Raw genomic sequence first — 277,378 nt, forward strand, 5'->3', positions numbered from 1 at the left:
TGTACAGTTGATACATACTCATTGTGTAAGGCTATAAAATTTGTTACAGAAGAACTTGTTTTCAAAAGGCAAGTGTCCATATTGTCACTGTCCATGAATGAACATTTTTAGTGTGTATTTACAAAGCAATATTCTGCCAGTAATTATTTGCACAATATAAATTTGAAGTAAATTATGAACGATCAAATCTCTCTGATGTTTTGTGTTTCAGTCTATTCAAAAACTTCTTTTCAATTTCATGCTTTAATTAGAATGTTTATGTCCATATTTTGAAGTCTGGATGTAATGATTTTGAACATTGTCATTTCAGTTGATGTATTGCTCTACCTCTGGACTGTTGTCTTGTATTCTGTTGTCAGACCGTGTATGTCAGTGGCCTTCATGTAGTGCGGAAAGTCACAAGAACATTGATAGTGGATTTACTGTAGTGAAGGCTGGTAAAAGGATATAGCTTCCCTCCATGTCCTCCATAACTACTCATTCCCATCTTTTTAACTATTTATGACGGAAACACCTGTTGTTGGGTAATCATGCCATTTCTCGATTGTCATCACAGTAAGACATGTAAAATATTTGCTTTCCATATCTGAAATTGATATTTCTGTTATATAAAGAAGTCTGTAGTTTGGGGCTGAGATCTTTACAGTTTGTCAGGGTGCGTTCCAAGGAGTTCCTTTTCTCCCATTAAATGACAACTACCTTGTACCACTAGTTTTTAACACAAAGACTTGCAATGCACAAAACATCTTCTTAATCTGGATATTTCATATACTTTTGAAACAAGATTTTGTTTATTTCAGTGAGAATAGTCATTTTTGTTTAGTAGCTGGGTAACAATTTTAAACTATTAGCAATACCGACATTCAGTGTGATCTTGTAGACAATGGGTACAAACTGCCCTTTCTCAGTCGTACAACCAGGTACTGATGTATTGTAGTACATATTCTCAGTCATTCCGTTTGACAACATGGAATTTAAAACAAGTGGCATCCACTTTGTTGTGGCATGTTGTGAAAAAAATTATGGCTTCATTGCCAGTCTAAGTAAACTTTAGGCTCAGTATTATTCGTTACACTGCTATACTGAGTCTAACAAAACCTTGTGGAAGGTCGCGTCAGGTAACCTTTGAGCGACCTATGACCGTCCAATCAAATGCGAGACCACCGAACGGATTTAACCAATCAGACAACGGCTACTATTTAGGGTTTAGCGGGACTTACAAAATGGATTTTCTCTTCCCCGGTCGCCAACACTGATCTCATAACAAATGAAAACCCGCATAAAACCGTATTATATGACCTGCAGAATATACGCTTTAGGGTTTCTGTTGACGTGGCTATCATTAGCTAATATTTCCACAAGCTGACATCCTTGAATACTGACAAAACGCTTTTCTCAGCGACTGTTTACTCACTCTTGTGGCGTGCTCCATGTGCATCACTCAGAAGCGATCGTACGGAAAATAGCATTCGGAATCGTTCGGGTACAAAAAAAAATTGAGGTAAAAGTTCAAAAGGTATGTGCGAATGTCAACTTTCGCGATTTGGTAAGCTGTGTTCTGATTGGTCCATTGACAAGGTCAGCTGATGCGACCTTCCACAAGGTTTTGTTAGACTCCGTATAGCAGTGTAACGAAAAATACTGAGCCTAAGTTTACTTAGACTGGCTTCATTGCTTAAGGTGAAATTAGGAGCTTCTGGCTATAAGGCATGATGTGTTCAGGTGAGAGGCCTACGTGTGATTTCTAGTTGTCAACATTTGAAGGTTGTAGTCAGTATAGTACTGTATAGTTTAAAGCTCTTACTGTTGTGAGGAGTGCCAGGAAAGCAGTACTGAGGTCACTGAATGTGCTCAACTGTCAATTACGATTATGTGATAATCCCAAATTTTATGATAATAAACATACATCAAACATCACTTTGCTGCTGTTATTCACCTAAATACTTGACATGGGATTTAATGTCAAGTTCAAAATTTTTACAGGACGTCAGATAGTATATAAATATACAATTTATATTAAAATTTTGAATTATATAGCAAAATGCATGTACATGTGTGATTGCATGCATGATTATCATGTTTGTAGTGCTACCTGATTGAGATAGCATTTAGCTGTTATAACAAGAATGCCCCTCTCAGGTAGTATATTGACCAATCTGTTTCATCCGCATGAGTGTTAACCCCATTTCTGGTGTCCCCCGCCGTGGTATTGCTGGAATATTGCTAAAAGTGGCGTAAAACTAAAATCACTCGCTCATCCGCATGACGCAGAGTGCCAGGCAGGGTAACAACAAGTACCATCTTTTTGTATGCACAAAAATTGAAGAGTTCAGAAATTGTTTCATCTGAACTGTCAAGACCCATGAAGATGCGGGATTGATCTTCAGTAACCCATGCTTGTCATACGAAGCGACTAACAGGATCAGGTGGTCTGACTCACTGACTTGGTTGACACATGCCGCCGTATCCCACTTGTGTAGGTCGATGCTCATGCTGTTGATCACTATATTGTCTGGTCCAGACCACGGCCATATACCCGGTAGCTGGAATATTGTGAAGGGTGGCGTAAAACTAAACTCACTCACTCACTCTGAACTGTCAACTATGAGGTCAATCCGACCTTCAGATCGTGATGACACAATGAACCTTTCAAGCCTTCTTTGTTTCCACAAGCATTTCCTACTGCAGACACAATCCAGAGTTACTCAAGAACACACTGTATGAAACATTACAAGACAACATACTAAATAAAATTATTTATTTCTCACTCCAGTCAGTCTATACATACACTCGAGTACCATAAACACTTAACAGTGGTCAACACTAACGCCTTAACAGTCAATGTTTTAAAGAGTCTTGAGATGACATCATGGAACAGATCCAATAACATGATGTGTCACATTGAGATGATCCAAATTTTCCGGTAGCCCTTCACATTCACACAGCCTCTCATTGTTCAAGGTGGAGCAGATGAGTTGTCTAGGAACCACTGAAAAACAAAAAAAGATGCTCAGATAACTTAAAGGACGCAAAACATTTTCATAATCACAGCATGTACATGTTTCTGGTGATCTCTTCTCACAGCTTTTTGAAAATGCTCAAACTTTAACGATATTATATGACTACATGACTGATCAGACTTATCCTTTAAGCTATAAATGGCTACCAATATGTTTGTATCAGAAAATATAGAGGGTCTTTGTCTCCCTCAATCTAGGTATGTTACATAAGCTAAAAACATATTTGTAAAGGAACCAGATTTAAACCAATGACCATAGGAACATGACATGCCCCATCTGAACAGCACATCATCATGGACTACTGTGGCCCCAGGTTGGTATGATCGAAAGAGTAGTGAAAAGCCTCTGAACATGACTATTATCTGTAGTAATGTATTGGGTTGGTTTGTGTTTAACGTCACACTAAACAATATGATGGCGGTATGTAAATAATCGAGTCTGGACCGGTCAGTCCAGTGATCAACATCATGAGCATCGATCTACACAACTGGGATCCAATGACATGTGCCAACCAAGTCAGCAAGCCTGACCACCCAATCCTGTTAGTCGCCTCTTACAACAGGCATGGTTTGCTGAAGACCAATCCAACCCAGATCTTCACGAGTCGGTAATGTATTGTGACTATGGCTGTACTTACACAATGATGTTGTTGATGGGGATGTGGATCAACTTTACGAAGAATCCAATGAAGCCCATGATGCAAAATCCTATTGCTGTGGCAATTGCGATCTTTTGGAATTCTGAAAACAGGTTCACAGAATATTTATGACTCATGACCCAGTCTAATCACAACCTTATGATATTTTTCATATATATTTTCAAATCTTCCAATATCGGAAATTATTTTATCTTTGCTTACATAAGTTCATAACCATAAGCAGCTAAAACAAAAATGTTTTCCAAAAAGGACATTGGGCTTTTGAAAGAAGGTTTGAATGTAAAGCATTATGTCAATGATATCTCTAAAAGAACTTTGAAAATATAATGATATTGACTTGTTAATAAGGTCTATTCAAGTCTTTTTGGTTTTACTATCATCATGTTTAGAAACACAACATTTGCCACATACCTTTTCTGTCAGGCTTTGTACATCTTTTCACAAGCCTGAGAGAATCCTTGGCAAACTGTTTGCCAGGTTCAACCCATTGCATAACCTGATCCATGGTTTCTGAAATTAACATTGAAGGTACTATTAGACATGATTGACTGAACAAAGTCAATTAGATATAAGGACAACAATTACAGGTGCAGTCATGGACTTTCTTTGCCATTCAGTAGTATCTAAAAAAAACACCCAGATATGAAATGTGTTAAATAGGCAAGACTACCCCAACTCTGGATCCTTGAATGAAGATAATGTCTGTCAGACATATTCAACAGATCTCCAGATCTTAGTCTCAGTACTATTCGTTACTACTCAGTATAGTAGGGTCACGAATAATACTGAGGCTATGTTTACTTAGACTGATGGTACACTGGAAGCAGTACTATACACAAGTATATTGTCATATTGATTATATAGTAGTGTTTATTTAGAAATAAGATCATGCAATATGTGTAACAATTTCTCACTTCCAATATGTTATCTAAATCCAAATCAACAGTCTACTATTAGGCCTCTAACTGTTACATATTGGCTTATGAGTATTAGATATGTAACAGTAAGTAAATTTCATCATCATAGTTGCAGCTCCAGTGAATCTGAACTTTTATGATAACGTTAACGCATCGCACACCAACAATATGGTGAAGCGAAATACTAAAAAAAGCAAAACACATTGTGTATCACAACAGACGGACTGGCAGTCTGAGATGCGAGATGAAATACAGATCAAGCTGACAACTGTACCAGTGCTTGTGACACGTCACACAAACTGGGCATACGCTTACATTAAATACACACAACTAAATAATCTACATAATCTGTTTTAACGAAAACATCAACATTGAAGGACATTGTAGCAAACAGAAAACATTTTAATAAATCAGTATTCAACTCACCTTGTAAATATTTCAAGTAGTTCTACCGGCCGTGTTAAATTTTCTGACTGATATAGCTACCGGAAGTGACGGAAAGAAAGAGTGACGTCTTGACACATACGATCTGATTGGCCAAACGGAAATGTGCTCGATTTTACATTGGTCGAAGCAGGTGCGTGTCAGTTCATTTCGGCGTGTGAACAGTTATCTCCCTTTGTAAGATCCAATACGCTCTCTCGTCAGGGTTCACGTGAGCAAAGTCGAACTGACAATCTTACCCCATCATCCAAGTGCATTTTGATTCAGTTGGTCACTACAATCAGGGAGACTATATAATATATGTTGTAGAGTATCCCTGCTACAATGAAACAGTTGCAGATAAACCTATGATATATTTTAAAAGCCTCAGAAAATAGATGACTAAAACTTGATCAATTCGAAAATGACAATGCATTTATGAAATGTTTCTTTCTAATGACACGTGTCACAAAGGGTCCATTATTTATTATTCTCACAATGCGATCTCATAAACGTGATCGTCACTTTGCTTGAGGTTATAGACAGTATCTACATATTGAATACCCAGAGGCGAAATTGCTCACCACTTGATTGTCTGTATTGCATAACAGCCAATGATATATGGGGTGGACGCACCACTAATCCGAATATACTACAGTCGAACTTCACAGCTACTCTTCCTGGTGATGTAACCGAATGTCAACCCTCACCGTTGTAATTGAATATGCGAGGATTTTCAGTAAAATGCATGAACTGACAGGTGCCCTTGTTTCAGATCTCTCTAAAAAGCGAAATATTTAGTTAATTTTGCACGAACTGTGCATCATGAAATAAGTAAATATCATTTTGATATGTATTCAGTACTAATAACAATTAAACTATCAAGAACTTCTATCTAACCCAGCCGTTACTAATCAAAGTCGAAAGTACATTGTGAACATGTTTTTAAACAGACATATTGCTTTAAGTCTTCCTTGAATATGTATGCAATATTAAATCATATTTGCACATGTGACTACGACATGTTTAACTTTAAATTATCCGCGAGCTCAAGAGACCATATTGCTGAATAAAGTATTGTCTCATTCATAGCAATTACATATTTAATAAATTAGAAGTTACTATGGATAATCAACTTCTTTATTGCAACTGCAGTGACATTTCGGTGTAGATAAAACACGATTTCAATCATTATTCTATATATGCTATATATTCATATGGCAAACCAACGGTGTTTAAGTCTACAGGTAAACGTCACAACTGTTCAAATATTACAAATGCAGGGATGATGAACACCCTTACTATCTTGCCATTAGTTGCAAACATCCATATCAACTCAAAGCTCGTATTGTATACTCGTCTAGATATAAGGAACATGTTGCTGTTGTTGATGCTTGACTGTAATTCGTTCTTGAAATGACTTGGAGAAAAGTCAGTCATTAACATCTGATGACTGTCCAGCTCAGTATTAGCAGGGATAATCTACAGCATATTTTATTCTCCCTGGTGTTAGAGAGCTTGTCGTTCACCAACTACATGTATAACCGCATCGGCGGATCCAAGGGGAAGAGTGAAACTTCCTGGATACTCCTGGAGAGGTCGGCAGGTAGTCTGTCTCACAGTCCCTGAACCACAGTATTTTCCCTATTGCCAAGCCCTCTCTGCAAGGCTAAAGTAGTAAATGAAGCAAGTCTAGATTTCTTCAGGTTCTGAATCTCTGGTCTCCATGGGCTCCTTTTCAATTTATATGGGTTTGTTTGTTACTGTCAAAATTATATATATTCAGAGACTAAGCGTTAGTCTACCTGGTCTTGGCCATTGGCCACATGTCTTGTATTTTGGTCAACTTCAGCTTTGAGGGAAACCTAACAACTGACTTGAGATGCAAACTAACTGATGTAACAGTATAATAACATCCTTCTCCATCAATGACCAGAAGGTTGAAACTGTGAAACCGTACTTGGAACTATTATTGACATCTCAAGATAAAGTTGCTGTGATCCAAAGTCAATGCTAGAATGCTTGCTTATTTACGTGTGCGTGTGCGCGCATTCATATACATGCTATTATGAAATAGTTCCTTCACTTTAGTGAATTTGGTGTATCTAACTTGTAAAAATTCCACTAAATTAAAAACCCTACGTTTCCTAGTTCCTAATAATGGCCTCAACGGAAAGGTACATGTGAGTGTGTGAGTGAGGTGGTTTAACACCGCCTTGAAAGGTAGCCCAGGTAGGTGATTGCGTGCCAGCTTGAGGTGTAAGGAAAACTCGATCATGCTTCTAAAGACGTTTACAACTTTGGTTGAACCCACATGCTGACACTGAAGGAAACATAAAAGGGACCAACTAAGATTCGAACTCACAGTCATGAGTTTCTGGTATGCCCAAGGGACACAACTCTTGACAGCGAGGACAGAACTATGTCCAGCAAGGTAGCTATACTACTACTATCAAGGTATCTTAGCTAGTATGGACATAGTATGGCTCATTGGAAAGCCCATTGCACCTACTTTTACATAAGCTCTGGTGTGGTTACCAGACATGCTCCAGTGTTTTTAAAAACAACATGTCATGTGACCCCACCCAGGCCAAAAATATATAATTACGACCTTTAATTTAGATTTTAAGTTTCCATCATATGATATATGGCTTTAAGGCATCTTTTGAATTGTTTATAATTAATTAAATGACTGAAAGGCAATAAATGCAGATAAACACCTGAAAATAATATTTTTGGGTAAACTCAGCTTTTTTAAAAATTTACAAATCAATTTTCATGTAACACACATCAGCCCATCAGCAGGTGCTAAATTCCAGACTCTTTATTGACCAATCACAACGCGAAGAGGCAGTCAGTGCGTACCTATGAATTCTCAGCGGAAGTTGACAGTAGTTGCTACGAAAGGTAAATAACTTGATGTGACACTTCTGTTATAATTAATTTAAGCTTCCATTTTTGTTAAAACGTACTTTCATGAATGATGATATTGTACCGGTTATAATTCTAATGTTATCTGAATGACTTGATTTGAATTGAAACGATCGGATCGATCAAATTATTCATCCATCACTACTGACAAGAGAGTAGAGTCAACCATGAGAGTGAGGAGTTGAAATGATTTGAAGAAGACATTTCTAGAAATGTATATCTATGCGTGTCTGCTTTTCATAACCCTAAATTATATGTATGTCAGAATATTTGATTAGTCTGGTGACTCATAAGAATGTGCGATAGCTGGAAGCAGAGACCATATAATAGATATATGGTCTCTGCTGAAAGTGATTGACTCTAATAATGGCATTTCTGCTAGTTCTGCTCTTGTCTTTATCAATAACTAATAATGGTTATTGATCTTGATCATATTCACACAGTCTCCTGTGGTCATCGTTAGGCCTGTGGTATTCAATGATGCTCTAGGTCTCCTGTGCTGGTCGTATAAATGCAAGTTAATAGATTTGGTGCTTAGATCGAACGGTTTGTTTGATTGTGTGCCATGTAATTCTCAAACGTCAAGGCATATGTTTCTCAAATTGTCAATCTGTCATCAAACTACATGTATCTGGTCAAGACTTTGATGCTTACAGTTTTCCTTCATACAGGAGGATTATTACGGTATACAATGCTCATCAGTTTATTAGTTACGTATAACTTCTGTTTGTGTCCTAATAGTGGGGCTCAAAACCCTTATGAATGATACTGGTAAATGTTCATGCTGACTGTTAAAAGTTCATGAAATGAAAATAATGATTAGACATGATGATAAAGTGATTAACTAGACCTACTCAGAGGCTGATGTTCATCATCAAGTCCATAGCGATATTTTCACTATTTCCATATTCATGTCACTGTGAAAGTGATATAAATTTTACAGAAAAGAGAACCCATAAAGTTCAACTCCTAATGTTAAACTCTTGCATTGAGGGCAATGCTACTTTTCAAGTTAAAAATGCCTCTTACAATAAGAAAATGTAAACATGAAAAGAAATCCTACATTTGTACAAAATGATTTATGTTTCACAATTTGCTTGCCTTGGGCACTTTAAGTTTGCAGATGTGTGTGCCTTTAGCAAGCAAATTGTGAATTTTAATTTATTCAAATAATTATTTATGTATATACTGGCAGGATTTCTATAATTCCCAATTATGTTAAATTAAAAAACCAACTTACTGTATCGCCTATTTATTGGTCCTCTTAACAGTGGTGAAGTACAAATCACAAATACCAAGATATCTCGTCATTTGGAAGATCTTTTGTTGTCACTGGGAAGTTTTTGACTTGGATTTAAATATCAGCATTTGAGAATGTCTCAAATATAATGATGATGATGATGATGATAGGATATTTATATAGCGCACATATCCACGCAACTAGTACATGCTCAAGGTGCTTGAGTGTTCCCTTGATCAACGGATGTCTTTTTTTCTGGCATTCTTTTAACCATCTCAACTCCCTGGGGAGTATTCAACTCATGCAGCCTGTTATGCGCAGCGAGTTATCACACAACCTCATCCTCACAAGGTATCCATTTGCAGCTGGGTGAGCTGGGACACGTAACCACAGTATTTTGTCCAATGATACTGCTCGTTACTATACCCGCAACTAGGTGTCTGCACGTATTCGTGTGTCCACCATCTGGTCTCCTACCATCGGATGAGTGGGTTCTTTTAAGTGCACAGGGTTGTGTACTGCACACTAGGGGTTGTGACAACACTGAAAGAGCCTGCAAGTAATGTTAGCTCCAAGGTTTTTACGCCCGGTCACAAGTGGGGATCGATCCAGCCACCTGTCGCGTACTAGTGCGGGTGTCAGGCTGGGAAAATCACATTTAAAAAATGACTATTGCTGGGAAGGCCATGGCTGTAGCTGGTAAAGCCACATTTCCAACAGATTAATTAATTAATGGATTACTATAACCGGTGAAAGAGTGTCCCCATGTATAATATTGTCTTTACTCAAAAGGGTGGTGTTTAGAGATACCGGAGAAAGACTGTCCCTATTTATGGTTTAAACATATTTATTTTCAGAAGCCTGGGTTGGTAAAAAAGCACCGTTCTGCTTATATAAATACCGCAACATAACAATTCCAAAATAGTGATGGTTACAAGTAAACGAAAATAATAAAGAACTCATGTGTTCATAGATAAAGAAGCATGTGTTCATAAGTAAATGAAGCAAAGGTGCGATTAACAGTAAGATCACTACATCCTAGTCTCAGTCGACTGTGAGTTATTTGACAGTTTCTACTATCATAGTATACCATAATAAACTACCATAATATTCACAAGAAACGAATAATTTTTCCTACTCACAAGCGTGGTGTTTAGCATTATCGGTAAAACACTGTCCCTACTTATATTTTTTTTCATAAGACATCAGTAAACTCCAGTCCAGATTAATCTAACTGATTTCTTTCCTACTCAGCGTGTTGTGATCTGAATAAAATTATGAGGAAACATGTCTTGTTTTGTTAATTACGGTATCCTGTTTGAATCACTAAACATGTTTGACAGCATAGCCAGGAGAGCCACATTCCATGTTCACGCAACCATAACTATTGCCGGGAGAGCCAAATCAATTTTGGCTATCTGATTTGGAAATGTGGCTCTCCTGGCCTGTAACCCTAGCTGCGGCTCCTTAGACAGCTTGCCCACCATGCCCCCAGTATCTGCACACAATAGTTTTTGGTTTCAGTATAAACAATGATAGAGATGGAGGACGCCTCACTGAAGGAGCAGTTTGAGAGGCTCCAGGAACAGCAGAGACAGAAGTTGATGAGAAGGAAACAGAAGAAAGACGCAGAGAAGGAGAAACCAGAAACTGCCAGAAGTGCATTTGGTGTTACTGATGAACTGAATCTAAAAGTAAGTACTCTCTGCCCCATGTGTTCAGCTTTACTGAAAAGGCACTAGTCCTGTAGACATTTCCACGTGTACTGTGAGAGTATTCAACCAATTTAATCAAACTCAGTAATTAGTGCTTACTGCTGCTACACAAAGCTCATAGTGAGTGCTGATAGTCGATCTGTTATTGGTCAATTGATATTCATACACCTAGTCATTGGTCAGAAAGTCCAGCATGTGTTGAAGTGAAATGGTATTCCAAAACATTTACTGGCTATTGCACACGTTACTCTATGCTCTATTACACTATGTGTTTACCTTTGGAATATCAGATATTTCAACGTGTTCAATAATGTGAATATCAGTTACTTAGACAGTGTAACAGTCAACAGTTACACACAAGTATGTGTTAGCATAGGCTACTGACAAGCCTTGTGGACCACTAACTTTAGATATTCCTCTGCCATTTCATTTGACCCCTGAACTAAGCAAGCAAATAATGTCAGTGCCAGTGTTAAACATGCACTGATGATTCTGAAAACTTTGCCTATGTTATTAGCTTTCTAGCGATGTGAATGTTAATGGATTTCAAATACAAAAATGGTGTGTGTTTGTGTAAATATTACAAATGCTATTACGTAATACACACGTTTCTACAGCTTGCTGACCCCCCTGCAGCAAGTAGTTTTCTGTCTGAAGAGCTGGTGGATCACCTCAACGACCAATTAAGGGTAAGTATATATGTATTAATTAATGAGTTATGTGAGACATCAAGACATCATCTAATATTGTTAATATGATTATCATATCAGTATTTGTATAGGTAAATATTGGTATCTGCCCCACAAAGAAGATAGCTGCTATTATTTGTGGGTTTAAGTTCTTTATTGCTTGGTTATTTATTGTTAGATATAGACTGTTTAAGTGCTTAGTGAAATGGAACAGATTCATGAGACAAGAACATTTTTTCATGACTATGTTTTGTTTTTCAGGAACTGAAGGATGAAAATGGACGTCTCTACAAACTGCTGAGTGAGAGAGATTTTGAAATCAGGAATCTAAAAAAAAAGAAAATAGAAGAAAACTCAGCAGTGGCAGGTTGGTGTTGAAACTGATATGTAAAATAATGTTTTAAGTCAGTTACTCTCTTAGTAATTAAAAATTCTCAGTATGTATATGTTATTGTTGACAGAGTATTGTTTGTTTACTGAGCCTCTTAATTTGACATTCTTGAGAAAAGAGAGTTAATAGTATTTGATGAAGACTGATTTTGCATCTACTCACCAGAACATGTGTTGAGGCCATATTTTTATTTGGTTCTCAACATGCGATTATCATCTGGTTGGTGTAATGTGGTCCTGTACATAGAAGCCCAGGTCACAAATCAGTCAAAGTTAAGTAACGTTGGTTGCAGCCAGTCCTTGGATAGGTGACTGTATTTGGCAGCTTGACTCCTGAGAGTTTCTAGGTCTTCAGTCCTGCACCACAATGAGGTATGCATGACACATGTGGTCTCACCTAGGGCAAGTGGGTTTGTTCATGAATTGCATCTGTTCACCCAGCAGTGAATGGGTACCTTGTGGTATAAGTCATATGACTGTTAATCTTCTAGCGCCTCACGGGCAGCTTGGGTTATCCAGGGTAATAATGTGTTATTGCCTTGAGGATATATTTTATACATGGTCATTATTATTGTTATTATATTAACATATGATTATCATCTGAATGTATGATACCAATAACCTGCCTGGAGAGAGACCTGCTCCTTGGTGTGATGATGTTAGTGAGAGTACCAGGCAGGCAACTGCAGCTTTGATTATATCTGCGCTGATTTGTTGTCTGATTATATTTGACACTCCATTTGAAGGTGTGACAAATGAAACTGCTGCAATAAAGATTGTCGAACTATCTAAGAAAGTAAGAGAGTTGACAGCAGAGTTAGAGTGTGGTTTGACATGAATTGCACTCCACCTTTTGAAGGTGTGACAAATGAAACTGCTGCACATAACTAGAGCTAGAGAGTGAGAGGACAAAATGTAAACAGCTACAGAAGAAGTGTCAAGATGCCCAGAGACAGGTCAGCACCCTTCACTGTGTTTGTTTGATGTTGATGCATGTTATTTTGTAACATATAGATGATTAGTTTGTGCACTTGGAATGTCACTTGTTAAGTAAAACATTTGTCTTTTTATCAATATTTGTATATTTGGGGGATGTATGTACTATGCTGTACTTAAAGTACTATGGACCTTCCAGGTAGAAATAGACCCCATGCAGGGGTGGAAATAACCCATTGCCCGACGCCCGAGTCCAGTGTTTTATTCTGTCGGGCAAGCAAATTTGTATATCACACTGTACCGGTGTCCAGTTGATATTCCAATGTTAATTATGTTGTTTATTTAAAAAATCAACAAGAAAACGGTCGGTATAGTGGAAAAATTATCAGGGCAAGTGATTTTACATGTGCCACAGTACCGGAGTACACTAGCAATTTTAAAGTTATTTCCACCCCTGCCATGTAACCTGGGCTCGTCATACAGGCTCAACCACTGGTTTGCTTTACCCAGATTGGGGTTTTAGGTTTGGTTATACATACTACGAAAAGGAGTTAAACCACTTCCAAATATTTTATTTGACTGTAGTTGTATGGATAAATCTGTTCTTTAACAGCTTTTGAGTTGTATGGCTGAATTATAGCTGGAGTATTGCTGACAGTGGAAAACCTAATGCAGTATTTCACATCAGTTCCTTTTCTAAAAAGATTGATTAAATATAAAATGTCTTAAAGGCTTTTTTTGAATTTAGTAATAATATACATGAATGTCCTATAAAAACTGATAAAATGGTGAAAATGTCCATTGTCCCAAGCAAACTCACTGTTAATGATAATTCTTTTTCCATTTTATTTTCCATTTACTTTTTATTGTTGTGTTGTTGTGTATATCATAGCTCACAGTATTACTGCACTATCCAGGTGACACAGCTCAACAGCATGCAGACCGACAATCACTCCATGATGGGCTCCATGATCAGCCTGCAGTCACAGTTTCTAGATGACAAGGCATGTCACGTACACACTAAACTCTGTATATATTCCCCATTGCTGTAGATGTCATGCACACACTAAACTCTGTATATATTCCCCATTGCTGTAGACAATGCACACACTAAACTCTGTATATGTCCCCATTGCTGTAGATGTCACGCATACACACTAAACTCTGTATGTCCCCATTGCTGTATACTAAACTCTGTATATATTCCCATTGCTGTAGATGTCACATTACACACTAAACTCTGTGTATATTCCCATTGCTGTAGATGTCAATGCACACTAAACTCTGTATATACGCATTAACACTAAACTCTGTATATATCCCAATTGCTGTAGATGTCACGTGCACACACTAAACTCTTCAATGCACACTAAACTCTGTATATATTCCCCATTGTCATGCATTACACTAAACTCTGTATATAGTCCCCATTGCTGTAGATGTCAATGCATTACACTAAACTCTGTATATATTCCCATTGCTGTAGATGTCATACACACTAAACTCTGTGTATATTCCCCATTGCTGTAGATGTCGCAGTCACACACTAAACTCTGTGTATATTCCCCATTGCTGTAGATGTCATACACACTAAACTCTGTGTATATTCCCCCATTGCTGTAGATGTCACGCATTACACACTAAACTCTGTGTATATTCCCCATTGCTGTAGATGTCACGTACACACTAAACTCTGTATATATTCCCCATTGCTGTAGATGTCACGTACACACTAAACTCTGTATATATTCCCCATTGCTGTAGATGTCACTCTGTATATGCATTGCTGTATGTCACTAAACTCTGTATATATTCCCCATTGCTGTAGATGTCACGTACACACTAAACTCTGTATATATTCCCCATTGCTGTAGATGTCACGTACACACTAAACTCTGTATATATTCCCCATTGCTGTAGATGTCACTGTAGATGTCACGTACACACTAAACTCTGTATATATTCCCCATTGCTGTAGATGTCACATACACACTAAACTCTGTATATATTCCCCATTGCTGTAGATGTCACGTACACACTAAACTCTGTATATATTCCCCATTGCTGTAGATGTCACGTACACACTAAACTCTGTGTATATTCCCCATTGCTGTAGATGTCATACACACTAAACTCTGTATATATTCCCCATTGCTGTAGATGTCACGTACACACTAAACTCTGTGTATATTCCCCATTGCTGTAGATGTCACGTACACACTAAACTCTGTATATATTCCCCATTGCTGTAGATGTCACGTACACACTAAACTCTGTATATATTCCCCATTGCTGTAGATGTCACGTACACACTAAACTCTGTATATATTCCCCATTGCTGTAGATGTCACGTACACACTAAACTCTGTATATATTCCCCATTGCTGTAGATAATGCCTGCAACTGGATCTTAAGGTTTTGAATAAAGCTTTTAAGATGTAGAAAAATCTATTATTACATACCCAAATATTTAAAATGTGACTTTTACTGTCATTTGATACATGAGAGGTGCACCTACCACCATATGCAACGGCATCTTATAAGTAGTTGGCTGTATACAGCATTTTGTTTCTATTTTCAGAATTAACTGTAAATAAATTGAATGTACTGAATGTTGTATGGTGTCTTAATGGTAAATGTCCTTAAGCATGTTCAGGAAGGTTTCACATGATTTCCCACGTAATCAGATTTCACTTCTGTGGGTTGGAATGCTTACATGATGGTACAGATTTAACACATTGATAATAATGACAGTCATGACAGATCAGATGTATTATAAATATATGAATACTTGAGGAATACTTGGTGCATCCTCAGTTAATATATGGTAAATAGTCAGTGGTGTTGTTCCAGACTGATGATGGAGTGGATGTGAAGGGGCTGCAAGATAAACTGAAACAAACTGAAAGTAAACTGGCGGACTACCGTAACCAGTGCCAGGCCCTCAAACAGGAGCTCAAAATACAACACAAGGTGGGAACTGTCTGTTTAACCTGTCTTACAAACAATTGATCATTTTCACTGACTTTAGAAGCAGGAGCAATTAGCTCCTGAAATGCCTGCCTTGCCTTAAATATTGTTCCTTGATAATCCAGTGTGTACTGCCTCATTGTTATTACTACAAAACCCTGGTCCCATTCAGTACCAAAGCTTCATCTTGAACAGATTCACATGATTTGATGCTATGGGACCGTTCATAATGAATGGCTAGGGGTGTGATGATGAATTTAAGTGGGGGGGGTCACCCATTTTGTTCTGGGGAGGTGGTGGGGGTCATCTATTTTGTACATAAAAATATAGAATAATTATGCATAAAAAAAGAATTATGGGAATTATGGGAATGGGGTGGGGGTGGGCAGCATTGATTTTGTACATGACATGCAGGGGGGTCTGTCACTTACTTTGTACATAAATTTTAAGAGGGGGTCATTCACATTGTACATGCTTCTCCATAAAAGTCATCATCACCATCCACCCCCTTCCCCTTGCCATATATTATGAACGATCCCTAGAGATAGTGGTCCAGAATCTGTATGAAGTTACAGTAAGGATGGGAATGTGGGTGCTGCTTCTGAAGTGATTGTTTATTGTAATAATATGGAGATATAATTGACAATGATGATTTACCTTGTGCTGTAGACCAGAAAACTAAGCTAATCAGTGTGATACACTGGTAGTGTTACTTACACTGGGGGAGACAGGAGGAATGAAAACTCAAATGCAGCGGTATCTATTCCAGGTGCTGCAGCAAGAGGTCGGGGAGAATGTCAATGTGCAGTCCAGTGGCTCTCGGGCAGGGCCAACAGTGGCTGGAATAAGGGGCAGGGCACAGGAGAAGTCAATTGACACTGCAGAATAAGGTTGGCAGGGCATGATGGTTGACACTGCAGAATAAGGTTGGTGAGGTGGGAGGTCGGGAGAATGTCAATGTGCAGTCCCTTCTCAATGCCAACAGTGGCTGGCGGGGCAGGGCACAGCAAGTGTTGACACTGCAGAATAAGGTTGGTGATATGATGGTATGGGAGGTCGGGGAGAATGTCAATGTGCAGTCCCTCCTGAACGCCAACAGTGGCTGGTATGGGAGGTTGGGGGCAGGCAGCACAGCAAGTGGCTTGTTGACACTGCAGAATAAGGTTGGTGATATGATGGTATGGGAGGTCGGGGAGAATGTCAATGTGCAGTCCCTTCTCAACGCCAACAGTGGCTGTCGGGGTAGGGCACAGCAAGTGTTGACACTGCAGAATAAGGTTGGTGATATGATGGTATGGGAGGTCGGGGAGAATGTCAATGTGCAGTCCGTCCTGAACGCCAACAGTGGCTGTCGGGGCAGGGCACAGCAAGTGTTGACACTGCAGAATAAGGTTGGTGATATGATGGTATGGGAGGTCGGGGAGAATGTCAGTGTACAGTCAACTCACAGGCATACCAGTTGGTTGATTGTAAATTTGTACACACCTAAGTTGTTGAAAGTATTGGTAGGTGTAACACCAGGCTGTTAGGTGCAGCTGACCATGCTGTTTAACATGATCCAAGTAAACTATGGTCTTAGTTTTTGGATCTTATAAATGAAATATCCTCCCATGGACAGTGATTAGCACCAGTTTTCTTGCCTGGTAGTTTAGACTTTCTGTGTTATATTACTACCGATCATTTTATCCTAAATTGATAAGAAATCATGTTAAAGTTATCATTTTCATTATAGCTTACACTGAACATTATTCCATCTCAAGCTTAACTATTGTTCTTAACATCAGCCTCAGATGTTTAATATGAAATGATATTTAATACCATACTTCTGATGTACGTCTGTGTAAGGGTATATTGTGTGTCATGTGATAATCATGATGATGTCATAACTGCACAGATAGAGGACCTGAAGACCCAGCTGGAAGCTGCGCAGGGGAAATCGGGGAAGGAAGGAAGTCTTGAGGACCAGATGCTAGGGAGGACATCAGCACGGCGGAGGACGCAGGACGAGAAGTATAGGGAAGAACTGCGGAAGGTGGAGAAGGAAAGGAAAGAGGCACAGGAGGTGGTTGTTCATTGATTTTGTTGTTGTGGGGAATTCCTGATAAAGATCTTAGTTAGAACTGGACTTCAATCCAGGTGACAAGATTAGATTATAGATTATAAGGTTTGCTGACTTGGTTCATGCATATCATCTTATCCCAGATGGGTAGATCAATACTCATCGTGTCAGTCACTGGATTGTCTGGTCCATACTTGATACTGGCTACTGCCCTATAGCTTGAATATTGCTGAATACACCGGTAAACAATAAACTTTGTGAAATGTCAAAACATCAAAAACAGGAGACAGTCATGATGATAAATGTTATCTCTTTGGACTTTGTTACATGGAAGACTAAAACTCCCCAGCATAGCTGAGACATGGTTGATGTCAAGCAATAATTGGCTGTCAACTTATCATGAACTTTTGTGATGGCTATTAAACCAAACAGTTTATTCACAGAGGTGATGGGCTGGCATTGTGGTTGATGACTTGGGCCACAAATGCTTGGTTTTGATACTTGCCCTTGTGTCCCGGTCTGATTCTATTGTAGTCAAGAGAATCACTTAATTGTTATGGTCATTAGTGAGCGAGTGACTTTAGTTTTATGCTGCACTCAGCAGTATTACAGCTATATGGTGGCAGTCTGTAAATAATCCAGTGTGGACCAGATAATCCAGTGATCAACATCATGAGCATTGTTCTACGCAATTAGGATACGATGGCATGTGTCAACCAAGTCAGCGAGCCTGACCACCCGATCCCGTTAGTTGCCTCTTACAACAAGCATGGGTTACTGAAGACCAAATCTACCCTGGATCTTCAGGGGTAATGTTATGGTCATTAAGATTTTGTATACTGTACTCATCACAACTGAATGATTTCTAATGCAGTGCTATATTACACGTTGATGAAACCTGGAGAGAAACTTTGAGATAGCAGAAGAAAAAACTTCATGAATTTGTTTGTGTTTGATATATATGATCATGAACAAAAAGGTTTGAGTAATCATTAAATACTGCTGTACAACACATTTCAAAATAGAATTTAGCAAAAGAAGGTATTAACAACCCATAAATGTTCATTCAGAGTTTAGAAACATTACTTAGTTCAGTTTAAATGTTATTGAAGACTCTGTGATGGTGTCCACGTGAAGCATGTAATGACATTGAGTTTTAACTGCAGAGGGCTGCTTCTGAGCTGAAGGCCTTGGAAGAAGATCATTCCACACTGAAAAACAAAATGGATGCTTGCAAAGCAAGGTACTTGAACATTTATTTTTCTTATATCAATCCTTCCAAATACACTTTGCTGCAAAAGTATTTTCTTACTCAAAATGATTGATGTGTGTGTTCAGGAACAAGGTGCTGTCCAATGAGACCAAGTCCCTGAAGCAGCAGATACAGACTCTCCTGGAGAAGGGAAAGAATGACGATGAGCTGGTGCAGGCCCTCATGGTGAGTGTCAGCAGGGTGTGAGATGGTGGTGAGTGTCAGCAGGGTGGGAGATGATGGTGAGTGTCAGCAGGGTGTGAGATGGTGGTGAGTGTCAGCAGGGTGTGAGATGATGGTGAGTGTCAGCAGGGTGGGAGATGGTGGTGAGTGTCAGCAGGGTGGGAGATGGTGGTGAGTGTCAGCAGGGTGGGAGATGGTGGTGAGTGTCAGCAGGGTGGGAGATGATGGTGAGGTCAGCCAGGTGTGAGATGATGGTGGAGTGTCAGCAGGGTGGAGATGATGATGGTGAGTGTCAGCAGGGTGGGAGATGATGGTGAGTGTCAGCAGGGTGGGAGATGATGGTGAGAATGTCAGCAGGGTGGGAGATGATGGTGAGTGTCAGCAGGGTGGAGAGATGGTGGTCAGCAGGGAGTGTCAGCAGTGTCAGCAGGGGGGGTGGGAGATGATGGTGAGAGTGTCAGCAGGGTGGGAGATGATGGGTGAGTGTCAGCAGGGTGTGAGATGGTGGTGAGTGTCAACAGGGTGGGAGATGATGGTGAGTGTCAGCAGGGTGGGAGATGATGGTGAGTGTCAGCAGGGTGTGAGATGATGGTGAGTGTCAGCAGGGTGTGAGATGATGGTGAGTGTCAGCAGGGTGGGAGATGATGGTGAGTGTCAGCAGGGTGGGAGATGGTGGTGAGTGTCAGCAGGGTGGGAGATGATGGTGAGTGTCAGCAGGGTGGAGATGATGGTGAGTGTCAGCAGGGTGGGAGATGACAGGGTGGTGAGTGTCAGCAAGGTGGGAGATGATGGTGAGTGTCAGCAGGGTGATGGTGGAGATGGTGAGAGGATGGTGAGTGTGTGTCAGCAGGGTGGGAGATGATGGTGAGTGTCAGCAGGGTGGGAGATGATGGTGAGTGTCAGCAGGGTGGGAGATGATGGTGAGTGTCAGCAGGGTGGGAGATGATGGTGAGTGTCAGCAGGGTGGGAGATGATGGTGAGTGTCAGCAGGGTGGGAGATGATGATGTGGGAGGGTGAGATGATGGTGAGTGTCAGCAGGGTGGAGAGATGGTGGTGAGTGTCAGCAGGTCAGCAGGGGAGATGGTGGTGAGTGTCAGCAGGGTGGGAGATGATGGTGAGTGTCAGCAGGGTGGGAGATGATGGTGAGAGTGTCAGCAGGGTGGGAGATGATGGTGAGTGTCAGCAGGGTGGGGAGATGATGGTGGAGTGTCAGCAGGGTGGGAGATGATGGTGAGTGTCAGCAGGGTGGGAGATGGTGGTGAGTGTCAGCAGGGTGGGAGATGATGGTGGTGAGTGTCAGCAGGGTGGGAGATGATGGTGAGTGTCAGCAGGGTGGGAGATGATGGTGAGTGTCAGCAGGGTGGGAGATGATGGTGAGTGTCAGCAGGGTGGGAGATGATGGTGAGTGTCAGCATGGGGTGGGAGATGAGTGGTGAGTGTCAGCAGGGTGGGAGATGATGGGTGTCAACAGGGTGGGAGATGATGGTGAATGTCAGCAGGGTGGGAGATGATGGTGAGTGTCAGCAGGGTGGGAGATGATGGTGGGTCAGCAGGGTGGGAGATGATGGTGACAGGGTGGGAGAGTGTCAGCAGGGTGGGAGAGATGATGGTGAGTGAGTGTCAGCAGGGTGGGAGATGGTGAATGTCAGCAGGGTGGGAGATGATGGTGAGTGTCAGCAGGGTGGGGGTGGGAGAGATGATGGTGAGTGTCAGCAGGGTGGGAGATGATGGTGGTGAGAGTGTCAGCAGGGCAGGATGAGTGATGGTGAGGACATGGTGGGGAGATGATGGTGAGTGTCAGCAGGGTGGGAGAGTGTGATGGCGGGTGCAGGGTGGGAGATGATGGTGTCAGCAGGACAGGGTGGGAGATGGTGATGTGAGCAGGGTGGACATGGTGAGGAGATGATGGTGAGGGTGGACAGGGTGGGGAGATGGTGGTGAGTGAGGTGGACAGGGTGGGGAGATGGTGGTGAGTGTGGACATGGTGGGAGATGATGGTGGTGATGGTGGGTGGACAGACAGGGATGGGTGATGGACAGGGTGGACAGGGTGGACTGGGAGATGGTGGTTAGGGTGGACAGGGTGGGAGATGGTTGTTAGGGTGGACAGGGTGTGAGTTGCTGGTGAGGGTGGACAGGGTGGGAGATAATGGCAATGGTTGGACAGGGTGGGAGATGTTAGCCAGGTATTGTTGAACATAGCTTTCTATCCTTATTTAAACCATCCCCTGGTAAATGCCCTTGTGTCCATCCTGACAGAGGCAGCTACAGCAGCTGAAGCAGATGTTGGAGGCTTCAAATGTGCACCAGCAGAGTAACATGGAGCGTCACCAGGAGAAGTTGAAGGACATGAATGTCAAGGTGCAGCAGGACAACAACATCGTGGAGCAGCTCAAGGCCATAGTTGCGAGAAGGAGCAGAAGGTCAAGGTCTTGGAGAGTGAGATCCATCAGATGAAGCTCAATGTAAGCGCTCACATCATTTTCATTGTTGTTGCTCCTGTTGTTGTTACGGTTAGATGTGCTGTCATGGATCATAGCTTGAAATTATTGTGCATTATTACTCAATTTACCCTTTCAGCTTGTATCCCTGAATATTTTCACATATCTTCATTTTCTAGTATCTGTAAATGCTACTGCAGTAAATAATTGTTTCTTGTAAGTGACACATATATCTGTATTGTATGCAACACGTGACACACTTTGTGCAATACATGAACAGAATAAAGTCAGCAGAGTATGTGAAACACCTGTTTAAGCAAAATTATTTCAGAAGATGTGTAATTATTGGTTTCACTTTGAATAATAACATGTCAGTAAGTACTCCATGGCTTGATGTATTATTATTGCTGGGACCATTAAGTTGATTGAGAGGAATCTTTGCTCAATTTGTGGATGTTATAGATACTACCATAGTGACAACTTGTTCTTATTCTGGAGCTCCTTAGCCTGTGTTAGCGCCAGGAATATTGGTAGAAATAGAGAGAAAGTATAGTTTACCTATATTGGAAGTACTTCCTGTGTGTGTGTAGCACATCCAACGAGCCCAGATGGAGAGCGTGTCAGCCATGTTCCAGGAGCCACGCCCACCCTCTGGACCAGTCAGCAGTCGCCCTGGCACAGTGGCATCAGATGGTGGAGATACTATTGTCCTTACAACAGTCACACCACCAGAATCAAGGTACAAACTAGGTCCACTAGTCTAGTCACTAATCACTAGTCACAGACAATGCAGACAGTGTATTTGACACTAATTCAGTCATTCAGTTACACCTGAAATGTTTGAAACATTACAGATCTTTGAGGGGTTTGTTATTTTCATATTCCCTGGCTCCAGTGTGGGATGGGTCTAAATTTACTACCCAGGTAACTAAAACTCTTTTACCCGACCCTGCCTTCATCGCTACTATCGTTGACTACATTATTCACAGTTGGTTATGAATACATGCCATATTTATTGGTGTAATCTGTACACATGTTCTAAATACATGCCATATTTTTGGGTGTATTATGCACAAATGGAACCGGATAATCCTGTGGGTACCCACATCACACTCAGGATTCACCCAGTCCGGGTACCTGAGTTACCTGTCCCCGCCCGAGTAGGATGTGCACTGTACCTGCTTGATGATATGTATGTCTCAAGCCTCAGATCATGCAGACTGAATACTTGTGATGTTATTTCAGACAAAGTGACCGGCCACCGACCAGCAACAGGATTGTAGAGAGTGCCAGATCTCTGTCGCGAGTCTCTGCCAGACCGACATCAGCAAGGTGAGTACAGTTGTGTATGGGGTTTCTGTAGGCACATTAAGATTTATCTTGCCTCACACATAAATGTCGTTTTCTGATTGGCTTAGAGCTCTTCTATTATTTTCAATGTAACCTGCTTACAAGCAAGTAACATTTTCTATGTACCCTGCTGGGAATGCCGAACTCATTTGGTACTTTGTAGCAGTAATTCTTTATCTCGAATAACATTGAATGATGTACGGAAATTACCGATGTTTTGCAAATGCAAATCGATGGAAGGGGGATAACTCTTGTTGTCTGCTACTCCATACTATGATCCGAAATGCGTGCTTCAAACAGTTCGAAATTACCATTGAGGTGTGCGGTAAGATAAATACGTTGTTCACTGGTCCCTCGGGGCCCATGGGTTGATGTACCCTTGATGTTTCTTTATGTTCTTGCTCAGGGAACATAAACAAACATCGAAGGTACATCAGCCCATGTCCTCCTAGAGACCAGTGAACAACTTATATTGTTTTCAATTAATACCAACAGATCATTGACTTATATTGTAATAAGACCCTGATTAGAAATCAGTAACACATGCTTGTTGTAAAAAGCGACTAACGGGATCAGGTGGTTGGGTATGGTGATTTGGTTGATGCATAATAACATCTGCCAACTCTGTTGATCTTTGCTGAACATATTAGTCACTGGTCCAGACTATTTACAACCCACCATCATATTGTTGGATTATTGCTGGATCGGGCCTTATACAACAAATATTTAATGATTCCCTGACTGTGGTTGTGTTGGTAGCAACATGAACGGCAACAACATGGTGTCTGGAATGGCTGAGCTCCAGTACCAGTGTCAGGAGTACCACACCATGATGCAGGTGGCTGACGTCGAGCGGGAGAAGCTATCCGAGCTGGTGCATGTTCTACAAAAGAGGTGACTAGATAACTACAAAGTTGTAGTGTTTCTTTCCTTTTGATGTTTAATGTGTGAACTTCATAAGGCACCAATTTACATTTTGCAACAATATGTTTCATGTACTTGAAATCCCACAAATCTTCCTCTTTCATCCCACTGTTTCAGGATTGTGTTGTACCTATTAACTTCACATGATAGTGAGCATTTCTTCTGCATAATTTCTGACCTTTTGAAAACATTTATGAACTTGAACTTGATGGAGGTTTCAGGAATGTAATTGATCGTGAAAACAGGTGGACAAGTAGCGTCTGTGCTTCTGTATGTGATACTTATTCAATTCATTATGAGGGGCGGTGAGGTAGCCTAGTGGTTAAAGCATTGGCTCATCATGCCGAAGACCCGGGTTCAAATCCCCACATGGGTACAATGTGTGAAACCCATTTCTGGTGCCCCCCCGCCGTGATGTTGCTGGAATATTGCTAAAAGCGGCGTAAAAATCAAACTCAGTCAGTCAGTCAATTCATTATGAAAAGTGAGAAAGTGACAAGATTTTTCGGTAACTATTGCCTTTATACCATTTTACTTCAGGATTGATGAAACATCAAGCAAAGTGAATGACATGCAATCAGAGCTAATCCAAGAAAGGAAAAAGAATGTTGTGTTAGAGAAAAAGCTTGGCAAAGCCAAGTTAGACCCAGCCTTAACGTCCAGGAGTAGTGCTAATGTGAAGACAGGCAGAATGCAGACAGGCAAGACATCGGCCTCTACCGTCAGGGAGTCCATCACCAACCTCGACAATGTAGACAAGTTGGACCAAACAGAGATCGAGGAACTCATCACTAGGTGAGTATACATTGCTTCATCAGATTGGAAAGTACACCAAATATACAATCAGTCAGAACTGTTGGCACTGGTACCCACAAATTAGGGCCAGTTAGCTGAGGCTCCACAAGTCAATGTGCTGAGTTGCCTCCCTTCAGTGTGCCAGAAACCTATGGACAGGGGTTTGAATTCCTGATTAAGTTTTTGGTTTGTTGGCTCCAAACCAGTGTGTGTCGGTTTTACCAAAGAGGTAAACATCCAATAATGTCTTGCTCGTAAGGTTTTCCTTCCTCAACAACTTGACATAACGTGATATAACTGAAATACTGTAAATGTATACTCACTCACATGAATTGAGACGCATGTATATATTCAATGTTCAGGATTGATTTGGTTTAGCTTATTTATTTCAGCTGAGATATTTAAATGTGATAAAATTTTATAGAAATGTTTGCATTGGTTCCAGTCTTGAAATCCAGCGTGATGAAAATGATGCCCTCAAGGTGGCACTACAGAGCACTCTGAAGGCTAAGGAGGAGGACCTGAAGCTCTACAGTGACACAATGGATGAAACCAAGAAAGTATTCCTCCAGGCTCTCCGACAGTTCAAAGGAAAACCTCAGACATCATCTTGATCATCAGCTACAAACACTAGGAATGTTCAGACACAACGCCAACTCACTATCTCATCATCAGCTACATACTCCCTGACAGCATCTCAGTCATTAGTCACTATGTGTCCTTTCAGTCATCCTATATAAGTCTAGCAGAATTATTGTATAATATGTTGGACAGAAGAAGGTAGACTTGGTGAAATGTGATGTGCATAGTTTTCAGAGATTGTGTTTTGTGGCACAGTTTGATAATACAGTGTTACATCCAGTCAGGAATCTGGTGGACATCTACGTACATTTTATATGAAAAATGAACAGTACTCCATTCCCATGTCACTGGTTAATCTTGGAAGCATTCCAGTTTTACAAGATGTCACTGTATTGAGTCAAAAGACGGTCTGAAGCCACAATACTTCTGTATGTAGGTGTCTGGTGGTAAATTCTGGTAGGTTCTTGACATGCTGACATGTTTGGAACACCACTTCATGAAGTTTGACAACCCTGCTGATGCTATTTACGCTTTCTTGGCCAATGTTTGTTTCTCGTTCATCACATGAAATGTTTTGTAAGACATTATTGTTGAGTTGATAGTAATCGTCTGTTTATATGTAGATACTATAAACATGGAAATGATATGGTCTTGCTCAAGCTTTTTTCAAATATTCCATCCATCTCTGTTCCATATGTAGCAAGTTGTCTTGTCTTGGTTTTTGATGCAGTATTTTACTGAAACTTTTTACCCTTCCTGTGAGCTTGTACATTTTATTCATGATCCTCCTCAAATATGTGCATTATTCTTGGGTGTCTGATGAAACAAGCATAATGCTGACTAAAAAAAGATCACAATTATTTCAAATATGAGACTTAGTGGATCCTTGCATAACTTGGGGACACAAGGAAAACATAAGACTATGGCCTCTCATGTCCTTGGTGGTGAATGTTTTGCACTCAACATGAACATGACTTGCATCCAAACATATCAGCAACCTGTAGTCTCTTAGTTGGTGTGGGCTATGTTACATTATTGCAGACTTAAACATAAAACATTTTGCTTGGCTGTCCAGTCAAATGCCACAGAATTTTCCGTTTATTCAGTAATATTTTGCAGCAAGTCCACTGGGGATGCAGGTTCATCATCCTGCTACACAGTTTTACACAGATAATGTGATAGTCTCAGATGTTATCACATGTTTCATAAGAGGGAGAGAGTTTAGTTTTATGCTGCTTTCATCAATATTCCATCAGGGGACACCAGAAATGGGCTTCACACATTGTCCCCATGTGGAATCCAACCTGAGTCTTCGGTGTGACGAGGCTACCCCCACTGCCCCCATTCCATAATAGGAGATGCTCCAAGAAGGTACAGGTGGCTTGTAGATTCTGTTCTGGCACTGATCATGCGAAGCTGTTTGCATTCACATCATTGCTGAAGCACATCCATTACCTTTGTTTTCATCACAATTATGATGTGAGATATGTATATTTATTCATAATGATATGCATCTACAGTTGTTGAAAGTGTTGTTTTTCATAAAACCCAAAATGAACAAAAATGCAATGCACAAATAAACTTGATTCCAAAGTTGTCTCTTGTATGGATTATTATGTGACAAGCTGTGTTTCAAGGACTGTTCCTCTCGGGTTCCAGGGATGTAATAAGACCAGTGGCAATGACTGCATTGTGGCCCTGTGCTATGAAATGATGCTCAGGCAATCAACTTCTGGTCTGAAACTTTATCTACAGGATGCAGTATGATGTAACATGATTGAGATGACTGAATGAAAGCTGTACAGCGGATGCAGATATTAGAGACTTAGTCTAATCAACTAATGCTGGTAAAATGTTGTGACTTATGGGTCGTTAGACATGGCAGATATAGTTGACGACTTGGTCTTCGTGTCCTGGTGGATCGTGGCTCACAATATCAGTTACTGAATTTTCCATTTCTTACATGATAATGTCAAGATGTTGGACTGGATATGGAGAATCAGGGATTTACCTTGAGTTCTGTATCTGAGGGTCCTTGGGACTCATACTCTTAATTTTCAGGGGTCCTGGACTACAAAAGATGGGTCCCAGACACTTAAATATTATTACTAGTACTGTTATTGTATTGTGTATCATGATCCTCACATTAATTGTTGCAGTAATTAAATTGCAAATGATACCATTACCCAGCTAGTAGCAAACTCAGTGATAACTTATTGTTATTTGATTGAAATTTTAACAATAAGTATTTGAACTTTTTTCTGCATCCCTGTGGATGCGCTAATAAATCTTGTTGCGTCCTTTGTCAATTTTTATGAGTATAGGACGCAGGAATTCGCGTCCTGTAAATCCCTGGAGAATTACTGCCAAAATCTGTACAGGCAATCTAGAAATTCTGCTAATAAGCTGACAGATACCCTAATATACATTCCTATTCAGAGGGATATGTCAGTACAAACACGCTGACTGTATACTGAATTTGTCAATATGTAGACCCTGACATACAATGGGGCGAGTGAAAAGTTGTGAAACTAATTTAGACTGATTTATAATCATAACCATAATCCTCTCAATATTTGTACACTTGTGTCAAAATTGGTGGCAATTTTTTCCCGGTTTCATAAAAGACCTTTGCTTGGCTGTCCAGAAGTTCTTTAACCTGTTTACAGCTGCTATGCCATCATTTGTTGATTGAAATGGATTATGGGTAGAGATTTCAGATGGTAGAATATACCAGATCATGAGAATAAGGTTGATGCTGAAGGAGTTCAAAGTCACACTGATGGATTGTAGCCATGGCAATGCCTAACATATTTGATAGTAAGTGAGTATGGTTTTACGCCGCTTTTAGCAATATTCTAGCAATATCACGGCAGGGGGACACCAGACATGGGATTTACATGTTGTACCTATTTGGGAATCAAACCCAGGTCTCCAGCATGACGAGCAGATGCTTAATCCATTAGGCTGCCCCACCACTCTGCCTGATTTATGAACTGGTGCATCTTTTCTCTCCTTTTAATGTCTCTTGCCCTAAAAGCGTTGGCTCGTCACGCCGAAGACCCGGGTTCGATTCCCCACATGGGCACAATGTGTTAAGCCCATTTCTGGTGTCCCCCGCCGTGATATTGCTGGAATATTGCTAAAAGCGGCGTAAAACTAAACTCAGTCAGTCAGTCAGTCTTGCCCTAAATTTCATTCATAAAACTGTCAAGGTGCACAATAACATGCACTGTCTTTGTCTATTCTTATAAAGACTGTCTGTCATTATGATACACAGTCTGAAATGATGTTGGTCTCTCTTCCAAAAGACAGGGTTTCCAGACCATATCCTCATTTAAAGACACAAAAGAGCATGAGTTGTGCATTAATTTAACAATATCGGTAAGAACTGCATCCAACTGGTTGTAACAGGTGACATATGGGGTCTGGATGTCAGACTTGCTGACATGGTTGATGAGTGTCATAGTATTCCAGTTGTGACAATAAGTGTTCATGATGTCAATCACATGGCTGTTTGCTCAAGATATATTTGTAAGACTGACATCATATATGGAAACTGGACTGACTGACTGAGTTTGGTTTTACGCCGCTTTTAGCAATATTCCTGCAACATCACGGTGGGGGACACCAGAAATGGGCTTCACACATTGTACCTGGAAACTGGAATATTGCTGAGTGCAATTATGAAAAAATTACAAATTTGACACAGAATTTACATTTCAAGAAAAACTAAAATGTCAAAAAATATTTTTTTGGACATTTTATTAACATAACATTACTGTTTGATCTCTGGTCCTGATGACATTTGTTACATTGTCAAACGTTTCTGCTACATGAATGGTGACACTGGTAACACTGAAGAACTAATGATCTTCACATGTTTTGAAGTCATAAGAACTGTCTCCATGTCAGAATCCCAATATTGAAAACAGTTTTGGTAAGCAATTCATTTTCCACAGTATAAACCTTTCTTTCCCAAATTTTATACATCAAACACAATAGGCTTCTCTTCTATCACTTGAACAGTTGACTTGTACAGCTGAGATTTGGAATATTGTCCTGCGTATGCTGCATATTCAGGCTGATGTTATAAACACATGAGAGATGAAAGTCTACATGATGAGGATGACTGTGTTCGTACACAGCTAGGTCTTCATGGGTTCACTGCCATCAGGGTTCTTGCCTTTCTTCTCTAGTTCAGCCCTGAAACAGACATGTATTTCAGTGACTTAACAGTTATGGGTGCTTTATTTCATGTCTTGAAGATGTTCATCAAATATTTTAAGAAGTGAAAAAACATATGATCAAACCAAATCCTTAAATATTGTATGATCGTGTATGACAAATACCTGTCAAACACCTTATAAGTGATGAGTATTGGACTGAATTTTGTGGTGCAGTTCATAGCAATAATGATTCATGTATTGCAATACATACCACAAAATATTACATAAATTCTATCTGTAATTGGCTATGAACCTGAATGAATAAAATATCCCCCCAAACCCTTCTGTCTTCTTACTTTGTTGGATGTTATGGTGGTCACGATAGATTCGTAATAAACACAGTAATCTGCTTGTAAATTGTTTCCCTACTCTATCAAAGGAAACACTTTCTTAATTTGACTTGTTGATAGTTGTCACTTTCGGAAACATTTCCAGCAAGATGAAGATTGAGCATGATTTCGAAATTCTCAACTCACAGGTTCTGTGATACATATTCATTATATTTCACATCATTGTATACTGGTAATACAGGCACATTTTTTATCAATACAAACAAACACTCAATAGTATATTCTTTGTTAAAATGTCATAAGTAACATTACTAATACTGTTGTTAATGTGTAAGACTTGTCTTCATGTCTGACAGTCATTTCTATCAAGAAGTGAGTGAGTGAGTGGGGTTTTACGCCGCTTTTAGCAATATTCCAGCAACATCACGGCGGGGGACACCAGAAATGGGCTTCACACAATGTCTCCATGTGGGGAATCGAACCCGGGTCTTCGGCGTGACAAGCGAACGTTTAACCACTAGGCTACCCCACCGCCCCTTCTATCAACATGATCAAGAATACTGCATATGATGACTGGTAGATAAAGGAATGGAGCAGTACCTGAGTTGTTTAGAGAAATCATCCTCAATATTGTCATCATCCCAGTTGTCTTCCCACACCTTCACATCTTCTGGGTCTTCATCCACAGCATCCCAGTCTGCCAATTACAAACAGTAATAATCAGTATTAAGCAGTGACATTATGACTGATCAAACATTAACATATATTGTTACTTGATCTTATGATGAAGAAACAGGACACTTTCCAGTTATTGACCAGCAAAATCTGTGTACATTTTGCAACATAATAATAGGGCTGGGACGATACAATGTGTCACAATACGATACATATTGCGATATTTTACCTGCGATATGATATGTATCACGATACATACACCTTGAAAGAATGACACAGTATTAAAATTTAAAATGATTTATTTGAAGGTATTTGTGTATAACAATAACACTATTGTAATAAACAAACAAGTAACTCTATCATACTTGCGTATTTTTCTTTACATAAGTACTTTAACATGTTAAAGATAATACTGGTTTGAAAAGAAAGTTGTGTATAGTTTTGTATCGATACACCAGTCGACGATACAATAACTGTATCAAACTAAAATGTATCAGTGCATCGGTCAATCGTCCCAGCCCTGCATAATAATAATAACGATACATACATATTACATACAGAATTAAGGAAAGCTAGATTAGAATAGATGCATACTACATAAAAATTAGGAAAGGCTATTGATGATAATATTAAGCAAAGAGGTCAGTCCTAACACGAGGCCGTACTACCTTGCAAAATGTTGTCACTTTTCCACTGGGAACCATTATTCAACGTTCACTTTCATTTCAGTGATTAAAGTAGAAAACACTGCAGCCATATTCAACCTTGTTTCTGGCACGGGGTTGAAGCATCACATCAAGGTTCCTGTGTCATGATTTTTAGGCTAATGTTCAAAAGGCCATTCAAGTTCAACATGTTCAACATTCTATCAAGATAAAGATATTCGTCTGCTGGACAGTAATTATTTTTAGCCTATCCATGAATAAGCATTTATTACGAATATTAATGTCATTTATATGGTAAGAACTACGGACTTCCCTTTTTTGTTGAAGTATTTCAAAATACATGCTAAACAGCTTTCAGTAGGCTAGAACAGGCGACACGAAATTGAATCATGAATGAGTAACACAGGGCAGTCGCCACATGGTGAATTCCGTTAACTCTGTGTATATAACCTGATAGTTTGGCCTAAAAGTAGACATATTGTCGTTATGTGGATCTTTGCACTGGTTATTACCTTCAGCTGGAAACTCCTCAAATTCGTCGTCTTCTTCTAAAAGACCTAAGTCAGGCTTCTTTTGTGGTTCGGCCGCCATGATGAAATGGAATGAAAAGATTAAAAGACGGACAAATCCGCACACTACTAATGTCTGAAGCGCTCGTAATATCCCACTACACAGTCATACATATTATAAGGCAAAACCTGTACATCGATGATTGATTTACTTGCATCAGATGGAAAATGGACTAAGAAATCACGAATCCTATCTGCGTATCGTGGTTGCCAGTCAAATCGCCCCAGCTACAAAATGCTACAACAAATTTGTCAAAATGTCCCTGATTTTTGGTCAAATTGCCCCAGGTTTGGCCCCAGGGGGTAGTCAAAATGCCCCAATTTATTAAAAATGATTAAATATATGCCATAGATGCAGAGTTTTTGTCAACTTAGACATTATATTCTTCATATAATATTATATAGTAATATTTCTGATAAATGTTCCATTAGTAAACTAATAAGAGCAAAAGTAATATTCATGTAATACCAACATTATTTGCATGTTATTAATGCTTTTGTCAAGAATTACAAGAATAAAATGAAATGTTTGTATAATATGTTTATTGGCCGTAAATGCCTAGTTTTTGTCAACTGGGATATTATAATCCTCATATAGAAGTTAGTAAGAAATCACATGTCTTTCTTTCTGTCTTTTTTTCTGTGTCAGACCCAGTATTGTGGAATAGTATCCCTTTTGAAGTCAGATCTACAAACTCAATTGGCTCTTTCCGCCAATCCTTGAAAACATTTTTATTCTCCAATTACTTTTAACTTCTGTATTGTTTCATGTTTCTATTTATGTAAAGCACCACTGAGCATGTAACATATGTTATATTTGAGATAACACTTTCTTAGCAAAGTACAGATTCTAGTACTTTTGGTTTGTTTGTTTTTCTCTTTTTGGGGGGTTTGCTAATTTCAAAAAGAAGAAGTTAAGCTTAATCTTTCACGTCATTAGGATTTTAATGACCCTACTTTTGTCCTTATGCTGTTCCCCAATGCCTTTCTCTGATGGTAGCTGAAACTTTAATCACACAGTATCACACTTCGGGGGAAGTTGTTCTGTTGTGTTGGGAACTTTCATTTTGTTGGCTTCGTCTCGGTTAATTGATCCGGATGTGGAAGAAATATATTCTCTCCGAGAGTAGAGAGTTCTTTCAACTTATCTCCCCTTGTTGATTCCTCGCGCCGTACTGTTCTGAGTGAGGATTGTTTACAAGAGGATATTGTTTTAATAACGTTTTGTCAGCCAATGTCTGTTAAAGTTTCATGAGGAACAGACTACATTTTGGGAAAGACTTTTGCCCCTACCCCCCTTAAATTTTGAAAAGCCCTAACCGAACCCTAAAGTTAAAACATAAGTTGGCATAACCCATATTTTATGGCCCCTAGTCAAATCATATTCACTGAATATATGTATCTTTTTCCTCATCGTTAAAATTTGGAAGGGGTGGGGGTGGGTAGTAGGGGCGGAAGTCTTACCAAATTTGGTATAACGAATCATTTTCAAGTATTTCCATTCACACTTGGTCAGTGTATAACATACTCTACATTACATTGTTAACACTCATTAATTGTTATTGCAGAATAGAGAACCCATGAACACTTGTCCTTCCCATGGCACGGGAAAAAACCCAGTCTAATGCTGAGTTGTTGAGGCAGACATCATGTCCAGTTGTGTTCACTGGACTTACAAACCAGTGGTCCTCCCTAAACTGGACACCGTCTCATCTCGCCCAGGTGCTTCAAGGAAAGACATACAGGTGCAAAATTGCACCCAGGAAGAGCAATGGTATAGGACTATATCTTGTGTATTTTTACACATTAAGATACTCATGGAATTTTGAAAATGTGCACACATGATCTATGAATACCAGTGTGTACTTGTAGTTTGTAAACAATAAAATAACACTCATATGGTCCATTTTAGAAAAGGTGTGGGAAACCGACTGTGCTCACATAGAGGCATCTCTGGCTGACTTCACTGATTGGACAGCTGGTAATACAAGGGCAGGTAACCCCCTCCACCATGTCTCACTCAGGGACTTCTCATGTTACGTGGACTACAAGTACATGTCTGACATGTTTGAGGACTGCAGTGACTTGTTGAAGGTAATTAGCATGCTAACTGACGCAAAATTCTGGTTTTATAGATCGATGCTCATAACGTCAATCACTGGATAGCCTGGTCAAGACTAGAACATTATTACTCCTGTTTATTTATGTTCCAGTCTGTGGACTGGTCAGTGTTTGGACTGAGTGGACGTGACGGCAAGGACAGCACCATCTGGATAGGCAGTGAGGGGGCCTCAACACCATGCCACTATGACACATATGGCTACAACCTGGTGGCACAGATCCACGGCAGGTAGTTGACCATAGTGTATGGATACTCAGGGAATGTACCAACATGTAGCAATGTTCCAGCTGTATCATGTACAGCAGCGTAACAATAATCAGTTGATCATAGCATTCTAATTTTGCATGTAAACCTCTGCTTAAAGATGTCTTTGGTGTGTAGGGTTTATGAGCTTTTGTCAGTGTGTAGAGTGTATGAAGTGTGGATGGTGTGGTGAATGGTAAGTTGAGGGTATGAGTTGTACATGGTTTTATGTGTTGCCTCTATGGTGGCTTCTTGTAATGAGAGCTGTGTTTGGTTCCAGAAAGAGATGGCATCTGTTTCCCCCTTCCTCCACAGAGGCGCTGTACCCAACACGTCTACCCTATGAAGAGTCTAGTGTCTTCAGCGAGGTCAATGTTGGACAGCCTGATCTCGGTAGACATCCTCGGTTCAAGGTATTCACCACACATGACACACAAGATGTAGTACTGTGTTAATTGTTTAATGTCAGCTTGTTAAATTGATTCAGTTTGAAAGTCATAGTACAAACAGAAAGGCTATGTCCTGAAAGATATTGCCTTGTGTAATGAGAGGTTTGAACATGTATGTCAACATGAGTATCCTCTCTTGAAAGACATAACACACAGTTACAGACTGATAACTGCTTCTGATTTTGAGGAGTCATCTGGAGAATCTGTGCAGAGAGAAACTGAGATACAGAGACAAAGTTCTGAAGCATGATCTAGTACCTGCATGGAAAGGGCATGACACTAAAGGCAGTGCACACTTCAGGAACATTTCCTCTCATATTCAGCTTTAAAGTAATAGGCTGCTGAATGTATGTGAGGCTGAAACAGCTCAGATGTTGCATGGTCTGGTTATCCCAAATATGCCACATCTGAAACTCAGTTGGAGGCGGAGCGGTGGGGTAGCCTAGTGGTTAAAGCGTTGGCTCGTCACGCCGAAGACCCAGGTTCGAATCCCCACATGGGTACAATGTGTGAAGCCCATTTCTGGTGTCCCCCACCATGATGTTGCTGGAATATTGCTAAAAGCGACGTAAAACCAAACTCAGTCAGTCAGTCAGTTGAAGGCTGACCACCTATGTTTAAGGATGACCAACATGTTACAGTTTATCTTGTCAATCTCACCAGAGGGATTCGTCCTGGCTCGATACAGTTGTTGTTTGTTAGCACAATACCCATGTTATGTGGATCTGAATACATTTTCAAACTACAGTAATTAATTAGTTTATACAGAACACACTTAGAACAAACTAACAATGTGACAAACTGTTTTGTGGTCCCAGGCTCATACTGTATCTTTTAGTCAAAATGAACTTTGTTTATGACAAACTAAAAGAAGGGGCCCTTTTGGGTTCATTTTAGTGTAGTTACTGCATAGAATTAGCAGATCAGTGCCTAATGACCCACAGTCCTTGTCTCCTCTTGTTCAGGAGAGCCAAGCCGTGGTGGTGACCCTGGAGCCAGGCCAGGTGCTGTACGTACCCTGCCACTGGTGGCATTATGTGGAATGTCTGCAAACAGCCATCAGCATCAACACCTGGGTGGAACTGGTAAGTCTTGTTTTGTAATGATTGTAGAAACAATAAGTAACCCAGAAGTCAATACAGAAGAGAATTCAGTGTGAAACCAACAAACTACAAAGATGTATGCTAATATTAACTAGGTTTACAAATCAATATAGATTACTGCATGGTTATTACACCTGCAGTACTCAATAGAGTGGCAGTACAAAATTCAGTGCCAGTATAAAACAAACTAGCAGTAGTAATTGCAGTATAGGTATACATGTAATACTAGCAGAGATGCCAACCCATATGATGTTATTGCATTTTTTACGAAAAGCAAAACAAAATACGACAACGATGGCAGTAAAAATATACAATTTAAAAAAAACAACATTATATTAAATTATCAAATAGCATACGTAGCATACACAATAAATTTCGATAACATTTTATTCAGTATCAAGCTATATGTGGATACTTACTACTGACTTAATTGAATTAAATGTTAATAACAAGGTCTTAAACTATATATAAATTACATTTTTTGTTTGATATGAAAAGTCTTTGGAAAAGTTAATACTAATTTTGGCCAACAAATACTAATTTTTAAATCATTTTTGGCCAAAATACTAATTGGGCTAAATTAGGGTTGGCATCTCTAGCATTCATTTAGCACAAAAATGGTGAAGCTTCCAAAATAGGCCAAGATGGGATATCCATGGTTACAGTATGATTGTGACAGTTGGTTTTGATGTAATATGAGATGATATAGGCATGCGCTTGTCCTCTATAAGACCAGAAATACCTTCCAGAAGATCCTCACTTTGCTGGAAAGGTCAGTGTAGGAGCGACCAGCTGGGATGACCTGATCAGGATTGGCTCATGTATGTCATGGTATTCCAGTTGTAGAGATCAACACTTACGTGGTCATAGTAATTCTGTCTCTAGTGTTGTCAACATGTTGGGTGATATTGTTATGTGGCAGTGTGATTCTTTGTGAAACAGTGTTATACAGGAGCTGATCCAGAGGGGGGTACCAGGGTGTGCTACCCCCCTGTCCCCCGAAAAAATGTTCCCTGATGCACCCCTGTTATAATTGTTACAGTGTTCCTGTTGGTATACAATAAAGGGCAGTGATGTACTGCTTCTATTTTAGACAGGGAATCTAGAGCAACCAGAATAGTCCTGAGTAGTTTCATCCAGGTTATTACAGACTGGTCCCGAAGGAAAACGTATGGAAGTGTTTTTACATATTTTGTAAAGGGGGCACAGGTTTGCTGTATGATCTCACATTTGATCAAGACATGCGAGTTTTCACCCTGCAGTCCCAATCTGATCTTATTTTGAAAGGTTGGCCACTGTGGCAGATACTGGTAGGTTAACATTGATATCACTGCTACAATCACGGCTTCGGTTGGCCACTGTGGCAGATACTGGTAGGTTAACATTGATATCACTGCTACAATCACTGCTTCAGTTGGCCACTGTGGCAGATATGGGTAGGTTAACATTGATATCACTGCTACAATCACGGCTTCGGTTGGCCACTGTGGCAGATACTGGTAGGTTAACATTGATATCACTGCTACAATCACTGCTTCGGTTGGCCACTGTGGCAGATACTGGTATGTTAACATTGATATCACTGCTACAATCACGGCTTTGGTTGGCCACTGTGGCAGATACTGGTAGGTTAACATTGATATCACTGCTACAATCACTGCTTCAGTTGGCCACTGTGGCAGATACTGGTAGGTTAACATTGATATCACTGCTACAATCACTGCTTCGGTTATGTTACCAGTGTAACATAGTTGAGACACAGTGTTGCGCAGTGGAATTGAAAACTAAACTAACTAAAATTAAAGTATCGAAATATGCTATTTGGGGAACTAAACGTGACTCTCTTGATTAAACTGATGAAATAATTCAAACAATACAAATGGGGAAATAAACGTGAATCTCTTATAACAAATGCTAATGAGGCAATAAACTTAATGTGATACCTTAAATTCTATTATCTACACTATCTAGCTCTATTGCAGCATAAGTCTACTATCTACAGTATCTAGCTCTATAGCAGCTAGCTATATGGAACTTCTATTTCGATGCACTAATACATTCTTTATATCAGTCTATCTAAATCCTATTTTGACGAGCTGTCACCCAGCTCAAGAAACAACCGAACTCAAGGGAAACCTGAACTCAACTCACGTCTAAACTCAATTACGTCTTAACCCAAGCATAACCTGTACACAACTGACCGATCCGACCGTTTCCCACGTGGTCAAGAGCTTGTGGTCTGACCGCACGTGAAAAGTCATGCTTCTCGGTGAGCCGCGAAGCATGGTGCGTTTATGCGATCTGTTCCAACTGTTTTGTCTCCAGACCACACAGAATGTATCTTTTGCAGCCAAGTGATGATGAATGTCGCCTGAGTGAGTCGGTAACCCGAGCCACCATCTCATGTCTTGTGAACAGTGATGCAGGGGCACATCTGGAACACTGGATCAACCCCGGTGAGGTGAGGTCACCATTCATCAAGTAACACAAAAGTCTTGTTCAATAACTGAGAACATTTATGTAACACATGTTTTGGTTCTGTTTTGGACTATGATTTCTAAAACTGTCTCCATTTTCATTGTGGTATTGTCTTTGAACAAAATACCATTTGGGGTTGACCTAACATGGTAAGTATCTTGCTCTGAGCAGTTTCATGTACGTCATGGGAGGAAAAGGGACTTCAGTGTTTCTTACTTTCTTGAAACCCACCAGCAATAGGAAGGACCTGAAAGTCTAACATCATATAATGGGGCAAATCTGGGATTTAGACTCAGGGCGAGCAGATCCTGGTATGGCTTGGAGTAGCAACTCTGCAATATACGCCAATGATACCATGAATAGTTACTAAAACAAGATGTGATGTACAAGGAATGCTTTATCTATAACTGAGAATACCAGTATGCACCCATGAGTGTACATAAGCTTCGTTCATATCATAACTCATTGTCTTCATGTATCAAATTAATGGAGTTGAATTTGTATGTTTTCTGTGGTTTATACTTATCTGAACATTTAGTTCAAGTGTCTGTCCTTTGCTGGCCTTTTGTCAGTGCATTGTTAAACAGTTTTTACTTCACCTCAGAGACCAGGAGGCCTACAAAGCTGAAACTTTGCTAAGATTTGTGCAGTGTTATCTCTAATAACTATTTTGGTAATTATGATCTGATTTGCACCATGCCTGTCATATTATAACTGTCAATACTGAATAGTGAAATGTGTTGGTTTTCAGATCATTGTAACATCATCAGTGTTAGCTTAAGTTTATGTTCATCAACTCTACATGAGTACATGCTGTACTTGTCATCACAATGACAGATCAGCTGAAAGATGATTGTCAAATATCCGATTGTTTGTACTAATTTATACTTATATTTATCACTAACAGCTTTGTAAAACAATAACTCTTTGTATAAAGGTGAGCTTCTGTGCATTGTAGATTTTGGTTGTGAAATCCAACAAAAGGGCCTCCCATCACTGCTCAGAGTATTCTGAATAATTTTTTAAACAAAAGTGTTTTTAATAATTTATGTGATCTCACGCAAGTTTTAAAAAATTCTTGAGAGGTACAAAGCCTTGTCTTCTTTAATAATGGTTTTGATTTGACTGACGTTAACATTCAATTACTTCACAGCAAATAATGCCCATGGATGTTAACCTGACGTATTTGGCCCAATGCCTCCGCTCGCAAGCAGACAAGTCAGCTAATGACTACCTGGAAGCTAGGGGGGTTGGTTCTAAAGATAATCTGCACAGTTTCCTGCAGCATTTCAAAACAAGACAGTTTGATGTGGTACATGCGCCATGGCACATCCCTGGTGGGGCCTCCATAGTGAAGACTTTACCTGGTGATGGTGAAACGAAGCATGACAACAGGGACATGCACCTTGACGACCAGGCACTGGTGGTTGGAGGCTGCAAAAGACACAGTGTTTCTTCTGTTGAGGGTTCAAATGTTGAGATGAAAAATGTTAAAAGAAAAACACCAAATCAGAAATGTACTGATGATATACCTGATGTTGTCCCTAATGAAAATATAGATGATGAAAACCTAGTTGACAAAAAGAAAGCTAGACTTGTTTCAGGGGATATGTGTGTGCATGAGGGCAGTGTTCAAGGAACCTGTGGTATATTTGTCTTACAACCCAGTTGTTTTGACACATATTTCAACACTGTGCATAAATCAAGTCCCAACATGGTATGTGGCTTGGAGGCAGCAGACATTCAGGACATAGGTGATGAGGACTCTGTGAGCCTTGCCATGACACACCACTCAGTAGGTGACACACAGCTACCAGAAGCTTGTGCGTCTGGGCAGGACTCAGTGGAAACACAACATTCAGTATCAGTGGCTCATAATGATTCATCTGATCTTTCAGCTATCAAGGAAATCTTCTTTAAGAGTCTGCTTCATCCTAGAGTCATGAAGGCATTTGAAGAAGAACTTACAAAGAATTATATGTCTTTGATGAAGTAAACTCATTTCTATTCTGCTCAGTGTGCTTTGTTGTTTTGTATACCTTGGTCCTCACATACAGTGTGAAGTCTGCACCTCTATAGCTATATGGTGGAATGGTGGAATCCTGTAATGAACCTGTCTGGACCAGTCATTATGATTATGACCCGACTCAAAACGATCGTGCTGTATGGAGTTAAAGTCCACAGAAACATGTAAAGATTGGATGAACCGTGAAGATTGGATGAACCGTGAAGATTGGATGAACCGTGATGTTTTTCCAGCTGCTCGAGTCCTGTCATTGAAGTCAAGAGTGCATGTCGAATCGTCAGTAAGTATGATATTAGTCTAACGTTGATTATCCCACCGACGTTCTCTACACCTTACCTCGAATGCAAATGACGTTAATGACATGTAGATCTTGAGCACGCAAATTCCCTCTATGCAGATGATCCAAGAACGTCTTTGCACTTATTCTTGCACCAGTTACTAGTCCCTTATCTGAGTGTGCTAACGATTTCTTAACGCTATCCATAGGCGGATCCAGAGGATGTGTGTGTGTGTGTCTATGTGCGTGCATGCGTGTGTGTGTGTTCTGAAAGTTTATTTAATGACCATTGACTCTCGTGAAAAAGAACTGTGCACCCCCTCTTTCCCCAAAAGCTGTACCCGCCCCCAGTTATCGTTTTGACAAATCTGTCCTATCCTGGAGTTGCTGCTCTTTAACATCCAGGCAGCGTCTACCATTAACGTGATGTGTTCGTTGGTATCGGGCGAAATATCTGCTGGCGAGAGATTGAGAAACAAGCAGCGTGTGGCATTCAACTTTCTGACATCTATGGCATATGAACGCTGAGCACGTTCCAAATGTCGCATGATCAATACTGTCACTTCTTTAATGATTACATTAGTTGATAGGTATATTTGGCCATTTGGTTTCAAGAAAACAATATGCGTCTGCTCCCAGCCGAGTCAGAGTGACAATGGAACATCTGGCATACCACCCCTTGCCTGTGCTGTCCGAGCGTGCTTATGACTGTCGTAATGCTGTGTTAGGGAGCTTCATTTCTTACGAAACTTTTCCACGTAAATCGTTTGCTTTTGTAGCCTGATATTGGTACGTGTTCTTGTAGTTTCACCTCCAAACAAGATACCCCCAAGTCTTTTGCTATATGCGACTTCTGGGTGCCTTTGCATCTACCTTACCCCCAAACTACTTCATCTTCTTCACCCAGTACATTTAGGGAATTCCTATTGCTTGGTCGAGACGAACAATATGTCAGTGATCCACAAGGCCGTTTTCTTACATTTTCTCACACAAGTGCAAGATTCATATAGTTTGTGGGCGGTGGGGTAGCCTAGTGGTTAAAGCGTTCGTTCGTCACGCCGAAGACCCGGGTTCGATTCCCCACATGGTCACAATGTGTGAAGCCCATTTCTGGTTTCCCCCGCCGTGATATTGCTGGAATATCGCTAAAAGCGGCGTAGAACCATACTCACCCACTCACTCTTATAGTTTGTAAACCCTCGTTTCCAACACGTTATTCACACAGTTATTGATTGGTATGCTAACTTAAATACAGGATATCTAGTTTCGTGCGTGTGTGCGCGCTCGGATTTGTGAAATGTCACGTGAAAAGTAGGCCTCTGTGGTATATTGGAGGTGCAAAGAACGCCTATTTGACCTGTGGACAGAAGGTCGGCCGTTCCATGCCCAGCGTGATGCCAAAGACGTAAGAACGTAGTACTGAAGGAGATAAGGCATGGACTGGTCGGGGTGACTCAGGGATAAACCCACGAACGTGGGTAGGGTGCTGACAAACCTGGAAACAGAATCGATGTAGACCAGGATTCGAACCCACAATCGTAGGTTTAGGCATGCCCAAACGACACAACTCTGCATATATTGCGAACAGTGGCGCCTTAATCGACTACGTCAACCGCACCATCTCGGAATGTTATACTATGACTGGGTGTAGTATGAATTCCATAGTAGACTGCGGGGTATTTTCTCATTAGGATACACATGTAAAACCAGCATACGTCAAGACTGGTACAAGCAACCACGTAGGCAACCACACACGTGAATGTACGTCTCTACACATATTCCTTCATACAAAACAAATAAAGAACATACTGACATAATGATGTGGGATCATGAGTAATATGAAATAATAACTCATAACTCATATTAGAATTCTGTATGTTTTTAGAATTCAGTATTTTATACCATTCTGTACACATCAACTGATGATATTTAAAAATTATTTACTTTGAAACTTTAGTATTATTTTTACAAATCCAATAGTGTAATTGAAGACAAATGACGTGTCCTTCCATGATGGATACTACGATTAGTTAAAACTCAGTGCGTATCCATAATGTTAGGGCGGTGGACCAATCCCTTAGCAAAATTGTATTTGGAAAATTATTCTGAGGAACTTCTACCTTAATTACAAAGGACAACACAAAGAATATTATGACTGAATACATAATGAAGGCGGTGTTAACAGTTGTCCTATCTACGCCCACGAGTTATTCAGGCCATGGTACATGACACCTCAGCAATAACTGTACTGCAAGCAATTCCGTGGTATTTGATTGGCTGACCAAACACATTTCTTTTCCACTAGGAGAAAAATCTAACAAGCCACTATTTCATAGTTGGCTGGTAACAGAATGGGTGGGGCTTGTGTTGCATAATTGCGCTGAACACGTCACAGATTTCGTATTCTCCTCAGGTTTTTACACCGTAAAGATTAGATGAGCTATTCAGATATTTATGTTGATCGGTGTGACAATACATACCCCCCAGTGTATTTACACAGTGCACACCCTGATCGTCACCTTTGTACCTGCAAAAACACGAAAAATATTGCAATCAATTCTTAAGTATATTGTAAGGAGACGGTATCGCCGATCCCACGACAACCATGATTGGATAACTGTGTTGGCTTTAGACTATCCTTTCTCTACACCGCCTGTGGCCATTCTTCAACAGCAAAAAATCGGCGAGTATTATGAAATACACAAACTTTGAATGTTTGTATCGGTACAGTAAGTGCTGATGGGTTGTTTCATGTCCTGGATGGTGGGTGTGCATGCTCGAAGTACTCCTGTTAATAGACAACACGCTCCTCGGAGTCACTTAGGAAGGGTGTTCACTTAGACGTAGAGCTGTGCCTATGGAATGTTACATTGTGGGGAGACAAGAGGATTTATTGTAGGGTATGATGTCAGTCTTCAAACGGATTTGATATAGTGCTGACTGTATCTTGATATTATAATTCTATTTCTTCCCCATGAATCAGAAGACCTACTGAATAAACTCCAAACCTCCAAACAACAAAATTAGATGTGCCGAGATATATGTTTTTCATACGATCACTGGCTTTTAAATTGTCTTCTGATATATATTATGGACATTTATCAGATATAACTTCTGTTCCAACATGTTCCTAGAAAACTTCTCCCATTACGAAGGATCATGTATCTGCTACTGTCTATTATGACTCAAGTACGGCGGTGGGGTAGCCGAGTGGTTAAAGCGTTCGCTCATCACGCCGAAGACCCGGGTTCGATTCCCCACATGGGTACAATGTGTGAAGCCCAGTTCTGGTGTCCCCCGCCGTGATATTGCTGGAATATTGCTAAAAGCGCGGAAAAGCATACTCACTCTGACTCAAGTAAACCTTTTTGGTGAATTACTTCATTGACAGGCATATAAAAGTTGGAGTACCTAGTAAGTATAGGATTTATGGACGAACAATGTCTTGACGAGGACTGACGTTTCGGTGTAGATTCTAACAGGTTACTGCTTTATTTGCAGTGAGAGCGACGTTTCAACAAACCGGAACGTATGTCATCCTTAAATCTTATCCTTACTTCTTTGGTATTGTGACGACTATTAACGTGTAAAAGAATTTAAAACACCGAGAAAGAAATAATTGTTTGTTTAACCATATCCTTGAGTTATGTGTCGGGTGCCGGAAATAAGCGATGTTTTCCCGCAAATTATATGAGTAACTGAAACACATCTCACCCACTTATACATTATCTCACAATACAAGCCATCATCCCAACATATACAATGTGTCTGTGACGGGATACCTTTCAGTATAGCGACACTAAACATGGTCGTGCAAAGATGTATGATGTCCGAAAACATATAAAACAGAATCCGACGATATAGTACTGGACATCTGAAATACAATTAGCATCACTTCCTGTATAGATACATACGACATGGTCGTTTTAGCTAGAATACAAGAATATTCGTTTTGTCGAGAAATACATGTTTTTGTTTACAAATTGAAATGCAGAAGCGAAAATTTATTCATAAGATATGTCCCATAACATCGGTTATTTGGCAACCTCTATCTGATTTTACTGTTTATTCATTTGATAAGGACCCATGAAGATCCGGGCTAGAATTGGTCTTCAGTAACCCATGCTTGTCGTAAGAGGCGACTAACAGGATCGGGTGGTCAGCTCGCTGACTTGGTTGACACACGTCACCGTATCCCAATTACGTAGGTTGATGTGCATGCTGTCGGTCACCGGATTGTCTGGTCCTGGCGAATCACCGACGTCCATAATAGTACTCGGTTTGCCTTGGACATTTTAGAAATACAGATGCAAGCAGAAAACCCTATTCCCTTGTCAGACCCTTGTCGTCCTAATAGAGGCAGTCAGTGTGCATCCAGTGGAATGCTAGCTCAGGGTGGGGTGGGGTGGGGTGTGTGTGTGTGTTGGGGGAGGGGGGGCAACTGACTACCTTTCTGGATCCTACATTCTACAGTGAAGCCAAGAGTACACTTGCAGGGAACAGTCATTATTTACCACTAAGATATCACAATATCAGAGACCCGTCGTCCAATATAGAGACCGGGTATTGTTCAGGTGGGGAACTGATGACAGCACGTACACTGCTGAAAAGCAAAGCACTTTTTTCAGACATGTGAAATTATTCTGAAAAATTAAAAAGTTCGGCAACACTTTCATATATCTTTGGGTCAACAGGTCGAAACGTATATTTTGAATTTGGATGCTATATTTCTCTAAGGATACATTTGCAATGCTAATGTTACATATTGTCTATTTCGGACAAGCTGTTTAAGACATTTTACTTAATGAAAAGTAATTTTCGTAACTGTTTTTTATAGCTTTCTGGATGCGTATTATATTGTCTTGAATGTCCAATGTAGATGCACTACTTTATTTAATCAAACTCTGAATGACTTGAATGAAGGCCAACTGACAAGGAACGCCAATATGGATAGGAATTTGATCCATATCACACACACGAGTACCACGTCACACAAATCAGGGGAAAACAGTTAAATACAAAAACAGTATTTTGATTGTCAAATCAATGAGATCATTTCATCTTCAAAACAGAAGAATGTGTTACTTTTTACAAAACAATCCTCTTACAACCACTCCAGCTAGCGTCCCAGTTTTAATGCTTCCAATTTGTTTATAATCCCCCCGTATTGGCGGATTATTTCCCACCGGACAACGATCATCATTGCTAGATATGTGTTCGATGGTGTCGTGCTGATTGGCTGTTGACGTGGACTGACCTATCGACGTAGTTTATACCGGAGATACAAACACCTGAATACCATCGTCGTTTCAGAGCGAGGGGATTAATATCCGATTGGCTCCGTGGACGGAATACAATAAACTGTCATTGACGTTCTCCGATCTTTCAATTGTACTTAGGGGCGGTGGGGTAGCCTAATGGTTAAAGCGTTGGCTCGTCACGCCGAAGACCCGGGTTCGAATCCCCACATGGGTACAATGTGTGAAGCCCATTTCTGGTGTCCCCCGCCGGGTTGTTGCTGGAATATTGCTAAAAGCGGCGTAAAACCAAACTCAGTCAGTCAGTCAATTGTACTTAAGGACATACATGACACTGACTTTTACTGATACTAGTGTGTGGTTAGTGGTTCAAGGCGCCTGATCTGGTATCGATCAGAGATACCGTCATTAACAAGCATCGGTCAGTCTTCAGCCATTTATGACCCTTGGCTTGTCTCTGCTAAACACAGGGGGACAGCGAGCGGTGGGGTAGCCTAGTGGTTAAAGCTGGTCACACCGAATTCCTGAATTTGATTCCCGATATGGGTACAATGTATACTCATTTCAGCTGTTTGCCGCCGTGGTATTGCTGGAATATTGCTAAAGGGTGCTTAAAACCCAATCACTCGAGAGCACAGTCGTATATAGGGCGCTGCAGTTTGCTTAGCAGAGTTCAAATCATCATCAAATCTGTTCCGTCTGATCCTGTTTCTTGGTTTGCCAGCACCACGCATGCCCGTCCTCACAGGTTTTCACTAAGAGGTAAACCACCCAAACCCGTGTAACTTATCATTTGGAACTTCCCTCCCACATCAAGCTTCCACACCGTAATAGGTCTGAAATACTGTTGAAAATGGCATGAGGATATTGTGAGTCAGATGGTCGTACTCTCTTAAACAGTCGTGACACATAACCCCATCTATATGTATGCCTGTCTGTCTGTATGTATGTATGCATGCGCGTGAGTGTATAAATAAATAAATAAATAAATAAATAAATAAATAAATAAATAAATAAATAAATAAATAAATAAATAAATAAATAAATAAATAAATAAATAAATAAATAAATAAATAAATAAATAAATAATCTGTTTGGCTATGGTCACGTTCGGTGACTTAGTGCGGATCGTTGTTACTGGATTAACGGGTCACAACTCCTTACACGCATCAGGCGCATGGCTTCCTATTACGCAGGTTCGCAAACGACGTCACATTAATAACTTATAAGCTGTTCTATAGTGTCTACAGATACACTTGAAAGTGTGTTGAGATATTTCCACAGACAATATGTTGCTGGGATAGCATGGTGTATTGACCAGCGTCATTTCAACTATTTAACGTTGATTGATATGATTCCTGTGTTTGATAAGGACTGAACAGGTGCTTGCAAGGCTGTTCAATAGATCACTGGAGAGATTTAACTTCCTCGATTATTACTTTGGACTGCCCCAATGTCACAAAGTATGTATTGACGACATTTACAGGGTTTACACTTATGTCTAAATGCTTCGTAGTTACAGATATTTTCCATATATGACTGTTTACACATATTCCTAGTTTACACACATAGTTTACACATATTCCTATAGTTTACACATATTCCTACATAGTTTACACATATTCCTACATAGTTTACACATATTCCTACATAGTTTACACATATTCCTACATAGTTTACACATTTACTACATATTCCCACATAGTTTACACATATTCTATATAGTTTACACATATTCCTACATAGTTTACACATATTCCTACATAGTTTACACATATTCCTACATAGTTTACACATATACCTACATAGTTTACACATATTCCTACATAGTTTACACATATTCCTACATAGTTTACACATATTCCTACATAGTTTACACATATTCCTACATAGTTTACACATATTCCTACATAGTTTACACATATTCCTACATAGTTTACACATATTCCTACATAGGTTACACATATTCCTACATAGTTTACACATATTCCTACACAGATTACACATATTCCTACATACATTACACATCACACATAGTTTACACATACATAGTTTACACATGGTCTTACATAGTTTACACATATTCCTACATATTCCCACATAGTTTACACATATTCCTACATAGTTTACACATATTCCTACATAGTTTACACATATTCCTACATAGTTTACACATATTCCTACATAGGTTACACATTTACACATAGTTTACACATATTCCTACATAGTTTACACATATTCCTACATAGTTTACACATAGGTTTATTCCTACACATAGTTTACACATACACACATAGTTTACACATATTCCTACATAGTTTACACATACACCACATATTCCTACATAGTTTACACATATTCACATGGTTACACTTACATACCTACATAGTTTACACATATTCCTACATAGGTTACTACATATTCCTATATTCCCACAGTTTACACATATTCCTACATAGATTACACATATTCCACATAGTTTACACATATTCCTACATAGTTTACACATATTCCTACATAGTTTACACATATTCCTACATAGTTTACACATATTCCTACATAGGTTACACATATACCACATAGTTTACACATATTCCTACATAGGTTACACATATTCCTACATAGTTTACACATATTCCTACACAGATTACACATATTCCTACATAGGTTACACATATTCCTAAATAGTTTAAACAAATTCCTACACAGATTACACATATTCTTACATAGTTTTCACACGTTCCTACATAGTTTACACATATTCCTCCGCCATATGGCTTGAATATTGCTGAGTGTGGCTTAAAGCTTTACTCACTTACTACACATATTACCACATAGTGACACATATTCCCATATAGTTTACACATACCTCTTCATAGTTTACACATATTCCTTCATAGTTTACACATGTTCCTACATAGTTTACCCATATTCCTATATAGTTTACGCATATTCCTACATAGCTTACACCTATTCTTGCATAGTTTTCAAATATTCTTACATAATTTACACATATTCCTACATAGTTTACACCTATTCTTGCATAGTTTTCAAATATTCCTACATAGTTTACACATATTCTTGCATAGTTTTCAAATATTGCTACATAATTTACACACATTCCTACAAAGATTATACATATTCTGGCATAGTTTTCAAATATTCCAACATAGTTTACACATATGCCTACATTTTTACACATTTTCCTAGATAGCTTACACACATTCTTGGATATTTTTCAAATATTCCTACATAGTCTACACATACTCCTACATAGTTTACACATATTCCCACATAGTTTACACACATTCCTACATCGTTTACACATATTCCTACATAGATAACATATATTCTTGCATAGTTTTCACTTATTCCTACATAGTTTACACATATTCCTGCATAGCTTACACATATTCTATATAGTTTACACATATTCCTACATACTTCACACGTATACTCTACATCGTGTACACATATTCCCACATAGTTTACACATATTCCTACATAGCTTACACATATTCTTGCATAGTTTTCAAATATTCCTACATAGTTTACACATATACGTACATAGTTTACACATATTCCTACATAGCTTACATATATTCTTGCATAGTTTTCAATTATTCCTACATAGTTTACACATATTCCTACAGTTTACAGTTATGCTCTATGTAGTGTACTCTTACGCATGCATAGTTTACTAGTACACTCATGTAATATACACGATTACTCTATATAATTAACACATACTTATACATAGTTTACACGTACACTCTATATAGTTCACATTTATGCCCAAGCTCTTGACAGGGAATTCCTAAATAGATGACGTTCATGCCCAATACCCGATATACTTCACACTTATACCTAATACAGTTTACACTTACAAACCATATAGCATATACTCGGTGAATTCTGTATTGCGACAGACGTATGAATATCAATACGCGGGGAATAACACCTTTTTAGTATGCTGTGCATGTACTCGTTAATCTTCGCTCAATCTTCCTTTTAAATTAGAAAAATATATGTCCTGGTTAAGACCTCACTAAATGACAGATGAAGTGGGTTAGCTAAGTGCTAAAATCATTCACTCCTTAAGCCGAAAGCCCTGGTTTGATTCCCTACATGCATGCATTGTCTAGAGCCCATTTCTGCAGTCCTTCGCCGTGATATAATATTGATAAAAAGAGGCGGAAAAAACAAACAGTCTCAGACCAAACTATACAAATAACATACAGACTTAAAATCGGTAGTAAGATCTAACTTTCTTGCCGACAGAATGTGGCAAATATGTTTGACATCACAGTGAGATTCTTTGTTATCTTTGCTTGTTTGCTTTTGTTCTGAAACTTTCAAATCTTAACACGAGTGTTATTGTGTGTGTTGGTTGGGACAGTTTTACAGTCAGTGGTTGCGTGCGTGCGTGCGTGCGTGCGTGCGTGCGTGCGTGTGTTTGTTGGTCATGTCAGTGTTACAGTTAGTGTTTGTGTGTAAGGGATAGGTTGGTAAGGTAGAGTGAAAGGGGTCTAGACGAATCTATATGGGTTTGGGTTCAGGGTTAAAGTTCAGGGGTAGGAGGCTGGGGTATATTCAAAACGACACTTGTATTCGCATCATTGTATACTAATAAACACATAAATAAACACATATCCATGTGGATCACTGACTGTTGTGGGAAATATGAAAATTCATTCAAACATACAACGGATTTGCAACATAGCTTTTCAAATTCGAAACCAGCGGGACCATTCGAGTAACACCAAGTGATATTCGTTCATGGAAAGTAACGGGAGAACGCTAGAGCAGATAACTCACGGTACCATAAACCTGTCACGTTACCCTCGATGATCACTAGAGTGGATCGTGATATGGAGTGATGACCTCACTCCCACCACAACCACCGAATGCAGAAAGTTGAACAAACATCGGATCCAGTCGGCGTTACAATCAATGCGACGTCCATTAACACGCTGACGGCCATCACTCTGCATGAGTGAGTGAGTTTGATTTTACGCCGCTTTTAGCAATATTTCAGCAATATCACGGTTTTGGACACCAGAAATGGGCTTAACACAATGTACCCATGTGGGGTATCGAACCCGGTCTTCGGCGTGACGAGCGAACGCTTTAACCACAAGGCTACCCTCTACCATGAAGAAGACTGATCTTCATACTGTAACATGTTGTCTTGACCATGAGGTGTGCCGTGCGAGGCGTGGCTGCAAACTGTGGCGTAAGCCTGGACGTCGTGGTCTCATGTTATGTTCCCGTAATCGATGCCTCACAATTATTGCACTAATCGGACGTAAGCCAGATACTAGACGTACTGCACGCCAACGGTTTCACAAGTCAACCAGACGGATGTGATTATCTTGTCGACGAGTTTACCCGTGGGCGTCCTCGATGCTGCCACCACGTCGGTCCACGATGCTGCCATTCTGTCGACATCGACTCTAAGGGTATGGTGTATGATACGGAAAAACACTTTCAATGTTTTGAGCAGTTTCATTTTCATACATTCCGACTGCAAGTAACTCCTCACTTTGAGACAGCTGTCGCATAATGTGTACGAGGTTTATCCGTCAACAAAGTTACTTTTCACAGATAAAACACTTCAACGATATACAAACTTTGACTTGACTCGACCCCTCGAGTACTATAAATGTGTGTCCAACTTCTTACTCGTGAGATTCCATGCATGCAATGACCCGATAGCACGTGCAATGTCAGGGTCACCGAGGGTAAGCACCACGAAATGATAGTAAAGCAGTTATCATGCATGAACCTGATAAATCCAAGGCAATCATAATTTGAAGTATTTATGGGACGGGAATTTAACACACACACACACACACACACACACACACACACACACACACACACACACACACACACACACACACACACACACACACACACACACACACACACACACACACACACACACACACACACACACACACCAAGAAAACAAATACAAAACAAACAAAAAAACAACAAAAACAAAACAAAAGACCCCCAAACCATCCAAAACACAAAAACCCCCAAACAAACAAACAAAGACCCAAACCAAACAAACCGATCCCCCTCCCTCTCCGCGCCAACCAAAATAAAAACCCATCAAAAATTAAAACAAACATCCCAGTCAATATGAGGAATACAGAATGAACGTGTATTCATTGCATGATGCAAGGTTGCATTGTAAGTCTATGTTTATTGAGAACATTAAACACATCAAGTGATTATCAAGGAATTTTGCTTATTGTTTAAGGACGATTCGCCACTTCTAACCCCTCTTACGAAGCACATACATATTTCAAGTTGTTACCCTTGTCCATCAACAAGCATACTAATGTCGAGGAGGCGTTGAGAAGAAGCGAAACAACATACACAACCACTCAGTTGATCTCTGCCGTCGCTTGAATTAGAATCTATAGTCAGATCTGACCAATGAGCGACGTTCGTTAGTACATTTACACGTTCTCTGCCATGATATGGCAAACACAACACCTGGAGTGGTGTAGAAGTAGCGCATCTGTAATCAGTGAGTGGAAGTCTGCATTGTAGTCTAGGTATATATCACTATACTATAGTGTTGAGTGTTAAATTATGCAAATTGTGTTTGACATTGGAATATGTTCAGTTTGGGCCTTACAGTTAAAGGGTACATGTGAAAATGTTTCGATCGGAACAATATTTTATTCCGGTTATGGGTTGTTCCTAAAACATATTTTTCTGTTCAAACAAACAACAAACGTCATATCGGATTTGGTTGGTAGGTCTCAGATATTTGATGTTCATCTCATCTGATTATATTAGTCTAGACTTTGGTTTCTGGCAACAGGACTATGGGTACCAGAACGTTCATCACTTCTCCAGTCAGTCTGCTGGGAGTGCTCTCCGTGACTGTCATCTGCGTGAATGGCTTCCTTCCAAACAGATTAAGTCCGATGGCGTCAAAATCTGACTTCACCCACCAGGACATCACAGAGACCGGCATCTTGAGAGCTGTGGCGGAGATGTTCGAAGAGACGCCTTTGTTTGATAGGCCCATTAAACACGGAGAACTTACAGGACTAACCAACATCACGGCCAGATCACTGTTTGACAAATATTATGGAGGTACGTTTAACATTTGGGCTTTAAGTACTTATATATTCAAATATATCATTGGGACTTTGATTGTACAGTGGACAAAGGCGCTGCAGCATGCTATGCAAATGGCCTTCCTTAGGCAATGCGGTCGTCGGGTGTTCCAATTCTAAATAAACCCATTATAATCCTTTGTCATTACACTGTCTTACCTCTGTGTGTTTCACCAAGTCATTTATGGTTTTGTTCCAACAAGAAGCTGCCATGATAGAGCTGAGATTCTCATCAAAACTCATTCACTTTTTTTCTATTTCCTAAAGAATAAGGTAATTTGTTGCCAGCAGAGATTGTGCGAAGATCTGCAATCCACTGAACCATAGAATATAGTTTTTCGTCGTTCAACCAATTCAATTCCTTATTCAATTACATGCTCAGATTATGTATACCCAAAACAATTCTTACACTGGACCCAGAGTCTGTTTGGATGAAAATAGTAGAAAAAATGCGATCTTCTTCGATTTTAGGGGAGGCTCTAAAACCAAGTATTTAAAGCGTTCGCACGTAACGGTGAATGAAAAGTTCGACACAATACTCACCACCTCATTTTACTGGAATATTGCTGAACTAGGCGAAAACCCATCCACCTCCCTTCACATTGACATCCCTTGCTTTTACAATTCTATATCAACTGATATCATTTAAAAGTGGAGTTTGACGTATCTTCTGAATCTATCAAATGTTTGTTAATAGAATATGTAAAATTCAGATTCAAACTTAGTTTACGCTATCTAAAATGTGATATTTATTGAAATGTAAAACAAACTAGCTAGACATTTCTATAAGATAACCGTTTCTGAGTACATACGATCGACTGCCATTCTTTACTCATACTGAAAACGTGGAATCTTCGTTCAGAACTATTATGATGAGGAATATAACTGACACTCAATCTTGGGGCCGTTAGAGTAATCCAGCGGTTAAAGTGTTCGCCCGTCTCGCTAAAGACCCGGGTTGGATTCCCCACACGGGCACGTTGTTTGAAGCCTAGATCTGGTGGCCCCCGCAGTGATATTGCTGGAATATTGCTAAAAGCGGCGTAAAACTATAGTCTCTTCACTCAACCTGATCACGTCACAAACGATATGTGCATGACTTTCTAATGTTCTGGTTGAGGGGAGACGAAAACAATATTCAAACACAACACATTTTAAGTATATAGTGTTTAGTAAAGCACGGGGATAAAATAATGCTAACGCCCTTCACAAATATCAAATCGCGAACCATTTATGATAAGAAAAGCAAAACAAAGACAACAACCAACCAATCAACAACTCCCATATTCACCCTATAACTGCACTGCTTCGGACTTACACACTGTGTTATCTACTGATCGTTCCCAAATTGCGTGATCAATTATGATATATAAAAAAGTCAGCCACGTTGAAGTTTACAAGGTTCTTGACATCGTTAAAGCGATTCAATCAATAATGATGTTTGCAAACAACTGATTTTGTTAATTACCATTAACCGGCATGATTATTTTAAAAACATTTCACTTCAGCCACCGCACTGGCTCTGTCAAGCACTGGCAACAGAGCAATCAGACACGAATCTCGCATTAGGTTGGTCATATATCGTTCGCCTTACTTAAATGTTCTATGGAGTCTATCATTATACAAACACAGGCCTCTGAGGATCGACGAAAGTGAGGTATTTGACAGGCATACGGCATAAACACTCCATGAAATATCTGTCGTGTAATTGATTGAGTGATTATGGCGTGGCATTGGGTGACGGATCAGATGAACCACGAGAGGGGAATATTAACAACCGATGCACGTACAGCTCCAGATTAATCCCAAGATCTCCTGCTGACTATGAGTATGAAGTATATTTCCCCAGTCACTGACCTCTGAAGCAAAGTGATGACAACATGAAGATTATGTTTCAAGGTGTACAAAGGCAGCTGTGAGAATGGCTCAACACTGATGAAGTGTATTAGAAATGTTCCCCTCTCTTTTTGTCGGTTGTTTGACGCAACACTCAGTAATAATCCGCCTATATGACGGAGTCTGAACCAGACAATCCAGTGATTGGTGTTATTAGCAACGATCCACGTCGTCGGGGGCGAAAAGGCCAGATCACCTTATCCCTTTCGTTGCCGCTTACGATATGCAGAGGTTGCTGGAGACATGCTAAGAAATTCTAATATATTTTGCTATATATTACTATATATATTTTGTATATATTACTGAACGGAGGTTCGTGTATGTTATGTGATTAATTACTATCATGAAGTTCTTGACAGGCATTTAAAATTTGGACGAACACGAATACATCACACGGATAATGGATTAATGGATAACAACTATTGTTCTTCTTTATCACAACGTTTCAGAGCTAATTTTTGCTCCTTCATGAGGTGAATGCGGAGTCAGTCAGCCAGTATCTTGGTTTTTACGACCACTTCTAGCAGAGTTAATTTTGCTGAGTCAGTGCATAGAGTTAATATATAGATAGATAGAACATGTTTACACAGGTGGGGTGGTGGGGGACGGGGTGGTGGTGGTGTGTGTGTGTGTTCAAAAATAACAATATAAGCACGAAACCAATAAGATGGGATGGTTGTACAAAGATAACAATATAAGACGAAGCCAATGATTATAACACAATGGAGTACACACTGGGAAGGTAGATGCCTTGGTCTCTGTTAATGGCTGGCTTCTTACTTTGGATTTTAATGCTTTCTTGAAGGTTCCTCCTTTTTCAGTGATGCTTTTCATAATAGGTACTGTGTCTGAGAAGCTGTTCCAGGAGGCCATCGATGACATCGTACAGGCCAACAACAGAGTGGACCAGGACCACTACTCCGAGGCTGCCTGGCACGTCAACGGGGAGGCCATCAAAGAAGGTGATGAAAGAAAGACACTAAATTACTTAACTTCAAGTGAAGATCATTTACAGATCATACGTTAATCCCAACTTATATGGCTTGGGTCGGCGGATTTGAACTGCTTCTGCCAGTTTTGTTTTGGTCATGGGGGATGTTTTGTACATTGTCCTATTTCATGTTGTGGTTGGGGCCATTGTGGTTAGGGCATATTGTTTTTCGGTGTAATTTGCTGGTAGATGTGTACTTTCATACTGTCCCCAGTTAAAAGTCAACAGAAACTAAGGATATCTCAACCCATCTTCATAAACTGAAATAGACCCAGAACAACCTAACTATCATGTCTAATTTTATCAGCACCGTACATGTTGTACTACCTCTCGTACAGTTGCTCCAGTTGGTACTGCGTTAATTACTAATATTTATCCCTTCATGCACACCATCATGTTGTTAACGTTAAGTCCGTTCTGTGCTGTAGCACATCACTGTTGCTTGACTACAGTATAAGGCTATGTAATAATAATGAGTCATCTTCTATAGCGCACAGTCTCCAAACACCAAGTGATTGCTCGCGGCGCTTAAAATTGGACACCGAAACGTCCCATCAAAATATGATAAAGAAATTGACTTCTATAAAAGTATCTTGTCTTTATTGTTACTCACCAATTTCTAAAATCCCAATCAATCAGTTTATTGTTTGAACCTCATCAATGCGATGATACCTGCAGGTAACGACAAGATCACGATGCTACGAGACACAGCCATTAATATTCTAAATAAGACCAAACCCAACTTCGATGCTGCTCGAGAGGTTATTGGTCAGTTTCTTCACATTGTCCAGATGTTCTACAGCAACACCAACTGGCCGGAACTCAAAGGAAGCGCGGTGTTTGAAGCTCTAGGTGAGAAGGTGGTATATAGTTGACAACATTGCTGTTGTCATGACAAATCCTTCATACCAGATTCCAGTTGTTAATTTTGAATTTCCACAATGTATAAGTTCAGAGATAATTCTACTTTGAGAAGAACACGTTTTCGACATACATAGGCTTTCCATACAGTAGAATGCCATTTTTAATGTTTCGGACCAAACTTTTCTTTGGTAGTTGACTCTGCAGGGATAAATGGTAATGGGGTTGATGACGAAACTCGAGGACTTCAGTACACCAGTAGAAACACTGACCCAGTGCACGATTTGCTCAGTTGACTCAAGTGTTTTTGTGTGGACAATACTTCGATTGCATCATGTAATATATTCCCAATAAATCAATAAAAATCGAATCCTATTTAAACGTTCTCTTGAATCCAAATATTTACTTGTACTCAGCGGGAAATTAGTATTTATATTTCCGTCGTGTGTTAACCTTGGTGTATTTGTTGGCATTCAAGGTATCCCCGGGAAGACATTGCTGGATGTTGCTCCGCCCTCCCTGGATACGTGCAAATCGTGTGGGTAAGTCACATAATTGAGTTTGATAGTACGGCCCCCGTTCCTTTAAGATCCGGGTTAGAATTGGTCTCAATCAACCCATGGTTGTAATAAGAGGTGGCTAATGGGATCGGGTGGTCTGACTCGCTGACTTGGTTGACACATGTCATCGTATCCCAAATGCGTAGATTGATGCGCATGCTGTTGATCACCGGATTGTCTTGTCCAGACTCGATTACTTACAGCCCGCCACCATGTAGCTGGAATATTGCTGAGTGCGGCGTTAAACAACAATCCAACTACAAATCGAGCTTAGCGGTACGACCGCGTTACGTCTATGTTAAAGTATAGAAGGTCATCCGCCAAGATAGCTTTATGTAACGGTTCCAGGGTTGTCACGGTCATGGAGTGACGGTGGTGAGGCTAAACGCGTTTTTATGGTCTACGAACCTGCGTTTGCATTTCTAATACACGGCAATAAGTACAGACATTGACACTTCTATCATAGCCTTGGACGAGCTTCATATTGTTTGACACAGAGTATGGTTGTGTTTACGTGAACAAAAGACAACTAAAGGGAACGAGTGCTCTGACGGCGTGGATCAGTGATCTGACGGCGTGGATTAGTGCTCTCACTATCAATCACTGGATTGTCTAGTTCAGGCATTTTTACTTACAGGCCCTGAGTCTAAAGCTACTAAAGCTATATTCCTGAGTGCGGCGTTAAACAAACCATCTTATAACAACCATGTACATCTACAAAGTAACTATTTCCCCCCATTATGTCTGTTAACGTTAAGACAAAAACATACTGAGGAAATGACCACGGGTAGAGTGAGAGTCGAGACTTGTTTTTTCGATGACTTGTTTTACTATTGAGATAGGACAATGTGATATTGATATAGGACCCTCTACAATGTGATATTGATATAGGACCCTCTACAATGTGATATTGATATAGGACCCTCTACAATGTGATATTGATATAGGACCCTCTACAATGTGATATTGTGACCCTCTAGTGATATAGGACCCTCATGAATCACAGAGGGTCAAGCGGAGTTTCCTGCGCCGGCAACCTTCTCGTCCAAACCATGTTGACCAGTGGCTACCGAAGTGGGCAGGACAGATCAAAGCCGAGCAGTAAGTGTATCGGTAGCGCTTGTTCATGTCCAGTAATTAAAACTATATTATTGCATAGCTGTTAAAGCAACTAACATGATCATGATCGCATTATATCTGATCACGCGACAAATGTAAAGATACAGAAATAGTTAAGACCTGTTTGCCTTTGTTCGAGTTTTCTAGGATACTTGGTGTTATAGAATAGACAATTTTTGCTTTCATTGTAAATGTTTCTTCATGTTCATACCACTTGTATTAATTATTCACTACACATACACGCGTGACGGTGAACATATTGTGTGTGCATATATTATTACTGATGTTGTACAGGTTCTCATAATGAACACAATTGTGACTCCCCGCTTGACGGTAAACAAATGTGATGTTGTTATTACTCCAGAAGATCCACAGGCTCACCAGACTGGCAAATGTAGTCACGGCGGCCCCCACGACACATCCAGCACGACGTCTGCTGCCACTGGCGGCATCAACAAGGACAGCAGCAACCCCAAATTATCCCCCCACTACTACCTCCACCAACAGGCGGCAGAGGGCGCTATACGACATACAAAGTTCCTGTTGGTTGATCCGGGTATGTGGCCAGTCTACAGCACACACACGTTCTGAGTTTCTCACACGGTACACCGCCTTATATACTCGTACTCGCACACGCATTACATGTGTCTAACTGTGGTACCGTCATACAGTCAAACACCCTTGTGTCGAACTTTGTGTTGACGTTCGTCTCGAAGTTAAACATTTTCCGAAGGCCATTGTATTCCATCGTCAGAATTTTGCCGTTGTGTCGAACTCGAAGTTTTCAGTACCTTCTGCTTGGACACAATGGTTTCACTGTACTTGTTGTCACCACTTGCAACGTACCCCCCCACAAACACACCTCTCCCCCTCCCCCTTCCCCCTAGCTTTGTGCTAAATATAACATCCTGAACTTCAGTTTGCAGTACTGGAATGGTTAGAAATGATCCAAGTTTCAATCAAGTCTAAAGATTACATAGTGAAATTGGATTTCCTTTGTAATTATTGGATAACAATGACTTTAATAATTTTTTTCAGTGTATGGATTAAGGAAACAAATAGGAAACAACACATTCCGCGCACTCTTCAATCTGGCAGTTTCATCGAGCATGGTGTTCGTCATCGACACGTCGCACACGATGGCGGATGATGTACAGGCAGTTAAAAAAAAAAGACGCTTGAAATCGTAGCAGAGACAGCGGGGACCTTAAATCAACCTGCAAACTATATCATTGTCACCTTTAATAACCTAGGTAGGTGGAAAGGGGGGCGACAGATGCGTTTGTTTAGTACAACAAAGTCCCCTTTAATAACCTAAGTAAGTAGAAAGGGGAGGGGGGGGGGCGACAGAGACGCTTGTTTAGTAGTTCAACAGTCCCCTTTAATAACCTGGGTAGGTAGAAGGGGGGATGACAGTTCTGCTTGTTCAGTACAACAAAGTCCCATTAATTGACCTTGAAGCTGGTGTTTAGCGAGCCACTGTTGCCACTGTTTTTACCCGGCGTCTCAAGCTGCGACTTAGTCTCTGAGTGTCATTCCTGGTGTAAACAGCATCCAGTTCAGCTGAAGTTTGCATTTCCGGGTGGATTTTACGCTCTTTGGGAGACTTGCTATGATATGACCTTCTGGTGAAGAAACAACACAACATCACTACATCTATGCGGTCAATGAAAACAGATACAGTCCAAAGAGAATTGAGGTCCAATATGACCCAACGATTGGGCCAGGCATGCCCGAAGTATAGTGCCTCAGTTTATGCTATGAAGCAAGGGTTTGTCTGACTAGGACTGATCGTGTACAGGTTGTCGGACATAGCTGGGATAGAGCTGCGCTGTTAAGAAACTTTCATTCTCTCATTAAAGTTACCTCAAGTATGGTATCCAATGTGCTATGATGCTATCTTGTGGAACGCCTGACAACTTTTTTCTAACCTGTTTAATTTATTGTACTTTTGTTCAGGAAACAAAACCCACATATTTCAATCCGCAAATGCAACCGAAGCGCTCGAGTACCTCCAGAACATCCACGTCTCCAGCATAGTGGGGAACTGTCCTACGTACTCCCTCACGGCTCTCTTGGCGGGTAGGTATCTGACTGTCCCTCGTACTCCCTCACGGCTCTCTTGGCGGGTAGGTATCTGACTGTCCCTCGTACTCCCTCACGGCTCTCTTGGCGGGTAGGTATCTGACTGTCCCTCGTACTCCCTCACGGCTCTCTTGGCTGGTAGGTATCTGACTGTCCCTCGTACTCCTCACGGCTCCCTCTTGGCGGGTAGGTATCTGACTGTCCCTCGTACTCCCTCACGGCTCTCTTGGCGGGTAGGTATCTGACTGTCCCTCGTACTCCCTCACGGCTCTCTTGGCGGGTAGGTATCTGACTGTCCCTCGTACTCCCTCACGGCTCTCTTGGCGGGTAGGTATCTGACTGTCCCTCGTACTCCCTCACGGCTCTCTTGGCGGGTAGGTATCTGACTGTCCCTCGTACTCCCTCACGGCTCTCTTTGGCGGGTAGGTATCCTGACTGTCCCATGTACTCCCTCTCTTTGGCGGGTAGGTATCTGGTATCCCTGACTGTCCCATGTACTCCCTCACGGCCCTCACGGCTCTCTTGGCGGTAGGTATCTGACTGTCCCATGTAATCCCTCACGGCTTTCTTGGCGGGTAGGTATCTGACTGTCCCATGTACTCCCTTCACGGCTCTCTTGGCTGGTAGGTATCTGACTGTCCCATGTAATCCCTCACGGCTTTCTTGGCGGGTAGGTATCTGACTGTCCCATGTACTCCCTCACGGCTCTCTTGGCGGGTGTGACTGTCCCATGTCACGGCTTTCTTGGCGGGTAGGTATCTGACTGTCCCATGTACTCCCTCACGGCTTGGCGGGTTGGCGGGTAGGTATCTGACTGTCCCATGTAATCCCTCACGGCTTTCTTGGCGGGTAGGTATCTGACTGTCCCATGTACTCCCTCACGGCTTTCTTGGCGGGTAGGTATCTGACTGTCCCATGTAATCCCTCACGGCTCTCTTGGCGGATAGTTATCTGACTGTCCCATGTACTCCCTCACGGCTCTCTCTTGGCGGGTGAACACGGCTCTCTTGGCGGGTAGGTATCTGACTGTCCCATGTACTCCCTCACGGCTCTCTTGGCGGATAGTTATCTGACTATCTGTCAACAGCAACAACAACACTACTACCGCTACTACTACTACTACTACTACTACCACTACTACTACTACTACTACTACTACTATTACTACTTTTCAGCTGCCACTGTGGCCAAACCCAACTCTAAAATCTACGTCTTCACGGATCGTTCACCCAAAGATGCCGACTTGATTAATTACGTGACAAGCATGGTGACAGAGAAGAAAATTTCTGTATCATTTATCTTGACCGGTGACTGCAGCAGCCGGAGGAAGAGACAGGCTGGTAAATATACAAATATTGCTTCAATACGGCTATTGCTCATTTTAGTAGGAACGAACCAGTTAATCACGGAGAATAATCGAAAATGTGGAACCGCAATCTAAAGCAGCAATTAGTGTCTCTATTGATAGGCATAACGCGCTTTGTATGTTGCAAACTCTGGAAGGCTGAAGACGGCAACAGACTAGGGAACACACGGTAAGATGACAGATGAATGTTGTATATACGATGGACGGCAACATAAGGGGAACACACGGTAAGATGACAGATGAATGTTGTATATACCATGGACGGCAACAGACTAGGGAACACACGGTAAGATGACAGATGAATGTTGCATATACGATGGGCGGCAACAGACTAGGGAATACACGGTAAGATGACAGATGAATGTTGTATATACCATGGACGGCAACAGACTAGGGAACACACGGTAAGATGACAGATGAATGTTGCATATACGATGGACGGCAACAGACTAGGGAACACACGGTAAGATGACAGATGAATGTTGTATATACGATGGACGGCAACAGACTAGGGAACATACGGTAAGATGACAGATGAATGTTGTATAAACGATGGACGGCAACAGACTAGGGAACACACGGTAAGATGACAGATGAATGTTGTATAAACGATGGACGGCGACAGACTAGGGAACACACGGTAAGATGACAGATGAATGTTGTATATACCATGGACGGCAACAGACTAGGGAACACACGGTAAGATGACAGATGAATGTTGCATATACGATGGACGGCAACAGACTAGGGAATACACGGTAAGATGACAGATGAATGTTGTATATACGATGGACGGCGACAGACTAGGGAACACACGGTAAGATGACAGATGAATGTTGTATATACGATGGACGGCAACAGACTAGGGAACACACGGTAAGATGACAGATGAATGTTGCATATACGATGGACGGCAACAGACTAGGGAACACACGGTAAGATTACAGATGAATGTTGTATATACGATGGACGGCGACAGACTAGGGAACACACGGTAAGATGACAGATGAATGTTGTATATACGATGGACGGCAACAGACTAGGGAACACACGGTAAGATGACAGATGAATGTTGCATATACGATGGACGGCAACAGACTAGGGAACACACGGTAAGATTACAGATGAATGTTGTATATACGATGGACGGCAACAGACTAGGGAACACACGGTAAGATGACAGATGAATGTTGTATATACGATGGACGGCCACATGTTGATATGTGCTAGATTTTTGCCGTGGGACAGAACATGTGTCGTGAGGCAATGTTCCCTTATTTTTTCTTCCATATATTCACAAATTGAAATTCATTGCCATAAAGTAAATGGCTGTCTTCTGTACAAAAAGACAAGTAAAAGCCCTATGATATCGTTAAGTTGATAATTTTGATAAAGAATATATTATACAAGTCGGACGTACTACACTTTTAAAAGTAACCAGTCCAGTAGATTAACGCAATAAATCATAATCCAAAATATCAAAACTAGTTTAGGTCATTAATACTCATCAATATACTCAACTACAGCTATACATATCACTGTATACATATCAGTGTATACTTATCACTGTATACAAACATAAACACGTTCACACACCGCATGTGGTGCTTCGGACATTTTATGCTCCTAGAGCCATTGTATAAGCTCTGGGTGTATTATCGTATCCCATGGTGCGGATCGTTTCTCGGTTTTGTCTCTGGTTTGTCTGGTCCAGACATTATATATAGGCCATATACCTGGGCCATTCCTGACTGTAGCTTGAACAATATGTACTCCCACAGTCACTGTTAATGTACACCCTGGCACTTCATAAAAGCCCGGGACACGTGAGGCAATTTCTACAAGTCTGCTGCCATCTGCAACATAATTCGCCACTTGTGTCACCCTTTACGACTAAAGTTTGACGTCATTGAAACTGTAGACGAATATAAAGTAGACTGTTCTGTTCCAGGGCGACACCTGTACAACCAGGGGATGTTGACCGTGTGTCAGCATGTTACATCTTGTTACTAACTACTTATCGGATTGTGTATTTTCGTCATGTCAGTTTTGTCTTAATGTGAGGACAAAACTGTATCTGCAAAAGCTTGTTACATTACACATTCTCAAATATTGATTTTTTCCTACTATGTTGAAATGTAAAGGTAACCTAAGTGGGGAACAGCGTGAGAGGCTGGCGACTACTGCTTTAAAACAGGTCTGTCGGCAGATCTGACGATATCTCCATTGCTGCCAGACATGGATTGCTTTACTTACAATCCCACAGCGACACAGCATGGTCGTTCAAGGAATGACATGGTGATTGTCACGTATGATATGGTTATTGTAAGGATTGACATCAATTTTGTAGGAATCGGCGTTGTTAGAACTGACACGGTTATTGCTTGTTCTGACAGTATTTGTTTTGACTGACTGATTATTATTTTGTAGGATTGACATGGTCATTTATAGGGCTGATGTGGCTATGGTTAAGATGAACATGGTTATTGTTAAGATCGACATGGTTATTGCTAAGATTAACATGGTTATAGTTAAGATTGACATGGTTATTGTTAAGATCGACATGGTTATTGTTAAGATTAACATGGTTATTGTTAAGATCGGCATGGTTATTGTTAAGATCGACATGATCGACATGATTATTGTAAAGAGTAACATGGTTATTGTTAAGATTAACTGTTATTGTTAAGAACGACATGGTTATTGTTAAGATCGACATGGTTATTGTTAAGATTAACATTTAAGATCGACATGGTTATTGTTAAGATTAACATGGTTATTGTTAAGATTCACATGGATATTGTTAAGATCGACATGGTTATTGTTAAGATTAACATGGATATTGTTAAGATCGACTGTTAAGATTAACATGGTTATTGTTAAGATTAACATGGATATTGTTAAGATTAACATGATATTGTTAAGACTGACATGGTTATTGTTAAGATCGACATGGTTATTGTTAAGATTAACATGGTTATTGTTAGGATTATCATAGATATCGTTAAGATTGGCATATCTATTGTTAGGATTGACGTGATCATTTTATGATGGACATGGCTATTGTAAGGATTGACATCGCCATCGTTAAGATAGATGTACATTTTATCAGGATTGACGGCTATTGTAAAGATTGACATGGTCATCGTTAAGATGGACATACATTTTGTTAGGAATGATGTAGTTAGTTTTTGGTTACCAAAAACTTTTTGGTTACCAAAAACTTGACATGGTTGCTGTGACTATTGACATTATTCCTGCGACTGATGTAGTGATTGTTAGGATAATCATGGCTGTGATGCTTAAAGTGGTGCCATTGTGAATATTAGGATTGCCATTTTCATCGTTAATAATGAGTCGTTGTGTTTAGCGTGGTCCCGACACCGGCGGTCCGCGGGGATGGATCTGTACGGGGGTCTCGCTGCCTCAACAGGGGGGTCTGTGTATCACACGGACAAGGGAGGCGTGGCCAAAATGGCGGACATCATTAAGGTAAAACTGTGATATCAAATGTCAGGAACTCGATATGTACTACTCGTGACAATTGTAAGGATTTTCTATATTGGGTGCCTGATGATGTACTTGTTTGCTAGATATTAATGATCGAAAATTGCATCCGAAAGTTATAGGACACAGGTACGCAGAGCGGTATAGATGTTGAGTTATGGCCAACTGAATGATATTTATTGCATATGGAATGGAGAAAGTAGTTTTCTTGGAGTTCATCCCCCATAAGGTAATAGAGGATTTAAGTTATAATTAAAGTGTTTGTCTTAAAAACTGTTGTCATCCCTTGTTTTCATCCAAAATGTGTAACTGTATCCCAAATAAAACTTGTAGAACTAAAACTTGTAGCGCTAATCAGACAAAGATAATCGAAGTTAGACAAAAATATATAAATATGTTTCTGTAACACGGTCACCAGCAGAGGTAAAATGAATATTGTAACGTTCAAAAGTAGCTTTGTTAAATGTTCACTTGTTCTCAAGTACCACTGACTAGTAACACATTCACAAGTAGCGCCCGTACCCCTCCTAACATATAGGAGTCAGTGACGACGTCAACAGCTACGATCCTGAAGCTCGACGTCGTTGCACCGTCAGTTAACGAGGTTTTCGACATCCCCGTGGACGCCACCATCAAGGAGGTCACCATCAAGATCATAGCCAACACAACTACAAAACCAGGCGACATTCTCAAAGATCCTTCCAGTAAGACACTATTCAATTCGTGGTTTGTCCATATCTGTACTGGCTACCCAATGATAAAGGGAGACTTCATCAGATTATATAATGTATGTGGTACCAAAAAGTAAACGCAGTGATGAAATCTCGCTTTTCAACTTGAGAAACACATAGAGTTTTGTTTGTTTTTGACAGAAGTATCTCCCTGATGTGAATCTGTATTAATTGTGTTTTAGATGGGACAGTTCCAATGATACCGGGGAAGTTTGGAGACAATACCATCAAAGACCTTGGAGGAGGCGTCCGCCTCATTAAGATAAAGGTACTAGCATTATACAGTGTAGAGCGACAAAAAATGGGACTTTTAACATTCCCCCAATAGAAAGCTGTGGATTAACTCGAATTAACTCTTAACCACCACCTGAACACACATTAGTATAAATGGTTTACATTATTGTGTTATCAACAGTGGATATTCAATCTGTACTTTTGATATTTAAATTTCACCTTTTTCACTGTTACGAGGTGATTTCTTACTTGAAATGTTGGGTTTTACCCAGGAATCACTAATCAGTCAGACAACTTCAATAGATGAATCAGTTATATTCAAACGTATATTGGTTTAGATGACAAAAAGGCAATTCAGTTTGTATAATAATGTCAGGATCAACAGGGAACAATAGTTAAAGTCAGTCCACTGTCGAATGTCCAGAATGTTGTCAATGTCGAGTGTCTTGAAACAGCCCTGGAATCTAGCATATTGTTTATAAGCGTCTTCCAAACAGATATCTAAAACCTCACTTGGCAAGTACATCAAAACCGTGTCAGGTTGAAACAGACATCGACTCGCCTTCTTGTCCCTCTGATACAGGTACAGCCAACAGGAAACTGTCCCGTTCTCTAACGGCCGAGCAGACCATGTTATGTATACAACAAGGGCAGAAAACTCTTAAATCAACCGCACCATCTGGAAAGCTCATTCAAATCTGGCCACGGCAACACATTATAATTTTCATCAGTATATATTTACGTCAGTTTTTACTGCCAATGATATTACGCACATTTACTTACAAATGCTATGTTAAACCTAATTGTTGAATATTTCATCATTATCCCATTGTGGTTACTCAGCAACAGCTAAGTAGCTGGGATATTACCTATTGCCAGAGGTAGGGAAAGCCCTGTAGGAAACTATTGCTGCCTTTGAAGGTATGTACAACACAGTAACTTTGTATATTAAAGACCCCGATGCCTGGCATGTGGCACCTGATGAAAATGGACAGTTACCACTGGGACCTTGAGGTGACCGCCCAGAGCACCATCGACTTCAGCACCAAGTTTGTACAGACAAACCCCTTGAACGGATTCCAGTATGAGATTACAGGAAGACCCATTGCAGGTACCTGACTCGTTAACAGGGAAACCACTATTGACATAACCAAACACTGAATGACGAGAATTATCTAGATTCAGTAAAGTGCAGATTGGCAAGTTATTTAGAATTGCAAGAAATGTATATTAATGATTACAAAACAATATTTTTAGGTGAAATGGCCACAGTTATTATCACCGTCCCATCAATAGACAAGATAAAAGGCATAGACCAAGTTGTTCTGACAGACAGTGCCGGGAAACCGCTAGAGTCGTCTTCCTTGACTCAAGGTCGAGGACGGGCAGCATCCATGTTCAAGGGTAGCTTCATCCTTCCCAAAAAGGTAATTAGCTGGAACAGTCAACATTTGGCCTCGTGCATGTTTGATTAAAGGGTGAACAATCACTGTGGTGCCCCACATCACCTAAGAATCCCACCTATTTAACGTATTTACATAACAGTAAACAGTTTAAATCACCATGCATGACCGTTGTCATGGCTTTACAATGTTTTCAATGTGGCACCAATATCCACTAGACGCCAAAAGAAACGTTACCCTCCTACCTTTATGAATTACTGAAAAACTATGAAAGATATGTTAGAAGGTTTTAGTTTACAACAAAACTTAACAACAAAACTTTATGCAAATCACGAAAACAAATTCTCAAATGCATTCATATTTAGGTGAAATGCATCTTTTTCAGAAGAGTGAAATTGTCCTATATTCGTCAAGGCCGAAATAAACTAATAATAGTGATATTTTGATGCCCAAAAGAAAGGTTGAAATAAAATTCTGCTTTGGGACAATGATAAACCATTTAAAGTCACCATTTTTCAACTACTATAACAAGAACAACTGTTGTAGAGTGTGTAAATTGTAAACTAATCATTCCTATGATTTCAGTCTTTTAAAATATTTGCATGATTTGCATTAGTGAAAACAAGTAAAACGTGTCTCTGATATTGTGAAAAAATGTTTAGGAACATCTAACATTATCTTTGTTAATATTTTTGCCTGCAAAGTAACACTTTTCCATTTTCTGTTTACACATAGCAGTATCAATCGCCAAAACGCAGCAATATTCAAGCAGTATTTACATCCATTTTACATGTGGAATTATTCTATTGGGTATAAAGAGAGCCTAGAATACATGATCTGATACACAAGTACGAGAAATATGCCACTATTAACAGGGAGAAAAACAACCATTGGGATGGTGCAGATGGGGTCGACATACAATGCTGTTGCCAGCGCCATCGGATGCCACCGTTATAAGAATTATTTAGGGCTTCGGACAGACTGGGGTCACCGTACACAGACCAAACAGTGGCCGTCCACGCATCAAACGCCAGCTGAAGATAGGTTCCTCCGTCATTAAGGAAGGAGGGTAACGTTTCTTTTGGCGTTTAGTGTAGGTTGGTATCAGTGAGAGAGATCCAAATGGTTATAACGGGACATTGGTTTGAAACAACAAAGTGTGTGGTATAAATATACCCTATCAAGGCAAGTATAATAGGGAGGAAGAACAGTAAAGAGCCTACAAGGGTAGTTTGGTTACAATGAGTACTTCTCACCTATAGTTGCTCATGCAATAGACCACAAGACCTGCCCCGCCCTGTAACGAATACTACATGTGGTGTCTCCTTAGGCAATATACTGTGCTCGAAATATGACCCTGCTGACCAGCATCCAAAAGGTACCAATTGTGATGCGATGGCAATGTCCATTATCCTTCTATTGCTTAAGACAACTTGTGATGTACTCTTCTCGGGAAGATGAGAACTAAATTCGCGTGCACACTGACCCACTGATTGAAATAATGACGCAACTTTCAGCATACTTTACGGTCTGGATCTGGCGCAATATATATATACGCATTATCAACATCTCCAAGATTCGGCTATTCAAAGGCCACCGAGAAACGACAGGAGCATTACTAAATATGGCATCAAACAGCATTCACTCACACATTCACCAACCCGCCTGTGCCCATTTCGTCAAATCAGTGTGACTCTTCTTTGAGCGGCATATTTAGAAGTTGGTGAATCAGATAAGGACAAACTTTATGGATGAACAACTTCTTTATTCGGGAGATGCGACGTTTCATACAGGTTCTTGTATCGTTGTCAAGCAAGTATGACTCTATGACTCTATGTATCATTGCAGGCGTTCCAGGTAAGCATCACCGGCGCTGATATCCTGCACTTCCCCCTCCAGAGACTGGACCCCACCAGGATAACTCCTATTGCAATCAAGCTGGACATTGGGACCTTAGCAGGTAGGTTTCATACAGGGCCTGTAGGCCACTGAGCGCCATCACATGATAAATGTCATACAATTCTTCACGAACAAGTTAACGACAAGTGATTTGATTTTATAAACTCTGAAGCATACGTTTCTTTACTTGAATTTGTTCATGGGTTTTAACATTTACAAACTTTCTCATAAATTACTGGACCCAGTTAAAAGAATCAGACGGGATTGAATTGTAGCGTTGTCTGTGGCGTCATCCAACTCCCCCAACAGCGTTATGGGAACTACAGTATATCCTTCCTCAGTACTACTTCCACCTATGTCGTGTGTATGTCACAATAACTTTGCCCTTTGAATACATGTTCAGAATCATGACTTTCTTTCAGGTTTGTCATATCAAATACCGAACATTTAACGCGTGTGCATGTATGCCGTAAATTCTTGGATTGGTGCCGAGTCTATTTCGGAAGGTTCCGAGATCTGCTTCCAATGGTTTGTCTGTATAGATTTTTAACATTTCGTCAAATCTTCCACGGGTTTATGCGAAGATAGTTTGCCCAGGAGTTTTGGGGTAAAGTCTTAGATATCGGACAAACATTATAGGCGATCTATGAAAGAAACAACTTTGTTGATGTATTTTAACAGCCATTCATCATGTACTGTTTAAATATACTGCAGCTCACCAGTGGCCACTAATGAACACATTAATATTGCTGACCATTGCTGACCACAAGGCTGACTTTGTTAACCAACAGGTTCCCTATATGTTGACTCCACTCTCAACATTCCCTACACCGTGGCGAACAGAGGCGACAGCAAGACCGCCATCAAGGTGAACATTAAAGACGACCTTGGGTTCGCTGTCAACCCCACCGAGAAAACATTCAACCTTGACGGCGGAGCCAATGCCACGGGGACGTTCACCATCCACGCAGGCCATACAGATGGGGTCACCACGTAGGTTAACAACTCACGTGCCAGAGTGATCTATGATATGGAGTCATAAGCTTGTTTAACTCCGCGTTCTGTAATGTACTAATTCTATCTGGACCAGACAATCAAGTGACTGACTTCCGAACATCGATCTATGTAATTAACATTTATAAAACTTCAGCCAGTTCTGCCACCCTATCCCGTTAGTGGCCTATTACGATAAGAATGGGCTGATGAAGATCAATTCTAAATCGGATCTTCTCAGGCGCAATCACTATATGTACCTCAACTGTCATGATTATGGCTTGTTAAACATATTTCGTGTTTGAGAGGGGCAGTGGGGTAGCCTAGTGGTTAAAGCATTCGCTCGTCACGCCGAAGACCCGGGTTCGATTCCCCACATGGGCACAGTGTGTGAAGCCCATTTGTGGTGTCCCCCGCCGTGGTATTGCTGGAATATTGCTAAGAGTGGCGTAAAACCATACTCATACTCGTGATTGAGAATGTTATTCTATTTAGGAGATAACCATGCTGAATTCTAAATTCAGAGGTACGAGCACTGATTAGATACTTATATATTTCATCCCTGAATAATTGTAAATATCATAAGTCAGTTTGACCTTATATAAGGCACATCATGTTGAGTAGGGGAACGATCTTAAGCGAGATTCTGGTCTTGCTTTTATTTTAAAGTGGTTCTCTAGTGATGAGGTTAAGAGTAAAGATCATGTTCTTTGAATCTGTTCAGAACGGTTACGGTGTCGGCTGAACCTGATGGCGTGTCAGGACACAGTCCACAGTATGACACTCGCAGGATCACAGTGGAGAAACACGTAACCAAGGTGAGCACGACATAGGGGTGTGTGTATGTGCGTGTGCATGCGTGAGCGCGCTGATGTGTGTGTGTGTGTAGGTGTGGGTGTGCAGATTGGATGTGTGTGTGTGCAGATTGTATGTGTGTGTGGGTGGTGGTGGTGGTGTGCACATTGGATGTGTGTGTGTGTGTGCAGATTGGACGTGTGTGTGTGTGCAGATTGGATGTGTGTGTGTGGGGTGGGTGGGTGTGCAGATTGGATGTGTGGGTGGGTGTGCAGATTGGATGGCACCGAGGCCAGCTACGACATCGACAACATCTCGTGGAATTCGACATGGTCACGAGCACGGAACTGGCCCGGCAGATTCGCACCCAGTACTCGGGAAAGCTGTCCATCCTATACGATCGCGTGCTGCGGCACCGGACGATCGTCAAGGACAAGAGCGACACGTTGTGGAACATCAACCTGAACGTGCCGGCTCGATTGATGAAAGGCATCTTGACCATTCCCGTGGTGGAATACGAGCCGTTTCAAAGAAACAGCGAACTCACTTGGAATCACGAGATCACGAAAGTGGAAGTGACCGTCGAAGGCGTGCCCAACCAGCTGTTCAGCCAAGGCATGCGAGCTTACCAGCAGTGGGACGAGATAAGAAAACTACCGGCCACCAAGCGTCACTCGCCTGAAGTCAACGACATCGTCAAAGAACTGGGTTTGCCCTACGAGACGCTCAGTAGGTACCTGGATAAGCATTACGCGCTATGGCTGGACATGCGATCCAAGGACGACGACAGACTACACGTCACATCGACAACGGCAGTGAGGGGATCACCATCCAAATCACCAAGAAGGCGCAAACCCCGGCCGGCAAGTTACATTTATATTTGTACGTGATTATGGACGCGCAACTCAATATAGACAATGGAAGATTCATGCAAGCCATTTATTGATTTACCTCGAGATCCCCACTGCGCCATCGTGTGCGGTCACATGGGATGCGGCAAGACGGCATTCATGCTGGACACGCTGGAAGGTTACTATCGTGACGTGTTCGACCACATCGTCATTCTCTGCCCCACTTAGGGGTGAACAAGACGTACACGGAGAGACCGTGGGTGATAACGGACCTGGACGTGCACAAAATCGATCTGGGAATTCGTCTGCAGGACTGGTTGCGCGCTTACCACGACAAGCTGAAAGGGGAATCGACGCTGTTCATCCTGGACGACTGCAGCGCGAACAAGGAGATGGTTAGAAAACGAGATGCGCTGTCGTACCTGGCCTTCTCGGGTCGACACATGAAACACAGCGTTTGGATTCTGATGCAGAAATTCAACTCGGTGCTGAAAGATTACTGGAACAGACGCGATGGGTTGGCCTGTTTAACTACAAGGACAGGGATTCATTCAAGGACTGCTTGCGAGAAAACGACGTGATCCCGACCAAACAAGAATGAGAACGAGCGAAGAAACAGCTTGCCGAAATGAAACACGCCAAACTCCTGTTGAAAACCGACCAACCAGTTGCGTATAAATTGACTGCGGGGATCATCACGGCAAAGCATTGTCAATTTAAAGAAGAAAAAAATAATAATTATAATAATATACAACATGGATGCGCAACAGGAGGAGGAAACCCCGACGGAGGAGCAACGACGACACCGATACAACTAGTCACCACAACCAAGAATCCTAAAAATGTCGCCGCTGGTAGAAAAGGTGGTTTAGCCAAGCACCACAAAAATAATACCCATTACACTCCGTGGATTGTTGCCCCCGTGGCAACAAGATTAAGCGTTGTCGTCGTTATGCTGCTATATAATAACAAGCAACAACCACCACCACCGCAACAGCAGACGACGCAGTTAGAAATAAATCCGCATGTTATGTTATAATTTTTGTTAAAGAAAAAAAATAAAAAAAATTTATATACGCACACGATGTCGTCCGAAGGAAAAACATTTGTCAATGATGCATATCACGCTGCCGTGGTCGACGGACTAACCATAGGTTACGCTCGCTTAACGCAAATGGTTCTCAAACAGCTGACGATCAAACTCGATTTCAACGTGCAGGACATGGGCATGCTCGTCATGGACGTAGGGATGGCGATGGCCACCAAGGACATTCTCGTGAAACAAGGAATTATACCGGAAATATTTTGAAGTAATATTAAAATAACACATAATGTAAAAAAGAATGGCTACGATCGCCATGATGGTCGGTGGTGCATTAGTCAATGCCCTGGCATTTTCAGGCAGCAATTATCTCTTCTCCAAATTACGAACGTCGAACGCGGCCGAAATGGAATCGGAACGTAAACGCACAAGCCGAGTACACCCCAAAAATGCGTGCAGAGAATACATTTCATCAACGACCAACTCACGTGCGAAAACCACGCCGTTCAAACGTTCAAGAACGTTTTGCTCACCGGCAAACGACTCGAACCTCTCGGCATCGAACCCCCCCTCTCGCAGTTTTACACGCCTTCCCCGGAACAGAAAGACCGGGAACTGATTTTCGTGGCGCTGGGTCTAGCGGCAACCGTGTTAATCGCCAAACAATTAGACTAAAATATATTTATGTGTATATACTTAAAGATGGGAAGGCGTGCACCTTTTAACTGCAAGTACGTGCTGCTAGGAAAAACCGAAACCTGCGGCAGGAAATGCATCACCGGATATTGTGGCATGCACATAATGTCCATACGAAAGGGTTTCTTGAATTACTCGTGCGAAGTATGCGGCAAAGGGGTGAAATGCCATTATCTTCGTTGCAAAGCCCACGTCGTGGACGTGGTACGAGGCCATCTCATCTACTTGACGAAAAGAGACTATCTCAACGAACGCAACCGACTTCTCAGAATAAAAATCTAACGTGCATGCCGAAAATCGCTTTTTCTTAAAAGTCGATTGAAAGTTTAACTATCCAACGTATTGACGTGGTTGCTAACATTTAACAGTGAGACATACTTCGCACACCAACAAACTACTAGAGATTTTGACTCGCAGCCGAACATAGCGATGAAAATCCTATTAGAGATTTGACTTCACATGTGAAAAACCTTATTAGAGATTTGATTTTGCATCTGACTATAGCGAACAACCTATTAGAGATTTGACTTCGCATCTGAATATAATTATTTTTCATTTAGAAAAAAGTTTTCACGCATTGATATAGCAACGATGATTACCGTTTGAGAACTGAAAAGGATTACCTAAAACCCGGAGTGATTGGTATTACTCCCGTTTGAGGAAATGTCAGCAGTTGCGATTGCTCGGCATCGTCGACGAACCTCCTCAATCCATGGTGAAACAGCTCAAACTCCAAGTGAAGGAGCGTGAGCTCAGAGGTTATTCGCGCATGAGGAAAGCCGAGCTCATCGAACTGCTCGAAGAACACAATCCTGTCGAACTACGTTCAAAGGAGGAACGTACCTAGACTTGTCAACGTACTACAAGAATAAACAAGCCATGGTCAACGTCAAAAACAAAGGGGATGACTGCATGAGGGTTGAGATCAGATCCGCAAAGTTTCCAGCCAAAGCACATTCAGACAGACTTTCGAGCTATCTCAAAGACGATGGGATCAACTGGGACGGCATAGACGAACCCACCACCATCTCCCAGGCCACCAAAATCGAAAAAACCAGAACGACGACAGAGCCATCAGTATCTTCCGACACGAAGGGAATAAAACGATCGGGCACAGGATCAGCTCCCTCACAAACGAACACCGCAAGACGATCAATATATTCATGTTCCAGCAAGGCGACAAGTATCACTACACGTGGATAAAATATTTCATCAGACTGTTGTACGATCAATCGAAGCATAAGGAAAAGAAACACTTCTGCGAAAGGTGCCTGCATGGCTTCACGTGAGCCGACCTGCTGGAAACCCACCGTCACCATCATTCCCATGCACATGACCCAAAACGACTGGCGAACTCATAAGAAAGCTAAGAATTGCCATATGTGTGACGAACCCCTGAACGGGGATGTCGTGAGAAATCACTGCCACATCATCGGTAAGTACAGAGGTGCCGCTCACAACGCATGCAACTTGAAGCTCAAAATCGATACCAAAACCATCAAAATCCCCGTCGTGTTTCTTCGAGGTTAAGATTCTCACCTGATCCTGCAGGCCATCGCGAAGATCGACGGCAACATAACGTGCATCCCCAACAACATGGAAAAATACATCTCATTCTCGTTAGACGGTCTGAGATTTATCGATAGCGTTCAGTTCCTGCTGTTGTCTCTAGACAGTCTGGTGAACGCCAACGACCCGGACGACTTCGACATCACCAATCAATACACCGACGGCGAGACTCGACTGCTGCTGCTGAGGAAGGGAACCTACCCCTATGAGTACTTGGACGATTTGTCCAAGTTCGATGAGACGCGATTACCTCCCATCGACCGCTTTTACAGCAACTTGACTGACGTGGCCATCACCTCGGACGGTAACGCGCACACGATTAACGTGTGGGACAAACTGGGCTGCAAGAATTCGGGCGATTACCATGACTTGGACTTGAAAACGGACGTGCTGCTGCTGGCCGACGAGTTCGAGATATTCAGATATACGTGCTCGAAACAGTACGGTCTGGACCCCACGTGGTATTTCTCATCTCCCAGTCTCTCTTGGGATGCCTTGTTGAAAAAGACCGGCGTGGAGCTGAAACTACTGATGGATTACGACATGCACCTGTTCGTGGAAAAAGGCTTACGAGATGGGATTTCCATGGCCTCCAAACGATACGCCAAAGCCAACAACAAGTACGTTCCCGGTCACGACCCTGGCAAACCGACCAAACACATACTCTGTCTCAACGCCAAGAACCTGTATGGCTGGGCCATGAGTCAGTATCTCCCCACCGGGGGATTCGAATGGGTCTCCTCACCCGAGATGATTGACGTGAATAGCATCGCGCAAGATTCGAACAAAGGCTACGTGCTCAAAGTGGACTTGGACTATCCCGCAGAACTACACGAATCACACAACAGCTATCCGCTAGCTCCCGAACGATTGATGGTGAACCTGAACTGGATGTCCGAATATCAAGGAAACTTGCTGGGAAACAACAAGCTGGCTAACGTCAAACTTGATGAAAAAGTCAAAATACGTCGTTCACTGTCGCAGTCTGCAGCTGTACTTGTCGCTGGGAATGAAACTCACGAAAATACTAAGTGCGCTCCAGTTCGATCAAAGTCCATGGATGGAACCTTACATTCGGTTGAACACGAATCTGCGAAAACAAGCCACAAGCGACTTCGAAAAAAACTTGTACAAGCTCATGAACAACTCGCCGACTGAACAACATGAACGACACCAGCGACTACCCTAAAGATCACCCTATGTACAGCCAAGTCAACAAAAAATTGCTCGGCAAGATGACGGACGAACACGCGGGCACGCCGATCGCCGAGTACGTCGGCTTAAGACCCAAGATGTATTCCATCAAAAAAGCCGACGACAATGAAATCTGAAAGGCGTGAAAAAACGTGGTGAAAAAACACATCAAGCACTCCAGATTCAAGGAAGCCCTGTTCAAGAATAAAACGTTCAAACACCAAATGAACATGCTGAGAAGCGACGGACACCGGATATACGGACTGAGAATCAACAAGACATCGCTGTCTCCCATGGACACGAAATGATGGATCACCATCGACGGTTCCACCACTTACGCGTACGGGCACAAGCGCGTATTATTGAAAGCTTACGCACACATGCGTACATATATCATGGAGAAAATTTATTACACGCCCGCGCGGGTACTGGAAAGTTGTGGATGCCATCCCAAAACTCGCCAAAGTCGCTCGAGTCTCTGAAGAGAAAGCCAAAGCCTGGCTTAAAAAAACAAGCCATCTGGCAAGTCTACCTGCCGGCGCCTCGATACATCCCGAGAAGAAAATTTGACATTTCAACGCCGAATCGCGTCCACCAAGCTGACCTCCTGTTTCTCCCTCATGACAGGTCGAGGTGCAAAACCTACAAGTACGCCCTGACCGTCGACGACGTCGCCAGTCGCTACAAGGAAGCCAAACCGTTGACGACCAAAGATTCGAATGAAGTCGCCAAAGCCTTTGAACGCATATACAAACGCAGTCGCTTGACCTGGCCTGCCGTATTGCAAGTCGATCTCGGACGCGAGTTCATGGGAGCCATGTCGCAGCTGCTGGCCAAGCAAGACGTCCAGGTGAGACGAGGTATAGCGGAGCTCACCGAAGCCAAGCCATCGTTGAGAGATTCAATCGCACCCTAGCGCGCCTGTTCTCGCACCAATACTCGCAGGATTTAATCGATCCCGGAAACAGAAACACGGAATGGGTTGTACACTTGCCACGAGTGGTGGCGCCACCGATCCCATATGGTCCATGAAAACGTACGACATCGACCTGGTCGACATCAAAGACGGCGAACCGAACTTGTACTACTTGAAAGACAGGCCACCGAGAGCATTCGTCCGAGAGGAGTTGATGATCGTACCTCACGACACAGTCCCTTACAGATCACCCACTGTGTGATGATAGTTTCTCGTCATGATTTTTTATCAATCTTGCATGCCTATTTTTCTGCTTAATGTAGCCAGCCAGCCACCCGTACAGCAAGCCAGAGCGCTCGGAGAAGCAACTACCCCCGAGGCGACCCGAACCTTTTCCCGGACCGACCCCATGCTCACTTAAAAGTCAATATTTCAGAAACTATTCTACCAATTTTCGTGAAATTTTGCATGCACCTCAGTAGTAGTATACACAATGGGGCTACGGCATTAGGTACCCCTCAAGGGCTCAATTTGTAAATTGGACCTGGTCCCGTAGCCCCATTGTGTATACTACTGGAGAGTCTGTTTTGGAAGTGCCTAAATGTGGATGTGGAGATGCCATTCTGTACGCGTATGGTTAAAAGATGTGGATAAAGATTAGGATGAGAATGTGGACAGGGATGTGTTGACAAGACAGAATTTCTGTCTATTGTAAACTCAATTTTGCTCAATAATTGAACTGTTCCAGAAAGTGGACAACACGACCCCTGAGTGTAACGTCACCTCCATGACCGGAAGTTGCAGTGTGGCTCAGATGGATCCATGTAGTTGTCACATGCACACGTGGTCGGGGACGGCGGTGTTCGGGGATGTGGGTTTCGGGCTGTTCCAGATATCGTCCACCGTGGGGACGTCGGGCAGCTTCACGTACGACAACTTCACCGCGGGACATACCATTGACAAAGGGGTCAAGACGGCCAGAATAGGGTACGTATTGTCAAACAAACTAGACATATAACAGACTTTGTTTTCAGATCAGTGCCAAGCAAAATTATTGTAATGAGCGCAGTAACAACAGCATATCTATAGAAAGTCGCTATACCATACACTCAACGCTTTTCATGCTGGAACACATATTCCATCGTCGGGAAAAGGAATGCGAGACCAAAATGTTCAAAGTACACCTTTAACCCGTATCAAATGCCTCAACATTGAATAGCCATTGTTTCATTCATAGTACCATAAAATGCGGGTGTATATTTTCTTTTGCTCGTCAGTATAGATCGCATTGAAAGATTCGTTTTGTGGAATCTAAATATAAACAAAATATGAAGATGAATCGTTTCACTGAATGCATGAATATATAATAGTCCATAATTTAAACATGGCATCATATTGTGTCGGGTTGCATGGAACGTCCGTTGAACTGTTACGTAATTCTAACTTCAATTCTTGAAACTTCTGAATGGGATCGTCAGATATACCCTGTGATTAATTGAATTAGCCTTTACCAGGAGCGACTGCTGCCACCCGGTGTCTTACATCAACGTGGTCGACATGGCCAGCAACACTGTTCAGTGCACGTTTGATTTGGCTCCTGGTCTCACCAAACCCATGTACGACTGTACGACTAATACTGCAACTACAACAACAACAACAACAACAACAACAACAAACAACTACAACAACAACAACAACTACAACAACACCAACACCAACTCTACCACCAAAAGTACTTCTACTGCGATGACCTCAACATCCCTAAAGGCCTCTACCCTGGCGTCCGTAGTCACACACACGGTAAAGTCGCCTCCCGAATACTGCACTACACTGCACAGTGGAACATTTATCCCGCTAGTCTAACCCGTACTAATTTAAAAATAAAACTCTCCATAATCTTCAGGAAATATATACTAAAGTCCATTGTACAATTATGACTAGTATCATAAGCATGTGTTCATGAATCACTGTCAAATAGTGCTGACACGGGTGTTCGCGATGAAGTCAACGTATCCCGCCCCTTAGGAAGGAATGAAAAAAACCCGTCGTGTTTATTGCGCATATATAGCGATGCGCGTGTGTGCGTGCTTGCGCGTGTGCGTGTGAGTGTATTTTTCTGTTGGTTTTATTGTGCCGGTATTATTCCCAGGACCACACCCCTCCAGTGTGTAACGTCACCTCCACACACGGCCGGTGTAGTCAGTCCCAGACATCGTCCGACGACTGTGACCAGCACGTGTGGTTTGGAACAGTTCAATTCGGAGATGAGGGGTCAGGTCTGTATCTGGTCAAGTCCACTGCTGGTGATTCCAGCGTCCTCAACTACGACAAGTTCGCCGAAGGAGACACCATTAGTTCTGGTTTGAAGACCGCAACTATGACGTTAGTTTGTTTTCCTTTCTTTGAACGTTCCATGTGACAAATGTCATAGATGACATAACACTTACTAACTAAAGATTTGAAATCGGATTTCTCAAAAATATTACAAACTTTATCTAAATATTATTGGTTGAAAACAGTCCTCGATTGCCCATGAAGTCAATCACTGGGTTGTCGGATCCAGTCATTTAGTTGAACTGTCGGTTAGTGAGGCGCTAAACAACAAGAAAACTAAACCTGCGAGAGTTGAGAACAGTGACTATCGTGGAATCCTTCTGCTATCGCCTGGCTGCCCTAGTGTAACATCGTACACCAACCACTACTGGTATATTTAGTCCAGGTTACATCAGCGTGCACAGTGTCGTGACGCAGCTGTTATACTGCTGACAACGACGTGCAACATGACTCACTGCCGTCTCCTCTCTCCCCCAGGTCCACATGCTGCACCCCCCTGACGTATATTGTCGTCATTGACGTCGCTCGCAATGAAGGACAGTGCAAGTTTGACGTTTCAGACACACAGGTATGCTTGTTTATGTACCAATATAAATACACGTTCGAAATACCTCCACTCATTTATGTAATGAGTGCAGAGGTAGTATTTTCTTAAATATTCATTTCTTCACCGATCTTGTTCAAATTTGAAATATAGGTTAATCATAACATATAAAACAATATACGATTGCAAAAGTCTAGATTTTTATTTTTGAAAATTATTGTCCAAACAGTGATTCGAACCCATGTCTTACTGACGCCGAACCATTGTGTTTCTACGCGCCAATGTAACACCCTCCATCCGAATAGTAAAACATCTCATTCTTATACGTACATGTTACGGAAGTTGACAGTTAGTTACCTGTAACATATGCTACAGTTTATTACACTTTCCCAATGAAGTACGTATTGTAGTATTTTGGGGCTGAGGCACCTAATCGCAAGGGTGCGAAGTCAGCGATCTAACTAACTCAGACAATGGAGAGGTACACAAAGTACGTGATATACCGGTTTGTCAGTCTTCAATGTTTGGGTGTCACAGTCAGTTATTTACCTGCCAAAAGAGAAGAAATGGTTCATATTGAGTATTTGACCATCTACGAATTATTATCTTCCTCTTTTCAATTACATAAAACTAAGTCGTGCCAGGAATAACATTTAATCGGGAACAAGTATTATATCTCGTGTATGTGATGTTAACAACAGACAGAGCACCACGATCACGGAAACATGCCTCTGTTATGCAGTACGCTTCTTTGAACATGAATGTAATTCGGAAAACTGGGATTATCTTGAACCAGCAAATCATACCAGTGACGATAGGGTTCATTCAAGTAATTGTCTTCAGACAAAAGGTCAAACGTGTCTAAACAGTTACAAAGTTCATTTCAAGTACGTCATATGTGATTACATTCTCGACGCCTATTCTGTTTCCAAGGTGCGAGCTGAAGGTGATACAATGCAGTCCCTATTACCATAAGCGAATAGTCAGAATTCATTTTAACAGACAGTGTTGCCTGACATCCTTGAACTGTTATCAATCAAACTTGTCATCTGTGTCATCTTGTAACAGACAGTATTATCCGAGGTCTTACCACGGGCACGGCTGTTTAGCTGCTTAACTCGCTGAAATTCGTTGTCCAGAGTTGCCTCCCTTAGGTACGCCAGAGACCTTTGATTATGGGTTCGATTCCTGAGTCGCGGCGATTACGTTTCTAGGTTTATTAGTACCATAGCCATGCCCATGAGTTTCACTGAAGTGGTAAACGTTTAAGGTGTGACGTAACTTGGGTTGTTTACATACAGTCTTTGAATAACGGATCCCCTGCTGGCTTGTTTTCAGTTACCCGAAAAACAAAGCAACTTAGCCCGCCACTAATGCTGACTGCTGATTTATGACTATCCGTGAGATGAAGAAAATAATATATTCTATGCAAAATCACACCTGAAATAAAGACAATAACATCTTTTCTTAACTGATGATTGTATATATAATGTATATGTACTCGAGGTAATGCATGTGTACGTTTTCTTAGACACATCCAACATATTTGAAGGGTGGCATCATTTCACCCCATCACTTATATGCCCAACAGGAATCTGAGGCAGAGGACACGCTATCCACAGGAGCGATTGCTGGGATCTCCGTCGGGGTCGTCGCGGCGGTGGTGGGGATAGTTTTTGTGGCAGTCCTCATCACCAAATACGGGACGTGTTCATCGGTCAGCCCATCCACTAATACTGGCAGGTTCAGAACCACAGCTTGGGACTAGATACTTGGACAACATGTGTGTGTTCATAGGAGGACATTGGGTTCCATACCGGTGATATTTACAGTGTATTCCACGGACATGATTAAATGGCAGTGTTGTATTACGTGTTATCAACCATTGAATGGATTCACGAGGAAATACTATACAAAAGTAAGTACACATCTGGTGTTTTGAGACTATTAAAAAAACGTAAATATTTTGCTAGCAATGTTCCAAATGGGTACGCTATCTATGGTGTTATTGCAACACGTACACAATGTTTGTGACTTGTGAGTCGCAATCAAAACACTTTTCTACATATTACGCTGTTTTTAGGAAAACATTTTAAAGCATCAGGTGTGTACTTTCTTTTGTCCGTCAGTTTATTTTCTGTTTTCCGTGTTAAATCATATACAACTCTAAAGAGGATAAAGATCGCCCGATTCATTCATATTAGTAGTTGATATGTCTTTAGTAAGGTATTTGCAGATGGAACCGTTTCGTTTTCATACATACACTACTTAAAAGAGGAATAGGACCATCCATTTCTTTCACATTACAATAGTTTCTTTATCACCCAGAGTGTGATTTTAGGTGCAGTCTTAACGTTTTCAAGAGATAAAATCGTAATAATGATATGTTAAATCACTAGCAGTTTACGGTTAGAAATTACTCATAACATGAATATTGCAGAGTTGTTTCAACGAGTTTGGATATTCCTAAAGCTACAACGTGGTCGACAAAGAATAATAATATTCAGATATTGAATCGTGAAATATCAGGCAAATACTTTTAAGACGTCGATAGATAAAAGTACATGTGAATGAAACAACCTGTAATTAGGTGACTTTAGAAGTATTCACACATATGTGATATATATGAAATCTGTTATAAGTTTGCTGCACCGATTACTCAATATATTCATTATTACTTCTTTGAGTGTCATTTTAGAAGTTGGAAGTCAGATAGAACAAGTATATATGATGACAACTTCCTTAATTCTAGAGCACGATGTTTAGTGAAACGTTGTGCTCTAGAATTAAAGAAGTTCTCATCCATATATACTTGATCTATCTTCATTATTATTGAAACCAATCATTAGGCCAAAGATTACTTCATCTTCCTAATTATGACGTGCTTACTACAACTGTCCTGAATTGTTGTCCAGCACGGAATATATCTACAGCCAATGTACATAAGTGGATGTATATTTATTGAGTCTACTGTGATAACTGCAACTTCGGTTGTTTGATCTGCTCAACTACCTTTGTGATGTGTATTTCTTTGTATCTTTCAAATTTCATAACTTTGTTAGACACAGTCACGTTCTCTTTCAAGAATTGTTTGTCCTTTGTTTATCAGGTTTCTTGTTCGAAATAAAATGTACACCCGTTAAAGTTTATTTTTTCTAATGTAAAGCTTTGGTTAGAAGATTTATCAATGTGCACTGCTGACCTGCTGTCGCCGTCACTCAGGTGCACGTTCCACACCCAGTCTGTCAGTGTGTGTGAGAACATTTATATAAAGACTCAGACATAATCATTGAATTCCAGAGATCATTTATCATTTAAATCAGCAGTCTTAAGTCATTTAAGACTGCTGATTTGATTGTTAAATGATCTTTTAAAGGTATTTAATGCGATCGTGTCGTTACAAACCTGATACACGTTAGATATAATCCTGATGAATTGTAGGTGCTCGTTTTTGCTACTTTTCTTTTCTCTAAGCATGACTATGTACTTAACAATAAATTTCGTAAATCGTTTATGAGATAGATATCTTATCGTTTTTTAAATGCCCAACTGATAGCATATACACGTAGTTTAAACGGTATATTACATGTGGTAGATTACATTTTAGTAACGATATCTTTCAAACATCGACAAAGTTTAGTATATTTTAACAGAGGTTTGTAAAAGAATATAAGGCTGTGTGCTCTTACTCTCAGTGGATATTCATATGTGAATGAAAGGGTTTTGTACATTTCGTCAGATCTTTCGTTTGATAATGGGAAGGATTTCGTCACAGTCTGTATTGGAATAACTACCACTGCGCCATGTCGACTTCACGTCAAAGGAAGCCGAAATCACTTCTGATGTATTCCGTTTTCCCAATACAGGTCATTCTGAGATTCGAACTCATGATTATTGGTTCTGTCAGTGCTATTAGGCAAGTTGTGATCTTAAGACATCGGACAAAATAACCCGGCTATATGTCGCCACATTCCTACTCTACAGATTCGTAAATTGTACATACGTTTGTTATCTGTTTAGTGACTACAAACATTGTAGTTGTTGCTAAGGGTTTACTAAGCACTGCGTGTATCCGAGTTTATCACTGACTGCTGAGTTTTGGTTTTACGCCGGTTCCACTATCACGGCGGGGGCACCAGAAATCGGCATTGTACCCATGTGATTATCCGGGTCTTTATCGAGCCAACGAAGCGTGTGTCTTCAGGACTGTAATGTGTGCATGTCTCTTCAGGACGAGATAATCCGTACGACCTAAAAGTTAAACTTCGTACTTAATATATGATGCATGGATTAGTGAGTACGGTGAATCTGTATTTAGTCTTATGACGTACAGATGATCATTGGCATGTGTTAACATCCGGCTGGCGATAAGAGTTCCGCCACGATATATTTCAGAACGGTCAGCTTAGGGTATCATTTATTGTTAGAGGGGGCTCTGATTAGAACCACACGAAGGAGCTTCCGTTAGTTTGTCCTGTACGACTGGGTCAAATTGTCTTTTAGAAATCTGAATTTATAGCAATCTTTTAAAATTGAATACTCTGATCTGTTTTAAGAACTGCCTACCATTACCACCAGGAGACGATACAGCAACGGAATTGTGACTTTGTTGATTGTTTTAACTATTTACAGATCGTAAGTATTAGTTGCTGGTGTGTTGTGGCATATTTTGTAAATCTGATCTGGCTCAAGGTGTGAAGACAACTCGTACTTCCCGTTGGTGTCTCGGAAGTAGTTCTGATTGTGAAGACAGTGAAGAGTAACAACGAAATGACGTCTTTTGGATTGAAATTCGTTATTTTGTTTTTGTGTGTCGTCTGCGTGTTGGGCTTTCTGCCTAACAGGTTCAACCTTCCGTCGTCTGACTTCACCCACCAGGACATCACAGAGGCCGCCATCTTGAGCGCTGTGGCGGATTTTTGTCAGGATTCGATACCTATTGGAAAATTCGGTAGAAGCAGGGATGTCGACAGCAGCAAACAACTAACAGCCAAGAAACTGTCTCAGGAGTATTGTGGAGGTTGGTTTAAACAGGGAGTCTGATTAAAGCTGTCCTAAAGTTTGCTTGATGTAAAGCGAAGACCTCCCGTGTATGGTGGAACAATACTAGATAGCGTTGAGACGATTTATAGTAGTGGCGGGGTTTCATGTAGAGTCGACTGGTCACAGCGTTAGTTTGGTTGACAAACAACACTAGTTATGAACTTTCTTAGGACATGTCTTAGTGGTTTATCATCAGCGCAAAGGTTTTATATATGTCGTTTGAATGTTCTTAACAACTTTTTTTTTTTTTTTTTTAATTTTCTCAACAACTTAGTGGCGGTCGTTCAAAACTAATGACTGCACGTTAATGAAACAATTTCAATGTCTCCTTAATATGAGCAGCACTATACAACAAAAAAAAAGCATGTGGCTTTAAAGGTAACAACAATTACTTTAAAACATTTTTTATAATAGGAACTGTTTCTGAGAAGCGGTTCCAGGAGGCCATCGATGACATCGTGAAGGCCAACAACAGAGTGGACCAGGACCACTACTCCGAGGCTGCCTGGCACGTCAACGGGGAGGCCATCAAAGAAGGTGACACTCAATTGATTTTGTTACAACAGGCGAACATTATAAGGTTAACTCTTCAAACAAATTACATAGATGATCTATTATTCAAGACTTCTATATTGTATTAATGGCTTGAAGTATACTAAATGTTATAAAGAAATGAAACGGATTCCGCAAATAAAACAGGCGTCATCATGTAAATATTCCAAATGGCTGGCAAGGTAAGATGTCTGCTTATGGGAGCATTTCGGCCTAACGATGGTCGCTCTCAGTACACTGCCCTTTGTGTATACGTGCCGCTACTGTCTTCCCCAGCAAATGAGAAGATGATGCTGTTACGGGAAGCATCAGTAGATGAACTAAACAAGTCCATGCCAGACTATGCCTTAGCTCGACATCTGATTGGTCAGTTTCTTCACGTTGTCCAGATGTTCTACAGCAATACCAACTGGCCGGAAATGAAGGGATCTGCTGTATATGACGCCTTAGGTACTTTACGTTGTCAGTTTGTTCAACTCAAGTTTTCGTCCCAATCAAAAAATATCATCAAAAAATGTATTTTTGGATGTCAATAACATTGACACCCCGTCTATGCATTATTTACAAAACTGTCAACTGATGTTTTTCCTTTAGATGCTATACGACCTGATATGCATATTTGTGGGTATGTGTACTAGTATTTGGGTAGGATGTGCGTATAACCTCTGTGCTTGTCGTTAGTTTAAAAGGTTAATGGGAAAAAACATATTCGCTTAATTATTTTCGCAACTGCAATGTTGCCTGAGAGTGTTTACCAGGACGGAGGTTGTATTTTAAAAATAACATGTAGATAACGTGATGTTTGAAAGACGGTAAAAATGAAAGAAAGGACAAATAATACGACCTGAGGAAACGAATGACATTCTTCAACAAATGATTACAAAAGATATGGTTACATGATTACAAAATATACACTACTCTTGCACTGGGCACTGTACTGTATATATTTCAACACACACAGGTATTCGCGGTGAACCTCTGATGGACCAGGCGCCATTCTCTATGGACACGTGCAGATCATGCAGGTTGGTACCGTTTTACTGTACTAAACGTCACGTCTCATTATCAGAAGCCGCATCTAATTTGCCTACTTCTTTCTTGAAGGTCACTCACAGATACCCTGTGTATCGGTAACTTATTGGTTGATGGACATCTGACCAGCGGCTACCGAAGTGGTCAGGACAGAAGGAAACCTGAAAGTGAGTAGTGGTGATGCTATTGTTATCATTATGATTACTAACAATAATAACTCACGAAATGTCACGTTGGTATCCAAGAACCCTTGTTCTCAGTGCCTTACATTTGGTCCCTTCTAGCAGGGATAATCTACAACATTACGTTATATAGTCTCCCTGCTTCTAGTCTCTTGACCCAGTGTGGAGGAGTAACAAGGAACACATCATTTCTCACACGCTGAGTAATACAGTGGGCTGCAGTGTTGGAGAGTCAGAAACACTGACAGAGCACTTTCTCAGAAACGTTCTTGTGGGTTCGACTGGACAACGTTTCTTTGGCAAGGTCCCATTTGCTGTCTTTGTTGAGTGTAGAGGGAACAGGTGCTGATCTGATGAAAACCAGCCTGACTGTGCCGGGAATACCCGAGCAGTCTTTGCTGCTTTTATTTCTTCGATCTTCGAATGAAAATAATAATGTTTAACACTCTTGATACCAACCTCAAGCATCTTCTCAGCGTCACATTCTTGTATCATTGAAACATTAGACAGACGACTGGACATTAGATACTGGATCATTGAAACATTAGACAGACGACTGGACATTACATACTGGATCATTGAAACATTAGACAGACGACTGGACATTAGATACTGGATCATTAAAACATTAGACAGACGACTGGACATTAGATACTGGATCATTGAAACATTAGACAGACGACTGGACATTAGATACTAGCTAACGTATTGTGAGAGTATATCAATAATATAACTGGACAGTAGTTATTTTGAAGTTTTCACAAAGGAACTGGCAACCGTATTGTGGCTGTATGCTGGTTATGTCGCGTCAGTTGTTATTCAAGAAGAAAGTACTAATTTAGGTTGTAAACAGAACCAGCATAGGCTAAGATTCACATAACGGTAACAGCAAAATACTTGTTTAAAGACAATTCAACCATTTGAGATGATGAAGAGCCAATAAATGCGGGGGACCACAGAAAAAGACTTCACTTCCCATTATGCCCTTGAAGGAGTCTTCTTTACCTATGCCCCATGGGTGCATGATCGGATTTTAGATTTCATATTTTGGATTTCACACATTTTCTTCAAAATGACAAAGTCAGTTATGCATTTTCTACTGTATCAGGAAATCCAAGTCTTCACCAGACTGGCAAATGTAGTCACGGCGGCCCCCACGACACATCCAGCACGACGTCTGCTGCAACTGGCGGCATCAACAAGGACAGCAGCGACCCCAGCCTATCCCCCCACTACTACCTCCACCAACAGGCGGCAGAGGGAGCTATACGACACACCACGGCGTTCTTCATTCACCCAGGTATTAAACCCTTTGATCACGATGCACTCATCAGCAACTGAGCAGGGAGATCATTCAAATAGGAACAGTAAAACAATAAAACTTTAAACAATTAAAAACAAATACTCTTATGAGTTTGTTTCTTTCAGTATATGGATTACGACATCTGATCGGAGACGGGAAATTTGGTGAGCTTTTACAGTTACCACTTTCGGCCTCTATAGGATTCGTGGTCCATGCTGGCGACTCCCTGGGCATTGCAACAGCACGGGAAAGTGTCACGAGAATAATGTCTGCTACTGAAGGGCGTCATTATGTGGTAGTCAGCCAAGATGACTCAGGTAGTGAATCTGGATAAGGCCAATCCTTTATGTTTATTTGTTCTTGGAAGAACAAATCCTCGTTAAAGTGGAAAACCGCTGTTTAATGCAGATTTTCCAACAATGCATGATATTAGAATGCTATAACCGTGAATAGTGAGATCTTAAGCCCCATTTAGCAATATTCGCGGCGGGGCCACCAGAAAAGGACTTCACATGATACCCATGAAGGAATCGAACCTGGGCCTTTAACCAAGAGATCGAATTCTACGCCACCCCATCTCCCTTGGAATAATTATTGAAGGTTAATCTCGTTTGTCTTTGTTATAAGGATTAAGTCTGTTTAGGTCAGACGTAATGCTGCAGTTGGACATGATTGCATGATGGTAGTCTCTATAATACAGTTTTATTTATAGAAGGTTGCGTGGTGTGTACACAAGTTTCTACAAACATGTTTAGCCTAAACTGGTCTGATTATTGAGCAAGTGTTTATTCTGTTGGATCCTGGCAGACAGCACCGATGTTATCACGTCCCAGGACGGGAATCGTGTTCTCCAGTATTTGACAACCCTGGAACCCAACACCAGCAGACCGTGTCCCAGTTTAGCCTTAACTACTTTAGAGACTGGTGAGTACAGGCAGGTACCCGGATGAAGCTATGACAACCCTTGTTTCAAGCTTAAAGTTAAGATATTCCGGCAAAAATAGCAATACTTTTACGGGCGTTATTTGAGTGTGTCTACATGGGATGATAGTTGATAAACATGAATCGAGAATTGTTCCACATCGGTCGATATTTGTGTTATATCTTCAGACATATATATATAGTATCCCGTCCTATGTTAACCTATCAAACCAATTATCATTAAGGTGAATACAAAGGCCATATTCATAAATGACAGCGAAAGTTGTTACAATCATCAAGGATGACTGACAAGACATTGTTAAATACAGTGACGGTAAACGATCTGGCACTTTGATGAAGATTTGATAATGTCTGGTCGATGATTGCTTGTCGATGTCATATCATAGGCCAAGTAATGCTTGTTCCACAAACAAACTCCAACTAGGTAATGTCTTACCACGGATATTAGATTCAATAACTAAATTGGTATCGCGTAAAACATACTGATTCAAGAAGGTTTTGTAGTGAATGCTATTTTTACACAAATTGTATTTTATGCGATTTGTGTGAATGGTGGGTGCTATCGGTAATGCAGGACAGGTGTTTTGGTGAACACCGCCATAAACAGTGGTATGCTGTGAATAATTCATATAATTTTTAAATAAGATTTTGCTTTCTCGCCCAATACAATCTGTTTCGTCGGATAATCGAAGCTTGTTATTCTCTGGTGTTAGCATTTTTTATTTTGTACGTCTGGAACTTCTAAATGTAACCCGCTTAGCCTCTATCCAGCTGCCGGTTTGATGGACCAAGGCTCGAAGATATATGTCTTGACCAACATGAAGCCAGGAGACCTGGACAGATGGGGTCACGTGTCTGCGTTGTTGACCAGAATGAAGCTGAGCGTGGAGTTTGTTCTGACCAGGAGCTGTGTAAATACATCACAGAAACATACAGGTACATATGTAGTGTAGATAGTCACTGTGGTCATGAGGATCAAGGTTTCAATAGGTTCAAAATAGCGTGTACTTGTAATTGCATTAGATGAATGAAGCGTTGACGTCGTTGCATGTCATCGTATTCTGACGTTGGGAGTTGCTCATGATATCGGTCTTTGGTATATTTTCTCCAGAGTCCATCATTTATCGAACAGACTGACACAGCTTGAATTTGGCGGACTATGCATAAGATTGCAACACTATCTCCAAAACCGTTATGTAACTAAAATAATGTTGAAAGTGACGGTAAACCCAGCTTGTGATCACATAAACTGAATGATGTGAGTACATGGGATATATCTTGCGAATAACCCACATGTGACGACGGAGACGGCATCAGGAACGTCATACGTTGTTTACGAGGAAGACATGGAACAGATTACGTCTTCAGGGTACGAGTTCTTCAAGGCGTTGTTCTTGAGCAAATGAACTTGATGCACTTATATCTCAGTTATCGTTTGCTGTTTTTGCTGAACAGCGATGGTACGTAATCATATACTTTACTAAAGCATACAACATGTCCCAGGACCTTCCCGGACGAGGCGATCTGCAGGCGCTGACCTGTACGCTGGTCTAGCATCAGCTTCAGGAGGATCCGTCTACACCACAGATAAATCCGGCGTTGGAAAAATGTCAGATATTATCAAGGTAAACATTATAAACCGCTACAATGGTAATTACACACACAATTTGAAAACTACCTGACATGATATTAGTTTTTACATACTCAGAATTCAAATGAATGCCAACTGATCCATTGGAATGGTTATGAAGTCATGCGCTTTTGTGTCACGACGTGAAATGTTCTGTTAATGAACCAAATATGTCGTCGTGAACACACATTCCCTTGTCAATGGCAACAATGATTATGAACAGACTTCTCTCAAATTTTATGAAAGATAATAACGAATATAAACATATGGCAGGAATCTGCGACAACATCCGGCGCGACTATTCTCAAGATGGCAGTTGATATAACGGCTGGGAAGTCGATTCCCATTCCCATTGATAACACTATCCGAGAGGTGACTATCAAGATCATAGCAGACGCCGGCCTCAGGGGGGGGAACCCGTCAACTCCCTGTCTGACCCACACGGTGAGTTAGCTACCCTCAGATACAGAGACAAGTTATCAGATGCGTTAACAGCTGATGTGTAGCAGTAATGAAAACGTTTGAGGAAGTTCTAATTCTATTCTCCTGAACGTCACCACCTATTGGCTGTTGATTTGAATGTATAATCTTTAAAAGGTAGGGGAACTTAATTTTCAATTAAGGATTGAAAATTGGGAGATATATCGGAATCAATCAAGGTTGATATGATAATAATGAATCATCACCACTTTCACTTCCTTATGACCATAGTTGTTTGTACAGTAATCGCTCTTGAAAGATGATTGGTGTATGATGTGAAATTTTCATGTGTACGATTTAACTGTCTGCAGTGATTTATCGACCTCCTTGAAAACCAAAATGGTGGTGCCTTTATAAGGTGTCTGCCATTAGTGTGGTATCTGTCTTGAGTGAAGGCCAAGCTCGAAAAGTTAATCCCTAAGGTATTATCCGTGTATCTCCAGTACTTCATGATGATGTTATACTGATTGTCACAGCATATGCTGTAATCTACTATCAACATTCAAATTCCCCACATGACAATACCATAGATCATCCATTGTGTTGATATTTCCAGGTAACGTTATCCCCATGGCAACTGTTGGAAATGTAACCATCAAAGATCTTGGAGGCGGAGTTCGATTTATCAAGATAAAGGTGTGGTTTGCTTATGAAACATATTGTTTATAGCAGTTAGGACTTTCAGGCGGATTATACAATAAAGATTTGATTCAGGAAATGTAAACAAGACAACACTATATCACTGAAATAAACAAAAAGATATAATAGACTACGGAGGACAAAAAGATTTTTTAAGAAAAAATAGTTAGTTGTTGTATTTGGTAATATATAGTGACATTATAACACCCACAATATTTTGTGTCGGGTGTCTTCTGTAAAATACCAAGTAAAACGTTTTTGATCACTTTTCACATAAGAATTCAAGAGAGCACATATCTACTCCATAAATAGCCATTCCACCATTTCCTTCCATGAGTATGTACCAATTAACCGGGAGATATGGTTTCTTTATGATGTATATTGCAGTCCCCCCAGCCCGGATTATGGCATCTGACGAAGAAGGACAGTTACCACTGGGACCTGGAGGTGACCGCCCAGAGCACCATCGACTTCAGCACCAAGTTTGTACAGACAAACCCCATGAACGGATTCCAGTATGAGATTACAGGAAGACCCATTGCAGGTACCTGGACACTCAGTCCTGGGGCGAAGCCCTCACGGCGAAACAAATACTGGATTTGAAAGTCCAGATGAAAGGTTTTCTTACTGTTGTTCTAACAATTTATCCATTACGAGAATTAAACGTAGTTAATCAGGAAAGAGGTTTAGAAAGGGACCCTTTTGAATTTTGATACCGATTTGAGAAAAAACATTGAGAAATGGTTATAAACGTTATCAAATGTGTTCATATGAATGGCAGCAGGACAATGTGTTCATACACATGAATGGCAGCAGGACAATGTGTGAATCATGTGTTATGAATGGCAGCAGGACATGTGTTCAATGTGTTCATATGAATGGCAGCAGGACAATGTGTTCATGAATGGCAGCAGGACAATGCGTGAAAGGGTTGATTTTAGAGGCTTTCTTTGAGCACTTTGTAACAAATGAGATGTCTATGACCCATTATTGAGCATCGTGGAGAAAGATGCTGTTGAAGATTCATGTTGAATCAAGGACTGGCTGATAGTTCGATCTACTCGTGAAGTTAAAAAAACTATTGTTCCCTTTTCGTTCATTTTAGCCATGTGTCATTTACTGGACAACGTATCGGCTGATGGGGTGCGAGAACCCAATGTGATACATTTGCAAACAAAAAGGGTGTGCCGTCTTCATATGTATTACCATGAAACTGATTTGAGAACTGACTGCTTTGTTGTGTTGCACAATTAACGTTGCTTATTTTAGGTGATGCTGCTACTGTAATCATCACAGTCCCGTCAATAGACAAGATAGGGGGGATCACTCAGGTCGTTCTAACAGACAGTAAGGGAAGTCCAGTAGAGTTATCTCCTTTGACTCAGGGTCGAGGTCGGGCTGCTTCTATATTCAAAGGAAGATTCACCTTGCCGATTAAGGTTTGTTAAACATCCATCACTTCATTATTATTATTGACTGAATTGTATACATGCATATATGATGACCAACTGGAGTTTGGAATATTGTGTCTGGATGTTTATCGTCACACCGTGCAGTCACGTTCAACACCTTACCTACAAACCTGGCAGTGCGGAAGATCGTCTATGTTGACCGTGACCTCCCTTAGACATGTCGGTAGAACAATCGGTTCCACACAGCACCTTGTGCAGTCCTTAGCATCCATGGTGGTGTTTACGTTTGTGTCCGCCACGACACTTGGCCCGACACCATGGTGTTTGCCGAGTATGATGTTCCCTGAGCTTGGCTTTGGCCGAATGTGGTGTTCTCCGCCCGTTTGTGTCCGCTGAGTGTGATGTTCCTTGAGCTTGGCTTTGGCCGAATGTGGTGTTCTCCGCCCGTTTGTGTCCGCTGAGTGTGATGTTCCTTGAGCTTGGCTTTGGTCGAATGTGGTGTTCTCCGCCCGTTTGTGTCCGCTGAGTGTGATGTTCCTTGAGCTTGGCTTTGGTCGAATGTGGTGTTCTCCGCCCGTTTGTGTCCGCTGAGTGTGATGTTCCTTGAGCTTGGCTTTGGCCGAATGTGGTGTTCTCCGCCCGTTTGTGTCCGCTGAGTGTGATGTTCCTTGAGCTTGGCTTTGGCCGAATGTGGTGTTCGCCGCCCGTTTGTTGGCTTTGGCCGAATGTGGTGTTCGAGAGTGATGCTTGGCTTTGGCCGAATGTGGTGTTCGCCGCCCGTTTGTGTCTGCCGAGAGTGATGTTCATCACATCATGTTTTACGATGAAATATTCCCATTTCAGACGTTCCAAGTCACTATACAAGGCACTGATGATGGAGGGAACGCCCTGCAGCGACTTGACCCAGGGAAGATATCCCCCATAGCTGTCAAACTACAAATAGGAACCCTTGCTGGTGCGTTAGCATCGTTACTATGTGCAACTACCCCGTGAAGATACAGAATTAGTCGTCTTCAGCAACCCATGCTTGTCGTAAGAGGCCATTTACGGGATCAGGTGATCTGGCTCGCATCTGGTTGATGCATGTCATTGGTTGATGCATGCCCAGCTCATGACGTCAATCAGTAGATTGTCTGGTCAAGATAAAGTATATTTAGTCCGCCTTCATTTTGCTTGAATATTCTCGCGTGTGGAGTGGAACGAACGAAGGAACGAACGAACAATCATTGATAGCTATACTTGTGCGTTTCTTGAAAAGGTTCTCCAATGTCACAATTGCAGTGTTAGGTGGGGAGGTGTGTGGGATATACATTACAGCTATTTTATACCCAGTACTGATCACGTTTTTCTTAGTTGTGTAATAGATTCATTTTTTTTAAAACTTGCAACCTCCTTTTCATTATCCCTTAGGGTCTCTGTACATCAACGAAGATCTGAAGATCCCCTTCACTGTGACCAACACCGGGGACAGCAAGACCACCATAGCTGTTGACATCACAGACGATCAGGGATTTGCTGTCAGCCCATTAAAGAAGACATTTGCCCTGGAAGGAAACAGTAGCGCCACTGGTAGCTTCACATTGCATGCTGGGAGCACTGTTGGAGTAACAACGTAAGTCCTCGCCAAATAATTAACAGTACAAAAACATATCAGGGTTCTTCATCTAATGACCAAATGACCATTCCTATTTAACATACACTAACATTCATTAGTCGTTGGCTTCAGGATTGGCAATGAGTGAAATGATATTCTATTTGGAAAATACTCGATGCTGATGGGTCAATGAGCGGTTTCAAATCATGATAACCACCTCTGATTGAAACGACCACATCAACGCTGAAGATAATGATTAAAGACGTACTTCTTTCTCAGTAGTTGTCAGTAGGGTTTTAGAAGATAAACGTATTGTATGTTCAGTTAAGAGCTAGGTTATCCGAAGCTTATGGCTATTTACAGACACTATTGAACCAAACGTGCAGTGTAGTTAGACCGAGCATTATGTTTATATGCTAATTCATTTGCATGTTGCAGGACCGTTACAGTGTCTGCCCAACCTGTGGGCTCCACGTCTCACAGTCCACAGTTTGACACTCGCAGGGTCACAGTGGAGAAACACGTCATCAGGGTTAGTAGAACTTAACGTATGCCCCTGTTACTCCACCTGTAAACAAACCTGGGTGTAGTACTGTTGTCAGATGCCTGTGACTAACCAGCAGGGTTATAACAATGAGCCAACTGACTTTCAACTTGGTCGTTAATGCGGACGAGCACCCCGCTTCTATCACTGTAAATACCCACAACCCAAACATAAACCATTGGGAGTGAATGGGAGGACACCCACTGCCTCCACAGAACAAAGGACTGGTGGGGCCCAAACGGGTCATCAGCAATAGATACCTTGTTATATGAGGTGATCTGCTGATCCGGTCCATTGTTTCTTGACAACCACTAGTTTGTCTGGCTAGGACTCCGTCATATAAATGACTGTGGCCTTAAAGGACCAAAAGACTAACAACTGTAAATCTGGGGGTTTCTTGATGTCGCGGAAATAAGCAAACTTGTTCACTGCATTTTGTTAATGTTGAGAAGTCGAGAAAACTTCCATTTATCATATTTTTGCGCTATATTTAAACCCATAGGCAAGATAAAGTTTTCTGTCCACTTTCATAATGTAAATATTTACACTGTTCCAGAAAGTAGACAACACGACCCCTGAGTGTAACGTCACCTCGATGACCGGAAGTTGCAGTGTGGCTCAGATGGATCCGTGTAGTTGTCACATGCACACGTGGTCAGGGACGGCAGTGTTCGGGGATGTGGGTTTCGGGCTGTTCCAGATATCGTCCACGGTGGGGACGTCGGGCAGCTTCACGTACGAGAACTTTACCATGGGACATACCATTGACAAGGGGGTCAAGACGGCCAGAATAGGGTATGAATATCGCAAGTATATATATAAAAACGTGATGCCAATCCTAATAATTTTGTTAGAGAAATACAGTGTTATAAAAGTTCAATAATCTTGATTGAGGCTTTCGACTATATTTCATCTCGCCACTGGAATTTTTCTGAGTGAGGCGTTAGACAATAAACAAATATTAGCCCATCTTCAAACAGAAACATCTACATGTTTGTTATACAGGAGCAACTGCTGCCACCCGGTGTCGTACATCAACGTGGTGGACATGGCCAGCAACACTGCTCAGTGTAAGTTTGACCTGGCACCGGGACTCGCCAAACCCGTGTACGACTGTACGACGACTACTACTATTACCACTACAACGTCAGCAAATCACCATGTATCAAGTCCGTCATCTGGCCATGTGGGGGTCCATACGTATCCTTCATCCAAGGTGATCAAGTTTGATAATATTTGATATAATGTTACTGCTGTAAAACTCCATCGTCAGAGAATATTCTGTCTCGGTTACCAAATGAAACAAATTGAAAAACTGAAACAATATTCCAGCAATATCACGGCGGGCACACCAGAATGGGCTTCACACATTTTCCCATGTGGGGAATAGAACCCAGGTCTTCGGTGTGACGAGCGAACGCCTTAACTCCTAGGTTACCCCACAGCCCCACAAAATTGTAAGGGATTTAGTTTCGAGTGATAGTTGAATGACAATAATGAAGGCATTGGAAACACATTACAACCCGTAGTGAATTATGGCAGGACATGTAATGACCGCCAACGATCTTGAAGGGCTACAAGTGAATTACAAAGTGCACCTTTTTGGATCAATGGTGCGCCATACCGCAACGGGTTGTCATACATTCATTCACTATGCACAGTGTGTATGAGTCTTTCGAAGGCGATTTGAGGGAGTCTGCCCTACTCTCCCCGTCCAGTACGTGACGCCCACGCCTTCCTATCACGTCCTGGACGTGATGGGCTGCTAGTGGTGAGCACTGACGATTCTTTCACGGCGAGCACTAGCATTGTTCCATAATGTACCGACGATCACTGACTGTGAAATACACTGAACGTACTAACCATGTACTGCTAGTTGCCAGTATACCGACCTGTCGTAGACGCCACGCGTGATGAAGACACCGCATCGCTGGACCATTCACTAACAATGAAAGAAAAAATCAAGTAAATCACACATGTATGATACGCAGAATGAATCATGATATTGACAGATATAATGCCCTTTCGCGAAAGTGTCAAAATCAAGAATGGCACCCGACGCACGTATGTCGCACTATTGCGTGCATGCCAACTATTTGGATGTGTTTTGTCTTACAGACATAAATGTTCATAATGTAGAAAGATGCCAACCGGTATTGTGAGATAAACTCTGACAACTATGTTCCATAGGACCACACCCCGCCAGTCTGTAACGTCACCTCCACACACGGCCGGTGTAGCCAGTCCCAGACATCGTCCGACGACTGTGACCAGCACGTGTGGTTTGGAACAGTTCAATTCGGAGATGAGGGGTCAGGTCTTTATCTGGTCAAGTCCACTGCTGGTGATTCCAGCGTCCTCAACTACAAGTTCACCGAAGGAGACACCACAGACGACGGCATCAAAACAGCCACTTTAACGTATGATAAACTTTCTATATATCTGATGATATATTGTGATCATTACTCTGTCCTGGTAGTGTTACCCAGACCGTCACTTACTCAGGTCGTGTACATGGAGCACAGTTTGACCTCTATATAAAATGTCAATAAATGTGAAATGTATTTCAGCAGTATATAATTCATTCACACCTGGCTGCTAATTGCACACCCAATTTAAATGTCAACATTCGTATCCAACTGATGTTCCCAAAATCATTAAAACCCTTATTCTCGAAACTTGTTTAATTGCACTATAACATGTAAAAATGTAATACATAATTAGGTGACTTACATGTTGAGTAAATTGAATGATGTCTTCTGTGGTTAAATAACCAGTGTCTTTCTGTATACAAACTGACTGGCAAATGAAGGACACATCCATGTACGCTAACTATAACGGAAACAGGAGGTGGTTATTTCATGGTGTTGTATTTGTTGGGGTCAGAGTCGTGGCGGCTGCAGTGATGTCAGCCTACTTACGTTTTGATAACATTTTTCAAACCCCAATTTTGAAGCGCATGCTTTCCTTTACAGTTGTAATCCTGAAAAGCTGCAGGCCCTAAGGACCCAGAACCATAAAAACTTGTGGGTCCTGATCAGAATGTGAAAGCACTGTAGTTTAGCTGCAATATAAGTAATTCCCAGCAACCAAAAAATGTTCCAACGAACAAATTGAGTTAAAGAGTTTAATATAGCTCTATAATGACTGACTAGTCTTCATTTACAACACAATCTACATCCATGTCAAGATCCAAGTCTTCTGAAAAGTCTTAATCAGAATGTTCAGACAGGGAAATGTCAGTTATTGGGGATGAAAAATCTGTCGGCCATAAGTACCTGCAGAAGACAAAAGCTGCGGGTCCGAGTGCTTTTCAGTCGGCTTCGGGCCGACGTTAATTTCGAACGCTGGATGATCTGTCTAATGTTTGTATGGGTCCTGGTCTGTATATGGTGTGTCAGGAAACACTGAGTCATAGTTTAGCCCACGTATTCATCGATATCAAGCGTAGAGCAGGTAGTTTGATCGTTTGACGAGCACACACCCTGTACAACATGCATATCTCGAACTTCTCCGTATTTCTCCCCAGGGCCACGTGCTGCAACCCCTTGGCGTACATCGTCGTCATCGACGTCGCCGGTAATGAAGGCCAGTGCGACTTGGATGTGGCAGAGGAGATGGTAGGTGTAAATGTCCAAAATCTCATCTTAACCATTACAGAATGACTGAGCCCAAAAGTGTAGGAATTCAAAGAACTGCTAACATTGTAATGCCATGAATTATATAGTGAAGAATTATTGAAATACATCTATGTTTTCTAGACTTACATTTCTTTATGTTTGTAACTAGGCTGCTCCTGAAACTGGTAGTGTATTGACGCCTGGAGCTGTTGCTGGGATATCAGTCGGTTGTCTCGCCGTGTTGGCAGGGGCGGTAACTGCTGCTGTACTCCTCACCAAATACTGCTACTGTTCCACTCAACCCTCAACGAAAACCGGCAGGTTTCGGACAACAGCGTGGGATTAACGTCGTATCACGTCCAAGTCAACGGAGGTTTTTGTAGTGCAAGCTGTTCTTTGTGACATGACGTTAGACGTTAGTTGATGTTCTGTGTCTAACCACTTTGTCGTGTAAGCTGTTGTTCTTTGTGACATGACGTTAAACGTTAGTTGATGTTCTGTGTCTAACCACTTTGTCGTGTAAGCTGTTGTTCTTTGTGACATGACGTTAAACGTTAGTTGATGTTCTGTGTCTAACCACTTTGTCGTGTAAGCTGTTGTTCTTTGTGACATGACGTTAGTTGATTTTCTGACGTTCTGTATCTATGTATAACTGCAATTCCATTCCACGGAAATGTGTCTCCTTGTGGATTGCCCTTGTGGCTGCCAGTCTGTGATAAGTCAGTTGATCTGACTCTAAAATATTACTCGAGTTTCATCATAAACACTCATTACCTTTCTTCGAGTGAGTGATTTCACAGATTTAGAGACGCGACAGTCCTATTGAATCTGTAATGAAATGTAATAACTATCTAACCGCGTCTTAAACAATACCTTTAATAAACAGAAAACATGACTACATTCAAAACAAATCAGTTTCAACAAATAGAATATATCCGAGACTTTAAAAATGTACGGTTTCCATACAGATGACTCCCAGTTCTATGTTACCTGAAGATGAGATATAGCCCTAGTGGAGCGGCTTTCAAGCTCATGTTATCATTATTTGAAATTCCCGATTCGCCTATCAGTATACCATAATACCACATCAGAATGATAATTTTCCTTCCCAAGGCCTTTATCAAATTCAATAAGAATATCACAGGAAAAACAATTTGAATAATGCAATGATTCGTTTATTGTGGTAAGATTTTGAAAGCCCCTGTGTGTTTAATATGGAGAGTATTGCCGTTAATGCAAATGCAGTGTTTTAATTTAATCATGTGTTTATCCACACAACTTGTATATATCCCTCATCAAAGGAAAACATAGTAAACCAAAGCACTGTTATTTCATGTACTTCATTATTGCCCTTATCAGCATTGTCACCGACGTACACACGCGCACAAAGCTAGATCTGTGTATGCACATACTGTGTAACTATAGCCTATTGTTACTTTATAAAACGTCCAAATCGCCGATCCTTCATTGTGTTGATATCTACATTATCTCAAAAGTCTAATTGCTACACTGATGAATGCAGGAAGTCAGCAGCAAGGGAGATAACCCCCAACAAACATTACCCAATGCAGTCATAATGAAGAATGCGTAAAATCTAGGATGAAATTTTAAGAATTGTCACTGTTCGATCAAGTTATATATGATAATGATCAAATACCTTTAGTTTAATTATAACGGATTCTGATATTATGTGATAGTAAACAGGGCTTTTTGTTTCATTCTGAAAAGTATTCATGGTAAATGAAACATGACAATTTATGTTCCGGACATTAACTGACACATAATCGACGCATGTCGTACATCTGGGTCTTGGTAAGATAATGTGTTATTTACTGGCAGAGATGATGGGTCCTTACTGAATAGTTTATAGAAAACGTGTTATAGAGACGTGTACCTCAGTCAGCAATTATGTATTTGTCAGTTATGAATCTCCCATCTGAAACATATTTTGCTCTGGTTGCCATCGAAACCTGGCAATATATATATATGACGTACCTATTTCATATGACCTCAACCGCACTCTCCTTGGATAATGGACGTATATCTACCAGAAAATATAGGTTCGTATATCTACCAGAAAATATAGGTTGTTGCTTGTTCTATCTTAGCTTGGGGTTGCTCCAAGTTTTATAGGCCTTTTGACTACGACTGTGGCCTTTTGGCCACTGGACTGTGTGTTATGTTTTGACTTCTTATATTTGTACTTGTTTACAAAAGAATACGTGTATAATTGTATCCCATGTTCTGTGTAATTTATTAGTATGACAATCACGAATGTTCTTGTGGCAGTAACAGTCATCGCTTTCCCCTATATTCTTTGTGTGTTTTCAAAATGCATAATATGTTGTGATATTTTTTTTACGATAAAAATGTTTGGATTTTGAATTTGTTGATGATTTGTACTAGTGACGTATAGATTCTTCACAAAAGTGTCTTAACATAAAATATATCATCATGTGGTACTTTGGACCCGCGGCGGGGTACATTCAACTGATAAAAATTTCGATAAGAAATATAATTCAATGAAGATAATTAAACATGGATAACAAAATTTAATATTTGTTACTCACATTGATAATTTGCAAAAATCTAAAACTGCGTCGGATTCACCATCTCAGCATTGCGAGAATGTATCAACGTACCACAAGTGCATCTTGACATTGCGAGGATACATCATCGTATCACAAATACATCTTGACATTGCGAGGATCGGCACAATACATCATCGAGAGGAGCACAAATACATCTTGACATTGCGAGGATGCATCATCGTAGTCACAAATACATCTTGACATTGCGAGGATGCATCATCGTAGCACAAATAAATCTTGACATTGCGAGGATGCATCATCGTAGCACAAATACATCTTGACATTGCGAGGATGCATCATCGTAGCACAAATACATCTTGATATGCATCATCGTAGCACAAATGGATCGAGGATGCATCATCGTAACACAAATACATCTTGACACTGCGAGGATGTATCAACGTAGCACAAATACAGCAGCTAAGCTTGACACTGCGAGAATATATCAACGTATCACAAATACATCTTGACATTGCAAAGATGCATCATTGTAGTACAAATACATCTTGACACTGCTAGGATGTATCATCGTATCACAAATACATCTTGACATTGCGAGGATGCATTTTCGTATCACAAATAACATCTTGACACTGAAGATGTATCAACGTGACACAAATACATCTTGACATTGCGAGGATGCACCATCGTAGCACAAATAAATCTTGACACTGCGAGGATGCATTTTCGTAGCACAAATACATCTTGACACTGAAGATGTATCAACGTGGCACAAATACATCTTGACATTGCGAGGATGTATCATCGTAGCACAAATACATCTTGATACTGTGAGGATGGATCAACGTGACACAAATACATCTTGACACTGCGAGGATGTATCAACGTAGCACAAATACAACAGCTAAGCTTGACACTGCGAGAATATATCAACGTAGCACAAATACATCTTGACATTGCGAAGATGCATCATTGTAGTACAAATAAATCTTGACATTGCGAGGATGCATCACCGTAGCACAAATAGATCTTGACACTGCTAGGATGTATCATCGTATCACAAATACATCTTGACACTGAAGATGTATCAACGCGACACAAATACATCTTGACATCTTGACACTGCGAGGATGCACCATCGTAGCACAAATAAATCTTGACACTGCGAGGATGTATCATCGTAGCACAAATATAATCTTGACACTGCGAGGATGCGTCATCGTAGCACAAATACATCTTGACACTGCGAGGATGTATCAAAGTATCACAAGTACCTCTTCACACTGAGAGGATGTATCAACGTTGCAGAAATAAACTTTGGCACTGTGAGAATAAAACAACGTGGCACAATTACATCTTGTCACTGCGAGGATGTATCAATGTTGCACAATTACATCTTGACAGTGCGAGGTTGTATCAACGTAGCACAAATACAGCAGCTAAGGTTGACACTGCAAGAATGTATCATTGTAACACAAATACATCTTGACACTGCGAGGATGCATCATTGTAGCACAAATACATCTTGACATTGCGAGGATGTATCAACGTAGCTCAAATACAACAGCTAAGCTTGACACTGCGACAATATATCAACATATCACAAATACATCTTTACATTGCGAGGATATATCAACGTTGCAAAAATACATCTTGTCACTGCGAGGATGTATCAACGTGACACAAATACACTTTGACACTTCCTTACCTTTCTGCGAAGTTACCTCTAGCTGTGCTATGATTCTATCGTCTTGGGTTCGAATTTACGGTTTTGTGCCATCATCTGTCTCCCTGATTACACAAAAGACGAAAAGGTCTTAGGCACGTTTACCTCAATACCTGCACACGGAAATACGCGGCTTTGAACTAACAATACTCGTTAACTCCTGCTGTCTATATTTATGTTTTTGGAAGAAAGCTTGTTTCATATCAGTCAATATGTGACATGACGGTTTTTAAAATCAAAGGAACGTGTACAGTATAGAGATAAAACAAAGCATGTTGGCCCTAACAGATCTATATCGAAAGCAAACACACAACCAAACTTTCACTCACACATATACACATATTTCAACAGCATGACTCAACTCTACTAGTTAGTTAGTTGGTTGGTAGGTTGTGTGGTTGTTGTTTAACAGCGCACTCCGGCTATATGGCGGCGGTCTGAAAATAATCGAGTGGACGTCTGTACCAGACAATCCAGTGATCAACAGCATGATCATCGATCTACGCAACTGGGAGACCATGACACGTGTCAACCAAGTCACGAATGGTATTGTTTTTCTAAACAAAGTAGAACCTCATGAACCCATGAAATAGTTGGACAAAACTGACCCTTTTCTGTTACCACCATCGCCCCAAATCCCATTTCTAGCCTTTTCTTTTTGTCACGGATATGTCAAGTCTGGAACTGTGCTCCTTAAAACTTTTTAAGGCTTTATTAAGTCAGTCGAATGACATTCCTGTAATATTTTTGGCGAAAGAGCATACACGATTGTACCCCAAAACGTGTGAAATATGAACACCAGGGCTGGAGCTGCTGGAATATTGAAGGGGGAGTTGACAATTGGAAATTTGAATTATCCCTCTAGTCATACACTGTTGTTGGAGCTTCTGGTTATTCTGAATCTCTTGTATAGATCTTACATAAGAAAAAAGAAAAAGAAATCAGTGGAATCGACGTGGTGATTTGGTTGTAAATGAATTATATCAGATCTTCGTTTTACTAAACTTTCTTCCCTGAATGTCCGATGTTTGTTCAGGAACAGAGGCCTCAATTAGTCCCATGGGAACGTTTACTTCTCCCCAAATGTTGTTATTTTGGGTACTGGTGGGGCAAAATTACAAATACATTATAATGCATTTAATTTTGTCCTTTGCTGAAATTGATAAAATTCAAACCAACATAAAATTAATTCCACTCGTAAAATACATTATGTAGGTACAAGGAAAACCCTCCCTTGTTCATTCTAAGGATTATGGTTAATCTTTGAGGGAGGGTTTTGGTGTTATTGCTGGACCCATCTGTATATCTCTATCTGGAGGGAGATTTGTAATCAAGTGCAGGAATGGAATGGACGTAAGTGAAGCAAAAACATGCATCGATGCATAAATGTGACAGTCAATACACTGTCCCTCTGGTTGGTATAGTCGTTGTCTCAGTTATATACCAGCTTAACTAATGGAACAGTTATTGAAGTGATACCTCACACGGTAATGGCATTTGAGACCTTTTCTTCTTGGTGTATTTCAATTCCCATTTTAGATAATTGGCGGAATTTGTTATTGTCAACAACAGAGAAATTAACTGTGACTATATGAGAAGCAGTAGTTTGTGTTTTGTCAGCAAAAATGGTGGAACTAAATTATTTATTGCTGAACGTTTTATGACACATATTCAACAAAGATACTACACATCACAGCTTCTGTTTATGGCAAACAGGACATTTTCACTATTTGCATGTTAAAATACAACCATGCATGATGTCATATCTCTAAAATGAATTCTCAAAGTCCAAATGTTCTAATATGTTTTTTTTCAAAGAACCATCTGTTTATAGAAAGACATTGTATGACGGCCTCTAAATTCCCAATAATCAATCTTTATCTACTCAGCTTTGACCTCTTTTTATAGTTGTTAGTTTAAAAACAAACCATGTTCAAGTTTAAAAAAACTTCAAAGGACGTTTGCTTGAACATGCTTACCTTGTCGTATTTTTTCAGTTTATTATTGCGGGAGAACTTAAGTAGGAGTCTCTCTTCGTTTCGAGTATGTGCCTACATCACATGCAGCTGTTCACTGGAAGGAAACAGAGCACTCTAAGTAGGTGTCTCGGTAATCCCCCACACGCTTACACTCAGTTTCTACGAACCATGATCACTCTCTAAGACTGGCGCCTTCTTGCACAACACATTTTCATGGATCAAACCAATTTTAAATCCGATTTATTGCATATTCTGTTCAAAGTGTCACATTAATTTTTAAATGTGACTTCAATGGGAGTCATTAGTTTGCCCCAATCACTTGTCTCTTCAGTTTATCCGTGCGGGTTACGACGCAGGGATTAGTTTCTGCTGCATAAATGTACCTCAAGTTGACGCCACACGACCCCCGTGACATCTGAAAGTGTTATAAGCTGTCTTCTCACATTAGGTTGTGGTATTTGAATCAATACTTCATGTTCGGTCCACAAGTGGATTATAGAGTCATTACACGGGCTTGGGTGGGGCGTCTGTTGGTCGCAATAGACTGTTTTGACACTAAAGTATTTACACTGAATACATGGACTCACGGCAAAGCTTTCATTCAGATAATAAAGTCTTTACAGAAATTTGTTTCTTGTTAATCGATCTTTCAAATGCTGTCTTGTTTTAGGGGATTGTTTTGTGTTATTGTTTAGTACACACGTTCATCATATGTTCTGTACTGATGCTTTAGATCAATATTTTAATCCTCCGGCATATAACAGCAGATTCATGTACACGGAAAAATTGCTACTCGAGGGGAGGGTGTCTGTGATGCGATTTCTGTCAAAAAATATTTATTTTCTAGGATAACATTAAAAATACTTTTTCATAACTTTTGCAAAAAAAAAATTCTTTATTCCTTCAGCTCCCCCTTTCACATAACGCATTGCGTTTTTCGGAGAAGTGATAAACTATTACCCATTAAGGTGTTACATTGTCCTCCGATAGGTTTCATTGTCCTATTATGTTGCACATTGTCCCCGATAGGTTTCATTGTCCTACTATGTTGCACATTGTCCTCCGATAGGTTTCATTGTCCTATTATGTTGCACATTGTCCCCCGGGAGGGTTTCATTGCCCTGTTGTGTTGCACATTGTCCTCAGATAAATTCCATTGCCCTATTATACTGCACATTGTTGCCCGATGGTTTCCATTGCCCGTCTGTGTTGTACATTGTCCCCTGATAGTTTCCATTGCCCTACTGTGTTGAACACTCTCCCGATAGATTCCATTGCCCTACTGTGTTGAACACTCTCCCGATAGGTTCCAATGCCCAGTGTCATAGTTTGACGACATATTCCATTTATTGTCCCAGTGTGTTGTTGCACATAGTTTCCCAACAGATTCCATCGTCCCAGTGTCTGGTTACACATAGTTCCCCAACAGATCCCATTGTCCCAGTGTTTGGTTGCACATAGATCCCCAACAGATTCCATCGTCCCAGTGTCTGGTTACACATAGTTCCCCAACAGATTCCATTGTCCCAGTGTCTGGTTGCACATAGTTCCCCAACAGATTCCATTGTCCCAGTGTGTTGTTGCACATTGTTCCCAAAACAGATTCCATTGTCCCAGTGTCTGGTTGCACATTGATCCCCAACAGATTCCATTGTCCCAGTGTCTGGTTACACATAGTTCCCCAACAGATTCCATTGTCCCAGTGTGTTGTTGCACATAGTTCCCAAAACAGATTCCATTGTCCCAGTGTCTGGTTGCACATAGTTCCCAACAGATTCCATGTCCCAGTGTGTTGTTGCACATAGATCCCCAACAGATTCCATTGTCCCAGTGTTTGGTTGCACATAGTACCCCAACAGATTTTATTGTCCCAGTGTGTTGTTGCACATAGTTTCTCAACATATTCCATTGTCCCAGTGTCTGGTTACATATAGTTCCCAAAACAGATTCCATTGTCCCAGTGTCTGGTTGCACATAGTTCCCCAACAGATTTTATTGTCCCAGTGTCTGGTTGCACATAGTTCCCAACAGATTCCATTGTCCTCGTGTCTGGTTGCACATAGTTCCCCAACAGATTCCATTGTCCCAGTGTCTGGTTGCACATAGTTCCCCAACAGATTCCATTGTCCCAGTGTCTGGTTACACATAGTTCCCAAAAACGATTCCATTGTCCCAGTGTCTGGTTACACATAGTTTCCAAACAGATTCCATTTATTGTCCCAGTGTTTGCTTGCACATAGATCCCCAACAGATTTTATTGTCCCAGTGTCTGGTTGCACATAGATTCCAACAGATTCCATTGTCCCAGTATATGGTTGCACATAGTTTCCAACAGATACCAATGTCCTAGTGTGTTGTTGCACATAGTTTGCCAACAGATTCCATTGTCCCATTGTTTGGTTGCACATAGTTCCCCAACAGATTTTATTGTCCCAGTGTGTTGTTGCACATAGATCCCAAACAGATTCCATTGTCCCAGTGTTTGGTTGCACATAGTTTCCCAAAAGATTCCATTGTATTAGTGTCTGGTTACACATAGTTTCCCAACATATTCCATTGTCCTATCGTGTTGATGCACAATGTTCCCCGACAGATTCCATTGTCCCATAGTGTTGTTTGACATTGACCCCCGACAGTTGCCATTGCTCCAGTGGGCTGCAAATAAATCCCTGAGGTCGTCCAGTGCGCTAGTAAGTAGCGCAAGGGCCCCTTTGATAAGCAAAAACAAGAGTGATGCGTATCAAACAGGCACTTCTGCGTCTTACAAACAGTGGCACGAGATCTCCTTGACTAACTCCCTACTTGACCAATAATCAGATAGCGCATTCCAAATATTTCCAGATCCAATGTGACTGGCATGTTTTAGCAACCGATACATACTGCTGATGTAAATGTATTTGTAGGCACGAATTCTTTACATAAATACTCATATATTTGTGTCGAGCCACAGCTGCAGTAAACATTGTAACTTGTGCTATTGTATTAGTTGGGTGTCAGTCAACAGGGCTCGACTGCGGAATCCATAGCATCAAAGGACACTCGTAAGGTCTCGACAATCTAAAGGCAGAAAAGGATTATCCTCAATTTCATGTACGTGTATTCTGAATGCATGTACTTAGTTCGTCGCAGAAGGCTCTTATAGGCGATAACCACTGGTGGAAACCAGGAACTGTAGAACACACTGCTATCCCGGGTCATTAGTAGATTGTACTAGATTTCGTGAACGATAATGCCGTCAAAGATTTTAACCATTTTGTGCTTTGTGTTCTTGTGTGTCGTCTGCGTGTTGGGCTTCCTACCCAACAGGTTCAGTCTTCTGTCGTCTGACTTCACACACCAGGACATCACAGAGGCCGCCATCTTGAGAGCTGTGGCGGAGATGTTCGAGGAGGCGCCTTTGTGGAGGAAGTCTTCAGGGCCTGGAACACTCATTACCATGAAAGAGATAACAACCAAGGCTTTGTTCGATGCGTACAAGGGTGGTATGTTCATGTAACATCAAGTATTATATGACTTAAAATAACAAACGACGGATTCAGGGCAAGTACTTAACTCTAAACTGTTCCTATGTTATTTTTCGAAGCATGCATCAGACGTATAATAATAAGGAAACAAAATGTGGACATGGGTATTTAATATGATATTAAATATTCATAGAATTATTATAAACATTGGACATTTTCAAAAACTTTAATTGTAGAATTTAAACGTTTCCAACTTTTAAAGTATTTATCATTGCCAAAATACTGTAGGTTGTTACATAAACCTATTTCCACTGATACTTGCTACTAATAGCACGTCATTTTGTGCAAAGCTGTCAGTCACCAATGATAAAATATATTTCATTGTAATGTTCAAGTTCTTTTTATTATTTTGGGCTTTGAGGTACTATGTTGGTTAACGCGTTCGCTTGTACTCCGAAGACGATTCTTCACATGGGTACAGTTTGAAGCGCCGTGATATTGATGGGAAATTCCAAAAAGCAATGCTCAACCGCTCCACGTTCATATTTATGGCGAAACGTGAAATATTGTGCAACGTTAAGAACACAAAGAACGGGTATGTAAATTATTACCTGGATATCGATTAATAATGCGAGTGATTTTGGATGTCAATGTTTGTTAAAGCATGTAGTGAGATCACAATGAAATCAGTAACACACAAGGAACATGTTTGACCAGGTGTTCTAATGCGCGTCCGTGTGGTATCAGAGCTGCCTTTCTTCGTCGTGCAAACACGCACTGACTGAGGGCTTCAATCCCGACTGTCTGTGATACTTTGGTTTTGTCAAAGCATTAAAGGTTATGAGTCAAGTTCTGTTCCATCTTACGTTTATTATTTTTATACCCAATATGATTATACAGAAACAGTGAGCGAGTTAGTATGGTATTATGCCACTTTTAGCAATATTACAGCAATATCAAGGCGGGGGACACCCGAAATGGGCTTCCCACATTGTACCCATGTTGGGAATCGAACCCAGGTCTTCAGCGTGACGTGCTGACGCTTTAACCACTAGGCTACCCCACCGGCCAAATACAGAAACAGAAACACATTTAAACGGTGACATAACCGTCCCCCATTCGCTCCACTAGACCAATAAGTTAAACTTTTTTGGATTTGGTTTGCTAATTTATCGTAATTTGCGGACTATTTAGCCGAACGAGATTTAGTATAGCAAAAATATGTGGAAGAAATTAATCAGTGTACAGTACAAGAATTCGGCAACAAGTATGTGTATATATTCATTAATCCTTATTAAGTGTATTTTACGACATGGAAACCCGACGGAAATATTCAGCATATAACGCCATTCTTAAAAGAATGAAAGTTTTAGACATATTCTCATGACTTTGGTAACTATAGAATCCTAACGGTTGCACATACCTTAGTGAACCACCGCATGTAATATCTAGTGGCAAAAAATCTGAAGCTGTGCTTGTATATTTATCTTTATGCACTCTCACAAAGAGAAACATCTATGTTTAAATTAGGGAATAGTTATGAAATGGTTTCTGAGAAAGGACATGTCCAAAAGCCTCATTTATTGGATCATGAATTCGAGTTTATCGAATATATATATCAATTTCAAAAATATGATATCGATGCCTTTCACGACAGGAACTGTGTCTGAGAAACGGTTCCAGGAGGCCATCGATGACATCGTGAAGGCCAACAACAGAGTGGACCAGGACCACTACTCTGAGGCTGCCTGGCACGTCAACGGGGAGGCCATCAAAGAAGGTGATTTCGACGTTTTTAGCAACACATATCCCAAACAAAATGTTTTGTAGTTCTTTCTTCAACCGTATACATTTAAGACGTGTTCATAACACATGATCGACCGGTATGTCAACACCGAGGATATTAAAGGTGATATCGGACTATGTATAACAGTATTTCTTGGAAACAAGATGAGAAACAAAGCTGAGAACCACCCATAGTTTAGTGGTCGCTGTTACTAATCTTTCTTTAGCAAATGACAAAATCACATCACTACGGGCAACGGCAATCTTCATCCTGAATCAAACCATGCCGGACTACAGGGCTGCTCGAGGTCTGATTGGTCAGTTTCTTCACATTGTCCAGATGTTCTACAGCAACACCAACTGGCCGGAACTCAGTGGAAGCGCGGTCTATGACTCTCTAGGTACACCTAAATAACGTACAAATGTCTTACAGCATACATTTCTTAACAGGTGTAATCGTAGCAGTATAATCAGTCCAATTAAGAATAAGACAATAAACTGTGTATGAAACAGTGATTGTTAAATCAATCCAATATTCTCGATCTACGTGCATTATAATCAGTTGATCAGCTGATATCGACGCATTTCACATTTTTACAGTAAAATTAATTATATGATCATTTTATCACTTAAAAATCACATAAAAGATCTATCACGGTTGATTACCTCCATATGGCAATACGTTCTGCTATATTAACAAATATTTGGATTGACGCAAAAATGACAGAACACGCGCCGTCAACGTCCACTATACAACGTTGCTGACTACAGGATCAAAATTTACCCACAACAAAAATCACGAACAACAACCTACCACAAATATAACCCCATACAAACAAACAAAAACCAAACCCTAACATTTACCAATGATGGGTCAAGTAGCTATGTTACAAGCTTTCGGAAGATTTTACTTATCGCATGAACTGACAACTGTGCTTAGCTACAACACAGCTGACAGTCATCCCTGTAGGCACACACCTACCGCACACATAGATGAGTACATATTGACACACCCATGCTTATGAGATAAACACGCAATGACTTGTACAATAGACTCTCCATACAATTGAGAGAGTTCTTTGTGATTTTTAAATAGTTTTGTTGCATGTATTTACTCATTTTGTCAGGTATTCCCGGCAAACAGTTGATGGCAGTAGCACCCTCCTCCATAGACACATGCAAGTCGTGTAGGTAAGTACGAGTGTAGAACAAACACAATCTTGGTTCGTTCAAGTATTTGGTTTTCAACAAAAACGAAAAGGCTCTACTTTGACTGATATTTTGTGGGTTTTGTGCCAGGGTATCTCCCGGAATCAATTGCAGTGACAACATGATAGATCTGGGGTCACTCTTGACCAGCGGCTACAGAAGTGGACAAGACCGGATCAAACCATTCAGTGAGTGTATCCCCCTAGACACCAGACCACATACACAGGGTGTCTGCTCGCTGTCCATTGGCTGCAGGCAGTATCCTGGTTGTGTACACACCTTTCGTGAGTGAGTGAGTTTAGTTTTACACCACTTTTAGCAATATTCTAGCAATAACACGGCAGGGGACACCAGAAATGGGCTTCACACATTGTACCCATGTGGGGAAAAGAACCCGTGTTTTCGGCGTGTCGAGCGAACGTTTCAACCACTAGGCTATCCCACCGCCCCACACGCATTTCGTGAGGAAACTCAGGCTAATTGTACTACAGAGAGGCAAACAGATACTACAAAGCCACCTTAGTGTTTATGAAGTTATGGTTTAACAGTTAGCAGTTAAAGCGATCTCTGTTCATAGACTCGGGAGATATCCTTCTACAAGGCCGGGTCATATGAAGCTCATTATCCTTCGTCCTTACATTGCTAGATTTTGTTTTTCTCATCAAACATCTACAGAGACTAACAAAACCTGAGCCCGGAAACTTCAGTTCCTTGCGAATGACAACACAGTCATTCCTAACTTCTTTGAGTGGCATTTTAGAAGTTGGGCCGTACAATACTGAACACACTTTATGGATTACAACTTCTTTTTGTTCGTGAGTGCGACGTTTCGGGTATTCCTGCTTGACAACGGGACAAGAATATGTATTTTTCTCCATAAAGTTTGTTCAATATTGCAGTCAGTCCTAGCTTATTGGCATTAGTTTTAAACTGATATCACCATTATACGCAAAACTTTCATCGGCCAGTGCCATTAAGTAAATACCCTTTACTGGTTAAAGTGCCCTCCACACAGACATGTCGTGTGAATTAAAAACATGACATTTAAAAAAATGGCATTTCAGAAGATCCACGGACGCACCAAACTGGCAAATGTAGTCACGGCGGCCCCCATGACACGTACAGCACGACGTCTGCTGCAACTGGCGGCATCAACAAGGACAGCAGCGACCCCAACACGTCTCCCCACTACTACCTCCACCACCAGGCTGCAGAGGGCGCTATACGACATACAAAGTTCTTTTTGGATGATCCGGGTAATCGAAATAAAATTGTTCGTTTTTTTGTTACACATGTGAAATGTTATAAAACAATGAAAACATTGCACTTTGATATTAATTAAACCTCTAAAACAAACTTACATATATGTTGGATGCATAAGGAGAACGTGTTCTATTTCCTTTACAGTGTATGGATTACGCCATCTGGTGGGAGATGATAAGTTCCAAAAACTCCTTCTAATCAAGGCGGATAACTCCATAGTTTTTGTGATAGACTCTTCCGGATTTTCGAAGAAAGATATGACTACTCTCAAAGCAGCTGCAGCTGTAATTATGGAGGAAGCATCGTCACAAATCACCAACGATCAGACAGAATACATCATTATGGCAGATGGAGAGCCAGGTCAGACTATGCCACATCTTCCTTGTGTAGAGTAGAGTAGAGTAGAGTAGAGTAGAGTAGAGTAGAGTAGAGTAGAGTAGAGTAGAGTAGAGTAGAGTAGAGTAGAGTAGAGTAGAGTAGAGTAGAGTAGAGTAGAGTAGAGTAGAGTAGAGTAGAGTAGAGTAGAGTAGAGTAGAGTAGAGTAGAGTAGAGTAGAGTAGAGTAGAGTAGAGTAGAGTAGAGTAAGAAAAGACTTGTAAGCAAAGGCACAACTAAACGTATTCGAAAATTTAATGTATAGCGTGTCATCGCTCGATGCATCCTAGGTATCCACCACTGGGCTGTCTTGTCCAGAGGCGTTATTAGCATAATAATAACACATTCATAAAAGTTCAGATTTACCAATTTCTTTTGAAATAGCAATAGAACTATACAATTTTAAGGCACAATGTTAATCTGAACAAACTGAGTGCATATTCACGTGATGACTGTGTCAGGGTTTTGTTACCTCTTCCACTGATGTTTTGTTTCAAGGAAGTGTACAGAGCGTGTACAGATCCAGAAACTCTGTGGAAGCTCGGCACTACATGGATGCTCTCCCCGTGAATGAAGGCACAGCATGTCAGCAGTTCAGCCTTCACAATGTAGAAGCAGGCAAGTACATGACTGGGACACGTCATCATTAACTACTGAAGGTCTCCTTCCATCTGATCTATGTAGCGCCGACAGAGCAAAAGTGAAACGTCTTGTTCGTCTTTGTTTTCCGGCATTGATCACAACACATTACTCCATTGCTACCAACGCCGAAGTGGAGTTTATAACACGACTCAATCCTGCAGACAGGTATATGTCGGTCATTGTAAATGGCAACGCTGTTTAAGAATGTACGTTGCTATGAGCCAGGTATTCCAACTTGGGTCTTCCTGTGTGGAGACATACAGTGTTCGTGAAAAGGTGAAGCATTTCCTGCTCTTAAAGGAAGAAACACAGCCTGCCATGTTGGGGCGTATTGTGTCCATTTGTCTTGAGCTGTAAGGATAGATCATGGCTCATCAGATATGAACATTTAAACTAAGCCTAATAGTATTTGCAAAATATGATAATCATACCAACGGAACTTGGCAGCATACGGCATATCCTTGGCAGCATACGGCATATCCTTGGCAGCATACAGCATATCCTGATTGGATAGGATTAGGAATTACTTACAATTTTCCCATGAACTATCAAAATCAGCAGATGAAGAAATCAGTTAAAGACGTATCTGTAACTGTGAGTCACACTTTTAAATAGTCCTGTAAACAATCACTGATTCAATGGAATTTGAGGCAGTCTTAGTACTTTTATCATTATTCTTACTGTACAAGATCGTCACAATGGTCATCATGTCTCGCCTAAAACCACAGAGAACATTGCACATTATCACAAACCATATCTCTCAACCAGGACAGGGAATACATGTTCACTGTATTATCATCAGTGTAGGAGTAATGTAATGTTGTTGTCCCTGCTTTCAGCTGCCAACTTGGCCTACCCGGGTTCTAAGATCTACGTGTTGACAAACGCTCCACCAGCAGACACGGACAGAGCAAATGACATCATCAGGATAGTGACAGAGAAGAGGATTTCGCTGGAGTTCTACCTCACTGGATACTGTGAGCGTAGGACAGGAAGGGAGATGCGTCACGGAGGTACATAGTAGAACTGTCCACTCTCAGGTTTATTGAAGAAGTAGCTGATACGTTCAAACAAGGTTCAATGGACATACTCATGCGTATGTTTGGATTTGAAGCATAATCTGAGACTTCTTTCCTTACATTGAAGTATTTTGAAATATCCGACTAAAGCGTAAGCTGGTCAAATGATATCAAAGAAATGCTAAGACTTTGTCCAGTATGTGACCGATTTAAAAAAAGTAGTCACCTCTTTGAATGAACATTCTGGGAAAATCATGTGGCAAACACCCGTATTGCTATGACCATTAATCATGTTCAGACCATGACCCTCTTGTCCATTCGAACCATGCAACAGTGAAATTTAGCCTTAGTGTTCCCCTCAACAGATACTTGGTATTGGCGATATTGTTGGTGTAAATCTGAAATGGCATAGGCAGGACCGTCACAAAGAAGGGTGACAGAAGAGTTGAAACATCGTACCATTACGTGTTAGTACCTGTTCTGAGGATTCACCGATGGCCCGTAGCAAGTTTTCCGTAGGGTGAAAATGGTTTCATGTCACTTCTATGCTTGAGCCTCAATTATGGTTTTCATTCAAATATGATTTTCTGGTGGTTACAGAAACCAGACGTCGGCGTTCAGCTGGTATGGACCTGTATTCAGGTCTAGCCACAGCCTCCGGGGGGTCAACATATGTAACAGACAAAGGTGGAGTCGCAAAAATGGCAGATATCATTAAGGTGAGGTTGCTGCAGTTGCTGTCGCTGCTGGGGTTGCCGAGGGCTGCTGAGGGTAACAGCTACTAAAACTGTCGCGCTTAAGCGTATCTAGGCATGTTGGATTGCCGTTAAGCCTGAAACAAGAAGGTGATAGACATTTGATGATGTTGTATTTAACACAGGGTTTCTATGCTGTGTTTTGGACTGTAAGTTTGCCTTGTTTTGGTGGCTGTTTTCAGCCGAGCAACGTTTTCCTGAGTTAAACGGTTTTACTGTGTATATGTTCCTTTATATGCAACAAATAGCAATAGACCCGGAAGTTTGGTTAGTAGTATAAACACGAAAGAGATGAGTCTGATGGTGACAAATTGGATGTTTCCATTTCTAACAAGGCTATCACACCAAGGTGTAGTTTGGAAGCGAACCCGTTACTATTTTAGTGGGTAGTGCCAAGGATGAGGTTTTTCAGTAAATAAATATCAGTTGCTGAGAGCTACCACCTAAAACAGCGATTATACACGGCCCAACACACGACCCAAAATATGTTTCTCCTAAAGCGTTGAAACACCCTCCCAGCTTCACGTGTTTCCAGTTGACACGAATGAACTTGTGATATCGATATGATAGCTTACATCCAGATTATATTATGACTTTGTAGGAATCTGCAACAACATCCGGCACGACAATTCTGAAGATGGCTGTGGATGCAGCTGTGAAAAAGACGATTGATGTCCCGATTGATAACACTATCCGAGAGTTGACTATCAAGATCATATCAAATGCTGGCACCACGGGTGAACCCGTCAACACCCTGTCTGACCCACACAGTGAGTTATAGGCCATAAATCTTATCCTGAGTGAATGGTGGGTATGGTTTTACGCCACTTTTATCAATATTCCAGCAATATCACGTCCATGTTGGGAATCTAATCCGGGTTGTCAGCGTAACGAGCAAACGCTTTAACCACTAGGCTATCCAACCGCCCCATCTGATCCTGATGTCTGCATGGCTCCGGATCAACAATAGTTACTTACACATGCATCAATTTTCTGATGTTTCATCATAAACATACTTTTACAGATTAGGATAAAATGCAGCAGAGAGTGGTCGGATGGTCCTGGCACAGTCAGGCTGTTAAGGCTCATCATCAGCTCAGGTACTGTTGACCCGACTACACGCAGCCCACACAGCAAATGGGACTTCTCCCAGGAAGCGCTGCCTAGTCGAACCCACCAAGATTTCCGTAGAATATGATGACTGCCCAACACTGCAGCCTTCTGCATTACCCAGACTGTCAGAAGAGCTGTGCTACCGATGGAGAACCCGGGTACTCTCCTTATCTGCATACTCTATTATTTTGCTGTGTATTTTTGTGATAAGAATTGATAAATCCTTTCAGAAACATCTGTCGCCATGACAACCTCAGGCAACGTCACCCTGAAGGATCTTGGCGGAGGAGTGAGACTGATCAAAATAAAGGTCTTTATTGCATACTTTATACGATGCATCTTACACCATTCTATAATATATGGACCATGTTTTTATAATGATGAAATAACTTTAAAAAATGGTCTTGTGGAAAGTGACAAAGATTCCGCCAGAAAATGCTACACTTTTCACGAGGACCTGGAGTCATCAGTGATCCATAATGACCATTTTTATAATTTTCACGGCCATTTACTATAAACTGTAAAGGAGAAGCCTACTTTCGAACCATATATGCTTTTCCCAAAATATATTTCAAACCCAATAATGTCAATGCGGTATAGAACCTCTAACCATTATTTACCAGTAGAAAATACCTAGACAGTTAAGAAAATGTCATTTATGTTATTTCCCTGCGATAGCTGACGAGTTATTTCCAAAATATCAGATGTAATTATATTAAAGACTTATTGTAAATGGCCAAATCTTATGGAATTTAAAAACCTTTTGTCCACCTGTAAGTACTCTATCATAAAATCTCTATCATAATACTGTAAAATGTTGTTCCTGTCCCACCGATGGCGGTTTGTGGGAATAAAGAAACTGAATTGAATTCAATTGAATTGACAACGTTGAATCTGTTTCAGCGGATAAGAGAAACTCGTTAATCTCTGATGTTGATGTTCTACATTGTATATTGCAGTCCCCCCTGCCCGGATTATGGCATCTGACGAAGAAGGACAGTTACCATTGGGACCTGGAGGTGACCGCCCAGAGCACCATCGACTTCAGCACCAAGTTTGTACAGACAAACCCCTTGAACGGATTCCAGTATGAGATTACAGGAAGACCTATTGCAGGTACGTGACTCGTTATCATTAGACCCATTGCAAGTGAATCCTATATGCTATCCTTTGGAAGTTATGTGGTAATCCTCATGGAGTTGTAATGCATGTGGTTGTATTTGTTTACCTAACTTTGGTTACAAAGACTTAGGACGTTTGGAGTTCGTCATATCAGAAGTTGACTGGCATGGGAATACCATCTTGTCAACATCGTTTCAGGTGACAAGGCTACTGTTATTATAACCGTACCGTCGATAGACAAGATAGGGGGAATAGCCAAGGTTATTCTCACAGACAGTAAAGGTGCAGAACTAGAGTCATCTTCCTTGACTCAGGGTAGAGGTCGGGCTTCATCTATATTCAAAGGAACATTCACCCTTCCAACAAAGGTAATTCATATGTACATATAGTCAAAAACTGTTTCCTAATTGTTGCGCTCAATAAAATTATTCATATCAAAGAAAAATTCATAAAATGCATGTAACTCTATAATGTCTACTGGAGTTGCCTGGAAATCATTTTCCGTTGATATTTACCATCACAATACAATTACCACATGATTCAATTCAATTTTCGATTATAGAATCCGTTCGCCATTCAATAAAACGTAATATAAGACATATTTATGTTAAGAACCATTCTTTAGCATCACTTCACTGATCTCTACTGCCTTTTTATCCTTAAGACTTAGGGTTGTGGAAGGTCATCCCCCAATCCTTTGTCCTTAGATAATGTTGACGGACGTGTCCAATAGAGGCTCCTAAGTTGAAAGTGAAGATATAGTTCCAGTTTATGCAACACTGATTTCAGGCGTTCCAAGTGACTATTCGAGGTACTGACGAGCCGGGCAATATGCTACAGCGTCTGGAACCAACCAAGATAACGCCAATAGCTGTTAAGCTGAAGATAGGAACACTTACAGGTGAGGCTTTCCGTTAATGTATATGATTGGTGCTTTTCGTTCTGTAAACACGAGACAATCAACCAGACAAGCCAGTGAGTGATATCATCGGGGATACGATGACATGTGTCAACTAAGCCAGCGAGCCTGAACATCCAAACCTTTAAGTCGATTCTTTCGACAAGCATGGGTTGTTGAAGATGAGTTCTATCCGGATCTTCAAGGGTCGCCTCAAATCATAGTCCTGAGTACCCTATGTACATTTTTATCATAGGTAGGATAAAATTGCAAAACCTCAATCACTGATTCATTCATATAGGGTCTCTGTACATCAACGAAGATCTGAAGATCCCCTACACGGTGACCAATACCGGGGACAGCAAGACCACCATAGCTGTTGACATCACAGACGATCAGGGCTTTGCTGTCAGCCCATTAAAGAAGTCGTTTACACTGGAAGGAAACAGCAGCGCCACTGGTAGTTTCACGTTGCATGCTGGGAGCACAGTTGGAGTAACCACGTGAGCATATGAGTTCGAATTAAGAAGTAAATTTTTTGTAGAGGTTACATGCATACATACATACATACATACATGCATGCATGCATGCATGCACACATACACACGCACACACACATACATTACATACATACATACATACATACATACATACATACACGCACATACGCACGCACACACACATTACATACATACATACATACATAGATTACATACACACACATACATACATACATACATACACACATACACACACATACATACATACATTACATACATACACACATACATACATGCATGCATGCATACATTACACACATACATACACATACATGCATACATACATTACATACATACATGCATACATTACATACATACATACATACATACATACATACATGCATACGTGTGTGTATGTGTGTGTGTGATATTTCACAGTGCTCTAGATTCATAAATAGAAATGTTCAGAAGCATTTATGCCGTCATCGCTTGTCTTATTAGCGTCCCAGTTTTGCCCTTTGAAATGAAATATCATGTTGAATACTGGTGTCCAATAAGGGTGTGTATCTGTCCCATCAACGGCCGACATTCAGACATGCTGGGCCCTTCCTAGCGCTGTCAGCCTTATTGTGGTCTCCGAAGACTGTTAACTGTATCCCAGACGTAATCATAGTGAACTTCCATCTTTCCTCTTCCCTCCTCAGATAAGCTGTTACACGTCGCTGTCACACCATGCATTTTAAAAAGATCAGGAACATATTTGCTCCATGTAATCAATGGTTTCAGCACAGTGACAGTATCGGCACAGCCATCGGGGGTATCAGGCCACAGTCCTCAGTTTGATACCCGCAGGATCACTGTGGAGGAACACATCGTCAGGGTGAGTTGATATCCATGTCACTGCACTATCCGGTTACCTAATACATGAGTTCATGTACAGACATGGAGGATACTGAGCATGTCTCCGGTACGGTTTCTGGTAGAAACCAGTAGGGATGTCTTAGGCTGACTCGGTTGACACATGTCATCGTATCCCTCTTGTGAAGATCGATGCTCATGCTCAAGGTGGGTGGGGGTAATTGATTTCACTTACTTTGTACATAAATTTCCCCTAATGCAAGTCGTCTTCCTTGTCACACAGTCTTGTGCAGGGGGTTTGACTCTTACGTCTGTATGCAAAGATCTAAATATTTCACAGGTGAGGCGGTTTCACTGACCTCCTTTAGTTCCAGCTCAGGTAGACAAATACAGGCTAGTTGACAAATGTTGGACGATATCAGATCATAGATATACCTGAAGCTGAAGTTCCACACATGCCCTTGTTTTCATTTTGCTAACATGTAAAGAAATACGACCATCAAATAGGAGAGCGCAACTGAAGATTTAAAACAACTATTTGCATATAAGTGTAATTAGAATGTTCATTTAGTTTCGTTGTTGAACTGTTTCAGAAAGTGGACAACACGACCCCTGAGTGTAACGTCACCTCCATGACCGGAAGTTGCAGTGTGGCTCAGATGGATCCGTGTAGTTGTCACATTCACACGTGGTCAGGGACGGCGGTGTTCGGGGATGTGGGTTTCGGGTTGTTCCAGATATCGTCCGGGACGTCGGGCAGCTTCACGTACGACAACTTCACCATGGGACATACCATTGACAAGGGGGGTCAAGACGGCCAGAATAGGGTAGGGAATAATTGAAATCGGTCACTATATTTTAAAATATGATCTATCTCTAAGTAGTGAACGAGTATGTTACTTACAAAAAGATGCAATGCTAGCATTAGTTGGTTAGTAAGTTATTTAGTTGGTTGCAGTTGCAAAGACGTTATTGATATTAACCCCTGGACTATCTTGTCTATACCAAAATTTTTAGCTGTAATATTTTTTTAATGAGGCTTTAAACAATAGACAAACAAACGACACTAAACACACATAAGCTCAGCCTCTAACAGAAATATCAAAATGTGGACTGTACAGGAGTGACTGCTGCCACCCGGTGTCTTACATCAACGTGGTCGACATGGCCAGCAACACTGCTCAGTGCACATTTGACTTGGCTCCCGGACTCCCCATACCCGTGTACGACTGTGCGAGCACACCAGCTACTGCAAGTACATCATTTAGCATGAACCCGGTACGTATAGTATCCATGCATGTACATTTACATATACAAGATGATATCACTGGCTCTGATGGTAGTGTACATTACGTACGTATGTCAAATAGTTTGACCATACGTTTATATATACCTTTCATTATTGTGGATATGTTTATTAATGTCCTTTTCCTTAATGATTTCAATGAAAATGACAAGGTTTGTTTAATTACACAGAGTGAAGAGACTAGTGGCTTGTCTACTGGCGCCATTGCGGGGATAGCAGTGGGTGCGGCAGCGGCGTTGGCAGCAACGATTGTCACAGCTGTTCTTATTGGCAAGAAGGCCCTCTGCGTCTCCAAAACACACCCAAAAGTGGAGACGAGCCAACCCCCTTTGGGACATACACTGTGACACCTTTTCAGCACTTACATTATAAATATCCTTACAGTTTTGTCACAACACTATCGTATGATTTAACACCTTCTTTCCAAACACTTGTGTTATCTTGATGTTGTAGTAGCATTGTAACACAAAACAACTCTAAGTGTTCATACATAAACCTATTATCTGTGAGATTTCTTGTCATTTAAGCAGAGTTCGAACACAGGCACTACAGTGTGTAGCTTTTAATTCCTTAAATCTATGGACGTTTGAATACACAACTGGTTCCATACATTCACTTCCTGGTTGAAGTTTATAACGTGTCAATCCCACTGTTTATTCTTTGCAGGATCCGTCCAAAGACTTATATTGTATTATTACCAATGCATCTGATATACATACCTCATTGCGAGTCATTACAATAATAATAAGATTTTGTGTCCAGAAAATACAACATATATCATGTGTGTCTTAAGGTTTGTTGGTTGAATAAATAATTGATGTCAGATTATTAATCCTATTTGATCTTGTTTCCGAACTGTTTGCATGTAAATGGCTGCTACAGACTGCCCTAACCCACTATCACACCGAGGAATAGTCTAAAATACAGCGGCAAAATGCCTAATAGTATATATCTAGACGTGAACTATAACAGATTGTGAGATTTCGATAAAGAATCAGTTAATATGAGTAGCTTAAGCAGTAAAAGAAAGTTCAAACAATTCAATTTTCAGTATTTCTCTGACTTAGTAAAAACGTTATAATAGTATTTTCTGCTACGAGAGATACCGATAACAGGATACTGATGCAGAGTACCAATGGCTTGTAGAATATTTTCCGGTCCAGTAGTAAAAGACAATGTCTTTTTGGAAAGGACTTTTCGATAAATATTGGTAATTATACGGGTAATCTCGCACCTATTTATACACGTCTGAACGTATTCTGTGATCATAACCAGTTTATAACAAATGTACAGTAGCTGAAAACGAATCCTTTTATTGAATCCTGTTTGTATAGATACACATGTAGCACAGATTACAACCAGTCACTGACAACCTATAGTGTGGACGAGTGCACGGTAAATGTTCTTGTGACATACTGGAAGTCCTCGGGGGCGTCTATAGCAGTCGCCATTATCGTCACAGTTCTGGAAAGACATTGAGCAAACATGAAGGGAACGACAGTAGTGTACTTCAGACCCAGACATAATTTTCATTATAATGGTAGATCTATTATTAATGTGACAGTTTCAACTAGCCACATGATATATGATGGACAATATGATGGAGATAGTAAGTAGAACTTCCAGTTATATGGTGGGCCATCTTTCCTACGATGGTGTTGGAGATTCCGAGCTAGAACAGTTTCCCAGCAAGCTATGCTGGTCACGTGAGGCCAATCAGAAGTATGGGTGGTCAGGCTCGGCGAGTTTTTGATAGCATGCCATTGTATCCCAGATGATAATGATTGTCTAGTCTAGACTCGACTATGTAAAGGAATCCTTTACTGGAACTGTGATACGCTCGTCGTTCAATGAAAACAATGAAGGAAATGTTTCGGATGTTGTATGTCCAAACAAATTTGGTAATGACCTTGAGAAATATAAATCGTTTCTCGCGGCAAACAAACAAAATGTTTTGGTCTCAATGGGGTTTTGTGTAGTTTTGTTCGCAACGACACCTCTAATGCTTACAAAACTATTTTCTCACAAAAGCAAGGTTTTAAAAGAAGGCTGATGATGATATATATAGACGATGCTTACGTTGACACATCGGGAGTCCTTCCTGCGGCAATTACAACTTTACGTCTCGTGTTTTCCCCCGGCTGAAGATTCAGTGTGATGCCTGAAGTAACTGCTAGCTTCAGACTGTCTGCTACATCCAGTTTCACTCTTTCAGAGTTGCGTCCCTTGTTGATGACCTTCACATGTATGTGTGTTTCACTTCCGACTTGAAGATCTCCTGGTATACATACATCCAAAGGAACAGATATATGATAATGAACGCTCCGTGCTGCTACAAATAACGTACAACTCGAAATACACAGCTGGGCAAAAAGGGTATTCATTTGGAAATACCAAACCTTCAAAAGTTACTAGGCCGAAAATCATCACCCAAACACGGCAGAATGCAGCTATGATGTCAAATACATCACTATCGAATGACTATTTCTTGTTTGTCAGACGTTGGTGTGTCTTATGCACGGCAGATTAGTTAAAATGTCATGTCAATAACGGAAATCCCATGGACAACACGGATATAACGAAAGAGAATGCAAAGGAAATTATTTTTACGCATCTTCAAATAATGAACAATCCTATGATGTTCCTGACGCACTGACGTTAACGGAGGAACAGACTGAGACATAAACTGACCAACAACTCGTTCCACGCTGAGGGACAGGGTGCTAGGCTTAATTAGATCAGGCTTCTGTCGTTGAAACAGGTGCCCGTCGTTATCCCGCCCTTCAATAGCCATGCGATAAGGCTGGAAAAGAATACCATGATCAATTGCTTGCCTCATTGGAAAACCGCATACTGGCATACAATATTGCTATTTGTTCACAGCCACTTGTAAGCTATAGTAACGGGATCGTAAGTAAATGATCGAGTGTGCTAGTAACAGACTACATGGTCTGTAGCATATACCTGATCGGGAACAGCGATACTGGCAACAAAGTTGTGGCCTCTCTTCTTTCTGTGTGTGAGGCTGCAGCGGTCGATCTCCTCACCCACAGTGTTATAGAGGATCAGAGAGTCTATGGAGGATACAGCGTTAGCTGCCGTCACTGCCACAGCGTGGGTCACAGATTCACCTGAAGATGCATATTCAGAACAAGTTCATAAAATACCCAAAACAAACGACACACATTTAGTCACACTTGCAAACAGAATGAACACACTCGAGTTGCCGATGTTTGCCACCAGAGTGGCTTCTCTGTCTGTCCCAGTGGTTTGTCGAGCCGAGGCACATCCGTGGTTGACAGCACGATGACACGCCGCCAGTCATGGATCTCTCAATCTTCTTTAGCTGAACTAGCGTACACCATCAGAAACATAATTGCAGTAATAGTCATGAGCATGGGTATGAAAACTTGGTCCGAATATACCCGAGGTTGTCCGAAGATTCCCGAGAATGTGATCTATGACGACTATATCACTACGACTGCACTGTGACTATGGAGTGGAGTGGTCGTGATTTTTGTGATTAGTCCTGAATCTCGAATATTTCTGACATTGTTTGTCAACCATACGATTGACGACGAGACAATATAAATCAAACCTAGTTGAAGGACGAACTGATAATATTTGCCAACCATCAGATAAATGGACGAAATAAGTTAGCAAGTAAGTACAATTTCAGCCTTACCTACTACCGGTTTCCCCTCGATGAACATACTGTGTCCGTTGTCATTTGTTTTGACCATGTTGTCTTTAATGTCTAACACCGAGTTGCCGTAGATGCTGACCTCAGCGACGTCACTGCCGTCGTTCTTTACAGCCCACTTGCCAGGCTTGGGGGCCTAGATTTGTAACAGAAAAGAAAAGAAGTACGGACAAAATATCTAAAAAGTAAAAGTATAACACATAACTAAACTATAAGCACGTTGGTTACGGGCAGATGACAATGTATGGAAGAACGGTGACTTTGTGTCTACCTCAACTATGAGTTCGCCTTCTTCGTGTTGGGTGACAGGAACCAGTTCACCTGCAAACACAATACATCGAGAATATTTAACCACAACTGCTGAAAACAACAATAACTACTCTGTAATACTGAAACATCGAAAATGTTTTGAAAATATTACCATTTTGCGTAAATCATATTGCCCACTGTGATAAAGTCATTAGTTTAAGATATTCTAACGGGGGTTGAAGTATGTGTATAATACGCGTGGTTATACATTAAAGGCACCTACCGTACGGGTTAAACACTCTCACGCCCCCATTGTTGTTGCTTCCTATCAGTAGCGTCTTGACCGTGTTGTCCACGTGGAACATGTTTATTGAGAGGCCTCCGAGGGAGAATTCGCTCAAGAGAGGCAACTGCCTCTGAGGAATCTGAAAGGTATACGTCATAACATATACATGCGGGGCGGTGGGGTAACCTAGTGGTTAAAGCGGTCTCTCGTCACGCCAAAGACACGGGTTCGATTTGCTCAATGCGGCGTAAAACTAAACTCACTCACATATACATGCATCGTACACCCAGAAATATGTATCATTTCATACCGAACGAGGGTCTGAATACACAGTCTTTCACAGTGATGTGATATCACGAGACTCCGAGGTTCAATGCACTGTAACATAACTGGAGGCAGCGACACGTTACACATTACCTTACCTTATTTGGTCTTGCTGAATATGACGAGGTTATGTGCTGTATGTCAAATCCAGGTGTCTTGGGGTTAAACTGGACAGTGCCACGACCTATGCAGATTCACAAGCGTTTTTTCATCATAAGTAATTTTGTAATCAGTACTGTTATTTACCTACATTGTTTGATACCATAGTGCCTTATCAATGATAATTACTTAATTAACTTTAAATTGAGAAAGGTGCCCTGAAAGGTAGATGTCATGTAGACACTTGCCACTGTTTCTCTTCCTCCGCGAGCAGTCTCCGGTGAGAATGAAGCTCACTGCGATCTTCTTTTCTGTTACCATGCTCGTGACGTAGTTGATCTTGGCCGCGTCTTTGGGCGAGGCGTCGGTAAAGACGTACACCTTTGAGTTAGGGTTGGCAACAGTAGCGGCTGTCGATGGATGAACTACGTTTCATATATTGCTTTCCGTAGTAGTTTTATGAATATGTCTACAAATACAGCAGTATGTTGAGAAAAACGTTTAATTACCATCCATGCATTACCCGAAAACATGATGCTACATTATAAGTCATTAACCATCGCAAAAAGTATTTTCAACAGGTTCAGTCAATCTTACTAATTACAGACCAAGTCAGGAGTTTGTGTCATTTACGAACAAAGCGAAGAGAATCCAGGACTGTCTGCATGTACTGGACACATACCTGACTATACCCTTGTCGGGGAAACTTCTGATCGGTGTTTATGGCGCACCTGCCTGTCGACCTGTGAGGGAGAACTGTGATCGGTGTATATGACGTACCTACCTGTTGACCTGTGAGGGAGAACTGTGATCGATGTATATGACGTACCTGCCTGTCGACCCGTGATCGGTGTATATTACGTACCTGCCTGTCGACCAGTGAGGGAGAAACTGTGATCGGTGTATATGACGTACCTTCCTGTCGACCCGTGATCGGTGTATATGACGTACCTACCTGTAGACCTGTGAGGGAGAACTGTAATCGGTGTATATGACGTACCTGCCTGTAGACCTGTGAGGGAGAACTGTAATCGGTGTATATGACGTACCTGCCTGTAGACCTGTGAGGGAGAACTGTAATCGGTGAATATGACGTACCTGCCTGTCGACCCGTGATCGGTGTATATGACGTACCTGCCTGTAGACCTGTGAGGGAGAACTGTAATCGGTGTATAAGACGTACCTGCCTGTCGACCTGTGAGGGAGAACTGTGATCGGTGTATATGACGTACCTACCAGTAGACCCGTGATCGGTGTATATGACGTACCTGCCTGTAGACCTGTGAGAGAGAACTGTGATCGGTGTATATGACGTACCTGCCAGTAGACCCGTGATCGGTGTATATGACGTACCTGCCTGTAGACCCGTGAGGGAGAACTGTGATCGGTGTATATGACGTACCTACCAGTAGACCCGTGATCGGTGTATATGACGTACCTGCCTGTAGACCCGTGAGAGAGAACTGTGATCGGTGTATATGACGTACCTGCCAGTAGACCCGTGATCGGTGTATATGACGTACCTGCCTGTATACCTGTGAGAGAGAACTGTGATCGGTGTATATGACGTAGCTGCCTGTAGACCTGTGAGAGAGAACTGTAGTCGGTGTATATGACGTACCTACCTGTAGACCTGTGAGGGAGAACTGTAATCGGCGTATATGACATACCTACCTGGAGACCTGTGAGATCTGTGAGGGAGAATTGTGATCGGTGTATATGACGTATCTACCAGTAGACCCGTGATCGGTGTATATGACGTACCTACCAGTAGACCCGTGATCGGTGTATATGACGTACCTGCCTGTAGACCTGTGAGGGAGAACTGCAATCGGTGTATATGACGTACCTGCCTGTAGACCTGTGAGGGAGAACTCTGGACAGTCACCTCCTCCATGGACTGAGAGACTAGAGAGATAATTCATCACAGCCGTTCCATTCTTGGATTTAAATATATCCGTCTTGTTACCTGAAACAAATTGGATTCTGAATGATTTTGTGCTCATTCTGTTATCCATTTAATTCGGACTGTATGATTTGATATTTGTTTGTGATCAATTGTGAGTGAATGTGCGAGTGAGATGACACGCCCCCATCCAGCAATGTAGCAGCAATGTCACCCCGGGGATACCAAAGTCGGACGCCACACCATTATCTATTCCCTCACCCCGGCCATGTTATCCTATATAGTACCTGGATCGTTAAAGGTAACGACGATGTAATTATAGGGTTGGTTTATTGTGCCAAGTGTTTCCTTGATAATTTCCTGTGTCTTTTTTATGACGGCGGCAAGGTCGTCGCCCATGGAGCCGGTGGTGTCGATGACGAAGACCATGGAGTTTCCAGCCGTCAGTTGCAACAGTTCCTGAAAGTTCTCATCTCCAATCAGGGAATGTAGACCATACGCTAGAAACAAAATACAACCAGAGAAATAGTTATAGGGAACATCTGCAGCATACTTGAACGATCCAATACTGCATTCAAGACTAAAGACATAATTATAGTTCACTTTGAGCCAAACCCAACTGGAGAAATAATAATTACGGAAAATCTGTCGTCGGATTGGCAATCGGACTAAATTTGATTAAGTTCATAATCAACTCCCGTGAATTATCTTGGTTAATGGTCTTTTGCTGAAGTTTATCACATGTGGCAGCTCATTCAAGGGAACTGTTGTAGTAAATAAACAATGGAAGAGTGAATGTGCTTCTACCTGTTACATAAAGGGTGGCGTGAATGAAGTGAACAAACTATATTTGACATGTAGGTCTCCGAGGTTCATAATATTTCAAGCGAACAAAACTTGAGTGAAAAGTAGACTGTTGAAAGAAATCTACAACTTGTGAATATGAGCCGAATAGGGACACACGAATTATAATCAGACAGTATCAACCCGAAATACAGAAGAAATGTTTACTTAAGTGAAGATCCGTTTACAAGTAGTCTTCAGCAACTCATGCTTGTCTTAAGAGGCGACTAACGGGATCGTGTGACTCATGTCCTAGTATCCCAAATCAGTAGATATTTACAGCCCGCCGCCATATAGCTAGAATATTGCAGAGTGCGGCGTTAAACAACAAACAAGTAAGAATTATTTTCAATAAATGTGTCTGTGAATCGCTAAATGTGGGACACTTGCGTATTTACCAGGGTGTCCAAAGAGGAACCTAGTGTGCATGATCGCCCCCTGAGCGGCGGTGTCGTGAAGCGGGGCGTGGGGGGACATTTTGGCGTCGCTAGTGTCCTTGTTGATACCGCCGATAGCAGCAATGGTTTTACCAGACTGGTCATACGGGCCGCCGTGACTACATTTCCCCGTCTTGAACGTCGCTGGGTCCTCTGTAAGCAAAGTGTTTCAGTTCGTGAGTGAGTTGGGTTATACGCCGATTTTAGCAATCACGGCGGGAACAACAGAAAATACTTCACACATTGTACCCATGTATGAAATCAAAGCCGGGTCTTTAAACATTGGGTTACCCCTGTTTCCGTTAGGCAGAGTTCATTTAATGGCCAATGAATGTTGAGGGTACTATGTGAACAATCTGTTTCAGATGGATGAAGTAGATCGGTTGTCTAGTAAATGTCGATGTACATTTTACAACCTTTGGCGAGCATACATTAATTTACAGAAACATGGTTCTTTTAACCATGCAAACATCTCAGCTATACTATTGTCAACCAAACCCGCTCCCTCCCCAAAGTGACCCTCAGCTGCAGTTCGTTATATCCGAAGTTCGTTAGTCACTGGTTCGTTACTCCAGGGGTCAGCAACAGCATCTTGTATCCGGCAGCCGTGGTGCCATCCGGATTCAATGTACTCACTTGCCGGCTTGTGTCTGTCCTGTCCACTCCGGTATCCACTGGTCAGAAGGGGACCTTGGACTATGATGTTGGCTGTGCAGGGTATCCCAGTAGAAGAGCTGAAAGGGGAGGGCGGTTCGCTGTAGCGGTTCACTGTTGTTAGAGCGTGTATCCAATGTACATTTCTGCATTGAAGGTTTAGTATTGGTCGGCAAACGGTATGCACATACTCTCCCATAAACATTAGATAGCATCATTCTTCCTCAGTTTCATACTTATTTGTAACGCTGTAGGCTTATTTCATTGTATTCAGCAAATATACCTAGCAATATATTCATGAAGGGTGTCTGGACTGAAGGTCATGCATACATTACCAACACACTGCAGCCAACAGTTCATAACAGCTGAATATGCATACAGGTCATACAGAGTACAGCTGCACTCACCCACAGCTGCGACACGTGTCCATGGCGGATGGTGCCTGGGCCATGAGTGGTTTTCCCCGCATCCCTGTAGACAGACACGCGGTGATGTTGTTAGTCGGTACGTAGTGTTGCTATAGTCAGCAATGTTACAACTGTGTTACAGTTGTTAGATACAACCAGTTGTTAAATGTAAGTCATAAACAACAGTCATCAGGAAGGTTGACAAACACTGCGCCAAGACACGTGGATTACTGAGGATGCAGTGATAAGGGTGTAAGGGGTGTTATTAGTTCTTGTGTCTGGGGATGTAACGCTGTGCCTAGCAATATTCCAGTTGTATGAAGGTGGCCTGTAAATAATGGATATTGTCAACAAAGACCAGGGCGTCATGGTACAACACGCTATCAACCTCGTCACCGAACCTGACCACCCAATCCACTATAGTTCACCTCTTATGATCAGCATAAGTTGCTGGGATCCCACATCTGAATCCTCTCGTTGAGGACATGTGTGAACAAAGTTACAATTACTCGAGACTTATTCGACTATTCGAGGATATTTTTACTTTTATCAACGAGTGCTGATATTTTCTATATCAGAAGACACGAGGGTGAGATTCTATTTATCATCAAAGATCACTCTTCATTGGTTTTGAAAAATGTACATCTCTGAATACGGTACTGCCATTAGAATTGGAGTGCAGCGATGTCATAGCATTGTGACGTCATCAGATTTATGACGCCATACCATTGTGAGTCATGTAATTGATGATGTCAAAGCATTGCGAGCTCATGTAATTTGATGAAGTCAGAGCATTGTACAAAATCTATTGTCAAAAACGATATCTCACACAAGCAATATCTCCATTGGAACACAGTTTTGGATAATAAAGACTTCTACATACACAGGATGCTATCAATATCGGCTGACTGTGCGAAATCTCACAGAACAAAATCCTGCTATGCAGAATGCATTTGTCGTGTGTATTGTTCATTCCGTAATTCATGTTTTGTTAACTTACTTACATATAAAAACGTCAATACATTAATACATGGTTTGAGCATACCTAGAGACTCATAGGCCGCCTTTCCACTGAGTTCCGGCCAGTTGGTGTTGCTGTAGAACATCTGGACAATGTGTAGAAACTGACCAATCAACTCTCGAGCAGCATCGAGGTTGGGATTGGTCTTGGTCTTGTTTAAAACATTGATGGCTGTTTCCCGTAGCAACGTGATCTTGTCGTTACCTGAAGTCGTCATTATATTAATGAATTGCATTTCAATAAAACATTAAAATATTGAAATATTACTTTAAAATTCCATTACGTAGCATCACCCCATATTGATGGTGTTTCCAATTCATTTACGGATGATGAACTTCTGACAGCCGAGTGTATCAGTATACCACTTTAACATTAATTATCACATTCACAGCTAAAACAACACTTACATTTTCACCGACCAATCTTATTTGAATAAGACGTCAAGTTCAAAGGTCAACTTTTATTTCTGACGTGACCTGAAATGGGATGTTGTCAGATCTTTGTGTAACGTAAGTGAGCACTGTAATCTAATCTGTCATGTTTAGTTAATATGCCAATGGCACCTTCTTTGATGGCCTCCCCGTTGACGTGCCAGGCAGACTCGGAGTAGTGGTCCTGGTCCACTCTGTTGTTGGCCTTCACGATGTCATCGATGGCCTCCTGGAACCGCTTCTCAGATACAGTTCCTGTCATCAAATTACATACAATAACACAACAACCACAATCTACGAGGCATGATCTGTTTTGGAACATGGCAAAAAATGGCGGACATCACCACATGTTCCTTGTTCAAAACTCTATGCCGTTATGCAAAATGTTTTACGAAAACATTTACACAATATGATATATAGTTATGGTTAGTTTTATACGTTGTGCAAAAATGGGCATCTCCAGGGACCCTGAGAATATTATAGAATGATCAGGAAAGCGTACCCAAAAATCTCTATTCTGTACTGTCATTTTGATACCTTTGTACGGAACTTGAATTAATTGTGAACAGAATATAATTGTTAATAATAGCAAATTATTTTGCTGGAATCAACACGTTTCACGCCTAGTTCTTTTACGGATTGATTATTGATTAACGTTTCTGGTTTACCATGGAATCAACACGTGACCATATTGACCTATCTATCTAATACTGACGATGTTATATTATCACTTCTGATACAAGAATAATGGATGACGTCATGTGGTTTTGTTAACAGGCTGCATTTTGCTTGAATTGACCAATCTCTGAGAGTCTGTAATTGGTAGTCTTTCTTCAGCCTTCACAACAGAGTATCACAAGAGCTAGCTAAATATCCTGCCATTCTGACTGCGTTAATGTGCATATTACCCGCTTATATGTTGTTCTGGTGAGGTGTTATCTATAATGTGTCTACATTGCCTTGTATTCTCTCGGGTAAACTTCAAATCCAAACAATGATAACGAATGCTGTGGTGACGTCGAATGAACGAAACCTCTCAAACACGTATCAAATTCATCCTACGACTGATTAAAGCATCTGGAACAATGTCGTCGCATCATAGAAAGAAGAAAATCGTCGGCAAAGCAATGTCTCCTGAGCACCATCTCTGGACTTTAGTATCAGAACCAACATCATCGTACAACCCCATTTCACAACGATTTCACAGGACTACATCATGACACAGGTTCATTTGCAACAGCAGCAAATCCATGACTGCGAGAGATATCTGAACAAATGTGGAAAACCTGTGGATGTTATTCTGGTACAACAACACCGTCTACTGGCAGATAACTGCATAACGATATGGGTGAAACTCCCACACAGGTATAGGAAATCTGGGGCAAGAACAGTCCTATGTTCTTGTGATGATGTACTACCTTTGTTCCCAAAGCAAATTCTTCTAACTTCATCTTTCAAACTGATGACCATGCATACCGCAAACTAAATTGATTACAAATAAATTCATGACAGTGAAACATTCTGTAGTTTCGATCAGGTTACTTTGTGTGTTTATCTAGTTTAAGTTTCACTAGCCAATGAGAAAATTACTCATTAAATAACAAGTTGCCGGAATAACTTGAAGGATATGAACAACCTTGTTCTGACAGGGTGTCATCATGTTGTAATGAAATGACATACTACTGTTTCAGGAAATGATTAATCAGTTACAGATAATCCTTAAACATCAAACCTCGTAAGCTATATTCAACGTATTCTTGGATCACTTCTATATCTGAAACAAACATCTATAACCCAAATGACGGGAACATGGCAGTTCTTTCAGTTAATATAAACACATTCCAGCCAGATGGCAGCGGTTTGTAAATAATCGACAATCATATAAAACAACCAATCCAGTGATTGTCATCACGAACATGGATCTGCCCCAATTGGGATACGATGACATGCAATAAATAAGTCAACCTGACTTCCCGATCCAGTTAATCGCCTCTTACGACGAGTTTCGGTTCCTGAAGATCAATTATAACCTGGTTCTTCACGGGTTCGGACATTGGCATGAAATGCTCACAATTAAGTTTTCTTAGTTTCAATGGCTTGTTGGTTATACCTCCGTAATACTTGTCGAAGAGCTTCCTGGCTGTGATGTCCTTAATCCCGGTAAGCGCCCCAGGAGATATGGACTTGCCAGGCAAGGGGTTGTTTTCGAAGAACTCGGCGACAGCGTACAGGATGCCGATCTCCGTGATGTCCTGATGGGTGTAGTCGGAGCCTGAGGACAGGAGGGTGAACTGGTTGGGGAGGAACCCCCGGGCACAGGGCCATGATATCAGCGTTAACACTGTCAACAAGGTAAATAACATGGTGTTCCCTATGGCAAATGTTCCTTATCTGCTTGGCACTTTTCACCATAACCCTGCTTCCGTTTAGAGCGCGTTCTGCGAATGATGTGACAGTAATTGCATTGGGCCGTTTCTAACCCGAAAACACCATGTTTCCCCGTGATAACCTAAACGTAACACGGGTGTCACCCTCTGTCGTCACCGTTACTTCTAAAGACGGCGTTCTCACTTACATACTCTTGGTGAACACACGACACACCTCGTAATAATTATTTTTTTTACTCGGAAGTTTATGATTTCATTGGAAACTGTATTGTGATTCACAGGGTTACTCTTCAGATCAGTGTACATATATCACACTATCACAGTGAAACATATTCTGGACATGTTATTCAGTTATAGAGACGAAAGACAATTCCTTATATACTGAAAGGCAAAAGAAACGTCGCAATATTAGAAATGACATTTGAGTATCAATGGAGTATTTGAACCTATTTTTTTAAATATACACCAGAAGTCAAGTTTGAGGAAACATGAATCGTGGTCGTATAGCCTGCATTGCCCAATAAAGTATTGTTTGAGATTGAAGTTAGAATGTTTTTGTTTTTGGAGAGGGAAAAGTTCCCACAAACACAACATTGAAATCGAGATGCACGTGCATCATAAATGCATTCAGGCATAAATTGCCGGCTTGAATGGCAATCGTTCACTTGTTTTCTGAACACAGCAGCTATGACTAGGTTAACGAGAGATAAACCACAACAAGCTATTGGACGTCTGCACGCTGGTCAACATGCTCGAGTCATTGCTAATGACTTCAGTTGCAGCGTACGAACGATAGAACGTCTTAGAGTGCGATACAACGCCACCAGCAGCACTGATGACCGTCCACGTAGTAGTCAACCCCGTGTAACAACACGTCGCCAGGACCGTCATATCGTCCATCAACACGTGCAAGACCTATTCGCAAGGGCCAGAGAAACAGCTTGGGTGACCATAGGAAACCACCAGCGACCAGTCGGTGACCTACAATTCGGCGACGTCTCCAAGCCAGGAACCTGTTTTGTCGATGTCCTGCCAGGAGACCCATATTCACCCAACGTCACTGCCGGGAACGTATCCAAGTGGACACAACAGCGGCAAAACTGTCGTGGGGGACAATGGAGAGGGGTTATCTTCTCTGATGAAAGTTGGTACTGCATTTCAGTGGCGTATTATTTTAAAAACATAGGTTCAAACGTCCATTGATACTTAAATGTCATTTCCAATATTACGACATTTCTTTTGCCTTTCAGTAAACCAGCGAACCGAGAGAACAATGTCTATTCTTGATCGTCAATGCATTCTGAAGGTATTTCGTACCTCAATAAACTAGTTCCGATTGGTATGAAGAAGGTATCGTTTTCGTCGTTTCAGGTACCGTTAGGTGATTCGTATTCTCCTTTGAGAAATTGAAACGTTGACAATCACTCGGAAGCGGATATGGTCTTGAAAGATGATTCGATAGTTGGACATGACACTGCAGTTGAATATGAGAGCACGATTACTTGTGAGTGTGAGATCCCACCCGGGGAAAGCTGTATATAGTTGTCACGACTTTCAACTGTTTAGCGATATCTATGTACATTACCAGGATGTATACAGTGGCAGCTGTCAGTGTCCACGGCTATCTGACCGTAATCTCATGGTGACCTACTCACGTTGTTACCACTGAAACGTGTACCCATCATGCATCGTCTACTCTCGACAAGCTCTGACTGATTGACTGATTGATGTTTTATGCCGCACTCAGCTATATTCCAGCTATATGGCGGCGGGCTGTAAAAATCTAGTCTGCACCAGACAATCCAATGATCAACTGCGTGAGCATCGATTTCTGTAATTGGGAACCGATGACATGTGTCAACCAAGTCAACGAGCCTGACCACCCAATCCCCTTAGTCGCCTCTTTCGACAAACATGGGTTGCTGAAGACCGATTCTAACCAGGATCTTCACGTATGATTGATATATCAAACGAGTGAATTAGTTTAGAACTTAATTCCATGATGTCCCATGATCCCTCGCTGTCCTCGTCTCTATTCAACAACGAGACATTATCTGCGTACTATTTCCGTCGTTCATCAACAGCTATGACGTCGGGTTGAGTGATACAATAGGCGAAATGACGTCAACCCGTACCTGTGCAATGGACAGTCACAAACAGGAACATAATATGTATATATAGAGAGAGGATATTATATGAGTGCCCATGTCATATTATGTTTATGACACGAGTGCCTAAATGTTTGTATTTCCCGAGCGAGAGCATGAGTGTCGTAAACACAGCATGATATGGGCACGAATATAATATTCTATTTATTACCGAAGTCGTCAAATTGAGGAAAATAAACCCAATACAAATCTACTTTCAAGCATAGGCTGGCTACCCGCCGTCGCCGCATGTAGAACGCAACGTCAGAGAAGAAACGTGACGTCATAACATTGTTCATGACGTCACGTCACCATGACAAAGTGATATTTTGCCCTAGGGCATCGTATGAAATATATGAACCCCGATAGGTTCGCCCTCGTAGGTAATAAATTTTAATATGACGTTTACACGATTTATTCGGCTTTCCTTTGGACGAGAGGCTTTACCATTGGTCAGATGACGTGTTTAATTGACATGTACCAGTCTGTAGCAATTTATCAAAATATATATTGTACACATCTTTCTTATCACCTTGCATCTTTCCTGTCAGCCAAATGATCAAAGATGACTCACAATTGCGAGAGGCGCAGCATCATGAAAAACACAGGAAATCTCCCCCGACCCGTCTATCGTGTCGGTCATTATGACGTCCTGTATTTCAGGTAAACTGACCGACGTACTAAGGTAGTTCTGGTGGTCTTAGATTACGAATCTGTTTGTGGTAACCCACCAACAAAATGATGCACCTGTAGGAAAGGTTCACCATACGAACGCTCGTGTAACCGCGCCTTTTGATTAACTATTTTATTTAAGTTCAAAGTTTATATGTTAAAGTTCTATGGCTGCCCGTGTAAACACGTCAGAACTGCTACATGGAATTGTGTAATACATCCCTCAAACAGAGATATAAATATATACAAATTGACTGAAGTGAATGTGCCATGTCACTTGTAAACCCCTGATGTGTGTAAAACATTTGTTCAGAATATGTATTGTGTATCCTAATAGTATATAAATATATACCGATGTAATGCTGAGTGGTGGTGTGTGGTCCTGTGCATAGAGTTCAGGTCACTCATCAGTTGAAGTTAAGCAACGTTGGGCACGGAGAGTCGCTGGGTGACCGTGTTTGGCAGCTTGACTATTGAGAGTGTCTAGGATTTCGGTCCTGCCCCACAACAAAGCAAATGAATTTGTCAAAAAATTGCCTATGTTCACCCAGCAGAAAATGGGTACCCGGTAGGATGTCACGTGACTATTAACCTTCTAGCCAGCCCCGGGTTATCCGGGGTAATATTGTGCTGGGCTCTGATTGTTAACGCTGTGAGCATTCACCTAGTGAATGGAGTTTAGCGCATTATAAATGGACTTATTATTTATACTACCCATCAAATGTTTAGACTCACTTAAAGCACTCACTATATGTTATGAATATATATATGGTTACATCGAAGATGAATTTCTCCACTAACTGGGTGGAACCAACTGCAAAATTTATGTTGATGATGGCACGAGTATCATGCATCAAATTTCTGTAAACCATGTGCAAATATCGCGCATGTGAACAGCTGCATTTTGGTGTAAAGTTTTGTTTAGAATTCGCTAATTTTCACTGAGTTTCATCATTTACTGAACTCATGACAATAATCTTTTGAACGTTACGAATTCGTTTTACAATACACCAGTTCATGTGTAAACAGCACCTTCAAACAGTATGGAATATTTTGCAAAATCCAATTAGAACAGTTGACTGAAGTAAGTGGCTACATTTACACTAGTGAGTCTAAACTTTTGATGGGTAGTATATAGTGTGAAGGATGTCTTAGTTGCCTGAAATGTCGTCACGTCAGATTCCTTGTTCCAACACTGATAATCAGTGTAACGAAATGAGATCTAATGAAGACAAAACTATTCTTTGTGACATAAATAGCCCTTTAATATATTCTTCGTACTTTTGGTCATTGTATTAATAGCATGTGACCGTCTGAAGATGTCTCGTGTGCAGATTCCGCAATAGCGCCTTCATTGCTGAAATATACAGAAATACTAAATACAGTTTCAATAGGTGTATTTCTTAATAAACTGACATACAAAACAAAGTACATGCCTGGCGCTTGGGGAATACTTCCCCCTAAAAGATCAAGTAAATATTTTGACAAGTGTTTAATTGTGATGTACAAATCACATATCTTGTTTACATGTTGCCACGACACCACAGATTCCCTTCACAGGTATTCATTTGTTAAGTTATAAGCATGTTATACGACAACAGTATCAAAACCATTGAGATTGTTAGTTGTATACCTGTAGAAGGCACACATCAAAATGCCAAGATTGGACATCCCACCTACCTCTGACGCGTGCACTGTAAATGTCCTCATTACATATTGGTAATCGTCACTGGCATCAACAGGGGCAGCCTTGATCATAACGTTCCTGGAATATACACGTTGTGATGTCACACAGGTAAATGTTATATCCTTTAAATACACTTATACTCTATAACACATTTTGTGAGTGAAAATGAATTACTACATGTTGTTAATTGGAGAACTACATTCTCGAAACTCTGGATCAGTTTAGGATATGAATAGGGTTTATATATAAGGGATATTTTTATGTGCAACCTGTTCCGGTTTGAGATCGTCATACTTGTATGACTTTGGTCATTTCTAAAAGAGTTAAAAACGTTCAGCATATATTGAAAAAAATAATTTTTGTTCGCTGGAATGTCAAACAGGTTACATAAACAAACTTGATAAAATGACAGTCGCTAAACATGTAGTGCAAGATCAAGGAAAGTACGGCCACTCCCCAGGGTCAAACAGATAGACAGAAATCACTTACGAAGACACCCCCGCATAGTGGCCGCCATTAAGTTCGAAGTATACAGTGACACTGACTCCTGTCCACAAGTACACTGTTTTGTTGGTGGGGGGCGAGACGAGGCCCTGGTCATCACTGATGCTCATTAACACCTTCTGATACGCGGACCCGCGATTGACCGCCTCCACGTGCAGGTACATATGCCCGTCCACCGCGAGCTCACCTGCAGAAAGTATACACAATATTTTGTACCTGCACAGTGTGTACGTGTAGCTGATATATACAATACTGTGTACCTGTTGATCACCTGTATAGCATATAAATAACATTGTTTTCTTGTGGGGAATAAAGACGATAGCGTTTACCATTAAACCACATGCATTGCCTTTACACAATAGCGTGTACATGTAGAAAAATAATCAATATTGTTTACCTACAGAGAGTGAGTGGGTGAGTTTAATTTTATGCAGCCTTTAGTACCAGAAATGGGCTTCACACACTGAATCCATGTGGGAAATCGAACCGGTTTATGGGCGTGACGAACGAACGCTCTAAACACATGGCTACCCTACCGCCCTTATCTCCAGAGAGTAAACGAACAATGTTGCTATTCTGCAAATCACCTTTGGATGGTTCAACTAATGTTGGAACAAATCGATACAAACAGTAGACATGAAGGTTCACCTTCAAACAAGTTATGAATATTAGTTTAAATACAGCGACCCAACTTCCATGTGAAAAAACAACCATAACTACAAGCAGTGATGTTTTGTGGATGTTTCAAGCACGTTCGTTGAACAATAAGTTTTCTATGAGACAATGCACAATAATCAGGTATACACCTATCCTACCTTTAATATCCTGTATTTTCAGGTCCAAGGCACTGGGTTTTACAAGCGACATCTTGGCTCTCTTGAACGTATTTCCAAGCTTGTCTTTCCCTCGACCCCTACTCGGAATGGCTGCAATTGAGAACACAGTCGGCATTATACAATACACCCATTGTTTTTTGCACTTTTAAAAAAAAGCCAAACACATGCAGGAATAGTTTTCACCTTTTTGACTTTGAAAAAGTGCTACTATTCATCAATGTGTTATTTTATGTACAGAACAAAGGTTTATGTCTTCGGCAAACTCTTTATCTCAAACATATTACTTTTGCACTACCGGCGAAAGAGAAGCTGACTCACGACAGAGGGTATAGTACCCTGCGCCCCGTAGCTGTCACCCCTGTGACCTTGGGGGAGCAGTGGGGCGCGGTACAAGACGACGCCCTTCTCATCAATAAACACAACGTCATCAACCGAGCCCTCCTCATCGGCCCCTGAAACCTGGATCACGACAGGCGTGGTTGTACCTGAGTAGTAGAAGAACAGAGAATGAATGTTGTATAACGCCATGTTATGGTGGTCTGTAAAAAGACGAAACAAGTTGATAGTTCTTGAGTAAAGATCACCGATGAGTATTGAACGTTGACAAGGGCACCCAATGTTAGCAACCAGCTCTTGTTGCCGTCGGTTCACACTATTGGACAGTAAGGACCTATTCAGAGCTGGAAGTCTCTCGGAGCCGGACTCGTTGGGTGGATTTGTGCCAGGATTCGCTGTTTGGGAGTTCGAATCGCCGATTCATTTCAAGACATCTACTACATTCACATCAAAGTTGATAATAAGTTTATTCTGCGATACTCAATACTAGTATTATTTCAAACAGATATCCACGTAGGGCTATGTTTCGTTCACAAATCCAAACACTAAAACGACAACGCCAGAGAATAGGCAGCGTCAATTGTCCTCTATTAGGCGTTAAAGTGAAAATAGTGATGAAAATCCTAAGAATGGATCACTGAAAATTAGAGACGATAGCATGTGTTCGCGAAAAGAGTAACTCACGCTTTATTTCTCTTTCGTGATGACCAAAACTAAATCTTGAAAAGGTTTTCGTTTCTTCCCAAACTTAAACCTTCTTAGATTAACAATAAATAGTATTTCCCTGCGACTAGTCATATGTACACATGTTAATGTTACCGACCCATGATAGGTCTTCCCTCCATCTGCATGCTGTAGCCTGTCACCGCATGTGTAGCTATGAACGTGATGGAGAAGTCCACGATGGTCTCGCCGTACACGCTGACGTCCCAGTCGTAAGTGTCCAGCTTCTGAAGCCTCCACTCGCCATACTGCGATGCCTGGGGTTAGAGGTAAAGATGCAATATGACGACGTCATCAAGACAAGACGCCTTGAGCATGCACTAGTTGCCTGGATATATGCGCTATATAAATATCCTATCATCATAATAATGAAAAAATAATAATAAGTTGTCGATTGGAACCAGCGTTGCAGCCTTACAACTCACAATAATGGCGGTACTGTACAATTCTATTACAATAAATGAAGGTACTCACATTTGAAGGTACCGCATTACCCATAATAATGGTAGGTAAACTATGATTTATAATGGAAGGTGAACAATACAGTAACTTATACCAATGGAAAATGCACTACGCACAATATCGGCACGGCACGGCTCACATCAATAGAAGGTACGGCATTACTTATAAAGATGGACTGTACACTGTTACTCACGCCAATAGAAGGTACGGCATTACTTATAACAATGGACTGTACACTGTTACTCACGCCAATAGAAGGTACGGATTACTTATAAACAATGGATTACTGTTATAACAATAGAAGGACGGCATTACTTATAACAATGGACTGTTACTCACGCCAATAGAAGGTACGGCATTACTTATAAATATGTACACTGTTACTCACACCAATAGAAGGTACGGCATTACTTATAACAATGGACTGTACACTGTTACTCACGCCAATAGAAGGTACGGATTAAAGAAATTTTTTAAAACACCCAACATAACAAAATAGGTAAATCTAAAACATACGGTCAGGGGGCGAAAATACAATGGAGAAACATTTCAAAAGATTTCACAAAATATGTCGGTCGGTGAAAAAAGTAAACTCAGTCAAAGAGTTACTCATTCCGAAAGTGCCCAACGTGAACTAGGTTTTATAACTGGATTTAGATAATGGCCACAGGGGAAGTTACAATGAGATTGTTCTAAACCGTATTTTAGTTTTTCACTTGTGCAACAATGGTTCGGCAGATTCGACAGATACTATGATTACAATATAGTGAAACAATCGATGTCAGAATGTAGTCGAGTCTTCATCTTACCGGAATCACTATTTCGAGGGCTCCATTCCCCAGATAATCCTCCGACACAATTATTGGGGTGCCTGTAAACGTGAAAACACCGTGAAAGTTATCTTTACAACAACTACCGTACGATGTGTATCGACCGTGTTGGTGGCTGTGCATTTATAAGTGTGAGTTTGAGAGTGAATAGTGTGTTATTATTATTATTCTGTTTTCAATATTTCATCCTTGATATAAATATTTGTCCTCTGAACGGTGACTTCACAGTTTCAAAGATTGTGCCCTAACTGGAATTCAGCGTCGTGAGCACGCTTTATCCACGAGGCTACTACACTGCTTTCTCCACAAGATGACGTGCACACCTTTCTTAAGTCCGTAGATTACAGGATCTTACAGCAAACGATGCCTTCATTCAAAGGCACAGTGTATTCCACTCAAACATCTTTTCTTCAATGTTTTTCAGTGGTACAGCACAACACTAGCAATGCATTATTACGTAATGCCCTTATACACCAGCTTTACCTTGTGGGTAATGCAGTTTGACGACTGGTTTGGCTTGTTTGGTTGTCTCCATGATACGTAGCTTGACGTGGCTGAGTGTGTTGTCCACTGGTATGTTCCGGTAAGGGTCACTGGGAGACATGTGGAAGGAGGCAAGCAGGACGTACGCGTGGGCAGAATCCTGCAGCAAAACATTTACTCTGAAAGATTTTACTCCAAAATTTCCAAGTTTTAATCCAGATAAGGTGCCGAATCTTACCACGTATAGCTTGGTCACTTGACCAGGTATCGATGGAATCCGGGTTTCGCTGCGTCTATGAACCTTGTTTGTCAGTACGACACCTGTATCCGGTTTGCACCATAACCTGCACCACTCCTGCTTGTCTTCCCACATTAAGTCGTCATGAAACTCATTCACTCAAAAATATTAATTCACCAGATGATATGTACTATTGTCCATCATTAGGCGATACCCTCTCCCTTCATCCCCGGTGTTTATGGTTCACCAGTTGTCCCGTACACACGAGCCTGCTCTTTCTAGCAAGATTTCAAAGAGCGTCATACAACCCTTGCTAATTAAGAAGTTGGTTGATAAAGGTTTCAAGGTCTCAATAACGTTTCGAGAATACCTTATGGTAGACTTTTAGGTAACACTTCCAAATTTGATTCATCAGTGACAATTATGTCCGGTGCAATTCCCTATTTCGACATGTTCCGTGGATGTTTTGTCAGGTGAGCATTTGACTTGCCTGTGCATGTGTGCGTGATGGGTGCTACAGATGGGGAGGGGTATGCTCACCCTTCCCCAAACCACCCGGATATCATCACCGTTTAGTTGGAGATGATTCTGGAACACATGCTCATGTTTCGTTTGCAAATGCAGTAGCCTCTCTGTTTGGCAAGGATTTATTTATGAACATGGGAAGGATTTTGAAGCTTTATATTTTTAGATACGAACGCAGACGACAGTTACCTTGATGATTCCCGCCACCTGTGAGACGTTGGTCTTGTCTGTGTTGAAGACATTTCCGCCTGATGATTGGGCGATCTGCTGGTACACTGAATCTGGTGGGTGAAATAAATAACAGTTATACTGTTCAGATCCATCCATTATGATTTTAACATCACAGTAAATGTAAAATGAAAAATAATGACATGTTTTCAAAAAAGAAATTTTGAATTAACGTAGTTTTGGCAACATGTACCACTCCTAATGACCTCTTTGAATGTAGCAGAATATCTATTAGTTCTTGAAATGTTCAAAGCTAAATAGAAATGTTTCAGATGTATCCAATTGTCCAAAAATATAAATTTGATAAACATCCATAACTTCTACCTGCGCTTCTTTTCTTCTTCTGGATTGGCAAAAAACCCTCCACGCAGAGCACACTTATGGACACAACAAACAAAATGGCGGTAAGTCGACAGGCCATCATTTCGTTTTCACAATTATGCACTGTTTAACACAACCCGCTTCAGCCTGAATATAGCTTCCTATTGCACATCCAGCCAAAAGGTGTTTTCGTGTATGCAGAACTCCGCTATTGTTACAACTTGTCCTCTGTAAGACTTTTAATGACAGAACCTTGTTTTAAAGCTATTATATAGACACTGACGCCCATCCTTTATCGGAACATCTTCATTACCGATCAAACAAATTGTAGAAGGATTATAAGGTTTGGGGAGTAACATCAGTTTGAAATCAAGTTTTTCTCTTGTAATCACGTATGTCCGCCCAGGTCACGTCATTGTTGACCTTCTTTAAGTGGCTGTCCGCGCCCAAGAAAACACGATATGTACATACACATCAACACCATTGACCGTTTTACAGGACAGGCTGGGGGACACGGGGAGACAGCGGCTTCGGGGTGACGCTGTTCGCTTTGCAGAGTTGTACAGAGCTGCAGAGATGCCGAAGTGGGGACAAAATCCGCTGATTGTCGATTCGATTTCGGTATGAAAATTCCTTATTCTTCCAGCAACACACTCATGTCGATTTCCATAAAGGGGTACACAACCTTGACCTTGGACATTTGTCCCATGTAAGCTGACGTGTCTCCATGTTGATTAAAGTGATTTTAAACCCAAATCACCCACTCATTCACGTGTCCATTTCAGCACAGTTACATCTGCGGGATTACACGTTTCCAACTCTGGTTATCCATGGCCCTCTTATGAAAGAAATCATGAACATCAATATGCCACCGAAGAGACGTTAAAGAACACGGTATTAATTCTTATTACTACAGATTATCTGCCATGCCCAATCAACAGTTGTAACATGAAAGAATCAGGCGATTAATAAGTTCCTTCAGCAGTATACAAATTGTTAAGCCTAAGCTGTCTGTCATATGTATGTGAAAGAGGTGAATAAACCATTAAATCTACCAACTGTAAATGGATGTACATATGATGAAAATTGTACACAATGATATAAAAAGATGAAAATGTCAACAAATTAGTAAATGTACAAGGTAGTGTCAAACTGACAGTGTGTGGGAAATTCAAGTAAAGACGAAGCCTGTCGCATCGAGCTCCTAGAGTAGATGTTATATCTCGGAAGTGTTTTATCTAGGAATGTGGCGCATGGAACCAGATTGACATTCTAGGGATATATAGCTGCTGCTGGTATATCGATGACAATAGAGACACATTGTGTACGCATTATAAATACTACAAACTTAATAAATGGGATGTTATTTCTAAGCAAAACCTTTGTCATGGAATGTCAATCCGACATTAAACGTTTAATCTATTTGCAAACAAACCTTTTAATCATGGAAATCCCTAGATAAGCAGATGGACCTAACCCTCGGTCGTGGGCCGCATAATGGTGTTGTTTATACCAACAGACTAATTCAATTTGAGTCTGACATTTTGTGTGTAGGTAAAACAACCTCTCACGCACACTGTCCTCTAAACACCAACATTAGCGACTTCCACGCTACATCTTCACAAGCTAAGTGTACGTGTGTGATGGATGTCTATAGCAGAATATACACACTTACGTTCATAGGTAGCGTGACTCTCTGACACCAGTGATGTCTGCGGTCAAAGTTTAATGTTTTGGACAAATATTGGTTCAGTGGCCTTCGACCTTACCTATACAAAGATACACAAGTATCTGTCACGATTTACGTCAAATGGTATAGCTGGGATCACATGCACAAAGCGATTGCAGATTTACATCAGACTTACAGTTAACACTGCCTGGTCTCCTGGAACTAGTCAAGACACTGCCCCACTGAGTGAGTGAGTGAGTGAGTGAGTGAGAGTGAGTGAGTGCGGTGTGTGTGTGTCTGTGTGTATATGTGTGAGACTGTGAGTGGTGTATACGAGAGATGTGTGTGTATGTATGAGCACGGGTATGGTACTGTCATACAGACAGACCCAAAAACATGCCTGCCTGTCTAGAACCTCGCCACTGTTGGAGAACGTGTCCGGATAAAAGAGTTTACGGACATCTGATTCCCTTGAATGGTACCATGCCCTTCGCCCCCCTAACGAGCAACGCAAGCGCACCAGGGCGGGAAAACTGAATCCCTTATTAGTTACCTCACCTACCAAGATCCTGGGAGGCAAAACCCACACCCAGTATTACAAAATGCATATTAAGATTATTCGAGTGTTATGCTCAGTCATAAACTAAATCGTGTACCTTGAGAGAATTCAGATGACGGAATAGGCGGTTACAAACATGGAAATAAACATTGTGCGAAAAAACATCACTAGGCATAAATATGTTACATTTAGATTGTATTTCAGGTTTATTCAAGGTTTTATATGGATAAAGTAAGATCAACTTTTGTACTTTCTCGTTAACTTAGCAGGAAATAGCAAACACATGTACACACGTTTTCTCACGATCCACCGGTGATTAACTTAAAAATACCTAATGAAATATCTTTGTGCATTCTTGTTGCCGATAATCTATATCTGAAAAATTGTTATATCAGAAATAATGGATTCCAAAAATATGCTTTAGGTGCAGATTTTACTATGCATAAAATAACAATAACCATACACGTAGCAGCTTGCAACCACTGATTACTATTGCCGGAATTGTAGAACGTATGGAACGGTTCATCGGTCCTCCTTGGATAATACTTCTTTCACAAAACCGTTATGTTCGCATTAAAATTGCTCAACTACAAGAAATATGACTTATGAACGAGTCGATGAATGTCATTTAATATACATATATATATATACTGAACATCATTGAAAACGCGCCAGTCAAAAATTGTCCATATTTTCATCAAGATGGATTTCAGCATGACAATGATCAATGAATATAATTAACATGAAGTTGAAGGGCATGACCAGTTGAAAAAAACGCTTTAGAAACAAATTCCTGTCTACAGTATGACTCTTAATTCCAAAATGCATCAACATGCAGCCACGTCATGAAAAAAGCGCGAATTTCATTCTGAAATCATACTGACTGTGACATTAATAGCAGGTGTATGAGAACCGATGCTCATTGCTTCACTAACGATTGTGAAACGAGGACAGAGATGCCGAGGTTAAGACCTCACGAAAGAGAACGTGCACTAGGCATGATTCAGGTTGGCACCAGCAGCAGGGATGTTGCTCGACAACTTGGACTTGGCCACTCCACCATCGTTAGGCTTTATAGATGACATCAGTAGACAGGCAGCACCCGTGACCTTCAATGACCTTGGGATCAACGTGTTACGACGCTCCATCAGGATCGCCATATTGACCTCGTCCATATCAGTGATTGAACACTGCCGACTGCCAGGACTGCTGCACTAGTTCAAGGTTGACGTGGGGGTCATCAGACTCCATGCGACGCCGTCTACACGCTACAGGGCTCCATGCTCGACGTCCTTACGTTGGACCAATTCTGACTGACAGACACTGTAATGAGCGTATACAATGGGCTAGCAGGCATTTTCAGTAAAGGTTACAACAATTGCATGGTGTGGTAGTCACTGACGAGTCACGTCTTCATCTACGTAATGCTGACAGCCGATTACGTGTTTGGCGTAGACGTGGTGAACGTTATGCTGATGAGTGTGTGGTTCAGACAGACCTTTGGGGGATGGGAGTGTCATGGGCTGGAGTGGAATAAATTACAATCACAGGACTGCCTTCATGTCTTTCAAGGAAGATTTAATGCCCTTTATTACCGTGAGCAGATTCTTCAGAATCACATCGTATCTGTCTTCAATCACCACCAAGATGTCCATACTTTTCAACAGGACAACGCACGGGCACACACAAAAAGATTTCCATGCAGTATCTGACCCAGCAACACGTCCAGGTTATTCATTGGCCAGCACAGTCGCCAGATGTATCCCCCATAGAGCACTTGTAGGACGAAATTGGTCAAAGTCTTTTGCGGCGACAACAGATGCGAAACATCCGGGACCTTGAGGCTGCACTACTGCAGAAGTGGAATGCCATCCTCAAGAACTCTGTTCGGACTCTTATTGACTTAATGAGGAGACGTTGAACTGCATGTGTCAATGCAAATTGCGGTCAAACGCGATATTGTCTTTTCGATTTGACCCCACGTGTGTTTGATCCTTTCTGACTGTGGAACATTTCAATGAATGAGCGTCTTTTCTGTGTTGTTATTTTTGTCAGTCAACAATCTGTTATTATTCACTAAAAAAATATCAATTCCTTGCACATGCTTTTAATAATCTGAACTTTTATAAGTGGTGCGTTTTCAATGATGTTCAGTATATATTCTCTATCAACTTTTGTAGGCATCAATCGCGGTTATCTGCTGTTGGTGTAAATACCCGTGAGTTCATGCGATCACTCACGATTTCGCCAAAACTGATGTAAAATTAATGATGACGAACATTGTCAAGCATGGTCGCCGTCCGTTAAGTGGGACACAGTAGTGAACAACTGCCACTGTTTGAAGCTGAAATTCACTGTCCCGATTAGGAAACAGGATTTCCAGATAAAGGGGGTGTTCTTGCTGCGTATATTTCGTTCCGTGTAAATATCGTCGTAAACTCGTCCACTATAAGCGAGATTTCTGGACATCCAGGAATACAACCACTTGTTAAAGCCATTGTCATATTCGATATATTACGAGCGCTTCACACATTATGTCAAAGAATAACCATGACCATACTTTTCAAAGCACAACAAACATTTGAACTTCTTTCAACTGCACTCCGCTTCATATTGCAGTCTTAATAATATTGTCAAAATATAATTACAAAAAGGTTTAATATTGTTTGGACAGTATTGAAAGAGGATATAGCAATGTTAGTCAGGGTAACACTTGCCACTTCATCTTTGTAACTTAGTTTTTGAAAGTTGAAATCTAATCATCTTCATGTCAAAACATATCACGCATAATTGTTCAAATAAGCCCACTGTATTTTCACAACATCCCGAAATCTGTTGAAAATTCTAGGAATTGTAAAAAGGCAAATTTCGCTACATATGGTCGTAAATTGCGTAATCCTATTTCAGATATTAGGTACGATTAACTTTCGTTAAAATCGCTTATATTTTCATAAATAAAATATAAATAAGACATCGAAACAAGTATATAAAATTCTAATCAATATGTTATATGTCGTCATAATATACTGTATTGCGCTCATGGTAGAAGAACTGACACAACCCTGTCATAAATGCCACGCCACTGTCGGATTTTTCAACGATATTGACAAAACTAATCAATCTCAGCTTTGTGAAAGCTTTGTTGTATTAGTGCTGTGAAGAACCAAAAATACAGAAGGTCATTACTTCTATTTAGAACAAATTTTAATCGTTTAAGAGTACAAAATGTTAGAAAAGATTTTTGAAATACTGGAAATGATGATGCTAAATGTCCCCTGCGTTATGTATTAGAAGATGAGAAACATATATTTGATCAATGTCCAATATATAATAGCCTCCGTATGGAATCAACTGTCTCTTTACAATGTAACATACGTAAACATTTACTTAATTCAAATGACACAAATACTTTGTATATATTAGGTAAATACTTATATAATATCTTTAAGATACATCTACAACAATGGTAACGCTCATATGCATGTCTTTCTGTATATATTTGTATGAATAATGGGTCATTTGGCCTTGAAAACAATAAAGATGATGATGAAAGCTTTGATGACACTGGCGCAGACAGCCGCATGTCTGTTGGATAATTTCGAAAGTGAAAAGTTGAGCGCGGTTAAGAGTTTTCAAAAACTCAGTTTCAAAGATGAGTTGTCAGGTGTTGCCCTGACCATTTAGTTTAATTGTAGGTCAAGTTATTTTACATGAATTGCATTAAACTGCTAACTTTAAGATTAAACACATGGCATCTATCTATTTGCACACAAGATTAATTACAATTTCATTAACATTTAATAGCGGCCAGTAATATAGGCATAAATTCTAGAGTGGCCTCCCTTCGAAAGATGTCTGCGCCCATGACAGCATGATCTGAATCCGGTTCTATATAGAATATCGGATTTTAAAACAGAATACGTTTCCTGAAATAATCGAATCTAGATGTCAGAAGCAATAGAAAATGCTTTAGAACAATCACCGAAAACTAAACGAACTCTTACGAAGACAGGAGCTGTGATACTCGGTGTTTCTGGTGCATGTTTTGTCGGTATTTATGCTGTGGCGGCACCATTTCTCACACCTGCATTACGGAAGGTGTGTTTACCTTTTGTTCCAGCGACAACAGACCAAGTCAAGAATGTTTTCACAGTTTTGAAAGGACGATCTGGCACACTAATTGATATAGGCAGTGGCGATGGGAGAATAGTAAGTAAAGGTTCAGAAATGTGTGTTGAGCAGTGGTGTTTCAGTGCCGAGCTTCCAGTGAGTGAGTGGATCGGGTTTCAAATTTCAGTTAGGTCACAATATGCCGAGAATGGCGTATGTTGTAAAACATCACCCACTTTGTTTATTTTTTATACCAACGAACCAGAGCGATACATTACGACTCATAGTAAAGAGTCATAATATTTATCTCGATTGTTGATCAGCACATCATTTTTGTCGTTTTGTCACCCTGTATGTATACTGGTGTATTGTTGCCTCATGATGTTGTGCATGTTTCTCAGGTGATCGAGGCAGCTAAGCAAGGTTTCAATGCTTATGGAGTCGAACTCAACTACTGGCTAGTTCTGTATTCTCGATGGACAGCATGGAGACATGGGGTCAGTGGCACAGCACACTTCTTCAGGAAGGACCTCTGGAAGGTGAACTCATATTTCCACCAACTCCAACTTATGCCTATCACCATGATCACTTCAGACTCATCAACTATAATGTCCCAATAGAAGCATTATTGGGTCTCTTGCAGGGTCTGGTTGAATATTGGAAATCCTTTTTTCAGGAATATTAGATGTCCTCAGTATCTCTTGTTTATATGAATCAATTTGACACCTAATCTAAAATGCTACATTAATATCTATCTATGTGTGTGTGTGTGTGTGTGTGGATGTACTTAACATATTTGTAATAAATATGAATACGGGAAAAAAAACATCTTTTATTGATGGAATAAATGAAAGTGAACACATGTAAATCTTGAATCTTGAAAGCTACCTGTGCTATTTATCATGTTCAGAAAGATTTCCTGTTGAATTAATTTAGTATTAATATGGAATATTCATGCTTTAAACACAACTTGATTTTCAGACTGATCTGTCAAAGTACAACAATGTGGTTGTGTTCGGTGTGGAGAAGATGGTAAGCATGCATACACTACTTGCAAAAACATTATGTTCATGAGCTAATGTCAAGACTACCTTAATGTACTCCCTGTGAGGGCAAGTGTTATAAAATGAGCCCTGTACTCTACTGACTGTTGTTAGAGAACATGGAAAAAGTGACTTTCATCGGAGAGCTTTGAGCCAGTGTTTTTATCATCAGCCAGCTGTTCTAGCTTGGATACTGCCAACTGGTGTCAGACAACAGTACATCTTCACGATTATGTCGAGACTTGCAATGTTGTAAGATCACTACTTATCTAGTTTGCATATCATATTATTCAAAGGAACATAACATCAAACAGTCATAAAAAATATATTTTGTTAACATGCATTAAAACTGATTTGAAACCAGTTAATAATAAATTGGGTCCTGTTTGAAACTTCTGACAATTTGGGACTTAAGGCTATCAGCAGAGATATGCAAATTTTGTTACAGGTGTTTTGCTACCATAATGAATTAAAGTTCTTATTGGATAATAAGGGTGAAGCATTAATGAGAAAACTAACTGTATTTCTGCCAGATGCCCCCACTAGAGGCGAAGCTAAAGACGGACCTGTGTAAAGATGGACATATTGTGGCATGCCGGTTTCCGTTCCACACATGGGAGGCCAGCAGAACAGAGGGTACAGGTGTGGATACAGTGTGGATGTACAAGCACTAAGACCTGTCTGACTACATGTACACCTTCTACCTGCACTTCAGCATGTCTGGACCTACGTGGGGCATCTAATGGGTGTGTGAATATATCAGCACCAGAGTGAATGAGTTAGTTAGGATTTACGCCGTTTTATGTAATATTCCATCACAGCAGGGAACACCAGAAACGTGCCTCAAACATTGTAGCCATTTGGGGAAGTTCAACCCAGGCTTTTGACGTGACGAGCATACGCCTTAACCACTCAGCTACCCCACTGTCCCTTTAACCACTGGAACCCGTCTGATTGGACAATTGCCAATTGAACATTAAAGTCTCAGAATTTTTTTCAACTAAGGATAAAAGTTGTTTAACAAACGATCATTGGTTTGTATTACTGGGAGTATGCACTTTAATGAAACCCCGTGAACAAGAAGGGTTGGTTTCTACAGTAGTCTAAGTTAACGCTCATCATGCACCGCACATGCATTTGGGAATCGAACCCAGGTCTTCAGCATGACAAGCGAATACTTTAACCACTAGTCTACCCAACCGCCCCTCTGAATATGTAGAAAAACATCACTAAAACCATGATAACAGTCTACCGTACATACACATTTACACATACACAAACCCATAATTACATGAATGTTGATCTATGAGAAGATAAAGGAGCTACTGGCACATGGTTTTCTTTTTTCTATCATTATATCTCTCTACACACATCACTACACTGATGATCAAGGATGGCTTTCCACTCAATCAAGTAACAATGAACATCATAAAAAATATTTTATTTGATTAATATCAGTTATGGATTTACATTTTTCAAATTAATGCATGTTATTAAAAGAAGATGCAAAAGCTCTGAAGTAGACCATGAATAAATGATATCCAAGTATTTCAAGTGAAAAAAACATAATACAATCACAAAGAACATAAATATTGCAACAAATACTGTAACACATGGGCAAGGAAATGAGATTCTTCCAGTCACTGAGGATGTATGACAAAATGTTTTGTCACTTTAAACCTCTCAAAAGGATTGAACTTCTGATTCTAAATGCTCAGCAAATTCTGGCCCAAACGCTTTTAAACTCTTAACAGAATAACATGAAACCTGCTGACAATTCAGCTCAACACAACAACGCTAACCATGTTGTTTGTCTTTGACCTAACATAGCTTCAGAATCTATTAAAGAAAGCATTTTTGAGCAGAAGAAGATTATCTTGATGCATCCTTCCAACAAGTCAAGCACAGAAGCACATGTTGTGTAATCGACACTACAACGCGGAAGGTGAAAATAGAGGCACCATTTCTTCTTAAGCTGCAACAGTTAGTAGTGGAATGAATAAACAGAATACAATTTTGATTAACAAGACAGATTTGAGCCACTTCAAGAAAGCAGTGGCAATGCCATCTCTGACGTAGGAAGCTCTGTCACAGCCGGAGATATGGTGAATATAGCTAAGCTCTAGTGATGGAAGAGACGAAGGTTGGTGTGGGCCAGGGTGATGTTGTGGTCATCACAGGCTTGGATGATGGCGTTGTCGTTGGTGGACCCAGCAGGGGAGGCAATGTACTCCACACCACTCTGAAAAAGGGAATACAAGGCTAGAAATCAACAAATTGAAACAGCAAAAAAAACCCAGTCAGATCACTGTATTGTTGCAAATCTTTTCTATGGACACATATCTGAGCACACTAATTTAAATATGCATGTACCATGAAGGTAAAACCTCAACCCATTTAGCCCACAAAGTTTTTGATTTTGTCATCATGGACTAATGCTAATCTGAAAAACAGTTCCTTCTTTGATAAAACTGGACATTTCCTGCAGTAAAGTGGTATATTTGGAAATGAATCGAAATAAAACCAATCGAACTAGTGCACCAGTTCTGTTTGTGGAATGTCTGTTAACGTGATCAATTTGGATGAATATAAGATCTTTTTTCACACTGCACTCCTATTGAAAGAAGACACGCACAGGTTTCCAAAGGGTGTAATGCAAAGATCAATATAACATAGGGATTCGACCTGTGGACGTCTATAACATTGGTGAAGGAAATGATAAAGGCAGAAAATATGAGGCAAATCCTGTACTCAAGCCAGTCATGGCAACTATACTAGTTCAACTGATATGGATATACCACTGATTTTGTTTAACGTCACTTTGGTCAACATTCCGTTCATGTCACTGCATGTCAGCTTAATGTGGGAAAATATGAAGCTATGAGGCTCTCAGATATTTCCTACTTTGGTAAGACCCACAGGCACAAATATGGTGCTGAGCAACCTCTAAACATAATAAAGAAGAACCAGGATTCGATCCCACTGTAACAGGTTTCTGGCATGCCCAAGGGACACAACTCTGCACAGTGCATTGCTGTGCTGCATGACAAGAGGGACACCTATGCCCCTTCACAACAATCTAAGTCATATAGATATGGACATATCACTTTTCTATTGCCCAAGACGATCACCTGGTAAGCTCTGTCAATGTTGTCTCTAAAGGGGAAGAAGGCATCAGAGCTAAGTGAAACGCCCTTCAACTTTGAGATCCATGTAGTCCTGTCCTCCTGCAAACATAAACTGGAATGTTTAGACATGTGCGATAGGGATGGAACCATTCGATAAGACAAGGGTTAATCCTAATATTCCTTCTGCAATTAGAGATTGTTACACTACCTAATGAGCATCAGTATCTGATCCACTAAGGTAAGCAGCTATTTATGATTCATGCCCCATCGTACTTGTCACGTTTAGTGAGTACATCAAACAACACAATTAGGAAACTTCAGTTTCAAGGAGAAAACAGTTCGGGATACTGCTCGTGTTCAACTACTGTTACAGTACAGTACTGTTCATGTTCAACTACTGTTACAGTACAGTACACTGTTCATGTCAATCTCCAACAAGTCTTACCTCTGTGAGTGGTGCTGGGGGATTCTCCATCAGATTCTCCCATGTTGTCTGGTCCATGTCCTGCAAGAGCAAAATGTTTTAAAATGACTGGAAATGTCTCACTGTGTCTAAACATTTCTCACAATATCTCACCATTTTCTTATGGATAGACAACTCCCTTGTTAGTGTCAGCATCTACACCAAACTGCTGCAGCTATTGCAATAAAGAAGTTGTCTATCCATTACAATCCGTTCCTCTTCATTATACCAGCTTCTAAACGTCACTAAAGGAAGTGATATATCACCATGACTGACGTCTATCAGTGACTAGAAATGTCTGACAGTGTCTAACAATAGCAGTTTGCTGCAAATGGACGCTGCAGAGACAGGCGCTGCACGTAAACCTCATGGTCTAAACACTTTAAAGTCTGATCAATGCTTCATGTCTTTTTATATGTGCATTTTCTAAAAGAAATTCAAGACTCAAAAAGAGTTTCTTATTTTACAGATAGCACATTTTGTGATGGAGCTAGATAACATGTTTTCCTCTTCTCCTGAAAGGGAATTAGTTAATTAATGAAAGATGTGGCTATCTGTTCACATACCTTCCAAACTGACTGACAGATAAGAAACACCAGACGAGTTGTTCTAACACATAGATGTTATAGGTGACGTATACAGACATTACTGGTAAGACATACCTGACCAACTGTTCCCAAAACGTAGATGTCGATGGCATTAGAGATTTCTGCTCTCTTCACACCCTTCTTGAACTGCATCCCGAGCACCTTGGGATGCTGCCTCAACCACCTGAGTTAAGGAGCAAGGATGACATTGTCAGAACACAGCACTTAACAGTCGGCCAGGTAATGCGGTACTACTGGGAGGTGCCTACAGTTGGCTGTCCACTCACCATTAAGGGACTTCACAAACTGTACCCACAAAGAGAAATGATGTGTGGGAAGAGACCTTGTTTGGTTGGTAAGTACTTTGTGTGAAGCCCATTTCCTGTGACCCTGCATAGATAAGGCTTGAATATTGCTATAAGCAGGACAAATGCCTCACTCATAAAGATTTTTTCTAAAAAGAAAACCCTATCTTCCATACGTGCCATCACATTTGCTTCAATTTGGTATTCTTGAAATATTGTATTCCCTATCTTCTGTATATACTGTGTATTGTAAGACTTGATAGCAGCAAGCAGCAAGCACAGCATTGTAGTTCCTCACTACTGTCACAATACAGAGAAAATGGACTGACTGACTGACTGACTGAGTTTGGTTTTACGCCGCTTTTAGCAATATTCCAGCAACATCACGGCGGGGGACACCAGAAATGGGCTTCACACATTGTACCCATGTGGGGATTCGAACCCGGGTCTTCGGCGTGACGAGCCAACACTTTAACCACTGGGCTACCCCACCGCCCCAGAGAAAATGGAACCTTTTTACAGCCCATAAGTTAAGGTGAAAGGTGTTTAACAACGCACTCCACCATATTCCAGCCATATCCGTGAAATAACAGTGAGTGAGTGAAAGATTATAGTCCCAGCTGCACACTGGGGACCTTTTCTAACTCAATTCCCAAAGGGATCCGTAAGTTAGTGGTAGTTATACGAGCAATTATTCAAGTCAACAGACTATGTCCAGTATTGTTGTTACCAGTTGTTGGCCTTCTCCCCTGCCAGTCTGGTACAGTGGATGCGAGACTGCTGGCCGGCACCGATACCAATAACCTGGAAAACAACCACAATGCACAATCAATAAGGCTTGCCTCCTCTCTGATAGTCATGAATACAAACTTTGGATCCATCTATACCATTCAAAAGAAGTTATGGGAACACTGATTCTTTCATATATTATGGTTCAAGTGGCATGACAGATTTCCAACAGTGAGTGAGTATGGCTTTACGCAGTGTTTGCAATACTTTAATTTTGCCAGTTGGCCACCAGGGTCTGCTGCCGCCTGCAGGCTTTAAAATCAACAGGCCCATTTTGTTAAAGTCAAACCAATACAAACAAAATAGACTACACTGTACACAGTTTCACACTGTTTCTACAATATAAATTAGTGAAGCCTATTGTGGATGATTCCTGAACGTTGATAAAGGAAAACTATGGGAAAGATTCCAGTTGAAAAACAAATGACAGATAACTTACTGAAGGCCACAAGGGCCTGCAAATAGTTGAAACTGCCGGCCTGATACAATAACAAACAGCGACTATTTCGAACGATGGCTACACGCCACTTTTAGCAATATTCCAGCAACACTAGAAATGGGCTTCACAAATTGTACCCATGTGGGGAATCGAACCCGGTCTTTGGGGTGACAAGCAAACACTTTAACCACTAGGCTACCCCACTGCCCCGATTTCCAACAGTGATACGAAAGAATCAGCTGTTCTTTAATTTCTTTTGAGTAGTATTTTTTGTTTCTGTATCATCTCCAAGGAAAAAAAAAATGTCACACTTATGAGCTTTGCCTGAAACATGAGATTATCCTGTATGAATATTAATATGGAGACGGTCAACTTCACAGTTATGAACATGTCTCAGTTTCTCCATGGTTGGAGTGTCCTCCATACTGTAACTACCTCTTGTTGTGTAGCAGGTGGGCTCAGGTGAAATGTTGGAATCAGACCACCCTCCAGGAGGGCGTGTCATACGAACGAGACAAACTCATCATGGCCTCAAGTACTGCTACACTAACAAGTTATTAATTAACTCTGGTTCAAGCCAGTTCCACAACCTATCCCGAATGATCTTAAATGGATTTCATTTTCAGGAATTTCCATTGAAGTGTCAGCGGTTCATAATACTGAACAAACCCTAAGCCTTTCAATGTTAGCTAGCAGCCTTGCCAGGTACATATTTATACAGATCAGAAAGTCGTACCTGTCCATCTCGGGCATAGCACACAGAGTTAGACTGAGTGTACTTCAGAGCGATGCTAGCCACTATCAGGTCCCGCACGGCTTCCTCTGGGAGCTGAAACATTCAACACAACACTTCAGGCATGGATTCATCCTTAAAGAGAGTTAAACCTTTCTACAGTATTTTTGAACGGAAAACACAAAGTAACGCTTTAGTTTGTCATTAATCACTACACTCAGCAATATTCCAGCCAAATGAAAATGGTCTCTAATCAATTGATTATTTCAATCATTTAGTTATTCATTTCTTTTTTTAAGGCAAACCCATAATCACAGTATGCATATGCAACTAGACACACCACCACATAAAGATTAGCAGATCCTGTGATGACTGATGCTGTGGCTGATCACAGGAGGATTGCTCAAGACATCATCTGTGGGCACGCACCTCACACACAAAAATCTCACCTCCTTTCTCTTGGATGTGATGTTTGAGAAGAGGTTCTTGTCAATAACTGCATCATTCCTCTTCTGCTGCATCTGGAGACCAAATAACGTCCTTGTCTCCAGCTCAGGAGGGTTGAATGAAGGATCAATCTGAAATCATTGAAATATATACATATATGGTGTGAGTAATCTGTCCTCCATACTGTAACTACCTGTTGTTGTGTAGCAGGTGGGCTCAGGTGAAATGTTGGAATCAGACCAACCCTCCAGGAGGGTGTGTCATACGAACGAGACAAACTCATCATGGCCCAAGAGCACCTGCGCACAGTTGCTTCTGCCTTCACACTACAGGCTGCTGCTGTGACAAACTAAAGTCAAACAATGATAATAATTGTCTCACTAGCATTATACATGCTGAAAACAATTTTTCAGGACATTTTGTACCTCAATGATTTATGATGTTGGAGTAAAATGTAACACCAGGTTAACCTTGCAACCACACACTGTTGCTTTTCTGGTCTGAGATTCAACACTCTCTATTTACGATTAATGTACCTGGAGAATCTGTCACATTGTGGTTACCTGCAAAATACAATACTTTCCGCCCTTCTTCTTTTTGAGTATCTCCAGGGCTGCAGGTTGATAACCAGGGGCCACAACTCCGTCAGAAACCTGAAATAATGACAAAGTTATTTATTAACACCCCTCACCTAATTTACTACCCACCTCACCCAAATCTATAACCCCCTCACCCACATTTTCTACCCCCACCCATATCTCTTGCAAAAAAAACCCTATTATCTGTATGTATTATGGGCCAGTGGCCTCCTTACTGAATAAACTGTCTGTCTGCCATATCTCTTGCCCCCACACCCCCACATATCTTTTTACATTTTCTACCCCCACCCATATCTCTTGCCCCCACCCCCACATTTTTCTACCCCCACCCATATCTCTTGCACCCACATTTACACTCTCACATGTGTTAGAAATTGCTATACATTGATTTCATAGAATATAATGGTTCCCAGGAAATCCATGTTACAGTTAAAGATTGTATTCAACAAAGTAGTTTACACTTGCATTTCATAGATAAATAACATCTAAACTCGATGCTTACTTCTCGAGATATTATCTTGGCTGTAGATACATCACACTCATCCGACAGCGACACAAAATCTCCAAACGATGACATCCTGTCGGCACCTTATAATGAAATATCTTTATCAATCTATGGTCTCAACTTGGGAACCCTTAATGAAACACCTTATAATGAAATATCTTTATCAATCTATGTCTCAACTAGGGAACCCTTAATGAAACACCTTATAATGAAATATCTTTATCAATCTATGTCTCAACTAGGGAACCCTTAATGAAACACCTTATAATGAAATATCTTTATCAATCTATGTCTCAACTAGGGAACCCTTAATGAAACACCTTATAATGAAATATCTTTATCAATCTATGTCTCAACTAGGGAACCCTTAATGAAATATCTTTATCAATCTATGGTGTCAACTTGGGAATCCTTAATGAAACTGGGTTCTTAGGTTGTCTCGTAACTAAATATTACTTCAAGTCTACATGCATCACTTAACATACATTAACACTCATAATAGTGTATATTTGTTTCTAAGCTGAAAGGCTTAGAACCCTGCTGACAAACTAGAAATGTAGCCATGCTCATAGCCTTCTGGCATGCCTAAGGATTTAACTCTGGACAACAAATTGTGACACCTTAGATGACTTGGCCACCAATGCCTTCTAAATTGGAATGAAAGGGTCCATATGGAAGTAATACCCTAGCTGTGGTGTATCCAACTAACACATGAAGACACCAAGAATAACCAGACAGAGTGGCCTGATATGGTGTACCCAGGTAAACCTAAACTTGCACCACATTCGAGATTACCCATGCACAATACAGTAGCTTTCTCAATCATGGTCAACTTTAATGATGTTTTCTTTCCAATATTACAGATCTTTGCAAGGATGTAATTCATGGGTAATGAAAGTGGGCATCTTGTTTAGCTTGGTACCTTCCCGTATACTTGGCCGTGCACACAGTACATACCTATAGTACACCCCTACACTTGCCCCTCATTACACTTACCTCGAGCTCTAGCATATGCAATAGCCAGGGGAGACAACTCTGTCATGTCATCCACCATACAGAGTCGTGCTTGTTCTGGTGTGAGTGGAGCGGACACAGCAGCACCTTCAGACAGACAGACACTTTCAACACCAGCACAAATACAGAGTGAGTGAGTTTAGGCTTAGTAATATTCCAGCAATATCACCTGAAATGGGCTTCAAACATTGTACCCATGTGGGAAATCGAACCTGGGTCTTAACCACTATGGCTACTCCACTGCCCCACCAGCATGAATAAATACCATGGACACTTCATGAACCTTGGACCCCCACACAGACACAGGGATTCATGTCATGTTTATACATAGGGTACTTACATCAGGTTTTTATATATTATGTCAGTAAATTAAATCTTTCACAAAGTGTAAAAGGATCACAAAGCTCTCTCATGCAATTGTCAATGGATTTTCTACCTGATCGTGTATAAGATTAATTTAGTTCAGACAAAACGCTTAACTGAATAAACATGTTCTTCACCCATGTCGTTTGACCACATCAACTCCTGTCAAGCGATCACCTGCCAGACAAGGACGCCTTGACAACTTGACAAGTGTTGGCATATATTTACAAGCACTGACAACTTGGGTACTTTCTTCATCTGGAAACTGTTACATGAATGAATAATACTTGTTAAGTGAAGCCAGATATGGGTTACCTGCTGGACTGACGTGTTTGAAGGAAGTGGCCGCAGGAAGACCCATTCCTTGCTTCAGCTCCGCACCAACTGCCAGCCGTTGAGGGCGTCGCACAAGTTGATGAAGCCCGGGGACCCGTTCAGCACTGGAAGATAACATTTACTTTAAACAGGTACACAGTCAATATGGAACAAGTTTTTATGGATAACAACTTCTTTATTTCGTGAGTGTGACGTTTCGATACAGATTCTTGTACCGTTGTCAAGCAAGAGTGATACATGAAGTGGAGGAGCTGCATATTTATACTGTGTATAACAATGAAACTACATACATTGTAATTGACAAAGGAAACAACATAATTGCCATAATTGGTTAAGCAGTAAGCTGATGAAGCCATTGAGTACACAAAGGATAGTGAATGGAAGCCAGAGATGTATAAATACAGGAGTGGTTACAATGAAGGAGATGTCTCAACTTCTAAAATGCCACTCAAACAAGCTAGGTACACAGTCATTAGTCAGAAACAAAATCTGGAACAACTAATTCACAACTCAGACAGGGTGAAGTTGACTTCTCTGAGAGACAGCTGTGGCTGAGGGGTGTGGTCCAGGTGTTCTGTGGGGGAGTCACATACCTGCGAGGGGCAGCTGTGGATGGGGAGTTGAGTGTAAGGGGTGTAGCACTGGAGGTGTTCTGTGGGGGAGTCACATACCTGCGAGGGGCAGCTGTGGCTAGGGAGTTGAGCGTAAGGGGTGTAGTACTGGAGGTGTTGCATGGGGAGTCGTGATACCTGTGAGGGGCAGCTGTGGCTGGGGGGTGGTTTGTGTGTTGTTAAAGCACAGGGGTGTTGTATGGGGAAGTCACGCACCTGTGAGGGGCAGCTGTGGCTGTGGCTGGGTGTGGGGTGTGGGGGGGTGTTGTTAAGCACATGGGGTGTTGTATGGGGGAACTCACGTACCTGTGAGGGGCAGCTGTGGCTGAGGGGTGTAGATCTGGGCTGGTTTTTGGTGAGGATTCATCCCGTAGCGGAGTGTCAGCTGGGAGACTCCACTGCTGTACTCACGCCGGAAGTAGTCGGAGATGGCAGCATCATACTCTGCTGTGTGGTTGAAGGCCTGTGTAGGAAGAAAATAACTTACTGGCATAGTTGCTTCACAAAACAATGAAAGTGTGCATGTACGAGCACAAAGCAGAGCAAAGCAAACAAATAAAAATATGGAACAGCAAATTTCACAATCAAAACCTGCAGACAGTGTATAAAGCATTCTAGTGCAATATTGTAAAACAAATGACTTAATGTTGTAAGTGAGTGAGTGAGTGAGTGAGTGAGTGAGTGAGTTGAGTGAGTGGTGTTTGTGTATGGTGTAGGTGCTGTTTATACTAGTCGGGACTTGACTAGTTTTGTAATGCCAGCTTAACCACAGAAAGAAGATAACTCTCACTGATGTATGTATGTACATGTATGTGCAAGTGTTTTTATCTTTGTTGTACCCAGTGAATGCCCATGCTCACCTTGACTGCCATCCTCTGCCTCGTCTCCTCCACGGTGTCCTTGTTCGTTGAGTTACTCATCTCGTCACAGATCCTGATGATGTCCACAAGATCAGGCATTAGACAACACAATACAACAAAATCCATATACTAGGATATTAAATTATGTTTAACAAGCAACTATCACCAACTGCACTGACAGTGGTCATGAAAGTGACCCACCTCTGCTCCTGGATGAACAAAAAGACACACCATCAAACCAGAAGAGAATGTAAATATCAATTGGACTGAACAAATGATTAATTTTTCATTTCAACTGAAGTAAAGTGGATTGTTCCAGATATAATTCTTGTCTCCAACACCCACATAAAAACAGAAACATCTACAATGGAACTGAAATAGCTGGTGACAACAAGATGGCACTCAGTTCTATTCTCATAACATCTTGGTCTCATATTACCAGTCCTACGGCCAGAATCACTTCACGCTTTACGTCCACCTCAAGTGGGAGTGAGTGAGTGAGTTGGTTGGTTTTTATGCCACTTTTAGCAATATTTCAGCAATATCATGGCAGGGGACACAGAAATGGCCTTCACACAATGTTCCCATGTGGGGAATCGAACTGGGGTCTTTATCGTGATGAGCGAACGCTTTAACCACTGGGCTACCCCACCCTCCCCGTCCACATAAGCCGACATGCAGGAATATAACTGGGATAATGTTCATGGGGCTTTAAACACTTAGGTCTGTCTTAATAGTAACAGTGTCCTTACGTGCTGTAATCGGTGGGGTCACACACTACGGTCACTCGTGCATGGTTCTTAGCGGCTGCCCTCAGTAAGGTGACACCTCCTGTAAACACAACGCATGCCACGAATATGCTTTAGGGAATAAATCAACAACAGGATGATGCTGCAGTTGTGACATCATAAACAGTATTATACTCAGTGCACGATGACCTAAAATCAAGCTTGTAGCCACCCATTCCAGATGTGTGTGTGTTCACACTTAAGTTGGTGTGTACCTATTCTGAAAGAAAGGTCTAAGGTATGTATGTGGTCTACACCAGTCAGCAATGACTACTATATCATGGCGGTCTGTAAATCAACATGATCAAGTCAGGTAACATGATCAACATTTGACGCTGTTGAGCAGATGACACACAATCAGACCACAAACAGCATATTATACCCGACTCCCAGTATGTTGGTTAAAACAATAAGCCTGAGGTCCCAGGTGAGTGAGGTGATAGCAGGCTGTATACACTGCATCCATGGGGGAATTGTACCTGGGAATGTGTATCTGCAGTGAGTGAGTGAGTTTAGTTTTATGCCACACACTGCAATATTCCAGCTCTATGTAAATAATCGAGTCTAGACCAGACAATCCAGTGATCAACAGCATGAGCATCGATCTGCCCATTTGGGAACCGATGACATATGTCAACCAAGCCAGTGAGCCTGACCACCCGATCTCTTTAGTCACCTCTTACGACAAGCATGGGTTAGTGAAGGCATATTCTAACCCGGACCTTCACGCATCATGTACATCTACAGAGTGTGGGTGAGTGAGTGAGTGAGAGTGAATCGAACCTGGGTATGAGTATCTACAGAGAGTGGGTGAATGAGAGAGTGAGTGAATCGAACCTGGGTATGTGCATCTACCGAGAGTGTAAGAGTGAGCACTGCAAGACCCACCTATGTCGATCTGTTCCACGGCCTGGGCTACAGTGGTATCAGGGTTGGCCACAGTCTTCACGAAGGGGTAGAGGTTACACGCCACAACTCTGGTACAACATACACATATTGTCACGATTGCGTAATTATCCTTAATTATTACCTAGTCCTAATGGTATCAGTCAGAGCTCAGGTTGTTTTGCTTTAATCAGAACTAACCAACAAGGGCAGTTCATACGAACGAGACAAATACTCATCATTGCTCAGACACTTCTCAGAACATCATTAGGTCCAAGATGTCCATGTGTGTGACTGATACTCAGTGTATCAGTAAGTATCTAATTTGAAACAATTTTCAAACTTGATTCTTCGTAAACAACATTAATGCCCAGCGTGAGTACAGGTTGAAATGAGTAAAAAATAGAACTAACCATTATGGACTGTCAATAAGAAGTGTATAAATTAGTCATGGCTAAGACACTTTTTAGAACATTATTAAGCTGAAGATGTGACAATTTTCAATTTTCCAGTTGACAAAATGCGTGCCAAAGAACCCCGGAAAAGGTGTGTCAGTCTCATAATTTTTCAAGTCAGGTCTACTGTCGGAGTCTGCATTTGCAAACTTTCTTTGGGCCTGAAAGAAGTTGTGTCTCTCACCGCCGTTAGCACTAACCACCAGGTCTCGTCACATCCAGTCAGAAGGAAACCTAGGGACACTATAACAATGACGCTAACAAGCTGTTGGTATCCTGCATTGAAGGAAGAGAACCTTTTCCCCTGATTCTGAACCTACAACTACATCACTCAATCTTGAACCTACAACTCGTGCAAGGGCCTTGTTAGTCATTATTCAGGATAATAGCCTGTATAACTGAAGGTTAAGGGATCCTGCTAGAGCATCATATAAATGAAAAACATAAGGAGTATTTTATGTCACCATAAATCTGTTTAAAGCTCAGGATGTTTACTCAAATCAGAACTAACCATCAAAGGTAGTTCATACGAACGAGACAAAAATTCATCATTGCTTAGAAGAGATCTCTGCCCAAATATATCTGAAAATAGGCCATGATGAGTGAGTGAGTGAGTTTAGTTTAACACCGCTCAGCAAAATTCCAGCTATATGGTGGGGGTCGGTAAATAATCGAGTCTGGACCAGACAATCCAGTGATCAACAGCATAAACATCGATCTGCCCAATTGGGAACCGATGACATGTGTCAACCAAGTCAGCAAGCCTGACCACCCGATCCCGTTAGTCGCCTCTTACAACAAGCATGGGTTACTGAAGATCAATTCTAACCCGGACCTTCACGAGTGGCAAGAAGAGGAGACAAGACATGGGAAGAGAAGGCTGACAAGAGGAAGGAGCAAAGATTGATATAGGATTCCAAAGTAGATTTCCTTGGCAGTACTCACAGGTTTTGGGGGGATGGGGATGGGGACAGAGTTAGTCACACACACACTTTGATGTACAACTTCAGAAATTGGTGAAACAGGTGGTAGACATGGGTGGTACAGAGAAAGGGCAGCATACCTGATCATCTTGAAGCCCTGCTTGTCAAGGTCTGCCTGGTCAGATTCAGTACACCGAGCCAGGATACCTGCAACATCAAACAAAAATATTCACACTCCAACAGTAGAAACGAATACTCAGTTTCACCACATCATGAGCAAGGTTGTTCTAATGTACCGTGGATTTCTGGAGCTGTAATTGGACGTATAGATCTGCAATAGTAAACAACAATATAGACAACATCAGGTACCAGGGCCCTACTGTACTGTTCACATCCAACCAGGAAATACACAAACAAGGTAGTTACCAAGAATACATACATAGGCACATTGGATACCTAACCCAAACAAAAGCTAACATATGAAGCTAAAAATCCCCAAGGAAAGCTGTCATGTGGTGTCTCCAGAATCCCATTGAAAGCTAACTTGGAGTGTTTCCAGAATCCCATTGAAAAGCTATCATGTGGTGTCTCCAGAATCCCATCGAAAAGCTAACATGGAGTGTTTAGAGACTCTCCGGTGTTTCAGAAACCTATGGAAAAGTTTGCACTGGGAGCACTGGATTCCTGTGGAAAAGTTAACCTGTGGTGTTCCAGAATCCCAGGGGAAAACAAGTCCCTGAGGACATGACATTGGGTGTTATCGGTGCAATAAAGCAATCTGATAAACTTGGTATCCAAATCTGATAACTATGCAAATTAGGTCAATCCATAAAATACTTTCACAAAACTCCATACACGCCATGCGAATCCTAAAACGTTAATATTTCATTGATGACGTCGTCGCCAGTTTACATTGTTTGTAAACAAACATGGCTGCCCCCATTCTCAAAATGGTGATTCTGTAAGAATTGATGATCGAGGTTCTGGAGTTGTTACTGCAGTAATTGACTTTGGAAAACATGAAACGGAGTACTTCGTTCAAATCGAAGGTATGGATTATGAGGTACGACTGAAAGGCAATCGTCTAAGAAAGGTACCAACCAAGGATTTCAATCTATCGATCACAATACTGACGACGAATCCGTTCCATCAGGTATCAGAAACTGATATTGATGAGGCGATTACCCGCAGTGAAAATAAAAACACTGCCAGGAAAACCCTGCCTGATTTTGTTGTTCTTTTTAGACAGAAAGATCTTATTTTAAGCATGAGTTCTGTTTGCACTGTATAAGCGACTAGTCACAACTATATGCCGCCGTCATGAACGACCTTCACCTTGGTGTGCCGCTAAGTATTCTTACGCGAATGCTCAATTCTCTTCACATAAATTCACGTACGATTTGTTTCTATTTTTAGAGTAATTTTAAGAATGACATTATATGATAAAGGGATTATTAACCTCGTGTGTTTCCGTATCTCTAATATATATTTGGAATAAAAATTATGTATTATGCTCGCCAAAGGCTCGCATAATACTATTTTTATTCCTAATATATGATATTATTGATACGGAAACACACAAGGTTAATAATCTCTATGTACGTACCTCCATGTACAGCTGGGTGGAGAGTCTTCACTCGGCCACCAAGCATCTCGGGGGCACCTGTCACCTCAGACACATCCCTGCAATGTGTTTATAGGTACTTTTTAGTAAATTAACAGAAATGTAATGACTGTTGTAAACTATGTTACCGGTACTTAACTTACTCTTTTACTTACTTAGGTACAAGTGATAGATTTTCTAATAAACATAAAAATATTCTTACTTGGTTATAAATTGTGAGTGAGTGAGTTTGGTTTTACGCCGCTTTTAGCAATATTCCAGCAATATCACGGCAGGGGACACCAGAAATGAGCTTCACACATTGTACCCACGTGGGGAATCGAACCCGGGTCTTCGGCGTGACGAGCGAACGCTTTAACCATCAGGCTACCCCACCGTCCCGTTATAAATTGTGAGAGGATATTAACTTTCAAATAGATTCGAACACTATTTCATCTAGTCATCATCTCACTGTGGCAGAGGACACAATGGAAAGACAACTGATGGCAGAAGATCACTTGGTGCCATGTGAGCTACATGAAGCAGATCACAGACCTTCTCAAAGACTCCTACCTGACAGCAAGGCCAGCGTCTCTGATTGCCTTGGCAGTGCCACCTGATGCTACCAGCTCCAGACCAAGGGCAGACAACTTCTTGGCAAAGTCCACCAATCCTGTCTTGTCAGACACACTTAGCAGAGCTGTTTGTGTAGTGAAAATGAAGTGTGTCAGAATGACTAGCTGATCCAATATAATAAGTTTATCTTCATAAAGGAATCTTCTGTTCTGCTGAACAGACTTGATTGCTCTGTAGATCCATGCAGCAGTGCGAGAACACTGCATAAATATTCACAATTGAACAAGCTTTTATGAGATCCTGGTTTATTGTGTATTCTGTATATAATCCAATATATCGTGGGTAAGTAAATGACTTAAAATTTGCACTCTGCAGTTAGCAATATTTCAGTCATTACTATTCATGTGACATTACTATTCATGTGACCTTAAGAAACCTTTCTCAACTGCTGCCATGACCACGATGTAAATGTTGAGTGAGTGAGTGAGTGGGTTTAGTTTTACGCCGCACTCAGCAATATATTCCAGCTACATGTATATGGCGGCGGTCTGTAAATAATCGAGTCTGAACCAGACAATTTAGTGATCAACAGCATGAGCATCGATTTGCGCAATTGGGAACCGATGACATTATGTGTCAACCAAGCCAGTGAACCTGACCTCCCGGTCCCGTTAGTCACCTCTAACGACACGCATGGCTGTAAATTTATAATAAGATCTGTAGTTAAATCAAAACAACAAGGTACTAAACAATGACAGCAATTTATAAACATTCCACTCGTCTGAAGAATTTACTGACCGTCCCAACAAATGCTTGCTCACCATACATCCAAACATGCATTTATAGATTTTATGATTTTGAGTAACTACTTACGTTTAGAAATATCAATAAATATTTATCATCGTTTAAATACAATAAAGGAAATGAGACCCTATAAGCTATATAGATGGTCATATGGGCAAAGTTTGAAACTACGGATTAATTAGGAAAGCACTGAATGTAATGTTGATTGTAAAACACCAAAGGATGTATTTCAAAAGGCTATGCCTCATGCATCAGTGTTGAAACATTTGTGAAATATATTACCGAAGACAGAGACCATATACCGACGTCAATTCTAAATGACAAGCACTGATACAAATCAAAATGATACATTCTTTCTTAGAATGAATATATTACCAAGGTTAGCAGCCATAGTGAGATGAAAACGAAGAGCTAGTGGATCAACCCTAACACACAGCGATCACTCAGCAAACACGTGTGACCACGTGCGCCTACTTTCAGACAAGTTTAGAGTTACCCGCCTTGGATAAACATCCACCAATCAAATTCGATATCTGCATTCAGCTGGCATGTTATACAATAGAGTTATTCCCCTTTTACCATCATACCGATATTGTGTTTTTATTGATCAGATCTGAGTAAAATGTTAACTGAAAATTACATAACCTGCAAAAACAACCGATGTTCTCAGTGTATTGATTTTTCAGTTTATAAAAGATCAATGGAATCACAGGCATGAACAGTCAATTGATATTATTTTTCTTTAAATATTACAAAACACAAACAATAATTCAATTAATTTTGACTTGATACTCTGTATTGTTAATCGTTGAAATTACTGATGCCTTACTTTCCTTATGTCAAGAAAATATCTATAAATAGTTGTGTGTTTTGTTTATGTGTGGCTATGCGTTGTAAGATATGACACCGGAAAGGCACGTGTTTATATTGGACACCCACGTGGGTACTCTCTAAACCTCCTTGTTGTTTTGGCCTACTTTTCAAAATAAACATATCAGTTTTTGCGTGGGACACTGACGCAATTCCATAATCAATCAAACATCGCGATAATTGACTTATGATGCCGCGAGTGCCGCTGGGGAATGTGGAGCTTGTGGCAACAAAATGTTCAAAGTCAGTCGAAGTAATAAATCATGTATTTCATTCACACAGGATATTGAAGTTCGTGACGTGGTGGTATATCGTCCAAACACAAACACGAGGAATCTACCGAGGGACATGCATGTCTGTAACTCAGTCCCTGCGGTCCAGTTTGTCCACCCGAGAGCCTGATTTGGACATCCCAAAGACCCTTTCAACCGTGCATATATTGCTGAAATTCAATTTTCACAACATGTTTTCACGTATCGCGATGAAATCATCCCTGTAGTATTTGCGATGTAGCTACAGTATGTACTTTACCCTCATATCTTTATACGTTGTAAAACCCGCGTGTCTCGTGGGTATTGGTGAACTCAGTATCTGGACATTTAAGAAACAAATAAAAACCCAAAACAAAGAAACAAACAAACAAAAAAGCCTTAGAAGAATGCCGTATTGTGTATTGAATATTGCTTATATTCATTTTGCCAGTATGTATACATTATGTGACTAAATAGTTAAATAACATCGTATATTTTTAAATATCTAACTCCGCTATATAGCTGGAATATTGCTGAGTGCGGCGTAAAACTAAACTCGCTCACTCACTAAATGTCTAACTGTAAACTTGATACATGTGTGTCATATTGTCTTCCCATGAAGAGGGATGTTTAACATCTGCACGACAACAGATATTGTTGTCTCTGTGTTGTTATGGTATTTGGGTATATTGCCCTTTCAACTGATTTACCCAGGATTAGCTGACGAACTTTAATACTAAAACGGTATTAGTCTTGTTAGTTTCATATCATCAGACAGTTTTGGGCTGCGTTTCATCTAAGATTATTTTAGGCGATTAATTTTGTAATATGAATAAGCGCTACATCTTGTACAGGTAGGCACATCCTTATGAAAAACAACATTTGCTCTCCTTCATAACTATACAATTACCACTACGTGACTAGTTTCGGCACGAGTTGACGCTTACGTTTACAGTACTTGTCCGCATACTGTTTAAACTTCGAACACCTGGCACAGTGACAAACTACATCCTGTTATTTTTCTTAACCGATATATGTGGTTTTCTGGGTCATGCTAGAACATCCTATCTACAGTTTCAATTTATACGCAAAAATATTCTAATGGTATTAATATGCCACTGTTAATTCCTTATTTTGACCCCTGCAGGGTAGGTCACCTGACAGCAGGAAGACTCCGTGCTGAGGGTGTAATCTTATTTGAATCCCGCTGAGCAGATGTTAAATTTTTGACACTGATTTCGGTGCACAGATGAATAATTCAAAACACGCGACTGACAAAACCCCATGCAACTGATAAATATCATCCCGACTACAATGATACCATTGTCAAACTGTCCCCGTTTCTCTGTGGCCAAGTCTACCGCAGGGGAGGCAAAGGATTCAGACACTTCATCTATTCATCTTTTAAACCATGACTTCTTTGTTTTTGTCCATGCATTAATTAACTGAAGTGCTGTTTGAACACACCTGGCAATGGTGGAACTGCCTTTCTTCCATGCAATATACCTTTGTGATGGAAGAATTTCAGGAAAAAATCAATGCAGCCTACGGGATTCGAACCCGCGAGGTCTGTACTGTAGGCTAACGAACGATGGGTTCTGATGTGTAATTAACAACGGCATGGGGGCGGTGAGGTAGCCTTGTAGTTAAAGCGCTCTCTTGTCACGTCGCAGATCTGGGTTCGATTCCCCTCGTGGGTACAATGTCAAGCTCATTTCTGGTGTCCCCAGCCGTGAAATATCATGGGGTAAAAGCGTCATGAAACTATACTCAAACACACGACATATTTGCAGGCACCAACACTAACAGTTAAACAGTTTATCAACAGAACTATTTGTGATGTAGTTTTCTCCACCAGAGCTATGCGTTCTACAGTAATCTCATCAATATGTTAAAGATATTAATGTGATTGATCAAAGTGCTTGAGCTGGTCTAATTTGGAGACACACCTACTGTTTTTTTGTAAATTTGAAATAGACCGAGTTTAGATTCAATACCTTGTATTTGAATTTGGAACCGAGTGATTTAGCGAATATTAATAATGACCATTAACAAATTACCTTTTTTAATTGTTATCAGTGGTAACATTTGAAGGTCGTACGAACGCAACTGTATTGAAAAAGCAACAAACTCCGATGTGTTGTGAAGCAAGCCGTCTGTACTCGTATCAGATTATTCGACACTTATATTTTTTCTGTTAACATAATGGGTGTTTGCCGAGGAAAGATAACCTCTTATCAAAGATGATATCTGTCGGGAATGAATATGAAAGATAAAAACTAAATGAAACATTATCCAGGCTCTGCCAGGCGTCAGCGCAGAGAAGGAGTGTGACCTGCCTGGGGATGGGATTTTACGGCGCTTCAAAGTGTCCACACGCCGCACAGACTTAAATAAACAGTGATCCTCCAAACTACAGTCAGTACAGTTTGTTTGTTGTTTATCACCGCATTCAACATCATCCCAGCTATATGATACAGTAGTGTCTTAATACGCCAGTGATTGGCATCATGCGCATTGATCTACGCATCTGTGATACGACGACATGGGTCAACCAAATCAGAGAGACTGACCACCCGATCGCGATATGTCGCCATTTACGACAAGCATGGGTTGCTGAAGATCAATTGTAACCTACATCTTCACGGGTAACATCCAGTCAGGACTAGTATATGTGCCAGTTAATATCGAATCGGTTCAAAAGGAAATGCCATTAAATGTTGTGGTTTAATTATTGTCAATGAAAGCATCACCATCGTGCGTCATCCTTTCAAGTTTTATCTACCTGGGTCCCGATCCACAGAACGTTCGTATACGTAGAGCTCCGACATTCGTAAGCCTATGATGAACTATAGGATTCGTAACGTTACGAACGCTTTGTGGTTCGGGATCCATATCCTCCATACAGGCAGTTCAGAGTAAATCAATGCATTCTTGTAGAAACATTCACACCGCAAACTAAACTTTGACAACACACGTTTTTAAAATTTTAAAAGTTGTCAAACTCTGAACAACACGAGTTTCACAACACTTCACCCGTCAAACTCGACTTTGACAACACCGAAAGTTTGATGGAATAGTTGGTGAGAATATAGACCGATCCTATTTCTCGACAACCGTTTGACAACTCTGAAATTGGTGTTGGTGCGAGTTGTTTGAATGTTCACCCTCTCAAACTCGAGTTTGACAACATGTGTTGTCGTGTGAAGGCCGCTTTACAGGCTAACTTTGAAACAAAATACTGTGCAAAATTTAATATGCATACGTTTATAAATTTGACTGATACATTGATGAAACTCTGCATTGTGTTATTTCCATATTCTGTACAGAGTGCTGTTTGCCATGTCACAAGACACGTACGTCCACATGGGGAGGCTTCGTTCGGTACTTGGTGTGACGGCTGCTTGTTGTTATCACTGTTATACACCTAATTGGAACAAAGTGAGCAAGTCTACGGATTCTTCACTACTTAGTCTTCAAGAAACCCGTTGGTCAGTTGTGCAGGTGTCTGTGGAATGTGTTGTAGCTGACGTACAATATATCGAGTTCATCCCACAGATGCCCTATTCAGGTCCTGGAAGACCGTGGCAGGACATTGACGTTTGAAGGAAGGACAGCTGGGTGTGATGCAGCGTTGTCACGTTGAAACAACGCTCTCTGACGTTGATAAGCAGAAGAAGGTGACGTTAAAGAATTTGGTCAATGGACCGATTTGATATCAGATTCACCTTAACCACCAAGTGTAGGATATGCCTTCCCTGACCTTCCCACACAAGTTCACACACACACCTTCACACGTCTGCCACCGAATCTGTCGAGCTGCCGAATGCAGATAGGTGCAACACATTCATTCCGACGTCGGTCGAGTCGCTGTCTTACATCCCGGCGTTCGGGAAAATCTTTGAACTCTGACTCGCCGCCAATCTCTCAGAGTCCATGTTTGTACGGTGCTGCTCCAGGTGATATCTGATCGCTTGGTCCTATACAATCTCCAAACGAAATATATGACCCGCAGACTCGATGATACCTAGCGTTCGGTGAGGCAGATGACAGCCCCGGATGTAGCGATTTTGTGCTGATTGGTGACACTTGGTCTTCCACTTGTCGGACGATCTTCAGTGGAACTGACGCAGACCGACAGGTGTTTAACGATTTGCAGGTGCATTTTACTTTTGTTTGGCCTTCCATGACATTCCAGTCTTATGAAAATTGTTGTATTAAGCTACAAACGGTTGCGTTTGTGCGCCAAAATTATTGCTTTTGTAGTAAAAAAAGCAAATTCAATATCATTTTTATCTCCTATCGTTTCTTTTTTAAAGAGAGTACATAAATAATTGTGCGGAGTGGGATGAAAAGTGTGAAAGGACCCAGATCGTTGCAAAACGTTCATTCCACGTCCTTTCACACTTTAAGTTTTTATTCCACTCCGCACAATTTCCATTCACCTCCACTGTCACTTGCCAATTGTGTGAACATGTAATTAGATGCTCATGGTTGCAGAACCCTTCAGCTTAACGAACCCGTGGTATTTAAGACAGTATTTGATTTGCTGCTCTATGAAATAAATGGTTGGACACTTTCACCAAATCCTGTTCATCTGGAGGTATGTCCTACTCCTAGATATTATGTTCAGTGACTGCTTAATGCCTGCCTGTACCTTATTATGTGGCGTTCCCCTGTACCAAGCATACTTACGATAATGCGGCCTACAGGCAGTGATAAAATAATGACACCATATTTTTATTTATTTAAAATCTGTCACCTTTTACATAGCGTATGATATTGATGCTCGACGTTGTTTTGTGTTCACTTCTTCAGCATTACGCATTGACACAAACGTTCTACCCACACTTCACACTGACCCTGACTAAGTAGCTCATATAGACACTATCATACTATTTAATGACATGATGACCGTGGGCAACACTCTGTCAGATTTATTAAATGTCTGCTACTGTTGTGCGGGATTACCTCCCCCTGAGGCTGAAGTCGTGAGAAAGTCAAACCAACGACCCCCAGTGCACACCTTCATTCAGCCCGCACGGAGAGTAATACATATTTTAACTAGCACAGCAAAACATATGTATATTTATAAGTATACTGGCGGGGGAGCTTTGGGGTCAACGCATTTCAAAAGGGAAAGGTGTCGACATTATCACGTGACGCCTTTAGCAATTTTTATGAATGGATTGTACATTTGCATTACGAGGCCATCTGTCATGGGGAGTTGTAATAACAATAAATAAACACGGTCGATTTTTTTCAAGGTAATTTCGTAGCCAGTAGAACGTGTGAAAGATGACAATATATCAGGGTCATCGCATACGTTTTATAGTCCTACACTGAAGGCGCTTTTACTTGGATTGTAAAGCCGTAATGTGTTCCTTTTCTGAGATATATCGACGTTAAAATCTATAGTTAGTTTAAGTAGGGCTGTGGTATTATTTACATAGCATGGATAATAGACACCTCTCCTTTATTACACATCTTGTTTAATAAAGAACTATGAAAGTTTTGATACTGACCCCAACCGCGGCCCCACGAGTCAGAGCGGTGTTGTGTAATGTGGGTCACTATCTTGTCTCCGTGTAACTTTACACCGCACAGAAAGTTGTGACACGGTGCCCCGAGAAATTTTCTCATTAAATTTCATACAATGAAGCACTGTCGATGTTCTTAAATAAATTCTAACCTATGAAATTACCTTGTACTGGCAAGGACCACTCGGATCCACTCGGGTACCCTCGACTTATTCCGCTACCTACACAACTCTCCCGGCCGAGTGGTGATATTACGTAATTTCATTGAAATCCTTGTACCACAATATAAGGTTCATATTCAGTTTTTCCCAGTTTAGAATTTGCGTTACTGTATGTTACAGAAATATCGTGATGTTGTGGACAGGGGTCTGTCCGGAAGGTGAAACGGTTCGAACCCTGACCTACGCATACCAGTGAGTGAGTGAGTGAGTTTGGTTTTACGCCGCTTTTAGCAATATTCCAGCAATATCACGGCGGGGGAACACCAGAAATGGGCTTAACACATTGTACCCATGTGGGGAATCGAACCCGGGTGTTCGGCATGACGAGCGTACGCCTTAACCACTAGGCTACCCCACCGCCCCCCTACGCATACCAAAAGATGGTACTTGTAATTGGCCTTTCTGGCGTTGCCAGTAATTAACAATGACTGGACTGCTGAGAGTATACTGTGTCTGAGTGGGGCATGCCATCTCAGTGGGCTAGCACTCTACCATCGGCACAAGTCCGGACTTGTTGAAGCAGAAATATACGCACACGCACATGCACACATGTACACGGTATCTGCTTTCACCATTATCAGAAATATGGTTCACATTTTGATTTTGAAAACTGAAACTCATTAAGCATTTACATACCAGTGACGGTCCGGGTTAGAATGAACCTTCAGTAACCCATGCTTGTCGTAAGAGGCGACTAACGGGATCGGGTGGTCAGGCTCGCTGGCATGGTTGACACATGATGTCATCGGTTCCCAATTGCGTAGGTCGATGTTCATGCTGTTGATCACTGGATTGTCTGGTCCAGACTCGATTATTTACAGACCGCTGCCATATAGCTGGAATATTGCTGAGTGCGGCGTAAAACTAAACTCACTCACTCACTCAACATTTACATCGTGGTCATTGCTGCAGTTGAGAAAGGTTTCTTAAGGTCACGTGATTAGAAATAGTTCCAACATGGATTTCTTCCATTGCTGTCCGAGCTGACTTATGTGACTGAGGTGCGCCGAATGTAGTGCAAGTTCCAGTAGTCCAACGTTATCTCCCGAACATGATGCAACAACGTGTATGATCGTCTTGTTTGATGCGCAGTTTATCAATTATAACAAGAATGCCCGCTGTGGGAAGCTAAAATCGCCCTCATCTCTTTCAGGCTACGTGTATCTCCCTTTATATTTTACACATATTAAGTATCAACAGTATGCACAAAAGTCAATTGAACATGCATGGGATCTACATGAAGAGAATTACATGATGACAAGGAATGTCTATCCCGTCAGTACAGACTGATCACCCTACATACAGCGAGTGCAGAGAGTGTATCATGTTGAAAGACCAGGAAGGGGGACAATGTACGCATGTGTCCTTTTGTGTGGATCATTGTAATTACATACATTGTTGCTCGGGTTTAACTGGATGTTATAGAAAAGTATGTAATGCTGTGCGTACACTCACGGTTAAATGTGTTGATGGTAGGCGTCAATGTAATATATGGTATGTCTGTCAATACATCCATGCTCCTCCTAGTGAGAGGGTTGCGGCCTGTCTTTTCAGAACTGCAGAACAAATGGCTGTATTTAATCGTCAAACCTCGGACGTATTATGGTTGTCGCTACATGAATAGATGAATCTTAACAAAATAGATGTATTCATTGCGAGTAATTTAGTTGGGTTTAAGGTCCTTTCAGCTAATATTTCAGTTCTATCACGTCAGTTTAATGTGGGAGGAAGTGATACAGATCTGGACCTGAGACGTTCACCACTTTGGTGAAACCTACGTGAACAAACCGAGAATCACCTGGGATCAGGACCCATGTAATGAAGGCACTGCTAGAACACTAGAATCATCAACTGTTACAACTCCATGTTATAGCAAACTCATAGGTTTATGCTGCAGTATATTATCATAATTATTAGAGAAAATTCTAAAGAATCGCACCTAAAATTAAACTATATATCCAGTGAAAGAGCTAGATTCGCTCAACAAAGGACGTAAAGAGGAACTTTAACTTTAAGAGAAACACAGAAGACATTGTACGTTAAAGAGCATCGAAATATACAGAAACAATGAAATAGATTATCAAAGATTTTATTTACACAGAAGATATAGTTCATTAAATATTTTATTTATACAGTCGAATATAAAATTATGATAACACATTTAGATTAACTATTATGAAGTTTGAAAGTCATTATGAAACACTTTCGTTCGTATTGATACGTGGGTCCATATTTGGAGATCTTGAAGACACTTTTCATATTTTCAGCAGTTTGCCGACAGCATCAAGGTACTGCATGTGATTTTTTGTTCCATCGGCGAGTTGATCTTTGAGTCTACCGATTGTCTATCCCACTATACACGCGCTTCCCAGGTCGAGGGGTGCATCCCAGGTCGAGTTGGCACAGCGTGGTCTTCTCTGCCCTGATGATTTCCATAAACCTGAACATGTTTGGATGGCTGATTGAAGCATTCAGTCTACTGTGAAAGCCCTCATTGTTGTTGTTGGTCCTGGAAGCGAATGTGTCGTGGTGGTTCCACATGGGCAAGGGAAAGCGGGCGTCGTCGTCCACAAAAGGTTGCAGTGGTGTAGTCGTTGAATGTCTGGGAGCCGGGGACGACAGGGGAGGAGTCGTTGGTGTCAAGCCAAGCGTCCTGAACTGGGGGAAGGGGCAGAAGTGGGAGAGTAGCCGCTCGTCGTACCCAACGTTCTACACGTCTTCCTCCAGATGGCCTACGTATAGTGGACAAGCATTCCTTGACCTCAGCAGCTGGAAACTCAAGCTCAACAGCTCGGATAGTAGCCATCTCAAAGTCCATTTGAAGTCTTGTCGTCTTCACCATCGCTGAACAGCAGAAATCTGTCGCCGTCGCTTGTGTCCGTCCATGGAGCAGCCAGGTCGACATCGGTTCTGGTCTGGGGAAGCTTGGGGATGGTGTGGCGTCTACGCCGATAGCGAGCAATCTCGACAGAAGTGAAGAGTTCCAACAGCAGCTGCATCAAGTTGTGTCACCTCGATCTCTTTGTGTTTTGCTTGTTTTTGCTTCTTTTTGTGTTGTGTTATCAGTACTCCACCTTATATGTCGGCGAGGTGATATAACCGAGCCTAAACCAGACAATCTAGTGTTTGACATCGCTCTAGGGGTAAAAGGATATGCAGTCAAGTTCCCGTTCACGACCACCCGATCCATTTAGTTCTTACAAGCATGGGTTGGTAGGCATAAATGTTCCAGTGTGAAAGAGTAGGATTTTACCCCACTGTTAGCAATATTCCAGCAATTTCACGCCGAAGGACACCAAAAATGGGCTTCACACATTGTACCCACGTCCGGAATCGAACCCTGGTCTTCTTCATGGCGACTACCGACATTTTCTTGCCCGGAATCGGTATGGGTTTAAAGATTAAATGTTACAAATCGTTGTCGAACACGAGTGAATGACTGAGTGTGGCAATATTCCAGCAATATCAAAGTGCAGAGTACCACAAAATGAGCTTCACGAAACGTACCTACATGGGGAATCGAACCCGGGCCTTCGACCTAGCGAGCGAACACTTTAGTCATCACACTGCTACACCACCCTTGTCGTACCAGGAATCCTTACGGTTTCAAGACTACAAGGTCATATATTGTTGTGTAACAGGAGTCACTGAGTGAGTTAGTGAGTGGATGGCAATATTCCAAAACGATCTCTGCAGGGGACGGGGTGGTACCATTAAGGACCTGTGATCAGTATTGTGGGTCACATTCTTCAGGTCATTGAACCTAACAGGAACAAAGTAAACTAGCTCTTAAACGTGGTGAAAGTGGGTATCGTGCATCTCCAGTGTCTCAGTACGTGGTGTGTCACAGCCATATCTCCTCGTGTGATCCGCGTCAGATGTTACTACCACGCTCTTCTAACCCGCAGATACTCACCAGAACAACAACTTTCCTAACTTACATTTCTCTCAGTGTTACAGTTTCTTGGACAAAGGATTTGCTTGACCCCCTCAAAGATGTCTCTTACCCCACGGAGACTGTGATCGTCACACATGGTGCCCGCTACAGGCGGCGAGTTAATCAACCGCTATGTTCAATGTTTGAAGCATGGGACTTGTACAATACTCGTTCACAGCACTCTCGATAAACAGCTTTCAATTTACACTGTATCTGTTGCGAGATCAGCTGATAGAGTAGCCAGGCTTTCAGCAAAAGACAATGTTGAAGTGGCGTCTCCCGCCAACACAGTCAGACATTGAATACAGGAGCGCTATATTCATAGACAAAGTTCAGCGGAATACATATCTAGTTTATGGATAGAACATATCTCTCATTTGGGATGGGTTGGCCCATTATCAGATAGCAATAGCCATTTTAATCTGAGAGACATTCGTTTGTCTGTAGAAGTTGTGATATCAACAGTGGTTACGAAATAATCATGACAGATAGCTATGGGTTGTGTACTCCCCAGGGAGTTGAGCATGAAATATGAGTGCACACTGATCCACTGACAGGAGGAATATTAAAGTAACAAGCATCACTGTATGTGAGTGAGTGAGTGAGGTTCTTACGACGCTTTTAGCAATACTCCAGCCATATCACGGCTGGGTACACCAGAAATTGGCTTCACAATTGGGACCCGGATTTTCGGCGTGACGTGCGAACACTTTAACCATTAGGCTACCCCACCGCCCCACAACATTTGGGTGTATTTTGAGCATTGCAAATGTCCATTGTGTTCGTGGTTGAAATTATGGAATCAAATCAACAGAAGTACTTCTGAAAAAACCCATACTCAATCACTCCAGTTACAGGTTTAGACATGTTAATATTCGATAATGTTTTACCGATATGAAATAAACTTTACATTAATTAATTTTTTAGCAACAGTTATGTCTGTAAAGAGTGACTGACAACGGTTTTACGCCGCTTTCAGAAATATCACGGAGGGGTAAAGGTCTCCCTTTAAGTCGAGCGACACATTTAGTTTAAGAAGTCTGGTCTTGTTGAAAAGAATCACTTTACATGTCTTTCTAAAACGTAACATGTCATTTTAACAGGCCTTTAACTTTTTTCGAGGTTGGATGATTACAACAGTGAGTTGATAAGAGTAATGATTTAATGCGCCGGACTCAAGTTCCTGGGTGGTTCAACGTTTCATTCTTTATCGTTAACTGATGAGCAACTCATTACATTCAAACCGAGACACGTCAACCCTGACAATGTCAAGCCACAGTAAAACTCCGTGACCACATATACGGCTAAGACTGAAGTAACGACGTCGTGGTTCTAGTCACAGGGACACCAGCTCATGTAACCGTATCTCAGAACTTATCTTCATACACAATCATGGTAGAGCTTTTAAACTAGATTTCTTTCTGAATATTCGCCTTATATGTACACAGAGATACCATCGTGTAAATCTCATTGTAAGAGAGCAACTTTACGTGTCACCGTTCCCCCTTTAAATTCTGATATTGCGAAGTGATTAGTGCCAGAACAGACCACTAGGTCTGCCCAGGAGATTTATGGTCTGTGATAGAGAGTCTGTTGATGTGATGCGTCTTGGCTTGGTTCAGTCTTCTATATGCGATAATGGTGAGTGTTGAATGGTGCTGAATGCGCTCATACTACAACAGCCACATTTGTCACATAATTCATGTTTAATGCATGCTATACCTCGTTTTTATCTGATTCATGTCAATACGTCTGGATTAGTTTTTATTATGTTTGAGTATATTTGAAAAAAATGTAATCGGTTCTGGGTGGTTGGGGGTGTCTGATTTAACACCTCCCGAAGAGACAAGCTTGTACTGAAACATAAAAGAACAAGAAATCAGCAGGTAATAAAAAGTTTTTTACGTAGCACAATTACGGGTAATTACTTGAATATTGAAATCCTGAACAAAGCCTAAAATAAGTCTATCTAATTCTGTGTGGCCTGTAGCCATTGTGGTCAGATCGTCATCAAGACATAAAACTTGCATCATTATGTACCGGAATTTCAAATGATACCTTGAACAGTGTATCCCAGACTATGACACTCATAAAAACGGCCGTGAGATATGAAGTAATACACACCTGGTAGGTACGGCCATATATCAACCAGTGTTTTATACCACATTGTATGTGATACGACCCTGTCCAGAACAAGGCAATAGGCGTTCTGGATGAGCCTGTAGTGTTATCGTCGTGATGTTTATTTCCTCTATCTATCAAACTTTGTCACCTATATTGTCTTTATCTTGGATGTATTCACGGCCTGACAGAGAGCTGAACAGGTGCATATATCACCTATTTATACACCTGTCTAGTGTTAGGTGACCCGTGCTGAGATGTGGAGCCCTAGACGGCTTGGTGATATTGTCCTATGTTTTGGCATTCAGCGCCTAGTGTAATGTGGAACACTTATATAGCACTAAATATTATGTATGTAACTTGTATGAGTTTATTCCATTAATCGTGTGTTCATATATGTGCAAAGCTCATATTTGAAGGTCGAAGATTGAAGCATATTGATTTTTAAACATACAAATAATCCATGTCATTCATGGTCAACCAGTAGGTGTGTGTCTTTCTCTTGACCAATCAGAATGTTATACGTTACATTTGACCACTTTGTAATGGCATTGTGTATTCATAGCTTTCGGTCGTGGGAGCCGTGCCATTTCACACTTATCCGAGGGGTAGCCTAGAGGTTAAGGCGTACGCACGTCCTCTCATGGTTACAATGGGTGAAGCCCATTTCTGGTGTCCCCCGCCGTTCCTAAAAGCGGCGTAAAACCCAACTCACTCACTCACTTTTAGCAGAACAAGTATACGATAAATTCCCGTTTGTTTTTGGTTTTTAGAATGCTTACCTGCGGTAATCTTGTTTCTGATCTTAGGTACATCGGGTCATGTATGGTTGAATATTCATCCTTGAATCACCTTATGTCGAGCTTTTACACAGATGCATACCGTTTTTTGCACTTCAATCATATCTACATATTTACACATTTCAGCATTGGTATCATAGATTTGCCTGTCGATACCGCTTTAGGGAGGTATTAAATACCTAACCTATCACATTAACACAAAACAACAGGACGTTCATTCATAAAACACTTTTATGTCGTGTCCCCGCTCGCAGAACACGTAAATAGATTAACATAATAAATTACTTGCAGAATCTGAAACTTGTATTTCGTTAATTTTATCAGCGTGAATTCAAAATGATCGTTGGAAGGGTAACGCCAACACTGACAGGCTGTCAGCTCCCATAGCAGTGGACTATTGACGAGGCGGTTTTCGATAATGTTCTAAGCTGTAATGAAATGTTAAGGTCTGATTAGGTTAAGCCGTCGTAGATTTTCAATAGAAAGATAGAGTCTTTATATACTCAGGGATACCACATATAGTTGACACATTCAATGAAAAACAACATCGACCCACCGAGATATGCAAGAACATGTACCGTAAAGATCCGACACATTGCCTGTTGAAAATGATAGAGAGACACAGCCCATAACCTTAAAGTGTCATGTTTAGCAGCAGGGGGTGCTGTTCACGCCAGAAACTGATATGGGAAGTTCAGTTTGGATAGTGAGGGTAAATTGGGACAAATAGTACTGACATTAATAACGACGGTCTTGGGCAAGGCTATTCTCCGTATATTCAAGGTTCAATTGTGAGTGTGGAGGTTTCTCAATCTTACATTGGTACCGTGTGGTAACAGAACGCTGGGGTTTCTCAATCTTACATTGGTACCGTGTGGCAACAGAACGCTGGGGTCTCCGAATCTAACATTGGTACCGTGTGGTAACAGAACGCTGGGGTCTCTCAATCTTACATTGGTACCGTCTACTAACAGAACGCTGGGGTCTCTCAATCTTACATTGGTACCGTGTGGTAACAGAACGCTGGGGTATCTCAATCTTTAATTGGTACCGTGTGATAACAGAACGCTGGGGCCTCTCAATCTTTCATTGGTACCGTGTGGTAACAGAACGCTGAGGTCTCTCAATCTTACATTGGTACCGTGTGATAACAGAACGCTGGGGTCTCTCAATCTTTAATTGGTAGCATGTGGTAACAGAACGCTGGGGTCTCTCAATCTTACATTGGTACCTTGTGGTAACAGAACGCTGGGGTCCCTCAATCTTACATTGGTACCGTGTGGTAACAGAACGATGGGGTCTCTCAATCTTTCATTGGTACCGTGTGGTAACAGAACGCTGGGGTCTCTCAATCTTACATTGGTACCGTCTGTGGTAACAGAACGCTGGGGTCTCTCAATCTTACATTGGTACCGTGTGGTAACAGAACGCTGGGGTATCTCAATCTTACATTGGTACCGTGTGATAACAGAACGCTGGGGCCTCTCAATCTTTCATTGGTACCGTGTGGTAACAGAACGCTGAGGTCTCTCAATCTTACATTGGTACCGTGTGATAACAGAACGCTGGGGTCTCTCAATCTTTAATTGGTAGCGTGTGGTAACAGAACGCTGGGGTCTCTCAATCTTACATTGGTACCTTGTGGTAACAGAACGCTGGGGTCCCTCAATCTTACATTGGTACCGTGTGGTAACAGAACGATGGGGTCTCTCAATCTTTCATTGGTACCGTGTGGTAACAGAACGCTGGGGTCTCTCAATCTTACATTGGTACCGTCTAGTAACAGAACGCTGGGGTCTCTCAATCTTACATTGGTACCGTGTGATAACAGAACGCTGGGGCCTCTCAATCTTTCATTGGTACCTTGTGGTAACAGAACGCTGGGGACTCTCAATCTTTCATTGGTACCGTGTGGTAACAGAACGATGGGGTCTCTCAATCTTACATTGGTACCGCGTGGTAACAGAACGCTGGGGTCTCTCAATCTTACATTGGTACCTTGTGGTAACAGAACGATGGGGTCCCTCAATCTTACATTGGTACCGTGTGGTAACAGAGGGCTGGGGTCTCTCAATCTTACATTGGTAGCGTGTGGTAACAGAACGCTGGGGTCTCTCAGTCTTACATTGGTACCGTGTGGTAACAGAACGCTGGGGTCTCTCAGTCTTACATTGGTACCGTGTGGTAACTGAACGCTGTTATCGCCAGACTAGCTCCGCTAAAACCATCCTCGACCACCACAGATCCATTATATCATAACTACCCTGGATGAAATCACCTCTGCCTCGTTTGGACCCTGAGTCGCGTGACTCTAAACGTCCAGTGTCCAGTTCTATCTCATGAAGTATTCTTTAGTCTCAGGTTTCAGATATGGGGATTGAGACGGTGGCTAATGGGCCTGATTATATTCCAAAGACTTGAGATATAACACCCTGGATAAACGAGGATGCACTAAACCAGGTCCCCAAACAGGTCCTCAGCCCTCGATACAACATGAAGAACAAGATTGCCAGGCCAGGTACTGCCTTGCTATCCGGTACTGGTATAACTCACCGGCCCTTCTGGCTCTGTTACATGTATGCCTTGACACGATTTTGGCACTTAGCTCTATATAAATGGTGACGTGGTTGTACTATTGTTAATATAGCTGCTTCGTATACCTGACATTTTGTCCCAAAAGATATCGAATTAAATTGACCGTCACGTCAATTTCCACAATGACTCACCTCCTCCCGACTTCCTCCCGACTTCCCTCCCTCCTATTACCTGCACCTCATGTTATGTTACGTCTTCTTTCCGTCAAGCGCATGTGTGTTGTAGTTTACAGAGCGGTCCTTCCCCCACCCCCACCCCCGAGCAGAATGTCTGTGTTTCGATCCCAGGTCGCGTCAAATATAGATGGTATTTGTTGTTACCTTGCCTCTGTGTTAAGGGGATACAAGAAGAACTAGTCGGCTCGGAATCGGCACATATGCACATGCAAACGAAGATGAATCCCACTTTATTTCACCTAAGCTGGTTTTATAACAATCATACATAGTACAAATCAGATGAACAAAACAGAAAAGGCTCAAAACAGAAAAGACACTGGCACTGAAAATTCAAAGTCGGATGGCCTTAACAATCGAAAATTAAAACGTTTCGAAATTTGCAAATGGATGAATGAGAAATGTCATCATATTTGTCGGATCTTTGAAAGCTGGTCTAACACAACTGAAGCAATACTATACGGGGGTAGAGGGTGAACAATGAAATTCAGTCGAATCAGATTTCACTTTTGTTTGACTCATAAGTGATAGTTTCTGTATAACGTTTGAGTGTGTTTCAGCGATCATTCCCTGTTTTGTAAAGGTAAAATATATCGTACCTAACTTATAGACACTACGACATGCTGGTATGTATATGTTGTCATCAAACAAAAGGAGACAAAATGATTGAACATTTTGCAGAAACATTAAAAACACGAAATAAATAAGAGGAAACAACTAGCACATCCTGCTCACTGTGAAGATCAAGGGCGTACTACTGCATCGGGTCGGGTTTTTCAGACGCAAGTTGGCATTTCATTGATGCAGTGGTTGAGAGTTTTACAGTAGCTCGACTGACCACTGAGCCGGCAATGAGTGACAGCGATAGCATTCCACTGATACAAGCAGCCAATCTTCACTGAGATAACCAGCCTGGATATCACCCCCAATGAACTTACAGTGTGATAGACAGGGTTATGCCGGCGATACGGGTCTGATCAAACACCGCCGTAATGGTCACTGTCGCTGTATACCACGCCTGTGTCATACGTTGCGCACGCCCATCGCCATAACGCCTGGTAGTATATCATCTACCTGGAGGGAGGGGCGCGGAGAGCGCCTTTAATTTCGGGATTACCATTGTACTAACCGCAGGTGCTCTTAGCGTATACACGGATCAGACTGTAATCTCAGAGTTACTGTAACTTAGAAATTCAAAAATTTAAACAATAATGAGATTCAATACAGCGTCATATTTCATTCACGCTGCTTGCAAATTGTGTTAGCGGTGGGTGCTACCTGCAAAACATGTTTACCCTTTTCTGCGGTGTCACCAATTACGATTCACATAAGTTTCACCCCTCTTTTGCCTTTTATACCCATCTGATTCTGTTTCGACGGATAATCGAGATAATGGAGACTTGTTATTCTCTGTCATTGACGTTGTATAGGTACTTTGTCTCACCTTCCCACCGCCAAATGTTTTGAATTCAACAATCTCGCTACCTACATATTTATATACTATCCAGGAATTCAGCACCCTTCACATGTGCATAAATGCACAGCCTGACCTTAAAGCTGCAATAAAATCACAAAATATGGCTAGTTTAGCAACCTCTATGTTCAAGCACAGGAAGTTAAACACCCCAATCCAAGTTCTGCAGAATGTTACTAATTTGAAAGGGTCTGCTGTCTCAATATTCACAAACCATCATGTACAAACAACACTAAATACTGTAATCATGGTCAGTATAAATTACTGGGTGGATTTACGTTTCAAAAAACCTTCCACGATATCCTCAAATCACAGATGCCAGATATTTTACTTTACGCACAATGCCGAAAAAAGGAATCTGATCCTCGCAGTTATTGTTGGCTTCATGATGTAAGAGGTGAGGTGAAATTGGGTTTAACGTCGTGCTTGAGAATATTTAGCTCATATGACGACGTGCATGCGTGTATATGTGTATGTCCGGTTGTTTGTGCTAGCCCAGACTGAAGCTGGTTTTATAGTGCTAGCCCACTGAGATACCATGCCGCAGTGAAGCATGAATACCCCACTCAGACACATTATTCTGACTCCGAGCCGACCAGTCCTTGTTGTACCCATTAATGCCGAGCGCCAGGCAGGGACCAACAAGTACCATATTTTAACGTCTTTTGGTATGGCGCGGTCGGGGATCGAACCCGCGACCTTCCGCTCTCAAGGCGGACGCTCTAACCACTACACCACGGAGGCGGTCTCATGATGTAAGAGGAAATAATGCCATGATATGTTGTCTGGATGCCAGATTTCGTTCATTTAGTTTCCAAAACCTGATATAAAAGAGTAAAAACTTTTGTCAAGAGCCCATTTGACTCCCAAATCAGATGCTATGTTCAAACTCTCTCATTGGTCATTCTCTTGCTGGTCAGCCTAAGCTGCCTGAAGGTCCAGGGCTTGGATAAACGCTATATGGGCGTGGCCTCGCTGTATTACTGACAGGAGAAGTGAGATGGTAGATTAAGAAGATATCTAGATCTGATAGCCAAGTGTCAGTTACTATCAGACCAGATAGTGAACAGTTGAGGTGCATATTTTAAAGGGACGTTCAGAGTTTGAACAATCCCTGTGCATACGTTCCACAAACACTGTTTAAATACGGTTATTACGATCGTCTTAGCCCTAAGTTTGTTTGTGGAAGGGGACTCGGGCTGGTACTATAAATTACATGACGGCATTTTATGAGTCGAGACTATCCCATATAGTTAAACATTTCAGTTTGGAGTTGGCGGATTTACGCAAGTCGTATATGTTTCCACTGCACTGAAACCGCATCTATTGGACACACCACATTCAGGGTAAATCTGGAATTGTACAAATAAACAACCAGTGTATCATGTCAAATGTAAGGGACGCAACACTGCAAGTTGAATCACAGAACTTGGGTCGTGCAGTGTCCTACAGAGACTGACAAAACACAATGGTCAGTACAGACAGTATGCTCTGTAATGTATTCTGTATCTGTGCCGCACCATGCTGGGAGGCAGAGACATTCCTTCATCTGAATACATGATAGCCATTGTACTCGAAGACCTTTCACATTCTGTGTGGAAAATAAACATGATAATCAGCATGTTACGAAGACTATTATTCCTTATGATGTGTTCTTGCAAAGAAAACAGAAACCACATTCCTCATACCATTTGGTATTAGTGTCGCTTTAAAGACGACATTTATGACGAGCAATGAAAAGAAATATTGCCATCTACACACTTGAGATGTTCGGTCATTATACTTTAGCCGAATTCACGAGTTGAGTGTCCTGCTGTTGTTGGAAACACTTGGCGCTGCTCCAGCCTCCTGCTTTAACAATCACAACCTCACCTGTAATCACTGACACCTGTACTATACAACAAGTAAGCCAGGTAATTTGTTGGCGAGATTACAGACTTACTGTGACACCTGTCAGGTGAGCTGTGCGCTCTGTGGTTCTGGCAGGGTCAAGGAAGTGATCATTTGTGGACATTAGCGTCCACGTGGGGCACTGGCCACTCACGGTAGGGTCCGGTCGCCGAGAGTGCACGTCGGTATGGCCGCACCTACACATATCTTGATCAAACAATGACTTACCCTTAACGTGAAGTTCAGTGTAAGTCTCCGAATGATAGACTGTTTCACGGTTCTGGTGACAGCTTGTAATGGGATAGTGGGGAGAGGGGATTGGTGACCTGTGTTGCACTTTCATGTAACAGTGATAACGTAGGAACAATACCCCGGAAGGATGGTTAACTTCTCTAAGTGACCGCCTCCGTGGTGTAGTGGTTAGAGCGTCTGCCCGGAGAGCGGAAGGTCGCGGGTTCGATCCCCGACCGCGTCAAACCAAAAGACGTTAACATATGGTACTTGTTGGTCCCTGCCTGGCGCTCGGCATTAATGCAAGGACTGGTCGGCTCGGAGTCAGTATAATGTGTCTGAGTGGGGTCTTCATGCTTCACTGCGGCATGGTATCTCAGTGGGCTAGCACTATAAAACCAGCTTCAGTCTGGGCAAGTACAAGCAGCCGCACATACACATACACACGCATGCACGTCGTCATAGGAGCGAAATATTCTCAAGTACGACGTTAAACCCAATTTCACCTCACCTCACCTCACTTCTCTAAGTTCGATTCCCCACATGGGCACAATGTGTTAAGCCCATTTCTGGTGTCCCCCGCCGTGATATTGCTGGAATATTGCTAAAAGCGGTGTAAAACTAAACTCAGTCAGTCAGTCACTTCTCTAAGTGGTTGAAATTCGCAGTACAGTTACCTCCCTTTGATGTGCCAGAATGTTATGGTGCGTTCTGTTTATGAATATTAGTTTTGTCAGCACTATACTCGTGCTTGTGTATTTAACCAAAGCCCATGTGTGGTGTTTAGTTCTGTAATGGGCTATTATAGTGTCCAGAGATTCCAAGAAACCCGCAAGAATTCCGGGAAGGCCCGCTGCATGCGACATCGTTACTTCATATTGCAATATTACCCCAGGTGTTAAGCATTTCATTATTCGACAAGTTTGAAGAAACTTATCCACATATCGATAAATTGATGTTGACGATGATATGTTAGATCTGGGTGGGGTTAACTGAAACAGTGGTGTGACGTCAGGCCATTATGACGTAAGTCTGAATACATGCAGTCGGCGGCTTTGATCTTTCTCCGCTGCACCTTAGAATGATAAATAGAGTAGCTGTAACATTATCTATACAATACCAACTGTTTATATATATTAAGATATTCATAAACTGATCTTCCAAAAAACTGAGAGCGGCTATTTTCCTAACTACATTTACTTGTGTACGGCGTGGTCTGGTAAATATGATTCGTGTCGTAATTATAAGTATGGTATGAAGGCCATGCGAAAGGGTAATCCATTGATATCAAAATCCATAATGACATCTTGGTGTGTTCGGCATGTTTTATTAGCTATGTATGTACACACTACATTTATGTGCTTCAGATCTAGGAAAACTCCGTTATATAAAGTCACTGAAAACCGCCTGAAATATTGGTGTAATTTAAGATGATTCGCTATAAGATCAAAGGCGCCAACAGGCTTTAGCAGGCGATAAAGTACACGTTTTGCATTACGTCACACTATTGTGACGTCATTAGGTCATTCCTGACTGCCCCCTCGTAATCAAACGTACTCTTGGTAACTGACTTCGCGATGCATGTCAGTTGTCATCGCTTCGCGCAGTCTCCTACAGTACAACTAACTCCATAGCACCCCGTTTCTTTGTTTGCAGTTGCGTCACTCGGCTAATATCACTGTTCGAAATATTACCTTAAATGTTTTCGACAGAACGAATGTCTCAGCTCGACTCACAATAAAAAAAAGCGACACGGCATATTTTCCCGCCCTCGTGCTTTAACTATAATAGTTCAAGGCAAAACTGTACTTAATTACACTACACGTGGGGGAAGAGCGTACTGTATTTCTTAAATAGCACCCCAGAAAGTTTTCGAAAGGTGAAAACTGTCGAGTTTCTGATATTATTCCTGCAATCAAGGTCTAACCTAGAATGGATATTTTACTGCTTTACAAATGATTTAAACGCTATCATGTTTTCCTTCTTGGTTGCTCAAAATCTGCCGACCAAGAAAGAGTGCACCTGAAAACTCGCCCCAAACATTAATAACGTTACCAAAACGTTACTCGACACAGTCGCCAAAACACTGAAAGCTAAGGTTCAAAACATCATAATCATAATCCATGTATCAAAGACATCGTCACTGAATAAGCATTCCTTGTTTATTTCATTATCACCACGATCAACATGGTGTATTGTTTTGCCCACCACAAATACTACTTCCTGCTCCTCACAGGACGATCGTCAATGGCGCCGAATTGAGTTTGGTCCCTTACGCAAACCAGAAACCTCACAACTCTGGTTCTCTCAGATTATATTTCTTGTTTGCCAGCATCTACACCATGCTTGTTGGTTCCACCGAAATGGTACATATCTGAGGCATCAATCACTTCAGGCATTCCTCCCATTCAGGCTATTATTCTAATGCATTCTATCCAGTGACGCTAGCAGAGGCACCAGCAGAAGCACCAGCAATGTCCTCTGTTTAGCTGAATCACCAGTAGCTGTAGAGAGGCGTGTGTATCTGTGGGAAAGCCTTCCAGACGTTAATGGTCATCTGAAAGGTTTCATGCTTCTCCTATTCCCTCTAAAGTTATGACACTTGAAATGTCGGCATCTTCTTCCTCAAGTACTACAACCTCAAGTATTGCTTCTCACTAAGTAGCCCACAACAAACACCCCTGAGCTGTTCCCACGAACAAAGTGTCAATGATTTGAACGGCCGGGCGTGTTGACAAATATCAATACGAGCATCTTGCAGATAATCTCGGATATAATTTACTATCAGCCATGGTCCTGCATAATTAAATTGTTGTTTGAAAATATACTGCCAGTTTTTATTAACGAGCTGTCAAAAACTTGACAAGGGAAAATGAAATGGGAACCAAGGAATTCGACCCAGGGGTATGAGGATCAACGCCCGCCGACGTGAGCTAAGGCGTGTTGACCCTAAGCCGGGACTGTTGACTGCAAGAACGTTTCAATACAGCTCATCTTACAAAACTATAGCCAAGATATTGAGACAATGTCGGGTATACCGTGATTGCAATTTCTGCTTCGTAACCGTCTCGTATCAGTATCGAGTGGTGTGAACAAAGGCGGACTTCAACAATACCTATATATACTACTCTAGATTAGTTAAGAATATTTATTTAGTATCAAATACAACTGAATACTAGTATATGGAACTACGAATCGCCATTGTAATGTATGGAACAGTTGTAATTACATAACATCCTTGTTCTTTCCATGCTGCCAAAGACCGCCTCCGTGGTGTAGTGGTTAGAGCGTCCGCCCGGAGAGCGGAAGGTCGTGGGTTCAATCCCCGACCGCGTCATACCAAAAGACGTAAAAAATATGGTACTTGTTGGTCCCTGCCTGGCGCTCGGCATTAATGGGTACAACAAGGACTGGTCGGCTCGGAGTCAGTATAATGTGTCTGAGTGGGGTCTTCATGCTTCACTGCGGCATGGTATCTCAGTGGGCTAGCACTATAAAACCAGCTTAAGTCTGGGCTAGTACAAGCAGCCGCACATACACATACACACGCATGCACGTCGTCATATGAGCGAAATATTCTCAAGTACGATGTAAAACTCAATTTCACCTCACCTCACCCATGCTGCCAAATGACAAGTTAGCAAAGACACCAGATGTCAGTCCCAAGATCTAGCCTTCATTAATTACAGTTGATAACGAGCATGGCCATCTCTGGAAGGCACAGGTGTTTGTCTGTTGTGACTGCTGCGGTGTAATGGAGGACCGCATGTTCGACGAGGCTTGACGCCATGTCATCCATGTGATGCTACGGAATCAGTGACTTTGAAAACTCTTGGAAAACTTGAAGATGTGGAAGTATCAATGGTTTATGAGTTTGCCACTGATGATGTAGAGAGCAGTTCCATAAAGACCGGAATTAAAATCCAACTCTCACCATAATACTACTGCCACCAAACTGTCCCCGTGTATTGACATCTGCATAACGTCCACCGAGACCTCTGTACACTAGGACACGACTACTATTGCGCTGCTGTGTAAATGATGACTCGACCACTATCGACTTGTCCACTTGCCCAGCCGAAGACCTTGCAGCTCTCTAGTGTGGAACCATCATCGACCTTACTGCTCAACGTCTGGGATGTCTTTCACAGGGGCGGTTCCTAATGGTTGCCAATGCTTGTTCCACTTTCAGCTCTCCGCATTATTTGGAAACATTTTTCAACCTCATGTCGGCGACATCAAGATACCAGTATGGCCTTCTTTTTTTGATCCAGCGATTCCTGGCTCCGTCAAGCACTGCCTGGGTTTCACAGGTGGTCCCACATAGTGTAGTTACTGTCATCACAATTTTTTTATTAGCCACCCGACAGTTCCAGCTTCTTGTCTTGAAGTTCAGATGGCATGATTTAAAGCCAGTGTTTTTCAAGAGTATAACAAGAAGCTGATTGTTGCACGAGCAATGTTGATGTGATTATTTTGGCTACCTGTTAAGCCGCTGTGCATGACGATGATCGCCATCTGTATTCCACGGACACAACTCAGATACAACCATTCTTGCATGAACCCCAAGCCTCAACTTTGAGCACTCTGAGCACTACCGACTCATTATGGTGGCGTCCTAAAGGTAAACCTGTATCCGCTGCTTAAGATTTTGAATGCCACATTAATCCGCTGCTATTACCCTTTGCACCGTTGGCGTCATGTTCAATCCTAGCGTAGCCTCGTGTTTAAAGCGTTTATTCACCACGCAATTCCCCTCGCAGGTTCGTTCCCTTCGCAGGTACAGTGTATGAAGCCCAGTGTATCATAGCATAGAACGTTAGTGCAAAAGAATATAGTCTTGACTATCAAAAAAAAAATCCGTTTGGAGTAAAAGGGAAAATGGCTGTGAAAATTACGCTTGTATTCCTGGGCGCCTTGATGAAGAACAGTGCGTTGATGGCACCAGACATGCCGTCCTGGTCATCAACATCGTCATCGTGTACGACCTAGGCCATGTTATACTTTTACTCCACTTTTTTATTAAACTGACAATCCTGAATATAGATGAAACACTGTTCAAAGCCGCGTCACAACTCACTCACGCCTGATCACCACCAGAGAACTCATCAATGTAAACATTGACACTTTAAATCATGATAATATCAAGCATGAATTACGACAGGCATATTTTGCAAAAAATGATCTAATCTAAACGTTAACCCGTTTTAAATACATCATTCAAAAGTTAAAAATGAAAATGCATTTAGATTTAATGATATTGCAACTCCAGAAAAAGAACGGTTGGATAACAATAAAGGGATTCATAAGACCTTGTTTACGTGAAGCAGTTCAGTGTCTGTGACGCAATCTTGGAATGTCTGCGATGATTGTATTCTGGCTACATATCTTATCATCATGGAGTTTTATGAGACATTAAATGTTATATCATTTTGAATGAATAGATGGGAACTCACAGGGAAGACATTAAACCCATAACAGCCGTTGGCGACGACAAGAAGGCTGTATTGCATGGTGTAACTAGGCATAGTAATGAGACCGCAGAAGGGGTTTCTTCATATCGGAGAAATAATCTCTGTCCTGTGAGAAGCAATCTCATGTTAGTGGCAGGTTTATATACAGAGTTGCGTACCCCTGCCATGACCGGATCTGAAGTGTCTGCGCCGGAATCCTACATTTCGCTCGGCGAGAAAAAACCTGCATGTTATGTTATGAATGGTGACAGATGGATTTATAAAAGTTGTCTTGTTTTTCAACCTTTATATTAGACTCAGTTGGACCATCATCCCGACTTTCATAAAAGAATGTTACCAATAACATTTTCAATCCGACTTTAAGGTAGACTCCCATTTCGGACACTCATAGAGACTCGCCATCAGACTCTAAATAGGATTCTCGTTTTGATTTTGATTCTCACTCTCTTTTATACTTTCAGTCTGACTCTCAATCGCACCCTCAGGATATAGGGCGTTAGGAATGGTTAAGGAGAGAATCCATGGCATCTTTATGACCATACCAAATTTATCACCGCACATACTGCGTAAGATCTGTATGCGTTGTAGTTCAGTTGTACAGTGTTATGTTAAAGGAAGAACAATGTATATCATCCATTATTCAAATGTCGCCATCTGTAAAAGCGAGATTTGAATAATGGATGCCCTGATGCTGGCAAATTAATGAAAGAGACCAACCGGTGTCCGAAGTGGCCTTGACCTTGCCGCCAGGTGTCGTTTGTGCCAATCTCGCGGGATTATGATTTCGTATGTGTCAATCGAGATTTAACCCAAACGGACAAGCAGTTCTCTAACAACGACGCGACTCAGCGCTGCACGGGGAAGTCTTGTCGTAGAGAGAGCTGAATAAATCGCCAACGAATGGGACGCTCACTGACATCTCAATAGGAAGAGGTGTCAGACAAACAATGCTTATTTAGTCTGTGTTTCTTACCTAGCTAAATTACCCTTAGCAGCAAACTGGTAACAGCGTGACACAAGGTGACCTTTGACCTCGTACGTGACGGTGACAAATAAATCGGGGTTTCCCGGCAATTTACCGGCTTTGGAGACATTACAGCAGAGTCCAATCATTGGGACGTCGTCTTTGGAGGCTATGTGCGATATTGAGGATGTTCGCCGACCAAGCAAAGCACATGCATACTGATAAAGCATAAGAAGGAACAGACCTCGGATACTGTCTTCTGAGGAGGAGGACATATTGGAAAGCGTCTGAAGAGTTGACATAGGTATGACGAGGATATGGGTAGTGTGATCGCACAGAGGTGAAAATGAACGTATTCCTGGACTCGAGAAGCCCAATAATAACGGTCCGATAGGTTTCCTTTGTACTGTCCTATTAACGGGACACTTCTCTTTGGTGTTTGTGAATATTCGCGTGTTTGAATGAAGTAATTATTATAAGAAGATTTGTGATGCGGCTGTCTTGAAATTGACAAAGAAAGAGAAAGGGCATTCGTCCCAGGGTTAATGACCTAAAATGTCTTGAGCAAGTACCAAATCACGGCGACTAAACATATAGACTGCCGTACAAAGAAATTATTCACTTGAAATTGATGTGACAAAGAACTGCAAAAGTTCTCAAGAGGTGCTTCGAATTAGATCCTCTGAGCCAATCATACAGTCCTCATCTCATCCATTTAAGAACACACACGCACGCACGCGCGCACACACACACACACACACACACTCTCTCTCTCTCTCTCTCTTCACACACACACACACTCACACTCTCTCTCCACACACACACACACACACACACACACACACACACACACACACATGTTGCTTTAGCCAAACATCAGTCGCATCAGTACATTCAGAAACGACTACAAGAATCATGTGACTCAGTCGTCTAGGGAGTTATAAGTCGATGTATGGAGATAGATGTTCTTCGTATATGTTCTTCGAATCATATGTTATTGGGTTCGAATCAAAGATCTGCTCAAATTATGATTGTTGGTTTGTAAGGTCTATACTCGTGGTTGTCGCCAGAGTTGCCAAGTGTGAAAGTCTAGGACTCACATCATTTAAGGCTTCCTCCCACAGTTAGGTGATACGCCATGTTAAACCTGACCTCGTGTTCAAATCGACCTGAGACTGACTCACGCATACACTGTCAGAAGTCATTCAGCGTGAGACATGCCACATCTTCCAGGACCTATACTGGACCGCATACCTGTGGATGGTGACAGTCATCCGCTTCATGAGAAATGCCTTGCCACATCCTTTGTCACGTACTTGGCCTGTGTAACGCTGACAGCAATCGTGACAGATGTAGCATTACCCAATCCAGAAATCTATTCTCAAGACCGTTTCCATCTGGATACCAATAAACACAAGCTGTCAGGGGAACAGTGTATACATTTCGAGCAGATTAGTGTAGCTTACACCTATAAATTAACCCCTGACAGGATGAGTTATTTTAAACTTCGCCTTGAGACTGCGATCGGCCACCTGATAAACACAAGGAGGGTTAACGTGATGTGAGTTACAGTATCGGCTGGACCTCAATGGTTCGTAATCCGCCACCTGATAAACACAAGGAGGGTTAACGTGATGTGAGTTACAGTATCGGCTGGACCTCAATGGTTCGTAATCCGCCACCTGATAAACACAAGGAGGGTTAACGTGATGTGAGTTACAGTATCGGCTGGACCTCAATGGTTCGTAATCCGCCACCTGATAAACACAAGGAGGGTTAACGTGATGTGAGTTACAGTATCGGCTGGACCTCAATGGTTCGTAATCCGCCACCTGATAAACACAGGAAGGTTAACGTGATGTTAATCGGCGTTCGTAATCCGCCACCTGATAAACACAAGGAGGGTTAACGTGATGTGAGTTACAGTATCGGCTGGACCTCAATGGTTCGTAATCCGCCACCTGATAAACACAAGGAGGGTTAACGTGATGTGAGTTACAGTATCGGCTGGACGTCAATGGTGTGATACTGTATAGACACCACTCTCGGGAAACACAGCATCCCAGTCATACTACATCGGGGCGGTGGGGTAGCCTATTGGTTAAAGCGTTCGTTCGTCACGCCGAAGACCCGGGTTCGATTCCCCGCATGAGTACAATGTATGAAGCCCATTTCTGGTGTTCCCCACCGTGATATTGCTGGAATATTGCTAAAAGCGGCGTAAAACCATACTCACTCACTCATACTACATCGCAGCCCAGTTGCAAGAGTGAGCGTCCGGGTAGGTGTGGCGGAGACGGGGGTGGGGGTGGTTGACTCTGGGTGTTAAGGGTTGTGGAGATATTGCGTCAGCTTCCCTGTGACCCACAACCGTAGATGACTAATTCAGAAATCATATCATATCTTAATGGTTGTTTAAAATTTGAAAAAGTCGCGGCAAATATTCCCTTTCTTTCATGTTGCCATCCGGTTGACAGTTATTGCGCAAGCTCAAGCAATGACGGAAATCAGGGTCCGGTTAAGTCGCTTATCCTCTCAGGAAACGCTTGTCCATTCATCAAACAGACTCCAGTATCTTCACTCAGAGTCGGAACAGACTCACGATACATGATGAATGTAGCACGGTGTTGAAGGTTGTATTGTAGTTTAAAGGATTGGAGCCAGGGCCATTAACAAGAAAACAAATGGACAATTAATCTAGAGCGTGTTATTCAATATGTTTCATACGTTATTTGGTACAGTGTTAAAAAAGGCAGCTATGATTGCTACCAATAGTAGTGCACTCGTCAGAAAGAATGGCTAACCGTCCACTCCCCCGGTTTGTGTTGATCACGGCCGTATAAAACCCGTCTCCCCCACAACCACCAATCTCCCCCTAACCGCGTCCCCAACTCTCCCCCTTCTTTCCCCGAACACCTGCTGTTCACGTAATACTACCTGTATGTTTACGTTTTGCTGCTACAGGTAGTTTACCTGGCCAGGTGTTTTAACACACACACGTGGCTCGCGTTTCCCGCCCGTGCTCGATCTTTTAACAGCTAACACAATACACTTTATCCATTAACACGTACACCGTGGGGGAATGATTTTACCCAACCTTTGCCGGGATATTGGATTTTCATGATCAGCGTACTTGATTTATTTTATGAGACCGGAAGTGACTTTATTTTGTTATTGAGGCGCATCTCAAGGTTGCGAAGGTGTTAAAGGGACAATTCAGCTACATTATGAAAAATAATGCTCATAGTGTCGATTTATATTTTATTTTTCTTCAGAGCTTTATATTATATAATGCAACCAAACAAAATCGCTTTTAACCATATTTTGATGAAGTGTAAAGCGATTAAACAGTGTATGAAGTTACGAACTTCAGTAAAACATTTGAAATAGTTGATGTTTCGACTTCTGATGTTTTCGGGGACGATGGGGTAGCCTAGAGGTTAAAGCCTTCCCTCGTCATGCTGAAGGTCCTAGTTTGATTCCCCATACGGGTACTTGCTGAAATATCTCTTAAGGCGTTGAAAGAATGCACTCAATTGAAAGTTTCGCAATGTGTTTTAAAAGCAGAGGGCCGGTGTTTGCAACATATTGACATTATCTCAAGCAGACATATGTTTTAACGCCATGTAGACAGCATTGTTCGCTGTATAGATGACTTAATAATAGACTAAGTTTATTATGAATACGATAGATACTGATTTGAAGAAAACGGAGTAAAGCATAATAAAGTAAAGTATAATATCCAAATTACGCATTACATGCATTAAATTCCATATATCTAGCTCTCCTAAAAATAATAGGACACTCAAGCTTTCAGGAATAATCCATTAAGGGACTGGGTCAGTGGAAATTAAAACAAAAGAAAGTAGGGAAATAATTTAGATGAAAGTGCAATAGTTTGTGAAGCAATTGAAATTGTAAACGACAAACAACTAATGTCGGTTTGCAATGACACTTTTTGAGAGTACCAGCTAAATGACAGCGTGCAATCACTTGGTACGAGAGTACCAGCTAAATGGCAGCATACAATTACAAGGTTCGAGAGTGCCAGCTAAATGGCAGCGTGCAATCACCTGGTTCGAGAGTACCAGCTAAATGGCAGCATACAATTACAAGGTTCGAGGGTGCCAGCTAAATGGCAGCGTGCAATCACAAGGTTCGAGAGTACCAGCGAAATGGCAACGTGCAATCACATGGTTCGAGAGTACCAGCTAAATGGCAGCATACAATTACAAGGTTCGAGAGTGCCAGCTAAATGGCAGCGTGCAATCACCTGGTTCGAGAGTACCAGCTAAATGGCAGCATACAATTACAAGGTTCGAGGGTGCCAGCTAAATGGCAGCGTGCAATCACAAGGTTCGAGAGTACCAGCGAAATGGCAACGTGCAATCACAAGGGTCGAGAGTATCAACTAAATGTCTGCGTACAATCACATGGTTCGAGAGTACCAGTTAAATGGCTGTGTACAATCACATGGTTCGAGAGTACCAGCTAAATGACTGCTACAATCACAAGGTTCGACAGTACCAGCTAAATGCCTGCGTACAATCACATGGTACGAGAGTACCAGTTAAATGCAGCGTGTAATGCAGAAATGGTCTCTTCATTTTGCAACGATTATAAAGGTAGTGTCGCCTGTATTATTATAACTGCTGGCCATTGGTGACATGCTGTGGCATGGAAGTCATAACATGTAAATCAGGTTAATTGTGTTCTGGTGTCTGTAAAGCATTGTGTAACGTACGACTGACATTCCTTTCACCCCGGATAACCCATACAGTTTGATTTACTTTGACAGCTAAACATAAATCGTCACTTACAACAACAGGCACGTTGTCGTTTCAGCGCCTACAAGAATGCGATAAGTGAAATATGTGTTTTTCACGCCGCTGACCTGCACATCTAGATTTCCGGTGCGTTCCGATTGCGGGCCGTCTCCTTGTTCCCTAGTCTATATAGATCTGCTAATGTCCTGAATATTTAACACGTGGTGTTTGGGATATAAAGATACAACTATACCCTAATGTCCTCTTAGAATTAGAGTGTATTGAACTGCAGCTGTTTGAAAACGCTTAGTTGTGAAATGGCATACCTGTTGAACCTCGCAGTGTGTACTTTTCCGGTAACAGTGAGTAACTGGCTTGGTAGTAATGTAGTAAAATACTATTAATATCATCTCGTCAACTACTAATGTAGGAGTTCTTGTAGATCCACGTGTACGCGTAAGTGTGTGAGAGAGAGAGCGTAAGAGCGTGGATATGAACTGCAACACATCCTTTTTCAAAAACACAGGACAATTCCCTAAAGAACAAGTATTTCTCTTTTCGAAAGAACTATCATTAACATAACAGGTGTTCAATTTCATTTTTGAAATTTTTATACATGTATATACAGACATACAAAGAAATTACTCCATTCGAAGTGGTAAACTAACAACTATATGCGACAAAATACTCCCCGGCGTAGTCATTGAGCCGTGAAGGAGTGGGAGGGTGATGATCACAGTAAAGCTGTATTCCTGTTGAGGTGCAGCTCTCGTAATGGTTCACAACGGGGTAGACCCAATAGCAAGCGTATATCGACCACCATCAGCATTGTGTCACCTTAGTCCAGCTGTTTTAGCTCAGAATGATGCCCATCCACCGTGTTTCAACTTTGACGCGTTGCACCATATAAAATGTTTTCGTTAATATTTTATAGACAAAGACAATTGCTTCTAATAATGCTTGATGCAAACCTTGTTGATCTGAGTGATTCCCTTACATGACGATATACTGGGAGTGGGTTGGTTATATTCCAGCAATATGACAGCGGGGACACCAGAAATGGGCTTCATACATTGTTTCCATCAGGGGAATCGAACCCGGGTCTTCGGCTTCACTGGGCTACCCCACCGTCGCTGACGATATACTGGCCCTGTCGTCTGGCAGTGTATGCCTGTTTACCACAAGGGACGTCACAACCGTCGCTGACGATATACTGGCCCTGTCGTCTGGCAGTGTATGCCTGTTTACCACAAGGGACGTCACAACCGTCGCTGACGATATACTGGCCCTGACGTCTGGCAGTGTATGCCTGTTTACCACAAGGGACGTCACAACCGTCGCTGACGATATACTGGCCCTGTCGTCTAGCAGTGTATGCCTGTTTACCACAAGGGACGTCACAACCGTCGCTGACGATATACTGGCCCTGTCGTCTGGCAGTGTATGCCTGTTTACCACAAGGGACGTCACAACCGTCGCTGACGATATACTGGCCCTGTCTTCTAGCAGTGTATGCCTGTTTACCACAAGGAACGTCACAACCGTCGCTGACGATATACTGGCCCTGTCGTCTAGGAGTGCATGCCTGTTTACCAAAAGGGACGTCACAACCGTCGCTGACGATATACTGGCCCTGTCGTCTTGCAGTGTATGCTTGTTTACCACAAGGGACCTTCACAGCAAACCTGAACTTTTTCCAATGCGACAGTATTAATATTCTAACATATCATTGAAAAAGTAACAGATTATGAAACATGCAACCACCCAGCAGGCCTCAACAGGTGATCATGTTATATAACGTCCTGCTGGGGTAGCCTAGCGGATATAACGTTCGCTCGTGACGTCTAAGGTACGGGTTCAGTTCTCTAAATGGGAACAGTATGTGAAGTCCATTTCTGCGTTCCCTGCCGAGATGTTGTTGGAATATTGCTAACAGCGGCATATAACCGTAATCACTCACTGTAGATTCCCCGAAATACAAGGCCTTAAGCCACGTTACAATCCATTAAATACAGGTCTATTTAGTGCCCACGTCTATATACCTACACAATAATAACAATAATTACTTGTAAGTCTCCAGTGACATCTGTGAGAAAATGTGACATTTAACCGCGCAAACACTAAATTGCAAGCAGGTACTTGATCCTCTTTTGCTGGACAACCGCACACCCAAGATAGTTCCATCACCAGGCACTAGGGGTCAGGCTGAGTCAGCAGAGACCACGTGACTCCCGTAGCACTTGGTGAATCACCTGTTCACGTGTAAGTTTTAAAGTTGATAGGGTCAAAACTGGGATAGGTCATTTTATGCTGAATGAATCTGCGTCTCTGGCGCCGTCAGATTAGATATCCACTTGTCAACATGGCTGTAAGCAGAACTGCCAACCGATTGTCGTTTGTAAGATAACCCCCGGATATGGGTCGGTTTACGACATGTCATCCGGTTGTCGTAATGCTCGATTGCAATGTTCCCATATTGTCTGGGGCTGGCATTTTATGGAACCCTTGTTGTGACCTTGTTGTTTGCAATATTTAACCTTTTGTCGCGTTTTTCTGCTTACTATTATCGGTAAGCGACAAGGCGTTGGACGCGCCTATGACACCGTCATTGCACAACTCGTTCGGGTCGAGCCGCTCAGGAACAACGGGGCACAATAAAATGGAAACTGACGCCCCGCTTTTAGTATAAACTTCCTTTCTACTCTCAACACGTCCTACCCTAGGAGGAGTTTATGTATATTGTTAAGATTCAAAACGGAAATATCTTTTGGCACGTACACGGCACAGAGCGGGTAGATGATTTAGTGGAGTGTCCAGTATTCAGTCTCGGGGCAGACATTGTCCTATTGCCGATGACCATTTTCATGTGATTGGAAGACAAATTCCCTTTACTTCCATCAATACTTTCCAGTAAAAGATTTATGGAAAATAGAAGAACAAACAACTAAACATTTTGTCCGGAATGATACGTGAATGCGACAACGAACGCAAGGTTCCCATGAAATGATTGCTATATCACAGCATTGACACCGTGTGTTCTTGAGAGTTGGTCTTGAAGAGCAGGTTGAAAGTTCGGGTAAGTGGTCATTTGCCCTTGAAAATGCAATCAACGAAGATCATAGTTTCATTTCTGAAGCCTGATATTGCATACCTCGCATAAACGACGGTAGTTTCAATAACACCGGGTGTCCGTGTCAAGGACAAGTGAGCCACAGCATAACAATAACTCATGCAAGGTGTTGACCCTTGGCCACTAAAAGCAATGAAGGTCCCATCCCATCTGAGACACTATCAATGTTGTACTTACTGTTTCCTTCAGTAAAATAGGTAGGCCCTGCATAATTATGTGACATTCCTTAGGAACTTTACGATTTGCAACATTCAACATACGTTATTAGGACGGACATGAAGGAGCGAAAGTACAATTCCAATCTATTCATTTCGAAAAGTCCATTAGCTTTCAGGAAAATAGGGTTTAGCAAATTCCAGTAGACCAGAGTTACTTCCCTTCGACCAAATTAATCCGAATTTTAGAATTCAAACACGTAGCAGTACTGCTATACATATTTACAAGAACGGCTTCAGTCAGATACGCTATTCTGTCTGACGAGCTCGAGGAGGGGTGACATCAAATAAGTGTCAATAGTTCAGATATATATCGCTTCATCTGCAATAAAAGCTAACCTTATTTCTTCCATTAAAGTTTTTCATACGTACGTGATTCAGGAGGAAAATCATCTCAATCTGTTTGCGTTGTTTAAATGCTTTCACATCCAGAGTCCTGACGCAAAACACAAACAAATATTTGTATGATAGAAATTCGATAAAAATAGGTGTGAAATGTGTGTGTGAAGAGATGGTCATTAACTATGGATGGTTGGTGGGTTAGAGGAAAGCGGGACAGGGTCGCGAAACATCAGTCTCGTGGGGAGGTTCATGAACATTTTAGAATGTAATAAACAGTTCTTTTACATTTTCTTAAAATATGTGATGTATTTTTGGATGCGTTAATCTACGTGTGTGTGGCCAGGACTGTGTGTGTCTGGATGTGGCTACGCGTGTGTGTTCGGCTGTATCTCTGTATATCTTTTAATGCGTTTTTGTCTCTTTGGATGTCTGTCTATAAACGTTTCTCGTTGTGTATTGTGTATCTGTGTATATATGTGTGCATGTATGTATGTATGCATGCATGTATGTATGCGTGCGTGCGCGCGCGCGCGTGCATGTGTGTGTGTGTGTGTGTGCGTGCGCGCGCGCGCGTGTGTTTGTGCGTGTGTCTTTGTGCTCTGTTCGTCAGTTTGATTCCCGAAAGCTTCCACGGGTCCGGTCCTGCCCAACACTGAAACACAGGTTACGTGGAGTGCCTCCTTGGAGACCGAGTGAATGGTAAATGGTACCCAGTGGGATGTGGATGAGACGGTCATGTGACTGATTTTCTTCTTCTTTCCCTCTAACTCCTTCTTCTTACAGTTATTAACTACCCACTTACATATTTGATCGCAGAAGAACCCCAACACAGTGGACATAAGCCACGCAGTTCACCAAGTCCACCAGTCCGCCATCATCCGGTGCCCGCGTGAAGACCTGCCACGCCACATACCATGTTATTTGTGGTCACCATTTCTTAGTAACGGTCTTTGGTCATAAACATGACTCGCCACGACCCACTGAATGCCCAACCAGCGGACGACTGACCCCAACTTTATGACAGGTTTTAGTAGAAGCAATTTGTAGCATCTCTGGGTACAGGCAATAAAGCCACCTAACCCAGGATCCTTCCAAATCAATGCCAGATATTCCTGTGTTTTATTTGACAATGTGGTGCTTCCTGTATGGCCGGTTGGCTCGGTGTTGTTATGTATCCAGTAGGTTAACGAGGGCTCGCAAGGTTACCACCGCTGTTGCTATTAATCAGGGAGGACATGATCTTTAGGGTGGTACGGGTAGAGAGGAACGGGGTATCCCACTGGTATACCTTCATTACACTTGATATGTTTGTAACATGACCCCAGGTGGACTGATGTGTTTGTGTAGACGACGGTGATAGTGAATAACAGACAGATTACCGTACATGGCTTTGGAAGTTACAATACTGTATTGGATATTGTTTACTATGAGCTGAGATGAATACTGCGTAGGGTCTGTTGAGAAGTAAACAGCATGTGATGTAGGGTAGTGCGTACAGTGTCTGATGAAGGGTAGTGTGTACAGTGTGTGATTAAGTGAGTGTGTACAGTATGTGATTAAGTGAGTGTAAAGTGTGTTATGAAGGGTACTGTATACAGTTTTATGAAGGGTACGGAGTACAGTGTGTGATGAAGGGTACTGTGTACAGTGTGTGATGAAGGGTAGCGTGTACAGTGTGTGATGAAGGGTACTGTGTACAGTGTGTGATGAAGTTTTCTGTGTACAGTGTGTGATGAAGGGTAGTGTGTACAGCGTGCGATGAATGGTAGTGTGTACAGTGTGTGATGAAGGGTACTGTGTACAGTGTGTGATGAAGTTTTCTGTGTACATTGTGTGATGAAGGGTAGCGTGTACAGCGTGCGATGAATGGTAGTGTGTACAGTGTGTGATGAAGGGTACTGTGTACAGTGTGTGATGAAGTTTTCTGTGTAGTGTGTGATGAAGGGTAGTGTGTACAGCGTGTGATGAATGGTAGTGTGTACAGTGTGTGATGAAGGGTAGTGTGTACAGTGTCTGATGAAGGGTAGTGTGTACAGTCTGTGATGAAGGGTAGTGTGTACAGTGTGTGATGAAGGGTAGTGTGTACATTGTGTGATGATGGGTAGTGTGTACAGTCTGTGATGAAGGGTAGTGTGTACAGTGTGTGATGAAGGGTAGTGTGTACTGTGTGATGAAGGGTACTGTGTACAGTGTGTGGTGAAGGGTAGTGTGTACTGAGTGATGAAGGGTAGTGTGTACAGTGTGTGGTGAAGGTAGTGTATATAGTGTGTGATGAAGGGTAGTGTGTACAGCGTGTGATGAAGGGTACTCTCTACAGTGCGTGATGAAGGGTAGTGTGTACAGTGTGTGATGAAAGTTAATGTGTACAGTGTGTGATGAAGGGTAGCGTGTACAGTGTGTGATGAAGGGTAGCATGTACAGTGTGTGATGAAGAGTATTTTGTACAGTGTGTGATGAAGGGTAGCGTGTACAGTGTGTGATGAAGGGTACTGTGTACAGTGTGTGATGAAGGGTAGTGTGTATAGTGTGTGATGAATACTACTTTTTATAGCGTGTGATGAAGGGTACTGTGTTCACCGTGTTTTGAAGTGTACTGGGTTCGGTGCTATGACAACAGTCAACACAGTAATTTTCAGCACCTCACTGACTAAACCCTGCTTGCGAAACTGCTCGAGGTGAATGTTAGTGAGTGAGTTGAGTTTACCGCCTGTTTGAACACTGATTCAGTTACAGTATGACAATACACCATGGGATTAGAACCCTCGAACTTGGGAACATTACATGATCAGGTTATCGGACTCTACACACAACAAAATACTGAAAGAATAAGTGGAAACGCTAATTTCTTTATTCAATAATCACTCTGGCAGTTGCAACACTTTCCATAAAACAAATTAAATTATCACACTAACTTACCTCTTGTTAGTAGTGATATGTACTGCGCGAAGTGACAGGTATAATTATGTATGGTTATCTTTACATTATTGGCCAGATAGCAGAAGCAGCCTTGGGTATTAAACCTGATCAGCGACGAGGGCAGTGACATAGGCCTCCAGTCTAATAGGTTCGTGACCCGTGGTTTTTCATTGATATAGGTCAGAGTATCATTCATAAAGCTTGGCACCTGTTTATTTGGGTAATGTACTTAGTGACTTCAGAATTGACAAGTTTGATTAGGTTGGCCTATGTCAGTGCATGTCACCAATAGCACTTCGAGTTTCCATTAAATAAGTACACATACATTGTACCCTGTCTCTGTCCGAAATAAGCGCTGTATTATGATATGTAATACGATATGTAATATAGCAAAGTAGCCACAAGAATCTATTAAATTGTTTAAGTGTATTTATTCATAATTAGAAATATAGTAGCGAACTATCAATTACACGTGTTTACCTTCGCAGATAAGTAGATCCGTGTGACGGGCAAGGAAAGGCTATTTTCGTAAATTCTTATAAACATGTATGGATATCGGGGAGCTATTTCATAGTTTGATTGTTTGTTTGACGCCGCACTCAACAATACCCTAGCTCAATGACGACGGTCGGTGAATAATCCAAACTGGATGAGACAATCCAGTGATTGACATCATGTTCATGTTCAACGCAACATGGCTACAATGACATGCACCAACCCTATCAGCGACTCTGAACACCTAGCCCGTTAGTCGCCTACTGCGGTTGCGGAAGACCAGTTCTAATCCGGGTATTCAATGGATAGTATCTAAGCTACTCTATAAGACTTCCAAAGACGGAGATAACACAGGTCCCTAAGCTATGTAACCCCACCATAGCTTTAATGACGAATACTGCTTGTCATCATAACATTGCATTATGAAGAAATACACTGTCTGTAAAAGCGACTGATGACAATGCTCACCTGTATTGCTGGTGCGGCAAGGAGTTCCTCTGTTGCCTTGTCTGTTAGAGTGGCTTCCTCGTTCGTCATGTTGCTTCAATAGAAACCAGTGCATTGACACACCGCTACCTACTACACTGTCTCAATGTCCTTTGTGGTTCGCTTCTCTCTGGTGAACTTTACCATCACACTGATGGTAACGTGTGAACTGTTAATTTTTATATGAATGCCGATGATTTTTGTGCAATGTTATTTAAATAGTCAGGGCGAGAATTATTTATTCTTAAATAATTGTGAGTGAGTGAGTTTGGTTTTATGCTGGTTTAGCAATATTCCAATAATATCACGGTGGGGGACACCAGAAATGGGCTTCACACATTATACCCTTGTGGGGAACCGAACCCGGGTGTTCGGCGTGACGAGTGAACGCTTTAACCACTAGGCTACGTCACCGTCACTAGTATGAAAGAAGCAGTCATACAATTGTTTTTGTTGAAAAGTTGTTTGAACAGGCTCACAACATTGAAATCGTGATGTTTGCAGTCGACCAGTTGGTTTGCCTTTGCATGTGTTTGTTACGGTCACCAAAGGTTAAACAGGATACGCTCACCTTTCGAGAACACCTTGTGTCATCACTGTTTTGTAGTGATTCAAAAACACATGCTCATTATACAGTGGTTGAAAATACAGACACAACGCCATCGTGGCATAATGATAGCCACACAGCTGGGAAACGGAGCCTGAGAGTCCGGATCCACTTTAGTCTCCGCTTGCAAGGTCTCGCTTGGTCATTCTAACCCGGTTCTCCACGGAGTTCTCGTCTCTGCCTCAAAGAGGGCGCTGACCGTTTGGATGTCTTATATATGGCAAACGTACTGCTTTTATCTAAAGATACATGCCTGCAAATTGTCTTCCAAAGCCGCGAAATATATAGTAGCTCCAATTGTAAAAGTATCAGATTACTACCAGAAACAAATGTCCTTATAAACTACACAAGAATTGCATAGTGTCACCAGATATCGTTTACGATTTTTTCATCTTTGAATTTTTAATCAAGGCAGAACCCATTGTGTTCTCTGTAAAGACTGCAAATATGCGTGTTCTCAGATCTACTAAAATTTCGTGGTGTGTTGAAATCAACCATATATGCAAAAATACATTTTAGCTCAAGCAAACATTTAATGACACCTGTTATCAATGCTAACATACTTATAGCTCTATTTGTCTCTCACTCTCCTGACACACTGACACCATTAGACTGTGCAATTTGCAAAAACAAGCGTCTGGGATCAGATTTGCTGTATGCTGTATGGGTTGGCCTTATTTATTCAGAGCATACGTACTAGAGTCACCGTCACTCCTTGATATCTGTCTCCCTGTACAGAGATAGATCACTTAGTCAACACTATATTATTATCATTTACAAATTAAAAGATATACCTGCAACGGGGAGAGTTTGGGCGATCCTGACAAATTCATCGTGGTTGGGCAAATCATCAGATTAGGGCCCTTGTCCCCCTCTGCACTCAGACCAGACAGTGAACAGGGCTTGTCATCAGCTTAGGGGCCCTGTTGCCCCCTCTGCAGGGGCCCTTGTCCCCTCTGCACTCAGACCAGACAGTGAACGGGGCTTGTCATCAGCTTAGGGCCCTTGTCCCCTCTGCACTCAGACCAGACAGTGAACGGGGCTTGTCATCAGCTTAGGGCCCTTGTCCCCTCTGCACTCAGACCAGACAGTGAGCTTATCAGCTCAGGCCCTTGTCCCCTCTGCACTCAGACCAGACAGTGAACGGGGCTTGTCATCAGCTTAGGGCCCTTGTCCCCTCTGCACTCAGACCAGACAGTGAACAGGGCTTATCATCAGGTTAGGGCCCTTGTCCCCTCTGCACTCAGACCAGACAGTGAACGGGGCTTGTCATCAGCTCAGGGCCCTTGTCCCTCTGCACTCAGACCAGACACCGGGGCTTGTCATCAGCTTAGGGCCCTTGCTTGTACTCAGACCAGACAGTCAGGGCTTGTCTCAGCAGGGCCCTTGTCCCTCTGCACTCAGACCAGACAGTGAACAGGGCTTGTCATCAGCTTAGGGCCCTTGTCCCTCTGCACTCAGACCAGACAGTGAACGGGGCTTGTCATCAGCTTAGGGCCCTTGTCCCCTCTGCACTCAGACCAGACAGTGAACGGGGCTTGTCATCAGCTTAGGGCCCTTGTCCCTCTGCACTCAGACCAGACAGTTACCGGCGCTTGTCATCAGCTTAGGGCCCTTGTCCCCTCTGCACTCAGACCAGACAGTGAACAGGGCTTATCATCAGCTTAGGGCCCTTGTCCCTCTGCACTCAGACCAGACAGTGAACGGGGCTTGTCATCAGCTTAGGGCCCTTGTCCCCTCTGCACTCAGACCAGACAGTGAACGGGGCTTGTCATCGGCTTAGGGCCCTTGTCCCCTCTGCACTCAGACCAGACAGTGAACGGGGCTTGTCATCAGCTTAGGGCCCTTGTCCCCTCTGCACTCAGACCAGACAGTGAACGGGGCTTGTCATCAGCTTAGGGCCCTTGTCCCCTCTGCACTCAGACCAGACAGTGAACGGGGCTTGTCATCAGCTTAGGGCCCTTGCCCCCTCTGCACTCAGACCAGACAGTGAACACAGGAAGTGCTGCCTCAGCGAATCACCAAGAAGTTATAATAGAGTGTGAAGACTCCCAAACACCACATAGTCATTTGCATTACTCAGAATGTTAGCACCAATACACGGGATGCAAGCGTGACATTTCGTGACATTGGTCCACATTTGCCATGTTTCTGCCAATCACATTAGTGTCAAAGGGGACAGAGTCAGTGAGTTGGGTTCTACGCCACTTTTTGCAATATTCCGGAGGGGGACACCAGGAATGGGCTTCACACAATGTATATATGTGGGGAATCGAAACCGGGCCTTCGAGCAGGTAACCACTGGGCTATCCCACCGCCCCAAAGGGTCAGAGAATTCAATAATACACAGGATTTCTTGAAAAGGGACACGTCAGTGTTATTGATCTGAATACATCCGAGGCTGGTCTATTTCAAAGAGTTTTTCAGAGATTTGAAACTAATCACCATCCATGGCGTCCTCTTCACATTTCAGATCGTATTTTTGATGGACCTAAGACAAAACGACAATATGGCGGATAATGTAATAAAAGCATCGAGACACGCCATCGTGTCACGAAAGGTGTCTTTGTACTAGATGTGGGCATCCACAACCAAGGTGATAGCCGGATTCATTCTATTTAATGCATAATATATGTGTCATATAACATTTTAATGCAAATCAAACGTTGGCAATTTATCGTAGGGGAGTGATTCGTCTGTGCAGTAATCGTTATCTTTTACTTTTCAGGCCAGCCGACGTCATCTAAGAAGGATTATGCTGGGTTGCTGTTCTTTTCAACACATTACATGCACATTGTTGCATATTGAGGTGGTGGTTCAGAGAGCCTTCCTGTGAAAAAACCGAGCCGAATTGATATGGCACCTTGCTTGGCTGATATTCCTTTATGTACCGTCAGTCAGTACAGAACCATCAACAAGATCAACAATGACATTATCCTTGGCTCGTAGCAACAAAAGTAAGGAACGTTTTGTTCTGTCGTAAGACTTTGACGTGTTTCACAACACAGACAAATGAATGTGTGCAAAAGTGCGCCATAAAAGTCTTTCATGAAGAGGCTCCATGTTAATTCAACAACGCCCTTCCAATTTGTTTGGTAAATGTAAGCAATGGGATGGGCGAGATGGCGTTATTATTTGCACCTTTCCTGAAGGATACAACAGCTTCAGGTGATATCAAACACATATCGCATTGACTGTTATTATATAACGATCATATCAGTGGATCCATGTCGTTATGGTTCACGTCAGGTGGTATATGTATTGATGTAGATGTCACGTCAGGTGGTATATGTAAACGTCAGGTGGTATATGTATTGATGTAGACCTCACGTCAGGTGGTATATGTATGATATAGATGTCACGTCAGGTGGTATATGTATTGATGTAGATGTCACGTCAGGTGGTATATGTATGATATAGATGTCACGTCAGGTGGTATATGTATTGATGTAGATGTCACGTCAGGTGGTATATGTAAACGTCAGGTGGTATATGTATTGATGTAGATGTCACGTCAGGTGGTATATGTATTGATGTAGATGTCACGTCAGGTGGTATATGTATGATATAGATGTCACGCCAGGTGGTATATGTATGATATAGATGTCACGCCAGGTGGTATATGTATTGATGTCACGTCAGGTGGTATATGTATTGATGTAGACCCCACGTCAGGTGGTATATGTATGATATAGATGTCACGTATGATGTAGACCTGTCAGGTGGTATATAGATGTGTATTGATGTAGATGGTACGTCAGGTGGTATATGTATGATATAGACGTCAGGTGGTATATGTATTGATGTAGACACGTCAGGTGGTATATGTATTGATGTAGACCTCACGTCAGGTGGTATATGATATGATATAGATGTCGTCAGGTGGTATATGTATTGATGTAGATGTCACGTCAGGTGGTATATGTATGATATAGATGTCACGTCAGGTGGGTATGTATGTACACGTCAGGTGGTATATGTATTGATGTAGACCTCACGTCAGGTGGTATATGTATGATATAGATGTCACGTCAGGTGGTATATGTATTGATCTAGATGTCACGTCAGGTGGTATATGTATGATATAGATGTCACGTCAGGTGGTATATGTAAACGTCAGGTGGTATATGTATTGATGTAGACCTCACGTCAGGTGGTATATGTATGATATAGATGTCACGTCAGGTGGTATATGTATTGATATAGATGTCACGTCAGGTGGTATATGTATGATATAGATGTCACGTCAGGTGGTATATGTATTGATGTAGACCTCACGTCAGGTGGTATATGTATGATATAGATGTCACGTCAGGTGGTATATGTATGATATAGATGTCACGTCAGGTGGTATATGTATTGATATAGATGTCACGTCAGGTGGTATATGTATTGATATAGATGTCACGTCAGGTGGTATATGTATGATATAGATGTCACGTCAGGTGGTATATGTATTGATGTAGACCTCACGTCAGGTGGTATATGTATTGATGTGTCACGTCAGGTGGTATATGTATTGATATAGATGTCACGTCAGGTGGTATATGTAAACGTCAGGTGGTATATGTATTGATGTAGACCTCACGTCAGGTGGTATATGTATGATATAGATGTCACGTCAGGTGGTATATGTATTGATGTAGACCTCACGTCAGGTGGTATATGTATGATATAGATGTCACGTCAGGTGGTATATGTATTGATGTAGACCTCACGTCAGGTGGTATATGTATTGATGTAGATGTCACGCCAGGTGGTATATGTATTGATATAGATGTCGTCAGGTGGTATATGTATTGATGTAGACCTCACGTCAGGTGGTATATGTATGATATAGATGTCACGTAGGTGGTATATGTATGATGTAGATGTAGACGTCAGGTGGTATATGTATGATATAGACGTCAGGTGGTATATGTAGATGTAGACCTCACGTCAGGTGGTATATGTATTGATGTAGACCTCACGTCAGGTGGTATATGTGTATGATATAGATGTCACGTCAGGTGGTATATGTATTGATGTAGACCTCACGTCAGGTGGTATATGTATTGATATAGATGTCACGTCAGGTGGTATATGTAAACTGATGTAGATGTCACGTCAGGTGGTATATGTATTATAGATGTCACGTCAGGTGGTATATGTATTGATGTAGACCTCACGTCAGGTGGTATATGTATGATATAGATGTCACGTCAGGTGGTATATGTATTGATATAGATGTCACGTCAGGTGGTATATGTACTGATATAGATGTCACGTCAGGTGGTATATGTATTGATGTAGACCTCACGTCAGGTGGTATATGTATGATATAGATGTCACGTCAGGTGGTATATGTATGATATAGATGTCACGTCAGGTGGTATATGTATCGATATAGATGTCACGTCAGGTGGTATATGTATTGATGTAGATGTCACGTCAGGTGGTATATGTATGATATAGATGTCACGTCAGGTGGTGTATTGATGTAGACCTCACGTCAGGTGGTATGTTGATATAGATGTCACGTCAGGTGGTATATGTATGATATAGATGTCACGTCAGGTGGTATATGTATTGATGTAGACCTCACGTCAGGTGGTATATGTATTGATGTAGACCTCACGTCAGGTGGTATATGTATTGATATAGATGTCACGTCAGGTGGTATATGTAAACGTCAGGTGGTATATGTATTGATGTAGACCTCACGTCAGGTGGTATATGTATGATATAGATGTCACGTCAGGTGGTATATGTATTGATGTAGACCTCACGTCAGGTGGTATATGTATGATATAGATGTCACGTCAGGTGGTATATGTATTGATGTAGACCTCACGTCAGGTGGTATATGTATTGATGTAGATGTCACGCCAGGTGGTATATGTATTGATATAGATGTCACGTCAGGTGGTATATGTATTGATGTAGACCTCACGTCAGGTGGTATATGTATGATATAGATGTCACGTCAGGTGGTATATGTATGATATAGATGTCACGTCAGGTGGTATATGTATGATATAGATGTCGTCAGGTGGTATATGTATTGATGTAGACCTCACGTGGTGGTATATGTATTGATGTAGACAGGTGGTATATGTATTGATGTAGTATTGATGTACCTCGTCAGGTGGTATATGTATGATATAGATGTCACGTCAGGTGGTATATGTATTGATGTAGACCTCACGTCAGGTGGTATATGTATTGATATAGATGTCACGTCAGGTGGTATATGTACTGATGTAGATGTCACGTCAGGTGGTATATGTATTGAAATAGATGTCACGTCAGGTGGTATATGTATTGATGTAGACCTCACGTCAGGTGGTATATGTATGATATAGATGTCACGTCAGGTGGTATATGTATTGATATAGATGTCAGGTCAGGTGGTATATGTACTCATATAGATGTCACGTCAGGTGGTATATGTATATAGATGTCACGTCAGGTGGTATATGTATTGATGTAGACCTCACGTCAGGTGGTATATGTCAGGTGGTATATGATATAGATGTCACGTCAGGTGGTATATGTATCGATATAGATGTCACGTCAGGTGGTATATGTATTGATGTAGATGTCACGTCAGGTGGTATATGTATGATATAGATGTCACGTCAGGTGGTATATGTATTGATGTAGACCTCACGTCAGGTGGTATATGTATGATATAGATGTCACGTCAGGTGGTATATGTATGATATAGATGTCACGTCAGGTGGTATATGTATTGATGTAGACCTCACGTCAGGTGGTATATGTATTGATGTAGACCTCACGTCAGGTGGTATATGTATTGATATAGATGTCACGTCAGGTGGTATATGTAAACGTCAGGTGGTATATGTATTGATGTAGACCTCACGTCAGGTGGTATATGTATGATATAGATGTCACGTCAGGTGGTATATGTATTGATGTAGACCTCACGTCAGGTGGTATATGTATGATATAGATGTCACGTCAGGTGGTATATGTATTGATGTAGACCTCACGTCAGGTGGTATATGTATTGATGTAGATGTCACGCCAGGTGGTATATGTATTGATATAGATGTCACGTCAGGTGGTATATGTATTGATGTAGACCGTCACGTCACGTCCAGGTGGTATATGTATGATATAGATGTCACGTCAGGTGGTATATGTATTGATATAGATGTCACGTCAGGTGGTATATGTATGATATAGATGTCACGTCAGGTGGTATATGTATTGATATAGATGTCACGTCAGGTGGTATATGTATTGATGTAGACCTCACGTCAGGTGGTATATGTATGATATAGATGTCACGTCAGGTGGTATATGTATTGATATAGATGTCACGTCAGGTGGTATATGTATGATATAGATGTCACGTCAGGTGGTATATGTATGATATAGATGTCACGTCAGGTGGTATATGTATTGATATAGATGTCACGTCAGGTGGTATATGTATTGATATAGATGTCACGTCAGGTGGTATATGTATTGATATAGATGTCACGTCAGGTGGTATATGTATGTAGACCTCACGTCAGGTGGTATATGTATGATATAGATGTCACGTCAGGTGGTATATGTATTGATATAGATGTCACGTCAGGTGGTATATGTATTGATGTAGATGTCACGTCAGGTGGTATATGTATTGATATAGATGTCACGTCAGGTGGTATATCACTGGTAGATGTGTCACGTCAGGTGGTATGTATGATATGTATCACGTCTGGTGGTATATGTATTGATGTAGATGTCACGTCAGGTGGTATATGTATGATATATTGATGTCACGTCAGGTGGTATATGTATTGATATAGATGTCACGTCAGGTGGTATATGTACGTCAGGTGGTATATATTGATGTAGACCCACGTCAGGTGGTATATGTATTGATATAGATGTCACGTCTGGTGGTATATGTATTGATATAGACCTCACGTCAGGTGGTATGTATGATATATAGATGTCACGTCAGGTGGTATATGTATGATATAGATGTCACGTCAGGTGGTATATGTGATGCAGGACCGTACGTCAGGTGGTCATGTGGATATAGATGTCACGTCAGGTGGTATATGTGATGTCCACGTCAGGTGGTATATGTATTGATATAGATGTCACGTCAGGTGGTATATGTATTGATATAGATGTCACGTCAGGTGGTATATGTATGATATAGATGTCACGTCAGGTGGTATATGTATATGATATAGATGTCACGTCAGGTGGTATATGTATTGATATAGATGTCACGTCAGGTGGTATATGTATGATATAGATGTCGTCAGGTGGTATATGTATTGATGTAGATGTCACGTCAGGTGGTATATGTATGATATAGATGTCACGTCAGGTGGTATATGTATTGATGTAGATGTCACGTCAGGTGGTATATGTATTGATATAGATGTCACGTCAGGTGGTATATGTATTGATATAGATGTCACGTCAGGTGGTATATGTGATTGATAGATGTCACGTCAGGTGGTATATGTATGATATAGATGTCACGTCAGGTGGTATATGTATTGATATAGATGTCACGTCAGGTGGTATATGTATTGATATAGATGTCACGTCAGGTGGTATATGTATTGATGTAGACCTCACGTCAGGTGGTATATGTATGATATAGATGTCACGTCAGGTGGTATATGTATTGATATAGATGTCACGTCAGGTGGTATATGTATGATATAGATGTCACGTCAGGTGGTATATGTAGATGTCTGTCGGGTGGTATATGTATGATATAGATGTCACGTCAGGTGGTATATGTATTGATGTAGGTGGTATATGTATGATATAGATGTAGACCTCACGTCAGGTGGTATATGTATGATATAGATGTCACGTCAGGTGGTATATGTATTGATATAGATGTCACGTCAGGTGGTATATGTATGATATAGATTGTCGTCAGGTGGTATATGTATGATGTAGACCTCACGTCAGGTGGTATATGTATGATATAGATGTCGTCAGGTGGTATATGTATGATATAGGTGTCACGTATATGTATGTATTGATGTAGACCTCACGTCAGGTGGTATATGTATGATATAGATGTCACGTCAGGTGGTATATGTATGATATAGATGTCACGTCAGGTGGTATATGTATTGATGTAGACCTCACGTCAGGTGGTATATGTATTGATGTAGACCTCACGTCAGGTGGTATATGTATTGATATAGATGTCACGTCAGGTGGTATATGTAAACGTCAGGTGGTATATGTATTGATGTAGACCTCACGTCAGGTGGTATATGTATGATATAGATGTGATGTCGTCAGGTGGTATATGTATTGATGTAGACCTCACGTCAGGTGGTATATGTATGATATAGATGTCACGTCAGGTGGTATATGTATTGATGTAGACCTCACGTCAGGTGGTATATGTATTGATGTAGATGTCACGCCAGGTGGTATATGTATTGATATAGATGTCACGTCAGGTGGTATATGTATTGATGTAGACCTCACGTCAGGTGGTATATGTATGATATAGATGTCACGTCAGGTGGTATATGTATGATATAGATGTCACGTCAGGTGGTATATGTATGATATAGATGTCACGTCAGGTGGTATATGTATTGATGTAGACCTCACGTCAGGTGGTATATGTATTGATGTAGACCTCACGTCAGGTGGTATATGTATGATATAGATGTCACGTCAGGTGGTATATGTATTGATGTAGACCTCACGTCAGGTGGTATATGTATTGATATAGATGTCACGTCAGGTGGTATATGTACTGATGTAGATGTCACGTCAGGTGGTATATGTATTGAAATAGATGTCACGTCAGGTGGTATATGTATTGATGTAGACCTCACGTCAGGTGGTATATGTATGATATAGATGTCACGTCAGGTGGTATATGTATTGATATAGATGTCAGGTCAGGTGGTATATGTACTCATATAGATGTCACGTCAGGTGGTATATGTATTGATGTAGACCTCACGTCAGGTGGTATATGTATGATATAGATGTCACGTCAGGTGGTATATGTATGATATAGATGTCACGTCAGGTGGTATATGTATCGATATAGATGTCACGTCAGGTGGTATATGTATTGATGTAGATGTCACGTCAGGTGGTATATGTATGATATAGATGTCACGTCAGGTGGTATATGTATTGATGTAGACCTCACGTCAGGTGGTATATGTATGATATAGATGTCACGTCAGGTGGTATATGTATGATATAGATGTGTGATATAGATGTCACGTCAGGTGGTATATGTATTGATGTAGACCTCACGTCAGGTGGTATATGTATTGATGTAGACCTCACGTCAGGTGGTATATGTATTGATATAGATGTCACGTCAGGTGGTATATGTAAACGTCAGGTGGTATATGTATTGATGTAGACCTCACGTCAGGTGGTATATGTATGATATAGATGTCACGTCAGGTGGTATATGTATTGATGTAGACCTCACGTCAGGTGGTATATGTATGATATAGATGTCACGTCAGGTGGTATATGTATTGATGTAGACCTCACGTCAGGTGGTATATGTATTGATGTAGATGTCACGCCAGGTGGTATATGTATTGATATAGATGTCACGTCAGGTGGTATATGTATTGATGTAGACCTCACGTCAGGTGGTATATGTATGATATAGATGTCACGTCAGGTGGTATATGTATGATATAGATGTCACGTCAGGTGGTATATGTATGATATAGATGTCACGTCAGGTGGTATATGTATTGATGTAGACCTCACGTCAGGTGGTATATGTATTGATGTAGACCTCACGTCAGGTGGTATATGTATGATATAGATGTCACGTCAGGTGGTATATGTATTGATGTAGACCTCACGTCAGGTGGTATATGTATTGATATAGATGTCACGTCAGGTGGTATATGTACTGATGTAGATGTCACGTCAGGTGGTATATGTATTGAAATAGATGTCACGTCAGGTGGTATATGTATTGATGTAGACCTCACGTCAGGTGGTATATGTATGATATAGATGTCACGTCAGGTGGTATATGTATTGATATAGATGTCAGGTCAGGTGGTATATGTACTTGATATAGATGTCGTCAGGTGGTATATGTATTGATATAGATGTCACGTCAGGTGGTATATGTATGATATAGATGTCACGTCAGGTGGTATATGTATGATATAGATGTCACGTCAGGTGGTATATGTATCGATATAGATGTCACGTCAGGTGGTATATGTATTGATGTAGATGTCACGTCAGGTGGTATATGTATGATATAGATGTCACGTCAGGTGGTATATGTATTGATGTAGACCTCACGTCAGGTGGTATATGTATGATATAGATGTCACGTCAGGTGGTATATGTATGATATAGATGTCACGTCAGGTGGTATATGTATTGATGTAGACCTCACGTCAGGTGGTATATGTATTGATGTAGACCTCACGTCAGGTGGTATATGTATTGATATAGATGTCACGTCAGGTGGTATATGTAAACGTCAGGTGGTATATGTATTGATGTAGACCTCACGTCAGGTGGTATATGTATGATATAGATGTGACGTCAGGTGGTATATGTATTGATGTAGACCTCACGTCAGGTGGTATATGTATGATATAGATGTCACGTCAGGTGGTATATGTATTGATGTAGACCTCACGTCAGGTGGTATATGTATTGATGTAGATGTCACGCCAGGTGGTATATGTATTGATATAGATGTCACGTCAGGTGGTATATGTATTGATGTAGACCTCACGTCAGGTGGTATATGTATGATATAGATGTCACGTCAGGTGGTATATGTATGATATAGATGTCACGTCAGGTGGTATATGTATGATATAGATGTCACGTCAGGTGGTATATGTATTGATGTAGACCTCACGTCAGGTGGTATATGTATTGATGTAGACCTCACGTCAGGTGGTATATGTATGATATAGATGTCACGTCAGGTGGTATATGTATTGATGTAGACCTCACGTCAGGTGGTATATGTATTGATATAGATGTCACGTCAGGTGGTATATGTACTGATGTAGATGTCACGTCAGGTGGTATATGTATTGAAATAGATGTCACGTCAGGTGGTATATGTATTGATGTAGACCTCACGTCAGGTGGTATATGTATGATATAGATGTCACGTCAGGTGGTATATGTATTGATATAGATGTCAGGTCAGGTGGTATATGTACTCATATAGATGTCACGTCAGGTGGTATATGTAAACGTCAGGTGGTATATGTATTGATGTAGACCTCACGTCAGGTGGTATATGTATTGATATAGATGTCAGGTCAGGTGGTATATGTACTCATATAGATGTCACGTCAGGTGGTATATGTAAACGTCACGTGGTATATGTATTGATGTAGACCTCACGTCAGGTGGTATATGTATTGATGTAAACCTCACGTCAGATGGTATATGTATGATATAGATTTCACGTCAGGTGGTATATGTAAACTTCAGGTGGTATATGTATTGATGTAGACCTCACGTCAGGTGGTATATGTATGATATAGATGTCACGTCAGGTGGTATATGTATGATATAGATGTCACGTCAGGTGGTATATGTATGATATAGATGTCACGTCAGGTGGTATATGTATGATATAGATGTCACGTCAGGTGGTATATGTATTGATGTAGATGTCACGTCAGGTGGTATATGTATTGATATAGATGTCAGGTCAGGTGGTATATGTACTCATATAGATGTCACGTCAGGTGGTAAATGTAAACGTCAGGTGGTATATGTATTGATGTAGGCCTCACGTCTGGTGGTATATGTATTGATGTAAACCTCACGTCAGATGGTATATTTTTTTATGTAGACCTCACGTCAGGTGGTATATGTATTGATATAGATGTCACGCCAGGTGGTATATGTACTGATAAAGATGTCACGTCAGGTGGTGTATGTATTGATATAGATGTCACGCCAGGTGGTATATGTACTGATATAGATGTCACGTCAGGTGGTATATGTATTGATATAGATGTCACGTCAGGTGGTATATGTATTGAAATAGATGTCACGTCAGGTGGTATATGTATGATATAGATGTCACGCCAGGGTGTATATGTATTGATATAGATGTCACGTCAGGTGGTATATGTACTGATATAGATGTCACGCAGGTGGTATATGTATTGATATAGATGTCACGCCAGGTGGTATATGTACTGATATAGATGTCACGTCAGGTAGTGTATGTTTTGATATAGATGTCACGTCTGGTGGTATATGTACTGATATAGATGTCACGTCAGGTGGTATATGTACTGATATAGGTGTCACGTCAGGTGGTATATGTACTGATATAGATGTCACGTCAGGTGGTATATGTATGATATAGATGTCACGCCAGGGGGTATGTGTATTGATATAGATGTCACGTCAGGTGGTATATGTACTGATATAGATGTCACGCAGGTGGTATATGTACTGATATAGATGTCACGTCAGGTGGTATATGTACTCATATAGATGTCACGCCAGGTGGTGTATGTTTTGATATAGATGTCACGTCTGGTGGTATATGTACTGATATAGATGTCACGTCAGGTGGTATATGTACTGATATAGGTGTCACGTCAGGTGGTATATGTACTGATATAGATGTCACGCAGGTGGTATATGTACTGATATAGATGTCACGCCAGTGGTATATGTTCTGATATAGATGTCACGCAGGTGGTATATGTACTGATATAGATGTCACGTCAGGTCGTATATGTACTGATATATATGTCACGCAGGTAGTATATGTACTGATATAGATGTCACTTCTGCTGGTATATGTATTGATGTAGACCTCACGTCAGGTGGTATATGTACTGATATAGATGTCACGCAGTTGGTATATGTACTGATATAGATGTCACGCAGGTGGTATATGTATGATATAGATGTCACGTCTGGTGGTATATGTACTGATATAGATTGGAGGTTGGAGATTGGAGGTTTGCAGTGATCCCTTGGTTTCATCACTGGAGGTTTGCAGTGATCTCTTGCTTTCATGATTGGAGGTTTGCAGTGATCCCTTGCTTTCATCACTGGAGGTTTGCAGTGATCCCTTGCTTTCATCACTGCAGGTTTGCAGTGATATCTTGCTTTCATCATTGGAGGTTTGCAGTGATCCCTTGCTTTCATCATTGGAGGTTTGCAGTGATCTCTTGCTTTCATCATTGGATGTTTGCAGTGATCCCTTGCTTTCATCACTGGAGGTTTGCAGTGATCCCTTGCTTTCATCACTGCAGGTTTGCAGTGATCTATTGCTTTCATCTTTGGAGGTTTGCAGTGATATCTTGCTTTCATCATTGGAGGTTTGCAGTGATCTCTTGCTTTCATCACTGGAGGATTTCAGTGATCTCTTGCTTTCATCATTGGAGGTTTGTAGGGATCTCTTGCTTTCATCATTTGAGGTTTGCAGTGATATCTTGCTTTGATCACTGGAGGTTTGCAGTGATCTCTTGCTTTCATCACTGGAGGTTTGCAGTGATCTATTGCTTTCATCTTTGGAGGTTTGTAGTGATCCCTTTCTTTCATCACTGGAGGTTTGTAGTGATCTCTTGCTTTCATCGCAGGAGATTTGTAGGGATCTCTTGCTTTCATTTCTTGAGGATTTCAGTGATCTCTTGCTTTCATCATTGGAGGTTTGTAGATATCTCTTGCTTTCATCACTGGAGGATTTCATGTAACTTTCATCACCTGATGTCCAAAATGATATAAAGGGTTATCACCGGATGTGCACAATGATATCAGCTTCTATCGATGGAGGTCTTCAATGATATGAAGGTTCCATCACTTGAAGTCAGCATACATCTCAAGGTTTCACCAATGGAGGTCAACACCGATCTCGAGTGTTCATCATTGGAGGTCTAAAAAGATCCCTGAGACTCATCACTTTATTATCTTTCGAGTGAGTGAGTGAGTGATTTTAGTTTCACGCCGCACTCAGTAATATTCCAGCTATATGGCGGCGGTCTGTAAATAATCGAGTCTGGACCAGACAATCCAGGGATCAACAGCATGAGCATCGATCTGCGCAATTGGGAACCGATGACATTGTGTCAACCAAGTCAGCGAGCCTGACCACCCGATCCCGTTAGTCGCCTCTTTCGACAAGCATAGTCGCCTTTTGTGGCAAGCATGGGTTGCTGAAGACCTATTCTACCCCGGATCTTCACGGGTCTATTATCTTCCGAAGATTTGATAATATTGTTCGGACATTTCTCTTGTCACAGAGCTAAGGATTATTAAAACTAGCAAATCGTTCACTACAAGAAATACATATACACGTGCTTTACGTTTTCGACTTGTTAAAGAAAATCTTAGAAGTGCAAATGGCTGCCTTCTGATTTCATAATCAGACAGGTAAATTCCAGATTCACTTCTACTTAAGCCCTTTAAGCACTAGCCAATAATAGATTCTTGTATGGTGTCTGTTTATTGCCCCAGAAATACGAAGGTGATTCTATTATTCATGTATACATAGATACAATTAAGGTGTCCAACATTTAGACACTTCAAATAAATATTTTGAGAATGACTTTTAGGCAAATAAAATCCCTCACATAACATGACAGTATGGTACATTTATATTTCTTAAAATAATTCATTAAAAAAATGTGGAATGTCAAGAAACATATATCTATATACTTGCGTCCGTGATGCTTCTCCACGCACAGAAGAGGAGGGGCACTCGCGATGTGTGGAGTCAACGGTTGTTAAAAAAAGTCAACACTTTATTATAAACGGAACGTGATTTCTTGTGGTTTCACTGTAAGCCGAACAATAAGGTCTGCATGAAGCAATAATATCATATGGTTACATTGGGTTACAATTTAAAGGTCTTTTCAGAGTGTAAACTCAATGTAATGTCATATATCAACACTCGCACATACAAATGTTATATTGACGTGGGCGTCGGTGCGGAAATTCTATACTCTTAAGTTAACACTGTTACAATTTCCTTGGTCACGTGACACAGTTTGAATAGAGTACTCCGTAGAAACACATATATAAATGGAACTGATTTTAAATTTCAGTACATAGTTTTAAAGAGGATAGGTTTATGCAAATAATCGGATAGTTGTAATACATTGCAATTTGAGGTTCCATCTGGCTTCTTGAAATAACTGACATACTCATTCGAAACAACACTGCAAATGTGCGCATGTTTTCATTTGGTAAGTTGAATCCATCCACATACAGTTCTGATTCGGACTGTATTCTTGAATCATCGAATTTATCAATATCAGTCGGATAGGTCCACGTTGTCAGGGGTGTGTCTGTTGATGCCGTGGCTCACCATCTACCACCACGTTTCCCCCTCACCCTACCTGCGGATAGGTCCACGTTGTCAGGGGTGTGTCTGTTGATGCCGTGGCTCACCATCTACCACCACGTTTCCCCCTCACCCTACCTGCGGATAGATCCACGTTGTCAGGGGTGTGTCTGTTGATGCCGTGGCTCACCATCTACCACCACGTTTCCCCCTCACCCTACCTGCGGATAGGCCCACGTTGTCAGGGGTGTGTCTGTTGATGCCGTGGCTCACCATCTACCACCACGTTTCCCCCTCACCCTACCTGCAGATAGGTCCACGTTGTCAGAGGTGTGTCTGTTGATGCCGTGGCTCACCATCTACCACCACGTTTCCCCCTCACCCTACCTGCGGATAGGTCCACGTTGTCAGGGGTGTGTCTGTTGATGCCGTGGCTCACCATCTACCACCACGTTTCCCCCTCACCCTACCTGCGGATAGGTCCACGTTGTCAGGGATGTGTCTGTTGATGCCGTGGCTTACCATCTACAACCACGTTTCCTTCTCACCCTACCTTCGGATAGGTCCACGTTGTCAGGGGTGTGTCTGTTGATGCCGTGGCTCACCATCTACCACATCGTTTCCCCCTCACCCTACCTGCGGATAGGTCCACGTTGTCAGAGGTGTGTCTGTTGATGCCGTGGCTCACCATCTACAACCACGTATCCCCCTCACCCTACCTGCGGATAGATCCACGTTGTCAGGGGTGTGTCTGTTGATGCCGTGGCTCACCATCTACCACCACGTTTCCCCCTCACCCTACCTGCGGATAGGTCCACGTTGTCAGAGGTGTGTCTGTTGATGCCGTGGCTCACCATCTACCACCACGTATCCCCCTCACCCTACCTGCGGATAGATCCACGTTGTCAGGGGTGTGTCTGTTGATGCCGTGGCTCACCATCTACAACCACGTTTCCTTCTCACCCTACCTGCGGATAGGTCCACGTTGTCAGGGGTGTGTCTGTTGATGCCGTGGCTCACCATCTACCACCATGTTTCCTCCTCACCCTACCTGCGGATATGTCTGGTATGCTTCCACTTGATGTATTGAGGTATGCCGAGCTGGAAACTGTCTTCAATCAATAACGTCATATCAATCATCTTGATGTCTTTAAAAAAAAACATTTCTGGGATGGTATAGCAATAATAAGCTATGGTTATCGATCCCACGTCTTGTTATGCCTACCATAATGATTGAAATAGAAATAGGTCAAGCGAAATGATCTTGTCTTTTGTATAATTATTTATGACAATTAATAACATTTCATAGCAGTAACAAACATGATAGAGAAACCATCATACCACCCACATGGCGTCATACCTTCAGTTGAAGTGAAAAAAATCATTGACAGAACCCAGGTCCCACCCGACATATGGAGGCAGGAAGCCACAGTATGCAAGGAATGTAGCTTCGATAACGCAATACACACGGCTCTGCTCTCTTTTAAATTACGACATTATATATATACGCCAAGTAGAAGAATGTGTCTACCAACACTTTCGTCTGGGTGGAGAGGACTCCGGATTCTTTCAGTCGGTGGGGTCTGTTGTAGAGGCTACCGAGTGGGCGCCGATGTTGAAATGGAATGCCAGATAACTTCTTAAATTGACAAAGTCAAAGCGACTTTGCTATATAAAGCCCAGCTATGAAGAGAGACAGTTTAGAAGCTCTGTCAATTTCTCAGTGTGAGTTCTGGCCGGTGGGTGGTCGTTCTTGGGTGCGGTCCCATGGGGCCACACAGAGGCTTAGCATCAAACAATTTCGCCCGGTGATGGGCTGGCAGGATTGTGTTACTGAACCATAATGCGGATGAATTTACAAGATCATATAAGAGGTTTATTTGCAATATTCTAGCCTTTTCTGGACGTATAATGTTAATTCGTACCACCCTGGGCAAAGGCGTATGTCGAGGGCGTCTGTAACTGTGTACTGCGATAATACAATCACACTTAGAGGGAACATCATCTGAAAAGATTAAGTCCGCAACAGGTGTATAAAACGGTGTGATTCACGCACTGCCGCAAACATTTGGATGCTGTTCATGTGTTGATGTCCACCACGAATTTCTCATAGTGGATTACACTGATTATAGATCAGAGGTAAGTTATGATCGTCTGTTATTGCTAAACCTACCCGGATGTATCGTCTGGATGTGTCGTCTGCTTGCCACTATGACAAGCATTTCTTAAGTTCAAAGTTCAGGGAGTATGTCTTTTAATATATATCGACAAACAATAGTCTCATATTTCACATGTCACAAATTTCGTTGATTATTTAAACAATAAATCATATATTTCAGCCTTAAATCTTGGTAGGCGAGGCACTCATACTTACAATTTGTCACTCGTTAATCGAAGGGAATATTCTTTCAAAGAATATGTGGTCGTCTGCTGAAGTGTCGTCTGCTTGTCTTGTAGTCTGCCTGTTGCGTTGCTTGGCTTACCCACTTGTAAACATCGAGGACGAACAATCTCAATCACAAGACGTTGCCACTGGGCCTATAGGACTTATACTATGTGTGTGATAATTACTCCAAAACTGACCAATGAGAGTGAAGTATTTGCGTCCATATGTGTACGGATCTCCCACAGTGATTTCCTCTGCACCGAGAGTACTGCAGAGTGTAGAAAGCACAACTCATCAGGTCCACATACAAATTCACCATAGTAGGATTTGGTTGAATCATATAAATCAAAAAGCGACTTGTTCCACATGAGATCGTCATGACTTGCAGTTTAAGTGTTGACGTTTTCCTTCTTTGAAATAGAAAATTCATATTTCAATTTATCGCACAAGACACATATGCTAATAGGCTGATAAAAGACCTCTGATCTACACACTATTAGCCCAGTCGAGTCGAGCATGCGGGGAAAACCGCTCGGGTCACATACCAATCATTTTAAGCACATTTTTGGTGTGATTTTGTTACGGGTACGGGACAACTGAGTTGACCTGCACGTGACATCATCTGGTGCTGGCTCGAGTGATAGTGATGAAATCGTCATGGCTATTTTCGGAGCTTATTTAGAGTAGCTATCAGTTGTTTTAGTCAACTCCAGGATTGAAAACAGTAAACACATAACAAGTTGATGTGAAGAATATGAAGCTCCAGTTATGAATGCGCCTGGTGTTCACGGTGTTTATCAGTTCACAAACATACACACGGAAGAGCAGTGACGGTTGAAGCTATCAATGGAATGTACCCCACTGGTAGGTGAGAAAGGCAAATCGCACAGGTATGTTAGATATTTTAATTTTATTATCATGGCAAATAGTACATGTATTTCTACGTAATTTGATTATCAAGCTGGGATACAATCAAAATATATGACCGCTGATGAATATAGTGTCTGCATACGTTTCCGTGTTAGTAGGAAGATCTCATTTTCATAGGAAGATATTCAAGTCTTGTAATGTAAATAAACTTTGAAATATAGTTTAGTTTAGTTGATACACTGATGTATCACCGATCATTGGTTTTGTATTGACACTATGACATTCACAGACTGTAGTAAACGTATATATCATGTAAAGGTCAGAGGACATATATGCATGTCTAAATATAGAAAGGTTGACATGGAAATAGCTTTCTTATTCAAACGGTGTCTCCATGTTTATGTGTTTTGTGCGTGGGTAACTGTGACTAACAATGGCATCAAGGAAGGATTCAACACAATTGCTGACCATGACGGCATATCTAATTTCGGGTCTGTAGGTCGGCTGTATTATGTAAATGTATTATTCTAAAATATATTACACAGAATATATATGATATATCATATCATATCATATGCTATAATGTAAATATGAATATGATATATGTTTACACACACATCGTAATAATGTACATAATAATAGACATATTAGCAATACAATAAATATATCACATGTAGTCTTGCAAAAAGCATCAGTTATTGTCTTCAACTCCTTGTCTGTGTGGCACCTATTATTCGTCCCTGCAGAACTGACTCACTCACTTACTTGTTCGTATTTGTTAATGTTATCCATATAAAACCTCTTTCTTATGAAAATTATACAAGCATAGAATTGAATAATTTAAATAATTCACATGGTAGAATACTTTTGTTAGTTAAAATAAAATCTGCTGCTTATCTGACATCAAGTTGAATATACACGTATCGTGTTTAGTTGGTTACCTCTAAACACCCATCAATTACACAAATCAGTGTTGCAATTACTGTCGAGATTTATCAAATATCAATTCAGCTTACCGGACGTAATATTTTCCTCCCGATTGCCATTGTTTACAAGAATCAAATGTCTTCGCTCGGCCGGAAAGCCATTCTGCCTGTCAAGGAGGCATCGCTAACCATGCGTGAAGATGGGTGTGTCGCGGAGTTTGACACTGATACATTGCTTGTTGGAAACACTGTCAAGGCTATGCTGGCGATGTGTGGACGGTTTGGTAATACAATTCACACCTGGTAATATAAAACTCCTGTAGAGTTTGTAGTCCTAGACCAGTCGAAGGTAATGGTTCAGTGGAATGTGGTAGATATTAAACAGTGCAATGTTCAGTGTCAATACGGTGTGTTTCTTGTGGGATAGTGGTATTGAACAGTATTCAAAAACATACTGAAAATATACATAATATAAACATTTGAATTAACTTAAGTTGTTCAATGTATTGAATATTTAATTCCAATAAAGATTTTTCGTTAACTTAATGTAGAACTTGTGTCATGCAACATGAGAATACAATGAATTTGTAAATCCTCAAGGTTCACATTTTTAACTGTCAAACAACCTGCAAATCAGCCATTGTTTTGAAATGTGTTTACAGGTATTTTGTTATCTTTGTGTGAAACATGTTCAATTACAATTTGAATACATAATTATAATATATGTTACAAGAAATAAGATAATACATATGGAATCAGTTTATACATATTTAAGAATGCATTTGCTTTGTGATCTATTAAGAATGCAAGTAAATCATTTGACGTTATTGACGATGTATGTTGTGAAGATCTTAAAATACGTCAACAGTTTGTTGATTGAACCTGCAGGTTTCATTGGCTTTCACTTGTTAGCACAGTATGGACACATCTCTAAGTTGGAACAAAATATATGCAGAGAAATTCTTATAATTTGTTTATAGCAATATGTTTTAAAAAACAAAACAAAAAACATGCAGCGGCTTTTCTTAACAACAAAACGAATTATATGATACTGTCATTAAGTTATTTATCTGTCGAAAAATGAAGAAATATATACACAACAAAGAGTTGTTTACTTGTTTACATGTTACTAGTTGAATCATGCAAATGATCCTGATGTGATGTTTAAACGTGTAAATGAGCAAAGTCTAAGCATTAAAAAACAAATCAATAAACATACAGTGGCTTTTCTAAACAACTAAACAAATTATGTATAAATTATGTATATATGATACTGTCATTAAGTTTTTAACATGTCGTAAAATGTAGAAATATATACACAACAAATAGTTATTTAGTTGTAACTAGTTTATTGACGCAAATGGTCTTTGGGGAAATGCTGACAAGTTATCAGTGGCCATGTATTGGTTTAATCGTGTCATTGAGTAAAGTCTAAGCATCCCTTTAACATGTTGTACACAGTAACCAATATACAGTAACACCATCCCTGCAGTAGCATGTGACGAGTGTCAATCAGAAACCATATCAGGGACCAGGTTCGTTAAGCCATGGTCGACCTCACACCCAAGTGGGTTTGTGAATAAACTCCAGATTCATTCATATAACACGCTTCAGAAACTACGGTCGTGTTCATTTCTTAGTTTCCAAGTCGTCTCGCCGATCCTGTTAGCGAGGAGGACACGGCGTGCCCCGAGGCAATGGTATAAAGACAGAGTGAGCCATTTTCATCATCGCTTACGCGATCGAAAAACGACTGATATATTTGATATTAGCTGACGTCGTTTATATTGTATGAAAGTGTTTATCATGACAAGAATTGATGACATAAGTTCGCGCTGAGTACAGCTGCAGGGTGTAACTATCTGATAATCAGCGGCGCTCAGTCATCGTACCGTGCGCGTTTCTACATGGAATGACGTAAATAAAACGCGTTCCTAAAGAATTAAACTACCGGGTAAAAGAAAACATACACTTAAAAGTAGGATTTTACTGAAAAATTACAATCCTTATCAAATAGTTAAAACACAGCTGTGGTTCCCAACACATCACGATCAAATAAGCATATATTGTTTCATTTGACCATTAAACGTGCGTGTATACCTCCTCGGCAGTTTGGTTCTCTTCAAATGTATGATAATGGTTTAGGAATGACATGGTTTCAGCTTTATTTTAACCCCCCACTACAACCACTCCACCCCAAGTTTCCATCTTCAAAAGCTTCTTTTTTTTAAATTGGTATTTATCTTCCTTCACCTTCCAAAACTGTTGCTCATATATCCGTAGTTGTGGAAACAGAATGTACTCATAATTCATACAGATGTCACCAAATATCTTAAATCTATTATCATATCTCAATTCATATCATTCACTACAGGCTGAGAGAATGGAAACGTTATCATTCTGAACATACTAGATAAATGTACCAACCGTTATGCCTGGAAAGGGATATTGTTCTAAAAATGTACACAGTTCATAATATTTAAATATACTTGATTTCTTTAGTATTGTATTATTAATACAGAACGTCAGTACGATAGAATACCCAGTCTTGACTGTCCCTGAAACAAATTCTGTTTGGTGTGAGGGGGAAAATAGCTGTGGAAAATATATGAATGGATCACTGACAATCAGGTATGACACCAGGTGTTCGCGATAAGGTACCCATGTCTTGGACTACTGGTAGCAACTTCCATTCACAGAAAAGGTTATGTCTGACTGTACTCCTGCCGTCCGACTGCAAGTACTGATAAAAGTTGTCACTGAAGATTATACAATGTCTTATTGTAGTTAATGGTCAACAGGCCAGTTAAGTCAAGTCGAGTCGATTTATTCTCAAAAAGGTGCTTATTTGCAATTGACATAATTTAGACGTGATGAGAGATACATGAATACTGGTATGTCAAACAGGTTTGTTTTTGGTTGCTATTAGTGGGGGAAATGGAAATAAATGTAGGGCACATCACATGTGTGTATTTAAATACAAGTGAAAGTGTAAACCAAGATTGGCAGCTTAACAACCTGGTAAGAAAGTCAAATGTACCGGTGAGCCCTGAAGATGAATTACCGAACAATATAAACCATCATAAAGAGCACAGCACTTTAATGAAGATTAATTATTAGCTATAATACATAATTGACAAATTTGACAGAATCAGCCATCAACTCGTATTGTATTAAATGTTACAGGTATTCATTTCGTGCACAATTGTTTTATAGGTATGATATTGACGGGATGATATAACGAAACAGTGCAAAAATGCCAGGTAGAAGATTAATTAAGGAATACATCAATCAGTTACAGCGATATTTAGTTTGATGGTGGCATTAAATTGTGACGGTAATGTATATGGAGTTGAAGGACTGGAGGTCGGTCGTCTCACATCCTGCCTCTCTAGGTGTAAGTCGACTCTCCCAATCGTCCTGTCTACTCTCCTTCACGACTAGGAAGGTCAAGGCCGCCCTAAACAAACCTTCTCACCGTGATCAGGGTGCTTGATAAGATCTGTGCATTTATTATCCACTATTAGGTTGATTTAAGGGCAGTAATGACCTGATAATGTTACAGACACGTTGTCCACATGGAGCAGAGTTTCTACAAGAACCCATTCAAGGAAACTAAGGACACGTGATCTGCCGTGTCCCTAAAGCCCCTATCCAGATACAAGAGTCATAATTGAATTAAATGGCGGGGTTTGCGTAACCTACTTGAATAGTGATTTCTTTTTGTTGACAAGGACAAGGGAAAGTAACTTGAATCTCATTTTAGTGATAATTTAGAAGGAGGTGTTTTCATTTATCACTTTGAAATGTAATCATACTGACCGACTTATTGATAATTATTTATATCATAGATACACAAATAGTAAGTGTACTCTGTTATCGATGGTTCGTAGGAACCTGTAGGTTACTCGCACTGAGCCATGCACTTGGTTTGTCTAAACAAACATCACTGACACATCCGTTACTATTAAATTATTTACTACATGTATTTGAATGATTCAGGAAAATGAAAATAATGATCACAATATATGCAAATAGAATCAAAGGTTTTTAATATTAAAAAAGGTTGCTTGTAAAACGCCTGTAGTTGAACACGAGAAAGAGAGTCTGTGCCTTTAAGAGACTCGTAAATAGTGTTGAAAGGCCCTTCCTTCCTCCACTCCCCTGTTAGACTTCCTACTGTAGCCCTTCTCATTCAGTCTCTCCAGCCATTCATCAGAGGAGCCTGGGTTGGAGATAACGACCCTATAGTCCCCCAATCTTTACAACTTTAACAACCATGTTCGTATTTTTCTAGGTCACCAGGCACATATTTTACACCGCCATTTAAGCGTTGCCAAATATCCAAGTATAACAAAGGGGGGTAACTCTTGATTGATTTGTACACGCTGGGTGGAGGTTTTGGTCGTCGGCGACAAAATAGAGAATATAATGAGGCTTGTTTCTGACATGTATGCGAATCTGTATGTCGTTAAAAACATGGATACAATTCACAAAGGCCACAAAATGGCATGCACATCCTGAGTTGTGTCAAGATTTGTACCGGAACAACTATTTCAAATATATCTACAGGTAAGCAGCAGTAAGCTGGTTGAGAACGATCAGAGACGCCGTGACACGAGCTGTCAGAGCACGTGTTATACTCTCAAATTAAAGATGTCTTTTTGATATTAGTTAAGTAGTAACCTGTATCAGACATAGTAGGACTGTAAGTATCAGTAAGTGATAATGGATAAGAAGAGTAGTAGTTGTGGTATTTATAGCAACGACAAGGACGACGATGATGTTGTGTTGTTGTTGTTGTTGTTGTTGATGATGATGATGATGATGATGATGGAAGTAGATGTATCTGGCTGATTACTACAGCAAGAACAAACGAGAGTAGTAGTAGTAGTAGTAGTAGTAGTAGTAGTAGTAGTAGCAGGATTACGGAGAGGATGATTTGTAACCGATCAATAGAATCGTTTTCTCTTCCTTTAAAGGGCGGTGGGGTAGCCTAGTGGTTAAAGTGTTGGATCGTCACGCCGAAGACCCGGTTCGAATCCCCACATGGGTACAATGTGTGAAGCCCATTTCTGGTGTCCCCCGCCGTGATGTTGCTGGAATATTGCTAAAAGCGGCGTAAAACCAAACTCAGTCAGTCAGTCAGTCGGTCTTCCTTTAAAATAATTCTTTCCCGTTGATATAAATAGTAACTCTAACAGAGCCTCCCCGAGGTTTACGAGCCTGTAAGCCGGTTCCTGCCCATGTAATCGTACTTGCTTTAGAACGATCCTGACTCGCCTTAACGTGTAGGCAACCAGCAACTACCGTCTCACATCAGCTTTGTACAATATCAACTCAACCGGTTAACACTACCAGTGCACAAACGACCAAGTGACATCCATAGCTCAGCTTTAGTATTTTAATTGAAGGTTTTGTCAAAAGATATTTCCTTTTTGGATTAGAGGTATATGGTAGCTCTTAGAACAGACTCCCCGTGACCGAGTCTGCGGGGTGCTGATCACGGGAACGAAAGAGATGCTGCTGCTACATTGACGTTTCGTCTTGATAGACTTTACCTTTATCACTGTGTGCGAGTGTGTCGGGTTTAACATCACCTTGAACTTTAATTCACTGATACCGTGGCTTTCAGCTACATGGGATAGGCAGCTTCAGCTTCATGTGGAAACAGATCGTAGATGTTCATCGGTTTTTGGCAACCTACACGCGGCATGCTGATAGACCAAGAGTTGTAATTGGTGAGAATCTGAATTCGAACATTATCAGCGGATCCGGATACGGCCAAGGCAAACAACTCTTTATAATGACTTGTTCCACCTGGGACCACTTCGCCACCCATACTCAAACATGTTAAATATGTAGTGGTAATGTACTTTGTTTTCGAAAATAATCATTGGAACCTAACCGCCTTATATCAGTAAAATGTCTTTGTAAGTGAAACGCTTACGTTTTCGCAAACCGTGTGTGTGTGTGTCGGGAGCTGCATGCCTTACAGGACATGCTTTAGCAAGAACACCCGGTGTCATCAGTAACGTTCAGCCATCTATTCATATAACCACCACTATTGGCCTTCTAGCCCAGTCTGGCCTGTTTCGGCAGGTATTCGAGACTGATTTTTCTCTAGCCCTGATGTTATGTTTCAAATTGAGGGTATCAAATTTAAATCTCGAGAATGAACTTTTGAATATAATAGCGGAAAGACTGGTATGAATATAAACAGATGCATCATGGGTAGAACCTATCTTGGCTAGATTAGTTTTTATCAATGAAGAGCACGGCGACTTTTGTGCTGATCATTCTCTGATACCCCACAGTGTCTTATATTATCTACTGATGCAGGTCCGTGTTATATAGTTATCGTATAGCACACCTTAGACCTATTTATCACACTGTATCTACTACTAGATCATTGTTTTGCGTAGTGTTCATACAACTTTAAACGACGTTTCTTTTAAATGTCGTTTAATTATTATTGACAGTGTTGAAAAACGAGGGGTAATTTTAGGGATTTTTAAAAAGTAATTCAGACAAATCATGTCAGCCTATAGTAGAGGACTTTCTTTTGGGCTTCCTTGAGTATCGTATACACAGCCAGCGTCCCTTGACGCTGAGAGGAGGGGGTATTGTTATTTTGTACCCCTGATATTCTACAGGATGCGTGAATGGACCACGAGATTGTCGAGTCCGTATATCAGAACTCCTTCATTCAGTAACAAGTCACATAGACAAGGTCTTTGTATCGCCAACGTCTTTTCAACCCAGAACTGCAGGGCGCCGCTTTCGCGTTCGCCCAGTTGTCACTCACCCAGCTGGGGGTGAAGAGGCCGATTAAAAACCCGCCCCGGAAAGCGGAACGAACGTCGACAGTGTGATAGAGTTTCTCAGCTTCTGCCGCACGCCCTACAAAGAATTAATAGTCGATCGAGAGGTTATGTTTACGTTTGAATAGCCACCAGTACCGTGTTTAGGGCTAACACTAAGGTTTTGTATAATGTCTGCTCATCTTGTCGCATGCTGCTCTTCCAAACATGTAGCTGACTGTAGGAGTGGAAAATGTTCATGTAAACAACGTAAGGGAAGAATAATAAAATATGCAGGAGCGCCTGTCTGTTGCCGTCAGGAGACTGCCTTATCTTTCGGCTCTCGTAAAAAAACACGGGGATTATGCAGTAAACACTCATACCGCACCTGTCGGAAGCGCTTCTCCCCACGTGCTTTCAGCTTGAGAATTGCTTCCCATAGCGAGCGCTTCTGCCACCAAATTGTGAAGACGACTGCTGCCACCAAATTAGGAAGTCCAGCGCTTCCACCAAAACTGCATAGGTGACAGCTTCCTCCTCTTGGTGGGACTGTGCCGCTTTTCAGTGTCCATGAAAGACTATCGTCAGCTAAACATCCTGTATTGCTTCTGCCGCGACCTCATTTTCCCTCTGCCTATTTAAAACATTTTAGGAGTTGTCTTTTTTTCTAGTGTAACAAGTATTCCATTGTAAGCGGGATCGTAGCGTAGAGGGACTGAGTCTGTATAAGCTGATTGAGGCCAGATAATACTGCTAAGCCATGCGTTGCAGAAACACACACACATGGCAAACGTGGCCTCATCACTGCACAGTCGTAGAGGCCTGATGTAACTACACAAGGCATCAGAACGTCATCATTGTTGGAAGATCAGCATCTTTACATCAGCACCATATGGCGCCGGATCCCACGATATCATCACTCACCTGTTATGCAATCAAAACTACCACGAGTGAAATTATTAATTTATCATCATGCTTTTTCTCCTTAAGGCTGACTAAGTAAATTGGCAATGATTCATTCAATCCGTTCAAACATCTCTCTGTATGTTTTCCTTATTAATTACATGAAACAATATATCGGTCAGTTTCACACAAACGCTTGGGGTATACAGGAAACTAGAAGGCTGTAAAGGTCGGTCATCTTGTTATCTTCAGTAGGAATAAGGACGTGGCCCGGGATTTGTGTCTTGGACCCAAATCCCTTTTTCCAGATTACGGCTGCTGTACTGAACATACTGTGGGTATATATTTATGAAACTCCGTTTTATGCTCCGTTTTCACATCTGAAATGTCCGTTATGCCCAACATTTTGTTCAGTATTATCAAGAGATATTCCCATCTTCCCGAAATATTAATTCAACGCCCCTTTTTACAAGTCATTTCCTGGAAACAAGTACTTTACATAGCTGGGAACACATATATCTTAACTCAAAGTAAACAAAGTTCACTATTGAAGACACAGTTTCTACCTTTCTTTGTTCATTGACTGGTTGTTCTCGTCTCATATATGGTGTAACCTATGTTATATTTATTTATCTAGCACATCAATTTAACTTTGTACGCGTAAGATGTTTGATAGGTATCAATTGTCTCTGCTAAGCATATTAAATATATCAATTACGATTCGAAATAAGATTGTATTACCCCAGAAGGAAGGTGGGCCTGACGCCTTTGTGAAGGCACATAACACACGCAATGAGTTATTGTTGCTGCGTTTGTTAAGGGAACAAACACTGTTGTTTACTTTGAAATATAGGCTAGGTATATAGGCTAGGTCAAACCACAGGCCTTTTTTCAAATTGTGCATTGATAAGCGAGATCACCTATGGTTAGCGAAGAGAAAATAGGACTGATCCAATTCATCACGTACGGTTTACCGGGAATCTTGAGCATAAATAACATGTAACAGAACTGTTCTGTCCTCTACTAAAGAGGGCACTATTCTACAGGTGAATCACTTCTAGCAACACATGTATGGCGTATATCAACAATACTTTTCCTTCCATATGACCGTCTCTCGAAGATAATCACATGCATCTAGGATAAAGAAAGTACTGTTTACTTCATGATGACTGGCGTCCTCCTGAAAGATAGCCTTGTGTGCCCGTGACGTGAGCTATTGCATGCGTTATGTGTACGCTGTTTGTCACTAACGAACATTCACATGCTACACACCTCATGGCCAATATTTTCATTGACGTCGAGACGCTGTGTACGTTGATGTACATATCCCAGTTTATCTCAACGATATTTATAATGATCCTGTTTTACAACACCACCAGAACCTATGAACTTAAAAATATAAATCTGTACAATAAAGAACATACGACATCATTTCAACAGAGAATGTAGAATGTGTAGAATGTTGTTACATATCGACCATTTTATTGTTTAAGAATAATGTGTTCCGGACGATGATGGGAAAATGTATAATCCCAGGTTTTAACAAATGACATGTTGTTTTTCAGAACTAATAAGTCGTGACTCTGGCAAATATCGTTTGGTTTGGAGCGTTGGATATTCTTCGGCCCCCCTAACCCAGGCTCCCCGGATATCACTTGATATCAACACAATGCATTTATATATGTGCGAGGACTATGACGAGGACTATGACGAGGACTATGACTGTAACTTTTGATCTGATTCATTACTCACCTCTGTTACAGGCTGTTTTTGGTTTACATACGCTAATGTCTCTCGAACATCAATTTCTGGGAAAAACAAGATTAATTATAGCGTTAACCCAAATCCTAAAAATGACCTTTCGAACCCTTTTGTTATTGACCGATATGGCTCGATAATATTTGCTATTACTGGGTGTTATTGGCCGATATGGCTCGATAGTATTTGCTATTACTGGGTGTTATTGACCGATATGGCTCGATAGTATTTGCTATTACTGGGTGTTATTTGCCGATATGGCTCGATAGTATTTGCTATTACTTGGTGTTATTGACCGATATGGCTCGATAGTATTTGCTATTACTGGGTGTCATTGACCGATATGGCTCGATAGTATTTGCTATTACTGGGTGTTATTGGCTATCATGGACCCGCTTTGTTAGTTATATTTCTCACGGGACCTCCTCAGGTATTGACCACTTTCCATTTATTCCGTTCAAAACACCATGTGTATAAATGTATTGCACGAAATGCAGTTTAATAGCAGATTTAATGCACATCAACTTTTGTTGGTTAATAAACGTGACCTGTATTTTGTTGAAAATGGGTCGGTCTACAACATGAATTTTATGAAGTTAAAACTTTGATGTTTTGCATATTTATAGCCCGTCATCCCAGACGGGTGTAGGCATGGGCTTGTAGCCTTTGTCTTTATATTGAATGACACACTGGCCATTGAATAGCAGTCCTGCCGAGACATTTTCTATATGTGACCTGTTTGAAATAGTTATAACCTCATAACTCTGGTTGGTCTATATTTGGTTATAATTCGTGAAACCGACGGGATGTCTGTTGCCTCCAGATGACATTGGCTGTCCTAGACAAATATGCTAATGAAGTCATATTAAAGACCAAGGCGACGCCTGAATGTCCAAGTTTTGTATTGAAGACGATTGGACGGCTTAGACAAATCATAAGGGAATACAACGTGTGTTATATGCCAGGTGTGTTGATACTTGATTTGAAAGTGCTGGCAGAAATTCTGCAGAGGGTAAAAGAGCACAGAGCCCCGCCTTAGACGTAAATAACATACAGCGTCAGTCTTCCTTAACTTGAAGCATTACAATGAATAAACAATTTGGAGTTTTCAAACCAAATATACTAACGGTGATGTGGCCCATGAAGCATGTTCTTGTCCAGATGTGAAATAACCGTATATCATAAATCCGTATGATCAGACATATTTCTAAACCATGACTCTTCACGTTCATGTGTAGGTCAGACATATCACTAAAACCATAACCCTTAAGTTCCGCACAGATGAACCATGTTCTTCATGAACAATTCTCTATGTTCCTTCACAGATCAGACATATTCTTCATGCACAATTCTCTACGTTCTGGCTCAGAACAAATATATTCTTCATGCGCAATTCTCTACGTTCTGGCTCAGAATAAATATATTTTTCATGAATAATTCTTTATGTTCCACCACAGATCAGTTGCATGAACGGATGCTGTTAGCGGTAGAATTTTGGATTACCTTTTGGATTACCTTCCAGTTGATTGGGTAACAGGGTTTTGCACCTTCGTCACACCTAATACCTAACTGCTAGATAATGTTGTTCTATCCAAGAAAGGCGTTGTATCCACATTCCGTAAAATGTTTCCGACAAGTTAGTCTCAGTGCAGTCAGCGTTAATAATCCAATGATGCCAGCAATCAATCTGAACGGAGTTGAGACTCTGATCTCTACGTGTCAACATATTCTGCCTTTGAACACACCTGCTCTATAATTTACTTTGTTCTACTTATAACAATGGGATCCTTAACTTTTTTCATTTCCGTCATAAATTAACTACATCAACGTTGCAGAATTGATATTTTTGAACAGTGATATTAATTTTGAACGCTAAAATAGTGATGTGAAATATCCGGGTATATGCCATTCATATCACATAATGTTATAGATAGAGCATTAAAACGAGGAACAAAAGTGTCAAAAATTCATTCTATAATGAAAATAAAAATGAGTGTTTGGTTTTCACTATTATTATAAAACAGGGAGAATAGAAGCTGTTCGTGACCTTACTCTGCCCCACCTTTGGCATCTGACATTAACACATGCAAAGGAAAGCCAATTGTTCACCTGGAAAACAATGATCTTTGACAGTTATGCTTGGACACATCAACGCGCCGTATTTGTGCCGTGGTGCATGTCATTTGCAATTACCTATCATGCACTAAGTAACCAATAATTGCAAACGTTGTGCATTTACAGTGCATTCATTTGTGCATCATCCACCCTGTATCCCTGTGTGGAGATGCCTTTGATATCTCAGAGAACGCTTAAAGGGAGATCATTTCGTCTGGCAATGCCCCAGGATCAATACGTTCAGAAGCAGGGTCACACTGTACCATGAAGTTAACGCATGTCCCTTCAACCACTAACCTACCTTCCTCTATTCTAACAACTTCCAGGTTACAATGTTCTTTTGTAGGTGAGTATAGCCAACAGAAGATCGTGTGACTGTGTGTGACGACAGCCGGCGCCATTGTTTGGCGTCAGTGGCAGCAGTGTGTCGCCAGTACCAGATAACGGCAATGCTGGTAGAGTAGACTGGGAAATGGACACTGTTCATTAGCATCAGATGCAGGGGTATTAAACAAACAATATCTCGTAATAGTTTCCGTGCTGTCCTGAACATAATATTAATTGTGTTATCATATTCCGTTGTGTTAGTGCAGGAAGGGCATCCCTGGCAATATTAATGCCTGCTTCGAAGGTATACATGTCGCCATGGAAAATGATTTTCAATATTCTTGTAGATGTACGGTCCAAATCCACATTATGCTTGAAACATGGGCACTGGGGTTTAGAGAGTAGATTCTGAAAACGTAGAAGATATAATGTAGGATATGTACAGTCTTAAAAAAAGAAACGCATAGGCCAAAAATAAAGAAATGTATTAAACGTATTTAAGTGTACATAAGTCGATGAAGCTTGAACATAGATGAAGGAAATTCAACACACGGGTGTACATATGTACTGTTGTCATTGTCAGCATTAATTCCGTTCACTCACTGCGCATGTGTGGACACAAGGGGGCGTTCAGGTCATTACCTGGTGACACCACCCATTGCAGCTGTCGCAGCTCGACCCCTCTTTGGAAGGAATTGCACAAGTCGTCGGATTTTTGCTTGGGGAATTTTTCGCCATTCCTTCTGCAACGCGTTGGCAAATTCTGCAAGTGTCTGAGGACGATGGTGACGTTTACGGACGCGTCGATCAAGTTCGTCGATAGACACGCGTTAGACACGCTGTCTCCCATCCCGTCGCTGCAGAAGTTGAACGCTATTCATCGCTCAACCAAACGCGTTCCATGCGTTCCCCAGGCTCCATGCCTGTAACCTGTTGGACCACTGGACACGTCGTTGCCAGCGTAGCCGTGTCAGGACAGGTCCAATGTTTTGTCGTTATGCTCGAATTCCCACTTCTCTCGAAGACCAGGCACCTTTCCCGCAGTGTCCGTTGCTGTAGCAAATCGTTGACGTAGGTGTAACACCCGGATGAATCAGTCCTGAGCAGGAGTGGTCACTCTTGGTCTTCCACTTTTGGAACGATCTTGGGTCGAATTGAAGCGTGTATATTGATGTCGTCATCAAGATATGGTGCTGAGGTGGACGTTGAAGGGTCTTGTAACAGCAGACTTGGACTCCCCTGCTTCCAAACGTCCAATGGCAATATTTCGGTAAGTTGCATTCAATCAATTTTTTGTCTCCGTTTACGTCGTAAATTTCGTAATGAACCTATGAATTTGGTTTGGCCTTTTATAATCGATGTCTCTACTTATGTTTTCGACACATTGCACGTGCATTACGTGGAAAACGTTTTCTGCATGCTCTTTTCATGAATCGTTTTCCTTTTGTATGACAAACGTTTACAAAAACATTTTGGGAAGCGTTTGCGGGCAATATACAACAACCAGGACATGATTAACGGGATTCAAACTAGGAATTGTCTTAATGACGATTGCTGTCAAAATCTATGAATCAAAATAAACTGCCGGAGACGACTATGCGTTTCTTTTTAAGAGTGTATATCGTAGGATGAATGAACAGGCAACGTGTATTGTCTCTACGAATGGGCTTAAAAAATACATGTATGTCAAGCCTTATGTAGGATACGCTCTAGATCGAATGACAGACTTCGCCGGGGGACAAAACGTAATAGGTGAAGACTGACTGACTGACTGAGTTTGGTTTTACGCCGCTTTTAACAATATTCCAGCAACATCACGGCGGGGGACACCAGAAATGGGCTTCACACATTGTACTCATGTGGGGATTCAAACCCGGGTCTTCGGCGTGACGAGCCAACGCTTTAACCATTAGGCTACCCCACCGCCCAATAGGTGAAGAACCTGTTGATCTAAGCTGATATGGATGTGTTTGACTGCTATGTTTTGAGGAATCGTTCAATTGTCTGTTGCTTCACCGTCAATTTGAGCAATTTTATACAGTTGAACTGTTGTGATTTTTTTCGTTATGTTAACCAAGATTATTGGCCCATGAAATGCAAAAACCATCATTGTGAAGCTTTTGTACAATTCACAACTTACTGTGAATGCATAAGATAAGTTAAACGTCTCCTGATTAAAATGAGTTGAAAGGGTGTCATCTGATGTCATCACTGATTTTCAGTGATTTATTCATTTATTCTTATAGTTTCACCACTATTGCACCTTTAACGCCGAATGGGATCTCTTTCGGCGCATAACCGAGACTGGTTAGTTTCTTGCGTTAACGTTTGTTTGGCTAGCAGTACATTTGGTCAGCTGTAGACTGGACACAACAGCTGAGTAGTCAGGTTGAATCTGAAATCTTTGATAATTTGTGTTGCAGTGAGTGATACCATAGACAATTCTTGGTATCATTCACTAAGCTCATGGAATTCCAAGCGCTTGCAGTACTGATTTAGTGTAAATATTTGTTGTTTCTTATGAAAAAGAGAAACGAATTTACACAAATCAAACCGAACGAAGTTGTGTTTTGATTAGTTAACTCTTTCGAATAGGTTGTGCCGACAGCAAAACATTTTCTTATTGAATTAGAATATGAACGGTTGGTTTCAAAATGGATACAGGTTGAACACTTTTCTATTCAATATTACTCAATTACTTGATGAAAAAAATCAACTGAAAGAATTTCATACCGACAGTGAAGGGGTTAATATAGTAAAGTCGTAGGAATATTTACTATTCATTGCTTTCCTATTGCACGTAATTATAAACATGACACCGAAGCCTGACTTAATCCGGTGATACAATTGACATGTTGTTTAGCAGGTGTAGAAAAGCCGGTGACAGACAGGGCAGACAGCCGGTGTACATGCAAACAATGCCTCGTGTGAAACGGATACAGGTTCCTGCATGCGACAGGAGATTAAACCGCTGTAAGAGACTGTAATGTTGTACAGCTTGACACGGTGCATTTCCCCAACTTGCATCCGTGTCATCGGGCGGAAATATCTGTACTGCTCAAAACCACCAAGGGAATGTGTTATACAAAGGGTGTTTTCAATGGGCCCTAGAGTACTCAGATATACAAATATACCTGCGTCTGTATGTACTCCATCTGTCCTGCTGCTGGTGGCGCGTGTAAAACGGTCGGCGAATGACGCAATTTGTCCATGACCAAGGCTTACAATATAGCGATCTACATCACTAGATTCCGGGACGTTATCATTACTGCGATCAAATGCTGTCAAATTTACCATTTTCTTGTTTGAAAGATTGCTAACAACGTCGGAACCTCTTCAATCGCTCACCCGCCTCCAGAGATCATGTTTGTTTGCCCAGTACGTACAGGGCAATAGTCGCAGTAGCACTAACCCTCGGGGCAAGAGTATGTTTGCATTCGCATGGCGAGGTCATATGAACGTATGCATTGCTTTCTTTCCACAATTTATAGTTCGAGTGTTTGATGACAATGTACGATTCGGATGATAATATACTCTCCCAAAAAAGAAACGCATATAGGAATTTCAACTGTATTTTTATGTTTATTTTGAAACATCTTGTAGGCTTTATGAGTCAATGAAATAGAGCGAAATTGCACACTGGGAATGTAGACTTATCCGTCTTTGGCACCAACTCGAGGAAAGTCAGTTTGAGTGTCACATGGAGACGTGTGGTGGCGCTGAAGTCAATACCTCGTGTGACCACCGTGGGCATCCAGAACTGCACGGCATCGCCTCGGCATCGAACGAATAAGTCTCAGAATCTCGTGTTGCCTAATCGCAGCCCACTCTGCCTGTAGTGCCTGTGAGAGTTGCTGAAGTGTCTGGGGCTGAGAGTTACGGCGTCGCACCCGTCTGTCCAGGGCATCCCACAGATGTTCGATCGGGTTTAAGTCCGATGATCTTGAGGGCCAGGGGAGCACATTGATGTTGTGGTTCTGGAGGAAGTCTCTAGTGTGACGTGCTGTGTGGGGCCTGGCATTGTCCTGTTGAAACAACTCCCTCTGGCGATCAATGATTTGAAGGAGGTGTGGGCGTAGGATTTCGTCACAGTACCGTTGAGCTGTCAGGTTGCCCTGGATCATCACCAAATCACTTCTCCTACGGTAGGTGATCTCTCCCCACATCATAACACTGCCTGGCCGAATCTGTCCACCTGGGGAACGCAAGCGTCGGCGAAACATTCACGTCGACGTCTGTACACCCGCATTCTTCCATCGCGTCGTTCCAATAGAAATCGTGATTCATCACTGAACCAGCTTCTACGCCAATTCGGTAGGTTCCTGGCCTGAACGTTGGTGCACCATTGAACTCGATGTCGACGATGTTGTTGTCGAAGCACAGGGCCAAACTAAAGTCTTCTGGCACGTAAACCAGCGTCTCAACCTGTTCCTGACGGTCTGTGCAGAAAGCCTCCTCAATCCGGGCATTTGTCGAGCGGTACTGGTCGCCGTAGCTGTTCGATGACGCAGGTGATGTACCCGGATGTAGCGATCCTGCGCCGCAGTGGTCGCTCGAGGTTGCCCACTACGAGGGGCATCTGCTACCGAATTCTGCAGGCGATATCTCTCCCAGAGCCGTGAAATGGTGCTTTGGTGAACATTCATGCGTCGGGCAACTGCACGTTGAGACTGGCCAGCTTCAAGCAAACCAATGGCGATAGTTGGCTTCACTTAGACGTGGCATTTTGCGTTCGTCAACAATATTCCAAATACAGTGAATAATCGACAGACAGCGATCAACCTTTTATACCCATCATTGGGACTATCTGATCCCCAACTTTCACGTGCATTGCATGTGAATTGTGTATTCTGTGACACTACACGCCGAAATTGAAATCATGCTGTTAAATACGGGTATTTTACGGATGGTGCGTTTTGTTGTGATGTTTCAAAACATAAACACCATAGGACTCATAAACAGAGCAAAACCTTTTGTAAAATGAATCACGGTTCAATTCATTGCTACATGAAATTGCTATTTTCATGATGCGTTTCTTTTTGGAGAGTATATTATACGATGCTGCTTGACCTACAATATTTATTTTTGGACAAGTGTCTTCCCCAGACATACAGCTGGTCAATTAGAACAGGGCTATTTTAGCCATTCCTAATTCCAATATTACCTTATGAATCTTGCTATAGCTCCCTGCCATCTCCTAGGTCATCACACCGGTTATATTGCAATTACCCAGCCGCCTAAACTGCATCTCTAGCCACGCACACCTCTCCTCCCCCATCAGCCTCATTCGATAGGCAGGAATTAGTTTCATATGCAATGCTATTACAATACGGAAAGACATGATAAAAGATAAAAACGTACCGTTCATTCATTCATTCCTCCATCCATTCACTCATTTGTATTTATTTATCACATTTACAATATCACATGAATGTGTCATTTATATATGCTATTGCATAAGATGTAATCCAAATCACTGTTTAGAACCTTGGCTTTCTCTCCATGAAGCCTTGAGAAGGGAGACATACATTGATTCTCTTTCAGGAGTTTAGATGGCGGCATATTCAAAGTCAGTGTTGACTCCTGCAAGGATTGGGAGTTAGGTTCGTCTTTTGGAGGTTCTGGCAGTGATGTTCTAGTGGACTTCCTGTTCTCTGTTTTGATTCTTGACATACAACATGCCATCAAGTACCATCTTTGGAAAACTTATAAGTGATTAAACATACTTAGGATATTTAGGACCGACCATGGCTACTAACTGGTACCATTGCTTGAGCATTATGTTTCTCTCTAGGAACTGCCCGTGAACGCCTTTTGATTTCGCATTGACATTCATAGCATTCAAACAGGCTCATGATAATGGTTATCCGGCAGTTAATAATGGTGATGTCATACGGGAAGGTATACAGATAGTGCTATACTTCAGTTGTTGGATAGTATTTGCACAGGTCGCATGTACTGCTCTACAGTGTAAACTTTGCCACAATATGAGATATGTTCATCATTAAATATTCTGTAATTAGACTTCACTGTCTAAAGAATTGCATGTTTAATTTATCAGAATCGAAGTGACCGATGTTGCCACTTGTGGCCAGGCTTATTCAGCGATTCCTGTCTAGTGGTATGTCATTACACGGCCTTTGCGTGAGGAACAGCAATATTTACTTATTTCTGAGGGTTTCGCCTAACACCTAACACCTTGTCTACGATATAAGGTGTCAAAAGTGGTCTAGTGACCAATTAACACTTTTACAACGTGTACAACACCCAAAACTAAATCTGATTTCAAAAGCAGTTTCAGAAAATACCCACCTAATGTTTCCCAGTCTACCTCCAAGTCGTACGTTCCCTGCCGCCGAGGTCACGGCTGGGGTCACTGTCCCATAATTCATTGCGAGCCTCTTTCATTTCCCTTTCCGCTTCAACTAGTCACGACAATATGTTTTTGTTTTGTTTGTGAAGACGTACACGGGGACTAACGATATTTGATAGTGTAACTAAAAAGCTATATAATAGTCCTTACTATGATGTTTCTCTCCCACCCCCCACCCCGCCTCAGAACTCATAAATCATGACCCGGCCAAGAGAAAAAATAATATTTCCATAAAAAAATGGCCCAGACTTTGCAATACAAAAGATGTAGAGTGAAAAGCGAGCATCATTGCCCGTATGAAAGTCATTATCAAATCGACTTTGAATGTTATGGACAGAATCTGATATTTCTTAATCCCCAATTCTTCTGTGCAAGGGCCATATATCACGCGTGGCATATATAACTGCTTGTATTTACCTACTGTTTTCTTGCTTCTGTGTATCTCATATGATGCCAGCTTGGATTAGATTTTCCGATTAGAAGGATCCTTCATAACTCATGTATTAACTTTACCTTGTCATGGTCGGACTCACCGCTGACTGGGCCACTGAATCCCCTGGTCTGTTCCTTCCTCGCCAACAGGGACATGGCTACTCAAAGGTTGTGACCTGATAACCTATCTCGTTGAGTTACAGATGCATGTGATACACTGATACAATCTTTGTGACATATGATTTTGTGTAATAAAGATGATGCTGTTCCCGTGGGCTGTTGTGAAGGTGTCATTCTGAGTTAAAAGCCGCTGTATTCATTGCAGCTCCTTTTTGGTACTAGATATTTTCGTAGACGTTAATTGTATCATTGACCTTGCTGTAGAGTCCACTTATCCACTTCCTCCCAAAATCCTGGCCTGGTTCGTTGCTGACTCTTTTTGGAAGCTATACCTCGATCTATCTGAAGCTAAACGTCTTCATCCCACCAGAAACTCCTGTTTATAAGCACACAGAAACACACCAACAAGCGAAGAATCACAATGCCCATGGGACTGCCCACATCATTCCCAATGTCACATCTCCAAATTTCACAAAGGTATAATCTATGAGGAACATCCAACTGGGATGTCTTACTAATAGGAGTAAATCGTCCCACTTATTCTTTTCTCAGTATACTTCACATAACGATTCACAGATGATTAAATGATCGATAGATAGACAACATTTCAGCAAAGAAAACTATACAAGTTTCGATATATCAAAGAGGCCTTATTATTTATTGTAAAAAGGGAACTGTGCCTTTTTTTCTTTTCGAGATGCATATCTGTGCGAATACGTTTGTACGTGACATCTGTATTTCAGCTCTTAGAGACAACTCCATTTACAGAGACGACGGTTATGACTACAGAGTTGTCTCCACATCACAGTTACAGGATTCGGAAACATGTGATGTGTGTGTAGGATGGGGCATCGATGGGTAGGTGAAGGGAGGAAGGGAGGACACAAGATGGCATATGCTCATAGGCTGATGGTTTCAGTAATACAAATAACACCCAATTATCCAAAAGAAAATATCCTGTCGTCGTAAAATATCTCTGACTACCAAATCTACTAAATCATGGAGGTGAATATACCCATATAACATATTGTTAACCATTCCTAATCTACAACACGTATTTCACTATTCCCTTACATTACCCGTATTCCTTTGCTATAATATATTCAAGAACGCATACATGTCGTAAACTATCCCACTGGTTACTATGTGGCTGAAATGTCGCCGAGGCGACGTTAATGTTTCACTCACTCACTCACGTATAATATCCCAACAACATAGTTATCCAATCCCAAACTCCAACTTGTAGGTAACTATCATATTTTTACTTCATTCAGGTAATTAGCTGTTCAACTGCTAAAACATATGGTAAAATCTCAACATGCAAGAACATGTAGTTCCAGTATCCCAGAACTATGTGTTGTTACTTCACTACCCCATCGGTGGCAGCAGGTTATTTTATGACAGCCCTGTCAGTACTTCTACCTACTCACGTGGGCACAAGAACGAGTGTGAGTCCTTTCACGACTCACCTGGTCCCCATTCCGATCTCTGACCTGTGTTACTAAACGTTCAGGCTGACCTTGACCTTGGCGGTTATATCTCCCCAACCGGGTAGTGGCTATGACACAGATTAAGTACAGCAGATGGATAAACATAAATGTGTCAGTAGGCAAACTCTGTTTACCACACTAACGTCCAATCTTGACACATATTAAGAACAGGATATGGGAATAACTTGCTTCTCAGCAGCCAGTTTATTTATGACGTCATTATCAGCGAAATACATCACAATCTTCAGTGACGTAACGATGTTTTCACGCACTGCAATTTATCTCAGCGGGAGATATAAAGCACTAGTTCACATATATGCCCTTGATATGTTGATAGGTGCAACTTTAATGTGTACATGTCGTATATAATTACTGTGAAAGCATGTCCATTATGTAGATACACTCCTTGGTTTTATCAATAGTGGAAGATCTATGTATATGGGTATGAGAGTGCATGTGTGTGTGTGTGTGCGCGCATGCGTGTGCGTGCGTGTGCGTGCATGTCTGTGTGCTTTTGTGTGCTTAGGTTCAGCTGAAGGGTACGTGTACCTTTTCATGGGTCTTGATGAAACGCGTCCCTTGGTAACCAAAGACAAGCATTCGAATCTTAACATGTGTAGAGCGAATGAAGCTCAGTCTTGGTGCCCACCCGTGGTGATTTGGATTAAATATTGATATATTCATTTGATTTTCTACTTCTTGTCTTTTCCTAAAATAAAATGTACAACCTTATCTACCATACTCAGCTATTAAGAGCTTCTTATTACTGCCTCGTGCTGAAATATTGAACGATAACATAGTCCCAGTCCATTCTGTTTACGCATCAATGGATATTCATCCACATAGAAACACAAATTCTATATTGACAACTATATCAGCCATTGACGATTAAATCAAAACGATATTCCCGGATACTCATCGATCAACTTTGTATCTAAACCCAGTCAATATACTGAACCTGGAGCCAAGTACCAATACCTCTACCTCCACACAACCAGTAACATATGTACCTGTACCCTCACCTCGACACAACCAGTAACATATGTACCTGTACCCCACCTACACACAACCAGTAACATATGTACCTGTACCCACACCTCCACACACCCAGTAACATATGTACCTGTACCCCCATCTCCACACACCTAGTAACATATGTACCTGTACCCCCACCTCCACACACCTAGTAACATATGTACCTGTACCCCCACCTCCACACACCCAGTAACATATGTACCTGTACCCCTACCTCCACACACCCAGTAACATATGTACATGTACCCCTACCTCCACACACTCAGTAACATATGTACCTGTACCCCTACCTCCACACACTCAGTAACATATGTACCTGTACCCCCACCTCCACACACTCAGTAACATATGTACCTGTACCCCCACCTCCACACACCCAGTAACATATGTACCTGTACCCTACCTCCACACACACCCAGTAACATATGTACCTGTACCCCTACCTCCACACACCCAGTAACATATGTACCTGTACCCCACCTCCACACACTCAGTAACATATGTACCTGTACCCCACCTCCACCACACATCCAGTAACATATGTACCTGTACCCCCACCTCCACACAACCAGTAACATATGTACCTGTACCCCCACCTCCACACACTCAGTAACATATGTACCTGTACCCCCACCTCCACACACTCAGTAACATATGTGCCTGTACACCTACCTCCACACACCCAGTAACATATGTACCTGTACCCCCACTTCCACACACCTAGTAACATATGTACCTGTACCCCCACCTCCACACACCCAGTAACATATGTACCTGTACCCCACCTCCACACACTCAGTAACACACGTACCTGTACCCCACCTCCACATACCCAGTAACATATGTACCTGTACCCCCACCTCCACACACCCAGTAACATATGTACCTGTACCCCTACCTCCACACACCCAGTAACATATGTACCTGTACCCCCACCTCCACACAACCAACAAAATATGTACCTGTACCCCCACCTCCACACAACCAGTTACATATGTGCCTGTGCCTCTACCTCCACACACCCAATAAAATATGTGCCTGTACCCCCACCTCCAGACAACCAATAAGATATGTACCTGTACCCCCACCTCCACACACCCAGTAACATATGTGCCTGTGTCGCTACCTCCACACACTCAGTAACATATGTACCTGTACCCCCATCTCCACACACCCAGTAACATATGTACCTGTGTCGCTACCTCCACACACTCAGTAACATATGTACCTGTGTCTCTACCTCCACACACTCAGTAACATATGTACCTGTACCCCCATCTCCACACAACCAGTAACATATGTACCTGTACCCCTACCTCCACACACTCAGTAACATATGTACCTGTACCCCCACCTCCACACACCCAGTAACATATGTACCTGTACCCCTACCTCCACACAACCAGTAACATATGTACCTTTACCCCCACCTCCACACGCCCAGTAACATTTGTACCTGTACCCCCATCTCCTCACAACCAATAACATATGTACCTGTACCCCAAACTCAACACAACCAGTAACATATGTGCCTGTACCCCCACCTCCACACACCGAGTAACATATGTACCTGTACCCCCAACCTCCACACACGCAGTAACATAGCTACCTGTGTCTCTACCTCCACAGACTCAGTAACATATGTACCTGTACCCCCACCTCCACACAACCAGTAACATATGTACCCGTACCCCCATCTCCTCACACAACCAGTAACATATGTACCTGTACCCCAAACTCAACACAACCAGTAACATATGTGCCTGTACCCACACCTCCACACACCGAGTAACATATGTACCTGTACCCCAACCTCCACACACGCAGTAACATAGCTACCTGTGCCTCTACCCCCACACACCCAGTAAGATATGTACCTGTACCCCCACCTCCACACACTAAGTAACATATGTAAATGTACCCCCACCTCTACACACTCAGTAACATATGTACCTATACCACCACCTCCACACACTCAGTAACATATGTACCCGTACCCCCACCTCCACAGAACCAGTAACATATGTACCTGTACCCACACCTCCACACACTCAGTAACACACGTACCTGTACCCCACCTCCACATACCCAGTAACATATGTACCTGTACCCCCACCTCCACACACCCAGTAACATATGTACCTGTTCCCCTACCTCCACACAACCAGTAACATATGTACCTGTGACCCACCTCCACACACCCAGTGACATATGTACCTGTACCCCTAACTCAACACACCCAGTAACATTTGTACCTGTACCCCTACCTCCACAAACCCAGTAACATATGTACTTGTACCCCTCCCTCCACACAACCAGTAACATATGTACCTGTGACCCACCTCCACACACCCAGTGACATATGTACCTGTACCCCAACATTCACACACCCAGTAACATATGTACCTGTACCCCCACCTCCACACACCCAGTAACATATGTACCTGTACCCCCACCTCCACACACCCAGTAACATATGTACCTGTACCCCCAACTCCACACACCCAGTAACATATGTACCTGTACCCCCACCTCCACACAACCAGTAACATATGTACCTGTGTCTCTACCTCCACAGAACCAGTAACATATGTACCTGTACCCCCACCTCCACACAACCAGTAACGTATGTACCTGTACCCCCACCTCCACACAACCAGTAACTCATCTACCTGTACCCCCACCTCCACACAACTAGTAGCATATGTACCTGTACACCCACCTCCACACACCTAGTAACATATGTACCTGTACCCCCATCTCCACACAACCAGTAGCATATGTACCTGTACACCCACCTCCACACACCCAGTGACATATGTACCTGTACCCCAACATTCACACACCCAGTAACATATGTACCTGTACACCCTACCTCCACACACCCAGTAACATATCTACCTGTGTCTCTACCTCCACACACTCAGTAACATATGTACCTGTACCCCCACCTCCACACAACCAGTAACATATGTACCTGTACCCCCATCTCCACACAACCAGTAACATATGTACCTGTACCCCCACCTCCACACACTAAGTAACATATGTAAATGTACCCCCACCTCTACACACTCAGTAACATATGTACCTATACCACCACCTCCACACACTCAGTAACATATGTACCCGTACCCCGACCTCCACAGAACCAGTAACATATGTGCCTGTACCCACACCTCCACACACTCAGTAACACACGTACCTGTACCCCACCTCCACATACCCAGTAACATATGTACCTGTGCCTCTACCTGTAACATATGTACCTGTACCCCCACCTCCACACACCCAGTAACATATGTACCTGTACCCCTACCTCCACACACCCAATAAAATATGTACCTGTACCCCCACCTCCACACACCCAGTAACATATGTACCTGTACCCCCACCTCCACACACCCAGTAACATATGTACCTGTACCCCCACCTCCACACAACCAGTAACATATGTGCCTGTACCCCCACCTCCACAAACCCAGTAACATATGTACCTGTACTCTAGCCCTACACGCCCCTATACACACAGCACCCTACCTCCACATCCTCCCATGATATAAGCGACTCCCGTATAGCCGCACCGTAACCACCTACTGCACCTGCATACTGGCCCGCGATGTAAACATCACCTCAACCATCTACTACACCTGCATCTCGACCCGCGAGGTAAACCATCTCCACCATCTACTACACCTGCATCCCGGCCCACCAGGTAAACCATCTCCACCATCTACTACACCTCCATCCTGGCCCACCAGGTAAACCATCTCCACCATCCACCATCTACTACACCAGGTAAACCATCCCTGCACCTGTATCCTGCCCTGAGGTAAATCACCTCCACCATCTACTACACCTGTATCCCTGCCCGCCAGGTAAACCATGTCCACCTTCTACTACACCTGCATCCTGGCCCACCAGGTAAACCACCTCCACCATCTACTACACCTCCATCCCTGCCCACGAGGTAAACCACTCCACCATCTACTACACCTGCATCCCGGGCCCACCAGGTAAAGCTTCTCATCTCCACCATCTACTACACCTGCATCCTGCCCACCAGGTAAATCACCTTTCTACCACCCATCGGTCCACTACACTCCACCTACCATACACCTGCCCTGGCCTGCCAGGTAAATCACCTCCACCATCTACTACACCTCCATCCTGGCCTGCCAGGTAAAACCACCTCAACCATATACTACACACCTGCATCCCGGGCCCACCAGGTAAACCATCTCCACCATCTACTACACCTCCATCCCGGCCCACCAGGTAAACCACCTCCACCATCTACTACACCTGTATCCCTGCCCGCGAGGTAAATCACCTTCACCATCTACTACACCTCCATCCATGGCCCGCGGGGTAAACCATCTCCACCATCTACTACACCTCCATCCCTGCCCACCAGGTAAACCACCTCCAACCCATCTACTACACCTGTATCCCTGCCCGCGAGGTAAATCACCTCCACCATCTACTACACATCCATCCCTGCCCACCAGGTAAACCACCTCCACCATCTACTACACCTCCATCCCGGCCCACCAGGTAAACCACCTCCACCATCTACTACACCTGCATCCCTGCCCGCCAGGTAAACCATCTCCACCATCTACTACACCATCCCTACAGTGAGGCCCTCCACCAGGTAAACCACCTCCACCATCTACTACACCTGCATCCCGGCCCACCAGGTAAACCATCTCCACCTTCTACTACACCTGCATCCCTGCCCGCCAGGTAAACCATCTCCACCATCTACTACACCTGCATCCCGGCCCACCAGGTAAACCACCTCCACCTTCTACTACACCTGCATCCCTGCCCGCGGGGTAAACCATCTCCACCATCTACTACACCTGCATCCCGGCCCACCAGGTAAACCTTCTCCACCATCTACTACACCTGCATCCAAGCGCACCAGGTAAACCACCTCCACCATCTACTACACCTCCATCCCGGCCCACCAGGTAAACCACCTCTACCATCTACTACACCTGTATCCCTGCCCGCGAGGTAAATCACCTCCACCATCTACTACATCTCCACTACACATCTGCATCCCGGCCCACCAGGTAAACCATCTCCACCATCTACTACACCTGCATCCCGGCCCACCAGGTAAACCACCTCCACCATCTACTACACCTGCATCCCGGCCCACCAGGTAAACCACCTCCACCATCTACTACACCTGTATCCCTGCCCGCGAGGTAAACCACCTCCACCATCTACTACACCTGCATCCCGGCCCACCAGGTAAACCATCTCCACCTTCTACTACACCTGTATCCCGGCCCACCAGGTAAACCACCTCCACCATCTACTACACCTGCATCCCGGCCCACCAGGTAAATCACCTCCACCATCTACTACACCTGCATCCCGGCCCACCAGGTAAACCACCTCCACCATCTACTACACCTGCATCCCGGCCCACCAGGTAAACCACCTCCACCATCTACTACACCTGCATCCCGGCCCGCCAGGTAAACCATCTCCACCGAATCATGTCCACACCGTCCTCTTCCACGAGTCATTTTAAACGTGTTTTATTTAAAGCTCGGTAGTATGAAGACTTACAATAGCCGCGTCTGCCGTGCGTTCCTGCAGCGTGTCATTGCAGCCCGACCCACGTGGCTTCCACAATGTGCTCCCGTCGAGTGATGCACAGCCCCTTTGGAAAACGAATCCATTCTGTTGACTGAATAAAATACCTATATAGATAGGCGGCTAGCTACTACAGAGGGCCTTTGTAAGTATATCAATTGGTGTATTGTAAGTGTCTATACAGGGACATCATTTTCCATACAAGTTGGAAATATCACCTTAGACGTATGAAACAACGACTGAATAGACCCAGGCTTGTTTTTGTTGGGGATCACGTGGTGTGAAGTTAGCGTTCTCGTACGGCCAAATGTCAGCGAGCCAGTCACAGGTTTTATCTACAATATAAACTCCACTGTTGCACATCTATTCAATACATTGGCCATGTTTGTCCCTGTTTTTGCTAACACTGTTCAGAGCACGTATACATTGAACTGTCACACATACATCTACCCACATAGATGTGGCCTATATTTCCGTATATGTGTACGTTGTATAGCACCGCTTAGCGTGCTTGTGTCTCTCTTCAGGCCTTTATTTCACCTCTTCAGTATCTCTGTAGTCTACATGGCCGTCGATCGCCTCAAGTGCATGTCTTACTCGTCCTGCTGTTCATGGGATCAGCAGACAATGCCCTCATTATCTTCTCCCTTTAAACTCTAGGTGTAAATGTCCATTATCCCGTGTGCCCGCATCAATAACACTAGGGTTAGTGTTGTGGTCATATTAAACCAGACACAACATTTATATCATCGCCCATGATCAGCGTGCAGTTGTCTCCCTTTGCTCTATGCACTACTATACAATATTAACACTTTTAAACGCATTGTCCTGACTAACACATGTACTTTTTCTTTAAAAGGTGTTTTAACAAAGGGACGGATCACATGACAAAACTGAGACACCTCAGTGTAATTGACACCCTCTGTTCTTAAAAGAGGTTCGATATTAAGCTCGAGAACATGACATGCTTATGTACAGTGAAGAGAGGGCAATAAAGTAAAAGCATTAGTGCTAAAACATAGATAATATACTGTATCTGGAGTATGCCTAAAGTTATTGAACGGCCAATGGCAGTCGTTGTCATTTAATTAATTACAATTGTCCATATGCTCCAAACGTTCAAACAATCTTTACGGGGGCAAATCCACTGAAAAAGTGAAAATACAACTATCTGTTACAAGACGTGAACCGCTCATTCGCGATAGAACGAATTATTCAAGGTTCAATCATGTTCCAGAACGTACCCACGTTCAATCATGTTCTAAGACGCATGGAGGTCCAATCATGTTCTGACCCGTATCCAGGTCCAATCATGCCCTAAAACGTATCCAGATTCAACCAGGTTCCTTTTCGTCTCAAGGTTCAATCATGGTTTTTTTGTCTCCAGGTTCGATGATGTCTTTTTATATCACCAGGTCCAATCCTGTTCTTTTATGTCTCTATGTTCAGTTATGTTCTTGTATGTCTCCAGGTCCAATCATTTGTTTTTGTCTCCAGGTCCAATCGTGTTCTTTTATGTCACTAGGTTCAGTTATGTTCTTGTATGTCTCCAGGTCCAATCATTTGTTTTTGTCTCCAGGTCCAATCGTGTTCTTTTATGTCACTAGGTTCAGTTATGTTCTTGTATGTCTCCAGGTCCAATCATTTGTTTTTGTCTCCAGGTCCAATCGGGTTCTTTTATGTCACTAGGTTCAGTTATGTTCTTGTATGTCTCCAGGTCCAATCATTTGTTTTTGTCTCCAGGTCCAATCGGGTTCTTTTATGTCACTAGGTTCAGTTATGTTCTTGTATGTCTCCAGGTCCAATCATTTGTTTTGTCTCCAGGTCCAATCGGGTTCTTTTATGTCACTAGGTTCAGTTATGTTCTTGTATGTCTCCAGGTCCAATCATTTGTTTTTGTCTCCAGGTCCAATCGTGTTCTTTTATGTCACTAGGTTCAGTTATGTTCTTGTATGTCTCCAGGTCCAATCATTTGTTTTTGTCTCCAGGTCCAATCCTGTTCTGTTATGTCTCTATGTTCAGTTATGTTCTTTTTTGTCTCCAGGTTCAACATGTTCTAAAATGTCTTAATGTCTAGTGGTGTCTTGCCTATCTTCATAGTCAATCAGTTACATGTTTACGAGCTTCTACCAACGACCATTTCATCACCAAGGCGACCATTTTGTCACGATCATTGTAGGCTGTAACTGTAGAGTAATGAGTTGAAGGCTTACATTGTAGAGTAATGAGTTGAAGGCTTACATTGTAGAGTAATGAGTTGAATGCTTACATTGTAGAGTAATGAGTTGAAGGCTTACATTGTAGAGTAATGAGTTGAAGGTTTACATTGTAGAGTAATGAGTTGAAGGCTTACATTGTAGAGTAATGAGTTGAAGGTTTACATTGTAGAGTAATGAGTTGAAGGCTTACATTGTAGAGTAATGAGTTGAAGGCTTACATTGTAGAGTAATGAGTTGAAGGTTTACATTGTAGAGCAAATGAGTTGAAGGCTTACATGAGTAATGAGTTGAAGGCTTACATTGTAGAGTAATGAGTTGAAGGCTTACATTGTAGAGTAATGAGTTGAAGGTTTACATTGTAGAGTAATGAGTTGAAGGCTTACATTGTAGAGTAATGAGTTGAAGGTTTACATTGTAGAGTAATGAGTTACATTGTAGAGTAATGAGTTGAAGGCTTACATTGTAGAGTAATGAGTTGAAGGCTTACATTGTAGAGTAATGAGTTGAAGGCTTACATTGTAGAGTAATGAGTTGAAGGTTTACATTGTAGAGTAATGAGTTGAAGGTTTACATTGTAGAGTAATGAGTTGAAGGCTTACATTGTAGAGTAATGAGTTGAAGGTTTACATTGTAGAGTAATGAGTTGAAGGTTTACATTGTAGAGTAATGAGTTGAAGGCTTACATTGTAGAGTAATGAGTTGAAGGCTTACATTTGTAATGAGTTGAAGGCTTACATTGTAGAGTTGAAGGCTTACATTGTAGAGTAATGAGTTGAAGGCTTACATTGTAGAGTAATGAGTTGAAGGCTTACATTGTAGAGTAATGAGTTGAAGGTTTACATTGTAGAGTAATGAGTTGAAGGCTTACATTGTAGAGTAATGAGTTGAAGGTTTACATTGTAGAGTAATGAGTTGAAGGCTTACATTGTAGAGTAATGAGTTGAAGGCTTACATTGTAGAGTAATGAGTTGAAGGTTTACATTGTAGAGTAACGAGTTGAAGGTTTACATTGTATAACAATAACGTTAAGGCCTACATCTTAGAGTAGCTCTGTGAAACCCTACAGTATCGATCAATTCTGTGAAGGCCTGCGATAGAGAGTAATTATGTGAAAACTAAATATTCTGAGTAATTACTTATTGGCCTTCACATAATAACTCCATAACGAAGGCCTACACTATAGAGTAATAAGGTAAAGATTTATACTGTGAGATAACTGCGTTAAGACGTACACTATAGCATAGTTACGTTGAGGTATAACGTATAGAATTATTGCGTGAAGACGAACAGCATATTGTCATTATGTAAGACCTACACTAAGAGTAATTATGTGAAGGTTTACAGAAATGAGTCTTTACGTGAAGGCCTAGAGTATTGTGTCCTGTCCAGAAGGCCCTATGTAAAGGCTAACAGAATTGAGACGTTGTGTTGGAGGCTGATCGCAAAGGGAAGAGAGGCTGAACATGTGTAGAGGTGGAGGCTTATTTCAAAGACGTTTGGTGTGGAGGCTGACGGCAGAGACGTGGAGGTTGCATCGGGATGAATATATTTGCGACAACAACGTTTCGGAAATAAACAGTCCAAATGCCGTCCAAATCTCCTGATTGACAGAAAAATTTCGAAAGTAGGGTCGCAATGAAGAGAGGTCAAATCTTGCTCATATCATACACGTGAGGTGGTTGTCCACAGAAACAAAACGATTGTGGCCATACTATTACTGAAATATTATTGAAAACACAATGACTATGGACGACTGTCACCGACCCACATATGGCAGCTACCACATGAAGACAACGACAGCCATCTTGATTGAAGACTGTCAGAGAGTCAATGATGGATTGAGCAGAGTTGGGACAGATAAGGGAGAAGGTTTTGTAGGCAATATGCGATCAGAGCATTGTCCCTCCCTGACTCATAGAATAACCCACATATGGTGTGAATCATACCTGCCCCAGGGGAGCCTCGGCGCACCCACACCTTCAGCTAAATACCAGTTTACACCGAGAAGATTTTCGTTTTCGACAATGCAGGTGATATCATGTTAACACGTTTCAGGTGTCCACACGAAGAATAATTTAAGAATCCCCATAAATTCCATAATTCTCTGTGCTATTTTAATACATACTTAGGAAGTATTCATCAAGTGCTTCGGATTTAGATTTTTTTTTTTTTTTTTTTTATTTTTTTTTTTGGGGGGGGGAGTATCTTTTAGGTTTATTGGGTAGCTCCACTCCAACGAGTGTATTGTACAGGAAGGAGTGAGTGATTAGTTGTATAGCTATATGGCGGGGGGTAGTAGATAATCGAGTCTGGACCAGACAATGCAGTGATCAACAGCATGAGCATCGCTCTCCACAATTGGGATACGATGACATGTGTCATCCAAGTCAGCGAGTCTGACCACCCGATCCCGTTAGTCGCCTCTTACCACAAGCATGGGCTACTGAAGATCAATTCTAACCCGGATCTTCACGGGTCTTACAGGAAGGACAAGAACATATTCTGCTGTCACAACCATCCATCATCTAAACTATGCGTCCATCATCTAAACTATGCGTCCATCATCTAAACTATGCGTCGACTTATCAATGGTAATCAATACCACAAAATGATGAAAATGGTTTTTGCGTTTCGTTTTCACCCGTTTGCGTTGGTTTCGTGCAATACTGAAGTGAATCCTGGGAACCACGTCACCACATCGCCACAGTTCGGGAAGCATCGGCCCAAGTCGGGAAACATGTTTTTAGGTTATGTGGCCTAACAGCTGCACATTTGTCCTTGAGGTCAAGGATTAGTCATGTTTAGATAATAAAGTTAGGAAGGAGGTACGCTGTCAGTTCCAGCCTTTTGTGTCACTTTATCCGCCACAAGCAGCCAGGTAAATCTGACTCTCATCCGTGTATTGATAACAGCTAGTCCTGTTTGTTAGCTACACACGGCCCTCGTCGCGTCCAAACTGTACACTCACACTATACCAAAACGGTTAAAAAAACATGTAATGCTGTTTATAATCAACTTAAATAGTCAAGAGAAAATATGAGAAACATATATATTGTTTTCTGCTATCCAGTACATTATACCTATGAAACAACATTACTATATTGGAATCTAATCAATAAAATATCTAGAAGATAGAAATGAAATGACATGTATTCTAATTGTTTTCTGCTATACAGTAAAAATAGTACAATACCATTGAACCTTATAGACGACATTACATATTTCTACCCATTCTACAACATGTAGAAGAACAATGTAAAAAGAATTAAAATATTGTAATATTCCGGCATTGATACAGTAATATATCAGCATACCAAAGAGTAACGCTTCATATGCATATCAAATTCACTAAAATAATCTCAACGTAAAACGGTAACAGTTGAGAGCACGTGAGGTTGGTGATTGTGCCAAGAGTGAAAGGCAGGCCAGGCTTGAGGAACAGTTGAGAGCACGTGAGGTTGGTGATTGTGCCAAGAGTGAAAGGCAGGCCAGGCTTGAGGAACAGTTGAGGAGGAATTGATATAAATAGGATAAGTGGATTGCACTAAAAGGTCAATCTGAACGAACAGAAGTTGGTGTTAATACATTCAAGGTTAATAGATATGCATATTGCCAACAGGGTAAGTGTCGGAATATTAGCAAGAACATCGTGTCTAAGAGTAAGAACAAGTTCAGACAATAGGCGTCTAGACGGTGACACCAGCCCCGAGGTTACCATGAAACCTACCAAAATAATCCTATGATTGGCACATGACAGTTATTGTTCTAAATATGTACAATTTGAAATCTGTGTTAAATATATATTCAGTTGAACGTTAGATCAGAACTGTATCCTTTAAATTGCGAATTATGCCTTACTTATTGGCAATACCCAATAAACTGCCTCTCTGTCACTAGATTGGTACACAGGTAGCAGGTGTGTCATAGCAGTGTGTGGCAGCGCTTTTAGTGCTTGGAAACTCCGGTTAAAATTGTTGTATGAATGCTTATGTTTTTAACTTATCGGATTGCTATTGCTATGTTTGCCACCACAATACCAGTGCTCGAGGGTTTCCCCAAATACCACGTCGAAAAACCTGTATTATTTCGGCTCTCCTCCCAAATCCCGTCGGGATATATTGCGGAGTTAAACTTATTCACTAGAGACTGTCATTATTCACAGTAAAGTACGTTAGAAAAAACAATATTGGCATTGTAGTTGTACAGATAACGTATACTCATAAAAATAGTAGGGGAACTTCATTTTTAATTTACGATTTTTAAAAATTAGGAGACTTGCCGGTATTCAATCAATGATGATATGACAATATTAAATGTTTTGAGACTCCATCACCACTTGCACTTCCTTATGACCATAGTTGTTTGTACAGTAATCGCTCTTGAGGAGCGATGGGGTAGAATAGTAGTTAAAGCGTTCGCTCGTCATGCCGAAGATCCGGGTTCGATTCCCCACATGGGTACAATGTGTGAAGCCCATTTCTGGTGTCCCCCGCCGTGATGTTGCTGGAATATTGCTAAAAGCGGAGTTAAACCAAACTCACACACTCACTCACTAATCGCTCTTGAAAGATGATTGGTGTATGACGTGAAATTTGATGTGTACGATTTTCATTTTCAAACAAAAAAACCCGGCTAGAAACAAACACTAACAACTGTGTGATGCAAGATGATACAAAGAGTGATTTATCAACAGTGATTTATCGACCCTCTTGAAAACCGTCAAAATCAAGAATGACATCCCATGCACGTGTATGGGACTACAGCGTAGTGCACGCGCGTCCCATGCCTTGTGTTTAGGGGTGGTGATAAAGAGAAATGGAGGTGCGTTCATTAGGTTTTCTGTCCTTGAAAAGTTTGTTAACGCTTATACTTACTATGCAAGTTGAAAGTTCAGAGTATATATCGGGTAAACAGCGTAAACAGAATTTACATCTGAATCAATCTGCACATATTTACTTGTCGACAGCTATTATACTGCATGGGTTTGACTATATATCTTCGTACGTTTCATGTTTGGTCCATGTCCAAGCCATATCTTTGTATGAAACACATATCAGGGATAGCCTCTAGTATTCGTATACATATTACTGTCTGGAACTGAATTGAATGGACTCCGAGCGGCTGGAACTAAAACGTATTATGAAACGTCAACGCCAGCGAATAACCAGTCTCGATTTTGGCATTTCTGTCAATAAAATTACATTGACGAAACCGGGTGTTCGCGAAAATGGTAAGCTCTATACTCCGCCCACAGCACCCGCCAGCCCAACAATTTGCACCACAGTGGTACTCCTGACGCGCAACGGCGACCTATAACCAATGGAGTCTAAACCAGGTAAGTCACTTATGGGAGCTGGAGACCAGACAAAACCAGTGACCTGAAAGCCAGCCATTTCGTAAATTCAACAATTTAACGTCTCGGTGTAAGACCGCGGCCCTGTTCCACAAAACGATCTTATGTTGGTCGTAAGTCTATGTTAAAGAATGAGAGTTACAGTCGCTTTGTGAAACAGGCCCTGGGATACAAACCCACGATCTTTCTTGCGATCCGCAGGGGACGCTACTCTGCACAGAGAATTGAGGCGCTTTAGGCGATTGGACATCCCCGGTCCCTGGTCTTGTAAACCAAAACTGGGGGCAAAGACGATAAAAATTAATACATACGAAAGAGTAAAATGTAGTGCAATAACTGATATCATTTTATCATGTGAACACTCTGGACGTCACAGTCAGTGACGGATGCTTCACGTGACCACCGCACGGGTAGACATATGCTTCTCATCATGTGAACACTCGGCACGTCTCCATAAGTGACAGATGCTTCACGTGACCACCGCACAGGTAGTCATGCTTTTCATCACGTGACTTCTCGGGAAGTGTGTGGCAGGATCCGATGATCGTGAGTTCGATTCCCAGATTTGCCCTGCTTGTGACACCATATATGTAAGCACCCTATTACATTGTCATGGGGTTTGTCAAAAGTGTACAATGCTACTACCGTCACTTTGGCCTTAATCCCGCTTCCCAATGACAGACTGTGGTCACATAACTGAAATATCGAGTGAATGTGTGTGATTTTACACAAAAATATAATTTACAGTTTTTCGGGAAACTGAAGAAATGGGTTTCACACACTACACTCATGCTTGGAATAAAACCTGGGTCTTAGGCGTGACGAACGAATGCACTAACTACTTTGCCCCCACCCCCACCCCACCAGCCCGATTAACTGCTCAATGCTGCGTGAGAGCTACTGACTCACTCATGGGTAGGTGGTGACCTGTGTATGTGAAGCAGTATATCCGGCCCTACCGGTAACTTACTGAAGGTCAAGTTGAAGGCCACTATGAGGTTGTTGACAGCTTGAGGGCGTATTCTATAATCTTAGGTGACATAAACTGTGCGTTTTATATAGAAACGGTGTCAAACTAGCAATACTACCTCATTTAGTGTCAGAGCTTTTAAGTGATTGTATTAACTGCACCAGGCAGATTCTAGAATGCGTTTTACACAACCCTAGTGCGGTACATGCGGTTTAGGCAGTAGCCAGATTTACCAGACGATGTGACAGGTATGATCTTTACATCTCATTTACTAGACTCCTGATTTTCAAACAAATACACAGATTTCTGACTGCATACTACATTACGTTTTAATATTACTTATATTGTTTTGAAACACCACAAAAATGAATCGCAGAAATAAGACGCTTTGAAGGTCATCTGTGAAATCGAGTAGGGTTTACTGTATTGATCGTCGCATATAATGTACATACTTTAGCATTCTGCAGGATTACTTTCACGTTTTACATCAAAGCTAGTAATTTGCAGTGAAGGCAGAGCTGCATTTTATGTGACAGCTTCACTAATTATCTTGCCTGTGTTGTTACTCACCAACCTCTCACATGCCAATAAAACAGTTTAAGACAGCAAACTGTTGATGTTATTGTGCCACATGCCACGGTAGGAGGTGATGCAGTTGCTAGATTATAATAAATAAATATAGCTTCAATATTTAAATTTAAAACGTGTGTCTTTAACCTTATTGATACACAGGCTTATGACACCTATTGTCAGTTATAACAACGTGAGTCTGATGCCAACCGCGCTAGTGTAGTAATAATATGAGGATGACAACCACGCTTGTGTAGTAATAACATGAGGATGACAACCACGCTAGTGTAGTAACAATATGAGGATGACAACCACGCTAGTGTAGTAATAACATTGGGATGACAACCACGTTAGTGTAGTAATAATATGAGGATGACAACCACGCTAGTGTAGTAATAATATGAGGATGACAACCACGCTAGTGTAGTAATAACATTGGGATGACAACCACGCTAGTGTAGTAATAATATGAGGATGACAACCACGCTAGTGTAGTAATAATATGAGGATGACAACCACGCTAGTGTAGTAGTAATAATATGAGGATGACAACCACGCTAGTGTAGTAATAATATGAGGATGACAACCACGCTAGTGTAGTAATAACATTGGGATGACAACCACGCTAGTGTAGTAATAACATTGGGATGACAACCACGCTAGTGTAGTAATAATATGAGGATGACAACCACGCTAGTGTAGTAATAACATTGGGATTACAACCGCGCTAGTGTAGTAATAATATGGGATGACAACCACGCTAGTGTAGTAATAATATGAGGACGACAACCACGCGAGTGTGGTAATAATATGAGGATGACAACCACGCTGGTGTAGTAATAATATGAGGATGACAACCACGCTAGTGCAGTAATAATATGAGGATGACAACCACGCTAGTGTAGTAATAATATAGATGACAACCACGCTAGTGTAGTAATAACAGTGCGCTGGTGTATTATAATATGAGGATGACAACCACGCTAGTGTAGTAACAATATGAGGATGACAACCACGCTAGTGTAGTAATAACATTGGGATGACAACCACGCTATTGTAGTAATAACATTGGGATGACAACCACGCTAGTGTAGTAATAATATGAGGATGACAACCACGCTACTGTAGTAATAACATTGGGATTACAACCGCGCTAATGTAGTAATAACATTGGGATGAAAACCACGCTAGTGTAGTAATAATATGAGGACGACAACCACGCTAGTGTAGTAATAATATGAGGATGACAACCACGCTGGTGTAGTAATAATATGAGGATGACAACCACGCTAGTGCAGTAATAATATGAGGATGACAACCACGCTAGTGTAGTAATAATATGAGGATGACAACCACGCCAGTGTAGTAATAACATGGGGATGTCAACCACGCGAGTGTAGTAACAATATGAGGATGACAACCACGCCAGTGTAGTAATAACATGGGGATGTCAACCACGCTAGTGTAGTAATAATATGGGAATGTCAACCACGCTAGTGTAGTAATTACAGGAGGATGACAACCACGCTGGTGTAGTAATAATATGAGGATGACAACCACGCTAGTGCAGTAATAATATGAAGATGACAACCACGCTAGTGTAGTAATAATATGAGGATGACAACCACGCTAGTGTAGTAATAACATGAGGATGACAACCACGCCAGTGTAGTAATAACATGGGGATGTCAACCACGCTAGTGTAGTAATAATATGGGAATGTCAACCACGCTAGTGTAGTAATTACAGGAGGATGACAACCACGCTAGTGTAGTTATAACACGAGGATGACAACCACGCTACTGTAGTAATGACATGGGGATGACAACCACGCTAGTGTAGTAATAATATGAAGATGACAACCACGCTTTTGTAATAATAATATGAAGATGACAACCACGCCAGTGTGGTAGTAATAACATGAGGATCACAACCACGCCAGTGTAGTAGTAATAACATGAGGATGACAACCACGCTGTGTGTAGTAATAAATATGAGGATGACAACCACTACAGTTTAGTAATAACATGGGGATGACAACCACGCTTTGTAGTAATAACATGAGGATTACAACCACGCTAGTGTAGTAATAATATGGGATGACAACCACGCTAGTATAGTAATAATATGAGGATATTATTGTGAATACAACAGTTTTTTCAACTGGTATGACCTTTACCCTGTATTCACGGTTGTCTCGACACTGGCCCGTCCGTTGGGCTGACTGCTACTGTGAATGGCGAAAGAGTGTGGGAAAGTGGGCGGGGCAAATACCACAGATAACCAAGGAGTGGTTCATCAAACCGAATACGCAATAACCACAGTCACGGTCTCGCGAGATTTATCATAAAATGCCTTGTGACATGTGAAACCAATGCGTCTTTACATTGGACATTCTTCTTTCATAGTAGCTGACATCTCGGGTTGCGTTTTGTTAGACCGACCGTATATTAATGTTTTCATTTTTAGTGGAACAAGAAACGGCTATGGTAATTCTAGACATTTCTTTAACCAACTGCAAACTGAAAATCGAACTTTATTCATTTGTAAATTTACGCAGAGTCTGCAACACTGGTATGTGCAAAGTTTACGCTGCAATTTGTTAAGGTTACTTCTTGCATGTGGGCCAACATGTAGGTAGAAAAAACAAAACTGACCGAACAAACCGTCAACTGTCAACTTCATTTAATTTTGATATTGTGAAAACGCAACTGTAGGAATGAAAATATCATCCTTGCTTCAACTTGACCTCTAAAATTATTTAGGGACGGTTCGATTCCCCACATGGGTACAATGTGTGAAGACCATTTCTGCTCTCCCCCGCCTCGATATTTCTCGAATATTGCTAAAAGCGGCGTAAAAACCATACTCACTCACTCACTCTGACATTATTCTGCTGGAATATTAAAGCGGTGTAAAACGATTCCCGCTCATCCCGATATATCAATACATTGAAGTGCATGTGATCTTGTTATTTATCATCCTGGGGTTGCCAATTGATTCGTAAAATCAGCCGGATTGCAAACCATGTCATAATTGATTCGTTAGCAACCCCTGTATTTTAGAGAAAATCAGCCGGATTAGCAAACCATGTCATACCGGGTATTGTCACAGATTTGGTTCCTAATCGTTTGAGCTGACACTCTCCTCAAACCTGGTATTTGTGTGGCAGTCACGGTTGGTAGGGCATGCCGATTACGCAGGTGATGGACCCGGATGTACCGATCTTGAAGGGGGGTCGTGATTCTTGGCCTTCCACTTCTCGGGCGATCGTTGGTCAAATTGAAGTTTGTTGTAGCGGCTCCAAAGTCGGGATATCGTTGTTTTGTGAACATTTAGGTGCCGTGCAACAGTTCCAAAACTTTCTCCGGCTTGAACACGACCAATGGCGATATTTCGGTCGGCAGCACTCAATCGTGGCATTTTTCACACAGCTTTTCATGCGACAAATGAATGAATATAATACGAAAGCACATGGGCTTTATACACTTCCTACATTAACTCGCCATTTTCATGATTTGCATGTGTTTTGCGCGAAGTCACCATGAGTGGTCATTTCATGCGTTGTGACGGAATAAGCAATAAAATACACCCTTATGCGTACAAATGCAGTTGGGGATGACAACCACGCTAGTGTAGTAATAATATGGGATGACAACCACGCTAGTGTAGTAATAATATGGGGATGACAACCACGCTTTAGTGTAGTAATAACATTGGGATGAAAACCACGCGCTAGTGTGGTAATAATATGGGGATGACAAGCCACGCTAGTGTAGTAATAATAATGATGGGGATGACAACCACGCTGGTGCAGTAATAATATGAGGGATGACAACCACGCTAGATTGTAGTAATAATATGAGGATGACAACCACGCTGCCAGTGTAGTAATATGAGGGATGACAATAACCACGCTAGTGTAGTAATAGTAACATGAGGATGACAACCACGCCAGTGTAGTAACAATATGAGAGATATCCATTAACCGAGTGTAAGTAACATGGGATGTCAACCACGCCAGTGTAGTAATAATGGGAATGTCAACCACGCTAGTGTAGTAATTACAGGAGGATGACAACCACGCTAGTGTAGTTATAACACGAGGATGACAACCACGCTACTGTAGTAATGACATGGGGATGACAACCACGCTAGTGTAGTAATAATATGAAGATGAGAACCACGCTTTTGTAATAATAATATGAAGATGACAACCACGCCAGTGTGGTAGTAATAACATGAGGATCACAACCACGCCAGTGTAGTAGTAATAACATGAGGATGACAACCACGCTGGTGTAGTAATAACATGAGGATGACAACCACTACAGTTTAGTAATAACATGGGGATGACAACCACGCTTTTGTAGTAATAACATGAGGATTACAACCACGCTAGTGTAGTAATAATATGGGATGACAACCACGCTAGTATAGTAATAATATGAGGATATTATTGTGAATACAACAGTTTTTTTCAACTGGTATGACCTTTACCCTGTATTCACGGTTGTCTCGACACTGGCTCCGTCCGTTGGGCTGACTGTGAATGGCGAAAGAGTGTGGGAAAGTGGGCGGGGCAAATACCACAGATAACCAAGGAGTGGTTCATCAAACCGAATACGCAATAACCACAGTCACGGTCTCGCGAGATTTATCATAAAATGCCTTGTGACATGTGAAACCAATGCGTCTTTACATTGGACATTCTTCTTTCATAGTAGCTGACATCTCGGGTTGCGTTTTGTTAGACCGACCGTATATTAATGTTTTCATTTTTAGTGGAACAAGAAACGGCTATGGTAATTCTAGACATTTCTTTAACCAACTGCAAACTGAAAATCGAACTTTATTCATTTGTAAATTTACGCAGAGTCTGCAACACTGGTATGTGCAAAGTTTACGCTGCAATTTGTTAAGGTTACTTCTTGCATGTGGGCCAACATGTAGGTAGAAAAAACAAAACTGACCGAACAAACCGTCAACTGTCAACTTCATTTAATTTTGATATTGTGAAAACGCAACTGTAGGAATGAAAATATCATCCTTGCTTCAACTTGACCTCTAAAATTATTTAGGGACGGTTCGATTCCCCACATGGGTACAATGTGTGAAGACCATTTCTGCTCTCCCCCGCCTCGATATTTCTCGAATATTGCTAAAAGCGGCGTAAAAACCATACTCACTCACTCACTCTGACATTATTCTGCTGGAATATTAAAGCGGTGTAAAACGATTCCCGCTCATCCCGATATATCAATACATTGAAGTGCATGTGATCTTGTTATTTATCATCCTGGGGTTGCCAATTGATTCGTTAGCATTAAAATCAGCCGGATTAGCAAACCATGTCATACCGGGTATTGTCACATCCTATGCTGTATATATGTAACGATTATATCTCACAGTGTCTCATAATAAAGGCTGGATGTTAAACATGCTTTAATATATCTATACCATGTTTAGAATTATGTACATATTTAACATGTGACACTTAAATACAATTCTTCTTCTTCTTCTTCTTTTTCTTCTTCTTCTTCTTCTTTGTAAACGCTCCCTGTAAATAAGTGGTGGCGCGTGGTCCTGTGCTCAAAGCTCAGGTCACAAATCGGTGAAGTTAAGCAGCGTCGAGCTCGGAGAGTCCTTGGATGGGTGACCGTGTTTGGCAGCTTGACTCCTGAGAGTTTCTAGGACTTGAGTCCTGCCCCACAACGTGACACATGTGGTCTCACCTTAGGCAAGTGAGTTTGTTCAAAATTGTCTCTGTTCACCCAGCAGGAAAATGGGTACCCGGTGGAAAAAAAGTCATATGACTATAACCTTCTAGCGCCTAACAGGCAGCTTGGGTTATCCGGGGTAATAATGTGCTGTGCCTTGATTGTTAGCGCTATGAGCATACGTAGTGTGGAGTTTGGCGCTATATAAATGGACACATTATTATTATTATAATTGTGTGGAACACCGTGACAAGACGTATCGAAATATGCATAAGACTATTGTGTTATTAGTTATGTTTCAAGTGTGGATGATTGTGTATACAGAGATATTTGATAGCACTTCTATCAAGTTACTGATGATAGGTAGGTAGGTAGGTAGGTAGGTAGGTAGGTAGGTTTATTTAATTCCTCCAGATTTGGAGATACAAAATTAATTGAATATTAAAAGCTTAAGTTGTTAGCCACAAGTGTTGAAATATTATGATATATTAATTAGTCTTTAGAAAGTGAAACTGGACCAGTCGATCCCAGATGCAAACTGTCCAACCAGTAGCAGCAGTTGTATGGTGTCAATGTCATACGTGTGACGTCCGAGCAGCACTTCGGTCAGCGTTCTCTGTTCTGTATTGTCTAACAGAACATATGTGTTTACACCGAATATGTCTAGAATATCCAGCCACATGGTTTCTCGTCTTGCGCTTACCACGTGGTCAGTACAAAGGTGAAGAATGTGGTGTACAAGACCATGAACAATGCAGGAACACATTGGGCACTGTTCAGTTCTCACTGGGTGCGTGATAAGAGAGAGAGTAGCTTTAAGCCTCTCTCGCCTGTGTGGGTGATGTCTACTCATGGTCCATATCAGATGTGGAATATACACACTGTGATTGGTGAGGAACAGCGACATGCTTGCATCAGTCTCCATCCGGGTCATGAGTTCATCAGTTTCAGTTTTGAAAACATGCTTCTTCACTTGGGTTTTCCAGGTGTTTGGGCTTGGGAAGGAACATAATTGGATCTGTGATAGAGCATCTGTGAGTCCGTAGCAGTTACACAGTCTTTTGATATCCGGGATGAATCCATGGGTGACTGGACTATTGGTGACTGTATCGCTGAAGTAGCGATATAGCAGGATAGATCTTGCTGAACAGGATGTTGGGCATGTAAGCAATCGTCCAACCAGACAGAGTTTTCTTATGCTTATGGTCGCAGGGATCGGCAGGATACCTATAAGTGAAAGCACCATATCAGTTCTAGTTCTTGTCGGTAACCCTTGGATTATCTTCAGGCAAAATCTCTGCGCCCTTTCCAGCTGAAGGCAGGAACCTGTAGACATGTTATACAGTGTTTCACAGCCGTACAGTGCACGTGGGAGAACAATTGACTGGTAGATCTTTGCTGCCGTGAGTGGATGAAGTCCATTTTCATTAATACCAATGTTTCTGGTGGCAAAGAAGGTTGACTTTATTTTTCTGCAGATTTTTCTGCAGATGGCTTCGCACTACTAACTACAATGTATAGTACTTTGAGAGTAATAAAAGCAAAAGCAAAGTACTGTCGAGACATTTTAATCACATTATGTCTCGTTTTGAAATATGAACGGTCTCAGAATGAGTGTTTCCGGTGTTAATTTAACAGTGAGTGAGTGAGTGAGAATAGTTTTACGCCACACTCAGCAATATTACAGCTATATGGCGGTGGCCTGTAAATAATCGAGTCTGGACCAGACAATCCAGTGATCAACAGTATGAGCATCGATCTGCGCAATCCGGAACCGATGACATGTGTCAACCAAGTCCGGGAGCCTGACCACCCGATCCCGTTAGTCGCCTCTTACGACAAGTAAGAACGAAACGTATACTGTGAAACTATGAGTCATATCTGTACATTGTTGTACATTTCTTCCATTATTTCACAGTCTTTAGAAAGAGCTGATACTACTTTCTCTACAACTGTATTGCCCTCTTTGATATTGACCCTGGTACAAATAACTGCCATTAGACTGGATATTGAGTCTACTAATCTGAATGACAATCTAAACGTTTGATGTAGATATAACGATTGACAATTTTTTGTCAGCCTGTAATATACAATAGGGCAAGCGGGTCTGGGGCTTGGTGAACGTATGTTAGAATGAGTCGACGGGAAAGGTATAAACACCGTACAGGTTCATACGTCAACTGTCAAATGTTTTTCATATATTTCTGTTAATTTCTGAACTGTAGGCCTAAAGCCGGTAGAACAAGTGAAATGGTTATAACACTACACTGTACACTGCGTCAACTTTCAGATGTACCCAGACGTATGTCCTATCTAATTTTAGGAAGATGTACTGAATGTAGTTATAATTTTCAAGCTCCTCGTAGCAGCAGACCGGTGTCTGCGTCACTATTTATTAATTTGAAAGATCATAATTTGGAGAATTCAGTGTTTCTGGAACGAGCATGTTAGACAGAAACCTCGTCTAACGTTTTCGTAGTGTAACCGGTAAAACCAGTTTGCTCTGCTATGTCCGCAGCGTAACACCCGTTTGGACAGGCGTGTGCGCAGTGTAAAGTGTAACACCCGTTTAGTGTGCTATGTGCGTACTGTAATCAGTAACATCCGTTGATCTGACATTTCCGTGTGCGCAGTGTAAAGTGTAACACCCGTTTAGCCTGCTATGTGCCTACCGTAAACAGTAACATCCGCTGATCTAACATTTCCGTGTGCGCGGTGTAAAGTGTAACACCCATTTAGCCTGCTATGTGCGTACCGTAAGCAGTAACATCCGTTGATCTGACATTGCAGTGTGCGCGGTGTAAAGTGTAACACCCGTTTAGCCTGCTATGTGCCTACCGTAAACAGTAACATCCGCTGATCTGACATTTCCGTGTGCGCACAGTAAAGTGTAACACCCGTTTAGTCTGCTATGTGCGTACCGTAAACAGTAACATCCGCTGATCTGACATTTCCGTGTGCGCGGTGTAAAGTGTAACACCCGTTTAGCCTGCTATGTGCCTACCGTAAACAGTAACATCTCTTGATCTGACATTTCCGTGTGCGCAGTGTTAACTATAAGACACCTTTAATTTGTTACACCCGTAGCGTAACCCGTAACACCCGTTAACGAGTGCGCAATGTCAACTGCAACACCCGCTTTGTCTGCTGTCTGAGTAGTGTCAGCTTGACACTCATTTAGTCACTGAGTACTGTAAACTGTAACTCCCATTTAGTCTGTTTTATCCATAGTAAACATGTTGTATACGTACTGTAAACAGGTATACGTGCTAATCTGACATGTCCGTAGTGTAAACTGTACACCCGTTTGGTCTGATGTGTGCGTAGTGTTAACTGTACACCCGATTGGTCTGATGTGTGCGTAGTGTTAACTGTACACCCGTTTGGTCTGATGTGTGCGTAGTGTTAACTGTACACCCGATTGGTCTGATGTGTGCGTAGTGTTAACTGTACACCCGTTTGGTCTGATGTGTGCGAAGTGTTAACTGTACACCCGTTTGGTCTGACATGTCCGTACTGTAAACAGGTATACCTGCTAATCTGACATGTCCGTAGTGTAAACTGTACACCCGATTGGTCTGATGTGTGCGTAGTGTTAACTGTACACCCGTTTGGTCTGATGTGTGCGTAGTGTTAACTGTACACCCGTTTGGTCTGATGTGTGCGTAGTGTTAACTGTACACCCGATTGGTCTGATGTGTGCGTAGTGTTAACTGTACACCCGTTTGGTCTGATGTGTGCGAAGTGTTAACTGTACACCCGTTTGGTCTGACATGTCCGTAGTGTAAACAGGTACACCCGTTTAATCTGACATGTCCGTAGTGTAAACTGTACACCCGTTTGGTCTGACGTGTCCGTGTGTAAACTGTACACCCGTTTGCGTCTGTGTTAACTGTACACCCGTTTGGTCTGATGTGTACGTAGTGTAAACTGTACACCCGTTCAGTCTGATGTGTGCGTAGTGTTAACTGTACACCCGATTGGTCTGATGTGTGCGTAGTGTTAACTGTACACCCGTTTGGTCTGATGTGTGCGTAGTGTTAACTGTACACCCGATTGGTCTGATGTGTGCGTAGTGTTAACTGTACACCCGTTTGGTCTGATGTGTGCGAAGTGTTAACTGTACACCCGTTTGGTCTGACATGTCCGTACTGTAAACAGGTATACCTGCTAATCTGACATGTCCGTAGTGTAAACTTTACACCCGTTTGGTCTGATGTGTGCGTAGTGTTAACTGTACACCCGTTTGGTCTGACATGTCCGTAGTGTAAACTGTAAACCTGTTCAGCCTGATATGTACGTAGTGTAAACTGTACACCCGTTCAGTCTGATGTGTACGTAGTGTAAACTGTACTCCCGTTTGGTCTGATGTGTGCGTAGTGTTAACTGTACACCCGTTTGGTCTGATGTGTGCGTAGTGTAAACTCTACACCCGTTTGGTCTGATGTGTCCGTAGTGTTAACTGTACACCCGTTTAGACTGACATGTCCTTAGTGTAAACTGTACACCCGTTCAGTCTGATGTGTGCGTAGTGTTAACTGTACACCTGTTCAGCCTGATGTGTACGTAGTGTTAACTCTACGCCCGTTTGGTCTGATGTGTGCGTAGTGTTAACTGTACACCCGTTCAATCTGATGTGTGCGTAGTGTAAACTGTACACCGTTTGGTCTGATGTGTGCGTAGTGTTAACTGTACACCTGTTCAGCCTGATGTGTACGTAGTGTTAACTGTACACCCGTTTGGTCTGATGTGTGCGTAGTGTAAACTGTACACCCGTTTGGTCTGATGTGTACGTATTGTAAACTGTACGCCCGTTCAGTCTGATGTGTACGTAGTGTTAAGACTACGTCCGTTTGGTCTGATGTGTGCGTAGTGTAAACTGTACACCCGTTTGGTCTGATGTGTACGTATTGTAAACTGTACACTCGTTCAGTCTGATGTGTACGTAGTGTTAACTCTACGCCCGTTTGGTCTGATGTGTGCATAGTGTAAACTGTACACCCGTTTGGTCTGATGTGTACGTATTGTAAATTGTACGCCCGTTCAGTCTGATGTGTGCGTAGTGTTAACTGTACACCCGGTCAGTCTGATGTGTGCGTAGTTTAAACTGTACACCCGTTTGGTCTGATGTGTGCGTAGTGTAAACTGTACACCCGTTCAGTCTGACATGTCCGTAGTGTAAACTGTACACCCGTTTGGTCTGATGTGTGCGTAGTGTAAACTGTACACCCGTTTGGTCTGATTTGTACGTAGTGTTAACTGTACACCCGTTTGGTCTGATGTGTGCGTAGTGTAAACTGTATACCCGTTGGGTCTGATGTGTGCGTAGTGTAAACTGTACACCCGTTTGGTCTGATGTGTGCGTAGTGTAAACTGTACACCCGTTTGGTCTGATGTGTGCGTTAGGTGAACTGTACACCCGTTTGGTCTGATGTGTGCGTAATGTTAACTGTACACCCGTTTGGTCTGATGTGTGCGTAGTGTTAACTGTACACCCGTTTGGTCTGATGTGTGCGTAGTGTTAACTGTACACCCGTTTGGTCTGATGTGTGCGTAGTGTTAACCGTACACCCGTTTGGTCTGATGTGTGCGTAGTGTTAACCGTACACCCGTTTGGTCTGACATGTCCGTAGTGTAAACTGTACACCCGTTTGGTCTGATGTGTGCGTAGTGTAAACTGTACACCCGTTTGGTCTGATGTGTGCGTAGTGTAAACTGTACACCCGTTTGGTCTGATGTGTGCGTAGTGTAAACTGTACACCCGTTTGGTCTTATGTGTGCGTAGTGTAAACTGTACACCCGTTTGGTCTGATGTGTCACACAGTGATTTTGATATTATACATCACAATGAAGTAAGTCATTCTCCAGTTAAAACATAACGCATCATGACAATGATGACAATGATGACAATGATGCGTGCGTAGAGTTAGCTATACATACGTTCAGACTGATACGTGCGTAGTGTTAACTGTACATCTGTTCAGACGAATGCGTGCGTAGTGTTAACTGTACAGCTGTTCAGACAAATGTGTGCGTAGTGTTAATTGTGCAGCTGTTTAATCTTGTGTGCGTGGTGTTAACTGTACAGCTGTTCAGTCTTATGCCTGCGTGGTATTAACTGTACAGCTG

The 277,378-nt window shown here is 41.5% G+C and overlaps 13 protein-coding genes and 1 long non-coding RNA gene across 17 annotated transcripts in view; 9 read left to right on the forward strand and 5 right to left on the reverse strand.

Annotated features, from left to right (window-relative positions):
* Nucleotides 1-7,859: 7,859 nt before the first annotated feature.
* LOC124278641 (coiled-coil domain-containing protein 13-like) lies at nt 7,860-27,072 on the forward strand. The gene is given in 20 exon segments (XM_046714406.1): nt 7,860-7,925; nt 10,714-10,883; nt 11,522-11,593; nt 11,855-11,960; nt 12,730-12,800; nt 12,877-12,939; nt 13,837-13,923; nt 15,773-15,892; nt 16,659-16,673; nt 17,191-17,280; nt 17,784-17,951; nt 19,115-19,191; nt 19,287-19,386; nt 21,643-21,787; nt 21,790-21,848; nt 22,415-22,563; nt 23,070-23,156; nt 23,934-24,068; nt 24,639-24,893; nt 25,339-27,072. Coding segments are annotated over 19 exon segments (2,130 nt in total). The 5' UTR covers nt 7,860-7,925; nt 10,714-10,721; the 3' UTR covers nt 25,508-27,072.
* Nucleotides 27,073-29,223: 2,151 nt separating this feature from the next.
* On the reverse strand, nt 29,224-31,981 carry LOC124278642 (26S proteasome complex subunit SEM1-like). The gene is made up of 3 exons (XM_046714407.1): nt 31,847-31,981; nt 30,595-30,691; nt 29,224-29,681 (listed from the first exon to the last, which is right to left on the reverse strand). The coding sequence occupies exons 1-3, from the start codon at nt 31,923-31,925 to the stop codon at nt 29,624-29,626; spliced, it is 234 nt and encodes a 77-aa protein (XP_046570363.1). The 5' UTR covers nt 31,926-31,981; the 3' UTR covers nt 29,224-29,623.
* A 1,021-nt stretch (nt 31,982-33,002) lies between these two features.
* Nucleotides 33,003-40,310, forward strand: LOC124278643 (HSPB1-associated protein 1 homolog). 2 transcript variants are annotated; one of them, XM_046714408.1, is made up of 8 exons: nt 33,003-33,087; nt 33,472-33,677; nt 33,816-33,997; nt 34,117-34,253; nt 34,549-34,681; nt 35,662-35,802; nt 38,171-38,281; nt 39,452-40,310. In XM_046714408.1, exons 2-8 carry the CDS (start codon nt 33,503-33,505, stop codon nt 40,292-40,294), a joined length of 1,722 nt encoding a protein of 573 aa, XP_046570364.1. In that variant the 5' UTR covers nt 33,003-33,087; nt 33,472-33,502; the 3' UTR covers nt 40,295-40,310. The 2 variants fall into 2 exon arrangements, with proteins under 2 accessions (XP_046570364.1, XP_046570365.1); XM_046714409.1 differs by having other exon boundaries at nt 35,683-35,802.
* Nucleotides 40,311-52,710: 12,400 nt separating this feature from the next.
* Nucleotides 52,711-59,624, forward strand: LOC124278681 (von Willebrand factor A domain-containing protein 7-like). The gene is made up of 7 exons (XM_046714451.1): nt 52,711-52,984; nt 55,743-55,865; nt 56,573-56,746; nt 57,234-57,297; nt 58,304-58,416; nt 58,799-58,990; nt 59,473-59,624. Exons 1-7 carry the CDS (start codon nt 52,711-52,713, stop codon nt 59,622-59,624), a joined length of 1,092 nt encoding a protein of 363 aa, XP_046570407.1.
* On the forward strand, nt 59,507-83,614 carry LOC124278563. The gene is made up of 16 exons (XM_046714290.1): nt 59,507-59,687; nt 60,394-60,516; nt 61,695-61,859; nt 65,256-65,377; nt 65,931-66,096; nt 66,306-66,391; nt 67,312-67,468; nt 67,615-67,784; nt 69,609-69,720; nt 70,451-70,652; nt 71,377-71,470; nt 78,464-78,702; nt 79,230-79,515; nt 79,865-80,097; nt 80,527-80,617; nt 82,185-83,614. The coding sequence occupies exons 3-16, from the start codon at nt 61,784-61,786 to the stop codon at nt 82,359-82,361; spliced, it is 2,211 nt and encodes a 736-aa protein (XP_046570246.1). The 5' UTR covers nt 59,507-59,687; nt 60,394-60,516; nt 61,695-61,783; the 3' UTR covers nt 82,362-83,614.
* Nucleotides 83,615-85,002: 1,388 nt separating this feature from the next.
* Nucleotides 85,003-118,898, forward strand: LOC124278644 (von Willebrand factor A domain-containing protein 7-like). 3 transcript variants are annotated; one of them, XR_006899143.1, is made up of 14 exons: nt 85,003-85,613; nt 86,051-86,173; nt 86,465-86,638; nt 87,150-87,213; nt 87,293-87,387; nt 88,511-88,702; nt 88,831-89,022; nt 89,513-89,629; nt 90,419-90,583; nt 91,151-91,272; nt 91,551-91,721; nt 92,314-92,393; nt 118,408-118,564; nt 118,769-118,898. XR_006899143.1 is itself a non-coding variant. In XM_046714411.1 (13 exons), the coding sequence occupies exons 1-12, from the start codon at nt 85,364-85,366 to the stop codon at nt 92,347-92,349; spliced, it is 1,701 nt and encodes a 566-aa protein (XP_046570367.1). In that variant the 5' UTR covers nt 85,003-85,363; the 3' UTR covers nt 92,350-92,393; nt 92,784-92,925. The 3 variants fall into 3 exon arrangements, 2 of the variants coding, with proteins under 2 accessions (XP_046570367.1, XP_046570366.1); XM_046714411.1 differs by lacking the exons at nt 118,408-118,564; nt 118,769-118,898 and adding an exon at nt 92,784-92,925; XM_046714410.1 differs by lacking the exons at nt 85,003-85,613; nt 86,051-86,173; nt 86,465-86,638; ... (7 more) ...; nt 118,408-118,564; nt 118,769-118,898 and adding exons at nt 92,784-92,940; nt 93,666-93,835; nt 94,652-94,763; ... (5 more) ...; nt 99,476-99,566; nt 99,736-100,716 and having other exon boundaries at nt 91,588-91,721.
* LOC124278682 (von Willebrand factor A domain-containing protein 7-like) lies at nt 109,053-121,668 on the forward strand. The gene is made up of 18 exons (XM_046714452.1): nt 109,053-109,305; nt 110,945-111,067; nt 111,300-111,473; nt 112,200-112,263; nt 112,372-112,469; nt 113,346-113,537; nt 113,689-113,904; nt 114,418-114,537; nt 115,401-115,574; nt 116,181-116,299; nt 116,937-117,105; nt 117,679-117,737; nt 118,408-118,564; nt 118,769-118,938; nt 119,360-119,471; nt 119,770-119,971; nt 120,755-120,848; nt 121,420-121,668. The coding sequence occupies exons 1-18, from the start codon at nt 109,053-109,055 to the stop codon at nt 121,666-121,668; spliced, it is 2,745 nt and encodes a 914-aa protein (XP_046570408.1).
* Nucleotides 121,669-121,953: 285 nt separating this feature from the next.
* LOC124278564 (proline-rich receptor-like protein kinase PERK1) lies at nt 121,954-122,969 on the forward strand. The gene is made up of 2 exons (XM_046714291.1): nt 121,954-122,104; nt 122,303-122,969. Exons 1-2 carry the CDS (start codon nt 121,991-121,993, stop codon nt 122,477-122,479), a joined length of 291 nt encoding a protein of 96 aa, XP_046570247.1. The 5' UTR covers nt 121,954-121,990; the 3' UTR covers nt 122,480-122,969.
* Nucleotides 122,970-123,429: 460 nt separating this feature from the next.
* LOC124278645 (von Willebrand factor A domain-containing protein 7-like) lies at nt 123,430-134,900 on the reverse strand. Its single transcript, XM_046714412.1, has 17 exons — nt 134,603-134,900; nt 132,625-132,747; nt 132,086-132,265; nt 131,041-131,104; nt 130,616-130,713; nt 129,941-130,132; nt 128,987-129,199; nt 128,643-128,762; nt 127,042-127,203; nt 126,793-126,878; nt 126,368-126,509; nt 126,107-126,156; nt 125,818-125,971; nt 125,097-125,263; nt 124,824-124,935; nt 124,212-124,410; nt 123,430-123,596 (listed from the first exon to the last, which is right to left on the reverse strand). The coding sequence occupies exons 1-17, from the start codon at nt 134,853-134,855 to the stop codon at nt 123,506-123,508; spliced, it is 2,406 nt and encodes an 801-aa protein (XP_046570368.1). The 5' UTR covers nt 134,856-134,900; the 3' UTR covers nt 123,430-123,505.
* Nucleotides 134,901-139,049: 4,149 nt separating this feature from the next.
* LOC124278683 lies at nt 139,050-140,840 on the reverse strand. Its single transcript, XM_046714453.1, has 4 exons — nt 140,705-140,840; nt 139,875-140,076; nt 139,379-139,463; nt 139,050-139,055 (listed from the first exon to the last, which is right to left on the reverse strand). Exons 1-4 carry the CDS (start codon nt 140,838-140,840, stop codon nt 139,050-139,052), a joined length of 429 nt encoding a protein of 142 aa, XP_046570409.1.
* A 10,111-nt stretch (nt 140,841-150,951) lies between these two features.
* LOC124278648 (ATP synthase subunit C lysine N-methyltransferase-like) lies at nt 150,952-153,583 on the forward strand. The gene is made up of 4 exons (XM_046714414.1): nt 150,952-151,308; nt 151,611-151,748; nt 152,191-152,241; nt 152,786-153,583. The coding sequence occupies exons 1-4, from the start codon at nt 151,045-151,047 to the stop codon at nt 152,924-152,926; spliced, it is 594 nt and encodes a 197-aa protein (XP_046570370.1). The 5' UTR covers nt 150,952-151,044; the 3' UTR covers nt 152,927-153,583.
* A 95-nt stretch (nt 153,584-153,678) lies between these two features.
* On the reverse strand, nt 153,679-169,975 carry LOC124278647 (bifunctional purine biosynthesis protein ATIC-like). Its single transcript, XM_046714413.1, is given in 20 exon segments — nt 153,679-154,494; nt 155,384-155,479; nt 155,826-155,885; nt 156,506-156,614; nt 157,466-157,539; nt 158,700-158,792; nt 159,146-159,274; nt 159,707-159,796; nt 160,245-160,330; nt 161,244-161,348; nt 161,940-162,002; nt 162,005-162,064; nt 162,878-163,034; nt 163,432-163,504; nt 164,184-164,262; nt 165,108-165,196; nt 166,623-166,689; nt 168,089-168,165; nt 168,659-168,785; nt 169,841-169,975. Coding segments are annotated over 20 exon segments (1,770 nt in total). The 5' UTR covers nt 169,857-169,975; the 3' UTR covers nt 153,679-154,374.
* Nucleotides 169,976-197,926: 27,951 nt separating this feature from the next.
* LOC124278684 (perilipin-4-like) lies at nt 197,927-223,667 on the reverse strand. Its single transcript, XM_046714455.1, has 2 exons — nt 222,905-223,667; nt 197,927-197,967 (listed from the first exon to the last, which is right to left on the reverse strand). Exons 1-2 carry the CDS (start codon nt 223,665-223,667, stop codon nt 197,927-197,929), a joined length of 804 nt encoding a protein of 267 aa, XP_046570411.1.
* Nucleotides 223,668-228,173: 4,506 nt separating this feature from the next.
* LOC124278650 overlaps nt 228,174-277,378 on the forward strand; it is an 88,191-nt gene continuing 38,986 nt past the window's right edge. Inside the window, exon 1 of the long non-coding RNA XR_006899145.1 lies at nt 228,174-228,536. This is a non-coding gene — a long non-coding RNA (uncharacterized LOC124278650). The remainder of the gene's footprint in view (nt 228,537-277,378) is intronic.

This window comes from Haliotis rubra, unplaced genomic scaffold (assembly GCF_003918875.1).
Source record: "Haliotis rubra isolate DU_JTF1 unplaced genomic scaffold, ASM391887v1 Scf24, whole genome shotgun sequence".
Lineage (NCBI taxonomy): Eukaryota > Metazoa > Mollusca > Gastropoda > Lepetellida > Haliotidae > Haliotis > Haliotis rubra.

Coding starts and splice junctions, on each gene's coding strand:
- LOC124278642 (XM_046714407.1), bottom strand. CDS start 31,925: ATGGCGGCCGAACCACAAAAGAAGCCTGACTTAGGTCTTTTAGAAGAA. Junction 30,692..31,846: donor TGAGGAGTTTCCAGCTGAAG/GTAATAACCAGT, acceptor TGTAATTGGCAG/ACTGGGATGCTGTGGATGAA. Junction 29,682..30,594: donor GATTTCTCTAAACAACTCAG/GTACTGCTCCAT, acceptor TGTCTGTTTCAG/GGCTGAACTAGAGAAGAAAG.
- LOC124278643 (XM_046714408.1), top strand. CDS start 33,503: ATGGCACGGGAAAAAACCCAGTCTAATGCTGAGTTGTTGAGGCAGACA. Junction 33,998..34,116: donor ACTGCAGTGACTTGTTGAAG/GTAATTAGCATG, acceptor TTTATGTTCCAG/TCTGTGGACTGGTCAGTGTT. Junction 34,254..34,548: donor GTGGCACAGATCCACGGCAG/GTAGTTGACCAT, acceptor GTTTGGTTCCAG/AAAGAGATGGCATCTGTTTC.
- LOC124278681 (XM_046714451.1), top strand. CDS start 52,711: ATGGGTACCAGAACGTTCATCACTTCTCCAGTCAGTCTGCTGGGAGTG. Junction 55,866..56,572: donor CGGGGAGGCCATCAAAGAAG/GTGATGAAAGAA, acceptor TGATACCTGCAG/GTAACGACAAGATCACGATG. Junction 58,417..58,798: donor GGACAGATCAAAGCCGAGCA/GTAAGTGTATCG, acceptor TTATTACTCCAG/AAGATCCACAGGCTCACCAG.
- LOC124278563 (XM_046714290.1), top strand. CDS start 61,784: ATGGTGACAGAGAAGAAAATTTCTGTATCATTTATCTTGACCGGTGAC. Junction 65,378..65,930: donor AAATGGCGGACATCATTAAG/GTAAAACTGTGA, acceptor CCTAACATATAG/GAGTCAGTGACGACGTCAAC. Junction 80,618..82,184: donor TTGACGTTTCAGACACACAG/GTATGCTTGTTT, acceptor TATGCCCAACAG/GAATCTGAGGCAGAGGACAC.
- LOC124278644 (XM_046714410.1), top strand. CDS start 92,328: ATGGCAACTGTTGGAAATGTAACCATCAAAGATCTTGGAGGCGGAGTT. Junction 95,935..96,502: donor TGGAGAAACACGTCATCAGG/GTTAGTAGAACT, acceptor ACACTGTTCCAG/AAAGTAGACAACACGACCCC. Junction 97,163..98,136: donor ATACGTATCCTTCATCCAAG/GTGATCAAGTTT, acceptor TATGTTCCATAG/GACCACACCCCGCCAGTCTG.
- LOC124278682 (XM_046714452.1), top strand. CDS start 109,053: ATGCCGTCAAAGATTTTAACCATTTTGTGCTTTGTGTTCTTGTGTGTC. Junction 111,474..112,199: donor CGCGGTCTATGACTCTCTAG/GTACACCTAAAT, acceptor TCATTTTGTCAG/GTATTCCCGGCAAACAGTTG. Junction 112,470..113,345: donor AGACCGGATCAAACCATTCA/GTGAGTGTATCC, acceptor ATGGCATTTCAG/AAGATCCACGGACGCACCAA.
- LOC124278564 (XM_046714291.1), top strand. CDS start 121,991: ATGGCCAGCAACACTGCTCAGTGCACATTTGACTTGGCTCCCGGACTC. Junction 122,105..122,302: donor CATCATTTAGCATGAACCCG/GTACGTATAGTA, acceptor TTAATTACACAG/AGTGAAGAGACTAGTGGCTT.
- LOC124278645 (XM_046714412.1), bottom strand. CDS start 134,855: ATGTTATTTACCTTGTTGACAGTGTTAACGCTGATATCATGGCCCTGT. Junction 132,266..132,624: donor CGGGGAGGCCATCAAAGAAG/GTGCCATTGGCA, acceptor TGACGACTTCAG/GTAACGACAAGATCACGTTG. Junction 126,879..127,041: donor GCGGAGGAAGAGAAACAGTG/GCAAGTGTCTAC, acceptor GAATCTGCATAG/GTCGTGGCACTGTCCAGTTT.
- LOC124278683 (XM_046714453.1), bottom strand. CDS start 140,840: ATGCCGACTGTGTTCTCAATTGCAGCCATTCCGAGTAGGGGTCGAGGG. Junction 140,077..140,704: donor GAAAATACAGGATATTAAAG/GTAGGATAGGTG, acceptor TACTTTCTGCAG/GTGAGCTCGCGGTGGACGGG. Junction 139,464..139,874: donor CACTATGCGGGGGTGTCTTC/GTAAGTGATTTC, acceptor TGTATATTCCAG/GAACGTTATGATCAAGGCTG.
- LOC124278648 (XM_046714414.1), top strand. CDS start 151,045: ATGTCAGAAGCAATAGAAAATGCTTTAGAACAATCACCGAAAACTAAA. Junction 151,309..151,610: donor GCAGTGGCGATGGGAGAATA/GTAAGTAAAGGT, acceptor CATGTTTCTCAG/GTGATCGAGGCAGCTAAGCA. Junction 151,749..152,190: donor TCAGGAAGGACCTCTGGAAG/GTGAACTCATAT, acceptor CTTGATTTTCAG/ACTGATCTGTCAAAGTACAA.
- LOC124278684 (XM_046714455.1), bottom strand. CDS start 223,667: ATGAAATCCTCCAGTGATGAAAGCAAGAGATATCTACAAACCTCCAAT. Junction 197,968..222,904: donor CCAACCTCCAATCTATATCA/GTACATATACCA, acceptor TGTGTTTATCAG/GTGGCGGATTACGAACCATT.